This window comes from Aotus nancymaae, unplaced genomic scaffold (assembly GCF_030222135.1).
Source record: "Aotus nancymaae isolate 86718 unplaced genomic scaffold, 86718_ANA_hifiasm-v0.15.2.pri h1tg000115l, whole genome shotgun sequence".
Taxonomy (NCBI): Eukaryota; Metazoa; Chordata; class Mammalia; order Primates; family Aotidae; genus Aotus; species Aotus nancymaae.
In genome coordinates, this window is record NW_026988530.1 from 2,088,711 (window position 1) to 2,377,068 (window position 288,358).

The 288,358-nt window shown below is 36.0% G+C and overlaps 1 protein-coding gene across 5 annotated transcripts; it reads left to right on the forward strand.

Moving 5' to 3' along the window:
- The first annotated feature begins 108,769 nt into the window (after positions 1-108,769).
- VEGFC (vascular endothelial growth factor C) lies at positions 108,770-242,266 on the forward strand. 5 transcript variants are annotated; one of them, XM_012468588.2, is made up of 8 exons: positions 176,349-176,375; positions 198,029-198,116; positions 199,802-200,015; positions 201,596-201,786; positions 217,237-217,388; positions 234,445-234,551; positions 234,857-235,190; positions 240,089-242,266. In XM_012468588.2, exons 2-8 carry the CDS (start codon positions 198,114-198,116, stop codon positions 240,201-240,203), a joined length of 1,116 nt encoding a protein of 371 aa, XP_012324011.2. In that variant the 5' UTR covers positions 176,349-176,375; positions 198,029-198,113; the 3' UTR covers positions 240,204-242,266. The 5 variants fall into 5 exon arrangements, with proteins under 5 accessions (XP_012324008.2, XP_012324011.2, XP_012324009.2 ...); XM_012468589.3 differs by lacking the exon at positions 176,349-176,375 and adding an exon at positions 194,611-196,832; XM_012468585.3 differs by lacking the exons at positions 176,349-176,375; positions 198,029-198,116 and adding an exon at positions 108,770-109,532.
- Positions 242,267-288,358: the final 46,092 nt, after the last annotated feature.

A 288,358-nucleotide genomic window follows, 5' to 3' on the forward strand; every position in this document is an offset into this window, starting at 1 on the left:
AGTAAAATTAAAACCCTAGTCCTAAATAAAAGTGTTTTTGACAATGTATACAAGGTTCAGCATGAAGGTTAAGCTAAAGAGTATAGTCATGTTGTCAAATAAGTTGTGCCTGGCTCACTTTTATAGTACCTTATTTATGGACTGCCACACAAGGCAAAGGTTCTGGAAAAGTTCCTTTGTTCCAGACTTAGTGACAAAGAAATAGACCAGCACAAAGGAAAACATTTCCAGGGTCTACCTGAGGCAAATCCTGTCAGGCTCTATTATTTGGACCAAAAGCTTTTTGTACATGTATGTTGAAAAAGAATTATAGGTATAGAGTGAATGAATATTTTCTGGCAAGCATTTCATTTTTGTTAGGTGGTGTATAAAACATATCTGAGAGTAAATATCAACATTTAATATCATTAGGCTCCGATCAAGAACTGAGAGTACTTAGATTAAGTAAAAATGGAAGTACAATAAACAAACAAAAATACTTGTGACTAAATGACCATGTTGTTTCTATTAATGTTTTTAAGATCTGGGAGATCTTTTAAAATCAGAAACAGCATGGCATTCAGGAACTTGCCAGAAACTTAAAATATATCTCCTATCATATTTCAAAATAAGTTATGAAAATGTTACTATGTTATCAGTAGAAAAAATATTGGTAGATTTTATCCATTATTCTTGATAGATATTGTTCAAATCTTTATAGTAAGAGGTGATTAAAACTCAGATTTCACTAAATTTATAATCATATGTCAATATAGCCATAAATCTTTTTTTTGCATTTTTTTTTTACTTTATTATTATACTTTAGGTTTCGGGGTACATGTGTAGATCATGCAGGATTATTACATAAGTATACACATGCAATGGTGGTTTGCTGCATTGATCCCCATGTCACCTACATTAGGCATTTTTCCTAATGTTATCCCTCGACAATCCCCTTATCCCCTGCTATCCTCCCCCTAGCCCTCTTACACTTCAACAGACCCCAGTGTATGATGTTCCCCTCCCTGTGTCCATTTATTCTCATTGTTCAACACCCAATTATGAGTGAGAACATGTAGTGTTTGGTTTTCGGTTCTTATATCAGTTTGCTGAGAATGGTGGTTTCCAGCTTCTTCCATGTCCCTGCAAAGGACGTGAACTCATCCATTTTTATGGCTGCATAGTATTCCATGGTATGTATGTGCCACATTTTCTTTATCCAGTCTATCATTGATGGGCATTTGGGCTGGTTCCAAGCCTTTGCTATTGTAAACAGTGCCATAATGAACATACGTGTCCATATGTATTTATAATTGAATGATTTATAATCCTTTGGATATATACCCAGTAATGGGATTGCTGGATCAAATGGCATTTCTATTTCTAGATCTTTGAGGAATTGTCACACCATCTTCCACAATGGTTGAACTAATTTACACTCCCACTAACAATGTAAAAGTGTTCCTTTTTCTCCACATCCTCTCCAGCATCTGTTTTAATGATTGCTGGATTTTTTAATGATTGCCATTCAACTGGCTTGAGGTGGTATCTCAATGTGGTTTTGATGTCCATTTCTCTAATTACCAGTGATGATGAGCATTTTCTCATATGTTTGTTGGCCTCATATATGTCTTCTTTTGAAAAGTGTCTGTTCATATTCTTTGCCCACTTTTTGATGAGGTTGTTTTTTTCTTGTAAATTTGTTTTAGTTCTTTGTAGATTCTGGATATTAGCCCTGTGTCAGATGGGTAGATTGCAAAAATTTTTTCCCATTCTGTTGGTTGCCAGTTCTAATGATTGTTTATTTTGCTGTGCAGAAGCTCTTAAGTTTAATTAGATTCCATTTGTCTACTTCAGCTTTTGTTGCCATTGCTTTTGGTGTTTTGGTTATGCAGTCCTTGCCTATGCCTATGTCCTGAATGGTTTTGCCTAGGTTTTCTTCTAGGGTTTTTATGGTGTTAGGTCTTATGTTTAAATCTTTAATCCATCTGAAGTTAATTTTAGTGTAAGATGTAAGGAAGGGGTCCAGTTTCAGCTCTCTGCACATGGCTAGCCTGTTTTTCCACCACCATTTATTAAACATTGCTTGTTTTTGTCAGGTTTTTCAAAGATCAGATGGTTGTAGATGTGTGGCATTCCTTCAGAGGCCTCTATTCTGTTCCATTGGTCTATATATCTGTTTTGGTAAGTGTATTATACTGTTATGATTAATGTAGCCTTGTAGTATACTTTGAAGTTAGGTAGTGTGATGCCTCCAGCTTTGTTCTTTTTGCTTAGGATTGTCTTGGCCATGTGGCCTCTCTTTGGTTCCATATGAAGTTTCAGGTGTTTTTTTCCAGTTCTGTGAAGAAGGTCAATGGTAGCTTGATGGGGATGTCATTGAATCTATAAGTTACTTTGGGCAGTATGGCCATTTTCATGATATTGATTCTTCTTAATCATGAGCATGGAATGTTTTTCCACCTGTTTGTGTCCTCTCTTATTTTCCTGAGCAGTGGTTTGTAGTTCTCCTTGAAGAGGTCTTTTACATCCTTTCTTAGTTGTATTCCTAGGTATTTTATTCTCTTTGTAGCAATTGTGAATGGCAGTTCATTCTTGATTTGGCTCTCTTTATGTCTGTTATTGGTGTATAGGAATGCTTGTGATTTTTGCACATTGATTTTATATCCTGAGACTTTGCTGAAGTTGCTTATCAGTTTCAGGAGATTTTGGGCTGAGACGATGGGGTTTTCTAAATATACAATCATGTCATCTGCAATTAGAGACAATGTGACTTCCTCTTTTCCTAATTGAATACCCTTTATTTCTTTTTCTTGCCTATTGCTCTGGCTAGAACTTGCAATACTATGGTGAATAGGAATGGTGAGAGAGTGCATCCTTGTCTAGTGCCAGTTTTCAAATGGAATGCTTCCAGTTTTTGCCATTCAGTATGATATTGGCTATGGGTTTGTTATAAATAGCCTTTATTATTTTGTGATATGTTCCATCGATACCTAGTTTATTGAGAGTTTTTAGCATACAAGGCTGTTGAATTTTGTTGAAGGCCTTATCTGCATCTATTGAGATATCGTGTGGTTTTTTCCTTTGGTTCTGTTTATGTGATGGATTATGTTTATAGATTTGCATTATGTTAAACCAAACTTGCATCTCTGGGTTGAAGCCTACTTGATCATGATGGATAAGCTTTTTGATAGGCTGTTACATTCAGTTTGCCAGTATTTTATTGAAGATTTTTGTGTCAATGTTCATCATGGATATCAGCCTGAAATTTTCTTTTTCCATTTTGTCTCTGCTGGGTTTTGGTATCAGGATGATATTGGTCTCATAAAATGAGTTAGGGAGGATTCCCTCTTTTTGTATTGTTTGGAAAAGTTTCAGATAAATGGTACCAGCTCCTCTTCTACATCTGGTAGAATTTGGCTGTGAACCCATCTGGACCTGGACTTTTTTTGGTCGGTAGGCTATTAATTGTTGCTTCAACCTCAGACCTTGTTATTGGTCTATTCAGGGATTCAACTTCTTCCTGGTTTAGTCTTGGAAGGGTGTAAGTGTCCACAATTTATCCATTTCTTCTAGATTTACTGGCTAATGTGCATAGAGGTGTTTGTAGTAATCTCTGTTGGTAGTTTGTATTTCTGTGGAATCAGTGGTGATATCCCCTTTTTCATTTTTTGTTGCATCTATTCGAATCTTCTCTCTTTTCTGTTTTATTAGTCTGGCTAGTGGTCTATTTTGTTGATCTTTTCAAAAAACCAGCTCCTGGATTCATTGTTTTTTTGAAGGGTTTTTTGTGTCTCTATCTTGTTCAGTTCTGCTCTGATCTTAGTTATTTCTTGTTTTCTGCTAGCCTTTGAATTTGTTTGATCTTGCTCCTCTAGTTCTTTTAATTGTGACAATAGGGTGTCAATTTTAGATCTTTCTTCGCTTCTCATATGGGCATTTTGTGCTATAGGTTTCCCTCTAGACACTGCTTTAAATATGCCCCAGAGATTCTGGTACGTTATGTCTTTGTTCTCATTGGTTTTGAAGAACATCTTTATTTCTGCCTTCATTTCATTATTTATCCAGTAGTCATTCAGGAGAATGTTGTTTAGTTTCCATGTAGTTGTGTGGTTTTGCATAAATTTATTAATCCTGAGTTCTAATTTGATTGCACTGTGGTCTGAAGGACTTGTTGTTATGATTTCCATTCTTTTGCATTTGCTGAGGAGTGATTTACTTCCAATTATGTGGTCAATTTTAGAATAAGTGCACTGTGGTGCTGAGAAGAATGTATATTCTGTGAATTTGGGGTGGAGAGTTCTGCAGCTGTCTATTAGGTCTTCTTGGTCCAGATCTGAGTTGAAGTCCTAGATAATCTTGTTAATTTTCTGTCTCGTTGATCTGTCTAATATTGACAGTGGAGTGTTAAAGTCTCCCACTATTATTATGTGGTAGTCTAAGTCTCTTTGTAGTTCATTAAGAACTTGCTTTATGTATCTGGGTGCTCCTGTATTGGGTGCATATATATTTAGGATCATTAGCTCTTCTTGTTGCATTGATCCCTTTACCATTATGTAATGCCCTTCTTTGTCTTTTTTGATCTGTTTGTTTAAAGTCTGTTTTATCAGAGTCTAGGATTGCAACCCCTCTTTTTTTTTTTTCCTCTCCATTTGCTTGGTAAATCTTCCTCCATCCCATTATTTTGAGGCTATGTGTGTGTTTGCATGTGAGATAGGCCTCCTGAATACAGCACACTGATGGGTCTTGACTCTATCCCATTTGCCAGTCTGTGTCTTTTGATTGGGGCATTTAGCCCATTTACATTTAAGGTTAATATTGTTATGAATTTGATCCTCCCATTTTGATACTAGCTGGTTCTTTTGCCCATTAGTTGTTGCAGTTTTTTCATTGAGTCAATGGTCTTTACCATTTGGTATGTTTTTGGAGTGGGTGGTACTGGTTGTTCCCCTCCATGTTTAGTGCTTCCTTAAGGAGCTCTTTTAAGGCAGGCCTGGTGATGATGAAATCTCTCAGCAATTGCTTTTTCATAAAGGATTTATTTCTCCTTCACTTATGAAGCTTAGTTTGGCTGGTTATAAAACGCTGGGTTGAAAGTTCTTTTCTTTAAGGATGTTGAATATTGGCCCCCACTCTCTTCTAACTTGTAGGTTTTCGGCCTAGAGATCCACTGTGAGTTTAATGGACTTCCCTTTGTGGGTAACCCAACCTTTCTCTCTGGCTGCCCTTAGCATTTTTTTCTTCATTTCAACCCTGGTGAATCTGACAATTATGTGCCTTAGGGTTGCTCTTCTTGAGGAATACCTTTGCAGTGTTCTCTGTATTTCCTGGATTTGAATGTTGGCCTGCCTTTTGCTAGGTTGGGAAAGTTCTTCTGGATAATATACTGAATAGTGTTTTGCAGCTTGGATTCATTCTCCCCATCACATTAAGGTACACCGATCAAATGTAGATTAGGTCTCTTCACATAATCTCATATTTCTTGGAGACTTTGTTCATTTATTTTTCCTTTTTCTTCTCAATCTTGCCTTCTCATTTTATTTCATTGAGTTGATCTTCAATTTCTGGTATCTTTTCTTCTGCTTGATCGATTCAGCCATTGAATCTTGCGTGTGCTTCGTGAAGTTCTCATGCTGTGTTTAAGCTCCCTCAAGTTGTTTATGTTGTTCTCTAAGCTGGTTATTGTAGTTAGCGTTTCATGCATCCTTTTTTCAAGGCTCTTAGTTTATTTGAATTGGGTTAAAACATGTTTTTTAGCTCAGAGAGGTTTGTTATTACCCACCTTCTGAAGCCTGCTTCTGTCAATTTGTCAAATTCATTCTCCATCCAGTTTTGTTCACTTGCTGGTGAGGAGTTCTGATCCCTTGGAGGAGGAGTGACATTCTGGTTTTTGGTGATTTCAGCCTTTTAAGCTGAGCTGGTTTCTTTCCATCTTCATGGATATTTCTACCTTTGGTCTTTGAAGTTGGTAACTTTTGTATGGGGTCTCTGAGTGGACGTTCTTTTTGTTGATGTTGAAACTATTTCTCTTTTTTAGTTTTCCTTCTTACAGTCAGGCCCCTCTGCTGCAGGACTGCTGGAAGTCTACTCCAGACCCTGCTTTCCTAGCAATCACCCATGGGGGCTGCAGAGCAGCAAGGATTGCTGCTTGTTCCTTCCTCTGGTAGCTTCTTCCCACAAGGGTACCCGCCAGATGTCAGCTAGTGCCCTCCTTTATGAGATTCCTCTTTGGATTTACAGGGGTTGGGGAGACCCTTGAGGAGACAGTCTGTCCCTTGTCAGAGCTCAAATGCTGTACTGGGAGCTCTGTTGTTCCATTTAGAGCTGCTGGGCAGGTATGTTTAAGTCTGCTGCAGCAGAACTCACAACCGCCCCTTTTCCCAGATGCTCTGTCCTGGGAATTTGGGGCTCTATTTAAAATTCCGATATGCTGCTGCCTTTTTTCAGAGATGCCCTTCCCAGCAAGGAGAGAGTCTAGTCACAGTCTGCCTTCAGAGGCATTGCTGAGCTGCTGCAGTCTCTGCCCAGCAGAGACTTTATAAACTTCCTTGTGATTCTGCTTACACAGGTAAGGTTAAAACTGCCTTGGTAATGGCGGGCTGCCTCAGTAATGGCAGATGCCCTTTCCCCCACCGAGCTCGACTGTCCCAGGTCGAGCTTAAACTGCTGTGCTGGCTGCAAAAATCTCGAGCCAGTAGGTTTCAGTTTGCTGGTCTTTGTGGGGGTGGGACCCGCTGAGCCAGATCACTTGGCTGCCTGCTTTTAGCCCCCTTTTCTTCAGGGGAATGGGTGGTTCTGTCTTGCAGGTGTTCCAGGCACTGGCTAAAATGGCCACCCAGTTTTGTGCTAGAAACCCTTGGCGCCGGCTAAAACAGACCCCTAGTTTTGTGCTGGAAATCCATGGCACTGGTGTTGTCGGCCTGCTGGGAATCTCCTGGTCTGTGTGGGCTGTAAAGATCATGGGAAAAGCATAGCATCTGAGCCAGCGCGTCCAGAAAAGTCCCTGATGGCCTCAATTGGGTAGGAGGGGGGTCCTCTGGCCTGTTGCACTTCCTGTGAGGCATCACCTCCCCCCACCTTGGTTTGCCCTCCTTGGGCTACACCCACTGTCCAACCAGTCCTATTGAGATGAACCTGGTGACTTGGTTGGAAATGCAGAAATCACTTGCCTTCTGCGTTGCTCTCACTGGGAACTGTGCTCCGGAGGTGTTCCTCTTTGGCCATCTTGGTGGAAGTTCAGCCACAAATCTTAGTGACTAACTAGAGGTCATAAGAAAACAGTTCTAAATTGGAATTTTAAAACAATCATGATTAGAAATTTCTAAACTCTAGGTTTTTGTCTATTATTATCATTTAATCTAAGGATGTAAGTTTATTCCATATAATTTTGCATTGATGGCCCGTTAGAACTTCACTGACGTTGACAAAAAGCTAGTATCAAAAATTTTTCTGTCATGTGGCCTTGTCACTTTGATGTTGCAATACCAGTGGTTTCTGGTGTGGTCAGGCCCACCTCTTAGCAGCCATGTGAACTAGGTGAACCTTAGGATCTTCATGTATAAGACAGATAATAATTTCTACTTCAGGGATTAGGTACATATTAAACAAAAACATCTATGTAAGACATAGGACTTAGACAGTGGAAAATGTGGATACTTGGTAGCTATTGTAATTATTATGATAATTTCATTATCACTATTAGAAGACCACTAGTAATAGCCATGTATTCAAAAAAGTCCAGGTCTTGACTTTGGGATAACTAAATAATTATACTGAATTATGTGTTTAACCACACAGATATTAATATGCACATATATTATGACATTTAAGAGGAAGAAAATAATAGCTATCAAATCTCCCTTGATCTATAACTCTTCCAATTTAATCTATAAGTTTTCTTACATACTTACCATGACCAATAATTCTGGGACATATATGTTCTCCTTATTTCTGAGATATGAAAAATATACTCAGTTTTTTCTGTCAACTCTTTATTTTTCATCTGTCAGCTATTGCTCTTGCATATATAGAAACACATTCTATTTTACACATACTGTAGAATTTCTATATAAGTGTGCCAAGAGGCAAAATTAACTTTCTGATGAAAAAATTATTTAAAAAACGAGTCTACACACCTATCACAATAAAATAATCAATACCGACAACTCTTTCATAATACACACACACACAATCTTAGTTCATTTCGTGTATCATAATATGTGCCCCTCCCTTCTATCCCCACCAGTTGCCAGAAAATTCAGGATTTGATTTATTTCTGGTAATGTAATTTAGATGGAAAAGACACAAGAGACACATCCATGTGCGGTTTCCTTATCATTTTGTTTATTCCAATGAAACCTAGTCATGCTTTTGTTTAAATACATACACTTCATTTATTACACATTTGGAACCACTTTTTTTCCTATAATTTACTAAACATTTACTAAAGCAAATTCCAGTTAAAATTATGATTGAACCAGGTAGAAGGATTTCATGAATATGCTGTGGAATTAATAGCCTTGAGGAGGGAAACATAAAATCCTAACAATTAAAATTCCAAATACTTGCAAAATCCTGAAGATTTTGCCTCCAGCCCAGAGTACTCTATGATAAGAAAATGATGGAAAATAAACTTTAAAAATGTGATGTCTAAACTTAAAATTAAAATTTTAAAAAATAAAATTACATGACATTTTTGTATACTCCTGGATTTCTTATCTAACATTACTAGAAAATCATTTTTCTTCCAAAAATATATTTCTTAAAAATAAAACATTAACTTCATATATAAATCCTGTAATTAGACAAACTTTTTAATCACCCATTTATGGATAAGAAAATGACCGTGTTACTTTAAAAAATTATAAGCCTTGGACTATACTGCTGCATAGATGATGAAGTCTATGGGCAAAGACTGAATAAAAACATAAAAACTGCTCAAATTGATTTATTGGTAACTCAGGATAGTGGATGAAGATTTTTCTTTATATTGGCATTATTATAACGCCATAATATTATAGTATTGTGTAATTCTATAATCTATTACTATTTTAATAGTTTAAAAATCTTAAATGTAACTAGTTTTATGTATTAAAGTAACTCCATCATAAATCGTAAAGAAGTATCACCCTGAATAATTTGAGTCTGTCTATGAACAAAAAAAAGAATAGATGAAATAAATTTTGGGATAATTTAATGAAAATTTTACTTATTGCTATGACAAAGATAATCTAGAATATTTCTGGTGAGCACAATTTTTATCGTGAAATATCCGAATAACACATATATATTTCCTCCATTTGGTTTTTGAGAAAGTTAGGGGGAAAGCCAGAAAGAGAAATGATAACTGATCATTTATTTCTCCTCTAGTCTTTTTGTCTTTATTTTTCAGTTAATTCTACAGGGACTGCATCATTTTTGTGTTTCAGGGAGTAGTATGTATTGATGCAGACAATGAAGGGTTAAGTTTGTTTTATTTCTCTTGTTTCTGTATTTGTTTGTTTCTTTGGGAGAGATACTGAGGTACGTGAGTGCTTGGGAAGGCTATATTCTTAACAGACCCTTTTGCACTCTCTAAGATACGCTTATTTTATCTATCATGTGGTATTTTAAAACATCACATAGTTGAAAGACAAAGCATGAAATCTTAAAGTGTTAAGTTAGTTGAATGTTAAAATTTCCTCTGGTTATATATTAGCTATCAGATAAGATATAGATGGATCATTTCCCTGTGAAGGTGAAACAAATACATAGTTCCAACCTGTGATTTTAGAAATATGTCTAGCCTCTCCCCATCACCATCATGGCACTAGGCACAAGATCCTTTCTTGATCCAAATCGCTGGCAGTGTGATTGTATGGATTGAAGTTACAGAGTCTTGTTTTGACTCAGAAAGAAAAGAGGATGAAAGAGGAAAAAAGAAAGAAAATGTATGTAGCACAGAAATATAAGGGTATTGTTCTTTCCCACAGGATAAATGACAATGTTAACAAATGTATTCTCACTAAGACATAGGATAGAGTCCTTTGCTGAAAATTGCCTTGGTAGGAGCGGGAGGTGCAGATATCCAGGAGGAACTGGGTACAAGGAAAGCCTACAGTTACTGTGACAAAACTTTCCAACATGATGATTTTGCAGGGAGCCTGCAATATGCCTTAAATTTTCCTAACTTAAAAAACCCTCTCTGCACATACTGGCTTTTTATGGAATTTATTTATTAATTTATAAACTCCACAGTTAATGGAGTAAATATAAATAAGTGGTTGGTAGCACAAGCCCAGATAATTTTAAATTTACTTATACAAACTCACTGATTTATTTTAAAATACGTATTTTATAATACAAGTAAATTTTTAAAAATAAATATATGAAGAAAAACCATAACCAACAAACAAGTGAAGTTTCTCTTTTAGATGGTAAAAATTAATTCATGCAAGATAATTAATGTTTTCTTAATAAAACTGAGGAATCACTTAGCAAATGCAGGATTTTAAAGGCCAGTCACAGAGTTGAGACATTTTCTCACCTGACAGCTCTTTTTGGTTGCACTCGGGTTGTTTTTGCAGTTTAGCCCTATCCTCTGAGTCTGTCAATCAAAGCAAATACAAAAGATGTGCTGGTTTGTGTTACATGTAAAAAGAGAAAAGCCAGGGGACTGACTGGATCCCGTTCCATTCATCATTAATCAGATAAGAGGTCCTACACAGAACAAGAATTTGGGGTAATCATAGTAAAACTAATCTTTTTCACAAATTGTAGAAAATTATCCTTTCTCTTAGAACAAGGATCCAAAAAGTTCTTACTTCAGGGAATTGAATTAAATGAAATAATTTGTTTTCATCAGGGCATTTTTCATCATGGATACTAGTCAGATATGAAAGCATAAATCTTAATACCCTCTTGCACACAAAGGTCCTGAAGCACATGGGGGTTAAACTTTCTAAAAGTCATTATTAGATATGCTTCACAAACAAGAATTACAATTAGTGGGATCAGAAATAAAGAAATAGAAACTGTAGATCTTACAAAATTGAAACATCTTAAGTCTCAAGTAAGTAGATTTGATATAGGAGGCTCCTGTCATTGACAGCGTCTTTGTTTAAGTAACTCCAAAATGTTCATGTACTGGAACCCATTATCTCTGTGGGCTTCTATAGTAGTAATGGGCTTATAAATAAGGGCTTTTGACAGTTAACCTGGGGTAGATCTTAATATTTATTGGTGTAAACTAAAGAGGTACAAATTTCAAGACTTTAATATAAAATTTAAGGAAATAAATCTGCCTTTTTATTAGCATTTGTAATTTTTATCCAACTACATATTTAATATCAATCTTCTCCATTATTTTAATATCCAGTTATTTTTCTTTATGTCCAAGTTTTCAGCATAGATTCTATAACCTAGAAGGTACAAAAATACAGTTTTGAAAAATGAAAATGAGTACAATTCAATCTTGTCTTGTTGTAGTCAATTATCCCTGAGTTTTATCTTAAGACAATGCCTAAACATTGTGGCATCACAAAATAATGGGAAAAGCTTTGACTGAGGACCTGTGAGTCAGATAATGAGTAGGACTCTCCAGTCACCATCTTACTTAGTCTTCCAATAGCCCTATTAGAACATTATTATCATTGCCAAATAAATGAAACCATTTAAGAAGCCACAATATGGAGAAGCTAAAGGATTTCTCCAGCTCACACATGAGAGTGCAGCATAGCCCATACTCAAACCCAGACAGGGATTGTATTGCATCTCACTCTTGCTTTCCTAGGGAGCAGCCTTTCTGCCACCAGAAGAAAACTTCACAGTTTGATTTGTGAGGACCAATTTTGCTACCAGTCATACAACAGTATTCAGAATGGGCACAACAGACATTCTGTCTTTATTTAACAAATTAATTAAATAATTTAATTAATTTTTGTGTGAAGTTAATGAATTTAACTGGTCTGTGAAATATAAGAGCAGTATAAATTCTCATAAATTATGATAGTGTAAAGGAGAATTTTGCATCTGGAACACATAGCCGAAAATTATAAATTCCTACTAAAGGTAGGGATTTGAGTTGTCTTATGACCTGTACCTGGAGTGCTTTGTGAACTATAAGAGTGTTATTATTGTTGTTAAAACATTGTAATTAAATAATAATGATTACAACAAAAACTCATAATTATCATTTTATATATGAGATTATGTCTTATAAACTAGAACAAATACACACAATTTCATTCCAGCTAAAGTATACATATAGTGATTTTCATGAAACAATAGTTTCTGCTTCTAGTTAAAATGTGTTTAAAGAATGACTATGAAATAGGAATTGGAGGGTGAATTTGTTTATTCAGACAGTAAGTATAGACCCTAGGTTATAGTAAATGTCAGATTGATTTCCATATCATGTAGCTAACCAAGTCTAAATACCTAATACACAGCTAAACAAATCTAAGCTCCCCACCTCAAATCCCCAGTATACCATGCTGTACTTGCCAATGGTGGACATACTGGCTTAAATACCATGATATGGTTAAGCTTTACAAGGAGCTCTGTCTCCACAACACTGGAAAGGTAGCTTCTAGTACTGCAGAGGCAGTGGCTGGCCCTTCCTGTGATGTCCTGGCCTGGTCCCAGAACACAAAAGCAGGTCTGAACATCATCAGAATCACTCTTCTCGATGACGACTGAAGGGAAGTAATGTCCCCCTGAACGGAAATAACAATAACTATTCTATTTACTCAAGGTTCTGCTGGTGAAATTGCTCTCTTGGCCTCTTCCAGGTCAGAAGACTGTTAATTGTCTCTGAATCATGAAATTCTTTTTTAAAGCATCTATTCCATTCTTCAAATGTAGAAATATTTTAGTTTTTGCTGAACACTATAAATTCATTTATAGCAATTGTGGTATTGTGGTTTTAAGGAGAGAGATACTCAACCTGGAAGAACAGTTCTTTCACCAAAGTGCATGACTGACTTGTTAACAGACTTAGTGTTCCGGTGTCATAAATCTACATGATTTTACGTAAGGTTAAGCCTTTCCTAAATGCTATTTTAATGGCTTAGCACACAAAACATTGACCTAAAGAGTCAAAGTTTATGTACTTCCCTCGTTATGGGTGTTTAGGGTGACTTTTTGAATGGGGTAAAAATGTATTTATATGATATTACTGAGCAAATAAACTCATTTCCTCTGAATGTGTACACCTTGCAAGTTCTAGCCAGTGAGCCCAGACAGGGCAAAACTCATAATGAATTCATCTACATTAAAGAAGGATAAAGAGTGGTAAAAATTTGTTCTTTATTTACATACATACTTAATAGACTCTATAGCTTCCTCTTGAAATAAACATTTTAATACCAAAGGAACATCCAACAAAACATCCACAAGAACATGAAACCTATGTTAGGAAGCAAAATTTGGCAGGACATGCTAGAGATAAAATGCTAAATGTAGGGCTATGTGCAGACAGAAGAAAAACAACAATATATTATAGCTCTGTCAGCCCAAGCAGAATATGCTCTACCTTATTTTCATGTTGATTTTGGCATGAACCACAATACTCCTGAGTCACTTTGAAAGATAGTAGTAGGAGAATTTGTGTTGACATTAGGCCAGATAAAAACTAAGGATAAAAAGCAGTAGCCAGAACTATGTTTATTCTTGGCTATCAAAGCTTTACTAATCTCAGATAGTAACAGGCAATTAGCATCTGAAACACATACTCTCTTTTAGTAAGTGGCAGAAGCTGGAAAAATCTAGGGAAACAATGGTACACATGAAGTGCTAACACAACTCCACACAGTGACGTTTAAAAGGGGTGGAAATAAGTCCCATTTGGCAGTTCCTTCTTCAGCTTCTGGAACACCTGCAGTATAGAATCTGCCCAGCCTTTGGAACCAGCTTTGAGAAGTAAAACACTTTTAAGGAATGTTTTTTTCTGGCCAGGCACGGTGGTTCACTCCTGTAATCTCAGCGCTTTAGGAGGCAGAGGTACCCTGAGGTCAGGAGTTCGAGACCAGCCTGGCCAACATGGTGAAACCCCGTCTTTACTAAAAATACAAAAAATTAGCACGGTGTGGTGGTAAACGCCTGTGATCCCAGCTACTTGGGAGGCTGAGGAAGGAGAATCGCCTGAATCTGAGAGGTGGAGGTTGCAGTGATCTGAGATCGTGCCACTGAGCTCAAGCCTGGGCAACAAGAGTGAAACTTCATTTCAAAAAGTAAAAAAAGAAAAGAATATTTTCCAAGGTAATCAACAAATGTGGCTTTAGGAATAGAATTTTCTCCAAGCTGAAACTATGCTGTCTAAGTTAGTTTATTTGGTTGCTATTCAGAGATTTAAATTCAGGAGCCTAATTTAAATTTTTCTTAGTAATTCAGAAGCCCTTCTGATAATACCAAAGTGAATACGCATAATTACACATAGCTATGTCTATGATATCCCAATCCAAATATATCAATGTATCATACTGACACTACCTAAAGGAAGCTGCCAATTCCCTCCAACTCACCCAGACAGACATCGTTTCAAGTGATCTGGCTTTATGAGGATGTGGTCTGCTGAACAGCAATATAATTGCACTGAGGTAATCACAGCGAATCCAAGGAACATTGCTATTCCCAGTAAAATTTTTCATTGCCTGTCAATGTATGTGAAAAACAGAAACAATTATAGCAAGTTTTCTTAAAACTATATTTGTTCAATGTAATAAATAATTTTTAAATTTGAGATTATGCCATTCTACTTCTTATATTGAAAAAATCCTCTTCATCAAAGAGAGTTTAAAAAAGTTTTCATTTTATGTCTTTATTTGACAAAATCATGATGTCTTAACAATCTTTTGTCAATTCTAATTTTATCTTTACAGTTGATTGGTTGAAAAAATTTAAAAGCTCAGGAACTATTTCAAATGGTGGCTCTACTGACAAAAATCTAGACTTTCACACTTTCCAAATTAAGCACAGGAAATGGTTTACAGAGCAGAAGAATGAACCTTTGTAAAATGGAAAGTTGCATATATATGTGTAAGAAAGTTTTGAAAAGTAAACACTGTGTACATTCAAATAGTGAAATGATGCTTTCCTTATAAAAAATTGGTAAAAGTGAAAAAGGATAATAACACTGGTGCCAGAGAGGGTGAGAGGAACATGGATTCTCACACATTGGAGATGGCAATAAAAACTGGGATGAGTGTACCAGAGTTCTGTTTGTTTTGGTTATCAAGACATGTAATTCTTCAGTAGCCCCATAGATGTCCATAAGTAGGAATTGACTTCAAATAATTGTTATGGATATATCCAGTGATTGAACTACTAAGAAGTTCCACTCATATTCATTTTGTTAAAAAGATCAGAAGATATCCCACCGTACAGCAACAGAGACCTACTTTAAAAAGTATGGCGTCTCTAAAATGGAATATTACACAGCATTAATATAATACAAAAATATGTAATACTTTTGAAAAATTCTTACAATGTATGTTAAATTTAAAAAATCAACATCAAAGCATTGAATATAGTATGATATATGAATAGATATGAAGAAAGAGAGAGAGAGAAAGCAGAAAGTATATATGGCACGATTAACAGCCAGGTGGTTGGACTAAAGGGTTTTTATTTCCTACTTTTTTTGTTGAGGAGTGCTATAGGTTGAATTGTGTCCCCAAAACAGATATGTCGAAGTCATAATCCCAAATATCTCAGAATGTGAGCTTATTTGGAAATAGGGTCATTAAGATGACATCATACTAATATAGGGAGGACCCTTAGTCCAATATGACTGTTGTCCTTGTTAAAAACAAAAAGATGTGAAGACAGAAATATAAGGAAAAAACACCATGTGACAACAGAGGCATAGATTGGAGTGACACAGTTACAAGCCGAGGGGCATCAAGAATCAATGGTCACCAACAGAAGTTAAGGAGAAGCAAGGAAGGGTTCTACTTTAATTCAGAGGAAGCGTGGCTGCTGGCTGCTTGACTTTGGACTCCAGCTTCCAACACTGTGAGAGAATAAATTTCTGTTGTTTTAAGTCACCCAGTTGGTGGTACTTTGTCACAGATGCCCCAGGAAACCAATGTAATGGCTTACACATTGAGGAAAAAAAAACAAATGTACTACTTGATAATTAGTGAAAAGCAGGGACCCATATGACTACCACTGGAAGCTGCCCTTGTGACTCCTCCAAGCCCCCACATCTTCCTGCTTTCCCAAAGGTAATTTCAATTATGGCTCTGTAGTTGTGTTTGTTCAAAAAAAGAAAAAAATTTTTGACCTGAATCATATAGTATATGTACTTGTGTATGGCTTCTTTCACCCAATGTTGTACGTCCATTTATTTCTTATGGATATTTAGGGCATTTGCAATCTAGTGTTAGTTTAAGTAATTCTGAATGTGAGTGGCTCTGTGCCTTCTGAGGAAGTTAATCGGAAATGGCCAGCAGAGACTGGCCTGGCCCTGGTGGGGAGAAAAAAAAAAAAGGAAAGAAGGTGCTGGCAGAGTTCTCTGGATGCTTTCACAGAGGAAACCTTGACAGCATAGGTGGCTGAGGCTTGGAGCTGCAGGACATCATTCAATCAGGGTAACGGGGAGCTGCAAAAGACGGGCTGCCATGCAGGAGTCTGGGGGCCTCTGAAAATGTCCTGAGACTCCAGTCGAATCCTTGGCAGCGGAGCTTCCAAGAAACAGGCTTTTGAAAGGCTTTGGCCATCTCAAATCTTCCTACCTCAGCAGATGCTCCCTTTCATTCCAAAGTCAGTTCGAATTAAAAAACTCCCAAAGAGGAAGAAATGTAGGCTGGAGAGTTTGAAGAAGTAGAGGATCAGCAAGTTGATAGTTGAATTCTGGAATCAGAGATTGCTGAGTTAGATTCCTCTACACTGTGTGTCACTGGGCAGTGGATCTAACTGTTTTAAACATCAGTTCCTTCTCAAGTTTTGGTTGGTGCAAAAGTTATTGCAGTTTCTGCCATTATAAGTAATTGTAGGAGGCTATTACTTAGAAGTAATGGCAGAAACCGCAATAACTTTTGCACCAGCCTAATAAAATGGGATAGTTAATAGTATTTACCTTGGAAAGATGTTATGTGGGATTAATAAGCTAATGCTAAAAGGCATCAATAAATGTTTCCCTGAGTAAGGACCAATCAATCTTTGGATTGAAAAAAAATACCAGGAACGCTCTTGTGCATATCTTTTGGTGCACATATGCATGCATTTCTATTGGTTATTTAATTGGGAATGGAATTAAACAGAAGTCTTTGTTCTTATCCATTGTTTTCTTTATCCCCACATGAACACAACATATGCTAAATACTGTAGTTTAAATATTAGTCTGTGTCTCTTGTAGAACAAGCTCTCTGTTTCTCAAGAGTGACTCAGCTGTTTTTTTTTTTTTTGTCATTTCCATTTATATGTAGAGTCACCTTGTCAAATTCTTTAAAAAATATTTCGTGCTTTTGGTTGGCATTGCATTAAATCTACATATTACATAGAGTTGATATTTTAATAATATGGAAAACTGCAATTCATATGGTTAGATTATATATATATTTATTTGTACTTACCTATATTTTTAAAATAGCAATTGCTATCAAAGATTCAAAGCAACTGTAACTCTCACACATTGCTGTCAGGAATGCAAAGTGGTAAAACTACACTGGAAAAGACCATAGCAGAGTAAACAATTTGACAATAAAAAGAAAAATATTAAATGGTAATAGTTATTAGAAAATGCTATCATCAGCAACACACGATTAGTATATACTTTTAGTAACCTTTATTGGAATTAATAGCTTTTATTATTTGGTATAAGAAAAGCAAACATTTAGAAATGGGGAGGTAGTTGTACTAGCTCATTCTTCGGGAAGGGTTAGTTTTATGAAGCACATTACTTACGACTTCAAGCTATGTAAAGCCCATTGAAAGCAGTCTAAAAAATAAGGACAGTTATTGCCTCACATAACAATGATTTCAAAGTAGTATGGTTCTAGTGCTCACAATTTAGTGTTTACCTCGGTGAAAACCACTGAGCCTATCTAACCACCATTTCAGCTCTACAGCTAGGCAGGTCTATGGGAGGAGCCCTTGATGGGTACATACAGTGAAGATGTCACATTCAAATCTATGGGCTAAAGTTGGTATGTTAACATTGATTATTTTGTCAATGACTGTTAAGTTCATCAATTTGTTATTTGATTATAAAATTTGTATAGTTGGGGCAAAAGGCTAACTTCCTATGCCATATTTCAAACATGTAGTATATTAGAGTGGTATATTAGTCTATATTAGTTCATTCCCTCATTGCTATAAAGAACTACCTGAGAATGGGTAATTTGTAAAGAAAAGAGATTCAATTGGCTCATGGTTCTGCAGGTTGTTCAGGAAGCATAGCTGGGGAGGCCTCAGGAAACTTACAATTATAGTGGGAGGCAAAGAGGAAGGAGGCACATCTTACATGACTGGAGCAGTAGGAAGAGAGAGAGTGGGGAGGTGCCACACACTTTTAGACAACCAGATCTCATGCAACTCACTCACTATCAGAGAACAGCAAGGGGCAAATTCAAACCCATGATCCGGTTGCCTCTCACCAGGCCCCAACACCAACAGTGGGGATTACAATTTGACCTGAGATTTGGGTGGGGAAACAGATCCAAACCATATCAAGTGGAGAGAAACACTCTAAATATTAATAATGAATTGATGCCCAATTAGATGCATATTTCAACTTTAAATTCCAGACATAGTGTTGAGCAAATTGTCCTCCAACCTGAGTGGCTTGTCACAAATCTGGAGTCCAAAGATTAGGCTTAAAATAATACTTAACACCTTCATAAGTGGCACTGACTGTAGTCACAGAGGGATAATCTTATTTCAAGCTAGAAGTCTTCCTTGATATAAGTAGTCTATTCAGTATGAGAAAAATCCCAAGATGACAGAGATTTATTAATATATATTTTGGTGAAATCTATTAGAGATAGATATATCTAGAAAGTTCTTGTACTAGCATTTAACATTTCTGTGTAAAATTTAAAAATAAAATATTTTCTTATAAAGATTTTTGTGCTAGAATTGTTTTTATTAGTTCCCCGAGCTTACAAATGTTAAATACCTGTTACCAACTCCAAGATTATAAACCCACACAAACAGCCTCGCAGACATGCCAAGCAGAAAACAAATAAAGGCATTTACAACTCTCCATCTTGGTTGTTTTTTTTCTCTCTCTCTCTCTCTCACACACACACATACACAATGTTTTATTTGTCATACTCTCGCAGAGATGTACTGTCACATTTCCCCAGGGATTAGCAGACAGTTCACCTCTGATATGGTTTGGTTGTGTCCCTACCCAAATCTCATCTTGAATTGTTGCTCCTATAATCTCCACGTGTTGTGGGAGGGATCTGATGGGAGGTAATTTAATTATGGGGATGGGTTTTCCTGTGCTGTTCTGGTGATAGTGAATAAGTCTCATGAGAACTGATGGTTTTATAAAGGGCAGTTGCCCTGCACACTCTCTCTTACTTGCCTGCTGCCATGTAAGACATGCCTTTTCTTCATTGACCTTCTGCCATGATTGTGAGGCCTCCCCAGCCATGTGGAACTGTAAGTTCATTAAACCTCTTTTACTTGATATATTACTTAGTCTTGGGCATTTCTTCACTGCAGTATAAAAATTGACTAATACAATCTCCAACCTTCTTCAGCATAGCCCAATGGATGCTGCATTCCCCTGACTTCCTCTCTTATTTTTATCAATTCTACTTTTTCCTTTTCTCTTTGGACATTTCATGGAACTCCCAACTCACTGAAAACATCTACTTTGTTATTCTTGGGTCTTAGGTTTTAGGATCCCCCACATTCTCCGCTTAGAAAGACAAAGAGATATGCAAAGTCTGGCAGAAGTCATAGGACTTCAGGCCCAGAGGACAATAAAGAATTTCCTATGCCTTTCACTGCTGCCTTAGATGCTTTTCTTTCTCCTAGAAATAGGAAGGAAATTCCATCCACCCGGATGTATATTGTTGGTCCACCATCTATCTGATCATGATGCTGGATGTTGCTGTGTCACTCACTCTGGTCCTACACTCAGTCACAGATGAAGACATGTTCAGTTAACTCCAGGTTATAACTGCTTATCAGTTAGCATTCTTTTTGCAGCTCAGAAATGATCTATCCACTTTCAGTCAAGTCAGCTTCACCTTCTTCTATATATAACTTTAATCAAATGTCACAAGGTAAAAAGAATCATCATTAAACCCATGAGAAGCAAAATTGATCATTGCTCATGGTTGAAGAAGACACTAAATGTTCTAAAAGTGCTGAACACTCCACATCTGCCACAATACTTAAGGAGCCAATACTATCATCGATTGTCCCTATTTTAAAGATAAAGAAGAAGAAAACTACAGAAGGTGTTTGCTTAAGCTTATGAACCTGCTTAAGTAGTTTAGAATTCAAATGCTCTTCGACTTGCAGAATCTGCCTCCAACATTTTTAGGGATCAGGCAAAATTAAAGATGGAAACTCATATTCCATAGGTCTGAATACTTAACAAATCAAACTAAAAAATTTTGAGAAGAATATCTCATATACTTTATGTTAGTCTGTTTTTGCATTGCTGTAAAGAAATACCCAAGACTGGGTAATTTATAAGGAAAGAAAGTTTTGTTTTGGTTCATGATTGTGCAGGCTGTACATCGTGCTAGCATCTGCTAGCATCTGCTTCTGGTGAGGCCTCAGGAGGGTTACAATCATGGTAGAAGGCAAAGGGGAGCCAGCATGTCACATAGCAAGAGTGGGAGCAAGAGAGAGAGAAGGGGGCATTCCCAGACTCTTAAGCAACCAGATTTCACATGAACTAATTGAGTGAGAACCCACTTATGTCCAAGAAGATGGTGCTAAGCCATTCATGAGGGAACTGCCCCCATAATTTAATACCTCCCACCAAACCCCACCTCCAACCTTGGGAATCACATTTCAACATGAGATTTGGAGGGGACAAACTATATCACACTCTTACCTTGATAAATACTGCTTCATAAAAACCTGGTCTTCTAAATTGGAAGCTGGCCTTCTATATTGGAAGCTGGCCAGCTTCCAATTTAGATGTCTTAGACTCGTGGGTATTCTCAGGAACAAAGCCCACCTCTCCTTCTCTTTTCAGTCCTGCATCTGTCTTGCATCACAAGTGCACACACTTGTGGACATCCAATTGTCACATTCAAGCTTGTCTGCAGACAGTGCAAACAGCCCTCTTTGGCCACCCCGGGGCTGAAAGAAGCTGCTATCATAAGTGTGACCCATGCAGGAAGGACAGACTCAGGGAAGAAACCAATCAGGGCCCTGGAAGCAGGCTAAGAGCCTTTTCAGTGGAGAATTTGGGGTCCAGTTACCTGGACTGTGGTCTGAAAAGAGATCAAGGGAATGGATTTGAAGCCATGGCCTCCTTGCCCACATGGGGAGCATCCAAGCTGTAAGAGGACTGGAGTGGGGCCTTCCTTAGAAGTGCTTCTCAATCAATAATCACATCTGAGTCACAAAAGCCTGAGGGCCTCAGCAGGGGCCGGTGTTACTGAGGTCAGACGGAGGTGATCTCTGTCAGAATCCAAAGCCTATGTTTGCAGTGAGCATCATTGTTCTCTTACTCCCCTGGAAGGTTCAGAAGAAAAATAATTCAGAGAATGTAAACTTGTCAGGGCTATATAAGCATGGCCAAGAAAGTTAGTACATATAGAAAAGTTTTCTGGAAAGAAGCACAATGAGGTCAGTTTTTAAGAGATTTTGTTTCTTTCTCCAAAACTATCCAAGCCCAGTTCTCTCTCTGTAGAATACATTATTTTATCACCTTATGTAAATCATTATTTGTTGGCTTAAATGACATGGAGCAAGTGGAAATACTAAAAATACTTTGTAACTTGGCTCTAAGGAATTGTGGAGAAAATCCTGGCTTCTCATCTTGGGTTCTGACTCTAGCCCTCTTGTCAACAAGCCACCCTGGGGAAGTTACTTAACCTCACCATGCCTGATTTTCCTAATCTAGAAAAACACAGTAATGGTACAGGCCCTGCAGGCCTGGAAAAAAAATGAGATATGGATCAAACATAAAAATACACCAGAAATATGTATTTTGAAAATCATATGATGGATTTATCTAGAAATCTGTGTATATGTAAGGTGATAAAACATCGCTAATTTGAAGAAAAATATTCTTTTAAACTCTAGGGATTTAAATACTGCAAATCTTATGTGATGTTTTCTGGCATTATTTACAAAAAACATTTCTGGTATTGGGAACAAGAAAACAAAGAGAAACACTTTCAGAAAACTACTTTTCCCAGGGCAACTTTCATAATGAGTTTCTTCCTTGCCTAATTTTACACTAAAGCTAAAAGAAGAAACAGTAAAGTTATGTAAGAAGCAAGTTTACAATTGAATTATGTGCAACCGCTATTAAATATAATTTTTAATAACTTTTAATCAAAATAATTTTAAATTAATTTTTATTAATAAAAATAACATTTTATTAATCAGGTTTCACTAAGCAATATATCCTGGGTGAGTGGGATATAAAACTATTTATTTAAAACTAAATCTTATTTTCTTAACATTTTGAAATGATTTTGTATGAAAATATTTATTTCTTTTTTATTGAGTCATGAGTATGTAATAGGCCCATTTTAAATATTATATCTAATTTTTCAAAACCTTGACTCTTTGGTTTTACTTTCCCATTTTTACTGGGGCCATAGAATCTTGTCCAAAGACATCCACACAGAACAGCACCATCAAAAACTACAGTGCTAGCCACATGTGGCTACTGGGCACTGGAAATATGACTAGTGCAACCCAATAACTGAATTTTTAATATTATTTAATTTTACTTGCTTTACATTTTATTTAAAAACTAATGCTTGCAGCAGTTATTAGAAAAATTTAAGCATGTTTGGATAAATTTGGGTACATAGGTACATTTTAACAGTAAATTTTATATAGTTTAAGAACAGATCAAACATTTCAGGTGAAAATTTAGTATGAAAATTGAGATACTTTTGTTGTAAGTGTAAACATACATTAGATTCAAAGATTCAATACCAAAATATTATAAAACATTTTGTAAATATTTTAAAATATTGATTATATATTCATATAAAATTTGATATATATGAAACAAAATACGTTATTAAAAGTAATTTCACTCTTTTGTTTTCCTTGATGTGTCTATTCTAAATTATGCATGTGGCCAGGCATGGTGGCTCACCTGTAATCCCAGCACTTTAGGAGGCCGATGTAGGACGATCACGACACCAGGAGTCTTTTAGTAGAGACAGGTGAAACCCTGTCTCTACTAAAAATACAAAAATTAGTGGTGCCTATAAAATTAGTGGTGGCAGGTGCCTATAATCCCAGCTACTTGGGAAGATGACGCATGAGAATCGCTTGAACCCTGGAGGCAGAGGTTGCAGTGAGCTGAGATTGTGTCACTGCAGTCCAGCCTGGGTGAAAGAGAGAGACTCAGTCTCAAACCAAAAACAAAGAAAAAAAGAAGAAAGAAGGAAGGGGAGGGGAGGAAATTACCTATTGGAGAGCACTGATATAAAATATAGCTGATTTTAAAGTAAAATCCAGTCTGTCTCTCTCCCAAGTTGGTTATCTCCATCAATAGGCAACTGATTCTCAGGGTAGAAATTATTAGCATTGACCATTTCTCTCCGGGATACACAGAAACATTAAATATGGTCAAATTTTAGGATAAACTAAGAGGATCATTATAACATAAATTGTATTCTGTGCTACTTTCAATACCACTAGGGTATTTATTACTTGTATTAAGTGGCTCCAAACTGTTTCAGTTTTGTGGTTCTTATATCTATTTTTTTAAATTAAATTTGTTTCTAATATTTTCCCCTTGTTCTTAGAATATGAATTGCCTCCCCTGCCCTAGCCCCACCATAGGCATACATTCCCTCACAGTTCCTACTTCTGTGATTTCCTTATGTGACTGTGGGACCTGCTTTCTGTATACCAGGAAGTCAATTAAAGTCTGCACTATTATCCAACCATTTGTTTGATAGATTCTCAGAGAAGAGCAGAAAGACACAGTATAATGGTCTTTCAACAAATATTTCAGCTGCTTAGAGAGCTTTAATTCTTTGTTTTTTTTCCTCGACATTCATTTTTGGTATGGTTCTAGATATTCCATTTGGCTAAATAAGATAATCTAGGTGTTATCCTTTCTGTTTTTAATATTTTGGCTCAGAAATAAGTACACACTAATTAATTCTACAGCTGCTACTGTCTGCTAAAAATGGCAAAATACATCACACAACAAAAATTCTGAAATATAGTTTATTAAATTGAGTGAAAATATTCCATCTGCCATGGAAATCTATTAGAGAACATTCAGAAAAAGATCTTGAAGGACTCATCATTATAGGTGACTTCAAAATACCAGTCAAGATGGTGGACTCTGTTTTTCATACATTTCTATTGTATAATAGGACTCCTGTTGACTTTATAAAACAATTTTCATTAGATTACAGAGTATCTTCTGAAGTCTGCTTAGAAGGTTTAATTAGGTTTTTTTTTTCCCCCGTTGGTATCAGTAATCAAGGTTAAGACATCATTTTTAATCTATTGACTTCTTTTGTGCTTTAACATTTTGTTTTGTGTTGCTTGGATACTTTTTGTTTGTTTTCATGTAAGAATGTCTATGAATTATGATAGTTGAGAAAAATTTAAATTTCAGTAGATAAGCTTAATTATAGAGTTTTGAGTTTTAAAAACCTTAGAGTAGATTATAAAGAAATAACAACAAAAGTACTATTAACTTGTTGACCTTTATCAAAACTCAAACTCCATTCTACCCCAAGCTGATAATCCAAGGTGTACATCATTAGGAGGACAAGCAAGATTTCTTAGATCTTAATAATGACTCTAACAATGTTCCTTTTAAATCTATCTGTTGAAAATCAGTAAAAATTTGACTCTTATTCCTTTTGTTCCCCTATCCCCAGTTTTTGAGTATAAGTTTGAATTCTTAATGTTACCAGTGATTATACTTGGAAGAAATGTGAAATTTATTTAAAAGCTGTGTGTGGTTCACTATGTTTTAGAGGTACAGCCAAGAAATCCTAAACAATAAAAACAAAGCTGGAGGTATCACGCTACCTGACTTCAAACTATACTACAAGGCTACATTAACCAAAACAGCATGGTACTGGTACCAAAACAGATATATAGACCAATGAAACAAAACAGAGACCTCAGAAATAACACCACATATGTACAACCATCTGATCTTTGACAAACTTAACAAAAACAAGCAATGGGGAAAGGATTTAATAAATTTAGTAAATGGTACTAGGGAAACTGGCTAGTCATATGCGGAAAACTCAAACTGGACCTCTTCTGTATACCTTATACAAAAATTAACTCAATATGGATTTAAACTTAAATGTAAAACCTAAAACCATAAAAACCCTAGAAGAAAACCTAGGCAATACCATTCAGGGCATAGGCATGGTCAAAAACTTCATGACTGAAACACCAAAAGCAATGGCAACAAGCTAAAATTGACAAATGGGATCTAATTAAACTAAAGAGCTTCTCAAAAGAAACTATCATCAGAGTGAACAGAAACTTGCAGAAAGGGAGAAAAATTTTGCAATCTATCCATCTGACAAGAGTCTAATATCCAGAATCTACAAAAAACTTAAACAAATTTACAAGAATAAAACAAACAATTCCATCAAAACGTGGACGAAGGGTATGAACAGACACTTCTCAAAAGAAGACATTTATGTGGCCAACAAACATATGAAAAAAAGCTCATCATCGCTGGTCATTAGAGAAATGCAAATCAAAACTACAACGAGATATCATCTCAGGCCAGTTAGAATGGTGACCAGTAAAAAGTCAGGAAATAACAGATGCTGGCAAGGATGTGGAGAAATAGGACCACTTTTACACTCTTGGTGGGAATGTAAATTAGTTCAACCATTGTGGAAGACAGCCTGGCAATTTCTCAAGAATCTAGAACCAGAAATTCCATTTGACCCAGCAAATGCATTACTGGGTATGTACCCAAAGGATTATAAATCATTCTACTATAAAGACACATGCACACATATGTTTATTGCACCACTGTTTACAATAGCAGAGACTTGGAATCAACCCAAATGCCCATCAATGATAGATTGGATATGGAAAATGTGGCACATATACACCAAGGAATACTATGCAGCCATAAAAAGAATGAGTCCATGTCCTTTGCAGGCATATGGATGAAGCTGGAAACCATCATCCTTAGCAAACTAACAAAGGAAGAGTAAACCAAACACCGCATGGTCTCACTCATAAGTGTTGAACCATGAGAACACATAGACACAGGGAGGGGAGCATCACATACTGAGGCCTGGTGGAGGGTGGTGGGGAAGGGGATCGAGAGCATTAGGACAAATACCTAATGCATGTGGGAATTAAAACCTAGATGACAGGTTGATAGGTACAGCAAACCACCATCATACATGTATACCTATGTAACAAATCTGCATGTCTGCACATGTATCCCAGAACTTAAAGTAAAATAAAAAGAAAAGAAAATGTGAAGAAAGCTACGCAGCCCTCTCTCTTCTGAAAAATGCTCCTAAATGCAAAATAATGCATACTATTTCAGTAAATTAAGGAATTTATCAAAAGGGAAATCTCAGTGGTAAGAGCTCAGGTCAAAAACTCATGAGCTGTATGATTCTTATGAACATACATTGCTAGTACTCTACAAGTTTTTGCCTATTGTAGAGAATATGAATTGGGAACTTGACTATCAGTGGCAGTATAGAAACGTTACTTCCTTTATACTATCTTCCCCTCTTATTGAATATTTGTGATTTGTCTCTCTGGTTTACTTATTTTAAATGCTTCAATCATGGATGTGTTTTTAACTTTATAAATAATATTTATTTTAAAGAAATTTTAAAAAATATGTTATCATAAATAGAAGGCAATAAATCCCTATATAAATTTAACGATGATTCATTTAAATTATTAATGAGGAAGTAGAAGAAAAGAGAAAACAGGGATAAGAGTTAAACATTCACCCACCTATAACAAAATATAAATAAAGTGTATCAATCGATAAGTAGGGATTTAACAAATAATGTCTTTGTAGACTACTTCTCTTTTCAAATTCGAGATATTGGAGTGCCCCAGGATTCATTTCTCTGTCACCCATCCATATTTAAACCAAGTAATTTTATCCAAGTTAAATTTTAAATGCCACCTGTACCTTGACATCTCATAAATTATTATCTGCAGTCCCCAGCTCTCTTCTGAAGTTCATACTGACTTCTATAAATATCTACTAGAATTCACTTAAATGTCTAACAGGTATTTCAAGTCTGAAAGACAAATTCTATTTTCTCTTTCAAAACCCACTTCTTCCATGGTTTTCCCCATCTCATTAATAAAAGCATTTTCAGTTGCTTAGGTCAAGAGCCTTGGTGTCTCAGCACAATTCACCAGGAGAAAGCTATAGTCATTACCTACAAAATGTACATAGACTCTGACCAGTTGTCCTCCTTCCCCCACAGCCCTGGCAACCTGGTTTAAACTACCATTATGTCATCTGGATAATGGTGATGCAAAACTTCTTACCTAGATTATGATGATGCAAACTTCTCAGCTGGCTTGCCTGCTTTACCCTTCCCCCTCATTCTCCACATAGTGGCTGGAGTAATATTTTTACATGTTAAAAAGTTTGTTTTGTAGCTCAAACATTTTTCATTGGCTTAATGTTAAATCAAAAGGTGTTATAATGGTTTATGAGAGAGCCTGCACAATATGGCCTACTGATAATTATCTGACTCTGTCTTCTACCACTTCTACTACCATGCCTTCATGCCCACTCTGGGTCCAGCCCAGCTGGCATCCTTCATGTTCCCTGAACACACCAAGATGAGTCTACCTCAAGACCCCTTCTAATGCTGGCGCTACATAAATGGCTGTTTCCCCAGATACATGACTTATTACCACTCTTCTTCAGGTTCTGTATAAAATATGACCTTATCAGCAAATCTTTTCTTCATAACCTTATATAAAATAATAGCTTCCCACTCACCCTGCACTCAACTTCCTCTATCTTGCTTTACTTTTAAATCACTGTCCAAATATACTATTTATCTATATTTATACACACACACACACACACACACACACACACACACAAACTGAGTGCCTTCCAAAAATACAAATGGAAAGAAAGAAGACATTTCTGGTTGAATTTGTTTTGTTTGCTGTTTTATTTGCAATGCTTAGGACAGTACCTAATTCCTGGGGCATTCTCAAAAGGAGTTGTTTAATGATGGAGTGACTTTGAGTTTGGTGTGGAGAACATAGTTTCTCAAAAGCTAAAAGACAAAATAATTTCTCAAGAAAAATATGTAAAACTGTATGAAAAAGATTGATAGAACTGGGCGGGCATGGTGGTTCACGCCTGTAAACTCAACACTTTGGAAGACTGAGGCAGGTGGATGACCTGAGCTCAGGAGTTCGAGACCAGCGTGGGAAACACAGCAAAACTCCATCTCTATCAAAAAAAAAAATACAGAAATTAGCCAGGTGTGGTGGTGTGCACCTGTGGTCCCTGCTACTCAGGAGGCTGAGGCAGGAGAATCATTTGAGCTCAGGAGGCAGAGGTTGCAGTGCACTGAAATCGTGCCACTGCAGGCTAGTCTGGGCAACAGAGTGGGACCCAGTCTCAAAAATTAAAAAAAAGAAAGTAGAATAATATAATTAATTTCTCTATCTTTAAAAAGTTCAAGCTAGATTTAACTTGACCAGTGGATTTGGTAGTGGGGACATTAGATTAATAATTGTCTGATAACTAGGAAACACTTTACAATAGAGAGAAGATTTGTCAGTTAATAAATATGTGACCTTGGATAATTCATTTTCTTTCTAAGCCTCAATTTGGATATCTCAGTAAGGATTGTGAGTGTATAGTGAAATATAGCAAAGGTAAAGTTTAAATGCATGTTGCCAACATTTGTCAAAGACCTTCTGAGTAAATCATTGTCAATACGGAAAGTGAAACATTCCTATTTGGGAGACAGAAGACTCAGAATGTGCTTGTTATTTTAAAATCTGGAAAGCAAATTTATTTATTTATTTATTTATTTGAGACAGAGTCTCACTCTGTCACAACTTCTGCCTTCTGGATTCAAGCAATTCTCATGCCTCAGCCTCCTAAGTTAGCTGGGATTACAGTCGTGTGCCACCATGCCTGGCTAATTTTTTTTTTTTTTTTTGAGATGGAGTTTCGCTCTTGTTACCCAGGCTGGAGTGCAATGGCGTGATCTCAGCTCACTGCAACCTCCGCCTCCTGGGTTCAAGCAATTCTCCTGCCTCAGCCTCCCGAGTAGCTGGGACTACAGGCGTGTGCCACCATGCCCAGCTAATTTTTGTATTTTCAGTAGAGACGGGGTTTCACAATGTTGGCCAGTCTGGTCTCGAACTCCTGTCCTCAAGTGATCTGCCTGCCGGCTTCCCAAAGTCCTGGGATTACAGGTGTGAGTCACCGTGCTTGGCTGGGGAAAGCAATTTCATAACATGCAGTCCAGCAGTTTAAAGTCTTTAATGAGTAAGAACAGCAAGAAAAAGCTTATCGTTATCACTTCTTTAATACATTTTTATTAAGTATCTACAATGTGTTAAGCACTTTGTAAACACAAAGTTATAAGAAATGAATGCACTACAAGCAAACAATTACATATGTATATATATATATAAAGAAATGGTATATTTGAGAGTTACAGTATTGTTCAAAACTTCTTTTGTTGCAGCAAAAACAAACATTGCACATGTTTTGATATAAATATGATCTCCAACATTTTGACTTAAGAAGAAAAACTCCTATGAACAAATTATTTTGTTTTCATGACATGAACAAATCTATCAGAGTGATTCTTTAATGGATTGACCAGTTGGTTGGCAATGTGAAAACAGAGGCTTGCCCAGATCATAAAATAAATTGCCAAATCAATCAACTCAGCAAAAACAAAATGAAACAAACCAGTAAAAATTTCCAAATGGATGGGTGGAACTCCCTACTTTTCAATATGTTGCTTTGGAACCACAGGCATACACTGTACATATCTTTTTGAAATTTTAAACTATGTCTTGCTTCTATTTAATTGGGGAATGCTTTATAGAAGACAGGTTTTATTCTTCTGATGAAAATTTCTCTGATGAATTAAACAGGGAACATAAGTTGCAGAAGGTACAAGGATGACAGAAAAAAAGTTAAAGGAAAAATCATCTTTTTCTCGGAAATTTACTTAGCTGGGGTTCAGTGGGTACAGAGGAAGGAGGCCAAAATTAAAAAAGTAAATTAAATAAAAAAATAATTCTGGAGATGAAATTCTGGGGCTTACTGTATGGGATTGACAGGGACACAGCCAAGTTCTGAGGTGAGAGAATTGGTCAGATTTTTTTTGATAATGATTCAGTCTAGTAAACAGTAGTAGCTAAAATAAGCCCAATTTTTATACTTAGAAGTTGTTTTATTATTTTCTTCTTAGTTTATTGCCTAAAAAGTGCAACTTCTAAAGTTACAACTATTGACTTAACACTGTTGTTGAAAACTGTACAAAGAAAAAGCAGTTTAGTTAAAATGGATTTATTGTAGTTTAAGATCCAATTATTTAGATGGAAAAATTAAAGTAAAGACTAGGGAAGACAATGTAAGAAAAACAGAACCTGAACTGACAATCAGTAATTCTAGAAAAACTCACGAGAAGAGACTGAGCAAGAGAGATGAAAAGAAATTAGATCTCCCTGTGAAAAGGTCTTTCCCTTTTAGCTAATAAAAATAGTCTTTAAAATGATTTTATTTAATCTTGAGCTTCCCTGGCTGAACAGCTTGCCTTTACATAATCTTACATTCATTAACTTTATAAAATCTGGGGAAATGCATACCACAAAAATAATTAGTTTAACTCTACTAAACAGAAGGTGACTGAGCTAATGAAACCTTGTCACTGAGAACAGATTCTGAACTCAAGGTTGTTTGCTTTGGTTGTTTTGTTTTTCTCTAATAAAATAACTTTTATGAACAAACCATAACAAGTATAATTTAAAAATATATCTTAAGGTACAGACTTTGCATGTTGATTAAGGGAACTGAATTTATCTCCCTGTTAAAACTAACAGTAAGTAGTGATTTCACAATCTCAGGAAATTAGGACCTTTCTCTAAACAACTGAATAAATTTACCCAAAAGGATTGCAAATGCAAGTCAATTTCATTTTCTTTTCTGCCTCAGACAAGTTTCCACTAATCCTTCTGTAGTTACAAAGCACTGCTGGTTTAATACTAGATGCTAGTTACACTGACAATATTTGAGATTTACAAGAAATGGTCTGGGAACTGTGTCATCATATGGAATCCCCTTTCATAACTATATCTGTGAATACAAGCTGTGATTCCTTAAATAGAAGATCCCTTACTTTAAAACAAAGTAAGACCCTGAGCTTCCACACCTGCTCAAGCTTATTCACCAAGACATGCCTTAGAGCTAACATACTGAGCACCAGCCTTATTGACAATACAGCTCAAGTATGGGTACTCATGAAAAGGATCAACCATGATCCCTTCCATGATCCAGCGTAGGATCAACATGACTGGCATCTAACTGACAGGGCTTAAAGGTCGACTTTGCGATATGATAAAAGCACATAAATTATAAGGCACAAATGATGCTAATTGGGCAATAGTTCAGTAGACTATAGTTCCCCTGGAAGAAAGTATAAAAGCAGAAAACCATAACTTGTGTTTCCACATTTGATTCTATTCTTTGTTACTTCTAGAACACTTTTGCAACCTGCTGTCATATTATATTACTCATAGGAAAGCTTTCATGTTACCCTCTTTTCGCCCAAAACATAAAATGGCTTCCTCCTGCTTTCCACATTGATTAAATTCTACTGTTGGATTACAAATTCAGATAGTGAGCTCCAACATCTGAGATTGTAAATTCAAACTCCTACTTCCTGACCACATCTCTATCCCACCTACCTCTCTCATTTAGTAAATCTCATAACTACTGTTCTTCCATTTTTTTAACTTGTAAGTTTAGACGCACATGTGCAGATTTGTTATATAGGTAAACTTGTGTCATGAGAGTTTGTTGTACAGATTATTTCATCACCCAGGTATTAAGATTCATACCTGTTAGTTATTTTGCCTGATCCTCTCCCTCCTCCCACCCTTCACACTTTGATAGGCCCCAATGTATGTTGTTGGCCTTCATGTGTCCATGTGTTCTCATCTTTTAGCTCCCACTTATAAATGAGAACATGTGGTATTTCGTCTTCTGTTCTTGTGCTAGTTTGGTGAGAATGATGGCCTTCAGCTTCATCTGTGTTCTTGCAAAGGATATGATCTTGTTCATTTTTATGGCTAAATAGTATTTCATGTTGTATATGTACCACATTTCTTTTCTCCAGTCTATCACTGATGGTCATTTAGGTTGATTTTATGTATTTGCTAGTGTAAATAGTGCTGCAGTGAACATATGAGTGCATGCGTCTTTATGATAGAGTAATTTATATTACGTTGGGCATATACTCAGTAATGAGATTGCTGTGTTGAACAGTTGTTCTGTTTTTAGATCTTTGAGAAATCACCTCACTGTTTTCCATGATATTTGAATGAATTCACACTCCCACCAACAGTGTATAAGCATTCCTTTTTCTCTGCAACCTTGACAGTACTTGTTATTTTTTGACTTTTTAGTAATATCCATTCTGAACATGTGTCAGATGATATCTCTTGGTCGTTTTGATTTGCATTTCTCTAATGATCAGTGATGTTAAGCTTTTCTTCATATACTTGTTGGCCGCATGTATGTAATCTTTTGAAAAGTGTCTGTTCATGTCCTTTGCTCAGTTTTTAATGGGGTCATTTTTTCTGAAAAATTTGTTTTTTATAGATGTTGGATATTAGATCTTTCTCAGATGCATAGTTTGTACTATTTTTTTTTTTCCTATTTTATAGGTTGTCTGTGTACTCTGTTGCTGGTTTCTTTTGTTGTGCAGAAGATCTTTAGTTTATGTATATTCCATTTGTCAATTTTTGCTTTGTTTTATTTTTTTTGGCATCTTCGTCATGAAATTTTTGCCTGTTCCCATGTCCAGATGGTATTGCTTAGGTTGTTTTCACTCTCTAGTCCTATGAGATCAACTCTTTTAGATTCCACATATGAATGAGGTCATGTGGTATTTGTCTTTCTGTGCCTGGCTTCACTGAACATATTGCTTTCCAGGTTTATCCATTTCACCACACGTGACAGGATTTCATTCTACTTTTAATGGGTGAATGGTATTCAATTGTGTATCTACAACATTTTCTTTATTTATTCGTCAATCTAGGTGTTTTTGGACACCCAGATTGATTCCTTATCTTGCCTATTATGAATACTGCTGCAATAAACATGAAAGTACAGATATCTCTGACAAAATGATTTTACTTCTTTTGGATCCAGTAATAAGATTGCAGAATTATATGGTAGTTGTATTTTTAGTTTTTTGAGGGATGTCCATACTCAGCCTCCATAATAGCTAACATTTAATTTATATTCCCACCAACAATGTACAAGAGTTCATGTTTCTCCACATCTATGCTGTTATTTGGTATTTTCTGTCTTTTTGGCAATAGTCATTTGATATGGTTTGCCTCCGTGTTCGCACCCAAATGTCATCTTGAATTTTAGTCCCTGCGTGTTCAGAAAGGGACATGTAACCCCATGTGCTGAAGGAGGGAAGTTATTGGATTATGGGAGCAATTTCCCCGATGCTGTTCTCATGATAGTGAGTGAATTCTAACAAGGTCTGATGTTTTTATAAATGGTAGTTTTTCCTGCGCTCACACAAACTTTCTCTTGCCTGACCCAGCCTGCTTCTCCTTCTGCCATGATTATAAGTTTCCTGAGGCCTCTCCAGCCATGCAGAACTGTGAGTCAATTAAACCTCCTTCCTTTATAAATTACTCAGTCTCAGCTAGTATCTTTATGGCAGAATGGACTAATACACCATTCTAACTGGGGTGAGGTGGTATTTCATTGTGGTTTTGATTTGCATTTATCTAATGATTAGAGACGTTGAGAATTTTTTTTTGATATACTTGTTGACAACTTGTCTTTTTTTGAAAAGTGTTCATTTAGGTCATTTTTCTATTTTTAAAAGTTTTTTTTTTTTTTTTTTTTTTGCTATTGAGCTTTTTTAGTTTCTTATATATTCCGGATTTAACCTCTCATCAGAAGCATAGTTTGCAAATATTTTATCTCATTCTATAAGTTATCTTTTCATTCTATTGATTATTTTCTTTCCTGTGCTGAATTACAAGTGTAATTCCATTTGTCTATATTTGCTTTTACTGCCTGTGCTTTTGGGGTCTTATCCAAAAAATTCATGTTCAGCCCAATGTCATGGATTTTTTCCCCTATAACTTATTCTAGGAGGTATATTGTTGCAGGTCTTACATTTAAGTCTTGAAACCATTTGAGTTGATTTTTGTATATTGTGACTGACAGGGATCTGGTTTTATTCTTCTGCAAATGAATATCTCACTACTATTTATTGAAGAGATTGACCTTTCTCCAGTTTGTGCTCTTGTCACCTATGTAAAATATCAATTGAATGTAGGTGCATAGATTTGTTTCTATGTTCTTTATTCTGTTCCATTGATCTATGTGTCTATTTTTAGGCTAGTACCATGCTGTTTGCTTAGTATAGATTTGTAGTATATTTTGAAGTCAAGTAATGTGATACCTTTTTGCTCAAGGTTGCTTTGGCTATTCAGGATATTTTGTGGTTCCATATGAATAGCAGGATTGTTTTTTCTATTTCTGTGAAGAATATCATTGGTATTTTGATAACAATTTCGTTGAATCTATAAATCACTTTCAATTATATGGATTTTAACAATATTGATTCTTTTATTTCATGAATATAGAATATCTTTCCATTTATTTGAGTCTTCTTCAGTTTCTTTCATAAATGTTTTGTAGGTATAGTTTTTAGTGTAGAGCCCTTTTACTTCCTTGGTTAAGTTTATTCCTAAGTATTTTATTCATTTATTTCATAGCTATCGTTACTGGGATTGCTTTCTTGCTTTCTTTTTTAGATAATTTGCTACTAGTGCATAAAAATGTTACTGAGTTTTGTAGGTTAATTTTGCACCCTGCAACTTTACCGAATTCATTTATCAAATCTAACAGTTATTTAATGTTTTTTAGGATTTTCTGTATGTAACATTATGTCATTTACAAACAGGGGCAACTTGACTTCTTCCTTCCTAATTGGCTGCCTGTTATTTCTTTGACTAATTGTCCCAGCAAGGACTCACAATACTATGTTGATAGAAGTGGCAAAAGTAGTCATCCTTGTTTTGCTCCTGGTCTTCGAGGAAAAGCTTTCTCCATCCAGTATGGTGTTAGGTGAGACTTGTCATTTATGGCCTTTTATGCTGAGGTACATTCCTTCTATACCTAATTTGTTGACAATTTTTATCAGGAAGCAATGTTGAATTTTGTCAAATGCTTTTTCTGTATCTATTAAAATGATCATATCGATTTTCTCCTTCATTCCATTAATGTGATCCATTGCATTTATCGATTTGTGTATGTTGAACCATTCTTGCATCCATGAGATGAACCCCACCCGATCATAATGAATGATCATTTTAATGTGCTGTGAATTTAATTGGCTGGCATTTTGTTTCAGATTTGGCATCTATGTTCATTAGGGATATTGGCCTAGAGTTTTCTTTTTTTTGTTTGGTCCTTTCTGGTTTTGGTATTAGAGTAATGCTGGACTCATTGAAGAAATCTAGAAGTATTCTTAAGTCATTAATTTTTTGGAATTGTTTGAGTGGACTGGTATTAGTTCTTCTTTAAATGTTTAGTAAAATTTAAAAGTGATGCCATCAGGTCCTAAGCTCTTCCTTGATTGGAAACTTTTTATTACTGATTTCATGCTGTCACTCAATATTGGTCTGCTCAGATTTTATATTTCTTCAGGATGTTATATTTAAGATTATATTAATGATTATGTGATATCAAGAAGCTATTTTTAGAAAAATATAACTTTATACCCAATCTATGTTTTCTAATAATTTTATTAGTAAATAATAAAAATTTTCTTTGGATATATTTTATTTTAAAATAATAATCATTTTGACAGGAATTTTTAGGTGCAATATAGTAAGATTTATGGCCCCATTCAGATATCAAGCATAATGTAAAAGATTCAGCATTAGAAATAAAGTTTTGAGAAAGTAAGAAATAAAGGGAACTATTGGTACAAGATTAAAGGAAATATATCTAGAACTTACTATTACCCCTAGCCTCTCTGACTCTTCTGCTTCCCTGGTCTGAAACAATGAAAGCATCATTCTATATATCAGTAAGATTCATTATTTATCTCTTGTATTTCACTTTTATTTTTAGCTTAGGAAGAGAGGATGTTGGGAAATGAGAGATAAGGTATCATTTATTCAAAATACCAACCTCAGTCACTTTTGAAATGAGAAATTTTTACCCAAACTTGAGTAGAATAAAATGATATAACATCATTTAAGCCAGGAGTCTGAAGCCTTGGAGACTATGCTTTAATGTATTCAGCTGCATTCTATTATCTCCTGCTGCAGGCGCAGCCCTATAGACTCCTCCATTATACTCTCCATTAAAATCTATCACTAAGACCTTGAAAAGAAGTACTCTTGCTATGCTTTTAAATGAATACATTAAATATGTTCAATGACCCAAGGAAAGTGCTCAAGAATGTCTGGAACAAAATGAAATGAATCTTTCACTTATATAGCACTAACGACTCTTCAAAGTATTTGTACTTTCAGAAGATGCTGATTCACTTTGTGTGGATTTATAATACTAAACAAGCCAATAGGTACTTATTGACAAGTGCATGCTCAGCACTGCTTGGCATGGTAAACTATACATAAGAAACCTACAATATAGTGCCTGCCTTTGGGAAACATCTGAGATTCTCATGACATTCCTAGAGAAGGAACCCAGGCCACATATATTTCAGTGCTAAATGACTCAAGGTAACACTGATTTAAAGGGCTTCTCTGAAAGTTAAGAAAAAGAAGAGGTCATTCTAAGTGTAACTATAGAATGAGAAAATTTTAGAGCTGAAATATAATCTAATTTGACTTTTTGATTTTACAGAAAATTTAAATGAAGACTATTGAGGTAAAAGGAAGAGAAGGAAAAAAAGGAGATAGTATTTTTCTACAACCTTATACTCTGTATAATTCTCTGCATTATTTCATTTAATTCTGGCAACAAGTCTATGATGTTATTATGCCCATTTTTATAGGAAGTTCATGAGGCTGAGAGATTAACCTTTTGATGTGTAAGATCTCAAAATTCAGAAGTCCATGCTTATGGTTATGATTCTAAATCTTTTTTTCCATAACATGAAAACATTATATTGGCATGTATTATGTGCTAAGTACATTCCTGTGTTTTATCCTAATTAATTTTAAAATAAAAGAATACTTACCCCTTATAATTTAAAAACCGCCACTGCTGTTCTGCACTGACTTCTGGATAGCATTACATACAATCAAAAATCTGGATAGCATTACATACAATACACATTAATTAGCTATACATAATTGTAATAGTAAACACTTTTTATTATTTCCACTGTCCTAGTTGCTTTATACATTTTCTTTCATTTAATTAAGCATCACAACAATGCTGTGACAACATAAGCATTGTGATAAAAGTTAACGCTACGTGCCAGGCTCTGTTCTGAGATCTTTACCTATGTTAACTTACTTGATTCTCATATCAACCCTCCACCATCATGATTTTGTGGAAAGTGAAGCATGGAGTAACTAAGCAACTTTGCCCAAGGCTACGTAGAACTCACACTGAGGGAGTATGTCACTTGAGTCCACATATGAATCATTGTATTCTGCTGTATTTCACTAAATAAGAAAGGAATGGAAGCGAGTAAAAGAGTCAGCAATGACATAAAGTGTTCTCCACTAATAAATTACTAAGAAAGTTTCTCTGCTTGGCAAAGGGGTGGAGATGGTGGAGAGAAGTGACAAGAAATGGAAAGTGGAGATAATAGATGCCCACCTTTGATTAGAAAGCACGCTAAGATAGGCTGGGCGTGGTGGCTCATGCCTGTAATCCCAGCACTTTGGGAGGCTGAGAAAGGCGGATCACCTGAGGTCAGGAGTTCAGGAACAGCCTAGCCAACATGGTGAAACCCCATCTATACTGAAAATGCAAAAATTAGCTGAGCGTGGTGGTGGCAGGCACCTGTAATTCCAGTTACTCAGGAGGCTGAGACAGGAGAACTATTTGAACCTGGGAGGTGGAGGTTGCAGTGAGCCGAGATTGCACCACTGTACTCCAGTGTGGACACTGGAATGTCCACGCTGGATTATTATTTTTGAGAGCGAAACTCCGTCTCATAAATAAATAAATAAATAAATAAAGCATCCCAAGATAAACCATGAACATGCATCCAAATTTCTTCTATCAGGCTTTATTGGTCAGGAGAACTGAGACCACCAATATCCATTTGGTTGAGCTGTGAGGGCCGAGGACTTAGGACAAATGTGTCAACATAACTTTACAATGTATTCTAGGAAAAGTTACATAAATAGTTTTACTGCATGCTTCAGAAAATTCTTGAAAGTTTCAATTTATTTTAACTATATAAATTATCCTCTGACTTATTTGAACTACAGAACTATAAATGGCCCTTTTCTCACAATAGTTTGCTCATCTGAGCTAACAGCTTACTATCAAGCAGCTGTTTACTTATCAAGACATACTTCAAGATCACCTCATTATGTCCAATTCTAAACAACTACATGATGAATTTACCCTGTCTCAGATTCTTGCATGGAAAGTTCTCCTTAAACTACTTGATCTTTAATCTCCGAATCCTATTGTTAACACATCTCTAATCTCCCTATTGAGACACACACTAGACTCTATATGTGATGCTCTCCCTGCTGCAGAAGGCTAGTAAGCATAACTTTGCTTAACCATGGGTTATTACAGTGGTCTTTTGAAGAGTGAGTAGTTGACATGTGTGAGCACACATGTGCCTGCCATACCCTAAGCCAGAAGGGGTGAGAGGGAAGAGTATTTTGAAGAATTGTCAGAAAGAACCTTTCCTGGAATTCTGGCTTCCTATTTTAGGAACTTTGAACATTAATGCTGCAATCTTTGAAGCAATAGCAACTCTTCCTTCCCCAGATCCTCATGAACCCTAGAAATACTCTATTTCAGGTGTGCTTCTTATCTAACTTGATGTGGTAAGGGAGGTAACCAAGATAAAATTTTTATCCAAAAATTTTTATCCAAAAAATGGCAGGCTTACAGAAGGTCCCCCAAGCAACAAAAGAAGGTCAACTGTACTTTGAGTTAGATGTAGCCATGGGACAAAAGCAAATATTACTCATATGTCAAATAATATTTGCCTCTATGTTATTATCTACTTCTTCATGATAGTTGGAGACAGAATCTTGTTACAGATGTCTATAATTTTTCTCAGGGGAGATGTGTACCGGGGAAAAATGTTATTTAGAATCTATTACTGCTTTCTACAAAACATGGTGCTTTTGAATGTTGAGTACAGGAGTACATATATTTGGCCTCTCAGGGAATTTTTACATTGTTCTGTGTAAGAAAGGGTGAAAACTGTGTAGTAAAGAAGAAAACGGATATTCTGAAAGAATAAAGATTTACAAAAAGGAAGCATGGAGAAAGTTCCTAATTGGAATCTTGACTGAGAGAATGTTGAGAAACCTATCAAACGGCAATTAATAAAGTTGTGAGATATGAAACAAGAAATGAAGACATTTTTGGCGCAACATTAAAATCATCATCAAAACAAATCTACATTGTTGGCCTATGGTTTTGCAGAAAGTAAGCCAGTAATTTTCCGAAGGTCATGAATCTTCAAGCAGAGAGTACATTTCTTAATGTTTTTATAAAAATGTTGTATTTCCTTTCCACTCTGCAAAAGAAGAGAGTAACATAGACTTGTTTCTCTTCTAATTCTGAGAGATAAAAATTGTTGGATTGACGATAATGACGCAATTTGTTTGTAGCAATCCCACACACTGAAGCTTTCTGCCCTGTTGAAGGACATGCTTTTTAAGTATTTTCAGAGGCAATTTTAAAGTTATTGCCCTCACTTAGATTATGATCTTCTTGAATTTACAGAGCAAAACTCTGTCTCAAAAAAAAAAAAATATATATATATGTCTACTATAACTTATTGTAGTCTACCTTCAGGAGCTATTATTTCACATATTTAGCTTAAAAGTCTTACACTCATATTTTCTCTTACCACTTTTGTGCTATTTGTCACAAATAACTTTCGACTTCATGTATTTTAGAAAATCTAGAATACATTGTTATTTTTGTTTACTCAGTATCTTTCAAAGATCTAAATAATAAAAAAAGTACATATTGATCCATGTAATTATCATCTCTGCTCTTCATTCCTGTGAGTGGAAGAAAATCCACATTTTCACTCAGTGTCATTTTCTTTTTGCTTGACTTTCAAAATTTCTTAAAATGTGGGTATGCCGATCATTAATTCTTTTAGCTTTCGCATATCTAAAAAGCCTGTATTTTATCTTAGGTTTTTAAAGATATTGTTGCTAGGTATACAGAATTCTAGGTTGACAGATTTTCTTTTGCTACTTTAAAGATATTGTTCTATTAACATCTTGGTTGCAATGATTCCTATGCAAAATATGTTATCAATCTTATCTTTGATTCTCTGAATTCAACATCTCTTTTTTACCTCTACTTTTAACTTTTTTTCCTTATCACTGTTTTGAACAATTTAATTATGATCTTCTTTGATTAATTTTGTTGTTGTTGTTTTTCTTTTACTTGAAGCTTATTGATATTCTCAGATATACGACTTTATAGTTTCGAATTTTAAAAATTTTCAACCATTAATTCTCCAAATAAATTTCCTCCCCACTCTTTTCTCTTTCTCAAGCACTCCAATCATATATATTCTAGACTACTTGAAACTGTGCCACTGTCACAGGTTACTGAGCTGTGTGCATTTACCTTTTTTTCTTTTTCCTTTGGAGACGATGTCTCACTCTGTTGCCCAGGCTGGAATGTAGTGGCGCAATGTTGGCTCACTGCAACCTCCGCTTCCCAGGTTCAAGCGACTCTCCTGCCTCAGCCTCCCAAGTAGCTGGGATTACAGGCACCCACCATCACCCCTGGCTATTTTTTTTTTTTTTGTATTTTTAGTAGAGATAGGGTTTTGCCACATTGGCCAGGCTGGCCTTGAACTCCTGACCTCAAGTGATCTGCCCACCTCGGCCTCCCAAAATGCTGGGAGTATAGGCATGAGCCAACGTGCCCAGCGCTGTGTGTATTTTCAAAAATTCTTATTCTGTAAGTTTTGTTCTTGATATTTTTTTACTGCTATGTCTTCCAGTTTACTAATCTTTTCCTCTGAAAAGTAATCTGTTCTTAATCCTATCCGTAAAAATTTTCATCTCAGATTATGTAGCTTTTATAATGTGTCCCATTTATCTCTACTTAACTTTCTTTTTAAACATAGAATGCAAGTAACATAACTATTTTTAATATCCTTGTACTCATTATTACATCTATGCCATTTCTGCATCATTTTTGATTGATTCTTCTTACCATATTTCACATTTTCCTACTTTTTTACAGGCCTGATTTGGCACCCTAATTGGCTGCCAAACATTGTGGTTTTCTCTTTAGAGAAGTTTATATTTTTATAATCCTATACATATATTTGTGCTTTACTGAGGGATGTAGTTATGTTACTTAAAAACAGTTTGATCCTTTTATGTTTTCAGTTTTTAGGTAGAACCAGAGCTGTGATTAGTCCAGAACTCTACAGAGACAAGGCCTATTTGAGTACTCTACCCAGTGTTCCATGAATTTGAGGGTTTTCAGTTCGGTTAGTTCTGCAGACACTGTTCCTGCCCTATAATTCTTGCTTATAACTCTTTCCCCAGCTTTGGGAAGTTTTCTCACATGCACACAATTTTTGATCAATACTCTGCTGAATACATAGGGACCTTTCCATATATTTCTACAGTTCTCTATTAGCTTAGTTTTCTTCTATTAATTTGGCTTGGAAACTCCAGCTGCGTTAATTTCTATAGACTCTCTGCTCTGTCTCCTCAACTCAGGGACTCCACAGCACTTTGTCTGAATTTATCTGCCTTGCACTACAGCTGAAAACTAAATTACACAGTAACCTGAGTTAATTGCTCATTTTGCCTTGTTTTTTTTCTGCCTCTCAGAAATGGCTGTTCTTTCTTTCTCTGATATCCAGCACTGTAAAAGTCATGTTTTTATTAGTTGTATTCATTTATGTGTTGTTTTACTCAGGAGGGCAAATTCAGTTTTTGTTCCTTCATCCTGGCCAAATGTAGAAGTCTCCAGATTTATTGGTATTATTATTTTAGTGGCGTTAACGTACTAATAAGGGTAAGCCATGTAAAATGGTTCAACATCAGCCCCTTCCTTCCAACAGAAAAAGGAGTACCTTATAATTTAGTTTTCATTTATGTACACTGCAGTGCATCTGGAAAGAATGAGAAGCAACTTTTTTTAAAAATAAATCTTATGTTTTAGTGTTATACATGTTCTACATATTCTAATTCCTGGCAAAACCTCTAAAAAAAGAAATAATTGGCAGGATACAATACTCCATCATATAGATGTACCACAGTTTATTTTCCATTCACCTATTATGAATAAAGCTGCCATAAACATTTGTGTGCAGGTTTTTGTGTGGACATATGTTTTTTATTTATTTGAGTAAATACCAAGGAGTCCAATTGCTGGCTCATGTGATAAGGCTATGTTGGTTTTGTAATAAACTGCAAAACTGTCTTCCAAAGTGGCTGGACTATTTCTGCTCTCCCAATGAATAGAGTCCCTGTTTCTCCACATCGTCACCAGCATTCAGTGTTGTTAGTACTTTGGATTTAAGGCGTAGGTGTGAAGGGGTATTCTATTTTTATTTTAAGGAACTGGGACTGTAATGTAGGCAAGATAATATGGGAGTCTATTATTTTTAAGCACTATCTATCACTGCTTCTCCAAGTTAAGTTGGAATCTCTGACTTGTGGACTGAACATCATGCCCTCCAAACTCAAAAAGGGGCTTTGTTTTATTCTGCGATATTATTTGCTCCCTTTTAAATGGATCATTCCCATATAAGCATGTTTTAATCCTTTTTAGCTTAAATAAATAAATAAATCCTTAGGTTCACCATTGTTTCCTTAATTTTTGCCTCCCTTCCTGGCAAAGCTTTTCCAAAGATTTCTCTTTACTTGCTATCTGTATTTCTTCACCCTAATTATCTTGATACTGTGCTTTCTTTCTCATTGTTTGATTGTTAATGTGATCAATAATTTCCATTTAACTCTTAGCATTGGCTGACATACTAGATTCCTTATTTATTCTTAAAATATTTTTTCTGCTTGGTTTCTAGGATACCATACCTTTTAAATTTATCCCCTTACTACATTGGCCCATTGCATGTGTATTTCTTAATTCTTCTCATGTCCTAACTTTTATGTGTTTAAATGCCCTGGCCTCAGTTCTTGACTCACTTTCATTTAAATACTTTATCCCCTAGATGATAACATTTATTTCCACAACTTTAAATACTATCTTTTATCTGATAATTCACAAATTTATCACTCCAACCCTTCTATATACCCTCAGATCAGAGACATGCCAAACTGGACACTTGATACTTAGATGTGAATTTTAACATTTATAAAGTCCAAAATGGAATTCTGTTTTCCTCCTAGCCAAAACTTGCTTCTCTCATAGATGACCATTCACCTTATGCTTCTGCCAAAACATGTAAATCATCCATTATTCCTCTTTGGCTCACATTCAAAATCCAAGTTAAAATAAATTCTATTACCTTAGTTTTCAATCCAACAACTTCCTACCACCTTTACTATCTTTACTACTATTGCCCTCAGATCCACCATGTTCCAAAACCACAGGGTACAACCTTCACTTGGAATACAATGAGAATGTTGCCCTAGAGTTTCCCAATTCAATGGCCTTGATAAAATCATGCTACCGTCATCTCTTGCATTGAAATTGCAATAGCCTCCTGGTAGAACTTAAGGAAGGCAAAACTTTTACAGTAAGAAGAATTGATAGCTCACACATTCTACAACCTTTTCATCACTGAGGTTAGTTCTCATTTGTAATCAGTGTTTCCTGAACTGAATCTCTTGGTTCACTGATCCTGAGAGAAATTAATAAAGAATTTCATGGCTAAATATGTTTGAACACGATCCTTAATATAACCCTCCTCATGAAGATTCATAAAGTAGTTTAGCATATGATAGTCTGTGAAAAGGCCTACGGGAAAGAAAATTTAACTTCAAGCAATTTTTTCCTAATCTTATTCATAACAATATTTTTCATCACTTTTGGGTAAAGAAGAATGTTAATGTCTTCATCTTCACCTGGTCTCTTAAGAACGAGCTCTGTTTTCTTATCTATGAGAGGAACACACTGGAGTGAATACATTAACTCTGCTCATCATCTCATTTCCCCTTTACTGTGCATATTAGAGTCTCATCTATATAAAATCTAGTTTATATTAGGACTGTGGTTATTTTATCTCAAAATTAAGAAATAGGCTCCATGCTGGCTATGTTAATTCCTAACTAATGAATCAGTAAGAAGGACATAAACGCTTCTCTGATTCCGGTTTCCAGCCATTAAGTCCGTCTAAGCCAAGTCTTCCAACATGGTGGTTGTGGGGAGAAGGAAAGTGTTCTCTCTGTCTCTTAATTCTAGGTTCTTCGTGGACCCTATGACATGTAAAGCAAATTAGGGTAGCATCATAAGCTCACATGTCTTGAACAATGGGAAAGGAGTAGGAATTCTCATCTAGACTTTCAGGTTGAAATCCTATCTTCTAGCACATTTCACCCTAAACTCTGAACTTTGGGATGGTTTTGTGCTGCTAGACATTACTCTCTAAATTGCATTGATCTCCAAATTTTTATCACATCTATGAATGTGTGCTTTATTATATATATATATATATATATATATAAATATATAAATTGCATTTTAGGTTTTGGGGTGCATGTGAAGAACATGCAAAAATGTTGCATAGGTACATACATGGCAATGTGGTTTGCTGCCTTCCTCCCCATCACCTATATCTGGCAAAACAACCTGCTAGCATCAAAATGGCAGAATCAAATTCACACATAACAATATTAACCCTAAATGTAAATGGGCTAAATGCCCCAATCAAAAGACACAGACTGGCAAATTGGATAAAAAGCCAAAACCTACTGGTGTGCTGTATTCAGGAAACCCATCTCACATGCAAGGATACACATAGGCTCAAAATAAAGGGATGGAGGAAGATTTACCAAGCAAATGGAGAGCAAAAAAAAGAAGGAGTTGCAATCCTAGTCTCTGATAAAATAGACTTTAAACCAACAAAGATCAAAAGAGACAAAGAAGGATATTACATAATGGTAAAAGGATCAAAGCAACAAGAAGAGCTAACAATCCTAAATATATACGCACCCACTACAGGAGCACCCAGGTACATAAAGCAAGATCTTAATAACTTACAAAGAGACTTAGACTCTCACACAATGGTAGTGGGAGACTTTAACACTCCACTGTCAATATTATACAGATCAACAAGACAGAAAATTAACAAGGATATCCAGGACTTGAACTCAGACCTGGACCAAGCAAACCAAATAGACATTTACAGAACTCTCCACCCGAAATCCACAGAATACACATTCTTCTCAGCACCGCATCACACCTACTCTAAAATTGACCACATAATTGGAAGTAAATCACTCCTCAGCAAATGCAAAAGAATGGAAATTATAACAAACAGTCTCTCAGACCACAGTGCAATCAAGTTAGAACTCAGAATTCAGAAACTAACTCAGAACTGCACAGCTTCATGGAAACTGAACAACTGGTTCTTGAATGTTGACTGGATAAACAGTGAAATGAAGGCAGAAATAAAGATATTCTTCAAAACCAAACAGAATGAAGACATAACATACCAGAATCTCTGGGACACATTTAAAGCAGTGTCTAGAGGAAAAATATATAGGAATAAATGCCCACATGAGAAGCAAGGAAAGATCTAAAAATCAACACTCTATCATCAAAATTGAAAGAGCTAGAGGAGCAAGATCAAAAAAAAAACTCAAAACCTAGCAGAAGACAAGAAATAACTAAGATCAGAGCAGAACTGAAGGAGAGAGAGACACAAAAAACCCTTCAAAAAATCAGTAAATACAGGAGCTGGTTTTTTGAAAAGATCAACAAAATAGACAAACCACTAGTCAGATTAATAAAAAAGAGAGAATAATCAAATGTGTGCTTTATGAGTTAAACCAAACTATATGTGAATCTTAGGGCCCTTGACTTCAAGAATATTCCATGGACTGAGCATAGGAAACACTCATAATTAGTAAATTCTAATACCAGATGTTACAGTCCAGAATAAATCTAATTCACTATTTGTTGTTTTTCCTTGAGATGTTAACATTTAAACTCTATCTCTATTCAAAGAATGAGATGATTTTTTTCCTTATTAAAGAGTCTCAAGTGCTTTGGTATGATAGTGGACAAGAGGCTGAAGGTCAGAAAATAAACATGGCATTTAAGCAACATTACCCAAAACACAAATATGCAGCTTTCGTGCTAACTCTGACCTCAAACATTTCTCAGTGCCCAGGAACTGGTGATACTTGTGTAACATCTTGGGGAAGAAAAGATAATATAATAAATTTTACATACACCAAAAGATTGTCATTTACAAAAAAGTACTTCCTTTATTTAAATAAGATGCAGACAAGTTCCTATACATATGTATATTTGCATAGTTGCTAAATTTATTAGATCATTAGATTTTTATCTATGTGTGGAAAAATATGGTCAATTAAATTTTTGTTTGGAAATTTTCAGCTATCCCTTTAAACATGAAGTATATGCTAAAGAATCATTTTCTTCCTTCCTAATACTTGAGACCTATTTCCACTTAAAATGTTCCTTTCTCTTCTGCTCTGAGGAAAGAAACTTAGTTATTTGCAGTATACCACAAGTGAACTATGTTGTATAAATAATTTGCTGTTTAAAACACCTGTACTTATCTATAAATAAGTTAATGAGCATAAATCATTTTCCTTCTGTTACATTAATTATGGTATCTTAGTAGTGATTTCTGGTATGACCATGTAATCTGCTTCTCATGTAATGTTCTCATACTTTTAAACAAAATAATCTTATCTTTTCAGATTTTTCTGGGACTCTAAAAAAGATCCCATTCCAGCCATTCTATCTCTCTTATTAATTCACTGTGAAACTTTTATAAAGCATTTTAAATCTATTTGTCTCAGTTAGTTCATAAATAAAATTGAGTTTCTCTTATCCAAAATGCTTAAGAACAAAAGTATTTCAGATTTCAGAATTTTTCAGATTTTGGAATATCTGCATACACATATAGACAGAATGAGATATCTTGGGGATGGGATCCCATGTCTAAACACGAAATTTATTTATGTTTTATATACACCTTATATGCATAGCCCAAAGGTAATTTCATGCAATATTTTAAATAATTGTGTGCATGAAACAAAGTTTGTGTACGTTGAACTATCAAATTAAAGAGGTCCCTATCTCTGTCACACATGTAGACAATCTGTGGTTGTTTGGCATCACCATTATTCCTGACTCTGAATTTATAAGCTACCAGCAAGCAATAATTTTCTCACACTTATTCACAGATAGGTACTTAACAGTAAAAAAAAACAGACATGTCATAAACACAGTAAAATAATAATGTGTTCAGGGTATTTGAGCAGCACAGCAGCAGCACCAGGCACCTGTATCAGCTGTTAAACAACAGCAACACTAAACAGCAGCAGGATCTCAGTCTCCACCTAGGATGCTTTGTTTGATTAAAATGCATTGCACACTGTGTTTTACTTTCTTAAATGAGAAGGAATATCAGAAGCAATCAAGAAACCAGGAAGTGGGTGGGTCCTCTAGAGATGAACAGACATTCTGCTGGATGACTTTTTAAAATGTTTTCTTCAAAGTCATCTGCTTCACTAACAATGGTTTTTGTCTTAGAAGTCTCTCTTTGATTTTATGAACTGGCACATTCACTTCTTCCAGCTTACTGAACTCTGAAGATATACTTTTTGCACATGTAATGAGGTCAGACATCATTTTTTGGACACTTGACATATGGAATGCTTCAAATCCATGACCTTGTTCATCATCATTAGTGAACGTAGTCTTAGGTCCGAGGTTGTACCAGAATAAACAAGAGTAAGTGTCTTTAGTCACTATGTTCTAAGCATTGGTAACAGCATATATGGTATCTTTCATGCTAAATTCCATTTGAAAACCTTCTGTATCCATGCCTTTGTTCACTGTTAGCCTGCTATTCAAGAAAGTACTTGCATATTTATTCTTCATGGATATAAGGATACCAGGTAGCATGGCTGAATTAATGAAGTCACATTTGGGGGAAATTTCTTGGCACAAACATTATTTTTGACGAGAATTTCAGCTGGAAGGTGAGTAGAACAGTTGTCAAGGAATAATACAGTCTTACAGTTGTCACCCAGTTCAGCTTCCCTGCAGTGAGCATGAGCCACTAGTACCAAGTTTGTGAAAACAATCAGAAAGGATAGCTCTGCTGATCCATTCCTTTTTGTTAGCATAATAAACTAGTAAGCAATTTAGTTCTTGAAAACGTGAGAGTGCAAGCTTTTGTCTATCACAGCAGGTTTACACTTATGCATGCCTGCTGCATTAGCAAATGCCAGTTTTACTGTCCTTGGCATCCTTAATTCCCATAAAGGCTGTCTCATCAGGTGTAACACCAAATCAGTGATGTTTCATCAGTATTATGGACATGTTCTGGCATCAGATTTTCATCAGCCATGACCCTGGCAAACTCATCTAGGAATTTCTCCACTGCTTCATTATCAGCAGTGCTTTATTATCAAAAAATCTTTAAAAATTTGACATTGTGTCTTTTCTTAAATTTCTGCAATGAAACTCTTAAATCACAGTTTCATCCAATGTACAGATCTTTGTTTCATCACTGGCATACCATTAAGTGGCATGTATTACTGTGATGCTGATAGATCCCCTCTTTCAATGAGCGATCAAGATCTTCACTTTCAGGTTTATGCAGTATCTTTCTATTTTTCATTAACATCTCTTCATTGCTTTCAGAGAGAATGTCAACAGCCTATCCTTCTGTTTCTTCAGGTCAAGATATGGTGGTCATTCTAACACCATACTTTTCCGTAAGATGTTTCACACCTACTCTACTGTCCAGTTTCTCTAATAAGTTGACTTCCTGTTCTATAGATAAACATAAATGTTCCCTGTTTTTCTGTCACTGCTACCTGTAGGGTATCTGCAGGTGTTTTGGCATTTTCAACTGTACTGTTACACTGTAGAATGAATAAGCAAAAAGCACAGTGAGAAATGCACACAGAGCTTAGCACTACTTGGGGCATCACAGGGAACCTACCATTGACATGTAGGGTCTGCACGTGTGCCATTCTATTATCCTATGTAGGCGTGCTTGCATGGCGCAATCTGGGTATGTGAAGACAGGATATATTGCAGCTGAAAAAAGCTGGGAGGGTCTTTATTCACTTAGGGATGCTGAATAAACTGTGCTGTGTGCCTGCATTTTGACTGTCACTCATCACATAAGATCAGGTATGGGATTTTTCACTTGTGTGTGGCATCATGTTGGTGCTCAAAAAGCTTCATACTTTGAAGCTTTGGGGGTTAGCAATTCTCAACCTGTACTATTTCTTCATAATCGCTTGTGGGATGTTTACTTGACACAGATTAAATGGAGGAAAGTTAATGAGACCTTGAAAATAATTGTTTCTTTTTCTCTTTTCTTTTCTTTCTTCTCCATCCCCTAAATAGTACATTAAAGTGTACTTTCCTTCTGATCGTTTCTGTACTCACTTATCCTGTCTTTACCTGCATTAAAGACTTCTCTTACTAAGCACATAAGCTATAAGATTACTGCTCAAGCATTATTTGAACTGGTGAATTAGGTTTTCCTGAGAAACTCTTTCTCATTCAGATCAAACCCATAGCCATATCACTGCACTCCACTTGGATGCCTGGTAGGACCCTCAAAGCTTCTGTTGATTATCAAGTCTCCACTGTAAGTTGCCTTAAGGCCAAAGGCCTTGACAGTACTTAACCCAGAAAAAAGAAATGCTATCTTTTTGTAGGACATAGAAATGTGACCTCTTCAATGAATTTTAATAATCAAATGTTTATTGCAGTTTTATTACTATGATTTATTTTACTTTCAATATTTTTATTTCCCTTTGAAAAAATGTTCTGTTTATTGTTTCTGTTAGAAATCTTTCCAGCATCAAATCTATTGTTTTTGGCTTAAAAATGGGAATCCCCTAGTCAAAGGAAAACTTTACTTATCTGACTAATTTTGGCCAGCGTACATAAGAATACGAGGAAGAGGTGACTGGGAATGTCTTAATCTACTTAGGACTGAATTTACAATAACTCCTGGCAGAATATGTGAGGGAAAAATCAAGCAGAAAATGCTGTATTATTTTAGTCATACTAAGCAAAATGTTCACCATTAAAAAGACATTTTCTAGGAAGAAAATAAATACTGTCATTGTTGAATGACTAGCAGCATTGTTTTGTAGCTATTAGTAAGAATAATGTTTTTGATATAGATTCACATACCCTAAACATATGCATTAGAATATCTGTGAATACTAATAGGTGATCAATGTATTTATTACATAGAGTCTAGTCTACTCATTAGTGTACATGTGTGATTTTTGTTTAGCTCATGTAGATTTATTTCAAATATTAAATGTGTAGGGATTTTTCATAGTAAATTATAAGGCAAGGATATGCTATGATGACTGTTACATTTTAACGTAATAATCTTGAATGAAAATTTACCTAAAACTGTTTTGTATCTGGAGTGGCATTTTAGCCATGTTGCATCAGGAGAAACAACAAATGAATAAAGTAGAGGGCAGCAAGAAATTCAACACAAAAGAGCCTGAAATTCATATGCCAAAGGGTTATTGAGGGGAACCAAAGTAGAACTGAAGATGAACTTGTATCAGAAAGAAATTACATCCAGAGAAATCAAAGTCAGCGAAAAGTTAAGCAGAAGGCAAAAAGAAGGGACCCAAGACACTTTAGCAGTTTGGGTTGAAGAAGATGTAGACTTGCTTGTGTTCCTGCAACACACATATGTCCCCGTGGCCTTGCTTCTACTGGTCTTAATTACAGATGCAGTAAATCCTAGAAGTTATAATACTTACAGAGTGAAAGCTATCATTATTAAGTACTTATGACATATATTATCTCATCGGTCTTCCCAACTATACCTTGAGGTAGGTGCTCTTATGTCCATTTGGTAGATGAGGAAAATGAGACTTCACATAGCTGGTTAACTCAACCTGCCCGACTTACCCAGATGGAAAGTAGCAAACTAGAATCCAACCTGAGGCCTGCTTAGTTTCAAGACTTTCTCTTATGCTTGTATAGAGAGCAATGCCAACAAAGGTAATCTGTATACTATAAAGAACAGTGAAGTTAAATAAAAGAACTTTTTAAAATTACTTGACTAATTACTTTTTTAAAAGTATTTTTGTTTAATTTGCCTTAATCCTATGATAGCAGATGTTTATTTGGCTGCTGGACCAGTGCAATGCTATGTACAGTTGCCCCTCAGTATCTTCAGGGCATTGGTTCCAGGATCCCCTTTGGATACCAAAATCCATGGATGCTAATAAATTTAGCAACTATATAAATAATACATGTATTAGAACTTGTTTGAATCTGATTTAAATAAAGGAAGTACTTTTTTTTACATATAACCTCTGCATATCCTCCCATATACTTTATAACATCTCTAGATTACTTATAATATCTAATAAAAATACTATGTAAATAATTGTTCACTGTATTGTTTTTATTTGTACTAATTTTATTGTTGTATTGCTATGTCTTACTGTTCTTTTTTTCAAATATTTTCAATCTATAATTGGTTGAAATCTGAGGATACATCACCCACAGATATGAAGAGCCTACTGTGCCTGCATTGACTGTTTTTATTTCCTTGCATATGGAGGAAACAGTGAGATGCAGGTGTTAGTGGGGAGCCCTGACTTATAGCCAGTTGGCTATATACAGATAGCCAGGGACCTGAGTTTTCAACTTTTGTCTCCATGAAAAAAAAAAACCCCACATATAAAAGGCTATATGTAGTTAAAGAAATTTTTTGACGTAAAGGTAAAGTTAAGTTGATGAAGTCCTCAATAATAATCTTATTTAGTGATAAGTTAGAATGACTAACACATTTAACTTCTTTTTACATAGGTTCCTGCCTTCTTGGTACAAATTTAAGGTATTAATCTACAATTATAAAAGATTAAGAATGGTTTTCCTGTCATATGTTTGAAAATTTCTGTGATTTCTCTTTTTACATTTTCTAAATGTGAACTATAATAACATGATTTATAGTTATTTTATCAGCCAAGATTCTCTAAAAAATAGAATTAAAGAATTGGCTCATATAATAATTAGGGCTAGCTGATGAGATAATATATGTTTCTAGCTTTCCATCATTTAATCTGAAATTTGTAGGGCAGGTGTGAAATAATAAGAAATATACATATTGGTCTCTGCTTTTAGTCTTTGGCACAGAGTTCCTAACTCCCTTTTAATTTTCTGGGTGATAGGAGCACCTTCTGTTCAAATGAGATGACTATTGGTGAGCTCCTGGATGTGGGCTGGCTACCAAAAAGACCAATCCATGATTTTAAGCTTGGAGATTTCAGCCCTACCTCCCATTCTCTAGAAAGGAAAGAGGCTAGAAATAAAGCCAATAATCAATCCTGCCTATGTGGTGAAGCCTGAATAAGAAACCCTGAACTGGTCAAGCACCAGATTGTAGATTGCTCACGCCTGCAATCCCAGCACTTTGAGAGGCCAAGGTGGGTGGATTGCCTGAAGTCAGGAGTTTGAGACCAGCCCGGCCAACATAGTGAAACCCTGTCTTTACTAAAACTACAAAAAATTAGCCAGGCATGGTGGCAGGCACCTGTAATCCCAGCTACTTGGGAGACTGAGACAGGAGAATCGCTTGAAACTGCCTGGGCAACAAGAACGAGAAACTCTGTCTCAAAGGAAAAAAAAAAAAAAACTGAACTATGGGATTCAGAGAGCTTCTGGGTTGGCAGACACATCAGCATGCTGCGGGGGTTGCACACCCCAGCTCTATGGGGACAGAACTCCTGCTCTCAGGAACCTTCTAGACATCACCCTATGTAACTCTGCATTTGGCTGTTCCTCTATAGTTTTTATTGTAAGTAAAGTGCTTCTCTGAGTTCTGTGAGCCACTCTAGCAAATTAATTGATCTTAAGGAGAGCATACTGGGGATCTCCAACTTACAGCCAGTTGGTTAGAAGTATATATAACAACCTACTACTTCCAACTGCCACTCAAGTGGGAGGCAGTGTTGTGGGACTGAATCCTTAACCTGTGTGATCTGACGCTGTCTCTAGGTAGTTAGTGCCAGAATGAAATTGGATTAAAAATACCCAGCTGGGGTCCTCTGAGAACTGTTTGGTGTTAGAGGAAATACCCATGTGTCTGATGTCAGACGTGTTGTGGTGAGTGGTATGTCAGTAGGAAGGAAAAAGTTTGTTTTCCCCTTTAACAGCTTTTACAGTAGGATGGAAAGCTAGAAACTCCATCATCTGAGGCAGAAACTCCCATCTAGGGCAGAATTGCTTCTTCCTTCCCAGGAAAACCTCAGTTTTTTCTCTTTCAGCTTTCAACTGACTGGATTACATCCTTCCAAATCAGCTAGAGTAATCTCCTTTACTTAAAGTCAACTGATGGCAGATATTAACCACGCTAACAAAATACTTGATTTGTGTTTGAGTAAGTATTGAGTACAGTAGACTTCCTAAGCTAACACATAGAACTAACCATCACATTGGTGGCAGCACAATATTTCTCAACATTCATGTCCAAGAGAGTCCTGTGTGTACATAATGAAGCTTTTAAAGGGTATATGAGTCACCAAATCAAACAACTGCTAGATATTAATGACAATTATTTTTTGGTACAGACTCTTTTCAAATGTACTGATGTCCTCTACTTTCCTTCTTGCAGTAGTTTTACTCCCACGAGCAATGACTTCCTTTCCCTTATTGCGCAAGGCCGAAAATCCCCATGAATAGCCGTCAGTCTTATTATTTTGCACTCACTAGAATGAGACAGTAAGGTTTTCCTGACGTTTTGTAAAGAAAAAATAGGAAGGTCATGGAATTTTATCTCCCTGGTGTATAATATAATTTGGCAACTTTCACTACATTAGAACTTGGTATTAGTTATCTGATATGTTGTCAAATTATTTTTTTTCCATATCAGCTAATGTTAGGAGGGAGATATTTTTAACGTTGAAATATAGCCTTCCATAAAAAACTCATGTGTGAAATATAATATTCCATTCCTTCTGCTGGGAGAGATAATAAACCTAGATGCTCCCCCCACTGCCATTCCTTGACAGTACAAATTTTTCTATATTGATTTTCTGATTCTCTTTTTGAAGTGTTAATTAGTCAAACACTAATAGTACTTATTTGATTTCTCTATACTATAGTTGATCTGGATATAATGAGTTTTCAGAAAATTGTTTTTTAATTCATTCCTATAGAGTAGTTTCTCCTTGTCCATGTGGGATGTGATCCAAGACTCCTTATGGATGCCTGAAACCTCAGAGAATACTGAACCCTGCATATACTATGAACAAGTTTCTTTCTCCTTCAAAATTTCTTTTTTTTTTTAGAGTCTTTTTTTTTTAGAAAGAAAGAAAGAAAAAGAATAAAGAAGAGGAGGAAAAAGGAAGAGAAAGAGAAAGAGAGAGAGAGAGAGAGAGAATGGGAGTATTGCTTTCTTGCCCAGGCTAGAATGCATTTTAGTAATGGGTATTGAAAACCTCTTTTATACCAATAATTATACTTGATGTAAACAGGAAGGAATAAGGGAAGAAAATAACAAACGAGCAGCCAACCAATATTTCATTTAAACCTATGAAATGCTATGCGATTACTGAGGAATGATTTACTTCCAATTATGTAGTCACTTATGGAATAGGTGTGAGGTGGTAATGTATGTTTTATGTATTTGAAGTGGAGAGTTCTATAAATGTTTATTAAGTTTACTTGTTCCAGGTCTGAGTTCAAGTCCTGGATGTCCTTGTTAATTTTCTGTCTCATTGATCTATAAAATCGTTAGCTCTTCTTGTTACATTGATCCTTTTGCCATTATGTAATGTCCTTCTTTGCCTCTTTTGCTCTTTGTTGATTTAAAGTCTACTTTATCAGAGGCGACAATTGCATCTCCTGCTTTTTATTTATTTGTTTATTTTTACTCTCTGATTGGTTGATAAATCTTCTTCCTTCTCTTTGTTTTGAGTCTTTGTGTATCGTTGCATATGAGATGGGTCTGGATGCAGCATACCAATGGGTTTTGGCTTTTTATCCGATTAGAATATATATAACTTTAATACTGGCATTTGATGCTAGCTGGCTGTTTTGCCCATTAGTTAGTGTAAATTTTTCGTTGTGTTAATGTTCTTTTCTTTTTGATATATTTTTGGAAAGGCTGATATTGGTTGTTCCTTTATATGTATAGTGCTTCTTTTAGAAGCTCTTGTAAAGCAGGCCTGGTGGTGGTGAAGTCTCTAAGTACTTGTTTGTTCGCAAAGGATTTAATTTTTCCTTTGATTATAAAGCTTAGTTTGGCTGGATAGGAAATTCTGGGTTGAAAGTTCTTTTCTTTAAGGATGTTAAATATTGGTCCCCACTCTTTTCTGGCTTGTAGGGTTTCTGCTGAGAGATCTGCTGTAAGTCTGATAGGTTTCCCTTTATGGGTAACCTGACCTTCCTCTCTGGCTGCCCTTAGTATTTTCTCCTTCATTTCAACCCTAATAAATCTGGCAATTATGTGCCTTGGGGTTGGTCTTCTTGAAGAATATCTTTGTGGTGTTCTCTGTATTACTTGGAGTTGAATATTACCCTGCCTTGCCAGGTTGGGAAAGTTTTCCTGAATGATATCCTGAAGAGTATTTTCCAACTTGGATTCATTCTCTTCATCACATTCAGGTACACCTATCAAACGTAAATTAGGTCTTTTCACATAGTCCCATATTTCCTGGAGACTTTGCTCATTCCTTTTCATCCTTTTTTCTCCAATCTTGTCTTCTCGTTTCATTTCACTGAGCTGGTTCTCAACTTCTGATATCCTTTCTTCTACTTGATCAATTCGACTATTTAAACTTGTGCATGCTTCACGAAGTTCTTGTGTTGTGTTTTTCAGCTCCATCAATTCACTTATATTCCTCTCTAAATTGTCCATTCTCGTTAACATTTCGTCAAACCTTTTTTCAAGGTTCTTAGTTTCTTTGCATTGGGTTAGAACAAGTTCTTTTAATTCACAGAAGTTTCTTATCACCCACGTTTTGAAACCTGCTTCTGTTATTGGAACACACTCATAATCTATTAAGCCTTGTTCCGTTACTGATGAGGAATTGCGATCCCCTGTAGAGGGAGAGGCATTCTGATTTTGAGTATTCTCTGCCTTTTTACGCTGATTTCTTCCCTTCATTATATATTTATCCATCTGTTGTCTTTGTAAATACCAACTTTTTAACTAGGTCTCTGAGCAGACGTCCAACTTGTTGATTCCCAGAGCCAAAATCTGAGCAGTCCACTGCGCCGGCCAAAACAGCGGTGTTAAGATTGATAGTGCTTTTCTGCCCGGGAATCTCTGGACTCTGCACCACAAACTGGCACGCTAAGGCACCAGCAAAACCGCTGCGCCGGCCACAAGAGTCGCCCTGGCGACCCGTGGGGCTCCTCTGCTGGGAATCTCCTGGTCCGTGAGCAACAAATATTCGTCTGAAAGTGTGGCATCCTCTTGTTCTCTGAGCTTTCACTGGAAACTACGAGCCCGAGCTGCTAGTGATCAGCCATCTTGGATCTCTCGCCTCTCCTTCAAAATTTCATATGCTGGTACTATGTTTCTTTTTTTTTTTTTTTCTTTTTTGAGATGGAGTCTCGTTCTGTCGCTCCAGCTGGAGTGCAATGGCATGATTTTGGCTCACTGCAACCTCTGCTTCTAGGGTTGAAGAGATTCTCCTGCCTCAGCCTCCCGATTAGCTGGGACTACAGCTGTGTGCCACCATGCCCAGCTAATTTTTTGTATTTTTAGTAGAGACAGGGTTTCAGCATGTTGGTCAAATGGTCTTGGTCTCTTGACCTCTCAATCTGCCCGCCTCAGCCTCCCAAAGTGCTGGGATTACAGGCGTGAGCCACTGCGCCCGGCTGGTACTATGTTTCTTGTACAGTGTGCAGAACAATGACCTATTAAACCTTTTTTGTATAAGTTACCCAGTCTCAGATATTTCTTTATAGCAATGCAATGAAGGGACTAACACAAGAACGTTCACCTTTTCTCTTAAAAGAAGCACTTTACAGCTTCTCTTGGCAAATCCAAGCTCACTAGCCTTGAATTTGGGGACCACTATTAAGTAAAATAAGGGTTATTTTAATACAAGCACTGAGATGACACTGCTGACAGTTGATCTGAGAGTCAAAGCAGTCAGTAAGTGACTAACAGACAGGCAATATATAGAGCATGGATACTCTGGACGAAGGGATGATTCTAGTTCTGGGTGGGCTAGTGAGGGACAGTCCAATATTTCATCACACTACTCAGAAAGGTGTCCAATTTAAAACTTAAAATTATCTATTTCTGTAATTTTCCGTTTACTATTTTTGGACTGTGGTTGACCACAAACAGCTGAAATCATGAAGTAAAACCACAGATAAGGGGCAGGGGGAGCTACTGTAGTGTAATAAGAAATATGTTTGTTTTTTGTCTCAGTTCCTAGTACAGAGCTCTTAAAACTTTTGAAATTTCCGGATAGGAGAGTCTCCCTTGTCTTCTTCTTCTTTTTTTTTCTGAGACAGAGTCTCACTCTGTCACTCAGCCTGGCCTGAAGTGCAGTGATGCAATCTCAGCATATGCAACGTCTGTCTCCCGGGTTCAAACGATTCTCCTGCCTCAGACTCCCAAGTAGCTGGGAATACAGGCACCCACCAACACTCTCGGCTAACTTTATTTGTATTTTTAGTAGAGATGGAGTTTCACTATGTTGGCCGGGCTGGTCTTGAACTCCTGACCTTGTGATCCATCCACCTTGGCCTCCCAAAGTGCTGAGATTACAAGTGTGAGCCACTGTACCCCACCAGGAGAGTCTTCTTTTATGCATAAAGAGCTCCTTTCCACAGCATAATTTGTGCTAATTAGTTGACTTAGGATGGGCTCCCTACCTAGCCTCATATGGGGCTGATTACTAGAAAGACCAAGTGATTAGAGTGTGGAAACTTTCAGCCCCACCCCTGAGTTTTAGGGAGGGAATAGGGCCTGGAGACTGAGCCTATTAAAACTCTTTAATAACAGGATTCAATGAGCTTCAGAATTGGCGAACACGTCCACCTATGGAGGATGGAGATGGAAGCTCCTGTGCTTGGAAACCCTTCTGAACCTCATGTTATGTATCTCTTTATCTGGATGCTCATTTGTATCCTTTGTGATACACCAGTTAACATAAGAGAAACATCTTCCTGAGTTCTGTGAGGCATTCTAGCAAATTATCAAACCTTAGGAAGGATCAGGAGAATCCTCCATTTATAGTCAATTGGTCAGATGTACCAGAGGCCCAGGATTTGTGACTGACACCTGAAGTGGGCGTAATCCTGTGGGACTGAGCCTTTAAGCTGTGGGGTCTGAGCTAACTCTGGGTGTCAGAATTGAATTGAGTTGTTATACACCCAGTTGGTATCCAGAAAATCAGATAATTTGTTGTTGGAGTTGGAAAATCCCTCAGACTTCCCAAGTTTCCATTTGTACATTTTTGACTTATTACTCATACTTATGGAAAGAGCAGTAGCTTCATTGATGAAACAAACATTGCTAGCTACTGTAACTGCTTCATTATGTGTCTTCAGACAATTAATTTGGGCTTAGTGAACGGTATTTAGAGACTCATGATAACAAAGTAATAGCCAAGATGCACTTGGAAATCTGTAAATCTTAAAATCAAAATGATGAATTGGTCCTATCATCACCTTGAATTGATAAGTGAGAATAACATTCCTTTAAGGTTATTCACTCCAGTATCATGTTAAGTAGTTCTCTCACTGACCTTCATTTGGATACTTTCTGAATATGCCATTCTCTTTACCCATTTTTATAGTCTAACAGTGAGTTAAAATATTTAGGCTTTCTTTCTAAATCATTTTCTCCATTATCTAACTTTTTACTGCTGGTGTTTATTTTTATTTTTGAGTTATTTCTAACATTTCAAGATCCCAGTGGCCTTCCTGTCTGTGCAAGTCACAGTTCATGGCCTGCATTGGGTGTGCTCAGTGAGGTAAGACAATAAGAAATTGTCCATGGCATGGCCTTTAGAAAAAACTGTAATATTGTGTTGGAATCATTCCAAACATCATAATTGCAGTTTGTTACCTCTTATAGGTCTGAACTGAAATTTTTCTTTTTTTAAAGATGTCATCACACTTTTATTGGAAAGATAAGGTGATAAATGGATCATTTAACATGAATATAATTCATGTTAAATGCACAGAATGCTTGCCTGTGAAGAAACAGGAAACAGTGTATTTGTTGAAAATCTACTTTGGGTCAAGCATTATTAATTAATATTGATTGCTTTTTTACTCTACATATCAATCCTCATCATTGGCCCATATTCCATTATATGGAAACCCTTCTAGCTAAATAGGTCTCAGAATTGCGAAATCTTCAGGTTTTGGGCCTGGAGTGTCTTTCTGCGATAAACAACATTAATACTTCCTCAGTGAAATGTATGTACATCTACACAGGATAGAATAAGTAAAAGCTATAAATAGCCTCATGTCAGTTCTAGTCAGGTTTTCAGACAATGGATTCAGGTCACATCAGGTTTTTCTGCGAAGTAAGAAAAAAATGGTTTCCAGTGGTTTAGGGGTTTCAGAATTGTGAATAAGGGATAGTGAACCTGTACTACTCTAGTTTTATGAATGGAAACTTGGCATCTAGAATGGTTACTATGAGTTAAAAATACAAAATTTAAACCTAGACTTGTCTTGATCCAGAGATTGTTGTTGCTCTATTGAACTTAAATTAAGGATTATGAAAATGTGTTTCTTCCTTTAGAATAATTAGAGAATTGGGTTCTCCAAGGGACACTAAAAATAAAAGCTGTGAAAGAGTATCCATTATTGAATTTGTATTTTTAATACCTTTGAACAATTTGCCAATCTGATCACCAATCACAAAATCACAGGGAAGGTTATTTTTCCATGTTTTAGAAGTTAATTTATATTCAAAAAAAGGAAAGCTTCTATGCTTTCCCCACTTAACCTAATTTCAAATTAACTCAAGTGGCTGTGAAAGAGATTGCTTTGACTCTGAAAGTTGGATGGTAGATTAGATTTGAAGGACCCAGGAAGTTATTATTTTTGCGGCAATCCTTGTGGGCTGTTAATTAATTATGGTTTATGTTCATCTGTATCCCCACCCTACAAAGACCTTTATTTTTTTTTAAGCCTACTAGAGTGTATAGGCTATTAACAAGATATTAACTGGATGTCATTGACATAATGACAATGCAATTTTGCCTGGGGGGAAAAAAAAAAAAGCTGGGATACTATTTGGCCAGAACTTTGACTAGGGTTTTAAGAAAAACATAATGTTTTATCCAGAATACTAGATGCTGCCTGCTGACACTTTGGAGCAAGTAATCCTTTATTGGAAGGCCAAATATAGTCCCTGTGTGTTGCAATAACCCAGGATTTTCTACACTTACCACTCTGCCCTTAAGTGAACTTCCCATGATTATGCCACAAACAAAGAAACAGGGTAATTCTGGTGGAATACTTTAAGCTGGAAATAAATGAGTGCAATTCATGCCATATGTTTTAAGAAATGGGTTCTTAAAAATAGCTAAAATTTTACTCCTAGGCTGCTGTCCTCAGAAGAATCATCAGATGATCCTCTATAAGAAGATTTTACACTACAGTCAAATTAGTTAAATACTTGGCAAGCAAATTTCTATTGCATCTACAAATTTTATATAATAACTATTTGTCGCCTAATAATTGTAGAAACAATTTTTAAGTTTCATACCTAGGTCTTCACTAACAAATTTTGGTGATTCAAGAAATGAAGTTCGGCCGGGCGCGGTGGCTCACGCCTGTAATCCCAGCACTTTGGGAGGCCGAGGCGGGTGGATCACGAGGTCAAGAGATCAAGACCATCCTGGTCAACATGGTGAAACCCCGTCTCTACTAAAAATACAAAAAATTAGCTGGGCGTGGTGGCGCATGCCTGTAATCCCAGCTACTCAGGAGGCTGAGGCAGGAGAATTGCCTGAACCCAGGAGGCAGAGGTTGCGGTGAGCCGAGATCGCGCCATTGCGCTCCAGCCTGGGTAACAAGAGCGAAACTCCATCTCAAAAAAAAAAAAAAAAAAAGAAATTAAGTTCTTAGAAATGTAACATTGTGACCAATATTCAGAAAGGTGGTGTCATTATGAGTTTTAAAAGATGTTAAGTATATCATGCCCATTTTCCTGTTATTTTTTTTTTTTTCATGGAAAGTTACAGTTGGAAACCATTCAAAGTAACCTAAAATTAAATTTACCTAAGTGAGGGAATTGCTAAATAATTTTCTAAAAAGCAAACCAGTCAATAATTTAGATTCTACTTTTGATCTATTTCAGAGTCATTTTTAATATGCTTATCATGTTGGCCTAAGAATATAAACACAATGGCATACTTAGCATGAATAATTCCGCGATGGGTTTGAAATCGATTTAAAGGTGGCTTATTCTGGGACCCCTCTCCTAGGATTGCAGATGGCCATCTTCTCACCGTGTCCTCAGATGGCCTTTTCTCTGTGTGTGCAATTTTTTCTTCTTATAAGGACATCTGTCATATTGGATTAGGGACCCACCCTTATGACCCAACTTTCAATACCTACCGCTGCAGTTACAGGGATAGGACAGTAGATAATTGTGTGTGAACCCAGAGAGAGCAAGATATATGTGTGCTGCATGCTATTGTAACGAATATTCTACTGGCTCTTTATTAACTACCACACACTCAATTATTTACATGTAAATTGTCTCTTTAGGAGCCCTATCTCAAAATATAGTCATGTCGGGGGTTAAGGCTTCAACATATGAATTCTGGGTGAACATGGTTTGGTTCATAACAAGAACTTATACAAATACAGCGGCAATAGAAATAAAGAGAAGTAAACTGTGAGAGACATTTTTGGGATAGAAAAAATTGATTAACTGAATGTAGAAAGTGGAAAGAATAAGAAAGGATTTAAAAAGCCTTTGCTGGGCATTTGGTATATGCCAGACATTTTGCTATGTGCTAAAGATTCACAGGTGAACACAGAAGACGCAGCTTCTGTGTTTAAATAACAGATGCTACTACATTGAGATACCATCTCACACCAGTTAGAATGGCGATCATTAAAAAATCTGGAGAAAACAGATGCTGGAGAGGATGTGGAAAAATAGGAACACTTGTACACTGTTGGTGGGAGTGTAAATTAGTTCAACCATTGTGGAAGACAGAGTGGCGATTCCTCAAGGACCTAGAAATAGAAATTCCATTTGACCCAGCAATCCCATTACTGGGTATATATCCAAAGGATTATAAATCGTTCTATTATAAGGACACATGCACACGAATGTTCATTGCAGCACAGTTTACAATAGCAAAGACCTGGAACCAACCCAAATGCCCATCGATGATAGACTGGACAGGGAAAATGTGGCACATATACACCATGGAATATTATGCAGCCATCAAAAACGATGAGTTCACGTCCTTTGTAGGGACATGGATGAACCTGGAAACCATCATTCTCAGCAAACTGACACAAGAACACAAAATCAAACACCGCATGTTCTCACTCATAGGCGTGTGTTGATCAATGAGAACACATGGACACAGGGAGGGGAGCACTATACACTGGGGTCTGTTGGGGGGAAATAGGAGAGGGACAACAGGGGGTGGGGAGTTGGGGAGAGATAGCATGGGGAGAAACGCCACATATAGGTGAAGGGGAGGAAGGCAGCAAATCACACTGCCACGTATGCACCTATGCAACAGTCTTGCATGTACTTCACATGTACCCCAAAACCTAAAATGCAATAAAAAAAAGAAAATACAAGTCACAGAAAAAAAATAGCAAAATGAAACCCCGTATTCTAGAATGACCTACGTTGCTTAACTTCATACCTGAGCCTTAAAAATGTAAGAATTCAAATATTTATCTTTGAAATAATGTAGACACTGGGATTTGTCAGCCATGAATTTGAATCATGAATTTGCAATTCATCAGTTTTGAAGGGTAAATATTTCTGAACCTCAGTTTCTTCATCTGTAACATATGAGGAATAATATCCACTTTACATGGTTGATGTCAGAATAAAATGAGTTGATGTATATCAAGTGTATAGCACATTACCACATCCACAATAGACATTCAACAAATATGGTTAGTAAAAACGCATGTAGCTTCCATAAACATCATGAGGTTTTTTTGTTTGTTTGTTTTTCCTGATGGAAGAGGAAAGGGAGACAGGTAAGGGGTGAGGATGTGACAGATGGGACTAAAAGATACAGAAAAGGTGGATAGAAAACCAAAAGAGGCTTTGCTTTCTTCATAGGTAAGTTCTTTCGTTCTCCTAGCTTTCCTTGTGGCCCAGGGACCCAAATCATAATTAAATACAGAAAACTGAATCATAATTTAGTACACAGGTTCCCAACATTTTTTGGTATGAAAATTTCTCCTTAACATTAAAAAAGAATCCAGACACTATAGCAGTCGTAGCTTTATTTTTAATCATTGCCTATGAAATATATAATAAAGATGTACTCTAAATTCAATAAAATTTAAAAGCAAGTTTGTATTTAATTTATTGAAAAAATGCAAAGATAGCATTGTAATATTTATTTAGTTTATAAATATATATGTGTAGATATGAACTTCTTTTTTTTATTGTATTTTAGGTTTTGGGGTACATGTGAAGAACATGCAAGATTGTTGCATAGGTACACACGTGCCAGTGTGATTTGCTGCCTTCCTCCCCTTCACCTGTATCTGGCATTTCTCCCCATGATCTCTCTCCCCCTCTCCCCACCCCCTGCTGTCCCTCCCCTATATCCCCTCAACAGACCCCAGTGTGTGATGCTCCCCTCCCTGTGTCCACGTGTTCTCATTGTTCAACACCCACCTATGAGTGAGAACATGCGGTGTTTGATTTTCTGTTTTATAATAGCAAAGACCTGGAACCAACCTAAATGAACTTCTTTAAAGTAAGTCTATAGAACCCTGAATGTCTTTGGCCCATAAATTTAGACCCATTGGCCATTTATACATCAGAAATGTAGAACTACATTTCTGCTATAATCCTAGTAAACTTAATCAAGTCATTCACTTAGCCTCTGTAAGAGGCTCCATTGAAATATCATTGAGATTACCTGCTCTACTTTTATGATTAAGTGTTAAGTGTAAATGGAATAAGTTTAAAACATTTTCACAATGAAAGTTCCAGTTCTTTTTTGATACCATGTTGGTATTGATACAAAATTGTAATGGTAGTGGTGTTAGGAGTTATTGTAGTATTGACAGTCATAGTATATCCTTGGGAAAAATGACCAGGTTATTTTTCTATACCCTAGTTCTTTGTAGAACCTAAAATGCTATACTTATGTAATATCTCTAAAATTCAGATATTCTTTGGCTATGAAATGGAAAAAATTCTTAAAGTAGTAAAGCTTTCTATCATGGCTCATGACACTTTTTATTAGTGGAAATTGCCTAATAGTGTTGGTTGAACGAAGTCCAAAAAAGACTTTCTTCTCTTCTTACAGGAAAATAGCAAAAAACATAAATGTTTTTCTGAAGGAAGATTACATGATTAATGAGGGGGCACTGATGATACTGCTCTTTTTGGTAGCATCAGGAAAGCAACTGAAGTTTCAGTGATGGCTAATGATGGATGGAAGGGAATGGGCAACACAGGCAAATTTAGAGTATTGTTTAGAATCAATAGGGGATGTATTTAAAACTGTAGTTCCACTTGCATTTACAAATAAGTTAATGACCAATAAGCAGTTCATGTCCTTTCAAGGAGTCGAAGAATTATAAAGATGAGAGATTCAAGAGATTTAGAATTTGATGAGAAACATTTTTTTTTTAAAAGTCTTGTCACTTATCTACTGTTAGGTATTTTGCCCTAAGTGAATAAGTGAAATAATTTATATTTTTGATAAAAGTATTCTCCAATGACAAAAGTCAATACTTAGTAAGGAACAGTCCTACAAAACTTTTTGATAATAAAGACTATGTTTCAAGAGTTAGCAGCTTTTCAAATGGAGGTATCTAAAGAAGAGATTTGAAACTGTCCACAGGAAGAGCCATTAGATTAAAAGGCTATAAACTATTAGACACCTTATTAACAGAAGAAAAAGAGAAAGAGACAGCCTGGCTGATCTTAAAGACAGATAACAAGACCAGAAAAGCATTCCCAGCAGGACAGCAAAATTGGTGTGAGAAGTGGGAGAGGCAATCCTAAAGCTACAAGGGAAGGAGAAAGGGGGAGACCAGACCCATGCAAAAAAAGTCTGTGTCTTTCCTGGCTCTTTCCAAAGCTCCAGTTCACACATCCAGGCAAATTTTATACCTAATTTGCCTTCTTTTGAGCTTGATATTATAGTTTTTCTTGCACTGTGTTAACAAATGTTATCTTTTCAATCAATTTGGAAAGCTTTATTTTCTAAAGATTTGCTCAGTATTTTCCTCAGAGACACATTTCTAGACAGCCTGTTTCTCATTAGCTGGAATAAACAGGAGTGTGTTTACAGGATAGTGCCAGACTTAAAAGAATATCCTTTCCTAGGGAAGCTAGTCAGGGAATTAGCAGTGTGAACTTAAAGCAGTGAATTGGAGTGCCCAGCTGTGACATAAGACAGAGTATTGGTTCATTCACACAGACTTTAAAAAGAAAACTTTCCCCCCACCCCCTGGTATCCTTCCCCTGGGTCAGGGGGATAGGAGAGGGATAGCATTAGGAGAAATACCTAATGTAGATGACGGGGTGATGGATGCAGCAAAACACCATGGAATGCATATTCCTATGTAACAAACCTGCACGTTCCACACATGAACCCCAGAACTTAAAGTATAATAATAATAAAAAAAGAAAACTGTATAAACCTTTTTGACACAAAGATAGACTTTTCTTTTGAACACAATTTTAAGCATATAAAACTCTAACACATGTAAACCCATTTATGCCAAGGAGATATGTTATTTAGTGATTACAAAATGTTGCTGTTCAGCAAATATTGACTACTAACTGTGGGCAACACAGACTATAAGATGTGTAAGACATTAAGTACCTCACAGTCTAGTGAGTAATCCAACCTGTTGCAAAAATAAAACCCATAGAAATTGCTCATTAATACTATATGTTTACAAAAATATTTCAGTTAAGTCCATTACAAATGCATGAGAATTTATCAATGGAGGTCAGGAACCTCATTAAAGGAAGTAATAGAGAATATAGTCATCCCTCAGTACCCATGGGGGATTTGTTTCAGAACCCCTCACAGGTACTAAAATCCAGGAATGCTTAAGTCCCCATAAAAGGATGTAGTATTTGCATATAAACTATGCATGTCCTCCCATATACTTTATTTATGATACCTAATACAATGTAAATGCTATGTAAATCATTATACTGAGTTATTTAGGGAATTGTTAGAAAAAAGTCTGTGCATGTTTAGTACAGATGCAACCATCCATTTTTAAAACATATTTTCAAACTGCAGTTGGCTGAATCCACAGATGTGGAAGCCACAGATATGGAGGGCTGACAATAAATGTGTTGATAAAAGAGAATATTTGCACATATTTTTAGCATTATGAAAGAAATATCAAATGTCTTAGCTGGTGAAATTGATCAATAGCAAGGAAAAATCCACTCACACTTACACAGCCACACTGTGTTAAATTTGACTTAATCTTTCTATCCTGGAGGTAATTTTATTCTCATGGTGATCTCAGTCTACCAAGATCATAGGTGCAATAAGAGTGAGAAATTCAGACAAAAGACACTGGAGATAATTTACACATAAATAATTGAGAATGTGGTATTTAATAAAGAGACAGTAGAATGTTATTTACAACAGCATATATATATTATATATATATACACAATAGCATATATCTAGCATGTATATTTATACACAATAGCATGTGTATGTGTGTGTGTGTATATATACACAATAGTATGTATATAATATATACAATAGCATGCTCTCTCTGAAAAGAGTTCCCAGCAGAACAGCAAAATTGGTGTGAGGAGTGGGGAGAGGCAGTCCTAAAAGTTACTAAGGAAGGAGAAAGGCAGGAAGACTGGACAGATTAAAAAAATCTCGATGTCTTTCCTGGCTCTTTCCAAAGCTCAAGTTAATACATCCAAGCAAATTTTGTATTTAATTTGCCTTCTTTTGAGCACACAGAAATATTTCCTGTAATATTCACATAACAGCAGTTTTACGTATAGAATATTTGAAATAAATATACAACACAGTTCCTTGTTATAGAAAAAAGATAATTTTTAAAAGAATATATTTATATTACAGACATGTTTAAAATTGGACAGAAGTCTTGCCCCCAGATGTTTGCAGCAATATTCTGGTGCCCCTCTGATTCACGTATTAAAAGATAATATGAAATAGTTTCAAAAGAGAATATTTATTTATCTAAAAGAGAATTATTTATTTCCAAAAGAGCTCATTAGTTGCCTGAAACTACATGCTGTTCCCACATAGTGGTATGACATTTAACATTATTATTCTTATCACTACATTATAAATTAGATTTTAAATCCAGCAGCTATTTCTGTCTTTGTGAAAGAATTTTTAAAGGAATTTACATTTGCATTACTTTTTTCTTGGTTGGAATCGGTAAAAAAAAAACTAAGTCCAAGTTCAAAATTTTATGTATTATTACCTGTTTCGTGATGTTTCAATACATTTCTTTGTGGGATCTAAAATACACATTTTTTAAAATAGACTACAAGTGGGATAATAAAACAAAACAAAAACCTGCTATGGCTGTCTGGTGTAAGGACAAAATGTTTTAATAGTACATACATGGTGACTGGAATATTTTGCACTACTTATGATTATTGCTCTTTCAAAATATTGAGAAAAATGTATTAGGAATCTATGTAATAGTAACAGTTGTGGCTCGAGTAGAAAAGAACTATTCTACAGAATATTTTGGCATATGAGATGATGCAAAGAGAATAGAAACAGTGAGAAAGAAAAGACGAACAGAGTATAATCATTCCATTACAACGGAGCTAAAGCAGAGTAGTCTCAGTACGCGTGAGCTGTAATCCTCTGGAAGTCATCCAGAAGAAACTGCCTGGAGTATTACGGTGAGCACTGTGGGACGGTGTCTACTGGCTACAGCTTAAGTGCCCATCTGTGTGGAATGTAACTTTTGAATATAGCCACTAGAGGATGACAAGGTCTCACCAACATACCAAAAGCGAAGGTGTTTTGGAGAAGGCACAGGCACACTCATTTTTGAATGTTGCCAAGTGGAGTGCCTTGATCAGAAAATGGGAAGAAAAAAAAAAAACTTTCGCCAGAAGAAAGAAACCTTGTGGAAGTTACAGTACATTAATAGCTAGTCTGGCAACCTTCACAAGGAAAAGCCTAAGTGGACCCAAATAATAGTTTATTTTCCCTGCACTTAACCAGCAATAAGGTCATCATTTTCCACTAATTTATTCAGAATTATTCAAATTTAGTTTATCTTTACAATATATATTAAACCGATTAAAAGCAAAACACGGAACTCTCACTTTCTTGACTTTTAGCAGTGTAATGTTTAAAAAATCAGTTTGTTTAACAAAAGTTATAATTTTCTGGGAAAACGTAAAGTACTGAGGAAAGAAGCTGATGAGGACCTTGGACTGAGAAGGCAGATGGATCCCCTGGAGCAAAGATCTTTCTTCTGAGTGGGATCATTTTTAAAAAAATAATATAAAATTCACATAACTTAAATTCACCATTTTAACCATTGTATAGTGTATCATTTCAGATTTACAAAATGCTCAAAATATACCACTATTTAATGCCAGACAATTTCCATCACCCCAAAAAGAAAAGACTTATCCATCAAACAGTCATTCCCCATTCCTCCTCCTTTCACCCCATGAGTAATGCTTTGTGTCTTTGAATTTTCTCATTTTCTAGATTTGCATATCTCTAGATTTGCCTATTCTAGATACTTCATATAAACGAAATCATGTATGTGACCTTTTGCATCTGGTTTCTTTCACTTAGCACAAGAGAATGTTTTTAAGGCTTATCCATGTAGTAGCATGTATCAGTACTTTATTCCTTCTTATGCTTAAATAATAATCCATTCCATATATATATATCACACTTTTAGAAATCCATTTATCATTTGATGAACATTTGAGTTGCTTCACCATTTGGCCTTATGGATAGCACTGCTCTGACCGTTTGTATACAATGATTTATTTGAATAACTGTTTTCAATTCTCTTGGGTATATGGCACACCTAAGACTGAAATTGCTGAATTATGGTAACTCTATGTTTGATTTTTAAAAATAACTGCAAAACTGTTTCCCACAGTGGCAGCATCAATTTACACTCCCACCAGGATTGTATGAGAGTTTGAATTTCTTCACATCATCATCTTGTTATTTTCTGTTTTATTTATTTATTTGTTTATTACACCCATCCTATTGGTGTAATAGTGAGAAGTGGTAGCTTATTATAGTTATGGTTTGCATTTTTCTAATGACTAATTGTGCTATCTTGCATGTGCTTATACTCCCTTTGTAGGACTACTTCTTTTATATATATATAATATATATAAATTTCTTTTATATATAATATATATTAATATAGATAATATATAATTAATACATATATAATATATATAAAAAATACATATATTTATACTACTTTAGGTTCTAGGTACTCAACATCTGCCTGTGAGTGAGAACATGCAGTGTTTGGTTTTCTGTTCTGTGTCAGTTTCCTGAAAATGATGGTTTCAAGATTCATCCATGTCCCTATGAAGGACACGAATTCATCATTTTTTATGGCTGCATAGTATTTCATGGTGTATATGTGCCACATTTTCCCTGTCCAGTCTATCATTGATGGGAATTTGGGTTGGTTTCAGGTCTTTGCTATTGTAAACAATGAAGCAATGAACATACATGTGCATGTGTCTTTATAATAGAATGATTTATAACCCTTTGGCTATATATGCGGTAATCAGATTGCTGGGTCAAATGGAATTTTTATTTCTAGGTCCTTGAGGAATTGTCACACTGTCTTCCACAATGGTTGAACTAATTTACACTCCCAGCAACAGTGTAAAAGTGTTACTATTTCTACACATCTTCTCCAGCATCTGTTGTCTCCTGATTTTTTAATGATCACCATTGTAACTGGCATGAGATGGTATCTCAATGTGGTTTTGATTTGCATTTCTCTAATGGCCAATGATGATGAGCATTTTTTCATGTTTGTTGGCCTCATATATGTCTTCATTTGAAAAGTGTCTGTTCATGTCCTTCACCCATTTTTCAGGGTTTGTTTGCTTTTTTCTTGTAAATCTGTTTTAGTTCTTTGTAGATTCTGGATATTAGCCCTTTGTCAGATGGGTAGATTGCAAAAATTTTTTCCCATTCTGTTGGTTGCCAGTTCACTCTAATGATTGTTTCTTTTGCTGTACAGAAGCTCTGGAGTTTAATTAGATCCCATTTGTCTATTTTGGCTTTTGTTGCCAATGCTTTTGGTATTTTCGTCATGAAGTCCTTACCTATGCCTATGTCCTGAATGGTTTTGCCTAGGTTTTCTTCTAGGGTTTTTATGGTGTTAGGTCTTATGTTTAAGTCTTTAATCCATCTGGAGTTAATTCTAGTGTAAGATGTCAGGAAGTGGTCCAGTTTCTGTTTTCTGCACATGGCTAGCCAGTTTTCCCAACACCATTTATTAAACAGGGAATCCTTTTCCCATTGCTTGTTTTTGTCAGGTTTGTCATAGATCAGATGGTTGCAGATGTGTGGTGTTATTTCTGAGGCCTCTGTTCTGTTCCATTGGTCTATATCTCTGTTTAGGTACCAGTACCATGCTGTTTTGATTACTGTAGCCTTGCAGTATAGTTTGAAGTCAGGTAGTGTGATGCCTCCAGCTTTGTTCTTTTGCTTAGAATTGTCTTGGCTATGTGGCATCTCTTTTGGTTCCATATGAAGTTTAAGATGGCTTTTTTCCAGTTCTGTGAAGAAAGTCATTAGTAGCTTGATGAAGATAGCATTGAATCTATAAATTACTTTGGGTAGTATGGCATTTTCAAGATATTGATTTTTCTTAACTGTGAGCATGGAATGCTTTTTCATCTGTTTGTGTCCTCTCTTATTTCCTTGAGCAGTGGTTCTTAGTTCTCTTTGAAGAGGTCCCTTATATACTTTGTTAGTTTTATTCCTAGGTATTTTATTCTCTTGGTAACAATTGTGTTTGGAAGTTCACTCTTGATTTGGCTCTCTGTTTGCCTGTTATTGATATATAGGAATGCTTGTGACTTCTGCATATTGATTTTGTACCCTGAGACTTTGCTGAAGTTGCTTATCAGTTTAAGGAGATTCTGGGCTGAGACTGGGGTCTTCTAAATCTACAATCATGTCGTCTGTAAATAAAGACAATTTGACTTTCTCCTTTCCTAATTGAATACCCTTTCTTTTTCTTGCCTGATTGATCTGGCTAGAACTTGCAATACTATATTGAATAGGAGTGGTGAGAGAGGACATCCTTGTCTAGTGCCAAATTTCAAAGGGAATGCTTCCAGTTATTGCCCATTCAGTATGATATTGCCTGTGGGTTTGTCGTAAATTGCTTTTATTGTTTTGAGCTATGTTCCTTTGATAACTAGTTTATTGAGGGTTTTTAGCATAAAGCGCTGTTGAATTTTGTAGAAGGCCTTCTCTGCCTCTATTGAGATAATCATGTGGTTTTTGTCTTTGGTTCTGTTTATGTGGTGCGTTACGTTTATAGACTTGTGTATGTTGAACCAGCCTTGCATCCCCAGAATGAAGCCTACTTGATCATGATGGATAAGCTTTTTGATGTGCTGTTGCAATTAGTTTGCCAGTATTTTATTGGAGATTTTTGCATCTATGTTCATCATGGATATTGGCCTGAAGTTTTCTTTTCTTGTTGAGTCTCTGCCGGGTTTTGGTATCAGGATGATGTTGGTCTCATAAAATGATTTGGGAAGAATTCCTTCTTTTTGAATTGTTTGAAATAGTTTCTGAAAGAGTGGTACCAGTTCCTCTCTGTACATCTGGTAGAATTCCACTGGGAACCCATCTGGACCTGGGCTTTTTTTGGTTGGTAGGCTATTAATTGCTGCCTCAACTTCAGCCCTTGTTATTGGTCTATTCAGGGTTTCAACTTCTTCCTGGTTTAGGCTTGGAAGGGTGCAAGTGTCCAGGAATTTATCCATTTACTCCAGTTTTACTGGTTTATGTGCATAGAATTGTTTGTAGTAATCTCTGATGGTAGTTTGTATTTCTGTGGAATTGGTGGTGATGTCCCCTTTATCGTTTTTTATTGCATCTATTTGATTCTTCTCTTGCTTTTTTTTTTTATTAGTCTGGCTAGTGGTCTATTTTGTTGATCTTTTGAAAAAACCAGCTCTTGGATTTGCTGATTATTTGAAGGGTTTCTTGTATCTCTATCTCCTTCAGTTCTGCTCTGATCTTAGTTATTTCTTGTCTTCTGCCAGCTTTTGAGGTTTTTTGATCTTGCTCCTCTGTTTCAATTTTGATGATAGGGTGTTGATTTTAGACCTTTCCTTGCTCCTCATGTGGGCATTTATTGCTATGATTTTCCCTCTAGGCATTGCTTTAAATGTGTCCCAGAGATTCTGGTATGTTGTGTCTTCATTCTCATTGGTTTCGAAGAACATCTTTATTTCTGCCTTCATTTCATTGTTTATCCAGTCGACATTCAGGAGCCAGTTGTTCATTTTCCATGAAGTTGTGTGGTTTTGAGTTAGTTTCTTAATCTGAAGTTTTAATTTGATTGCACTGTGGTCTGGGAGACCGTTTGTTATGATCTCCGTTCTTCTGCATTTGTCTATTAAGTTCGCTTGGTCCAGATCTGCATTCAAGTCCTGGATTTACTTGTTAATTTTCTGTCTCATTGATCTGTCTAATATTGATAGTGGAGTGTTAAAATCTCCCACTATTATTGTGTGCAAAACTAAGTCTCTTTGTAGGTCATTAAGGACTTGCTTTATGTATCTGGGTGCTCCTGTATTGGGTGCATATATATTTAGAATAGTTAGCTTTGCTTGTTGTATTGATCCTTTTACCATTATGTAATGCCCTTCTTTGTCTCTTTTGATGTTTGTTGGTTAAAAGTCCATTTTATCAGAGACTAGGATTGCCACACCTGCTTTTTTTTGCTCTCCATTTGCTTGGTAACTCTTCTTTCTCCCTTTATTTTAAGTCTATGTGTGTCTTTGCATGTGAGATGGGTCTCCTGAACACAGCACACCGATGGTTCTTGGATTTTTATCCAATTTGCCAGTCTGTGTCTTTTGACTGGGGCATTTAGTCTGTTTACATTTAATGTTAATATTGTTATGTGTGAATTTGATCCTGCAATTTTATTACTGGTTGGTTGTTTTGCCCTTTGGTTGGTGTAATTTCTTCATTGTGTCACAGGGTCTTTACCATTTGGTTCTTTTTTGCAGTGGCTGGTACTGGTTTTTCCTTTCTGTGTTTAGTGCTTCCTTCAGGTGCTCTTGTAAGGCAGGTCTGGTAGTGACAAAATCTCTCAGCAATTGCTTGTCCATAAAGGATTTTCTTTCTCTTTTGCTAATGAAGTTTAGTTTGGTTGGATATGAAATTCTAGGTTGAAAGTTATTTTCTTTAAGGATGTTGAATATTGGCCCCCACTCTCTTCTGGCTTGTAGGGTTTTTGCCAAAAGATCCCCTGTGAGCCTGATGTGCTTCCCTTTGTGGGTGACCCAGCCTTCCTCTCTGGCTACCCTTAGCATTTTTTCTTTCATTTCAACCCTGGTGAATCTGATGATTATGTGCCTTGGGGTTACTCTTCTAGAGGATTATAGTTGTGGTGTTCTCTGTATTTCCTGTATTTGAATGTTGGCCTGCCTTGCTAGTTGGGGAAGTTCTCCTGGATAATATCCTGAATAGTGGTTTTCAGCTTGGATTCATTCTCTCTATCATCTTCCAGTACACCAATCAAGTGTAGATTAGGTCTTTTCACATAATCTTATATTTCTTGAAGGCTTTGTTCATTTCTTTTCACTCTTTGTTCTCTTTTCTTGCCTTCTCATTTTATTTCATTGAGTTGATCTTCAATTTCTGATATCCTTTCTTCTGCTAGATCTATTCGGCTATTGAAACTTGTGTATGCTTCTCGAAGTTCTTGTGCTGTGTTTTTCAGCTCCATCAAGTCATTTATGTTCTTCTCTAAGCTGATTATTCTAGTTAGCATTTCTTCTAACCTTTTCTCAAGGTTTTTAGTTTCTTTGCATTGGGCTAGAACATGTTTATTTTATTTTATTTTATTCTTTTATATTTTTTAAATTTTACTTTAGGTGCATACTATATCTGGCATTTCTCCCCATGTTATACCTTCCCACCCCCTGCTGTCTCTCCCCTACCACCCCAACTGCCCCCAGTGTGTGATGCTTCTCTCCCTGAGTCCATGTGTTCTCATTGTTCAACACCCACCTATGAGTGAGAACATGCGGTGTTTGGCTTTCTGTTCTTGTGTCAGTTTGCTGAGAATGATTTTTCCAGACTCATCCAATTCCCTACAAAGGACATGAACTCATTGCTTTTTATGGCGATTTTTTTTTTTTTTTAGTATTCCATGGTATATATGTACCACATTTTCTTTGTCCAGAACGTTTCTTTAACTCAGAGAAGTTTGTTATTACCCACTTTCTGAAGCCTCCTTCTGTCAATTCATCAAATTCCTTCTCTGTCCAGCTTTGTTCCCTTGCCAGTGAGGAGTTGTAATCTCATGATGGGGGAGAGGCGTTCTGGTTTTTTATGGTTTCACTCTTCTAGCACTGGTTTCTTCCCATTTCCTTGAGTTTTGATCTCAGGTAGCTGCTTGGGGAGGTGGCCATTCCTTTGTCTGCCTGCAGAGGCCCTGCTCAGTTGCCACGGATTCAGTGGAGCTACTGCATCTTTTATTTACTCAGGAAAATTAGGCCGGCTTCTGCAATGGCAGCTTCCCTTCCCCCCGCTGAGCTCAATCGTTCTTGGTTGCTCTCTAACTGATGTTCTGGGTGCGAAACTCTGGAGTGAGAGTTTTTTAGCCTGCTGGGCTTTGTGCAGGGGATGGGGGGGTGCCCATCCTGCTGTATGGGTTGTTTCCCTGTTTTCAGTTCCCCTTCTTTCTGGGGGGCAGGTGGCTCTGTCCCACTGGCTTTCTGGCTTTCGCGTCAGCCAGTGCTTCTGCCTAGATCTATGATGGCAGCCCCAGTGCCAGCCGAAGTTGCTGTTCTGCCCTGTTCAGGCACTAACCGAGGCTTTTTCAGCCTGGGGAAGATCTCCTGTTCTGTGGGTTGTGGAGGGCTTGGGTGGAGTGCTGTATCCAAACTGAAGTCCCAGAGGGGGAGATCCCCTGGTCCTCCAGTTGGTTGCACACATCTCCTTGGTGTGGCAGTGCCCTGCCTTGCCTTAACTTGCCCTATTTGGTTTATACCCACTGTCCAACCAGACCCACAAAATGAACCTGGTACCTCATTTGGAATTGTGGAGACCACTTGGCTTCTGTGTCTCTCTTGCTGGGAGCTGCTTTCCTGAGCTCCCTCTTATTTGGCTATCTTGGGATCCTCCCTAAATTCTTTTAATTCAGTTCTCTGATTTGGATAGGTTTATAAAAATAATCTGTGTGTTCCTACCTTTTTAAGTAGAATTATCCCTAAACTTTCGTTTACCTCCTCCCTAGTTTCCCAAATGTAAATATTCTTAATATCCTCCTAAGGATGCACATTCTATCCCAGGGCTGCTTCTGTGGTTAAAGTGAATTCTTTTTTCTCTCAGTACCTGGAATATGTCATCTCACTGTCTTCTGGCTTCCATGGATTTCAATACAAAATCAGAAGTTATTCTCATATTTAAGCATCCATTTTAGGTGAAAAACTGCTTATTGGTGACAAACTGCTTTTCTCTTGCTATTATCAAAATTTTATCTGTCTTTAGTTTTTGGTAGTTTGCATATAATGTGTCTAAGTTTTCCACCATTATTTCTTCAAATATTGATTCTACCCTCTTTCTCTCTCTTTTATTTTTCTTGAAATCCCATTATGCTTATGTTGATATGCTTGATGGTATCCCACAGGTCTTTTAGGTTCTCTTCACTTTTCATTCCTTTTATAATTCTGTTACTCAGACTGAGCAATCTCACTTGACTGATATGCAAGCTCTGATTCTTTCCTTTGCCTGTTCAAATCTGCTATTTAGTTCTTCTAGTGAACTTTTGATTTCAATTATTTTACTTTTCAGTTCCAAAATTCCTATTAGGGTCCTTTTCATACTCTCTGTCTCTTCATTGATATCAATTTGTTGTGACATTATTTTCATGATCTCCTTTAGTGCATCAGTCATTAATTCCTTTATTTCTTTAAACATATTTAAAATAAATGCTTTAAAGTCCATATATATGAGAGGTCTTTAAAAAGGCATATTATAGAAAAAAACCTATAAACTATGGATGGATTTTTAAAAAATTTTGTAACAAAATAAACTCATACTAACATTATAACATGTCTGAACAGGATCTATTTTGAGACACTAAGAAAAATAAGACATTAGTTTAAAAAGAGCCACTATCAAAGCAATATGAATTCTGCTCAAATTGAGGCAAGAACAAACATCAAATTTATGGTGAAGTGTGTGGGTGGAAGAATGGTAAATCATTGATGCATTATGAAAAGTGTATGGGGACAATTTTCCAAACAAAACAGCATTTGACTATGGGTAACTCAGTTTAAGAAGGAACAAGACAATGTTGAAGATGAAGTCCATAGCAGCCGACCATCCACATTAATTTGCAAGAAAAAAATTCATCTCGTTCATGTCCAATTGGAGAGGACTGATAGTAATCAGCAGAAACAACAGCCAACACCATAGACATCCCAATTCACTCTGCTTACACAATTCTGGCTGAAAAATTTAAAACTGAACAATATTTCTACTTGATGGGTGCCAAACTGTTGTGCACAGATCAGCTGCAGACAAGAGCAGAGCTTTCAATGGAAATTTTAAACAACTGGTATCAACATCCTGAAGAATTTCTTTGAAAAATTGTAACAGGAGATAAAACATGGCTTTTCTGGTTTGATCCTGAAAAAGCACAAAGTAATGGCTACCAAAAGGTAGAACTGGTCCTGTCAGAGCAAAAGCAGGTCAGTCAAGTGCAAGGGTCACAGCAATAGTTTTGGGGGAATGTTCAGGGTATTTTGCTTGTTGACTTTCTAGAGGCCCAAAGAACAATAACATCTGCTTGTTATGACAGTATTTAAAGAAAATTAGCCAAAGCTTTATCAGAAAAATGCTCAGAAAAGTTTTATCAGAGAGTCTTCCCTACAACAATGCTCTTGCTCAATCCTCTCATCAAACAAGGGCAATATGGCTGGACTTCCAATGGAAAGTCATTAGATATCCACCTGACAGTCCTCATTTGGCTATTTCTGACTTCTTTTTGGTTTCCTAATCTTTAAAAAGTTAAAAAACTCTATAAAGAATGTCCATTTTTTTCAGTTTTTTACAGAGTTAAAAAACTCGTAAAGAGTGTCCATTTTTCTTCAGTTAATATGTAAAAAGACTGCATTTACATGGCTAAGTTCCCAGGACCCTCAATTCTTTAAGTATGAACTCAATGGCTGGTATCATCACTTATAAAAGTGTCTTGAACTTGACGGAGCTTATGTTGAGAAATAAAGTCTATATTTTGTTATCTTTTTATTTATTGTTTTATTTATCTTTAATCTTTAGTTTTTATTTATCTTTTATAGTTTTTATTTTTATCTCTTGATTCTATTTTTCACAAACTTTTGAAATCCTCTCATAATATCTTGACAGTTTCTATTCACTGTTTTTTTCCTGTGCATGGGCCATATTTTCATATTTCTTTATATGCCTCATACGTTTTGTTGAAAACTGGACATTTAGAATACAGTCCTGCACTTTAACTATTGGAATACATATTACATAATCACCCAATGATGCATTTCTCACCTATTTCTGAGAAATGCATCACTGGGCAATTTGATAGTTGTGTGAGCTTTATAGGGTATACTTATACAAACCTATTACCATAAGCTATGCCATATAGCCTAGGTGTGTAGTAGACTACATGTAGTAGGCTATGTAGTAGTAGCCTACTACACACCTAGGTGTGTGGCATAGCTTATGGTCCTAAGCTTAATATCTGTACTGCATGCTGCTCCACTGAATGCTGTAGGCAACTGGAACACAATAGTAAGTATTTGTGTATCTAAACATAGAAAATGTGCATTAAAAATATAGTCTAAACAAATTAAAAATGGTACACCTGTATAGAGAACTTACCATGAATGGAGCTTGCATAACTGCAAGTTGCTGGGTAAGTCAGTGAGTCAGAGGTATGTATGCATCCAGAATGGCCCTTTGGGAAAGTCTCTTTAAATGGAGAAGTCACTACCATCTTCTGAGGCAATGCATAGAATCCATTTGTGATGTCTGGAGCTAGAACAGCTATATTGTTCTGTGTAGTGAAGCACAGTGAATGGTAGAACAGGAGCAGGGGAAGAATATGTTCTCTCTACATCATGCAGTTACTCACTATCCCAGTTGGACTATCTACCTCCACACCTTTTCTGTGTGAGAAAAGAAACAGCTACTGATTGTTGTTATTGTCACTGACTTTTTGTTTTTAAGATGGAGACTCACTCTGTTGCCCAGGCTGCAGTGCAGTGGCACAGACTTGGCTCATTACAACCTCTGCCTCCCAGGTTCAAGCAATTCTTCTGCCTCAGCCTCCCAAGTAGCTGGGATTACAGGTGCCCACCACCACACCTAGCTAATTTTTGCATTTTTAATAGAGACAGAGTTTCACCATATTGGTCAGGCTGGTCTTGAATTCCTGACCTCAAGTGATCGACCTGTCTCAGCATCTCAAAGTCCTGGGAGTACAGGAGTGAGCCACTGCGGCCGGCATGTATCATTTATTACCTGATATATGCAGATAAATCTGATCCTGATACAGGGTTAGTAATAGTACTTATCTCATAAAACATTTTTGTGATAATTTAAATGAGAGGCAAGTGTGGAGCACTTAAGAGTGACACCTATTGTGCAGTATTTTTCTGTAAGTATCAGCCATTCTATTATCTACTTCTGTCCTTAGTTTCAGAGACCAGGAGGAAGGAAGGAAGTTACACCTCACTACTGAGAAACCTAGGAAGAATGTAGAAGTCTGAGAAGATTATAGGCCATTATTAATAGAAATAGGACAAGAAAATACTATTAAAATATTGAACCCATTTCTTTAGGAACTCAGACACTTTTAACTAGATATGGCTGTATGATAAAGGATTTGGCTAATCTTTGTCCCCAGCTCATGAGAGATAGCCTTTAAATTCTTGGAATTTCCTAAAAGGTGGGAGTGTCTTTCTTACTCATAGTGAGCCCTTCAGATCACACTTGATAGTTTATGCTGACAAGATGACTCATGGTGGGCTCTTAATTTAGGCTAATTAGATGAATTATAATGGAATTGCCAGGAGGATGAACTGTATAATTCAAGGGCTTAGTCTTTGAACTCGGTAATGATAGCCTAATCCCTTAGGGAGGTAGGGAAGGCTGGAGATTCAGTAGCATGGCCAACAATTCAATCAATTACACCTACGTAATGAAGTCTCAATAAAATCTATGGATACTGAACCTCATTTGAACTTCTGGTTGCTGATGCTCTTGAGTATTGCCACACAAGTGTCTGTAGAATAGAATGTCTTCTAGGACTCCACAAAGACAGGACAATGGAAGCTGTGGAAGCTTCAGGTTAGGCCTCTGTCAGACCTCACCCTCTGAATCTCTCCCTTTGGATTATTTTAATTTTCTTTTGCTGTAATAAAAGTACAATCATAAATACATTATTTTCCTAAGTTTGGTGAGTTAGTGAATCAAATGTGAAGAGGTAGCAGCAACCCCCAAATTTGTAGCCAGTTGCTCAGTTGTGAAGGTAGCCTGGGGAACCTCAAACTTGGAGCTGGCATCAGAAGTGTGGGCAGTCTCATAGAGGAGTGTGTCCTTAACTTATGAGGTTTGGCTCAGCCCCAGGTGGTTGGTATAAGAAGGTCAGGGCAAGGGCAAAATAAACTGACTTCTCTCTTCATTCCTTCTATGACATCAGCTTTGAAAGGCAGGGGTTGGGCCAGACGCGGTAGCTCACGCCTGTAATCCCAGCACTTTGGGAGGCTGAGGTGGGCGGATCACGAGGTCAAGAGATCGAGACCATCCTTGCCAAAATGGTGAAACCCAGTCTCTACTAAAAAATATTAAAATTAGCTAGGCGTGGTGGCATGCGCCTGTAGTCCCAGCTACTCGGGAGGCTGAGGCAGGAGAATTGCTTGAACCCAGGAGGCGGACACTGCAGTGAGCCAAGATTGCGCCACTGCTCACTCCTGCTTGGCGCCTGGCAACAGAGCGAGACTCTGTTTCAAGAAAAGAAAAGAAAAGAAAGGCAGGGGTTTAGTTCTGGACTTGAATTCTTCCTGTATTCTGCCCAAACTTCCTAGATAGGCCCATACCATATTTATCTTTGCATCTATTAGGCATTATGCAGTAACACTGAACTGCAGAAAATCAGTTCTCAAGAAGAGAACTGTTATGGATATCAAGAATATTGAATTTTAAAACTAAGGAAGTAACAAAGCATTAGCTTAATTTGATTTGGGATTATATTACTTCGGTGGCAGATAAAAACCACAAACTTCTTAGTTTAAAGCAAACATTAAAATAGCAACGTGAACACTCTGCTGAAAGGTTTTAACTTCAGCATAAAAATTGTGCCAGCTTTGAAACAATTTTATCTTTTTGCCAGTATAATTCATAACCTGCAATTTAAGGGTAAAACACCAAATTACTTTTAAACTAAATAAAAACCAAATTTTTATTTAGGATTACATTCCTGGAAATAAAATTTTTATAAAGAACCTAAATTCTTACAGAGAACTCCACTTGTTTGTGGAGTGTAGTCCTGACTTGCTAAGTAAGCTACTTTCATGGATGATTATTTCAATTAGTTTTATTTTCTATGTATCCATTTTTCTCCTACAGAAAAATGAGAGCTTTCTGTGGCCCTCGGAAAACCAAATTATTTGTACAGAACTCATGCAAATAATTATTAAGCCGATTGCCAAACTTAGTGAGTCTTTCAGCATATAAGCATTTATACTGTCAATTCCAGACATCCCTCTCATCAGTGCTCCTATTTTATTTCCAAGTATTCCCAAATATCATTAACACAAAATTCATGTTGCTCCGACAAAGTTTTGGCAAAAGTAAAATAGTGACTTACAGACAAGTTCCTAGAACTGAGGTGTCCTTAGCGATGTGAGCAGGCAAGTTTAAGGGCCACATCCTTAAACTCCACGGAATTTAAGGATTCTTCTCAAATTTTACCTCCTACTTATGGGTTTCTCCAGGGAAACCTGATACTGATTCACAGACTAGGGGGTCCCTTAAATCTACATAGGCAAAGACAGGAGTGAGAAGCTAGGTTGTGAAGTCGGAGTTGCTGGGGTTTATCAGGCCAAAGCAGATTCAGGAATCCCAACATGGTGGTGACTACACAGCTATGACGGGGTTCTATTAGCTCCATTACATCAGGCACAGAGGACTGGTCAGTGGTCATCTTTCAGTCACAGCCCCAAAACTATCTTATAAACATACACTCTTCTGCATCCTTGGTTTCAGATGGTGCCACCTGGCGTCATATCCTGATCCCACATTTCTCACGGATCAGCTCATGTGTCCCAAATTGCTGATCCATCATTTTTTACCCCACACACAGCTTTGGGTCAACTCACTCGAAACAGTGTTCTGATCATAACCACACATGACCTCAGTCAGAATTAGGGCTAAAATAGAATCAGTAAAATTCAAACATACCACTTTGGTAGTTTCCAGACATCTTGATGTTGAATGTTTTATTTTTATCTGCCCCTTTCCAACCTCTATGTGCTAGGCACCAAATTAAGTACTTTACAAATATTAATTCATAACAGCCCATGATTTAGTTTTGTATATAATTATTCCTAATTACATATAATATAATAATTAATAATAATTATTCCTAATTTACAGATGAAACAAGTAAAGTGTAAATAGATGAAGTAACATGTCCAATATCTGCCGGAGGCAAGTGGTGGAATGGAAACTCAAACCCAAGCAACTGAACCCCAGATTTCAGAATTGTTTTGCCGTGCTAGATAATCACCCGAGACTTTGTTGGATTGGGCTTTCCCAAGGCAAGACATTGTACTCAATTTGTTATTTCAGCAATACTAACTCATCTTACAGATCATTCGACAATTTTTAGAACACGATCACAAACATCATTATGCCAAGTAAATAACGTTTTATTTGATATAACATTATTAAATATTTCTACTTAAAAATTTATAGAAGTGCAAACAATCATTGATCAACAGTTTTTTGTGTCTGAGATTTTCGATCTTTGAAGGAATAAATACACAGATTTTTTTTTTCCTGTGGAATTCTTTGGTAAGAAATAACAGAACTTTTTTCCCTCCATTTCAACTTTTAGGTTCAAAGGGTACATGTGCAGGTTTGTTACATGGGTAAATTGCATGTCATTGGAGTTTGGTATACAAATGACTTGGTCACCCAGGTAGTGAGCATAGTACCTGATAGGTAGTTTCTCGACCCTCACCCTCCTCTCACTCCTAACCCTTAATGGGCCCCAGTGTCTACTGTTCCCTTCTTTGTGACCATATGTACTCAATGATTAGTTCTCATTTATAAGTGAGAATGTGTGGTATTTGGTTTTCCATTCCTCCATTAATTTGCTTAAGATAATGGCATCTAGCTGCATTCACATTGCTGCAGAGGATGTGATCTCGTTCTCTTTTTATGTCAGTGTAGTATTCCATGGTGTATATGAACCACATTTTTGTTATCTAGTCCACTGTTGATGGGCATCTAGGTTGATCCGGTCTTTGCTATTGAAATCACAGAACTTTGTTAGTTCTTAAAGTATGTTTTTCTTCTATTTCATAATACTTGTATGCTTGCTCCTACATGTATATTTCATAGGGGCATAATCTATCTAAAAGTCACTATTTCTCCAACTCATCTTAGGTTTTGATCCCTAAAATTTTCCACTCACTTTATTATCACTACAAAAATATTGATATTTAGGCTTAAAACTTTACTCAACTCTTGCCTCATGAAAATTTTCTCTGATTATCTCAGGCCCGGATTACATCCTTCTGTAACACCATGTTCTGTCCATTTTTTTTTATTTCAAAGCATTTAAAAACCCTATTCTGATATGTCATTTAAATTTTATGTTTTGTTCTTGTTACTGACTCTTTCGCTATGTTGCAAATTCTCTGCAGACAGGGACTTTTCACAGAGCTTTCAGTTTCTCACTAACACTGTATTTTGTTCATAGTAGACATTTATTCAATGATGTGAGAGGAATAGATTTGCCTTTACTTAGGACCAACCCTGCATCATGCAAGATGATGCACTGGATATATGCCAGTCCATAAAAAAAGTCCCTGCTCTTACACTGCTTACATTGCAGTGGGGACACACTGACAATACATGATAAACTCATCACTGGAATTGCACATGAAACACTGCTACCATGGAGCTGTCCAAGTCTGATTTAACCATGGTGGCCAGGAAAGGCCTCCAGGAGAAGCAGCGAGGTGCAATGCAGGAAGGTGCCTGGTTGCAGGGCCGCATTGAGAGTACTCCACACACAGCCCAATGGCAGGCCCAAGCCATGAAGGGCTTAGGCATGGTGGGGATGAGGGAGGTGAGGGCTGGAGCATTGTCACCCATGGAGACAGTGGTGGGCAAGGAGTTTGAATGGTAGCAGGTCAGATCATAGCAGGCTTTAGGGATCAGGGAAAGAGTTAAGGCATTGTTCTAAGTGTGATGGAAGCTGACTTGTGTGTTTTAAGGTCAATGCCAATCTCATTTTCATTTGTAAGAAGCACCATGGCAGCAGTGTAAAGAAATTTTACAGGTGGTCATTTAAACGGCCTCACAGTTTGGTGTCTCCCCTGAGTCCTACTTTCTAAAGAAGGGAAACGAATATTCCTAAAGCCACAAAATCAGTCAGAAGCAGAGGTTGAATTCAAATTTAGATATGGTTAATCCAAAGACTCTGCTGTTTGATAAAAGAGGTCCTAATAATCTTTCAAACAAATTGTTTATTTTGCTTTATCATTCAACTTTAAGTAAAGATGGCAATTATGTTTTATAATAGCAGTGAACAGGCTCTTCATCCACGTTGGGTAGAGAGACACATGCTTTAAAGGAGGAAATGACTTTCTCTTGTTTGCTGACCTTTAAGAGGTCTGGTGGCACATCTCTGCCACTTAGGAATTGGGAGACACTAATCTAGAATCTAAAGCCTCATACATCGGTACTGAAATGGCTATCATACTCACCTGATAAGCAAAGTAAACCAAATTTAAATTTTCATAGAACAACATTAATTTTGACAAATGTTAAAAGACTATGCTTTCCTTTTTCTTTTTTTTTTTTTTTTTTTTAACTTTTTTTGAGATGGAGACTCACTCTGTTGCCCAGGCTGGAGGGCAGTGGTGCGATCGCAGCTCACCGCAACATCCACCTCCTGGGTTCAAGTGATTCTCCTGCCTCTGCCTCCCGAGTAGCTGGTATTACATTATCCATGACCATGCCCAGCTAATTTTTGTATTTTTAGTAGAGATGGGGTTTTACCATGTTGGCCAGGTTGGTCTCGAACTCCTGATCTCAAGTGATCCACTCATCTCAGCCTCCCAAAGTGCTGGGATTACAGGCATGAGCCACTGCGCCAAGCCCTATTTTTACTTTTGATCCATCTTTTCATATTTCCATTTATTGTAGTTGTCTTGTGATCATTTCTGTAGATGAAATAGCAGTGAATTTGCCACTAAAATGGTATACCTTGTGAGTATTAATGCCACTGGGAAAAAAGGTATTCAGCTTTGTGTCATATTGTGTTTGTATTACTAAAGAGTCACTTTAAATACAATATTCCCTTTAAGAGATTCTCAGGCAAAATGAGGACTAAAGATGCCTAAGAAAAAGAGTTAAGTGTCTAGAAAACAAGATTAGCCTTTTTTACTTGATCTTTGGGAAAGAGAATTGAGTTGAGATGTTTCAGTGCAGACAGCTATCGAGAATTCCACTTTTTCATTGTCTTTACTAACTCAAGGAGCAAAGGCAAAAGAGATTTCTTCTCTTTCCTTACCTCATTGTCTTATTGTATAACTACCCTTGTAAGTAACCTAACATAAACATAATTGTTTAAACATAAACCAGCACCCAAACACAGCCTGATAGCAGTTCAACAGAAAATGCTCTAGTAGTATTAGATAAAATGATTCTACCCTAGAAGTATTAGATAAAATGTATCCTTATGATTAACTACAGGTGACATTTTATCCACTTCCTCTGTGTACAGAAATGTGGAAAACAGAATAGTCATTTAAAAGACAGACAGATCACATTCACATATTTTGCTGTTTGATCTATCACATAGCATGGATACTAATGGTAAACACACTGTTTCCAAACAGTTACAGGAGCTATTAAGGGCCAATATTAAAACTATATCTACTTTTGCAATCCAGTGGTTTTCTCTTGAAGACAAGGCATGGTTGATGCTTTTGTTTAAAATTCATTTTCTTTGGGATAGGACCCTCATATCTTATTTTAGATTATTTATTTAAAATCAATATGAAAAATCAGTATCAAACTCAATGCCCGATCTTTTTGAATGGAAAAGTCATGGCTATTTATGGATTATATAGTATATTCTACAAGTACAAATTAGCTTCCTAGCATAGAATATAAAATTTTAAATCAATTGTATATAAAAGAATACTGATGATAGGTAAATTCATTTTCTGAATTTTCTGTCATTTTGTAATCACAAATAAACTTGTCCTTACACTTCATATAGATTTTAATTTTATTTCTCAACTCAAGTTTGCAAGTTAGATTTAATTTGTCCAGGTAAGCGAGAAAGTTAACACATTTCTTTAGCATGTTCTATTGTGTCAAGTATGTTCTCTCATCTTGGATAAATTCATAATAAACAGCATGGTCTCATGCAATAATTAAACTCACAGTATGAGAGTATGAACAGACTCTTGATTTCCTGCTTTACCAGCTTGAGCAGCCAAAAGATCTCAGTTATTTTAATAATTACATTAATGTGACCCTACATGTCCTGGGATAATCCCATTTACTTGAGAATGTTGATCATATAATTCAGGTATTGTTACCCCTGAAGTGGCGGTATTGTCAGAATTCAGGAGCATCATCTTGATTCTGGAGGACAGCACAGTGTCATCAGGTGCTGGATGCTTATTTTGCAACAGGCATTGCCAACCTGGGGACTCATGGCTGACCAATAAGAAGTCTAGCTTTATGTACCACTACCAACAGCATGGATGGATCAGAGGAATGTCCTGAAAATATCATTGTCATGGACGCTTGATGTGCAGGGCAGTACTGGTTCAAAATACCATGGGGAGGAAGATCTGGAGCAAGAACCATCATTACACGCAAAGAGTATTGCACGTGGTTCCTGCTCACTGACCTAGTTGCAAGTCTCATCATCTTAATTCTGCTCTAGCAAGACCTGTTGAATGTAACCCCAGGAGAAGGGAAAGGTAAGCAAATATCCTTGCTCCTCCCCTTCCAAAGTTACATCCAGCTATAGTCATTCCAGACTTTTAGATACCTGGATTCTTACTTTTACACACAAAAAAATTATTTGTGTATGCCTGTTAAGCACAAAGCATTGGGTGAGTCGATTAGAGATTGCACACAGAGAGATTTCTGTCTTCAGGAAGACTGATCCCACAATCAGCCCTTCCCTACAACAATCTAGGCTTTTGCATTGGGCCTGGTTGCCAGCTTCAGCTCTGTATCAGGATGAGATGTTCCATGAGAAAATCTTAAACTTTCCTGCCTACTCATATTGGTATTTCCTCAGACGGAAGAGGAAATGGGACCTTGATCTTTTCTCTCACAGGAAGACAACTTACATGCTTTTTTGCAATTTTGCTCAGCTTTTTCCCAGCAAATCTTGAGTTGTTCTGTATACCAGGGAGTAGCTGGAGTGAGGCAATCAGCAACCTTTGTCAACTTTCAAAATTTCTTGCTTTGGGCTGACTGACTACAGCTATAACAACAACAGCAATCACCTTTAAATAAAGTGATCTTATTTTAAATTTTTAAAGTGAAATACCAGGGGGATAGAAAATATTTCTTCCAGAAGGACTGCTCCTGCTTTCTTTCCACCTCAATTTTGTCAAGAACATTCCAGAAGAAAAGAAATTCTTTCTGTATTCATACTCCTTCATTCATACACTTTCATTTTCCTTAAACACAGTAACCATAACTGAAACTGTGAGGGAAAAGTCATGAACTCTATTTAGAAAATTTGCATGAATTTCCAATATAAATGTAAACCTATAAAAAAACTCTTTGGCCCAATTTTGTAATCATATATAGAAAATGGTTTCTTTAAATTTTATCTATTTGAGGATATATATTTAAACACTAGCTTTTTTATTTGAAAACACTTTTTATTGGGACATTTTCTATTTTTCTAGAAATAGTTGTATAAATTAAATCCATTCTAAATTGAATATACTATACTTTCACAATTGTTGGGGCCATTTTGATAGGTCAGTCAGCAAAAACAAAATCAATCCATACAGGCAAAAAACTTTGAAAGATTATGCTGACAGACAGAACATACAAATTTTTAAGAATTTATGACTTTTCTTCTCTATGTAAACTAAAAATAGCTGTTTGTCAAAATATTTGGAAGGAATAAGCAAAACTTGAAATAATCTCATAGTATGAGAAGATACAATAATGTCAATGTTTACTAAAAGAGAATTGAAAAACTAAAAATAAATAGTTTGTCATTACAGAAATATGGTTCACAACCCTTGCCAGAGAAGCAGCTGACTTAATGAGGGTGGGGCTAGGACTGCACCTCAAGGATCCAGGATACACAGTCCCCTCTGGTTCCCAGCAGTTGATTTAGGAGACAGTCATAGTTTCCATTTAAACCACAGAAGTATAAAAGACCTAAAACACACATTATCTTCAGGAAAAACAGGCCCATGCACCCTGCATTCATCTTTCTGAGGATCCCAGTGTCCCTAACTCTCCTGTTTTTCTAAAGCATCAGTGGGATGCTTTCAGTTGGTCATAGACATTTTCTGGCATGGTCTATCTTGAAAATGGATCAAGGGACTATTCTCACAAATTTAGTTTCTGCTGAGGCTCTCTGCTACATTTGTTTTATTTTGTATATTGAGACTCACTGATAATTTCATTTCTAAAAATCATTCTGCACATGCAATGATGCATGTGAAAGTCTCCGATATAGTCAATAGAAAGTAGATAAAATATTCTAAGTGTAAGGATGAGATAATCAACTTTACAATCTATGAGAGTATGTTAACAGCAGCATGGCAACTGGTTTGCAATCTGGGCTCAGGATGACCAATACTGAAGCTATTTGCAAAAGTATAAAGGTTAGAGCCTGAACTAAGATACTGATTGTGAACAAAGAGAACAGGGGAGAAATTCAAGAGAGATTTCTATAGAAGTACCAGAATTTGGTGAGATGAAGCTGTGTGGGGATAGCTCCCAGTATTCTATTTGTTGAACTTGAGAGTAAAGACATTAAACAGGGGAGCAATGTGAGGAGAAGAGCAGGGAGAAGACAATAACAACTGGAGAAATCAAGAAAGAGACAAGAAACGGGCAAGCTAACGATATAGGGCAGGACTGGAAATGCTGGTACTGGACCTAGCAGGGTACACACTACTTAATGCCATGGAGGCTGATGTAATCACCCTGGAAGGGTCAACAGAGGCATGTAGCAGTGTCGGAGCTTGGAACCCAGTTGAGCTGCTCCGAGCATGCACATACGTCCGAGCATCTTTGAAGTGAAATGGTGTGGAACAGGTCTATCATGAGCCTACTGGTAACAGGAAACAAAAAGAACACTGCAAAGCCCCCGATCTAAGGTAACATCTTATCCTGGAGGTGGTTTTTAGCTCTGCTGACATCTGTTCTTTAGACCATCTTCAGAGTATGGTTTCAATACCCCTGCCTTAAAAAAAAGCTTCTGCAGCACAGTGGGGACATTTGAGGGTTTCTCAACCCCTCAATTCTCTCCACCTAGACAGCATCCTACTCGGCCTTTGACTGGAAGCACCCTTAACCCCATTTTGTATGAATGTCTCATAAATATAAAGTAAATGTGATCACCAGGTGCTACCATGTTCATTAGGATATATAAGGATTACTGAGGGGAAACAGGATTGCTGCTATAAAATAGAGTCACAGAACTCAATATCAAAGACTCAAATGATTATCTACACTAGGGAAGTGTTTGACAAGCCATTAGTGAGGTATGAATCACTTGGAGAATCTGGTTAAAATGCAGAGTTAGTTAGAATTGGTCTAGGTTGGTGCATCAGATCCAAAATTTCTGACAAATTCCTAGTGACACTGAATCTTGACTAGCTACAGTGCTGTCTAAGAACAAAGCAAATGTGAAATACAGAGAGATAGAGGAAGTTATAAATAATAACCATTACCTCACAATGTGTTGCAGATATGACTCATTAATGTTTTTTATGATTTTGTAATATACCAATTTCTTGTTTTCACTCTTTTATGTCTGCTATTTTATTTGAGGTGAGATTGGTAGATTACAATCAAGTAAGGATTGTGGCTGAAGTATCAGATGAACAATTAGAAATCGAAAACCATGAGACATAAACTCTTACATTTTGCAAACTAGAATTACAGTTTCAATTTGACATCAAATTTAATAGAATTATACAGGGGGCAGCAATCATTATGAGTTGTAAGTAACAAGAAAGTGTAATCTAATTCACATTTATAATAGAATGTAGCACTCTGAAGGCTTGAGGGATAGTTATACATTTAATAATTCTTGGTATAATAATTCAGAGTGGTTATAGTCGGTACTGTATACTAGTCTATGTAAATGGAAAAAAAGGTAATAAAAACAGTTTACTCTAGAACTTTTCCAAGGGTCAGATTACCTCTCTAAAGTATTGATTGAAGCATAGATGGATTTGTATATAATATATATGTGTTTTTTTTCTGGAATATCATAACATAATAATTTCGGTTAATTATTAGATTATTAATTTCATTATTTTGTTTATGTTATATCATGCCATACAAGGTAAACAGAATATAATGAATACCCATCTGCCACTACTTAGCTTCAATATTTATAAACATTCTGCTACTTTTTTTTTTAATCAGGGTTTCACTGTGTCACCCAGGCTGGAGTGCAATGTTGCAATCATTGCTCACTGCAGCCTCAAATTCCTGGGTTCAAGAGATCCTCCTGCTTCAGCCTCCAGAGTAGCTGGGAAACCAGGTGTATACCACCATGCCAGGCTACTTTAAACATTTTTTTTTTTAGAGATGGGGTCTTGCTATGTTGCCCAGTCTGGTCTCAAACTCCTGGGTTTAAGCAATCTTCCTGCCTTAGCCTCCTAAAGCATTGGGATTACAGGCATGAGCCATCATGTGTAGCCACATTCTGCTATTCTTAAATCTATACTTTGATTGATTCCCCACTGGCCACTCAGTAATATCAACCACAACGATAGTATTAATGATAATTATCTTATGGTTAAAAATAATGACAATTACTATTATTCTGAGTCTATTTCAGGTATAAGATACATACACTGAATGCACTGAAATCTTAGCTGTATTTTGACAAATGTATACAGCTATGTAAACCCAAATCCATTATAGTATAGAACATTTCTATCTTTCCAGACAATGATTTTGTTCCCCTCAACAAATACACCTCCCCCAAGGCAACTGTTCTGATTCTGTCCTTAGTTTTGCCTGCCTATTCTAGAATTTCAATAAATGGAATTATAAACACAACATCCTAAAATTTGTGAGATGCAGCAAAACAAGTGCTAAGGGGGAAATTTATAGGTGTAAATGCATTTATCAAAAAATGCAAGAAAAATCTCAAATCTACAACCTAAATTTACAATTTAAAGAACTAGAAAAAGAACTAATTAAACACAGTGCTAGAAGAAGAAAGTAAATAATAAAGCTAGGTGCAGAGATCAATGAAATCGAGAATAGAAAAACAACAGAGAAGATCAGTGAAACCAAAAGTTGGTTCTTAGAAAATATCAGCAAAACTGATAAAGCTTTTAGCTAGATAGGCTAAGAAAAAAGACTTCAATTGCTAAAATCAGAAATAAGAGTGGGGACATTACTATTGATTCTACAGAAATAAGAAGGATTATAAGAGAATAGTATGAACTACTGTATACCAGTAAGTTAGATAACCTAGATGAAATAGACAAATTCCTAGAAATACAAAACCTACAAAGGCTAAATCATGAAGAAATAGAAAATGTGTATAGATCTGTAATTAGTAAGAAGACTGAATCACTAATCAAAAATCGCCTGAATAAAAAAGTTCTGGACCTGATGGCTTCAACAGTGAATTCTACCAAACATTTAAAGAACTAATAATCCTTCCAAAACTTTTTCAATAAATTGAAGATGAGGCAACATTTTCTAACTACTTTTATGAGGCCAGCATTACTTCATACCAAAGCCTGACAAAGCACTGCAAGAAAGGAATGCTATAGACCAATACTCCTTATGAACAGTGATGCAATAACTTTAAGGAAACTTTTTTTTACCAGCTTGACTTATGTTCAAACTACTTTATAGACATTCAGAATTATTGGTGTCTTTTTAGACATGATTGTCATTTTTAAACACTATAATCTATGAATTTCTTTCAAAATAAACGTTACTTTTTACCAAACATTAGATTATTATAGAGAAAACATAAAATGTAATTATTCATGTATGCTGTCAACTCTAAATGACCTATTCAATACAAAAAGCGAGTGATGTTATCTATAGTGTTTTATGGTGTTCTTTCAGAGAAGAGGCATTTCCTGTGATTTCTTTTGCAGCTTATCTGTATTCTACAACATAACTGTGGATGAAATCATTCTAATTTTAAACAACAATATATTTATATGTGTGCCAGTTTGTTATAATGAAATTCCTATAAAAACCTTATTGTTCTCTTTAAAACTGAAGCCTTAAAAATAACCTATTAAAAAACAGATGACTAAATGTATTCTGTCGTGAACTTAAGGTTGTCTTTAAACACAAATAACCATTTGAATGACTACACATAACAATCTCTGATAAAGTAATTCACTCAAATATATTTGACGTTAATCTCACATATTTTTAATTACTTCTTCTTTAGCCAGTCTTTATCTTATTATCCTAAGCTTTTTTAATTAATATTAATTAATTTTAGTTTATATACTGTTTACTCAAAATTGATCAAAGACTTAAATATAAGATCTAATACTATAAAACCCTTGGAATTAAACACAGGGAAAAAGGTTTACAATACTGAATTTGTCAATGATTTCTTGATATGGCACCAAAGGCACAGGCAACAACAACAACAAAAAAAGGCAAATTGGACTTCATAAAAATGTTTTAAAAAAGTGTGTGTATTAAAAGACAATTGTCATATTATAAATTGCCACAAATTCTCTTAGAAAAATAGAAATAGAGATCATTAATAGATAGAGGGAGGGCCCTATAGACAGACAAGAGAAAATAGTTAGATAAGAAAAAAGGAGGATGGAAAAGAGAAAAGTGAATGGGCAAAAAAGAGGGAAGGCAGGGAGGAGGGAAGGGAGTGAGGAAGGGAAGAAAGAAGAAATAAAGGAATGAAGGAATTTTCATCAACATTTTCAGGTTAAAATCTTTGGATTGAATTCCAGAAATGGCATTGAGAAAACTACTGAATTGTGTATGTGTGGCATACTTTAGTTTACTGATGTTCCCCCTGTCAAAGCAAAACAAAACAAAACAAAACAAAAAAAAGACAAAAAAATAAACCCAAAACAGTGAAAAATACTTGGACATTAACCAAAAGTAGTGCTGTACTCCCCTATGTATCCTGCTGCAACCCCAATTTCAACAGATTCAAAAGTTATTTCTCCCTACTTCTCTATAGTTTAGTTTGTTTTTTATGTCTTCACAGGGCTCTATATAATGTGTTAAGTAGAAAAATAAGACAAATTCTGGAGATATACACATGAGTTTTGCAGAATAGTGTGAACTCAGACAAATTAATATTAATATTTCTAACTCTGTTTCCTCATCCATAGAAAAGGCAATATGCCCCAATTGGATTGCCAGGAGAAACTAAGATGATGATTGTGAAAATTCAATTTCCCTCTCTTTCACATAGTAGATCTTCGATGAGTAACAGTATCTTCATTTACTCATAGTCTCTAGCAATCCTTTTTAAGTTCAAACTCACTTAATCAACCTATTTAGTTCTTTGCCATATGCCCTATAAGTTTTGGGGGAAAATTTTTTATCCTATTTCTCTACCTTTAAATTCATTTTCTCTGTATCCTAATATACCCCTATTCTGGCCCAAATAATGATAAAAATTCATTCTTCAAAAATGCTCTTTTTATCATGTCACTTTACTGTTTAAAACTTATCACAGGGTGGTCATTACAATCAGAGTAGTAATCAAGCTTACATTCAATATCAAGTGTCCTTTAAATTTTGGCTAACTCTAATTTGGCTTCCTTTTCCCCGAAACTCTCCAGTGTCATCTTGCATTCTTCCACGTGCATCTCCACATTTCTACCCAGCTCACGTCTGATTCTGACCTGTGTACTGCCTCCATTCCAACACCTTTCCCCAGAACATGTAGATTGCTCTTTTCCCATGGTCTTGCTTTTCCAATTCCCCACTGGTCTTGCAAAGCCTAGTTTTTACTTCATTCACGATCATGTTCTCCTCATTTCCCTCCAATCTTGATTGCTTCCTGCAAAATTACTATAGTTTTTACTATGCTTATGCTCATTCAGGAATTTATATAAAGCTTTATCTTTAATTAGTGTTCTACATGTTAGCAATTTCAAACATATTTATTGCTCAGGGAAAGAGTGTTTTTGAAATAAATATTAAAGCAATATATACTTTGTGAATATATATGGTATAAGTATATTATATACAAAATATACCTACACACCCCTTTGTATATATGCATATAGTATATGTATACATATGCTATATATACACACTATATATTTACATATGTATATAATATATACATATGTAGAAATGTAGAAAGTATATACATATATACTATATACATATGCTATATTTACACACTGTATATAGTATATGTATGTGTACTGTATGTATATAGCATGTGTACACAGTATATAGTATATATATGTATATAGTATATATACTATATCTACATATGTGTATATATAGCATATGTATGCATATACTATATACCTGTATACTATATATAATATACAAATACTATATACCTGTATACTATATATACTATACATATACTATTCATATAATATACATATACTATATATAATATACATATACTATACATATGCAGTTAGTACATATTGATTTAGTATTTATTAACTATGTATATATCTTGTGAAATACACAAAGAACAATACAAAAAGAAGTCATTCTCCACTCTACTTCCAAGAGATAAACTGTTAAACACTTATGTATTTTCTTGGTTATTTTTTCTTTGCTTGTAAACAATTAGAATAATATATATGTATATTTGAGTGCATTCCTATTTTGTTTCTCACTTCATCCTGCATATTTGCCCAAGAAATTCCATATTCTTTGAAAACATAACTGCAATGCAGACATCATATTTAATTAAAGATGAATATATCAACATTTGACCTCAGTTCCGACTCCAGCTACCATTTAACCCTTCCCCTTATATCTATATTTTCCAAAAGCGTTTTCCATGCTCATCGTCTTTATTTCCTTGCTTTCCTTTCTCTTTTCAACCTACTAAATCTGACTTACGCATCCAACATTACATAAAATATTTTAATGAGATCAGCAGAGAAATCCAGTGAGTGTTTGCCAGAGCTCATCTTAGTTAACTTGCAGTGTTTTACATTGCCAGTAGCTATCCTCCTCTACTCTCATCCTTTGACATCTGTGACAACCCAGTTTCTTAGCTTTCCTTTTAACTCCTAGTTCACTCCTCACGTGCCTTCATGAGCTCATCCTCCTCTTCCTGGCTTTTGTGATAGTGTTTGCCAAGGATTGGTCTCAGGCTTTTCCATTCTCTTTATTCCTTCTCTGAAAGTAATTGGCTTCACTCCTGCAGCTCTAATTAGCATGCATTGATGACTATCAAATGTATGTCTTCAAACTAGGCCCCTCTTCTGGGCTCCAGTCTATTATATCATCAGTTAAGTATCTGACATTCCCATGTGGATGCATCACTGGTAACTGAAAATCCACATGTCTAACATGGAACTTGCCGTCTCCCTGCCTAACTTGGTCCTATTCAGCTTTCATATCTTGCTGAATGGCACTTCCATCAGTCCAATGGCAAAAACTGTAAACCTGCCATTTAGCCCTATGACTTTCTTCTTGTTCATTCCCATGCCCAATAAAACAGACAATTCTGTAAACTTTAACCCTCTTGAGTCTATCTACCAATTTCCACATCTACTGCCAATACTCTCGTTAAACTTATGGTCCTCTCTGGACTGAATTCTCATAATTGTATTCTGATTTATATTTGCTCATAAACTCTTCCGGTCTATTTATGTCACTGTAGTTAGTCCATTTATTTAAAAGTATAAGTTTGATGATTCCATTCTCCATCCTTGGTCCATCCTATGACCCATGCTTGACTTATCATTAATTTCCCTAAGATTTATATCCTTAACAAGTCCTACATGGCACTATTTGATCTGGCTGAGAAATGTCATAAGGCAAGGTTGGAAGATTAATGAATCCATGCAGTTCAAGCAAACTGCAGGTGTAATACCTCCACTGATAAAAGGTTTTCAGAAAACAAAAATAATCCAAGAGAGTTAGCTCTAAACATCTGTAAGCTGAATGAAAATTATTTCCTCACTTTTACTGACCTAATGCTGTGCCTTCAATCAAAGAATAATGAAGGCACAGCATTAGACCAGTAAAAGTGAAGAAATAATTTTCCTCCTTCTTTTCCTTTGCCCCTCTACCTTCTTCCTTTCCCTTCTGTTACAGTAAATTAAAGGCATCAGAAAAGGTAGCTAGCAAAAAGGAGGTGGAGGAGTAGCAAAGTAAAACAATGAGAACTATCTCTTTTCTGTTGTTGGTAGTGAGACTGTAACAAGACCATTAGGGAGAGGATAAAAGCTGTGATTTTTAGCAAAGACAGGAATGATTTTTCAGATATTATTGTTAAACTAAAATAACTCAGACTTTTTCTATATCTAGAGGGAACAGGATGAATTTTTTTTATCATCTAGGGATAAAATTAAGCAACTCATTGGGCTTGCCATAAATTTGATTCAATTGGCAAAAGTAAATTTAAGTATGTGATAGGGAAAAAACAGAGTTGTTTTCTAGTTACACACCACAAGTCTTCCTTGTTCAATATGCTCGTTTGAAGAAGCAACATATGTGGGATGCAGTGATGGAATAGTAAGTGACAATGAGAAATCTAGACTGTACATGTGATGTCTCATATTTTGTGAGCACAAGGCAATCCTGAACTAGAAGCCATGTGGCAAAGCAGAAAGCCTAACTCTGTAGCCCTGAGGAAAGCAGAGCCACCATAATCAGCATGTACTTCTCACTCACAGACTCCATTATGCAAGAGAAAATATTTCACCACTAAACGTTTTCAACATGGATTGAATATATGCTCTCAGGACAATTTAGGTTTATGCCTATTGTTCCAGTGTAATTATCATTATAGCCCTTTTTATTCTCAAAATGTCTTCTTTTTCCGACAGTATGTTATATAGTCACATATAACAGAGATTAAAGATACATGAAGCAAAAACTGATTCAGCTGCAAGAAGAAATGGATAAACACAGTTGGAGATATCAAAACCCTCTCTCAATAATTGGTAGAATATGCAGACAGAACATCGGAAGGAATATAGAAGAATTAACATTACTCATCAACTTGACCTAATTGACAAGTATAGAAAATTCCATCCTACCACAGCATAACATACATTCTTTTCAAATGCATATGAAACATTTACCAAGACAGATCATGTTTTGAGCCAAAAAAACAAGGCTTGTTTTAATTTTAAAAGATTCAAGTCATAAAAACTATGTTATCTGCTAATAATAAAATTAAGTTAGAAGCAACAGAAGGATTTCCAGGATATCCAAAGATATTTAGGAACTATATGCCACAATTATAAGTAACCCACAAGTCAAAGAAAAAAATCAAAAGGCAAATTAGAAAGTATTTCTTACTGAATGAAAATTGAAGCACAGCATATCAGATTTTGTGGTAAGTTACTAAATCAGTACTTACAAGAAAAGAAAAAGGTTTCAAATCAGTGATTTTGTTTACATCACGATACTAAATATATGCATATATATATTTAGGATACTGAAAATACATATATATTTAGATGGGTTAATTATATATTTAATTGTTTAATTAATAATTGTTATATATAATTATTAATTATAGAATAAAAAAGGCTATAATAATAATTATACTGGAAATATAGGCATAAATCTATTTATTAAAATATATAATTATTAATTAATAAATTATATGTAATTATAGATATACAATTAACCCCAGCCTAAATTGAAGAAAAAATAAAGAGCCAAAAATCAATGGAGCAGGGAGAAAAAAGAAAAGAATCAGAAAAAACAATAAAATAAAAAGTAATTTTTTGAGAAGATCAACAAAATTGATAAATCTCCAGCCAGATTGATGGGAGCTGGGGAGACAGAAGATACAAGGTAGTAAACCGCTAATATCGCCAACAAGAGAGGTGACATCATCATAGATTCCATATATATTAAAAATAATAAGGTAATATTATAAAAAAACCTTTTTGCCAATATGTGACAACTTAAATAAAATATAAACTATCCTTGAAAGGTACAAAACACAAAAGCTCATTCAAAAAGAATTAAATAATCTGAATGGATTTATATTTATTAAAGAAGCTGAATTTACAATTAAAAATCTTACCACAAAGAAAACTCCAGGTCCAGATGGCTGAGTTATGCTAAACTTTTAAGAAAATATAACACCAACTCTATATAAACTCTTGGAGTTATTCCAGCAATAAAGGTTGGTTTAACACTCAAAAACCAATCAGTATAATTCATCATATTAAGCAACTAAAAAAGAAAAAACTATATGATTATCTCAACAGATGCAAAGTCTCACAACTTCTTGTCAACATTTTATTGATTATATCCAGTAGAATCGGGAGAGAAACATAAACACATCCAGATTGGAAAGTAAGAATGAGAACTGTCTGTATTCATAGACTGCATAAACCACTATTTAGAAAATCTTAGTGAATCTACAAAAACTCTACAAGCACTAATAAGTAAATTTAGCTAGGCTGCAGGATACAAGATCTATATGCAAAAATCAATTGTAATGAGCAATCAAGAATTGAAGTTTTAGGCTAGATGCAGTGGCTCACCTCTGTAATCCCAGCACTTCAGGAGGCAGAGGTGGGTGGATCGCTTGAGGTCAGGAGTTCCAGACCAGCCAGGCCAACATGGTGAAACCCTGTCGCTACAAGGAAAAAAAAAAAAAAAAATTAGCCAGGCATGCTGGCATATGCCTGCAATCCCAACTACTTGGGAGGCTGAGGCAGGAGAATTGCTTGCACCTGGGAGGCAGAGGTTGCAGTGAGCCCAGATCACGCCACTGCACTCCAGCCTGGGTGACAGAGTGAGACTCCGTCTCCAAAAAAATAAATCTATAAAAAATTGAATTAAAAAATCAGTACAATAGCATAAATAATTATAAAAATTTTGGGACACGGATGAACCTGGAAACCGTCATTCTCAGCAAACTGACACAAGAACACAAAATCAAACACCACATGTTCTCACTCATAGGCGGGTGTTGAACAATGAGAACACATGGACACGGCTGGGGAGCACTACACACTGGGGTCTGTTGGGGGGAAATAGGGGAGGGACAGCGGGGGGTGGGGAGTTGGGGAGAGATAGCATGGGGAGAAATGCCAGATACAGGTGAAGGGGAGGAAGGCAGCAAATCACACTGCCACGTGTGTACCTAATGCAACAATCTTGCATGTTCTTCACATGTACCCCAAAACCTAAAATGCAATAAAAAAAAAAATTTCGGGACAAATCTGTCAAAGACATATAAGACCTGTAAAGAGAAAACTACAGAATATTGCTGAGTGAAATTAAAGAGGACCTACATATTTGGCGAGATATGCCTTGTTCATGAATCAAAAGACTCAATATTGTTAGGATGCCAACTATACTCAATTTATCAAAATCCCAGCAGACTTTTTTTTGGAATAAATTTATAAGCTGGTTATGAAATTCGTATGGAAATACATGTCATACATATGTTTGGCTAGATTGATCAAAATATTTTTGGCAAAAATTAACAAATTGGATGACTAACATTAGATAACTTCTTTACTGATTATAAAGCTTAAGTAATCAAGCCAATGTGGTGTTGGGCTAAAGACAGATGACCAGATCAATGGAACAAAGTAGAGATCCAGATTAAATCCACACATATATGGACAATGAATATTTGACACAGGTGCAAATGCAGTGCTGTGGGAAAACAATAGTCTTTTCAATATATTTTGCTGGAACAACTGAATCTACATGTGCAATTAGGAAAAGATGGATAGATGGAAGGAATACAAGAAAAGTTAACACATGAGCTTCTCTATAGCTCAGTGTCCTTGTTGATATATACAGACTATAATAATTTCTATATCATAAGATTTAGGGGATTGCTAAATATATGAGAATTTGCAACACTCCTAAAATATCGTCAGACACATAATAGGCACAATATGGCTATAAGCTATTTTTATAAAGGTAAAATGTTAATATTTGTATGCAAGAAGTTCTAGAGAACTATAACAATAGAGATAGTTTGTATAGATTATTTGACTAATAATTTCTTAGAAATACACACACACACACACACACACACACACAAGAACTCTGATTGAAAGGACCAAAACTGTGCTAAAGAAATGACAAATAATTCACTATGGACAAACAATGGTAAAATTCAATATAATAAAAAACCAAAGGAAATGCTCTAAAATTTTCCAACAAAAAATGGTCAACCGTCTAATAAAGAAAAGCATGTTTACATTCATAAAGCGGTAGGAGAGGGCAGTGCCCAATCCCCTGAATCTAGGCTCAGTCAAACACTAGCTCTGAAACATTGAACAAGAGATTTAACTTCTTCATAGCTCAGTTTCCTTGTTGATATAATATAGATTATAATCATTTCTATATAATGAGATTTTGGGGAGTTCTAAATACATTAGAATTTGTAACACTCCTAAAAATACAGCCAGATACATAAGAGACATAATATGGCTGTAAACTATTATTATGCTTAGATTTCTTGGTACAATATTTGATGAAGGAATATAATAACATTTTCAAGATGCTTAAAAAGAGGAAGTCAATGTTTGAATCTGATATCATTTGGATAGTCATTTAAATACAAGGGTAAAACAACAGAAAAATGTCATAAATATCAGGAAGAAATAAAGATTAGTATATCAGACATATTAATAGCACATCTGCAATTATTAATGCTTCATCCAAAATTTATTGAGAGGTTATTAGATGCTAGATACTAAGTTCCTTACACACATTAACTGATTTAGTATTCACATAAACCCTATGTAACAAAAAGAGGTTCACCAAAGGTCACCCAGGGTATATATGATAGACAACCAAAACAGTTACCTCCATAGTAAGCCTTCTTTGTAAGGTTTGTAAATCTGAGTCAGATCCTAAATACAAACCATCTGTTCCTGGTTCCCTTTCTGAGGCTTTTCTCCATGAAAGTTTGTTTGCAGATGTTATCTTTGAGAAAGGATCCTTGAGCATGATTTCAGTGGAGGCAGAAACCTTTCTTTCCATGAAGGTATTGATTTTGGTTACCTGCTCTGTTGTGTTCTCTTTCACATGAAAATCCAATTAGTGGTTGAGTCCAATTATGAACAAAACCAAGTATTTCATGACAAATGAACTAGCAGTTTGTCATTCATAGGAAAAAGTGTGCGAAACACAGAGCTTGATTGTGGGTTTTGGCCATATCATGTATACATTTCTTTTGATATTTGAGTCGTCATATCAAGGAATAATTAAAGGTACAGAAAGTAATATTCAAGTTAGAGAACATGAATTTTTACTGGGTAAGAAATAACAACCATTGGCTAACGACCCAGAATCTTGAGCCTTCAATGATGAAAGAAAATATCGAAGGAGAAAACAAAACAAAACAAAACAAAACGCCCTGCAGAATCAAGCATGGCCACGTGGCCCAGCCATTCGGATCTAGTTTTGCAAGTCTTGTAAAACTCTGTAAGTTTTATAAGTCTTTCGTTAGTCTGCATGTCTATGAAAATGCAGCTCAAACTTGTTGGTGATAAGACTGAATATATTGTGTGAGTCTCTCATAGTGCTTTGCCATGTCTGCCCAAAATATGGTAGAGCCCCAAACTAGGTAAGAAATATCCAAATTTCAAAGGGAGACCTGTTACCGTCAGAAGCATATCTTTCTAGCAAACAGAAGTTTCCTCTCACTTTGGAAATTAGCAAACATTGACTAGGATATTCAAAATCCATACCAAGGAGGTGACTGTATGAAATCCATTTGTAAAGGTTCAAAAGTACCCTGACATTTATGTTCTTGTTCAATCTCCACCTTTACAGTTTAATCAGATTATGGTGGTGCAGAAGAGACACGCAACCAGAGACATTCTCAGCAACCTCAGTAAAATTACCCCACTAATGTCAACAAAGTACTGTGATCAATTAGTCCTTCTTGAGGTGAGAAATTTAATGAAAAATGTTTGCAAGTTTCCACCTGAGGTCCTCTGGCGACAACAAACCGCCATTCTGAAAGTGACAGATTATGAAGAACATTTCTTAGTAAGGTCTGAAGATGACGGGCACAGTATGAAACAGGGAGAATTTGTGGATTATCAGAGATAGCTACCACTGGAGTAGTTTAACTCTGAGGAAGAGGTCATGTGACAGTAGCAAGTCTTTTGGTTGATATGACTGCCAGGATCAAACATTCACAAGACCACCTTTTAAGACACAGAAATTCTCCTTGGGAGTTTAAAGGCAAATGAGAAACTGAATGCTTGATACTCATTTGGAACAGTGTCTGTGATTTCCTACTTCCTTTTTTTCACCTTTGGTTTCATTCCATGAGGGTTTGGAGGTCTAGCAACAGGATTACTTTCCTTTCCAGTTTTTGCTTGTATGTTAAATTTCCCTATTTCTGACATTAGGTCACTCAGAGAAAGTGAAGCAAGAGCTGGCATTGCATATGTTCCAGGACCTACATCTGAATGTTTCCTATAGGTGTGAAAGCGCATCCCCCTTAAGTTTCTAATGCTGTCATCTTTGTTTGTTGTGGTGCATAAACTCCAAAGATTTTGTCTAAAATTTATAGCTTTTTAAAGTTCCTCTGGTTTTACTCTTAAATTGGAGTCTCTTAAATCATACTCAAAGTATTCACACTGCCTTTTCCAACACATTTTGTTGCGTTTGAGGTTCATCATAACCTATAAATCAGTTGATAGAGATCTGGGAACCCTGAATTATGTGTTCCTAGAACTATTGCAAATTTCTTTGTAAATGTATGCCTATCTTGTATAGCCTTTGGAAGTTTTTGGAAATGACTTTTAGCTTAGACTCAACCAGGGCTTAAAATCTGCCGTAATGAGCTAATTCTGATTTGGTCAACTTTAAGAGCCAATTGAACATTTAGTGTTTCTAGCTGACCAGAAGAAAAGGGATGTCAGAAAGAGTGTCAGAGAAAGGAAAAATGGAGGGCAATTGGGTGAGAGAACAGGAATAGTAAGATAAAAACTTTTTGATTCAGGTGGTAATTTGGGCGTATCTAAAGAAAAGCCTTTCACATTTTTTCATTTGCCTCTTCCATGGAATAATTACTGAAGCAATTGGGAATCTAGAATTTTATTGTAAGATTTTTCATATCAATAAGAACATACATATCACTGAATGTTTGGAATTTCACTCTCTTTCCATAAGGCGCCTCTCCAATGAACAATTTTGTTCTTACACAAGGTTTCCCAAATGGCCTCTGAAATTCTAAATTAATGTTGGTAAATAAACCATTTAGAAAGAGATACATAGTATTAGTTGTGGTGTAAAATACATGTAAAAGGAAGGAATATGGCTTGGAGGAGATATGAACTTGGGTTTAGTCTGAGACATAGGCATAACAATCTGGCAATGGTTGGAAAAATGAGTTGTTTGTGTATCTTATGCCCTTGGCTCCTCACACTAAAGGTTAGATAGTCTCCAGTGGTAGTCCAGATAAATGTGCAGTTTGGGAAGATGGAAAGTTGGACCAAGAGATCTCATTCAAAATCAGTGTCTCACAGACAAAACAGGTCTTCAAAACCTTGTATAAGCTTTTGCTAAGATTTATGGCAATATCTGTCTAGTCAATGCCAATCTGAGGACACACTTTTTGGGACTCTAGCCCCAAGGGCTGGCTCAGTAAATTGACTTAACAGGGCCTGTGCTTATTATCTTATGAACTTCCTTTTATTGACTCCCAAGAGAAAATTATGAAGACAGCAGTAATAAAAAGCAATAGTAATAAGGCAGATAGTTATTGAGGATACATTTTTTTTCAAGTCTGATCAAATAATCAAAGAGTTCTTGAAAGGAGATCTTAGGGGACAAAATACATTTAGCATTTGGTAGCTTGATAAAAAGAAATTAGGACTGAAATCTAACGGGAGACTTAACCCTTTGTTGTAGTCAGAGCGATTCATCCCCCAAGCCAGGAAGCTCAAGAGGCCTCACTGATTTGCACTAGTTTTGAATTTAGGATCTTTATTTGAGCAATAAGGAAGGAGGATTTCAATGGGACCTCCAAGTTGTTGAACACCCAAAAATATCAGCAGAAAATCTTTCCATAAACAAAAGTTACCCTACTGCAGTAAGAGAAGAGTGCCACATTGACAGGGTCTTAGGGCATCTTGGGGTAAGTCAGAAGCAGAATAGTTGTCGAGCTTTGGATTCTGGATACCAGTAGTTTAAGGAGGGGTTTTCAAAGTGGGGAATTGAGTAGGATTGGGCAAAGTTCATGATACAGTACTGTGGGATTGGTTAACACAGGTAAGTGAGAGTTTGGGTAAGAAAACTGTCATTAATAAGCAGGCTGTTTACCAGAGTCAGAATATTATTGTCCTCAATATATTGGTTTGCCAGCATTTCCTGAAGCAGACATTGAACTTAAGTACTGGATTGCAGTCTTATCTTTTCCAGCCTAAAGTTTCCTAGAAAAAACAGCTAAGTCATGTGTACATAACTGGTTCATAGTTTTACCTAAGTCATGTTCACAGATGATCTCAATTCTTAAAGCCTATGATTTTAATATCAGAAAAAGTAGAACTTCAAATAAAAATACCAGAAGTTAAAAAAAAGACATTATACACTAGTGAGAAGAAAATTAGATCAAAATTATATAAAGTATCACATTATGTTAAAAAATAACAGAAAGAACTACAGTGAGAAACAGAAAAAATATGTCAACAATTATAACTGAAGATTTTAACAAGTCATTCCCAAGCAAGATTTGAATCTTATAATAAGCTCAAAATTAATACCCAACAAAAATAAAGCACATACAGAATTAGTTGTCATGATCAACCATGTCCAGGACTACAAAGAAAGTCTGAATGCATTTCTAAAACCAACATCATTTATAGCAAAAATTAAATATAATAAAATTAGAAACTGATGAAAATCATATATCCCTAAACTGAAATAACACAATTAAATAACTTTTTGGTTAAAAAAATAAACAAATTAAGATATATTTGCAACTGTTTGCCAAAGAAGGCATTACGTGTCAAAATTGAGAAACAAAGGTAAAGCAGAATTAAGACAAAACTTGTATTTTATTGATCCACTGATTGAGAGATGGGGTCTTGCTGTATTGCTTAGGCTGTTCTCAAACTACCTTCAAGTGATCCTCCTTCCTCGGTCTTCCAAAATGCTGGGAGTTACAGATGTGAGCCACCACACATGGCCCAAAACTTGTATTTTTAAACTAAAAAGAAGAAAAATGAACTAAGTATTCAACTAAAAAAACGTGAAATGAAGCAACAAAGTAAAGAAAGCAAGAAGGTGGGAAATAACAAATCAGAAATAAAGTAGACAGTCAGAATGGATATTAGAGAAGGTACAATGGTATGTTATCATCACTATTTTGCCATCAAAAACTATCATCTCCCATCTACTCTGGAGGCTGAGGCAAGAGAATAGCTTGAACCAGGGGGATTGCAATGAGCCGAGATGGTGCTACTGCACTCCAACTGCACTCTGGCTTGGGAGACAGAGCAAGACTCCGTTCCCTCCAAGCCAACCCCCGCACAACAAAAAAATCCTATCATCAAAGAAAACAAAAACTCAATACCTAAACATAAAGAGGTATTATTTTGGCTGGGGCCCGGCTACCTACCTCTCTTTCTTCGCTGACTGAGCAATGCTTTCTGAAAAACCAGATTTAGAAGTCCTGTTGTAAAATAGGTCTTGCATGAAGCTAGTGATGAACTCACAAACCAGTGAAAAGGACTTTCTTAACCTTTAAAATCTGCTAGTGGCAAAAAGTGTTTCCAGGGAGTAAAGAAGAAAAAATAAATAAAAAGTCTTGAGCACCTGAACAACTCTTCCTTTTTACCTTTAAGGCATTCTTAAATAACCACTGCATGATTGTTTTTGGAGACTTTTTTTTATTCAAGTATACTTTTTGCCAGCATTTTCTGACTCAAAGTATAGCAGCAGGAAGATAACATTTTTGAAAGAAAAAAAGTTGGTATGTGCTTACTGCTGTATTTAAATAGTAGACTAGTTAATATGATATTAATATATTTTGGATATATTTTGAGTTTGTTGATTTTTCCAGTTTTCACCCACTGCTAGGCCTGTGGGTGCTGCAAATGCTGGTGGTTCTCAATTTTGGTTGTCTATCTGAATCTTGATGTCCAGTTAAACCAGAATCTCAGAAGGTGTACTCAAGCATCTATTTTTTTGAAATGTCCTTTTGTGATGCCAAGTGCAATCAAAATTGAGAATCACCATAATAGCAAATGGTTGAATGGAAACTCCACCTTCTATTTAAATCTTACCCCAGTCTGCCCTTAGCTGTTCTCTTTTCACAGATCTATCAGTATCTGAAGACAACTATGGCTGGCTGATCAAATATGCATATAGCAGGAAGACAGCAAGAGGAGTGATACATTGACCATGTTCCAAATCACAAAAGCATCTCAACAGGCTGGATCATGGACCGAGTTGGACAGGATGGAATTTCATAAAGATACATAAAAAAGCATCTTGGGTATAGTAAACTAACTCCATAAATGCAGAGCAATTTAGACGTGACTAAGTAGCAGTACACATGAAAAATTATTGAGGAATTTTGTTGACTTTAAGGGTAGTGTGAGTCAACACTGTGATTTGGCTGCCAGAAAATAAACTCAATCCAAGGCTGTGTCAACAAAGGCATACTGTCCTTTCTGCATGCTTATTACAGCACTAAGTACTGAGCCATGTTCTCAACAGCATACTTCATGAACATGGAACGCTAACAGTATGGTTAAGGGAAACTGGAACTGTCATCTTGGGGAATAAAAAGGATATTTAGCCGGGAGTAAAGTTAGCTTAGGGAGACCATGACAAATATTTTCAAAATATTTGAAGGACTTAGTTGTGGAAGTGGATTAGATTTATTGTGCAAAACTCCAGAAGTCAAAAGCAATAGAGAGATGGAAGGAAGTGCTTTTCAACAGGGTTGCTCATCAATAAAGGGAGTGAACAGTCACACAGAATGGAGGGTTCCCTGCCCTTTGAGGTAGTTAAACCTTCAAGTAAATTATGGGTGAGGAGTTCCAAATCTAGAGTTGAACCAGATAAGAAAGTCTCTTCTTCCAGCAAGATGTTATGGACCTATAACATCAGTGTACTTAAAAGTAGATTGGGAGTGAAAGACAGACTTTCCATGTTCTACATACCGTGGAAAACCCTTAGCGTGGTTCTCTGCAACCTGCCCACCCTGCCCCAGGGAGGCAACCAGCCAATGGCACCCGCACAACGGAGTCCCCAGTGCTTTTCCAATGCGGAAATGCAGTCACTTTTCTCTGGATGTTACATCCTTTCTGGAATATGTCTCACACACATCTCTCTTTATCACCCCCTTTTTCAAGTAAACCAACTTCTTGTAGAAGCTGACCCTATGTCTCTTTACTCTCCATGAAGATTCTGGCTCTTCTCTTCACCTGTCAGAAGTTTAGGATTCCAAAGGTATCACATTAGCATCCATCCCAACAGCCTGCACTGTGTCCGGAGAACTGCAGTTCTGGCATCACCAGGCAACTTTCAGTTACACAAACGAAGGGAGACAGGGGACCCCTCTGAGGTCCTATAGGGTTCTCTGCCATAGTGAGATCATTCTCTTAGAACTTTTAGAACTCCCGGGACGTTTCCACACTTTGAGCAGGGTGCTGGGGGCCAGGCGTGGTGGGAAGAGGACCAGAGCCCGGGCGGGAGCTGCCGAGGACAAAGGGTGGGTTCCCTCCATCTCACGGTGCCTAGATTTTCCCCGCTCCACGTGGCACCGGGTGGTCGCGTCACCTCCAAAGCCGGCCCCCGCCTGCCCGGGGACTGAACTTGCCCCTCCGGCCGCGCGGTCCCGGACGGGGACGGGGGCGGGGAGGGAGAGAGCGAGACGGGGCCGGGGGAGGTGGGGCCGCCGGGGAGGAGGCGAGGGCAGCGGGGAGCTCCAGGGAGACGGCTTCGGAGGGTGAGAGGGGAGGGCGGCCCGGGCTCGGCACGCTCCCTCCCTCGGCCGCTTTCTCTCACATAAGCGCAGGCAGAGGGCGCGTCAGCCATGCCCTGCCCCTGCGCCCGCCGCCGCCGCCGCTCGGCCCCGCGCGCTCTGGAGGCTCCTGCGCTGCGGCGCTCCCGGGCCCCGCCGCCGCCGGCCGCCCCGCCGCCCTCCTCCAGCCCCCGGCACCGCCGCCAGCGCCTCCGCCGCAGCGCCCGCGGCCCGGCTCGTCTCACTTCGGGGAAGGGGAGGGGGGGAGGGGGACAAGGGCTCCGGCGGGTCCGGAGGGGCCGAACATCGCGGGGCGTTCTGGCGTTCCCCTCCTTTCTCCGAAACGCTGCACCGACGCGGACCGCGGAGGCGCCCTCCCTCGCCCTCGCTTCACCTCGCGGGCTCCGAATGAGGGGAGCTCGGATGTCCGGTTTCCTGTGAGGCTTTTACCTGACGCGCGCCGCCTTTCCCCGGCACTGGCTGGGAGGGCGCCCTGCAAAGTTGGGAACGCGGAGCCCCGGACCCGCTCCCGCCGCCTCTGGCTCGCCCGGGGGGGGGTCGCCGGGAGGAGCCCGGGGGAGAGGGACGAGGAGGGGCCCGCGGCCTCGCAGGGGCGCCCGCGCCCCCACCCCTGCCCCCGCCAGCGGACCGGTCCCTCACCCCCGGTCCTTCCACCATGCACTTGCTGGGCTTCTTCTCTCTGGCGTGTTCTCTGCTCGCCGCTGCGCTGCTCCCGGGTCCTCTCGAGGCGCCCGCTGCCGCCGCCGCCGCCGCCGCCGCCTTCGAGTCCGGACTCGACTACTCGGACGCGGAGCCCGACGCCGGCGAGGCCACGGTAGGTGCGTGGATCCCGCCGGTCCCGGGGTCCGGGCCGGACTGCGTGCGGGCTGCGGAGGACCCGAGAACGTGCGCGGGGGAAAGCGTGTGTGCTTTCAATGGTGTACGTGGGGTGCAAAGTGACTGGGCTCAGTGCACGCAGCTTTGCAGAAACATTTTTTTCTTTTTAAACAGAAAGTTGTTACTAGAGAGGCAAGCAAGTTACCCGAGTGAAGGGCCCAGAGAGGTGCCCAGTGTCGGGGATCACGAAATGTATTTCAGACTGGTTTCCTCTCGGGCAACCAGGGGGTCTTGAATCCTGCCCAGTCAGCGGGGCTCTGGAGAGCAGGAGTTCATTCTGGTGGGGAAATGCTCCTTTCTTTCCCCACTGATGCACGGAACTCCAAACAGTTTCGGGGACACTGGTGATCAGTCAACCCAGCCTTACTTTCCTGGAGTGTTCATAGTCTGCGGAGCACCGGGCGCTGTGCGCGACTTTAGAAAAAACTGTCAGGGACTTTAGTAACCAGGCTCCAGAGCTTTCAGAGTTCACTTGAAGTTGGTCAGACTTGAGATGTAACAGGAGATTAGAGTCAGTTAGATCACAATCAAGCAAGGCAACTTGCTTGTTTCGACTTTATAAGCTCTTCATTCCTAAAGTCTGGTCTTGAGATACTAAAACTAAGGGTTTTTTTTTTTCTTTTCTTTTCTTGTTTGGGTTTTTTTCTGTTTGTTTTGTTTTCTTTTAGAGCTGTTTAATTCTTTGTCTAAAAATGTTGCCAACATACTTTTGAGGCATTCTGATTTCCAAAAAGGATTTCTGTTTGTTCCTACTTCTTACTGGCTCTTCTAAAAGACTATATCTTTGCCTAAAAAGTTCATATTTGCTGTGACCTTATAGAGTATGCTTAAGGGAGTTCCTGAAGAAGTTATATTAGACATTTCAGTTCAAACACTTGTAGTACCCCTTGCTGGAACTACACTGCAGTGGTTTATTTCAACCGGTGGCAAGTGGAGAGGTACCTATAGTGTGTTACAGTTAACTTTAAGTTGACTTTATTGATTAACACATACACAATGTGTAGAAAATAAATAGCCTACTCAGTTATATTTTGAAATACATTTTAAGATTAAGAAGACTAATTTTTGAAATTCAGACTACCTTTGTATTTAAATTTTGGGGAAACATTAAAATGTTGGAATCTGTAATAATTTAAGATAGGGTTCAAGGAATATCTCTTGAGTAAAAACAATATACATTAAATTGCAGAACACACTGCATTCTGTGAATTGCAAAAATAATTTTCAGTGCCTGTACTTACATTGGCATAACTATAGTGATGAAAATATCTTTCTGTTCTTAAATACCACAGAAATGTAATATTGGGCTCAATAACGCTTCTGATAATTTGAGTCCTTGATTTTGCAGTACCTGTGTATTTGCTGTTTTTGTAAAGTCAAAACTAGTAAAAGTATGATTTAGTAAGGCAACATCTCCGTATTGCCTATGATCACTTACTTTGGTTTACAGTAAGAAAATGTGCAGTAGAAAGTAAAATGAGAAGCATTCCTTGATAAGCCAATAGCTTATCTTGTATGATAGTCGCTCACTGCTGGGTTAGTCTTGAATTAATGTACCCTGAGTGTGTGTGTGTTATGTATAGGTATGGAATTGGAGGATAAAAAGGTTAACTTATTTTTAACTTTCAATATTGTCTTCATTGGTGATATAAAATTTGCCAGATATGGCAAATTTTACCATTGCTGTGAAAATCTCTGCATTTTTGTTTGCAAATGTTGCTTTTCACATTTAACCATTTTTATATTTTGTATGGTGAATATGAGTTAGTATTCTGTATGTGATGTGGGTTCTTTATCCATGTGATAAAACATCATTTTCCATGTGAAACGTCATCTCTGAGTTCCATAGACCTCGAAGCAGTATTTCATTGCTCCACTAAAGTGTTGTTCCCCAGTGGGTGACTGTAACCTTGACAGGGCATATGTCATTTAAAGACACATCAATTAATGGGTCCTTCCTATGAAACATGGCACACAACTGCCAAGAAACTGATGTGAAGACTCTATGTCTCTCCCTAGTGGCCTGTACAAGTGCCTTATTTTGATATAAGCACTAGAGAAGAACTGGGGAGAAATCAATTGTTAATTTACTGTAATTACATGAACCCCAAGAAAATATTTCAGAAGATAAACAGGAGATGCTAAACATCTGTAATCCCAGTAGATGCATTTTTTTTTGGTAATTTTTACCTAGGAAGTTTTTTAATATTTAAAAAATCGAAAATAGCACACAAGCTATGAACCAAGGTTAACCATCCAGTTCTTCACCCAACCCAGAAAGCCATACAAAGGATTGGAGGTGAAATCACAAATGGAATGAAGATCTCCTTATTCCTTGACTTATATTTGTATATATTAGATTCCTATTTCTAGTTATTTGTGGTTGCATGACTTACTGAAAAGTCTTAAAATGTTTCTCTGACGTATGTTAACACAAACAAGTTAGTGTCAAAAAAGTAAGGCAGGCAAAAGTAAAATTAACTGGACATGATGGTGAAAAAGAGAGTGGCAAGTCTACAGCCATTATATTTAGAGTTTTCCTTATAGTATATGACTGAGTATGTTTGTCAACGTCCACTCTTATAAGAGATTTCTGGCATTCATCTGAGTGATGCCAGCCATAGGAGGTCTTAGATATAAAAAGTTCAATTCATCTTTCATTTTGACTTCCACTTCATTATATTCTTCTGAATATCTGATTCGTAGCCATTCGTTCATGAGACAGTTACCAAAATTGCTTTATAGGAAGCAGTTAATTACTAATCTTAGTGCCATATTTCTAAGACCCATAGATCTCTATTCCTGTCCTTTTCAGTTGAGTTGAGAAAGGCAGAGGATGGTGGATTTAGGAGATTTCTTTCTGGGCTTCAGGTTCTGGGCTCTTGAAAGGAAGGTCCTGGCCTTCTAGTTATCTCCATGTGTCTAACCTGGAATGCTGTTTCTCAACTCTTACTGGGGTTTTCTCCAACAGAGGAATTGGGGTGAGACTAATAAGAGTTTCCTGAATGCCTGGGACTGTGCTTGCCTTTGGCAGATCTGGGGTTCTTAGAGAGAGCAGGAATTTATCATTATCTGTGATTTCCTGAGCACCTATGTGTGTTATGCACTTTGCTAAGAACTTTGCAAGTTAGTTTTATTTTGTTTTTCACTATACCTCCATAATATGGATGTTACTGTATTTCACTGAGGATGATGAACCCAAGATTTAAGTGACTAACCAGGAAAAAGAATAGATTTTTTTTTTTCCTTTTTTTCTTTTCAAAAAGTTTCACACCAACTTAGAATGGTTCTATTTAGGACTGTTGGACTTTACAATGGTGCAGAATTGATACATATTCAGTAGAAACCATACTTCAAGGTTTGAATTTAGATCTTTTCCTGGGCTAATGATATGCAGTAAAATACTTTCTCTGGATGCTGGACAATGGAAGTGAGCTGTGACCAGTCAGCCATGTGATTGTGAGAGTAAGCAACAGGTACTCTGCTGCGTGTTAAATGTATTTTCAACTCAGGAGGGATTTATCTGGATGTAGCCCCATCGTAAATCGAGAAGCATGTGTCTTTTAGAGAAACATAGTAATGCCTTTGGGCCTTTGGGCCTGTGATTCACACTCCTTTCAGCGCCTCTGCTTGTCTCCTCTGGCACACTGTAGCAGCCTGCAGGAAGGCAGAGAGAAGCACTGTGACTTTGTAGTTAGAGCCACCTTGTCGCATTTATCTAGGTCCTAATTCCCCACAATGGGACAAACGGAAATAAACCCAAACTTTCTTCCACGCTTTACCACATGGTGTTTGACTAAAGATAAATTATAAATGACCTAATCCATAGTAATATTATAAGAATAACTAACTGCTTAACTAGGGGCTTAACAAGAATTCCTGACAGTTTTTCAGAGTTGTGCTTAGGTAGCTTCAGTGCAAGATTGTGATTTTACCTCTGCCAAATGACCTTTCACAAATAAGTGGATTTGGAAAGAACAAAGTATAGTTGGCAGGAGCCTTAGATCTCCTCTGACTTCTGAGCATATATTATTTCACCTTTTACCAGTTACACTATTCCTTGTAGATATGCATTTTATAAATACTATATGGGCCTACCTTTAGTTACAAACACATATTTGTAAGTTCAGATTTGTATAAATTGTGGATTAAGATATCTTTGATTTTTCTCATTATAAAAAACAGGTATAGCAGAGAACTTTAAACAAGGAGGGATGCTGATGAGTCTGATTTATAAAGTAATTGAAAATTTACTGTAAATATTTTAGGTTTGTGTAATTGTTTCTTCTGAAATTTACTAGTGTACATTTTTGGGGTGGCTCTTTTCCTTGGTTGATTAATTTTTTTTTTTCAGAGTTTATGTTTAACCATGAGAAAACAGAGATTGTTTTTATTTAATTTGCTGTTTTGGGCATCCATCATGGCATTAATCAAATATGTACATTAAAATACTTTGTTGATGAACTGGTACTGTTTCTTTGTACTGCTCATGCCCTAGTGGCTTTCAGGTGTTGGGAGGCATCCACGATAGTTTTTTTCCAATTTTGAAATCCAAAAGCTCATTTTCTTTCTCTCTCTTTTTGTTTTTTTGAGATAGGGTCTTGCTCTGTCACCCAGACTGGAGTGCAGTGGCATGATGTTGGCTTACTGCAACCTCTGCCTCGTGAGTTCAAACAATTCTCATGCCTCAGCCTCCCAAGTAGCTAGAATGACAGGCATGTGCCACTACACCAGGATAATAATTGTATTTTTAGTAGAGATGGGGTTTTGCCATGTAGGCCAGGCTGGTCTCAAACTCCTGACCTCAGGTGATCCACTTGGCCTCTCATAGTGCTGGGATTACAGCATGAGCCACCATGCCAGCACACCAAAAGCTCATTTTCTTAAATTATTTGGTGCAATAATCCTGATCTGAACTGACATAAGGCTATTTATAGTCATTATTCTCTAATTTAAATACTTTTAAACTACACTGAGAAAACAGTAATATATTTATTTATATGATGCTGCCATCAATCCTGCTTGTTTTGGGGGTGTGTTAATATGCATATGCACTTGGTTTCCAGAAAAATTGAAGGTTCAGAGACTCACACAGTCTCCAGATGTTTTTGGTAAGTGGATGGGTTGTAGCCCTGTTCTTTTCCAAAGGCCTTCCTCCATTGCTTTATTGTCTTGAGGGCTACGTGGAAGAGGCAGGGAAAAGTAATTGAGGAACTCAGGAAGGAAGCCATGTGGATACTCCTGATTCCTTTTTACCCATTGGCACCAGGTTAATTTCCTTTTTAATCTGCATTCTCATTTAAATCTACTTCAACTCAGGAGCATGTTAATCAATTCTTACTAGTGGCAGCTTCAGTTCTAAGCAGGAAATTACAGTTCAATTTGTGATGCAAAATATGTACAGTGAGTGATCTTGTCTATAATAATCTTATAATCATTTTTGGGAAAAGAAATTTACTCATAAAAAATACTGCAAGTGAATGAAACTATAAATCCAGACAATATAAGTGATTTTGTAAGAGAGTCTCATGAGTTACCACCAGTTATTGGCTAGCCTTCTGGGGATTGCATGGGCAAGCCTGGGAAAGGTGGAAGGATATGAGACCTAATATTAAAAATGATGCTAATTATGGAAATGGGGGAAAGAGGGATATTTTGAATATTGAAGCATGACAGCAAAGTACAATGGTAGTAAAGATCAGGGATGTTTGGGGAACTAGAAGCAAACCCTTTGGTGCAAAAGTCAAGAGCTTTAAGGGAAACTGAAGGGAACATGGTGGGAAGTGTGAAAACCAAAGAGCAAGTAGAGTTTGGGTTGAAAGCAATAGGAGCCAATGAAGATTCTTTAGTGGTATGCTGAAAGTGAGGTTTGAAGGGGCTTAACCTGGTATTATTGCATGGAAGTGTCTATGAAAGCTGACTAGAGGTTGATCAGAAACTTCTCAGAAGCCATTTTCAACTGCAGGGTTTCTTAAAGTGTCTGGCAGTGACTGTGCCTTTCTCATTACAGTGGCCACCCATTTATGGTATTGGAACTCCTCTATATGCTCCTAATTGCTGATAATGACAGTGATGATTACTTTTGACTTATTGTAAGCACCCATCATTGTGTATCTGGATACATTTACAAAATTATAGAAACAGACATCTCTGCTATTACGGTTTGCATTCCAAACAGAGCAAGCAGTGTAAACAGTGGTCATGCTTAGATACACATACACAGACACCCCACACACACATGCACACACACATATACATGCATACACCTCTTCAGTCTTCAGACTGCCAAGTGTGACTTGTTCTTTCTCGCATGGCTGAGAATTCGTAGACAATTCACTGAAATAGAACATTTAGAACAATCAGAAGTGCACAAGATTAGAACCTCCATAGTTGCACATACATTTATTTGTAGGTCAGTGGGGAATTTAAAAAAAAAAGAGAAGGCGATAACCCTACAGTGTCCTGGAAAGTCCTACTTTTTAAAATCTTATGCTAACAGTGAAACTGGAAAGGTGGGGGTGGGGACATGAGGAGGTGGGTGAACTACTAAATAAACAATATAAATACATTAGCTGTTCTTATAAAATTTTTTTTGAATATGGTAGGATAATTTACTGAAACTCAAGAGATGCCACCTCCTAGAGAAAGGACACACTGAAAGAGGAAATATTCAAAAGCATAACTTGTAAAAAGCAATACTTACAAGTTTAAAAGACTAATTTCTAAAGGAGTTAAGCAACCCTGTCCTCATTTGGACAGGTGGGAAGATGTATATTTTGGGATAGGTCACAAAGATGTGGTTTATGACTTACATAGTTGCAAAGGTTTCTCTTTAGACATTTAGTTTATAATTAGACATTTAGTTTATAATTTAATTTACCTAAAACTTGGTCTCTAAATTATCATTTTCTCTTACTTTTATGCAGCAGTAAAGTGTGCAGCCATAAGTGATAAAGGCTGGGATCAAAGCTAGCTATTTTGCTAACTGCAGAACCTGTGAACTATGTTTACACTCCCTGTGATAGTGCCTGGAAGAACTCAATGTCAGTATTTCTGCTTGTTTCAGTCACATAACTGTCACTTGTGTCAGTGATATAACTTGTTTAGATAGGGATGCGGTGCAGTGGATTAGAGCACGGGACCTGGAACATGCCTTTCTGTATTCACGTCCTGGCCATGCCTCTTAGTACCTGTGTGACCTTGGACAAGTTACTTAGCTTCTCTGTGCTTTTTTTTTTTGTCTGCAAAATGCAGAATATAATTAATGCCTGCTTTGTAAGGTTGTTTTGAGGATAAGAATGTGTATATAGACCTGGTGTAGTGGCTCAGGCCTGTAATTCCAGCATTTTCAGAGTCTGAGGCGGGCAGATCGCTTGAGGCCAGGAGTTTGAGAGCAGCCTGGGCAACATGGGGAAAACACTGTCTCTACAAAAAAATACAAAAGTTAACTGGGCATAGTGGCACATGCCTGTAGTCACAGCTACTCTGGAGGCTGAAGTGAGAAGATGGCTTGAGCCCAGGAGGCTGATACTGCAGTGAGCTGAGATCATGCCACTGTACTCCAGCCTGGGCAGCAGAGTGAGACTCTATCTCAAAAAAAAAGAAAAAAAAAAACCAGCATGTTTATACATATAAAGCCCTTAGAGCCATGACTGGCATGTAGTAAGCTTTCTGTAAATTTGTGTTAAATAGATAGGCTTCCTGATCAGAAAACAAACAAAGAAAATATAGCATGCAAGTATTATGTCCTAGACATGTGACATAACTGTGATTCTTCAGCACCTTGCAACTAATTTATTACATTTTTTAAATTATAAGCTTACTGACAGTTTTCCTAATTTCTAAAAGATAGCAAGAGGATGTAATATTGATGTTTGATTTTGAAACAGGTGAAGGAGATGCAGGGGTTTAATCATTCAGTGTATGGAAGCTACATACTGTAGTTCTGCCTGTAATATGTTGCCACTTGCCCTGGGTGCCTGAGTTTGTTCCTTTCCTGGAGGGCAGCACAGGTGTCCATAGACCACAGTAAACCAAAGAATCCGGGGCAATGCTCTCTCCTTAAGTGCTGCATTCATACTTAGGTCATTTGGCTGAAAAGGACTTGGGTACACATACATTTTTATAATGCCATATAATTTAATACTAACTCATCTTGAATACACTCAAAGCTTATACATTTTCAAGTTTCAATGTTTATTAATGAAACATGCTAACATTGCTACTTTGATATTTAAATATCACATCCGTGTTATTGTCACAAAAAATAAATATTCTAAATTTACAATGAAATTATCACAGAATACCCAAAATATCAACAATTTCACTGAGAAAATATAAAGAAAACTTAATGGTAGAACGCTATATGCCAGAGTTAAACTTGTGTGAATTTGTTTAGGAAAATGTGATTGCACTGTTCCTTAGGGACCTTCTTCTGAATGGTAACCAGTAAAGTGTGTGCTGTCCGAGACATGCCCACACTGAGACGAATTATGGAGTAGATACTTTCCTTCTCTGAGAGTGAGCTGGTTTGCTTGAGTACTCTAGTTTATTCAGAAGAGTTAATTTTGTCTGGTGGTTCTCCTTGTCAGTATGCCAGTCAGTCAGTGAGTGCTGTGAATTGCATGGTTACCCTGTGCTGAACACTGCAGTGCTGGGGACATTGGAAGCCCGTGAGCAGACAGGGAAAAGGGATAAAAATCAGTGGTGTACAAGCTTCCCAGCTTTTGAACAGCTGATGGTGTATTTTTTGATTCAGTAACATCTAGAAAGTATTCACTTCCTTAGGATTCCAGTATAGACGTTAGTTGGAGTATTTGAGAACTTTTGACCAGATACTACATTTTTAAACAGAGAGTTTTTTTTTCTCACTGGAACTGGAACGAAGCCCTAAACACTAAATAGACCCTCAGGTAATATCTAAGTACGTTAAAAATTAGACACTGCTATATTACTCATTCACATCTACGTGGAGATACCTTATCATCTTTTTAAAAGTGATTTTCATATTAATATTTTAATTTCAGAATTAGAATTATATGTAAGCATATAATAAAATGAAGCTTTATATTTCAGTGCTATTGTATTTTACCAATTATAGTATTCAAATTAACATTTTAATGTGATTTTCTTCACAATAATTCTTCATTGTCATATTATTTTTCTTTCAATTTTTTTTTCTTATTATATTTGAGACAGGTCTCACTATGTTTCCCAGGCTGGAGTGCAATGGCATGAATATGGTTTATTGCAGCCTCCGCCTCCTGGACTCAAGTGATCCTTCTACCTCAGCCTCCCAAGTAGCTGGGACCACAGGCACATGCCACTGCACCCAGCTAAGTTTTAAAGTTTTTTGTAGACATGGGCTCTCCCTAAGTTGCCCAGGCTGGTCTCAAACTCCTGGGCTCAGGTAGTCTTCCTTAACCGCCCAAAATGCTGGGATTACAGGATGAGCTGCTGTTCCAGTCTAACTTCTTTTTCTCACACAAGTGCGTTGCTTACATGTTTATTGTTAGAAACAGGATTCACATAACTGCTTATTTAATATTCTTTTATATGTAGAAGAAATAGTCATGAAACCAATAATACTTTTGGTTCCAACTTGCTAAAATATTGGAAAAGAATGAAACATTTGTGAAAAAATATCAGACCTTTGCATTGTGGTTGTTGAGGAAGAGTCATGCATGTGAGTGAGTGCCACTCTGAGAAAGGCAGCACTTTCTCCCTCAGGGTAATTGGCTGCGGGTGTGGGAAGCCAGCTACTTAATCTGCTTCAGCCAAGTAGTGTTCCAAGTTTATTGCCCTTTTACTGAAATGGCAAACATATAAGGATGTGTTGGTAATGATTTTACCAAATAGTTTACTTAGTGAACAATAGGGAAAACAGTTCATTTTCCTTGTCTTTGTTTACCATTAAATTAGCCCCTTCACGTTCCTGTCCCTAGAGTGGGTGAATTTGGCAATTCAGACTGAAATCTTAAAGAAAATGGTCTTGACTCACTTTTAACTGGAGTGACCACACAGCTGCCGTGAATCCTGTGGTTGAATTTCTGTAACCTGTAAAAGAGATTGTTATTTCCACTCAAAGTTTCTTGGAAGTTGCTAGTTAATATCAGATACCAGATGTGAGGCCATTTTAAATCACTCTGGTTTAATTTACTATAATATCATTGCCTACATGGAATATTTTTAATTCTTTCTTTTTGTTTGTGTCTGTTGTGCGTATTTAGTTACTTTATCCTTTTAAAAGTCCTCTTCCAAGTTTATGTTTTGAAAAAGAGAGCACTTACTTAGATTCATGTTTGCTTATAGGTCATGACATTTATGACTTCCCTAGAAAACAAACTAATTCTTTTGTCTCAGAGCCAAATTTTAGTTTTAAGATAATAGTGATTCATTGTTTGTTCTCTTTGAGTCCTTGATCTTTCTTTAAATTTTAGTGTCTGTCCATGCCAAATTAGAATTTTATTAAAGCCAAAATTATTCATGAGTCATGACTATCACACTTACAATTGGGTAATTTGAAGCTGCTTCAGATACACAGATTAAGCAAATAATGATGTCATACATTTTAATGCAAGATTTTTTTTTCCTTCTTAACAGTGGTAGCAGTGAGGGCTGGTCTGCTGGAGACCAATTCTGTTTTACTTTAGAAAAATGTACCTTTGTGGTCATGTCCATGTGAGCACAGTATAGTTATTATATTACTATAATATAGCACACAGTGACATATAACTTAGTAAATTAAAGATAAAAATATTTAAAATTGGTGGTTTTTTTGTGTGCCATGCTGATTTGACAGTTCTTCTACAAGTCTTAAGCTAGGAAAAAGGTGTGACTGCCTCAAGTCACATTAAGAAGACACATGTAGAAGACTAATGCTCAGGCTTCCTCTAGTACAAAACACCTGAAATGCAAATTTTGCTTTTGTGTGCTATTTTCCTGATTAAATGTATCCTTGATGTTGAGTTTTGCTTTATCACACCCCTGTGAAATATCTGCAATGTGTTGGGAAGGAGAAGTACACGTATGCCTGATTTAAATTTAATATAACTGTATAAATATAATTTCATTTTCCATTCAGAAATTGAACTGAACTTATAAATTAATATATGTACAGCTAAAATTTGTGGTGTTGAGATGAACTCCATGCTGTCCTTTGGGCACTGTGTGTTACACATGAGTATTAAATATGTGCTTAGTGAATGGGTTAGATAAGAGATTTTTGTTTGTTTGTTTCTTTATTTGTGACAGAGTCTCAGCTCTGTTGCCCAGGCTAGAGTGCAATGGCAGGATCTCCACTTACTGCAACCTCTGCCTTCAGGGTTCAAGCAATTCTCCCTGCCTCAGCCTCTGGAGTAGCTGGGATTACAGGCACCCACCACCACACCTGGCTAGTTTTTGTATTATTTAGTAGAGATGGGGTTTCACCATGTTGGCCAGGCTGGTCTTGAATCCCTGACCTCAGGTGATTCACCCACCTCTACCTCCCAAAGTGCTGGGATTATAGGTGTGAGCCACTGCACCCAGCCTAGATAAGAGTTTTAATAGATACCCCTATAGAATGCTAAGCAATCAGTTAACATTAATAAGAACTGCAACAAGTTCAGTTAAAAATGTACATGTTTAAGAGCTGTTGTTCCTTAATTAAATATAACCAAAATGCCTTAAACATGGGGTTTAATACATGTTACCATGGGTTTCACTCCAATTTAGTGGCACATAAAACTCTGAAGCTGCATGATTTCACCGGTAGTACACTGGAACATTGTTTTCTGCCCATGTTTAAGTTCATTCTTTCCAGAACAGTTTCTAGTTTTCTAAGCCTAAGCTATTAACATTTGAGTTAATTAAATCAATAGGGAGCCTTTTATCTTTTTTTTTTTTTTCCCTATCTAAGAGCTTTGCTTTCCTACTGACATTAGCCATTCCCCTTCCTATGTGCAATAGGAAAAATGTGCAATCATTCCAGGATCATGGTCTCCTCAGAAGGTTAAAAATGATTGTAACTTAGAGGTTAATGGTTCACCCTGGAGGAAAGTGTTTTGCCCCACTTGATGATACGTCCCTGGGTGCTCATAGATAGAGCAGCAATCTTTTTTAAGCCAAAATTTTAGACACGTGTTATGCAAATCTTCATTATAAATTACACATTATTTTCTCTTTTTTTATGCCATCTTTTACTCTGGCATACTATTTGCAATTAAAACTTTTTTTTTTTTTGGTAGGGGGACAGATTCTTGCTCTGTTGCTCAAACTTTAGTGCAGTGGTGCAATCTCGGCTCACTGAAACCTCTGCCTCCTGGGTTCAAGTGATTCTCCTGCCTCAGTCTCCCGAGTAGCTGAGACTATAGGTGAATGCCACCATACCCAGCTAATTTTTGTATTTTGGTAGAGACAGGGTTTCACCATGTTGGCCAGGATGGTCTCGATCTCTTGGCCTCATAATCTGCCCACCTCGGCCACCCAAAGTGCTGGGATTACAGGTGTGAGCCACTGTGCCCAGCCAATTAAAACATTTTAAACTTTTTCCAGAAAAAAACTTCTTCCAATAACTTCTTACTTCAAGCTACTTTTACTAATGACAAAATAATTATGTCCATCACAGTGAGGAATTATTCATTGTTTACACCACCTTGTATTGCTTATATAAATATCCTACCAAAAAAAATTAAAATTTATATTGGGACTAGATTTTCTTAAATTTAAATACTTTTGGAAAATCAGGTTCTATTGGCTCTGTCTCTTCATCTCTAATTGTGTATTTTCCCACTATTTTGATTTATAGATGATGTTATTATATTATAGCTTTGATTCTAATGTAATATTAGCTAGTTTTATGGCTTAAAAAACTTACTACATATACTGTATTCATAAATACAGCACTATACACTCTAGCATGTTGTGTGTGCACTTAATCTGAAGAGCTGGAAATTTTTACCTGTCCTGTAATTATTGATTGATTGGTGCTGGGGGCAGAAGGTGGTCAGTCTTTGACAACAGTATAATTTTGTTAAAATTTTGTCAAACTGATTTATTCCATTGCTACATTTTGAAATCAGTAATTTTTAGGGCGAATATCTAGAGATTTTGAGGACAGAAAGAAATATTCTCAGGAAATTGAGAAGGTTTAGTTAATATTTTCAGGCAACTGAGAAGGTTTAGTCCCTGCACATGCAGACTAGGGGGTGTTTGAATCAGAGCTAATGTCTTGCAGCAGGGGTTGAAGCCAGGCCACGTTTAGTCATCAGAGCATGACTTCTATTCTGGGAATGTGGTCATTAAGAGGTGAACATTAGTTACTTTAGTCCTTATAAATCTTTGGTTGTTCAACATAATAACTCGCCATCATGGTTAGATGATGTAGCTAAAATTATTTAATTGGGCTATTTCTATTGAGCCAACATTTGATTATAATATATGTAGTAGTGCCAAATAATTTGGGATTTCTGGCCTCTGGTTGCTGGAGACTTTTTTTTTTGGTGGGGTGGGGGGCATCCTAAGGAACAACTTTCCCTCTACTAGCATTCTTCACTAGAAGCAGCTTCTATTTACTTGTTTTTTTCCTAAATAAGTGTTTGATTTCCTTTTGGCATTGACTTTGTTGCTCCCAATTGTAATTGCGAGCAAACAGCAATAGAAATTCTGTGCAACTTCCAGCAAGTTTAGTCATCAGAGCTTACCAGCAGGTATGTCTATTGTGAGTAAACTACATTTGCCACAGCTAGACCATCAGCTCATGAAGTCACATTGTCCTGTCTTCTGTAGTTATTTTTTTCCTATTTGTGCTTTATTCTGATTCAAGTTCAGCATCTCAGTGATCATAATGGTGGGGAAAAATTCATTTTGAACTATAAACAGAAAAGATACCAAGTTGTTGTATGTGAAAGATTATTTTAGAATTTGATTATACCTTCAAGTAAAATAAGCTGAAGAACCAGATATTTAGGTACATTTTGACTATAAAATAGTTACTCTACATATAACAAGAATAGCTTTTATATGTCTCTATGTCACTTCATAATATTCATTTATTATTTAGCTAGTTAGTGCCCATAAGCCAGCATTTAGGTATAAGATAAAATCTGAGAAAAACAGTTCTATAAGATTTTGTAAAATTCCAATTCTATAAGATTCCAAGATATAAAGTGTTTTAGGTATTTAAAAGTTTTTTATTTACAATAGTGACTCAGTTGTTGTGGTATATAACTATATGTGGTAAAATTCTAATTCTTTAAGATTCCAAGATATAAAGTGTTTTAGGTCTTTAAAAGTTTTTTATTATCCCAGCTACTCAGGAGGCTGAGGCAGGAGAATTGCCTGAACCCAGGAGGCGGAGGTTGCGGTGAGCCGAGATCGCGCCATTGCACTCCAGCCTGGGTAACGAGCGAAACTCCGTCTCAAAAAAAAAAAAAAAAAAAAAAAAAAAAAAGTTTTTTATTTACAATAGTGACTCATTTGTTGTGGTATATAACTATAGACAAGAAATTACACTGAAGCAAAAATAACAGTTGTTACATAGCTATTTCAAAGCCCATGCAATAATTTTTAATGTTCAGTGAAGAACATTAAAAATTTTTAATTTAAAATTTAAAAATTTAATTTTAAACATTAATAATTTTTAATGTTCAGTATAACATCTTTGGTCCAGTTATACTGAATAATAAATATTAAAGCAGGAGATATTAGAACAATACTTACTATGCTATTTATAATTTAAAATATTAAGTAAAGATAAATAATTTAATTGCTATAAATATTGATACTATGATAAAACTTTTAGCATCTCCAAGTTGTTCATTTTGATAGATACAAAAAAAACACCAGAGACAAGCAAAATAAAACACACCTAAAACTTTATGAATGTTAGTAATTTTCTATTTTTGCATAAATTTTTGGCCATTGCATCATATTTTATGTAATAAAGGACAGTTGTTAAGCTAGGGCTTGGTTCACTGTGGGTCAGTATCAGGATGCAGTGATTCCTTTCTGACTCATTCTCTCTTTTTGGCTTTGGTTCTCTTATAAGGCTCTTCTGTAGGTGGCCTTGGCCACACCTGTGAAATATAGGGCACAGCTGTGCTGCTTTTACTCATTATGAACTTGATCATATGTTTTGTATTGTGCCTCTGCTCACTGGCTCTTTTTTATTTTAGTGTAATTCAAAGTGTTAATTGGAGGTTTTAAATGTAGTTGGGACTAAATTGTGTTTGAGATCACAGGTACCCAGTTTAAAAAACAAACAAAAAAAACCTCAACTCACTTCCTGGCTTCCTTTGCAGCTAATGTTGCCCTAGAATAGTTTTTGCCAATAAGAGAAAATCTAGTGGAGATTTATGGGAAAACTTTTGCTTTTCTTTTTGCTAAGGCACTGCCTTTCTTCTTGTTCCCTTATTTCCTTCCCTGGATATCAGAAAATGTTTCATAATTTTAAAACTTTGCCTTTGTTTCTCAAAAGAAGACTTTCAAACTTATGTAAATCAAGTCGGATTGTAATAATTAATGTGAGGCCTTAACTATGGAGAAACTTTCTAAAGTTGTGCTATCATGATCTTAATTTATGGACTCTTAGGGTTAAAATAGCTTGTGTCTTTATAACGTAACATTCTTGGCCTGGCTGATAGATTCCTTTAAAATGTTATGTTTCTATTTTATACATACTTTAAGAAGTTTTATTCAATAGCTACATTTCAAATAAAGGTTCTGTTTTTTGGTAAGCCTATATCTTTGTTCCTTCTAGCTTTTAAAAGTGTTAATAGCCTGGGAATGACCCTTGACCATCTCTAATCATTTGGGAAATGGTAACTAGAGAGAACTGAGAAAGAGGAGGAACTTGAATGAGAAGTCTCAGAACTGATAGTAAAAAAAGGTGCAAACAAGAAAATATTTTATGTACTTCATTCAGATTAATGAGTAATTAAACACTTGGACTATTTAAAAATCTTGTTTGATTCTAGGTCTTTGCAAGCCTGAATTTGTCATCATAATCATCAAAATGAGAAATTATGAAAGAATGTTAATTTTAATTTAAAACAGCTGGAAATACAATACATGGCATATAAGCTTATCTTCTCATCTGTCAACAACTGCTTGCATATGTCACATGAACTGTTTTAATTGTAATTATAAAACTCAACGGATTGTTTAGAGGTGATTCCAAAAATATGTTTGGCTGACATACAGAGTTATTCCTAAGAAACAAACTGTCCAATGCAATTTTAAATATACACAAGCTTTTTTATACTAATTAAGAGTTTCAGGTTAAGGTTTTTGGTTAAAATAAGGAACATCAAATGATAAGTACAAAATATAATCTTAGTTTAAATTATTTTTCTAATAGTTTATTTATAAACATAACATATTTATCTTTCATCAGTTTTTTTTCTCAGTTGTAAAATTCTGGAGCTGGAGCCCATAGGCCAGTTTATAGTATATATGATTGATTTTATACTTGACAGGCTCTCTCTGCAGGTTACTTGCTTCCCGTTGGAGCAGTGGATTTTTCATACTCCACTCCAGGGTAAATATCTAAAAGTCACTTCTGCCACATTATTTTCTATCTGGTAGATTGTTATATTATCTGTGAGTCAGTATCATCTGCACAGTGTACTCCTTCTGCTCAAAGCACTTTGATCATAAGAGGTGTTCACATCTGATCAATCGGGCTGAAACTTTCATGCCCTAGTCTGAGGCTAGACTAATTGATCTCTAACGATATTCTTACCTCACAGTCTGGAGGATACAAATCAAGACATTTCAAGTGCAGAAAGCAACAGTAAAGCATATGTTCTAATGTGTAATATTTCTTCAAGACAATCTGGACCATGAAGTATATTTTTACTTATTGAGTGTATATAGGGAGATCATTTTGTGGAATTGGTTAAATTTTTCAATTTTGATTCTTTGATATTTAAATTTTCAGTTTCATATTCTCTTTCACATGTTGTCCCCATTTTACATATGCAAAGTCAGTTGTTTGCTACAAAAATAAACATTTAACAAACTCCAAACACATAGACTGTGTAATTAGCATACCTAAATAATAGTGGCTGAGTGACGAGCAAAAGTGATTCTCTCATTTGGTTCTGTGACTTCCAAATTTATTAACAACATTGCATATTCTTTTATATTTAAAAACTAATACTCATAAAATTAATTTTTTAAATTTTTGTGGAGTTTAATTCAAAATGTCAATCAGAAGTTTTATTTAGCATGCAGTTGCATTCTATTAAAATTATCTGCTAAATTAAGTGGTCCTATAGCATACATTATTTAATATATAAGTAGTGACATTTCATGAATCAGCTGTATAATGTGTATTATAGATTCTGTTTTTTTATTTTTTCCTAGCAATGCACAGAGAACCAGTAAATTTCATAAGCAAAGAGTACTAATTTGTCATTTATTCAATAATCTAAACAAATGAAGCTGCCCCCATAAGTGAATTTTCTAGACTTCTGAAGATGAGCATTGTTAAGCTGAATAACTCAAATTTTTATTGTGTTAAGTAAAGTATATTAAATATAGCACCCTAATGACAGCTATAATTAAAACAAGAATTCATGACTAGCCTGGGTAACACAGTGAGACCTCCGTCTCTACCAAAAAAAAAAAAAAATTAGCCAGGCATGGTGGCATGTACCTTTAATCCCATCTACTCCAAAGGCTGAGGCTGGAGGACTGCTTAAACCCAGGAGTCCAAAGCTGTAGTAGTAACCTATGGTAGTGCCACTTGACTCCAGCCTGGGAAACAGAGCAAGACCCTAGCTCTTAAAAACAACAACAACAAACCCACACACAAAATTATTGCTGCTTCCCATTGATTTCAGTGCTATCATTATTTAATCTCTCTACTATTTGCCTTCTCTTTTAAAAAGTTTGCTTTTATTCTTCTCTCTTTGGTCTCCTTCTCTAAGATTTCTCCTCTACTTCTGTTCTTTGATACTAGGAAGACATTTTTTATTTTCATAGATATGGTCAAACCACAAAAGATCATTTCATTCTCTGGTGATTTCACCAACTATTTTGAGAGTATCAGCTAAAATGAGATTTGTTTGTATGTAGCAAAATCTAACTATAGTGGCTAAATCAAATTGTAGTTTATTTTTCTCTAGTAACAAAAAGCCCCCGTGGGCCTTTAAGGGCTAGTACCACAAGGAGCACCATCATATCATCCATGTCCAGACTCCTGTGCTGTTTTCACTTGATCATCTTTAGAGCTGGGCCTTCTGTGCTTCGTTCCTCATGTCACAACATGGCTGATTGTTCTGCAGCTCTGTGTCTGATTTCAAGGAAGAAAGAATAAGGTGAGAGGAGGTTGTCGCCTTAACACATTCAAACCACAGCAAAAGTTTTCTCTGAAACCCCCAGTAGACTTGCCCTTACATCTTTTTAGATAGAAATGTGTTTTTGCCATTCCTGGCTGTAAGAGAAACTGATAAAGAAAATACATGCAACTTCTATCAATATTGAAATTCTTTTTCGCAAAGAAGAAAAGGAGAATGAGTGCACTTTGGGTAAATGTCTTGGTCTGTTTTATGTTGTTGTAAATCACAAACTGGATGATTTACAATAAACAAAATTTAATTTTGCTCACAATTCTGGAAACTGGAATGTCCAGGGTTGCAGGGATGTGTCTGATGAGGGCCTTCTTATGGTGTCTTTTTTTTTTTTTTTGAGATAGAGTCTTGCTCTGTTGCCAGGCTGGGGTGCAATGGCTCGATCTTGGCTCCCCCTGCAACCTCCGCCTCCCAGGTTCAAGTGATTCTCTTGCCTTAGCCTCCTAAGTAGCTGGGACTACGGGCATGCGCCACCACACCCAACTAATTTTTGTATTTTTATTCGAGATCGGGTTTTACTGAGTTGGCCAGGATGGTCTTGATCTCTGCCTCCCAAAGTATTGAGATTACAGGCATGAGCCGCCACACCCGGCCTTACTGTGTCTTCTCGTGGTGGAAGGCATAAGGTCAGAAGGGATTGCTCCAGAGTGCAAGGACAGATGGAACTCCCTTTTATATAACAAACTCTTTCCTGTGATAAGGAGCCCACTCCAAAGATAACACCATTAATCCATTCAGGTGGGCAGAGCCCTCATGACCTAATCACCTCCTGAAGGTCCCACCTGTCAACACTATTGCGTTGGGGATTAAGTTTCCAACACATGAGCTTTGGGGAACACATTCATGCCATAGCAGAAGGCAACTACTATTTTGTGACATTATGTCACTGTAATTTCTAGATTTGTTTCCTCCGGGTTGTTTGCAACATTGGTGCACTCTTTGTATACTCATCTAAAAGATTAATGTTAACTGGAGTATTGTTTTTAAGTAAGAAAGATGAATGCTACCATGTAAGACCTTTTGACTGTCCAAAAGATTAAAATTTCAGTTTGGAGAGGTAGTTCTTAAAAACTTACAAAACATGAGAATTTAAACTTGCTAATTTCATCGTGTCAAATCGTATAACAGAGAGAGGAAAACCTTGAAGGCTACTTCTCTTGAAAAAGTGTTTGAGTAGTGTTGATTTCAGTGTAAGGCTAAATAACATCACATTAAGTAAATATAACATTAAAATATTTTTTCTTTAATATATTGTTGATTTCACTTTTACTCTGTAATTTTTGTGACTTTGGAAACAGGAAAGTTTCAAATTTTGACTTCTTTTGGAACGTTTCCTCTCCATTGCTTAATGTGTAAACCGTAATAAGGCTTTCTGCAGCCAACATGCTCATTCTTTTCTTTCTGTTAGGCTCTGCCTTTCTGAGAACACTTGGTACTGATGGAGATTTCTGTCCTTCCGTTTCTTCACATAAGCGACATATGAAAATTTGGTGTGTTTGGGGGTGTCAGCTCTTATCACATCACAGCCTCCTCTGATAACAGAATACCACAATTCCAACTTTCTTTTGTTGATTTGTAGATCCCACACTGTGATCATGACAAACATCTAAGCATAAGAGGGGGACCGATGATTAAAATTCTTTCACTCTACCCATCAAACACTTGGTACACATGCAGTGTGTTGTCCTCACAGAGGAAATACAGTGGTTCCTCCTTCCAGGTGGCACCTCCACAGCACTGGGACCAGATAACAAGAACCTTAGACTTGTTGCTGTGGTGTGTCTGCCTGTGCCTCTCTAAGTGTCTTACACATTACTCATGGAGAAAGAAAGAAAAAAGTGGAAAACACAAGCTCACAAAAATGCATTTAGTGCATTTCTGATGTTAATGGAAACCTTGGATACCTTCTCTGTTACTGCCTTACTACTCTTGATATTTTACACTATTGCTTTTATTATTCAAATTCATAATCATATACGTTTTAAACAGTATTTTTGGTAAGTAGACTGTGTATCAAACTTGAGAGATTTGACATGGAAAGACATTTAAAAGATGGCAGAAAACAGCTATTATAAGGGTATTTGAACTTCAGATATTTTCTTTTGGTCAGTTTCCATAGATCTTCATCTGATACACTAGGATTTGGCCAGTTTATACTATTTAACTTTTTCCCCCTGCAACTGTATTATTTTCTTTAATGTTTTCAATTATTCTTCTTAAATGTGCCTTAAATAAGGGTAATTGTCACATATGCAGATGTTTTCTTTTCCCATTAGGCAGAAAATGTTTAGAAAAGCTACAGTAGCAAAAGCCAGGTTAACTTGTTTTCAAATTAGAATTTATTTTATTTCAAGCTTTGATTCCTTTTTTTAAAAAATTAAGTAAATGTCCTTGAGAGCAATACCTTTTGTGTGTGTGTTTTTATCAGTTACTTGCACCTTCAATTGAATGAAAGACAAGAGTAGGTTGTATTATGGCAGAGGGGTAAGAAGAATGGACATTCTTATGGATACCTCAAAAGTTCAGTCAGAACTGGCTTCCCTGTCGATGGTAGAGAGGAGTAGAGAAGGTGCTCATCATGTAGAAAAACAAGAAAAGCCTATGACAGGCCTCAGTGTTTGCCAGCTTCAGTGGAATTCTCATAGTTTTTATTGAACTCTGTGTCTTAATCTTCTGAAACCACCTCAGGAGAATATATGTTGCTAAAATAGGAGCTCAGTTATTTTTCAGGGGCAGTGATCTGGAGGACACTATAATAGAAATAGATAATTTCAAAGTTGAAAATATGTTATATATTATTTTTATCTCTATCTGGAAAGTCTGTATTGAGGCTTTATGCTGTTCCACTTTCCCAGAGAAATACTCTATTCAGGTCACTGGAAATAATACATCTGGTTTTAAAAAGACTTTATATGTAGCTAAGTAAACCAGCTAGGTATATTTAGGAAATCATGCTAGTGACTAATATCTTAAACTGTTTCCTCAAAAACAATGCTGGCAATAATAGGAATTACCCTTTTGCATTGGAAATGAGTTGTCAAGGTTAAAAAGATACATTATAAGTAGCCAGATATACTTGCTAAGTATGTTTTGAGAAGAATGTTAATCATATAAAGTCTTTGTTAAATGTAGCCTATTAATTTTAAACAATAATACTGACTGAAGTCATTAGGTAGCTGTGAAAAGAAGTTATCCTGGTTTTTGCAAGTATAGCTTTTCTAAATATTTTCTGCCTAATGGGAAAAGAGGGATAAGATCCAACTGCAATTGGAAGCTTGAGTATTTAATCTAATCAAGTTTTCAGAATTACTGTTTTTAAGACCATATGTAACTATCAGATTTTTTTTTTTAATCTGTCTGAAGACTTCTTTTTAATAAATAGAGATTCCTTCCCAAGCATTACAGGAATATGTTTTATTTATTTATTTTTTTTGGCCTGGGTTACTAGAAATAATACTTTCAGGGAGTTCAGGGACTAAGATTTGTTTCCCAGATAATTCAGATGAACCTTCTTTAATCATTCTGTTTTATATTGTTATTGCAGAGTACAAGGTAGGTTGAAACAGCATAGACTTAGGAAATCAGAACTGGATTTGAATTTAGTGCTACACCTTAGGAGCTGTATGACCTTAACCCTGTGAGTCAAACTTTCTGAGTCAGGCTGTGAACTGGGCAAAATAGTGTAAATGTTACAACATTTTAAGAGAGCTCATTTAAAGCTCTGTCTCATGTTAGCTGCTGATAAAGCATTTGTTCCCACTTCCAGGCCTGTCAGAATTTTGACTCCATCCCTGTGAGCCACATTCATGCTTTCATGGTTCTCATTTGAGGTTTTGTGACCGAAGGCCCACAGATGGAATAAAGTTAATCTAGATATCCATTTATTAATGTAATGTCTGCTAGCTAACTACATATTTATTTAATATAAATAACAAATCGCTCCAGGATACCAATGACCTCCATGTTGCTAAAGCCAACAGTTATTAGAACTCCTCTGCTGTGTGATCTTTTCTGTAATAGTCAATTAGGTGAGACTACAAGAGGACACACAGGAGAGGTACGATGAAAAAAGGTTTTTATACTCATAGGTCTGGATAATTTATAAAGAACAGAAAATTCATTGTCCATAGTTCTGGAGTCTGGGAAGATCATGATCAAGGAGCCAGAAGATTAGGTGTCTGCTTAGGGCCCACTCCTTGTAGATGGTGCCTTGTTCAAGTCCTCCTCACATAGTGGTAGGGGTAAGGAGGAAGCAGGCTCTCTCAAAAGCCTGTTTTGTAAGGGTACCAATTTATTCTTGAGGGCTTCATTCTTATGACCTCATCACCCCCAAAGGTCTGGCCTCTTAATACCAAAATGTTGGGGTTGATATTTGAACGTGGAACACTGACATTACAGACCACAGCACAGGGGAGACACCAGGTTTTCTTCAGGTGGCAGAACAGGAGAGCAGAGAGAGCTTATGCCATAGCCTTTATTGGAGTTTCAGGGTAGAGGCAAGGCAGGGTAAGGTAAACAGTTTAGGACTGGCTAGTCTGAATAATTTCAGCAGGCTGTAAGGTATAGGATTAATCCCTAGGTGCTTAATACCTGACCCTGAAAAATTAAGGCAGAGGAATATTACCTCCTGGGGTATGCAGATCAGATAAAGGTGGTGTGGTTCTGGATTGGGTGATTTGCATACGAGAGGTGTGCTCCCTGCTGAAGTCTTTGCTGTCTCTAAGACTGCAGCCCCTGGAGGGCTGTCTCTCCCTAGCCATAAATATATATATTTTTAATGTCAAAATGTCATAATACAGAGAAAAATTTGAAATATATATATACACACACATATACATAAAACATCATCTTACTTGGCAGCATTTACTGTAATCGATCATTATTTTTCAGTTTTGTCTTCAGTGCGCTCATTTTACCTTAGTTGTGGTTACTCCATCGCATTCTCCGTTGATGGCCACTCTTCTTGAACTTTTAATGTCAAAGTGTCCAGGACTCAGGCCCACTGTCCTCTATTCTTTTTCATCTCTATTCACTCTCTCAGTAATTTAACCCAGTCCCATGGTTCTAGGTATCTTCATATCTGTATCTTTAGTGTAAATATGTCTTCTTAACTTTAAAATATAACTAGCTCCCTTTGACATTTCCACTCAGATGGCTAACAGACACTTTAACATTTTCACAGTTGAAATTTTTATCTCCCCGTTTCTGATCAAATTTGCTCTGGCTCTACCTATAGCCTTCCATAACTCAATCAGTGGCAAAAACTTGCTCTAAGTTAGTCAAGTCAAAATTCATGGTATAATCCTTGACTTCTTTCTTTCCTACCCCATATCCAGATTCATCAGGGAATCCAGTCTTCTTGGCTGTGTCTTTGAAAATATATTGGGAGTTTTACCAACTTGCTACATCTCTGATCTGAGCCACCATTGCCTTCCACTTGGATCAGGGCAGTGTTCTGTTTACCAGTCTCACTGGTTCTTATCTTCATTTCCCTAGAGTATATTCTCAACTGAGCAGAAAGAAGAATCCTTTTAGGATGTAAATCACATTATATCCCTCTCCTGTTATGTATAAGGCCCTACACTTCACAAAAAGTAAAAACCAAAATCTCTACCAAGTAATAGCAGTCATTGCCCTGGCAGTATTTCAATTAAGAGTTTCATGACTGGTTCATTTTATAGAGGTGTGGACAGTGTCAAGGAAACAGAAAAGAACAAAAGAACATGAAGCATCCAGGTGCTAGCAACAGTGGGAAGTCCTAACCACCCTAGTCCTACAGGGGCAAGGTGAGGGAATGGTGTTATCAGTCCTGGAAATTGCTGGGCACTGTGGGAGAGGGTCTGTCAATAGGAGCTGTAACTGTAGAGTGCATACACTTCTCAAACTATGGTGAGGCACCATAAATGTGGTGAGGAGAGTGAATATCCAGCCTATTTTTTTCTTCAGATCCCAGCCAAATACTTGGCATTGCCAGTCTTTTTATTTTAGCTATTCTGGTGATGATGTAATGGCATCTCATTGTAGTTTTATTTTGCCTTTCCATGGAAACTAATGAAGTTGGGCATCTTTTTATAAGCTTCTTGCCCATTTGAATATTCTCTTTCATAAAATGCCTGTTCAAGGGTTTTGTTCATTTTTCTTTTTGGTTGTATATCTTTTTTTTTTTTTTTTTTAAAAGATTTCTACAATTCCTTTACATGATTTGGTTGCCAGACTTTTTTAGGCTGTATGCATTCCAGATATCTTCTTCCATCTCTTACTGGTCTCCTTTCCTTTCTTTTCCTTTTCACTTTCCCTTACGTCCTTTCCTTCTTTCTTGCCAAAGTTCCTTAATTTTAATATAGGGTGATTTTCTTTCTTGTTTTTCATCTATGATGAATGTTTTTCATGTCTTGCTTAAGAAACATTTGTCTATCCAATGTCATGAAAATAGTCTTGTAGAAGCTTTGTTGTTTTCACTTTCAGATTTATATTTACGATCAACCTGGAATTAATATTTGTGTAGCAGGGAGGGTAGAAGTCAAGACTAGTTGTTTTTCATTTGGGTATCTAGTTAACTTAGCATATTTCTCTGCTGCTTTGTCATAAATCATGTCTCTATACAGTTTCTCTCTGGACTCTGTTTTATTATTGTGCTCTGTGTGTCATTAGTATCATATTGTCAGAAATTCTGAAGTTTCAAAGTATCTTTTATTTTCCTTTTTTTTAAACAGAGTCTCACTCTGTCACCCAGGCTGAAGTGCAATAGTGTGATCATGGCTCACTGCAACCAGGATCTCTCAGGGCCCAGCAGTCCTCCCACCTCAGTCTCCCGAGTAGCTGGGACTACAGGCTCTTGCCACTACACTTGGCTAATTTTTGTGTTTTTCTGCAGAGACAGACAAGGCTTTGCTATGTTGCCTAGGCTGGTCTTGAACTCCTGGGTTCAACTGATCCTCCAGCATCGGCCTCTGAAAGTGCTGGGATTATAGCTATGAGCCACCATGCCCAGCTTCATTGTATCTTAATATTTGGCAGAAATACTTAAAGTATGTTGTTCTTTAATATCACCTTTGAATATAGATATTGAGATTCCATCAAATCTAAAAATTGATTTCGGGAAAACTGATGTATTAGCAATAATGAGCTTTCTATTTTGGCCGTATAGGTTTTATCCTGTTCTGTAAACATTTTTAAGGGTTTTGTTGTGTGTGTGTGTGTAGAGACCTTGCATATCTTCCTTTTTGGTACCTAGATATGGGACATTTTGGAAGCTAGGGAAAGGGTATTTGTTTTTGCTTTTAATTGTCTGTTTTTTTGTTTTTCTTGGTATAGTATTCTACCTTAGCATTTATTTTCCATATTTTAAATAATTTTTTCCCTATTACCTTCTGTTTTTTATTACTTCCACTGTCAATCTTATTGTTGCTTCTTTGAACAAGAAATGATTTTGTCTGTTGGCATTTAAAATTCTTTATTTGGATTTCAGTAGTTCTATTACAGTGTAGTATTTTTAGAACTGGCTTTCTTTGTGTTTCATCTGTTTGATGTTCATAGCAATTTTTGAATCTATAGCTTGATGCTTTTGTTATTTTGAAAAATTCTAGAACACTGTTTCTTTAAATATTCCTTCTTCCTTATAGTCTCTATCCTCCAGTTAAATACATGTTAACCATTTGCACTATCTGCTCTATATCTCTGTGTCACTTTCCTATCATTTGTGTCTAATATACCTTTTCCTAATTTTCTCTGGGTGTTTTCTATTGATCGATTGTCCATTTCACTAATCCTTTCTTTAGTTCTAATACTATTAATTCAATATATTGAGACCTATTTTCAGTTATTACATTTTATGGTTCTCAAAATTCTATTTCGTAAAATCAATTCCATTTCTTTGCTCAAATTCTTCATCTTCCTTTCTGTTTTCCCAAACATACTAGTTGTAGTACTTTAACAATACTTATACCTTTTTCTTTTCTTTTCTTTTCTTTTCTTTTTTTTTGAGGCAGAGTCTTACTATGTTGCTGAAGCTGGTCTTGAATTCCTGGGCTTAAGAGATCCTCCCACCTCAGCCTCCTGAATATACAATACCTATTTTAATATCAAGCACATCTGAAATTTCATTTTTATTGTCTATTTCTTTTTTTTTTTTTTTTTTTTTTTTTTTTTTTTTTTATTGCATTTTAGGTTTTGGGGTACATGTGAAGAACATGCAAGGTTGTTGCACAGGTGCACACCTGGCAGTATGATTTGCTGCCTCCCTCCCCTTCACCTATATCTGGCATTTTTCCCCATGCTATCCCTCCCCAACTCCCCACCCCCCCACTATCCCCCCTCCCCCAACAGACCCCCGTGTATAGTGCTCCCCTCCCTGTGTCCATGTGTTCTCCTTGTTCAACACCCACCTATGAGTGAGAACATGTGGTGTTTGATTTTGTGTTCTTGTGTCAGTTTGCTGAGAATGATGTTTTCCAGGTTCATCCATGTCCCTACGAAGGATGTGAACTCCTCCTTTTTAATGGCTGCATAATATTCCATGGTATATATGTGCCACATTTTTCCTGTCCAGTCTATCATCGATGGGCATTTGGGCTGGTTCCAGGTCTTTGCTATTGTAAACTGTGCTGCAATGAACATTCGTGTGCATGTGTCCTTATAGTAGAACGATTTATAATCCTTTGGATATATGCCCAGTAATGGGATTGCTGGGTCAAATGGAATTTCTATTTCTAGGTCCTTGAGGAATCGCCACACTGTTTTCCACAGTGGTTGAACTAATTTACACTCCCACCAACAGTGTAAAAGTGTTCCTATTTCTCCACATCCTCTCCAGCATCTGTTTTCTCCAGATTTTTTAATGATCACCATTCTAACTGGCGTGAGATGGTATCTCAATGTAGTTTTGATTTGCATTTCTCTAATGACCAGTGATGATGAGCATTTTTTCATATGTTTGTTGGCCTCATGTATGTCTTCTTTTGTAAAGTATCTGTTCATATCCTTCGCCCATTTTTGAATGGGCTTGTTTGTTTTTTTCTTGTAAATCTTTTTTAGTTCATTGTAAATTCTGGATATCAGCCCTTTGTCAGACGGGTAGGCTGCAAAAATTTTTTCCCATTCTGTTGGTTGCCGATTCACTCTATTGACTGTTTCTTTTGCCGTGCAAAAGCTGTGGAGTTTGATTAGGTCCCATTTGTCTATTTTGGCTTTTGTTGCCAATGCTTTTGGTGTTTTGGTCATAAAGTCCTTGCCTACGCCTATGTCCTGAATGGTTTTGCCTAGGTTTCCTTCTAGTGTTTTTATGGTGTTACGTCTTATGTTTAAGTCTTTAATCCATCTGGAGTCAATTTTAGTGTAAGGTGTCAGGAAGGGGTCCAGTTTCTGCTTTCTGCATATGGCTAGCCAGTTTTCCCAACACCACTTATTGAAAATGGAATCCTTTCCCCATTGATTGTTTTTTTCAGGTTTGTCAAAGATCAGGTGGTTGTAGATATGTTGTGTCGCCTCCGTCGTCTCTGTTCTGTTCCATTGGTCTATATCTCTGTTTTGGTACCAGTACCATGCTGTTTTGATTACTGTAGCCTTGTAGTAGAGTTTGAAGTCCGGTAGTGTGATGCCTCCTGCTTTGTTCTTTTTGCTTAGAATTGACTTGGCTATGCGGGCTCTCTTTTGGTTCCATATGAAGTTTAAGGTGATTTTTTCCAGTTCTGTGAGGAAGGTCATTGGTAGCTTGATGGGGATAGCGTTGAATCTGTAAATTACTTTGGGCAGTATGGCCATTTTCACAATATTAATTCTTCCTAACCATGAACATGGAACGTTTCTCCATCTGTTTGTGTCCTCTCTTATTTCGTTGAGCAGTCATTTGTAGTTCTCCTTGAAGAGGTCCTTTACGTTCCTTGTTAGTTGTGTTCCTAGGTATTTTATTCTCTTTGTAGCAATTGTGAATGGCAGTTCGTTCTTGATTTGGCTCTCTTTAAGTCTGTTATTGGTGTATAGGAATGCTTGTGATTTTTGCACATTGATTTTGTATCCTGATACTTTGCTGAAGTTGCTTATCAGTTTCAGGAGATTTTGGGCTGAGGTGATAGGGTCTTCTAGATATACAATCATGTCGTCTGCAAATAGAGACAATTTGACTTCCTCCTTTCCTAATTGAATACCCTTTATTTCTTTTTCTTGCCTGATTGCTCTGGCTAGAACTTCCAGTACTATATTGAATAGGAGTGGTGAGAGAGGGCATCCTTGTCTAGTGCCGGATTTCAAAGGGAATGCTTCCAGTTTTTGCCCATTCAGTATGATATTGGCTGTCGGTTTGTCATAAATAGCTTTTATTATTTTGAGATACGTTCCATCGATACCTAGTTTATTGAGGGTTTTTAGCATAAAGGGCTGTTGAATTTTGTCGAAGGCCTTCTCTGCATCAATTGAGATAATCATGTGGTTTTTGTCTTTGGTTCTGTTTATGTGGTGAATTACATTTATAGACTTGCGTATATTGAACCAGCCTTGCATCCCCGGGATGAATCCTACTTGATCATGGTGGATAAGCTTTTTGATGTGCTGTTGTAATCGGCTTGCCAGTATTTTATTGAAGATTTTTGCATCTATGTTCATCATGGATATTGGCCTGTAGTTTTCTTTTCTTGTTGAGTCTCTGCCGGGTTTTGGTATTAGGATGATGTTGGTCTCATAAAATGATTTGGGAAGGATTCCCTCTTTTTGGATTATTTGAAATAGTTTCAGTAGGAATGGTACCAGTTCCTCTTTGTATGTCTGGTAGAATTCGGCTGTGAGACCATCTGGGCCTGGGCTTTTTTTGGGTGGTAGGCTCTTAATTGCTGCCTCGACTTCAGACCTTGTTATTGGTCTATTCAGGGTTTCGACTTCTTCCTGGTTTAGGCATGGGAGGAGACTACTGTCCAGGAATTTATCCATTTCTTCCAGGTTTTCTAATTTATGTGCATAGAGTTGTTTGTAATAATCTCTGATGATGGTTTGAATTTCTGTGGCATCTGTGGTGATATCCCCTTTATCATTTTTTATTGCATCTATTTGGTTATTCTCTCTTTTCTTTTTTATTAGTTTGGCTAGTGGTCTGTCTATTTTGTTGATCTTTTCAAAAAACCAGCTCCTGGATTTATTGATTTTTTGTAGGGTTTTTCGTGTCTCTATCTCCTTCATTTCTGCTTTGATCTTAGTTATTTCTTGTCTTCTGCTAGGTTTTGAGTTTTTTTGATCTTGCTCCTCTAGCTCTTTCAATTTTGATGATAGGGTGTCAATTTTAGTTCTCTCCTTTCTTCTCATGTGGGCACTTATTGCTATATATTTTCCTCTAGAGACTGCTTTAAATGTGTCCCAGAGATTCTGGTATGTGGTGTCTTCATTCTCGTTGGTTTCGAAGAACATCTTTATTTCTGCCTTCATTTCAGTGTTTATCCAGTCAACATTCAGGAGAAAGTTGTTCAATTTCCATGAGGCTGTGCGGTTCTGGGTGGGCTTCTGAATTCTGAGTTCTAACTTGATTGCACTGTGGTCTGAGAGACTGTTTGTTATGGTTTCTGTTCTTTTGCATTTGCTGAGGAGTGATTTACTTCCAATTATGTGGTCAATTTTAGAGTAGGTGTGATGTGGTGCTGAGAAGAATGTATATTCTCTGGATTTGGGCTGGAGAGTTCTGTAAATATCTATTAGGTTTGCTTGTTCCAGGTCTGAGTTCAAGTCCTGGATATCCTTATTAATTTTCTGTCTCATTGATCTGTCTAATATTGACAACGGTGTGTTGAAGTCTCCCAGTATTAATGTGTGGGAGTCTATGTCTCTTTGTAAGTCTTTAAGAACTTGCCTTATGTATCTGGGTGCTCCTGTATTAGGTGCATATATATTTAGGATCGTTAGCTCTTCTTGTTGCATTGATCCTTTTACCATTATGTAATGTCCTTGTTTGTCTCTTTTGATCTTTGTTGCTTTAAAGTCTATTTTATCAGAGATGAGAATTGCAACTCCTGCTCTTTTTTGCTCTCCATTTGCTTGGTAAATCTTCCTCCATCCCTTTATTTTGAGCCTTTGTGTATCCTTGCATGTGTCTTTTGATTGGGGCATTTAGTTCATTTACATTTAGGGTTAATATTGTTATGTGTGAGTTTGGTCCTGTCATTTTGATGCTAGCTGGCTGTTTTGCCCATTGGTTGATGGAGATTCTTCATTGTGTTGCTGCTCTTTACCATTTCGTGCGTTTTTGGAGTGGCTGGTGCTGGTTGTTTTTTTCTATGTGTAGTGTCTCCTTCAGGAGCTCTTGTAAAGCTGGTCTGGTGGTGATGAAATCTGTGAGTACTTGCTTGTTCACAAAGGATTTTATTTTTCCTTCACTTATGAAGCTTAGTTTGGCTGGATATGAAATTCTGGGTTGAAAGTTCTTTTCTTTAAGGATGTTGAATATCGGCCCCCACTCTCTTCTGGCCTGTAGGGTTTCTGCTGAGAGATCTGCTGTGAGTCTGATGGGTTTCCCTTTGTGGGTAACCCGACCTTTCTCTCTGGCTGCCCTTAGTATTTTCTCCTTCATTTCAACCCTGGTGAATCTGATGATTATGTGCCTTGGGGTTGCTCTTCTAGAGGAATATCTTTGTGGTGTTCTCTGTATTTCTTGGACTTGAATCTTGGCCTGCCTTGCTAGGTTGGGGAAGTTTTCCTGGATAATATCCTGAAGAGTATTTTCCAGCTTGGATGCATTCTCTTCGTCACATTCAGGTACACCTATCACACGTAGATTAGGTCTTTTCACGTAGTCCCATATTTCTTGTTGACTCTGTTCATTCCTTTTTACCTTGTTTTCTCTAATCTTCCCTTCTCGTTTTATTTCATTGAGTTGATCTTCAACTTCTGATATCCTTTCTTCTGCTTGGTCAATTCTGCTGTTGAAACTTGTACATGCTTCGCGAAGTTCTCGTGTTGTGTTTTTCAGCTCCATCAATTCATTCATATTCCTCTCTAAGTTGTCCATTCTCGTTAGCATTTCGTCAAGTCTTTTTTCAAGGTTCTTAGTTTCTTTGCATTGGGTTAGAACATGTTCTTTTAGCTCACAGAAGTTTCTTATTATCCATTTTCTGAAAGCTGATTCTGTCATTTCATCACACTCATTCTCCGTCCAGTCTTGTTCCCGTGCTGGTGAGGAGTTATGCTGCCTTGTAGGGGGAGAGGTGTTCTGTTTTTGGGTGTTTTCATCCTTTTTGCGCTGGTTTCTTCCCATCTTTGTGGATTTATCCGCCTATTGACTTTGTAGCTGCTGTCTTTCTGATTTTGGTAATTTTAAGTCTGCAGCAGCTGAACTCATAAACCCCCTTTTCTTCTCCCCAGGTGTTCTGGCCCAGGGGTTTAGCACTTTATATTTTTCAGCTGTGTTGCTACCGTTTTCCCTGCCCACAAGGTGGCAGTCTAGTCACACTCAGCCTGCAGAGGCTTCGCTGAGCTGCTGTGGGCTCCGCCCAGCTTCCGTGTGAGCTTCCCAGCAGTCCTGTGGGTGTAGTTAGAACTGCTTCCGCTATGCTGGCCCGCCCCTGTAGTGACGGAGTCTCTGTAGTGGCGGGTTGTCTTGGTTACGGAAAATTTCCCCGGGAACTGCAGGGTGTTTCCCGATGGAGGACGCCCCTCCCCCACAGAGCTGAACCGTCCCGGGTTCAGCCGTGTTTCTAGAGGGGCCCTCTTTGTCCTGTAATCTCTTGGCTTGCCTCCTTGCCACAGTTCCCCTTGCTGGCCCAGAGGGGACACAGTCTCGTTCACTTTGTTCAAGGAGCCGCTGCTCCCCGCCCCCCGTGCAGGCCGAGCGGCTGCTCCGGGCCAACCAGCGGCGCTGGGAATGCGGGGAGCTTCTCCACGCAATTAAAATCCGCTGCCCTGTGTGCCGCTGCGTCAGCCGAAGCAGCGGCTCTGAGATTCGTGGCACTCCCTTGCCCGGGGGTCTCCTGGCTTGGCTCCCTGCTTCAGCTCCCCTTTCTGGCTCAGAGGGAACTCTGTCTCTCTCGCTCTGCGCAAGAAGCCACTGCCCCCCGCTCCAGGGCGTAGGCTGAGCGGCCACTCCGCTCAAACCAGCGGCGCTGGAGACCCGTGGGGCTTTTTCTGCTGTGAATCTCCTGGTCTGTGGGCAGTAAAAGTCCGTCTGGAAATGCGGCGTCCACTCACCCTCTGCGCCTTCTCTCGGAGCTGCAATCCCGACTTCCTCTTAAGTGGCCATCTTGGATCGATCCGTCTATTTCTTTTTTTAGTCTTATTTGTGAATATTATTTTATTTTCTGAAAACTTTTGATTGAATGTTTGATGTTTTATATAAAAATTATAACTATGTAGAGTGTGCAGTTTTATTTCTTCTAGAGCAGACTCAGTATATCCTCTGGTAATCCGCTAAAGCAGGGACCAATCACTCCAGTTTCATTAGAGCATGACATGGCTAGAAGCTTTTTGGAAGTCTGTGTGTATCAGTCTGGTTTGGCTTACCCACATTCCTTGGGAATTGTCTTTTGGGATACCCATTTCAGAGCCTATGAATTTATAAGATTTTTTTCCATCGGGGGTTCTAAACTTCAGTTTTTGTATCCTCATTACTGTGAGAACATCAAATATTTGTGGGTTTTGGAAGTTATTTGCTTAGCTTCTTTGCTTATTACCATGGGTAATTTGAAAACTTAGTCAATGCCTCAAAAAGAAAACCTTAAGTATCAGGCAGGCTTATTTCTCTCTTGTCTTACATACTTCTGTCCATGATCTTAGCCCCTCAAGTCTGACTGCCTTAAAGGCTCTCCAGCTCTATGAAAATGCTGGCAGTCTCACTTTGGTTAACTCTGTTGTTTTCCACCTAGATTTGCAGCCTCGCACCCATCCATGGACTGTCATATTATATTATCCAAGGGAAAATATTGCTCTCATAATGTCAGCTCACTTCTCTTACTTTATTTTTCTGCCCAGGATCTTGGCAGCTGAAATCTAAGCTGCCTCTACAGTTATATCTTCAAATAGGTGTTTGTTGCTTTTAATTTCATCTCATATTTTCTAGTTGTTCTCAGTGGGAACATTGTTTTGTCACAAGCTATTCCATCATGGTCAGAAGTGGAAGTTACCAAATCAACTGCCTTGATAATTATTGTGCGGTTATTATGGCTTAGTGACTAAGGGAACACATTTTGTTTTTTTTTTTGGATAGGTCCTTGGTTTAAATTCCTCTTACTGTGTTTGCGATACTGTTCCATTGAAAACTTAATTTTATCATGTGTAATCAGAAAAAAAAGACCTTTTTGTAGAACTCTTATGAGGATTAATTGGAAAATATTCATACAAAGAACTGATTACAATAACCATCCCATAGTAAATTTAATAAATGTTTCTCAAATGATACAGAAACCTTATGGACCTATAAGGTTAAATTATGCATTTCTGAAAGTAGTAATAATAATTACTCCCAGTGGGTTACTATGAACCAAATTATTTGAAGATATTTCTATTAAATATTGATTACCTGTAAGACAATATAATATATACTTAAGATCTATAACGGGCCGGGCGCGGTGGCTCGCGCCTGTAATCCCAGCACTTTGGGAGGCCGAGGCGGGTGGATCACGAGGTCAAGAGATCGAGACCATCCTGGTCAACATGGTGAAACCCCGTATCTACTAAAAAAAATACAAAAAATTAGCTGGGCACGGTGGCGCGTGCCTGTAATCCCAGCTACTCAGGAGGCTGAGGCAGGAGAATTGCCTGAACCCGGGAGGCAGAGGTTGCCGTAAGCCGAGATCGCGCCATTGCACTCCAGCCTGGGTAACAAGAGCGAAACTGCATGTCAAAAAAAAAAAAAAAGAAAAAGAAAAAAAAAAAGAAGATCTATAACAATAAATGAATGCCATTGTACCACTATTCAAGTTAAAAATAAAATACTACCAGTCCCATTGAGTTTTATGTATATGTACTCCTTATAAATATTTCATTGAGTTTTGTTTGCTTTTGAACTTCATGTAATTAGAATGATGTTATATGCACTTCTTTGCAACTTGCATTGTTATAACTTGCTTTGTCTTAATATGATCTCTGTGATCCATCCATATTTATATTTATACTATAGTTTTTTCATTTTCTCTCATTTTCAACATAGTGAGATTATATTGTATAATATCCCCCAAATATGCATTTCTTACTAATAGAAATTGGTGTGCTTTCTGATCTTTCACTTTGGGCCCTTTTCCTTGGAATTACATTTGTGAATTAGTTGAAGAAGAATTTCTCTAGAGCAGCTTTTTGTTTGGTTGTACTCGGCACCTGTGGACACTATAAATAAAGATGACCTTCAAAGGTTTTTCTGGCTTACAGCTGCTTGAACCACACAGATAGTGTTACTTCAGATCACAACTATGATGAGGGCTTTCTCGTGATTATATCCCAAGGAGGAGATTTCTTTCTTCCTTTTACTCAGAGCGAATGTTGAGACAGGAAATTTTCTTGTAGTCTCCTTCTGTAGATCAGAGTTATTTTTCTAGTTTGTCCATATATTGAAAGAACACTATAGATTTTAGGTGTTCAAGCTTAATTTAGGGATCTACTATTAGACTCTACACTTTAAGAGAGTTCTGGGCTCTGCTGCCTGTTAGACTATCGAGTTCAAAGCCTAAGCTCAGCAGCCAAAGCATCTGTTCCAGGGTGAATATGATTTAGTGCTTGATTAGTCTCTGAGTTATTTCACTTCATTTTTACACACTTAGGAATCTTTACCTTCTTAATAGATCTTTAATGTATATGCACACACATATGTTTAAACATATAGAAGCACACATGTGTGCACAGATGCACATGCATTTTTTCAGAAAGAATCTCTTCTACCAAACTGTTAGGAACAGAAATGTCTTAGTCTGTTTTGTGCTGCTGTAACAGAATACCTAAAACTGGGTAGATTATGAAAAAGAGAAATCTATTTTTCACAGTTCTGGAGGTTAGAAAGTTCAAGATAAAGTTGCTGGCAGGTCAGAAGCCTGTGGTGAGAGTCCAGTCGCTCCTCACATGGCAGGTGGACAGAAGAGCAAAGAGAGAGAACCCATAATACATGAAAGCCCTTTTGTAAAGGCATTAAACCCAGCCTTGTGGGCAAAGCCTTCATGACCCAATCATCTCTTAAAGGCCGTCCCCCGATATCCTTACATTGGCAATTAGAATTCAACATGAATTTTGGAGGGGACATTCAAATCATACCAAGAAATAACTGATTCCGTTTTTATAAGAAATTTTAGAATTCTCGATAAGACCTAGTGACTTTCAGGCCTCATTTCTAAGCCTATATCTGACATCAGCTACCATGGTGTCCATTGTGCAGCCATGAGCCTCTTCAGTCATAGGTGAAATAGATTTCCACCTCTTCCCTGAGCTTCAGGGACACAGAGTCTGGGCAGTTGCTTAGTCATGTGGAATAAATTTATTCTAAAGGAAACTGATAGGTCAGAGACAGCTGAGCTTACTCTTTATTGCTTTCTTACCTTTCTCTCTCTGACCAGATTTTCCTCCAGGCTGATGGCTTCTTCCAACTCTGAATTCTAGTACACTCTGCTATTTCATTTTATATTTCATGCCTTCCTCTCCCTTCTGATCCCATCCATCTGCCTGAAAGCACTTCTCTTTTATTGTTTTTGTGTCCAATAAGAATAAAGTTAACAAAGATGTTAAGCATATGTTTATTTTTCCAGGGTTACATAGGCATGTATGTGTGTGAGGTAGGGAAACTGGCTGACAGAGACAGAAGATGCATACACACGCATGCACACACATTCGTTCACTGTTGTCCTTAATGCAATATTCAACATTACAAATTCCTATAATCTTAATAAAACTAGGACATAGTTTTCCTTGTTTCTTCATTTAGGAAGCATCTATAAAAATCGTGTATTTACTTCTCAAAAAACTTACATGTGCATATAGTTATTAACCAGTTTGTATATTATGATTTTATATTCACAGTATTTTTATACTCATGATACTAGGCTAAAGATATTTATATTAGAATGTTCACTGAGTACTTAAGTTCTCACTGATACATTGAGTATTATCTCAATGTACTTGAGAGAAAAGGTATTGCAAGAAAAGGTAAACATATTAGCACATCAATTGTATAATTTCTCACGTTAGGACAATTTTATATAGGATCAATAATCATACTCTTTAAAAAATTTTCACTTGGTTTGTTAAATCAATCATAAGAAAATACAGAAATTTTTTACTTCCACTTTTGAAGTGGAGGAAATGACTTCAAATTCCTGGAGTCTTTAGCCCTTGCTCATTGGGCTAGACTTGCAGCATACTAAACTTTTTACTACCTATGTATGATTTTACCACATGCAAACCAATTGTTTGTAGTACCATGAGTGAGTGATGATAAGCTTAGAATACATCCAAATATGATCAGTGCCATTTGAAGCTGCCTCAGTGTTACGTTTCTTCAGTTTTTTTTTTTTAAGTTCATTGTTTCAGAATCAGTAGGTTATTAATGAATGGAGTATTTTGTGGGAATAAATATGACTTTGGCAGTATCACATGCATGGGAAAAGATTAGCTAGAGAAAGGGCTAAGTCTTTGATTCTTGTTTTAGAGAATAGCTTTAGCTTGTATGAAAAAAAATTCTGGAATAGATATGTGGGGGAGAGTGTTGGATAAGAAAAGGAAAGAGGAAAAGCTTGCCATGGAGTAGAATTCTCATTACATTTCTTTTTTTATTTTATTTTATTTTACTTTAGGTTCTGGGGTACATGTGCAAGTCATTCAGGGTTGTTGCATATGTGCATACTATATCGGCATTTCTCCCCATGTTATCCCTCCCCACCCTTCCCAACCCCCGCTGTCCCTCCCCTAGCACCCCCCAACTGCCCCCAGTGTGTGATGCTCCCCTTCTTGTGTCCACGTGTTCTCATTGTTCAACACCCGCCTATGAGTGAGAACATGCAGTGTTTGGTTTTCTGTTCTTGTGTCAGTTTGCTGAGAATGATGGTTTCCAGATTCATCCAAGTTCCTACAAAGGACATGAACTCATCATCTTTTATGGCTGCGTAGTATTCCATGGTATGTGTGTGCCGCATTTTCTTTGTCCAGTCTATCATTGATGGGCATTTGGGTTGGTTCCAGGTCTTTGCTGTTGTAATGAACATACGTGCTGCAATGAACATACGTGTGCATGTGTCTTTATAGTAGAATGATTTATAGTTCTTTGGGTAGATACCCAGTCATTACATTTCTTTCTTACCTAATTCTCCGGGGAACCTTCAGTTACAGGGCTGATAAATATTTATTAAAAATATATAGACAGTATAACCTAAAAACATTGGAAGATATTTTAGCAAGGCTTAATTGAGTCATTAAATCTACCAACCACTAAAAGATGGCTTTGCCTAGAGAAATTCTTTTTCCTTTGGGAGCATCTATTAGGGAAAAGTCTGTTGCTTAGTATTGTAATTGAAACCTATGCATAAAATTCAATTAAAAATGGCCAACAATTCATGTTTTTCAAGTTACAGAAGAACTTTAAGATCTTTGTAGGTAATTTCTAAAAAGCAAAAATATCTTAAAATATATTATCTCTTGGGAGGCTGAGGAGGGTGGATCATGAGGTCAGGACTTAAAGATCAGCCTGGCCAACATGGTGAAACCCCATTTCTACTAAAAATACAAGAATTAGCCAGGTGTGGTGATGGGCACCTCTAATCTCAGCTACTCAAGACGCTGAGGCAGAAGAATTTCTTGAACCCGGGAGGTGGAGGTTGCAGTGAACCAAGATAGTGCCACTGCACTCCAGCCTGGGTGACAGAGCAAGATTCTGCCTTGAAAAAAATACACACACACACATACACACACACGTGTGTATATGTGTATATGTATGTGTATATATATATGTATATCTGTAACATCACCATTAAAACTTATCATTCTTTGCTCTATAGTTTCCAAAGCTATATTCAAAGAAAATAAAACCTGCTTAAAATATTATTTCATAGCCTGCTTTACAAATATCTCTTATAATACCCTATTTTTCATATCCTGATCTATCTCTCAAGAATGCGATTTTAAAACTGCATACCTCATTTCTACTTATTTATTTTATGTCCTCCTTATTAGCCATTTTCATGTTTTTCTGTGTAAAATACACTTATTTCTTTACATATTTTCTCTAATTAAATTTGGAAGCTATGCCTTCTTCAATGATACCATATTAACATTTTAAATTAAAAAAATTTTAATATATTTTATTCAAATAATCCCAATAATTAAATTTATTTCACTGGCAAATATAATATAAACCAGTTGCTGCATCTCTCCTCTCCAAAAAGCATGTCTTGTTCTAGTGATGTATTTGGAGATTGAAAACTTAAATTATTTAATTAATTTATTTGCCTTTATAAAATTGAGAAATAGAAGCTAAGATATATGCATGGTGTACAGTGTGACATTTTGATTGATGTACATTGTGGAATGATTAAATCAAACTGATTAGCACATCTATCACCTCACATACTTATTATTTTTCATGATGAGAATATTTGAAATCTACTCTCTTTATTATTATTTTCCGTAGTCACCATGAGTACATTAGATCTTTGGAAATTATCCCTCCTGTCTAACTGAAACTTTGTACCCTGTACACATGTCTTCCTGTTCACCACCTCACCAGCCCCCAAGCTCCTGGTATCTACCATTCTACTCTCTGCTTCTATCAGTTTTATTTATTTTTTTAATTAATTAATTTTTTTTTTTTTGAGACTGAGTCTTACTCTTTCATCAAGCTGGAGTGCAGTTGTGTGATCTCGGCTCATTGCAACCTCCGCCTCCCAGGTTCAAGCGATACTCAGGTCTCAGCCTCCAGAGTAGCTGGACTACAGGCGCCTGCCACCACACTTAGCTAATTTTTGTATTTTTAGTAGAGATGCAGTTTCACCATGTTGGCCAGGATGGTCTCGATCTTTTGACCTCGTGATCTGCCTGCCTTGACCTTCCAAAGTGCCAGGATTGCAGTCGTGAACCACCGCGCCTGGTCTCAGTTTGATTTTTTTAAGATTCTACATATAAGCTCATTTCTGCATATTTGTCTTTCTGTGCCTGGCTTATGTTGCTAAGCATAATGCCCTTCAGTTTTATTCATCTTTTTGCAAATAGCAGGATTTCCTTATTTTTTATGGTTGAACAAAGTACCTTTTTTTCCCCTTACTCTCCCAAATATATTGGCTTAACCCCAAAATTGGCAGGCCTAAGAAGTCTTTCCAAAGGGAAGTCTATTAAATTTAATTTATAAATATAAGTTGAAGAAAATTTATCCTGACAATTCCAAAGTTCAATAAAAACTTTGAGGTTTTACTTCAGTAAGGTGTTATTTTAGTTTCTTAGTTTTTCAGAAGATCTTATTCCTTTCAATGAGAAACTCTCTTAGGGCATGTAAAATATAATTTGATAACAATGAACTTTTAGATGAGTAATTGTGGCTGTTATCACTGGCCCTGGATGGCAGTGGGATGAGCTTGCAATGCCTAGGATAGAGCTGAGCAAATGCCACTGGAAGCTAAATACATGAAAGAAACCAGGGCTCTGTTGTAGGAATGGCCATGTGATGCTATGAGTACAAGAAAGGGTTAGAACCTGGGCCTCTGAGGAGAAAAAACAATGGTATCATGGACGTAAATGACGACTGGTATTTGCATGCAATGTGGGGCCACAGGTAGACATCATGGAAAGGTCTCAGACTGCATACAGGATACAAACTAAAGTCACTAATAACTAGTGTTGGAAGAGGAGCCCATTTTCTGGAGACAGGTTTCTCAGAGCAAGAAATGCAGCAAGTCAGAAAGTTGTCCATTTGGGAAGCTACTTATTAATGTACCTTACATCCTCCCTGACAACAATCAAGATTGATAACCACATTTAATTCAGTTTTAGTCAGTAAGAGGGAGGTTTACTAGCACCAGCTGCCAAGACTAAAAAATGTGCATGTGCTAGCTCTAGAAAGTGTCTGGTATGATTGATGCTTGGTACTTGTTCATCTCAATATGAATTCACTACTTGGAAAGAAATTAAACTTATGGATATTCATTTGGTAGATTAGTAAGATGACTAAAGTGTGGCAAACCTCACAATGATTAGGAATAAACTTTAGTAAGAAAAACTGAGGCAATTAAGCTTATTTGTTCTCCAAAAATGAGGATTTGTCCTCAAATATATGATAGAATATTATTTGCTGCTGGTAACCAATCTTTGCTTCCTTCTTCTAATAACTTATTTGTCAATATGTCATATTTCTCACTCTTAATGAAATGGTATCTAAATCACTTTTCTCATAAGGGTTAAAAATACAAAGAATTGTCACACATAACCAAGTACTGAAGAGTGTATATTATTGAATGAATGAGTAATTTACAAAAGAAAGTGATCAGAAGTAGAATACATAATTTCAGATTTATGAAATATAAAATTTCAGATTCAGGATATGTCCAGTGAAATTATGTTTTTACCTTTATGGGGATTAAGCAAAAAGTAATATATTAAATATAATGGAATAATAGTCCCTCAAAGTATAGTAAATCTGTAATTTTCCTGAATATATATTTTCCTTTAGGACACCAAATCTTTAATTAGGTTAATTATAATTTCAGGTAGATTAAAGAGAACTGTTGCTTTTTAAACATAGATAATTATATGAGAATGAAATCTGTAGAACTGGAACCTGAGAAAGACAATGAAGAAAACTAGCAGAAGGTATGTGCAGCTAGAAGAAAGAGAATTTAAAAGTTAAACCCAAGGTGATGAGTAATCATGAAAATTGTTAATGAAGAGCACTTTCTTTTTGCAGATGTTCTTTAAAGTTTTTTAGTCCTAGTAATATGTATTTCGAATTATTTTAGAATTTGATTATCTATGACTGCACCAATAACATTGTGTTAGCAGCATGTCTTGCTTTCTATTATTGTTTATTTGAAATAGTTGTTAACAGATCAAATTACCCATTATAGTTTAATGCTCTGTGCATAGAATGGCATGACTTAGATTAGAAGAGGTGGATAATGTTGTTTTCATATTGATATTCTAAGCTTTCATCACTACAGATCTAGAGACCTTTGTTTTCTAATTCTCATGTATTTATTATTGCTTATTCCATTCATTTGGCATGTTATTGAATGGAATTGAAGACAAGTACCACATGTGTCTTCAATTATGCTAGCCCCTAACATTCACTGTCTAGTTATATAGGTCTGGATTATGAATGGTGCTTAGAAAAGAAAGTATTAATAAGGAATAATTATTATATCCAAATACTGATTTCCAACACCTGTTAACATACTCTGTCCATTTATTCATCATTTTACCATTATACATTTAAGTTCTCTTTTCTAGCCACCAAGTGTTACTGTCTAGCTCCATTTACTGAGTGTTTCATATGTGTCCAGAATTGATCAAGGTGCTTTGTATATAATTCATATAAGCAATCTAGGGAGCATCCTTGATTTTTCATTTTACCTAATTGCCTAAACCTTCCAGCAATCTATCAGGAACTCATAAAGCTTCTCTTCCTCTAAAATATATTCCAAATCCATCCACTTCACTGCATTTCAACTGTTATTCTCCTAGAGTAAGCTGCCATTATCCTTTGCTCCAATGATTGCAATAGAACCTAGTTGTCCTATCTTTTTCTCACTTTACACCCTTAAAATCTAATCTACTTGAAGCCATGGAGTGTTTCTTATTGTAAATGAGGGAATATCATTTCCACATCTCAGCCTACCAGTGACTTCTTTCCATCATATCTAGACCAGAATCCAAACTCTGTACCATGGATGATAGGACCTATCAGAATCAGAGTGCCTTTTTTTGACTTCATCCCCACCACATGTCATGCCTTGTCTAACATGTAAACATTTTCTTTTCATAGAGCCTGGAAGGTTCTTCCCTAGATGGACATGACTGGCTCTTTTGTTGTTGAGATCCCAGCAAAAAAATTATTCTCTAGTTCCTTAAGGACCACTCTTCCTTATCCTAAAGTAGCCACCTGGTTTCTGTCATGACCCTCAGTTTGCTGTCATCAACACTTCATTTTCTTTCTTTTATTTATTATTTTATTCCTTAATTGATTCTGCTTCTTTAGTAGAAACTCCAGAGGCTTTCAAGTGTTTTGTTTATAGATGAATGGCCAGAACCTAGAGTAATTTTGCTTGTAAGCATTTAGTACATTTTATTAAATAAGAAAATAGTATCTCTTCTAGTTTCAGAATACTATAAATTTATATTGTTATTTCACTGAATAGATTTAAAAGGTCATGAATGTGGGAGATAAGCCCAGAGTTATTCAATGATTTCAGTGTTACAGTCAGAGTTTAAGCTCATGTATGTCAGACATTAGAACTTTACCTATAGTCTTTGACATTTACATCACATTATACTTCATCCCATGTGCCAAATTATTCTCTTACCTTACTGTATCGACTAATATATCTATAAAATAATCTCTGGCATAGGAATATAGCATTCACACAAATCAATGTAATATATTGACAATGCACTATAGTATATAATGCATTACTTAACTAGATACATCATTCAACTGTTTAGATGAGTCATCAACCTAAAAATATCAGGCTGGCTGTACAATAATGTGGTAATACATTCATTGTAGAGATATGAACCTATGGGTTGAATATTCATAGTAATGTGAATATGAATATGTGTATCAGTACGATTATGGATATATAATAGTTTAGTATTTACCTGGCATGTCAGTGGATGGTAACAATTATCTATAAATATTTTTGAGTGTTTTAATTTGGGTTTCCCTAGAAGTAGACTTTGAGACAGAGATTTGAGGCAAGTAGTCCATCTGGGAGGCGATCCCAGGTTACTTTGGCAGGAAAATGACAAAATGAGACAGGTTGGGAGAGGACCCAATAAATGGTATGTTATCAGACAAGCTATCGTTATATGTATGTGGAGTTTAATTCTACTTGGGGACTCTATGAAACAGTATGGAACACACAACTCAGACTTATCCTGACAAAGGTGCAAGGGAGCTGGGGTATTTATATTTATACAAAAACTTTTGTTAAACTTTGGCCTAGGGCTGCTCTGGGGAGCTTAATTCCTGATGTCCTGTCTGCTGTAAGTGGGCAGTGTGGGTTCTGGCAGTAAGAGCAAAACCTTGGGAATAAAATGGAGATGATGATGGAAGTTGGACTGGTATCTACTGAAATACTGAGAACATGGACAGCTAGGCAGGCTATTAACAGGGTCTTCTGTATGTATGGTAATCTGTATGCATTACTGAATGTATACATCTATATGAATTAGAACCAACAGATGAAAATAGCTACATGCAAACTATAAAATACAGAAATTACTTAGCTGTAATAGTACAGATAGAATACACAGACAGTGCTCTTAAGTACATTGGTTTCTATTTGAATGTATGTGTTGGTGCAGACCCTGTGACAATATGTATTTTTAGGAATTGGAGGTATGTTTGAGAAAGTTATATTTTTATGTAATATATAACAGCTCTCTTTAGGACTTATCAGTAAGTACCCTAAGAAACTTTTAAATATTTTCCTGTGTTTTTTCATCCTGTCTAACACCGGTATATGCATCTTTTTTTTTTTTTTTTTTTTTTTGAGATGGAGTCTCACTCTGTCACCCAGGCTAGAGTGCAGTGGCGCGATCTCGGCTCACTGCAACCTCCACCTCTTGGATTCAAGGAATTCTCCTACCTCAGCCTCCTGAGTAGCTGGGATTACAGGCATGTGCCACTAGGCAGGCTAATTTTTTTTGTATTTTTAGTAGAGATGGGGTTTCACCATATTGGTCAGGTTGGTCTTGAACTCCTGACCTTGTGATCCACCGCCTCAGCCTCCCAAAGTGCTGGGATTACAGGCATGAGCCACTGTGCCTGGCTGATACATAGTTTTTGATAACTCAGATCTACCTGTGGTAAGCAGAGTAATGGCCCCCAAAGATGTTCACAACCTGCTCCCTGGAACCTGTGAATGTGTTACCTTATATGGCAGAAGGAGATTTGCAGATGTGGTTAAGTTAAGGATCTTGAGATGGAAAGATTATGATCCTGGATGTGGTTCCAGTGTCTTCTCAGGTCTCTTTATAAGTGAAAGAGAGAGGCTGGAGAGTCTGATTCAGAGTGATGTGACATGAAAAATACTCATCCGGTCATTGCTGCCTTTGAATGTGGAAGGAAGCCATGAGCCAAGGAGTGCAGGGAGCTTCTAGAAGCTAGAAAAGGGAAGAAAGTGTATTCTTCTCTAGAGTCCCTTATAGGCTTGATTTTCCCAGACACCTTGATTTTAGCCCAGTGAGAACCATTTTAGACATTTCACCTGCAGAGCTGTAGAAAAAGACATTTCTTATGTTTTAAGCAAACAAACTCATAGTACTTTTTGCCAGCAGCAATAAGAAACTAATATGCTACCTAATAAACACAGATGTAAAGTCACCTCAAGTAAAAAAAGTTAAGACCTATGTTTTTAAGATCATAGCAGTATTTCTACTGTCTGTATATACTGTAGTGATAAATACCGTGTTTTCACCATTGAAATAATTTAAAATTTGAGTAAGCAAAACTGAGTAGGAATTCTGCCTAATTACTCTCTGTTTAATCTCAGATAACTTTTAATTTCTCTTTGCTTTATGTTCATTATCTGGAATATGGTTACAGTAATAATATTCTGACTTCTCTCATGACTTTGTTAAAAGGATTAATTTGAATAATCTAGGTTAAAGGACATTGTATGTCTGCAAAATAGTACATACAATTTTATTTGGCTTTGTTAGCAAATAATAGTGCTAAAAGAAATCGGATGTCTAAAAGATATAAATTAAACCACATAATCCTAGTCAGTTTGTAGATTTCTGAGTATTTCAATATCAAACTAGCAAGTATGTGTTATATTCATGATGAATAAGTCATAACTGTTAAAATATTGACTATTTACTGAGAGTAAAAATTGTCCTTGTTATTGTCCAATCATGCATTTTTAATTTACATTTTCTGTGTCTTAATTAGAAATATTTTAAAACAATTCATGTATGCAGGAATAAAAGCACTTTAGTGGACTATTAAGTAGTAAACTTCTCCGCATCATTCGCTAGTGAGGAGTTATAAAACTGTTCTAATTCTCACTTTCCTAAAACTTTGGTAAAATAATAATCTATGCCATCTTCTCCCTTTTGTGTGTTTTCATGTTTGCAAAGACTCTTTGGGGCACAGAAATAAACAAATCGTCCCTGATGAAAGGGTCATCTTAGCTGCCAGTGACCAAAAGAGCTGCCTGCTGAACAGTTTCATAGTGTTACTCCAGGCTGCCATGGACTCATGCGTGAGGAATTCACACAGCTAATCAGTTCCATAAGGTGCAGTTGCTGGCTTCTCCCTTATTAAGTCCTGTACATAAGGAATTGGCACTCAAGTGTTTCATCCTGTGGACTCTACATCATTCCTTCACACCCTCTGCCATTTCCTGGCCCTCCCCAAAATAGACCCAAAGCAAAACAATAACAAACAATTTGCTGTTTGGTTTTTAGTCAGCACTATCATCCACCAGCCCTTAAGAATGCCACAACAGCTGCCTGTCACCGTCTGTTTCAGCGGGATCAGTCTGGAGGTAGGAGAGGCAGGGATGCCCAGGCATGGCAACATTTCTTCTCCTTATGGGTTTTAGTTAATTGCTGTCAATGACAACTAGCTGTTGTGGACTTGCTTCCATGCATTTAGTTCCTGCCCTCCATCAATAAATTGTGACAACCATTTATTGAACATATTGTATGTCATGTACTATAGTTTTGGTCCTTAAAATAACATCTAAACATAGATATTGTTGTTATCAAATGAGGAAGCAGACCTCACAAATAGAGACTGGGTCACAAATCTTGCTACTAAGTGGCCTAGTCAGTGAACTTGGATGTCTAGCTCTTTCCCTATAGCCCTGCTGATTTTATTAGCTGTGCTGTAATTCTAATATGGGAAAATCCTGTTTCTTAGTTAAGTGTGATATAACTTACATATTATGTATAAGTTATTATTTCTTAGTGATGTGTGATACAGCTTACATTTCCCATGTAAGACGTAAATGTACATTACATAGTTGAAATGCCTTGATGTAAATATGCACATTGACATCTTACCTGGGAAATTTTAATCAGAAGATGCCTTCATCTTTGCATGACTACTGAACTGACTGAAGACTCACTCACAAGACATTTCCATTTTAATAGCAAAGAGAAGGAAGTGATCCTCTTTGGTTCTCATCCCTTCATCTCTACAGGCGTTGTACTACTGAACACTGAAGAGTGGAGGATGGGTTTTTGTTGGCAGTATTAGAACGTTTGGAGTCAAAAGTGTTGTCTCTATTACACTCAGATTATGGAAAGTCAGCAGGCCATCCGGAGTGCCAGTATGAGTTATTCTTCAGGCCTTTATTTTCTATATAAATTGTGCCCTCTGTCTCCTAGCACCTTTCAAGAATCTGGGCAATCTGTCTGACATTTTCCACTTGTTTAGTGCGTTAAAATCTCAAAGAACTTCATTAACTCTGTGGAGGCCTTTAATTTAATATTGAAGATACTGGAGTATTTATCACAGAAAAGATAGAGCTCAAACATTTTAACACAATTTCATGGAAAATAAAAGAAAATATTATGTTTTGGTAAGGATTTTATATTGAACTTTTCAGAATGCAAGCTAAATTGGGTTTAATCTTATATTTTATAGAAACAGAAGAAACATGAAATTTATCCATCTTTGTTTTTCTTTTATGACATAATATTCCAAATATACAGAGGAGGGCAGGGACCTTAAAGCCTCAGGCACCCATGGCGGGGCTCTATCAAATTCTTTCATTTTGCCTGAAGTTTCCAGATACTGTAATAAGAAAAAAAGTACAGGTAAATTGAAGACCCAAGTGTAAGTCTTCATTAATCTCATTCCCCTTTCTCCACTAAGTTAACCCAATATTCTGAATTTAGTTATTTATATTTTTGTGCATTTTGTTTTACATTTACAAATATTGTTGATCTATCTATTAGACTTTTTGTAAATTAGTTCTAAACATACATTCTTCAACATGTTGTTTTCTGTTTTTGTCTTACGTTTTTAATTTTGGGAATTAAGTCTTATTGATGCATGTATAAAAATCTGTTATATGACCCATGGTTTAGCAGTTCTCTGGCAGAGGATATTTCATTTTCTTCAAACATTTTGCCACTGCAGTTAGTACTACAGCGGACATTTTGACGTTTCCATTTGAAAAAGAAAGCTTGTCCTTTTAGTTTGTAGGAATTCTTCGATCATTCTATTAATCCTTTGTCAATTATATGGTTGAAATGCCTTGAATTTTCGAATTTATTTCTATGGAAATACTGACAGTAGTCCCTTATGATTTTTGCCATCCATTCTATAAATAGTTTTTTCAATTCTAAAATTCTTCGTAAGTTTTCTCTTTCATTCTTGGAAGACTGTTTACCTTTTAGTCTCTTCAAAGAATTTTGTTTTGTTTTTTGGCTCTCTTTATTTCTGTGTTTATATTTCACAATTTTATACTGTTGCCTTGATTAAATCCTTCCTTTTAGATTAAGTACATTCTCATTCTTTTTCTAACTTCTTGAATTGAATTACCTAAATTTATTATTGTCAGTCTTACAGTTTTTAATAAATGCATTTTATGCATTTCTCTTTTAACTTCTTCCCACAAGTTTGAAAAAGTGTCTCTCTTGTTTTAAAGTTCTGGTTTTCTTGCTTTATTTTTTCTTTTTTGTCCTATTGGGATTTCCTGTTTTAACCCATGGGCTACTGAAGTTTCCAAACGTATAGAATTTTTCTGCAGTATCTTTTAACCAATGATTTCTATTGTAGTTGCATCATAGTCAAAAACGTTGGATCTGCAAGACACTAATTCTTTGAAATTGTTTGTGATCTTTTGGAACCCAGTTGGTGGTCAGTTTTCACAAATAGATTTTGTGTATCTGAAAAGGATGTTAATCCAGATGAGATTTTATATATATCTATGAGAAGAAACTTGTTAAATTTATGCTGGATCTTCTCTCTTTTTACTGAATTCATGCTTCCCCCAAAGGGTTTAGGCATGCAAGTCCTTTAGAAATCCAAAAGTAGTAATGTTAGGTTTACAATTGTAATGGCTTCTCAGTGGACTCTATGCCTTTTACTATATTGTGAACCTTTTGATGTGTTGTTTTACCTTTTTTTCTTACTGGCATCAGTATTACCATATATACATATACATATATATATATATATATATATATTAAAGTTAGTATCTATATAGTGTATTTTGTTCAGTCTCTTTATATTAAACTTTCAAAACAAATGTAATTTTGTTTTAGGTTATTCTTACAATCATATAGTTTTATAAAAATCTAATTTGATCATCTCTGTCTAATGTGTGGGTTTGATAAATCCATATAATCGTAATATGTCACAATGCAGTAAGGGCTGTGGTCTTCATTTATCTGAACAACCTCTTTACATTTAGTTCAAGAGATAAGATTAATAATTAACCTTTCTGCATGTGCCCAGTGTTACCATGACTCCTGTAAGGATTAATTTTAAAATGTCAATATTTAATTTACCTTTGCATTTTGCTCAAACTTTGGAAAATTAATTTTAGAAATAAAATAGCTCTGGTTCTTTCAAATTTTTCATTAATTGAAGATTGTTTACTGATCTATTTTTTAATATTGCATTTTGGCATAATTTTTTATAAATGTTTATCTGTAATTTTCAGTAATTCAATGTAAAGTTAAAAGTTTTTCTTTCAAAAATGAAGAGAAACAACATGTTATATAATATAGTACATGGTGGGATAGTTAAGTAGGGGTTCTGGAGTTTATTTTTGCTTCTGCTGCTACTTAACTATGTTATTACAGATAAAAGAGTTATGTAAAAGACTCAGCCAAATTTTCTTCTGTAAAACACAGGGAGTGACATGCTATCTCAATTTCAGTTTTCATATTTAATGACTCACAATTGTATTTTTGGCGTGTATTTGACCACTTTCTATGATTTTATTTTTTGTGTGATTGAAAAATTTATATTCTATAAATTTTTTGAGACATATATGCCTCATGTTCAAGATAAGAAATTCTTAAGTAATTGAACTGTGTGGCTGTAATTAAATATATACACTAATATATGATAGAATAAGATTTCCATCAGTGTCCATTCTCCTGTATTCATTGTTAGGCCAAAGTGACTTAACGTCTTTGAGTCTTCCCTATTTGAGACCAAGTCTATATTCAGAGTATAATTTCAGCTCTAGCTTCCATTCACTCTCAGTCTTTGTTAGCATTATCTAGGTTTAGATTAAGATTATTGCATTATGTTGCATTAATGACTTGCATGATACACTTCTTCTTTCAAGAATAATATGACCTTTTAATCTTGTTATATGTTTACTCATTATTTACATAAATTTTTATTTTATATTCTATATGGCTTTATTGATAGAGCCTGTTTTTCCAACATGATTTCTCCAGTCTTTTGTTTTTAATTATTTTAATACTCAATCATTTGTCATAAATCTTCAAGTAATTTTTAGAAGAATTTTGTAAAAGTGTATGATTATGTTTTTTAATTTTGTGGGTACTATATCAATAAAATATTTAAATATATTCAGAAACTTCTGTTTAAAGTTTATATCACTTTTGTAAAGAGTTTTAGCAAAAGTTTATAATTAAAATACATGATAGTGTTCACAAAGCATTTCTGTTTACTATCAGAAATAGGGGTTTATTCTAGAAAGTTGTTTTCCTGGAAGCTTTAATTTTAAAAAGTGCCATTTAATACCTAGTATATTCTTATGTGTATATTAATGCCAAATTAAGCAATCTTCCTACCTTTTTTCTTCCTTCTTTCCTTTTCTCTTTCTTTCTTTTTTTCTTTCTATATTTATGCTGTATATCTAGTACCTAAAATATCCAGACACTGTACTTTTTTTATGTTTAATTCACAAACCATATCTAATGATGTGGATATTATTGTTCTTATTTCATAGTTGAAGAAACTGAAACTTTAATGAGGTTAGATAAGAGGCACAAGCATAGCAGATTTTGTAGCATATAACCCTGCAAAGCTCAAATTTGGATTGAGATCTTTGTTTATTCTCAAACCCTGCTTTGTGTCGTTCTATATCAGTTTGCTTTGTTATTTATTATGGTAAAGTAATAATTCTTCACTTCAATGGCTATCTGTGAGTTGTTTCTAAAACACAGAAAAATCTTGTATTAAAATAAATTTTATGTATTTCATCACCTAATAATGGGCCTATGTGGGGTCCACACAACCAGTTTGCTGCAGTCTTGGTATAGTCTAAAATTCCCAAAGTTTTGATGTATGTATAAAATGCCTCAAGATATATATATACACATATATATATACATGCACACACACATATATATATACACATATATACACGAACACATATATATATACATATATATATATCCCCATTGCTAATTCCAAAGGAAATGTTTTTAATATTTTTTAAAATGAAATGCTTATATATTTTAATATTTAAAATTTAAAAATATTTTTGAAAATCTTAGGCTGAACTTTCAGTTTGTAATTAGCAAAGTAATTGTTGTTTGCCCTAAGCCAGCTTCCTTCTCTTTCCTGACCCTTATTTGTCTTCCCTCCTTATAAGATGCTTTAAGAAGGCTCTGTTGCCCAGGATAGAGTGGAGTGGCACAATCATAGCTCACTGCAACCTCGAACCTGGGCTCAAGGGATCCTCCTGCCTCGGTGTCCTGAGTAGCTGGGACTACAGGCTCATGGGTAACGAGCCTGGCAAGTTTTTAAATTTTTGGTAGAGATGGGGATCCCACTATATTGCCCAGCTGATCTTAAACTCCTAGGCTCAAGCAGTCCTCCAACTTGACCTCCCAAAGTTCTGGAATTGCAGATGTGAGGATCATGCCAAGCCTTAAAACTTGATTGTTATTTACAGGTGCACTTAAGAAGTCTGATCTTACCTTCTGACCAGGGTTTGCAGTCAAAGTCCTTAGAGTTTTTGAATGAAGACTATGCTATTTCTTTTTTTGTAAGGGATTTTTAAAATCTAACTTATTTCTGCCTTTATCTTTACTCATCATTAGTTATTCAGAATAAGATTGGCATCATCATTTATGTATAAATAATTCAAATTAGTTTATTTTAATACATAGCCCTGGTGAAAAAGAACATATTCAATTCATGACTTCAATTTGCACGTATCTTGATTAGAGTTTAAGTGCATCTTATTTCCCCATGCTTCTGTTTTCAAAACTTATATAACTACACTGTTAAATTTTATGCGTGATATAACAGGATACAATCCCATGATATATTTCCATGATGTCAAAGCTTTGAATTATGTAAATGGGAAACATGAAGCAAAAGCATACTGCTTATTCACTATGCATTGTCATGCAGGAGACGCACAGTCAAGTGATGCTGTTTAATCTCCCTATCTGCATATTCTTAAAGTGCATCTCTATAATATGGAAGCATTCAAGCAGTAAGTACATTTCTGCATCTGGTTAATAACATCAGCAAACAGGAGTTTATCAACATCTGGCATTTGCCTTACTTTACTGGCTTTATATGAATAACTGATGCATAGTGCCATTTGATAATTTTGGTGGTTGCTTGGAATTTCAGTAGGGGTTTGATATTGGTTGTGTGCTATTGTGAATTTAATGTGGCAACCAGCTTTCTCTTGGTTGCTTTACTCATACTAGAAACCATAGCATCAACCAATCAAAAGGCTATTTAGCATTTGGTGTTATCACATGTAGCCTAATTTACACAACTTTCCAAAATGTAACCACCAGGAGAGAAGACACATCAATAAAATATAAGAATTATAAGGAAGAGGAGGAGGTTTTAAAAAGTATATTTTTATTCAGCAAATAATGGGAACTGATGCCCACAAACTACTAACTTAATATAGATTTTTCCCTTTAAAAATTGATGCCATTATAATGCAGAACATCAAATAAAAACTGCATAGCCAAGGCTCTGGAAGGTTGCTGGTGGCTCCTGGGCATCAGTGGTAGAACTTTACATCTTTCTTTCTCACATGTTGGTTGTTCATTTCCAGAGACTATCCAGCTCTGTGCTTTTTTTAAAAAATAAGTTTTGAATTCTCATAAGGGTGGACATTATTGAACTAGCATGGGTTAATTTTCTCTACCCTGTACTAATCATGTATATAGGCAGAGAGCAGAAAGGTAGCACAGACTGAGGCAAGGTATTTTTGTGAGCCACAGAGACACCTTGCTTGTTTCATTTTGGAAAATGATGAAAACAAATGGTCACTAATACATAGAAAATTCTCTGTTATATTATCTCCTGGTACCAACATCTTCTTCACTGTCCCTGGCCTGGTATCTCTCTTGGCATCCCTCACAAATTACTTGGCTTCTGTTTTATGTTGACTTTACTCCTTTACATTATTGGAAAGCCCTAGATCTTAGAAAACTATTTCTTAAACTGAATTACAATTTTGCCCTTGTACACTGGTACTGGCGCTGTCCTCTCAGTCATAGAAAAGAAGTCTTCCATATGTCAATAGCCATTATTTGCAGAAAGATATATTTCCTTTAGGCTTATGATTCCCATGCTACATCTTTCTTGTTCTCTGAACCACGCTTTCTACAGCCTGACTTTCCATATTCTTACTGTTTCTGTCATCCCCATCTGGATCATTCCCTTTGGTCTTAAAATAACGGCAAGTACAATGGAACACAAAACTCCATCTGTGATCTCAGGACAGACCCAGTATAGTGTTAGCAGGACATCACATTTCTGGCTTGTGATAACCTGTAAATACCTAAAATACCTGGCTTTTCCCATGAATTATTGGTAGGCCAGGATGTGTGCTGTTGAATGAGTGTGCCAGAGATCCAATGACATGGAATGCCTTGTTGTAAAATGATGAAGAATGAATAATTCAGAATCTACAGGAGATGGACCTGGGAGTTTGTATTTTTTAACAAAAAAAAATATATGCATGTGTTTTTAACAAAAGTTTTATAATAATTGAAACAGTGATGATAGCAGCAGTAGATATTCAGGCAACTAATTATCAACTGGGTGATTTATAAAGGAATTGATAAAGCTTCCCAAGAGATTCAATAAAAGGGTAAAACTAGGAAGTCCCTAAGGATAGGGACTACCTGTCCTTGAATCCTTGGTCAGTTACTAGCATGTAGGACAGTCTCTATTGTGGACCAGTAGAAAGCTGGTTGTCTGGAGGAGAATTCACACAGAAAAGACAAGACCGGGACCCAGTTATCATGGCTGCACTACACCTAGGGATTGTAAAAGTTAGGGGATTTTGGAATTAGTATAGAAATAATGTAATATGTTATAAGTAACATAGGTTTTGTAATCAGTGCAAAAATGATAAGAATATGGGCTTGAGTAAGTCTTCTCTTTCCTAGTTACTGGCTGTATACCTTTTGTAAGTTATTTAACTTCTCTCTAAGCCTCACTTTCCTCATATAAAATAAATTAATATTGTCTGTATTGAAGTATTATAGGAGAGGTGATAATGTATTTTTTAAAAACTAGCACAGAGTCTGGTCAACAATAATAAACATACTAATAATTGTTACTCTTATAATAAACATACTAATAATTGTTACTCTTATAATAAACATGTTGATGTCTTTTTCCTCATCAATGACTTCCTTATCATTATATGAGTATTATAAAAATATTGAGATGGAGATGCTGAAATCTCCTCTGCTAAATGTCATCTTCCATCTTAAGGCTCTACAGGAACAGGCCTTGCCTACTGAACTTTGTACCTTTAGGCCTAGAACACTGCCTCACACTTGAACCCTAGGTTATGAAGAGAGTGGAGATTTACTTTTCCATTCAGGAAAGAGCTTTGATATTTCATAAGGAAACATTAGCCCTGGACACTTGAAGGTTTCTAAGAAAATAGGGTATTTTTTTTTCTTTTTAAATTGTGTAACTACACCTGAATTCTCTAGACATTTTGAGTACTCTGTATATTCTTAATCATAACTTAGTAATAAATTATGTTTATAAATTGGAGACATGTATTGTACAGTTTAATTCATTGAAATCATTTGATCTAGTGACTTCATAGCCAAACAAAGCCAATGGATTCATAGAAATGAGTATCCAGGATTAATTACTATCAAAAATGTTCAACATGAAGTGACTTTTTTTTTTCTTAGAATGGGATTTTTACTATATTCAAATTTTACTAATGCTGTAAGCATGAAAATTTTGAGTCAGGCAATGAATTTGAGAATGGATAGCTAATCTTTAAAAATATAGTAACAAATGTTTCTGGGAATTGTGGCTATATTTTGCTTTTGGAATGATGAACAACATTTTTGGAAATGAAAATGTTGATAAATTTGTGTAGATTTAAATATGGAGTGCAGATTGGGGTCACAGGACAGAAACAGTATTTGTTTCACATTTACATTTCTGAGATATTATGAAGAGGTTAGAAAGGTGATTTTTATTTAACTTGCAGAATAAACATTTTGAAAAATAGAATAACACACACTATCAAATGCTTACATACATTGTCATCCATATGAGTAAAACAATAGAAACTGAAATATAAAATAACATGCCACTGCTGCTGGAGAAATTTAAGCCAAGTATCCACTACTCTGAAGCATCATATATATATATCATCAGATATATATATAGATATCTATATATAATAATATATAATACATAATTTTATATTATTTTTATATATCAGTATAATATATATTGTTTAATACAGATTATATTATTAAATATTGTTTTTCACTAATATGTTATTCATATTATACATTATATCCAACGACTACATAATTATGCATGATACATCCTGTCTCTAGTTAGTTGTCATTACAGGGGTTTTAATCATTTATGCTTACTTTATGATTCATTGTACAATTTCTACTGGACATTACTTCAATTTTTATTAATTAACAGGGCATACATATTAAACACCTCCATTCACACTTATTACAGATTTTCTTGTCCCAAATATTTTCAGCATTTTTATTTTATTAATATGAAAATAGTTTGGAAACAACCCTCTGTCATCTACTGTTTCCTCAGTTATTTGAACACCAATGGCCCACCCCAGGACACAGAACTTGATAATGTGCTAGGAGAATTGCCAGCACTGCTCAGCATGGGTGTTTGCCCAGATCTACCTTTTGACTCTCGCTTCATCTGTTCTTGGGCTTCTCACTTCCTTGGGTGGCCAGTCTTTTGAGTATTTCTGGCCTTCAGTATCTGTTTCTTCTGTTCCTTTGATGCAGAATTCACGTGGGCTCCCTTCTGTAGTTCACTAAACTCAGTTGCTTATCGTAATATTTCCATAATATCAGCATTACTACTCTCTCAACTTAGGGGACGTCCGCCTGTCATCTCCAGCATCTGGCCGAGTTCTTGCCATATGTATTTTTGTTGAATAAATTCAGTGTTTGGCTTTTCACATCATCATAAAGACTTACACTAACAATCATGGGGAAATTTGAACAAAAATGATTAAGATTAGATCTGACTTTTGGAATTTTACAACTTACAATTTAGTGTTAACAAAATGCATAAAGATGGTGATATGCCATTTTGAAACATATTGAGCATTTTCATCTGCAGAACAGCCCTCAAGAGTATTATGAAACACATTTAAACTTAAGAAAGCTGAGAATCAGAATGATTATTAATAATTATTTGAGGGTAGATAAAAAAGAAAAGGGAACGCTTATGCAGTTTTGGTGGGAATGTAAATTAGTTCAACCCTAAGGAAAACAATATGAAGATTTCTCAAAGAACTAAAAATAGAACTACAGTTTGACCCAGCTACCCTACTACTGGTATCTGGGTGGGATTATATAAGAGGAAAAGAAACACCCTATCAAAAAGACACCTGCACTCATGTTTATTGCAGCACTCTTCACAGCAAAGTCATGGAATCAGCCTAGGTTCTCATCAGCAGTGAATTGGATAAAGAAAATGTGGTGCATACACACCATAGAATACTGTGCATCCATAAAAGAATGAAATGATGTCCTTTGCAGCAGCATGGATGCTGCTGGAGGCCGTTTTCCTAAGTAAATTGACACAGAAACAGAAAATCAAATACTTCATGTTCTTACTTATGCACGGGACCTAAACAATGGGTACATATTGCACATAAAGATGGAAACAGTAGACACTGGAGACTCCAGAATGGGGGGAAAGAGGGAGGAGAACAAGAGTTGAAAACTACCTGTGGGGTACTGTGTTCACTATTTGGGTGACAGATTCAATAGAAGCCAAATTGCAGCCTGACACAATATACTCTTGTAACCGAACTGCACGTGTGGTCTCTGAGTATAAAATAAACAAACAAACAAAAAATGAACAAGCAAACAGAAAGGTTTGAATCAATATTTATGTGATCCTGATATCACTATCTTCCTTTTAAATTATGTGCTTAAATATATGAAGGAGGAAGAGAAAAAAAAACAATTATTAGGAAACTTACTTTAATAGGCTTACTTTAATAATGTATCATTTATAGCTTTTCTTTCTAAATCTGGTTACATGTCAAGAAACTGTATAATGTGAATCTCTGTAGTTCACCTTTCCTTTTCCTTATGTAGATCTTGGTTGCAATTCAGATTTTTTTTTTTTTTTTTAAGAAACAGTACAGTCAGTAACAGTTGCATCAGACATTTCAATTTGCAATATACATTTATCGGTTTTTCAAGTGAAGGTTACAGTTTATCTTTTTTTATTATCTATAGAATAATGTGTTTTAGGATGAATGAGACACTATGTACTTAGTTTAAAATTAAGATCTGGCGGTCTGAGACATCACATACAAAGCATAATTCAGTAGCTATCTGGCAGTTTCCCAATTGCTGTGACACTAAAGGTAAACCATACCAGATAAATCAAGTCCCTAAGTGGACTCTCTCGCCTGGATTTTTCAGGTTTTAATGTGCCTGTGGAATGTTCCAATGTAATTTTCATCAATGTTGATTGTCCAGCTCACACAGCCCTGGGCACTAAAGTGATTGACATAAACCAAGTCATTATTCCAACAATTAAATCAGCAGGAATTAGCACAAACATTTTTTTTCCTGTTCTGTACGCTAAGAATGATTCCATGCTGCAATGTTAGGATTTAAGTGTAACAAACATAATGTTCCCTGTGTTGTATAACTTTCCAATCTACTATTAAGTGATTTTGAAGAAAGCCTATCAAAATGGAGCATTTGGTTTGAAAATAAATACCTGGATTCTTACATGTGGCAGCAAACACATTACATAAGAGATATTGGACAGTGAATAATGAATTACCTTGATAAGAATGTAAAGCTAAATATCCTTTATATTCCTTTTTTTTTTTTTTTTTTTTTGATTTGCCTGTCAAGCCAGAAGGCTCTTAACCTGGTTAATTAATCAATAACTTTATACAACAAACCTTTGTTGAGTACTTGCTACTCATTCCTTAAATATTATGTATTTCAATAAATGTGTTAATTGACGTTCTATGTATAAAACTGTTTAAGGTTCAGTGAAAAAAAATCACCCGAACTTGGGACAAATGTGATTTTTGTCTTTGCTTAGGACGTTTTTGGAATATTTACTTTTGAAAATGTCTCCATGACCTGTGGCAGGTTTTTCTTCTGAATATTCTAAATGATGATGGCAAATCTAAAGTAAAGTTATTTAGAGCCATATCTAGAAAATAATGTGCATATTCCAATTATTAAGGAAGGTTAGCTTTGATCAACATGTCTGTATAACTGTAAAATAATGAGATTTTTTTTTCTTTTGTGTCCTGAAAACAACTTCAAAACTATGGTTTTGGCATGTTCACAGCCCTTCTCCACAGCCGCTGGGGGTAAAACTCCCAAACTACTAAACAGAGAAATCCTGTGGCTCATGCACATTTTCTGGCACTCAATTAAGTAGGCTTGAGGCTGATTTCTTTCAGGGCCAGCCTACCATAATCAAGCTATAAACAAATGGTTAATGCCACAAACCAGTGTGGAACTCCCAAGTCACCACTTAATTTAGATGTGGTATTTACCAAAGCTCCTATGTCTGATTTGTTTTATAAGGTGATCCACCAAATGACTTTAAACTCTTGAAAATTTGATTTCAGCCAGATGCTGAGGCACACTGGCCTAGAGCAGACATTGTAGAATCTCTCCTGGGTTTTCTGGCCATTGGAGGCTACTAAAATTACAAAGCATAACCTCTTATTAGCCTGGCATTTAGACTTGCAAGTGTCAACTTATTACTTACCTTGTTTTATTTTATTTATTCAATGATCTCAAAACCTTCCTGTCTGAGTTTTTTGAGCAGTAGTTTGTACTTCTCCTTGAAGAGGTCTTTTACTTCCCTTGTTAGGTGTATTAGCATCCTATTCTTTCAAGAGGACAGTTTGTTCAGTTTGTTTCAATTATTATCACCATCACAACCATTAAACCTTTATTCAGCAACTGAAGAATATGGCACAATATCTCTCAAAGTTTGCAAAACATATTCTGCTCATCATCTTTCTGCATGCATCTGTAGCTTACAAAGATATATAAATATATTTTTAACCAAATTTGTAAGTATATATGATGGGAATTGAAAATATGGATGATTTTTAAATCACTAAGGAATAAAATGTGCTAAGAAATAAATTGTGAAGAATTGATATGATTTTCTAAGGAAGGCTTTATTAGAGAAAAGCAATTATCCTACAATAGTTTCTTAATATGTAACTATTTTAATGATTATTCTGTTCAGAACATGAATTTGTATTATTTGGGGGGCCTTTTTAAATCAAGCGAAGAAAGGTATATTTTCAATTTTTTTTTATTTTGAACATTCACAAATTACATGAACACTAAAAGACATAAATTACTTTTTAGGAAACTTTGAACAAATTCTGAATTCATCTATATTTTATTTGTGAAATATAGATTTGTGAAACATCTCAAATATAGAAATGTTAAAAGAAATTATATTAAAAAGTTTGTTGGGAAATATTCTGTATTTGAAATGTTAATGTTAAATTAATAAATAGAGATGTTATTATTAAACATAGAAATATAAACATAGAAATGTTAATGTTAAATTAATAAATATAGAATATTTTCCAACAAACTTTTTAATATAATCCCCTCCTTCAATGAACTAATTTTTATGGTGGTTTACATTTCTTTTTCAGTGTTGGTTTACATTTGACTTTAGGATGTTTATTGGTTAATACAACAAAGTGGGTGGTCTTTTCATTAATATTACCAGTCAGATTTGTAAATAGTGCATGTTTTATATAACCACTTAAAATTTATACACTGGTATATTATATATTTTGTTTAAGAATACTGAAAATAAAAACAGTAGTTATCATTTGTTGAGCTAGAAGGATCATTATTTAAAAATCCATCCTTAAAACTAAAATGACTTATGCTTCACTGTGTAGTGCATTGATAAATATTTAGTCTATAATTTTCTTCTATTGCTATGTGTTTAGCTAAGAATTGTTTTTAATTTGGTGAACAGTACCTTATTAGGAATATGAAAAATATTGAAGCAATCATGAAATAATTAGCAATTTGGCAAAAGAAGAAACATTTTAAAAGCACTACAAGAAATATTCTTATTCAAATGAATGTTTATATCCAAGATAGTCTTTCATTCCTTAAATGTGTATAAATTTAAATTTTAAAATACTTAGTTCACTTAGTGCCTCAGAGAAATATCTTAATACTTATGAAGTGTTATATGTACTAAGCATTATGCTAAATTCTAGAAGCTCATCATCCTTTTTAATCATCACAAGAAATTACAAGGCAGGTTCATTTATTATATATGTTTTTTTACAGCAGAACTAATTGAGGCACCGAGAGAGGAAATAATGTATTCAAGTTGCACAGGTGATAAGTGGTACAGCTGAGTAAAATTCCAGGTATAAAAGCTACTGTCTTAACTATTAATTTGAATGCATAGGCAGACTAATAGTTATTTGAAGTTACATAAATCAAGAGAAAATATTACAAACGCTATAAAATTTAGCTATGGAATATTTATACAAAATGTGGTCATTTTATTATGAAACCTTGCTTGAAATATGCGGGAAACTTTAAGAAATGGTGAAATTCAAAGCTATCTGTCCAAAAGCATGTGACCTTTTGTTTTTGCATTAGTGACTTAGGTGCAAATTGCTTCCAATATTTTTCTCCTAATTGAGAAATACTTTTTAGGCCTAGATTTCTTACAAAATGTTCTGCTTACCACAATTAAGCCATGAGTTTCTGTGGAGGAGGTGGGGCTTCAAGGCAGAGATAGTGTTTTTTTCCTAGCAGGTAATGATGTAAATCCACTTTTGAATGAACAGGTTCACCTATTTCAATTATGACAAATTAGTTTCCAAAGGCTTCACTATTTTAGATATTATAGAAGGCTATTTAAATGTGCCAATTTACATAAAATACATTTTAAAAGATTATGCGGTATAATTTTATATAATTCACTGAAACTCTTTCACAGTCTTCTCTCAAATGATGATTTTGAAAATTACCTGAATGGCAGGCACCTCTTTGAAGCAGCAGGCGTGATGCTGTGTGGTCCCATGACCTCACATTTTCAGGTCCATGCTAAGTTCTCCAGAGTCGAACTTCAACCTTGCAGTATTCAAAATTGACCCTGTTCAGAAGCCTGCATATGTAACCTCTTACATTTTGTGTCTCACAATTTCCATTGAACTCTTCCTACACACCAAAATGGGCAAAATTAGGAATTTAATTTCTGGGAAGATTTCCTCTAAGAACCTCTGTCCAAAACATCCAGTGCTGAAACAAGAAAAGGTATATCCACTAATATTTTTTGTCTTCTTCTTGTCTTTCCTGTTTTATAATGTGTAAAGAGTGAAACTGGTTCAAACGCCAATGAGTCAGAATGCTGTCATTTTACATCCAAACAGTGGAAATTTAAATTGTTAAAATAAAAATACACAATCACTAATATTACCCAGATGAAATAACGATAAGCAAAGTAGTCTTAAATTACAGACTAAAACTGTGGGATAAAGAATAATATTTTTAAAATATCTAGAGTCATATAATGAACAGAAGACAAATTCCCATTTATACCTGAAAGACTGGTTTTGAGAAGTTAAAATAGAACTTGGGGATTTAAAGGTTGTATTTGGATCACTTATTTTACAGTTAGAAAGTGATACATCTCCCAGAGGAGATGAAACCCTATAGGGCAAGAAAAAAAGGTTCCCAACAGATTGAAGACAGCAAAATTCCATGACAGAGGTGGCTTGAAATAGACCCTTTTTTCAAAGCAGTAATTGGCCTCTTTATCATCGGTAGATGGCATTTTTAACAAAATCAGAAATCTTTGCTTTACTAATCATTGAAAGTAAAATGAAAAAAAAGATTGACTGAATGCTTTTAAATTACATTTATTAAATTTCTGCTTTTGTACAAAGGCATAAAATTATCATTGTGTTTAATTTAAAAAATATTATTATAAAACCACATGCTTAGAAGTTTGATGATTGTTTTCCCACAGCCATTTTATAACTGAAACTCTAAATTGTAAAACTAAAACCCATTTTATAACTGAAACCCTAAATTTAGGTTTCCTAAAGAAATGTAAATTCCTTCTGCCTCTTAGCTTTTGCTATTTTTAGCAGTTTCTTAAAGTCTACAAATTCCTTTCACTCAATTTTTGCACTTAATTCCTAATGACTTCACATTTGGCATTGATTGTCCAAAAAAGAGGTAATTTTTAGTTTCAAAAGGTGAACGTTACTTTTTTATAGAAATTCTTGTGTATATTTATTAGTCCAAAGATAGGTTTTCTAACATAAAAATGTGATAGTATAGTCTCTTTACTGAGCACCTGTACTGGAACAAACTCAGTGCTAAATTCTTGGTTTTAAATAACCAATTTATTTATTGCAGTAACTATTAAATATTCTTTGAATTATAAACTATTTGCCAAAATTACAGATAATAGTACAGCCAACCACCATGTGGATTCCACCTAAACTGGAAGTAATTTGGTATCTTTCTTATTCAATCTTTTACTTACTGTACTTGGCTAATATGTATAAAAACATAAAACAATATAATGTTTTACACAGATATTACAATCACTGTCTTAGAAATGGAGAAACTGAGACCCAGAGAGTTTTAGTAACTTGTTCAGAGTTACCTAGCGGGTAACTAGAAGCAAAACCCAAATAAGACCACAGATTACTACTTTTCTCAAGTTCTTCAGCATAATACAATATGACTGTCAACTTGGAGGTCAACTCAGAAGATATGATCTTAACATCTGGGAAAAAAAAAAAAGAAATTTCATCAAATCCTGTTTGTACCAAGCAACTTATTTCTAGAATGAAAGCAAAATTTTCTTTTTAAAGTTCTTTATATTTCTGAGAAATCAATAGCATTAAGGTTGTGTTTTCCCTTCATATATACCTTTTAGTTTCTATGGGTTTAAGTTTTAGATGAAATTTTAAAGTTTATTTATTTAGCTCTCCATTTATGTATATTTAAAATTTAGTTAGATTTAGGATGTATTCTTTTTAATAAGGGTGAAATTACATATGGAGAAATTTACTGTTTATAGCGAGTTTTGACAAATAGATAGAGTTGTATTATCACCACCCCCAGAGTCAAGATACATCAGTTCTCCCTCTCTCAAACATATTCCCTGGTGACACTTTGTGGTCAAACTCATTCTCCACCTCCAGCCTTTAGCAATGACTTCTGTTACTCCCCCTGTAGATTTGCCTATTCCAGAATGTTATATAAAGGAATCACACATCATGTAGCATTTTGAATCTGGCTTGTTTTACTTGCTATATTGCATTTGAGATTCGTTCATATTGTGGCAGATATCAACAGTAGTCTTCTTTTCATTGTTGGATAGTATTCCACTATATGAATGTACCATCATATTTTATCCATTTGTTCAGTTAGAGAACATTTGGGTGTTTTCAGTTTTCATTATTATGAGTAAAACCTCTATAAACATATCGCATACAAATTTTTGTGTGAACATGTTTTCATTTCACTTGAACAAATACCATGTAGGACTGGAATTCTAGTAAGCGTATGTTTAGTTTCATAAGAAACTGCCCAATTGTTTTTGCAAAGTGGCTATACAGTTTTACATTTTCACCAGCAATACATGAGAGTTCCAGTTGCTGCACGTCTTTGTGAGCACTTAGTGTTGTATTTTTAATTTTATCCACTCTGATGGGTGTGGAGTGGTGTCTTATTAATATTTTAATAAGCATTTTTCTAATTTAATGGATCATATTACTTCTTATTTCTTTTTTGTTTGTAAACTGTTTATCTTCTTTGGTGAGTTTGATCAAATCATTTGTCCACGTTTGTGTTTTTTATTATATTTGTTACAAGTCTTTACCAGTTATGTGCATTGTAAATGTTTTCACACTGTTTGTCATCTGTGTGTTTTATGGAAAACAAAATATTTTGATTTTCTGGAAATATAATTTTTCACTTAAAATTATGTCAATTGTTATTGGTATTAAGTGTAAGAAAACTTTGCTTCACTTATAATCACAAATATTTTCTTCTAGAAAGAAAAAGGTCTCTGAAGAGTTATTTTTCAATGAATGTATTTTGTTTCTTCTCTCCATATTTCATCTTCTGACTACCTAAGCAATGTTTACATTATTTATTCAGGCCTTTTCCAGTCACTTTCATGGATTCCATTGAAGGATAAATTGGGCTTGAAATCTTCTTTTCTCAAAAACTGGCAAGTCATGCACTTTCCCATTGATATTATCTGGCTCCCCTGAAAACTTCTAGTTTCGTCAATTTTTGGTAATATCTTTCTACTCAAGTTCTTCAAACCAATCTATATCTAAGAGACCCCCAAACTAAAGTTCAAGTTCATTCTTTTAACAAATGAGGTGCTAACTGCTATTGGTATCAAATGCAAGAAAACTTTAGGTGCTAATTTGTGAATGAACTTGAACTTTAGTCTGGGTGGCTCTTAGATATAGATTTGTTTGAGGAACCTGAGGAGAAAGATACCACTAAAAATGGACCAAACCTCTAGTTTGGTCTTTTTGTTGTTGTTGTTTTTGAGACAGAGTTTCGATCTTTCACCCAGGCTGGAGTGCAGTGGCAGGATCTCAGCTCACTGCAACCTCCACCTGCCGGTTTCAAGCAATTCTGCCTCAGCCTCCCGAGTAGCTGGGACTACAGGCGCCTGCCACCATGCTTAGCTAATTTTTGTATTTTTAGTAGAGATGGGGTTTCGCCCTGTTGGCCAGGCTGGTCTTGAACTCCTGACCTTGTGAAAAAGTCCCATTCTAACTCAGTAGAAAAAGTCCCATTCTCTTAGAGAATTCATCAATCACTGAATCCACCCTTCTTTGTTTTGTCTACCTGTTTTCTACCTTACATTGTGTTGGATGAAATCATGCCTCTTGCTCCATTCCCCAGTGATCTTTTCAGTTGGTGTCTCACAGAGTATGCAGAAGAATTTGACCCATTTTAAACCATTCCCTCCTTTCAGAAACACTCTCTTAAGAGTTAAGATTTCATGACACCACATCCCCAGTCTTTCTCCTCTTGTTGTTTCACTGGTTCAGCCCCTAGGATCTGAATGTCAGATTTTGTAGTTCCCCAGAGATGGTCGTTTATTGCTCTTTCACTGTATAAACTCCTCTATGGGACTGTCAATCACACTCATGGTTATATTTTCCAATTAGATACATAGATAGCTGGGACATTTGTATTTACAGGATAGGGTGCTCCTGATAAGTACAATCAGGTATCCTACTGTCAACTTAGAATTGTCACACTGATGGCTTAAATCTTCCCCAACTTACAAGGTCAACATGAATCATTATTTGCCCACTGCTCAAACTGATCCTCCCATAGCATCCTCTGTTCACTCAGTGCCTCTCACGACAGAAACTTTGGATTCATCTGGACATTCTCCTCGCCCTCACTGTGCAAATATAAACCAAATAGTCTATATTTTAGCACCTAATAGCTCTCAAATTTACCAGTCTATTTGTCCAAAACCAGAATGATTTCTTGTACACACAGAGGATTCAGCAAGTACTTGTTGAATGATGATGACTGCAATTGCCCTGTGTTAAAAGACTGTCTAATCAAGAGCTGAGATATGAATTTTAAATATTGCTTAAATGGAAGACAGAAACTTCAAGCTGAAGTTAATATGTAAATGTGGCCTTGGACAATGGGTACTATTTTGATGGATGAGAAAAAAGAAGTAGTTTAAAGAGAGACAGAGATTACAGTAAGAGCGAGTTACACATGTGGACCATGAAAATCGTTTGACAAGTACAGATTCATTTTGGGGAGTTGAGGGAGAAAAGTTGCTTTAAAAAGTAGAATCTGTGGTGGCTCACACTTCTAGTCCCAGGACTTTGGGAGACTGAGGCAGGAGGATCCATTGAGGCCTGGAGTTGGAGACCAGTCTGGGCAACAGAGTAAGACCCAATTTCTACAAAAAATTTAAAAAAGTAATCAGACATGGTGGCACATGCCTGTAATCCCAGTTACCTGGGAGGCTGAGGTGGGAGGATTGCTTGAGCCTAGGAGTTCGAGGCTGCAGTGAGCTGTGATTGCACCTCTCCTCTCCAGCCTGAGTGACAGGAAAAAAAAAAGTAGAATCTTAATAATAGAAACTATTAAAACATTTCCACGGTAGTGTAATTTTATGCTCTAAAATATTGAGTTATGTATTTTGATTTTGCTGAACATTCAATTTTTAAAAATCAAATGGTTATGTGAAAATAGTTAAAAGTAAAATAGCATCATTGGGCTACTAATGAGAAGCTATCCTCTGCCTAATCTTTAGTTGTATGCTTCAGAGACAATGTCTTTCAAGTTTCTTTATGGTTGCTATTGGTAATTATGTCCAAATATTTCCAAATATTATACTTTTGGTACACTTCATTGATTTTTTACATTTAGATTTTATCTATGGCTTATTATTATAGAAGATAAGGATCTGGGCTCTTGTCCCTGCTTTTATTCCTCCCCCAAACCCCCACTCATTCTCTTCTTCCTCCCCTCACCCCAGGTACATACTTCTCATCGGTCCATCATCCTAGAGGAGGTATGCTATATCTAAGTTTGGGGGTAAATACAAATTTGTTGTTTATTTTATTGCAACACTGGTATTTATTATTTACTAACTTGTTTTTCTTATACCTGATTTTACATTTATTTGAATTAATAATAATTTTGTTTGATTGTCTCTGCTACCAATTATCTTTAGAGTTTCTAAAGTAGTTGTAAAACTCCACTGAAAATTGGCAACAAATGTAATAGTTAATCTAAAATTCCATTTTTTTTTCTTTGTTCTTTCCCAGCAGCCTCTATCTTTCTGCCACAAGTGACTGGTTAGTTCCAAGGCTTATGTACGGCACCTTTCTCTCCAGGGCGAGAGAACTAATTTCCTGGTCTGTATGTCTTTCTCTTTCTTAGCATATTTCTTCATGTTTTGGAAGTATGCCATTTTTCATGATGTAATTTCATGCTATAAAATTTACTCACTGTAAGTGGATAATGATTTATAGATGTGCAACAGTTACTACAATTCAATTTTACAATGTCTTTACTATCCCAAAATGTTCCCTTGTACCCATGCAGTCTTTGCTTCCACCCCCAGCCCCAGGCAACTTCCAGTTGGCTTTCGCTTTCTATAGTTTTGCATTATCCAGAAATGCCCTATGAAATGTGATTATACAAAACATAGTCTTTTGTGTCTGGCTTCTTTCATAGCATAATATTTTTGATGCTCATTCATATCGTAGTATGTATCCACAGTTTGATTTGCTGAGTAGCATTTTATTTTATCCAAATAACCCATTTTATGTATCTATATAGCCAGTTGAGTAATTTTGGAATTGTTCCAGTTTCGCACTGTTATGTGTAATATGACTATGAATAGTCACTTATAAGTCTTCCTGGGGACATATATTTATTTCATTTGGGTAGATAACTAGCAGGGAAATTACAGCCATGTTATGTGTATTACAATTTTTCAAGAAACTGTCAAACTAGCTTATGAAATAGTGTATGTTTTATATTCCTATTAACAATATATATGAGAGTTCCAAACTTTCCACATACTCACCTACATTTTGTGTTGTAATTCTTTTGGATTACAGCTATTCTAGTCGGTAAAGGTAGTGATCATTTGTTGTACTTTAATTTACAAAATTTACCCAAATACCTAACATGTTGAGCATCTTTTCATGTGTTTATTTGCCATTTAAATAAAAGTTTTGGAGAAATATCTATTAAAATATTTACCTTTCTTTTTTCCTTGGGTTGTTAGTCATCTAGTTTATTTGAAAGTGTTATTCCTATATTTTAGATAGAAAACATTTATCAGAGACATGCCTTGCAAAATTTTTATCTACATTTTGGGATTGTCTTTTTATTATCTTAATGGTGTCCTTTGTAGAGTAAAAATTTTCAACTTTGATGAAGTTCAGCCCATGAGTTTTTTTTCTTTTCTAAGTTGTGCTTTTGATGTAGTGTCTAAGAAATTCACAAGAACAAAACTTCATTTTGTTTTAACAGGTTGATAGTTTTAGCTCTTGTATTTAGGCATATGATATTTTATGTTAGTTTATCACTATGGTGAGAAATGAGGGTTGTAAGTATTTTAGGATTTTTTATTGTTTTGTTTTTGTCTTTGCATATGAATTACCAATTGTTCTAACACCATTTATTGAATAGGCTATCCTTTTTCCATTAATTTGCTTTAGTGTCTTTATCAAAAATCTTTTCACCAAAAATGTAAGTTGGTTTTGTTTTTTAATTTTGGTGAATGTTTCTGGATTCTCTATTCTGATCTATCAGTCTATCTCTAAGCCAATAGCACACTGATATGGTTCAGCTGTGTGTACAAATCTCATGTTAAAATATGATCCGCAGTGTTGAAGGTGGGGCCCGGTAGGAGGCACTGGATTGAGGGACTGGATCCCTCATGAATGACTTAGCTCCATCTACTTGGTAATGAGTAAGTTCTTGTTCCATTAGTTCACACAGACATGTTAGAGCCTGGGACCTCCCCTTCTCTCTCTTGTTCCCTCTCTCATCATGTGAGATGCTGTCTCCCTCTTCATCTTCAACCATGAGTAAAAGCTTCCGGAGACCTGACCAGAAACCAAGCAGGTGCTGGTGCCATGCCAAACTGTAAGCCAAATAAATCTCTTGTCTTTATAAACTACCTAGCTGGGTTCTGTATAAATTACTGCAGTTCTGTATGGCACCACCATTTTGTATTCCTTTATAGCAATACAAAAAAGACTAACACACACACTGTCTTGCTTACTGTAGCTTTAGAGAAAGTTCGAGACCTGCTCGGATTTTGACAGGGATTGCATTTGTTTATAGATCAACCTAAGGAGAATTGTCAACTTAATGATATTGACTGTTTGAATCTGTAAACATAGTGGGCCTCTCTATTTATTTAGATCTTTAATTTCTCTTAGCAAAATTTTATAATTTTCACTGTACAGGTCTTATGCTTCTTTAATTACATTTATTCCCAAGTCGTTTATTTTTTGGGGCTGTGAACGAAATTATTTTCTTGATTTTATTTTGTGATTTTTCATTGCTAGTATATAAAATTCAGTTGATTTTTGTATATTGGTCTTGTATCTTCTGACCTTGCTAAACTCATTTATTAGTTCTATTAAAAAATGTTCTGTAAATTCCTTAAGATTTTATACATTCAGAATCATATAGTCCATGAATACATAAAGATAGTTTTACTGCTTTTTTGTTATTGTTTTGAGACAATATCTTGCCCTGTTGCTCAGGCTGGAGTGCAGTGGTGTGATTTCTGCTCATTGCAAACCTGACCTCCCCAGGTCCAAGTGATCCTCCCACATCAGCCTCCCAAGTAGCTGGAATTACAGGCACATTACCAGACTCAGCTAATTTTTGTATTTTTTGTAGTGATAGGGTCTTGTTATGCTGACTAGGCTTGTCTTGAATTCCTGGGCTCAAGCGATTTGTCTGCTTCAGCCTCTCAAAGTGCTGGGATTACAAGTGTGAGCCACTGTATTTGGCTCATTTTACCACTTTCTTTCCAATCTGGATAATGTTAGTCAATAAATGAAATATTTTTCACTATTATAATAGCTATATCCTCCATATTTGATTAAGGTAGTGCAAACAGATTTCCTTGCCTTGATCCATATCACAAGAGGAAAGCAGTCAGCTTTCCATGAAGTAGGGTAAGCTGTGGGTTTTTCGTAGATGTCCTTTATTAGGTTGAGAATATTCCATTATATTTCTAGTTTATTGAGAGTTTTTATTGGAGTTGAGTGTTTTATTTCGTTAAAGACTTTTTTGTGCTTTTATGTAGATGGTTATATCATTTTTTTCTTTGTTAGTATGGTTTCTTATAAAACTCATTTTAAGATGTTATAACCTTGCATTTCTGGAATAAATCCTACTTTTTAATGGATTATAACCCTTTTCTGTATGACTGTTTTACTAGGAAATGTTTTGCCTCTGTGTTTCTAAGGAACTGAAGTCTCTAAAAATTTTTTTTGTCTCCATGTGTTTCTTGGACTTTGGTATCAAGGTAGTAATGGTCTCATTGAATGAGATGGGACATGTTTTTTTTCCCACTATATTTTTGGAAAGTGTTTATGCAGAATTTGTAGTATTTCTTTTCAAAGTTATTTTCTAGAATTCATCTATCAAGTCCATCTGGGTCTGGGCTTTTCTTTTTAGGATTTTACTTACTAATTCAATTTCTATGTTAGGTCTACTTGGATATAAGGTGAATGGGTGGAAAGTTCCTCCACCTGCCTCAGAGAAAATTTCTGCAAATAATATATAACTTTCTCCTCTGGTCACAAAGACTCTCCAGAGAAAAAGTTTTCTATTGCTTTGGAGAGTGTGTGGTGGTCAGTGAGTGGGGTTGGTGGTTGGGGATCTTATGTCTGGCTGCAGCTATCATGGAGCCAGGTAAGATAAGGGGCTTAGACATTTGCTGTTCTCTCTGTAGGCTGTCTCTCAATCTTCCCTCTGTCTCTCTCTCTCTTTTTCTTTTCAGTACTTCTTGTCCCTAATTGTTACAGTACCTAGGGACCCTAAGTCTGAAGCCCCTGTTTCAGTTTCTCCATGATATAAGCCTTTAAGTTTAAGATTTAAGAGATGTCATTGCTTGACTGGACAGGGATGGTAGATGGGGGATCTGAGGGATAAATTGGTCTTTAAGTAAACTTCAGTCAATATCTCCATTTTTAATCTGTCTTTTCATTTTGTGTAATATCTGCTGAACAAATTTGTCTGTAGATCTGGGGCTTAAGATTAGTTGCTCATAGTTTTACTTATCTGCAGATACATAGTATTTAGCTTTCCTGTGGAACTCCTTCTATTGATTTTTCATCTTCAAAAAATATTCCAATAACTTTCCTCATTATTTTTAATCCTATTCTGTTTATCTCTCTGCTTATAATGCATTACTCTTAATTTTAGTAGAGCTTTGGAAGGGAATAAAGCTATATACCTGCTTCAGTTGGCCAAGCTTAACTAGTATGTCAATGATGTTTTAATATCATAAGGGGAATGATGTACAAATTAAATATTTCATCCTCACCAATGCTGAATTCATGGTCCTTACCTTCAAACTACTTTTGATCGCTGGTTTTGCTTTTTCATTTGGTACATTTTTGCATTAGGTCTTTTACAGTCACCTCTATCCTTATGTATTTTTCAGCATTATTTTCCAGTGTGGCAGGACTTTCTTTCTGATGAACTGGTGACAGTATCAACTATCATTATTATCTTTTGAGCTAATAAGAGGTTAGGGCCAAACAGAGAAATTCAGTAAGTCTATGTATACAAGAGACATAGAGTGCAGAAAGAAGATTCCTCCAGGTTCTGGACTTTAGATTCCAGAGTCAGAGGAAAAGAGAATATATCACTAGTATCCTTATGGAGCTCTGTAATAAATTTGATAACTTTATGTAGTATGGAGAAAAAAAGGAGTTAGAGGTGTAATATTTTAGTTCCAGTATAACTGTGTCTTTCCTGTTCATGCACATAACTATTCAACTTTCAGAATGCATTTCTGAAACCATCTATTTTAATTTACCTTTACCTAATTTAATGTGGAAGAAGAAAAATGTAATTAAATGTTTAGAAAATTTTCACTTAAAAATACACAGTGAGGGGGTCTTCATTAATATAATTTTCACAGATTTTACATTAATAAAAACTTGTTTTTTTAAATAAAATCTCTTTGAATCAGGCTTTATGTTTTCCGTCCTTCCTTTCTTCTTTCCTTCTTTCTTTATTTTCTTCTTTCTTTGTTGCATTCTGTTTTAGTAAGATAGGACTTTAAAACATTTTCTAATAGTTGACTATTCATATTTGATGTGAAAATAGAGAAGAATATTTGGATTAAAGGGATGTGAATTTCCTAACCTACCATTGACTTAATCTGGTCGAAGTGTTTGAATATAGAAATAATTAGTTGAAATGAAAATGTTTTACTTTTTTTTTCAATGTTCTCGCTAAAGAGAGAATTGCATTAATTTTTAAAAATTTCTCAATTCAGACCAAACAGGGAAGAACTTCTAAAATAAACTCAATATACCAAAAGAAAACAAATGTAGCACTATAAGTAATTACTGTTTGGGTAACTATAATAAGATCATAATTAATTTACTTTTAATTTTTTAATTGTTTTACTTTGAATTTAGAAAATATTTTTATTTTATTTTATTTTATTTTGAGGCAGGGTCTCACTCTGTGGCCCAGTCTGGAATGCAATGGTGTGATCATAGGTCACCACACCATCAACTTTCTGGGCTCAAAAAGTGATCCTCCCACCTCAGCCTCTTAACTAGCTATGACTACGGAGGTGCACCACTGTGTCTAATTTTTGTGATATATTTTTTTGTAGAGATAGGGTCTTGCTGGTGTCAAACTCTTGGGCTCATGCTGTCCTCCCATGTGCTGGGATTACATATGTGAGCCATCATGACCAGTCAGGAAAGTATTATATATAAAGTTGTTTCATGACATGAAAAATGAATGCAAATTGTCTATACCTGTCATCTTCTTTCATTTATTTCTACAGTGAATACCATATGCCTGGTTCACTACAAGGGAGAAAGTACATGGTAGACGACAAAATAAGCATGTAGGAGAGTAATAAGAGGACATAGCTAAAAAAAAAAAAAGAAAAAAAAAAACAAAACAAGCTAGTGTTTACAATGTCTGAAGTGATATGAAGGAAATAAATAAGGTGCTAAAGTGGATTGTGTGAACCAGGGTCTTTAGAAAGCTGCAGTGATTATTTACCAGGAAAGTTGAGACCTTAATGAAGAGAAAGCTCCAGCCCTGTATAATACCAGAGGAGGATAATTCCAGGAGAGGAAACAGATTAAAGCTTGAAATGAGTTTGGAGTTTTGAAAACACCAAAGTTCTACAAGTAAGCACAGGAATGGTATGAAATGAAATTGGAGAAAATTGGGTAATTAACAGGAGCCAAATCATTCAGAGCCTTGAAGTTGGCGGTTGGATTTCATTTGAAGTATGATAGTAAACCATTGACACTGATTAAATGGGTGAATGGCAGCATTCAGTGTGTATCAGCGATTGTTCTGATTTTTGTGTGGCGAGTTCATTGGGGGAATCAACAGAGCAACTGAGAAGACTGAATATGGGGTAATGCAGTGAATCAGGTGAGAGAGGATGGCAGCTAGCTAGGGGATTAGATAGGACATGGAGAAACATTGCTGGAGTTTGGAGGTAAGATCGTTAGAACTCACTGACAGATTATACTTAGGTGTAAGGAAAAAAGATACTAAGTGTGATTCCTAGACTGTTGAATGAGAACCTGCTTAGTAAGATTTAATTAGATGTGAAGAAATAGATTTAGAGAGTCAGTTAATGAATCCCATTTTAGATATGTTAAGAATGAAATGTTGAGAAATCTAATGGCAGATGACTTTGAGGAAAAGTTTGGGCTGATATGCTTATTTGAGTCCTCAGACACAGATCATTTTGGGAGGGCTGGAGAGGGCTGAGGATATTCAGAAAGGAGTATAAATAAGGGAAAGTGTTTCTGGACCCTGAGAACTAAAGTGTTTGGGATTATGTCTGGGAGAAGTCAGCACAGGTTACCGATAATAATAGCCATTAAGGGAGGTGGAAGAGCAGAAGAGCATGGTCTCAAAGACAGAAGTGCACAAGTGTTTTTTTCTCTTTTTCTTTTCTTTTTCTTTTTTTTTTTTTGAGACAGAGTCTTGCTCTTATCACCAAGGCTGGAGTGCAATGGCACGGTCTCGGCTCACTGCAACCTCTGCTTCCTGGGTTCAAGCGATTCTTCTGCCACCTCAGCCTCCTGAGTAGCCAGGATACAGGTGTCCACCACCATGCCTGGCTGATTTTTGTACTTTTTTAGTAGAGATGGGATTTCGCCATGTTGGCCAGGCTGGTCTCAAACTCCTGACCTCATGATCCGCCTGCCTTGGCCTCCCAAAGTGCTGGGATTACAGGCGTGAGCCACTGCACCTGGGCAATGAGCACATGGTTTTAATAGAACAATAGCAGGGTGATCCACAAAACAGAGGTGAGGTGTGTTGGGACAAAGAGGAGCTTGCCTAGAAGTTACTGGGACCTTTTTCCAATGGAGTAATAGTGCTGGAAACCAACTTGGAGTGTTGAGCGGTGACTGGGAAGGGGAGAATAGTGCAGATATGGACAGAGCTTTCAAAAATATAAACTCTGAAGGAGAGCAGAATAATGACAGTAGCTCAATAAGATTATGGACTTAGAGAATATTTTTTATTGTGCTTGTTATTTTTCTGTTTGTATGTTTGTTTTTTATTTTTATTTTTTTAATTTGGGAGAGCAGCTGGCTTGTATGCTAATAGGAACATTAGCTAAAGCAGTAAAGAAAAAGGATCCTAACACCTGTAGAATTAGTGATTTTGGAGAGAATGAGAAGCATTTTATTAGTTGTCCTGAAAGGATATGAAAGATTTGGAGATGGTGTGTATGTGAGTTTCTGTTTAACGTTTTCTCTTTTGTTTGTAGAGTATGCGGCAAATTCATCCACTGAAAGCAAAAATAGGGGAATCAAAGTAAGTGTGAGGATGGCTTGGAATTAGCATGGGAATAAACTGGCATGGAATAAATGAAGTGGCAGTGAGCAGTGTTACAAGAAACCTAATTTACTTAAACCTAAACTTCCTTAACTGTTGTTAAAACAGTAAGGAAGCCTATTCAGGACTATTGCAATAGGTGTCAAGAGTTTAGCAACAGGGGAGAGAGATCGGGCTCAACTTCAAATACAAAAGGAACAAGTAAGGATTTGTAGCCAAGGTGTAGGTAGGGTGGGGGTTCTGTGGAAAGAAAAATGCTCAGAGAAGACATCGAGGGTATGGGAATTATTCTTAAACCGACTTAACGGAGAGTTAAGATGATCAGATTTCACATGGGGGGTTGTGGGAGATGCAGATCAGGTGAGATATCCTGGATGATCAGATATCAAGGGTAGGGGAGGGTTCTCTTGAAACTGACTTAGCAGAACTCTGTGAGAGTAAACACAGAAGCCTAAGAGTGAGGTCTAGTGGAAAAAGGCTCTGCGGAGTCTGTCCAAAGTTTGGTCAAGGAGAAAGTCTGTCAACGTGAAACCAGCTAAAACAGAGACTTAGAAATTATTTTATATATACATTTCCAAATAAAAATTATCTTCAGAATACAGAAAAATAATTTGAAAATGATGGCCATTTATATTAAAATGGCTTTGTTTCATGTCTGCACTCCCACTTCTCACCTGTGTAGAGCTGTTCTCTGTTGGCTCTCATAAGTAGTACTGGAAAAAGTGAGAGGTCTGGAGTGAATTTCTTCAAAGAGCTTTTCCTGAATACCACTGGAAAGACTGTCACTTCCTCAGAGCTCCCAATATCTTTTTCTTCTTCCCTTGTGGTACCTACTGCTGTCTATCTTGTAGTTTATGTCTCCTTTTCCTCTTGAAGTATTCATTTCTGATTTATTCCTTTACCTCTTATGGTACCTGGAAAAATTTATCACATCTAAATATTCAATAAATATTTGTTGTATGAATGAGTAAATATGATTTGGCTTGCTTTGATACTGGTGATGATGAATTTATCATAAGACAGTTATATAGTATTATAGATAGATATCATTTTTGACATGGGATCTTGCTCCATTGCCCAGGCTGGTCTTGAATTTCTGGACTCAAGCTTCCTCCTTTCTCATCCTCTCAAGAGGCTGGGACTACAAGTGTGTGCCATCATGCCCGGCCAGTTATATTCTTCTTAACTCGCCTTTTCTGTCTCTCTCTATGTCTTTGACTTTCTTTCTCTTTTGTCATATAGATCTCTTGATCTCTTGGGAATACATTGTATAACCTTGACTTTATTGTAACTGTGAAAGTTTTAAAATTTACGTCAGTTCTCATTATTTGGTTTATTTGTATGTGATAATGGTCAACAGAGAGAAAATGCTTATTTTCAGGGAGTCTTATAAAACAAATGAAATCAATTTATTCAGGGATTATTTTGGAGGAAGAGAGGAATAAGTAAAGAACATAAGTCCTATTTATGTTAAAGTGATATCCAATTTAGCAAATACATTTGCAATACAGAAGTATGCCTGGAAAATATTGCTAAATATGTAATATTGAATTTTACCATCATTGAATTAACAGTAAAATTGCGCTGGCTGAGTCTTCAACATAGTACTCATTTGTCTAAATTATTATTTGTTAGGACCAGGATAGTTGCAGCAAATACTTGTTACCCCAAGCTGTCAACATATTTTAAAAATGTCATCCTCTTTCAATAAAGAGTATTTCTCCCTTTACTCTTACCCTAGCAGTAGCATTTACAATGATACACCTGCTGAAAACATCATAAAAGTTAAATTGCATAAGGGAAGTCATTGTTAATTTGGATGTCTGAATAGCAGAAAATTGAGAAACATTGTGGCATGGTATTTTCATAAAAGAACCTTGACACTGGGCAACAGGTTGAGCAAATTTTTTCTTAAAGTAAGCAGTTAGGAATCTAAGAGTACCTAGATTGATAAGGGAATGTCTGTGATTTCTCCAAATAAGTAGTTTTCCCAAAGCTGATTAAGTGATATTGAACTTGACCTTAGAAAGACTTTCCAAATCCTTGTTGATGAATTAGATATAGTTGTAATCTTGTTTTTCCAACTTGCTTATTTACTTAATGTATATCCTGAGCGTACTCCAACCATATCACACATACACACACACACACACACACACACACACACACATCCCTCTTCCAGAAGTGGGGTAAGATTGTGATCCAAAGTCAGTACTATAGAATGTAATTAGATGAGCAAATAACTTTATAAAGAAAAGCATATATAGAATTTATGATTTTGTTACTTTGAATTTTTTTTTTCTTGAGACAGAGTCTTGCTCCGTCACCCAAGCTGAAGTACAGTGGCGCAATCTCGGCTCACTGCAACCTCTGCCTCCCAGGTTCAAGTGATTCTCCTGGCTCAGCCTCCTGAGTAGCTGGGATTACAGTTGCCTGCCACCACACCTTGGCTCATTTTTGTATTATTAATAGAGACGGGGATTCACCATGTTGGCCAGGCTGGTCTCGAACGCCTGACCTTAGGTGATATGCCTGCCTCAGCCTCCCAAAGTGCTGGGATTATAGGCATGAGCCACCACACCTGGCCCTACTTTGAAATAAATTCTTAAATGGGTTTTAGCTACCCATTTGACAGGGAGAAATTTAACAGCTCAAGAGCTGGTAAAACTGCAAAATTGGATTTTTGTATTTTTAGACACAGTACTTCTGGTTAAATAATTCAACTTTGTTTTACTCAACGTTGTTTCATAGCAACAAATTCCCCACCCTGCCACTTTAGTAACTAATCTGGAATCCTTTAGAACCAAAGGCATGTAAGCAAACAACAAGAAATTCATCTGGAATTAATTGCAATACATAAAGCAGGTATGCCTGAAAATTCACAAATTCTTTGGAAATAACAAATTCTAAGGAGATGATAATTAATATTCTCAGCTCTCAAAATAAATATAAACTCTTATAAACTCTATGAAAGGAGAGATCTTGTTTACAAGTAGCATGCCTTGAATATTCCTTGGCACATAGTAGTCATTCAATAAAAGTTATAAAATCTTATTTTCCCTACTTAGTTATTTATTTAAAATATTGTATCAGATTCAAGTGACTTCCTAGTATACCTACCTTCTTCTTATGACCTTTACAAGTATCATCATATTTATACACACAATAGCTTTGCAAAGTGTGTTTTATTATCTACATTTTATAGATGGGGGACCATAGGCTTTGGGAGTATTATTATTATCATTAATTACATTTATTTAAAAAACTACCTAGGACTTCCAGAATGCATGTAAGCTTCATTCATTAGTTAGTGGGCTACCAGGAGAGACCTTTGAGGAAGCAAGTGTCAGATGAGAGTGATGCTTCAAAAACAGTGATCAGCTGGTGTGTGGATAGGATGCATGGGGAGGGAGAAAAGCAGTAGTAGGGAAAACAATTTGCTCTCACCTGTAATTTCTTACAAGGTAATTAAAGCATGAACTTTGGGAATGGCAACAGCAGAGCTGGAGATGAAAGTTTAAGTGGGCTTCTAATCTCATCTGCTGTTGTCATTTACTTTAGCTCTTGTGACATGTCTTACTTTGATCTTCCTCCCTTCAAGACACGCTCTGCAAACCCTTAAATACTCTGGACACAGGCTCTTTTTGGCTACAATGCATTTTGTTTAGATGTGTGGAATGATATTTGCTGTGGTCATTTTAAGAAAAAGGCATGTTCATGCCTTTGAGAGCTCTGGATTACAAGATGCTTAGGAATGTCTTGACTCTAGGTGCAACTGATTCTTTGCCAAAATAAGACAGATCAAGGAATGATGGCAGCTGTTGACTTTTGTATTGGCCCAGTGCCTTGCATAAGAGTGGGCATATCATAATCACTTTGAAAATCAGTAAAACATCATGAGTCCCAGTCCCAGTTTCTGAAGCTTTATTCTGTCTCCTGATTTCCTTGAGAAGTTAGCCTATGTTTTTTGGATATATTTCCCCTCTGATAATCCTCTTTTTCTTTTTTGACTCTCTCTTTTCACTCAGCCTTTCCTAACAGGCTTAATGGATCCTGATTATCCAGGCCTCCAGATCCTAAAAAGATGTATTTTAGGGGATTAATAAGGAATCTGATGACTTCTTCTTGGAATTACCTTGCTCTGAACACATTGAACCTATTTGAGAAAAGGCTTACATGTTTGGCATAATACTGGTCTTTCATGTAACTCCTTGCAGCAGGTAGAAAACAGTATTTCTAACTCTGCTGTGTAAAGGGACATAATGACATAAAAAGAAATAGAGTCAAATAAATAAAGGATTTCTTCATAAATGGAAACATTAGAGGAAGAAAAAAATTCATCTATCTCAAATAACAATAAATTCAGCTCAAGCTTAACCAAAAGAAGGAAGAAAAAAATAATAAAATACATATAACCTTGAGAAGAACTTAGGACAGAAACCTAGTATAATCAAGCATTGAGCTATTTACATACCTTAATTCACAATAGCTCATTTCATTGTTAACAGCAGTCTTCATATTTCAAATGAGGAAGTGAGCCTCAGAGATCACAGAAATAGTAGGTGGAGAAGTTAAGATTCAAACGCAAGTATATCATTGTCCAAAACACATGCTGTTAGGGTTATCTTATGCCATACATGTATGGTCCTCCAAAGTTTGTTCTCTCTTAGAAAACTCAAAATTCAATCAGACATTGTGTTACATGTGTGTCTCTGGGTTTGCATTGTGTTATTTTAAGTAGTGTGTACCTTTGGGTAAATTTGATTTCACAAAGAATATAGGTTTCAAATGAGTGAAAACATTAAAGTATGCTTTGAGAATTGAACCTACTATACAATTTAATAAATATCCTTTAATTACTGGTGACATATTTACTATAATTTCCACTACTACAGCTATTACTAACTACTGGTGACATGTTTACTATAATTTCCACTACTACAGCTATTACTAACTATAGCTATCTTTGAATGTCAACATCTACAGTACTGGTTTATGCATTTGACATACATTATTTAATGCCATCAAGTACCCCAAGGTTTTTTTCAAAAGCGTAATTGAAATTAGTCATAGAAGAAGAAAATGAAATTGGAAAAACTTTTGTATATCAATAATATTATCAAAATTAGTGCTATCACAGGTATAAACCAAATAATATACTTAATATTGAGGTTAATTATAAAGCTGTTATAGTATGGTTTTAGCATAAGGTTAGACCAAAGGATCAATGAAACAAATCCAAAAGTCCAGAAAAAGAACCAACAGCATATGTAGTCATGTGGTTCACAATAGGGAAAATACAATATTAAAAAATGAAAAAAGTAATAAAATTATTATTTATATTCTTGGGCTGAAAAAGGTTTTTCTAAAAGTGAATATAAAATGAAATGAAAATATGTGTATGGTAGAAAATATTGCAAACCAATTAAAAGAAAATAAATAGAAGATTATTTGCAATACATGTAACAGATGAAAATGGACTAATATTCTTAAAATATTGCATGAATATACTAATGCAAAAATAAACTAGTGCTTCAGTAGAAAGATGGGCAAAGAACTTGAACTGAATATTAACAAAGAATAAATATAAAAATACATATTACATGATGGCAAAAGTGAAGGAAACTGTAATTCTTTCCAATCCTGATGGGTGTATAAATTTGTACATCTATTCAAGGAAAATGTGCTATTGCAAATTGAAAGGCCTTTAATACATGCTCCAGTTAGATAGCAAATTCACTTAGGAATAAAATTTCCTATCCAACAGAAGTGATATAATTCTGTCAGGTATATGTACAAATTAATGTAACTGTCTATATAATAGTGAATATCAAAAGCAACATATGCAGACAGTAATAAAGAACTGATGAGATAGCTTATAGTAAAAACAGAAATTAGTATAGAAAGGAATGTAATAAAACTATAAGATGATGATACAGATGTATAACTTAGATATGAAAGAGGTTCGTGATTATTCTGTGACAAAGGATACACAATTTATACACTACACACACACACACGGATCATAGATATTTAAAATATAAGCTTTTTACAAAATAAAATTTATACATAGATTGCATATGTGTGTGCATGTAGTGTTAAGAGTATAAGATATGCAACAAAAAAAATCTTCTCTAAATTACAGGATTAAGGTAATCATGCTCTTCTTTATACATTTCTGTATTTTAAAATAAAAAAATTAAATGATGAACATATGCAACTTTTTATAACCAAAACAAAATGTTCAAAGTAGTAATACCTAAGCATTTTGGGAGGCCATATTATTAGCTCTCATTTTATCCTTTCATTTGCTTCACTGCTCTGATTTCTATATCAATTCCATTTCTGTTTATATGCCCTCCACTGATAACAATGCATACTATGTCCACTAATGGACACATAGAGAATAAACTAGATAATAAATTGCAGTATTTCATGCACTGGAAAACCATTCAGCAGGGAAACTTCACAAAATAGGGTTGAGAAGAAGAATACTCAAATACTGAAGATTATATACCTTGTAAGAAATTACAGGTGAGAGCAAATTGTTTTCCCTACTACTGCTTTTCTCCCTCCCCATGCATCCTATCCACACACCAGCTGATCACTGTTTTTGAAGCATCACTCTCATCTGACACTTGCTTCCTCAAAGGTCTCTCCTGGTAGCCCACTAACTAATGAATGAAGCTTACATGCATTCTGGAAGTCCTAGGTAGTTTTTTAAATAAATGTAATTAATGATAATAATAATACTCCCAAAGCCTATGGTCCCCCATCTATAAAATGTAGATAATAAAACACACTTATGTAAATTGAAAAAACTAAAAACTACTTATGTTGGCAGAAATCAACAATTCTTAGATGCATTTTGTGAAGAGTTATAAATGAGAATAAAGATAGCTTCTAAGATGTGGTCAGTGTTCTGTTTCTTGATCTAGATAAGATTATAGGAATTTTTTTCAGTGTGTAAAAATTCATCACACTATATACTCATTATTTCTTCACCTTATGCATTAATTAGAAGGCTTTTTTAAATGGTATCTTCAATATTAATACTACATTTAGTACCAAACAGCATTGACATAAATTGGACTTTAAAATGTCAAAGAAGAAATGAAATGTTACTAAACAGAAATATTTTAATAGCCCATTACTCTTTTTCATTTCAAAAGAATTTTATGAATAAACCTCTTTGAAAAAGATATAAAAGTTGTTTTTGAAATTACAGACAATCAAAGGAAAATAATTTTGAAACATTTTATATTTACTTACCTAAGAATACTGTGTCTGAACTGCTCCATTCTGTTCTCTTTCTGAAACAAGGGAACACCATTGAGAAATGCCTGTGTAAAAGAAAAATATGTTACCCTGGTCAATAAATAATTCTCCCTAAGAACATTTACTAAATATAGTTGCTAGGGGTATTTTTAGATTCATTCATTAATTCATTCTGACATTTCTATGTGATTTACAGGGTGAAATTCAAGCAAATTTCAACTTTCTGATGTGTTAAGAGGCTAGTAAATTACCTATACAGCTAAATTATTTTATCTGACAAAGCCCACTCTTACTTAACTGCAGGGTTTCCTAGTAGTGACACTACTGATACATTAGCCCAGGTAATTCCTTTTTTTGAAGGAGAATGTTCTGTGCATAGTAAAATGATTAGTAGCAGTCCTGGCCTCTACTCACTGGTGCCACGTTTCTGAAAGGTGAACAAAAGGAGCAACTGGGGACTGTGTGATTGGAAGGCGGGGGGAGGATCTATTATTGGCAAATCAACCCTGATTTGAGAACCACTGCTCTGCTGTTCTATATATTGGAATATTTGAGTAATCAATTTTAGTTCCTTGGAATTGCCTTAATATTCAGTGAATTTGGAATATTTGAGTAATCAATTTTAGTTCCTTGGAATTGCCTTAATATTCAGTGAATTTGGAATATTCGAGTAATCAATTTTAGTTCCTTGGAATTGCCTTAATATTCAGTGAATAATTGCATTTGTTATTTTTTGCTTCACCTACATAGTACTATTTTTGCAATCATATATGGAAAAATGTTTGAATTAATATTTCTGAAGTTATTTTGCCATTTGCCAAAATGAAATCAATGAGGATTCCCTTCCAGAAAAGTCAAACAAGTAGTTTTCAGTGCAGGAAATCAGTGCATATAGAGTACCTTGTTTTCCAGTGTGTTGATTATGCAGAAGTAACTGATTGTCTACTTTGATATTACATTAGAGAGTAAATGAATATTTAAAATTTCCTAAGAGCCTATTTAGATTTTGATAAAATAAATTTTTCGTTTTTTTGTTTACTTAAAACCGGTAACAAGCTAAAAAAAATGACTAGAAAAATAAGATTTTATGCTGTTAATAGATATAAAAGGTCTATTCTCTATTATGGCATTATTTTCGACATTTGCAATAGAACATTTCAGACAGAAATTGAATTGAAAATTTAAATTTAAATTTTCCAGTTAGAAACTTCTAATATTCCAGGGTTTCCTATCTGTGGCACATCAGGTTGATGTAGACACAGATGATGGGTGGCTTGAAAGTGAAAGAATCCTGACACCTTCACTGAAACATTAGGTAAAATGGTTTGCTGAGGTTATGTGAAATATTTATGTATCTCTACTCCTTAGAAGGATACATTTGAATTTCCGTATTTATTGATGACTCTGTACCAAAGGGGGATTTTAAAAGTGAATTTTTTAACTATGTATTGGAAGATTTCTCAAATCCAAAATTTTGTTTATTCTGCCACCTCACCCAATTTTTGCTTAAAAGAAAGTATTTTTAAATAATTAGAATATATTTTTTAAATGTACAAATTTTCCCAGCATAGAGAGCTGAAGAAAATGAAAGAACCTACAAGTTCATTTGTTATACAACTGCCATTTTTAATAAAAGAAATGAGAATGTGCAAGTTTCTTTGCTATTTTAGGAGAAGAATAGCTAGCAACTACTTTTTCTAATAATTTGATCTGACTCTATTTTCAAGAAAGAAAGAAGGAAAACCCAATGGCAGTATACAGTTATTGACTTTGGTAACTACTTTATGAGAAATTAATGCCAATTGATAATTTGTCTTCTTAGGACACAGAGATGATATATGTAATGAATAATATGATAAATATTTTGTTTTAAAACTTTCTACTAAAGTTCTTATATTATTAATCTGATCATTTGAGCAAGTAATCCTCTGTATGCTTTACCTTATAAAATTGTCTGTTGTAATATACATTTTTTTTCAAATATGAGGTATTACTTGGGTCGAACTTTTAAAGATTAGTATATGGATGATTAAAAAATTTATAAGCTTTTAAAGATATTATACGGACAGTTAAAAATTTATAAACATTCCTTGTTTTCCAGTTTGAACATTAGGTTTTTTTTTTTCCCCTCTCCACAAAATACAGATAGATTGGACAAGTAACCAGATTTGCCTGTGACTCTTTGTGGCTACTTCATGAAAATGCAGTACAGGTTGAATATCCCTATTCCAAAACTCTAAAATCCAAAATGCTCCAAAATATGAAACTTTTTGACATTCAACATGACATTCAAAGGAAATGCTCATTGGAGCATTTTGGATTTGGGTTGCTCAACCAGTAAAATACAACTATTTTAAAAACAAACAAAAATCCAAAATTCAAAATCCTTCTAATCACAAGCATTTTGGATAAGGATACTCAGCTTATACTGTGACCAGACGTTTCTTTTGATCTACTCTTGCCCATTATTTCAATTCTGATTATTATTGTTTGATAAGAGTATATGCTCCTAGGTAAAAGAAAACTTTTCATAATTCAAGTCTATGCATTTCTGCATGATTTTAAACTTCATAAAATTATTAAATATGTTACATTTATATATAACTTGGTCATTAACTAAGATAGTTAATTTGAGGAGACCGCTGGCATTGGTTTTACAGATTTTTAAAAGATTTTTATAGATTTTAAATTCCACTCATCAGCAAGTTCAGAACCAGGAATATTAACCCTAGATGTCTCTTCTGCTTCCCACTTATTGTTGACTCTCTGGGATATTACGAGTAGGACAACTTGCATGCACTCGTGGCTTCTCCCTAATGGGCATCTGCATAACCCTTAGTCAAAGCAGAGGAGCAAGAGAAAAATTAGTTTTTAAAAAACTTATGTGTGTAAAACATAAAGTCGTTAATTCCCCCCCAATGCTCATCACCTCATGTTATGGTTCTTCATAACCAAAGAGTTATAGAGTGCAGAAGAAACCCCAAAACTTTTTGTCATCTTGTAATTTCTCCTAGAAAGAGAGATCTTGTATCATCCTTCTTCTGTTGTCAGAAGGGAATGCCTTTTAGGCGTATGAATGATCAAGGAAGGGAATTATTCCTGATTCTCTGTAGCTCACTGATGTTGTCATTGCAAACTCATAGCATCCCAGGATCCTCCTCTGAATATCATATAGTTTACTGTTTGCTAGTGCATAAATGCTGACGATTACTAGTTACTAGTGTCTGCTAATTGATCCATCCAAGTTGGAGTGCAAAATTAGATTAATTTTATATTAAAGTTTTTATTACAGTTAAGTATCCATTTGTAAGGCTCTTTCTATTTTAAATTGCACCAAAGCCTTTGAAAGATAAAGGAATATGTTAATATTCAAACAATTGACCTCAATGTTCTTGAAAACATTGATGTACATAAGGCTCAAGAAAGCATTAGAAAGGAACTTGGCTTTCATATGATAACACTTCCACTTGAAAGATTTTGGTATGTCCATGGCTCAGAACTCATTCTAATTTACTGGGACCTCTTCAAATTCTTCCAAACTAGAATGTGAATGTGAATGTGAATGTGCCATGGTTAGGTGGTGCACAGTCCTGTCACTATTCACTGAGATATTCACTGAACAGCCCTATCAGTTAGGTGATAATTCTCACTTCCTAGGTTACTAGTCATTTAGAGTGAAAATGCAGAGAACAAATCTGAAGAAATACTGACCCAGGACTTGGACAGTACTGAGGTAGACTGATGGTGTAAAATTTCAATTTATTTGACAATCTCTGTACTGTGCTTTTGTTCCCTAAAGATGTTATAATGACAGTTCCACTCTGACTACCAGAGTCATATTATACTTGTATATCAAATGTTTACTTGGATCATCACAAAAACTCTATGAGAAAGATACTCTTATTCTCGTTTTACAGAGTAAAATGAGGTTCAAAGAGATGAAGTCTAATCTTAATTAAATATGATCTGTAGCAAAGATAGAAATCTAGATCTTTTGATTATAAAGCTTCTTTTCCTTCCACAACAGTGGAATAATAATATAGTCGAGTGGGAAAAAGAATAGTTGGAATAATAATTATAGTCTAGTGGGAAAAAGCAAATTAATTGCTCAGTCTTCGTGCCATTTTTATTCCATTTATCTGCAATAGACTACTTTTGCCAATGACAATTATAAATTAAATAATATATCAATGACATGCTCTATATAGAAATAAGAGCAGTGAAGTAAATGAAAAGGTAAAATGAGAGCTAATAATATGGGCTCATAAATGCTCAGGTATGACTACTTTGAATATTTGGTTTTGGTTTTAAAAAGTTACATAATCATTTAAAATTTAAAATACAGAAATGTGTAAAAAAGAGCATGATTACCTTAATCCTGTAATTCGGAGAAGATAACTATTTTTTTGTGTGTGTTGCATATCTTTTACTCTTAACGCTACTCACACACACATATGTAATCTATCTATAAATTTAATTTTGTGAAAATATTATATTTTAAATATATATATATGATCCTTTGTGTGTGTGTCGTGTATAAATTGTGTATCTTTGTCATAGAATATATAATGAACCTCTTTTCATATCTAAGTTATACTTCTGTATCATCATTTTATAGTTTGATTACATTCCTTTCTGTGCTTATTTCTGTTTTTACTATAAGTTATCTCATCAATTCTTTCTTATTGTCTGTATAAGTTGCATTGTTTGTTTGTTTGTTTTGAGGCAGAGTCTCACTCTGTTGCCCAAGCTGGAGGGCAATGGCACACTCTCTGCTTACTGCAACCTCAGCCTCCTGAATAGCTGGGATTACAGGCATGTACCATGACACCCAACTAATATTTTTAGTAGAGTCAGGGTTTCACATTGACCAGGCTAGTCTCAAACTCCTGACTTCCTGATCCGCTTGTCTCAGCCATCCAAAGTGCTGAGATTACAAACGTGAGCCATCTCACCTGGTCTGCTAGGTTGCTTTATATATTCTATTGTATAGACAGCTGCACAGTGAATTTGTACATATACCTGACAGAATTCTATCATTTCGGTTGGATAGGAAATTTAATACCACAGTGAATTGACTATCTAAATGGAGCATGTATTAAAGGCCTTTCAACTTGCAATACCACATTTTCCTTGAATAGATGTACAAATTTATACTTATACTAGGATTGAAAAGAATTATCGTTTCCTTCACTTTTGCCATTATACAATATGTATTTTTTATATTTCTTCTTTGTTAATACTCAGTTTAAGTTTTTTGCCCATTTTTCTTTTTTTAAAAATGTTTTAGGCTGTTTTTGCTTCTCTTTTTTTTATTATACTTTAAGTTCTGGTGTACATGTGCAGAATGTACAGGTTTGTTTGTTACATAGGTATACACGTGCCATGGAGGTTTGCTGCATCCATCCCCTGGTCATCTACAATAGGTATTTCTCCTACTGTTATCCCTTCCCAATCCTCCCACCCCCTGTTATCCCTCCCCTCCCCCCCCATCCCCCTGACAGGCCCCAGTGTGTGTTGTTCCCCTCCCTGTGTCCATGTGTTCTCATTGTTTAACACCCACTTATGAGGGAGAACATGAGGTGTTTGGTTTTCTGTTCTTGTGTCAGTTTGCTAAGAATGATGGTTTCCTGCTTCATCCTTGTCCCTGCAAAAGATATTGATTCATCCTTTTTTATGGCTGCATAGTATTCTATGGTGTGTATGTGCCACATTTTCTTTATCCAGTCTATCACTGATGGGCATTTGGGTTGGTTTCAAGTCTTTGCTATTGTAAACAGTGCCGCAATAAACATACGTGTGCATGTGTCTTTATAATAGAATGATTTATAATCCTTTGGGTATATACCCAGTAATGGGATTTCAGGGTCAAATGGTATATTCCTCAAGGATCTAGAAATAGAAGTACCGTTTGACTTTGCCCATTTTTCTATTGAAGCACCAGTTTATTTTTTCATTAGTATATTCTTGCAATATTTTAAGACTATTAGTTCATTTTCATCTCGTGTATATTGCAAATAATTTCCTACTTTGTTTGTAGTGTTTTCTGTCATACAAATATTTTCATTTTATTTTATATCCACTTTCAAAAGGCCTTTTTCAGCCTTAGAGTGAGTATAAGTATAATAACTTTTCTACTGTTTGTTTTTCCATTTCTTTATATTGCATTTTCCCTCTTGTGAATTTTATGCTTATGTTGTTCTCCAGCTGATCTGTTGGGGAACAGTGTTTTTTTCCTCATAGATGTAAATATTGTTATAGTTATTTCTTATTTCTGAGCTTTACAATACAAAAGTAATTTGTTTTCCTTAAAACTTCAAATAATACTTAATTGAAAGTCTCTGTCTGCCATCATCCCTTTCTTAAGAGTTTGGTGAATATCTACCATTATATTGTGTAAGGATGTTGTATTGCAGCTCCTCTTGCTAGACTGAACATGCAGGCCTGTTCTGGAAATTGGTGTGATCAGTCTAGGTTACAACCTGTCTTTAATCCCAGCTGACTTGTAGCGGAGAGTTCCAGGAACCTTCCAATCACACACAGTTCCCTATTGTTCCTTTTGTTCTAGGACTATTCAACAAACAGAAACAAACAAAAACTGATCTGTGACATTTTACTGCAGGTAACAGTGACCACAAATACACCTGTACACTGGCTTTTTCCAACATTATTGAGGTGTGACTGACAAATAAAAATGGTATATATTTATGGTATGTGATGTGATATTTTGCTGTACATATACATTGTGAAATGATGATCATGTTAACATATACATCTCCTCACATATTGTGTGATTTTTATAATCACTTTTACTTTTATAAATTTTCCCTTCAGTAGTAATCTTTTTAGATTCTGAAACACTTTTGAATTTTGTGTCATAAGTGAGATATTTTGGCAAATATAAACATTTAATTAAGAAAATGTGAGAGAATATTTTATAACTTTCATTTAAACTAAGATCTCCTCCTCACCCACACCCTTCACGTATTCAGTAGAATTCTATTTTATATAGTTGCATGGTGTATCAGGAATCATCCCATATATTTCAGAAAGTAATAGATTAATATAAGTGTTTTTCTAACATAGACCTATAGAGATTAAGTGACATACTCAAATCACACCATAAATGGTAGTGAAAGGGTAAACCCAACATTCATAGCCAATTTCATTATCTAATAGGAAGCAACACATTTTGTATTAAGAATTGTCTACCTTATTTTTAGGAGGCTCTGCTATAATAAGAAAATGAGATTAGATTATGTTTTTCACTATATAGTACAAAAATCACTTATATAGAATGACTTGGATTATAAAAAATAGAAGTGAAAAATACTTTTCATATTTAATAGGATTTCAATTTTAAGGCAAATATGTTAATTTTGTGCTTCAAAAATTAGAAAGGAAAAACTATAATTTGTTAAAATGTAGATTCTTCATCCATCCAAGAAACCATGGAGAGGTGGGGGACAGTTACCTGCATTTCTAACAGCTTGTTCATTGACTCCTAGTCCCACTAAACTTTGAGAACCAATGTCCAAAGTGTTTACTTATGTATTTATATTTAAAATCTGGGATAATCATGACAACATAAACAATTGATGTTGTATTTCACTTGGCAGATAGATAGAGCTATACAACTTTCCTTTTTCCAAATTCTAAAGTGTAATTTAGAAAAAAATTGTATTTATTTTTAAGATACAGTAACTACTAAAATATAATTTGAAATGTTCTACTTAAATGAGCACACTTATATATGCAGTTAGTTGTTAACAAGATGATTTAGTGTTCTCTGAACTATTTCATTTCTATGAAAGTGGTGTTAATCTTGATGACAAAATTTTCTTTGAAATATTGAGCGATTCTGCCAAAATAAAAATTTTACTGTGACAGTGTTGTTCAAATTCCTTTCTTCATGTGATTATTTGTTCTGAAATAGCCCCCATGAAAGTAGAATTCCTAATCTCAAGCATCCTGCTTAATTTTATTGTATTGTTGCTGGTAACTAAAAATGAAGCCAAGTATTAGGGCAGATTTCTGTGTAATTTTATCTCTTTAGTAGGGTGATACAAATGAAAAAAATTTCAAACTTAACAAATTGACCAATTACTTAAAAGACCTATGAATAAAACAAATAAGCTACTTTAAAATTATTTTATAATTGTATCACAAAATGTTTGTCCTAACAACAAAATGTGTATTTTAAATTGTTTTGGTTCATACAAATTAAAATATGGTTATAATTTTACCAAGGAAAGTGAAGCAATTTAGGAGTAATTAATAATACATTTGTTAGGGAACAGAGCATAGATAATACTAAAACTAACGGTTTTATAGTGCATTTGTTTCTAAATCCCTTAAACTGTTAAGTAATTGATCTTGCATTTTTCTTTGACAGGCTTATGCAAGCAAAGATCTGGAGGAGCAGTTGCGGTCTGTGTCCAGTGTAGATGAACTCATGACTGTACTCTACCCAGAATATTGGAAAATGTACAAATGTCAGCTAAGGAAAGGAGGCTGGCAACATAATAAAGAACAGGCCAACCTCAACTCAAGGACAGAAGAAACTATAAAATTCGCTGCAGCACATTATAATGCAGAGATCTTGAAAAGTAAGTATGAGAAAGAAAATGTATAGTAAGCCTTATATAACAAACCAGTGGAAGTTGCTAGCCTGGTTCTTTAACTTCAGTGTTTGTATCATTGAATGCACCTTTAGGGCGGAAAGCAAATAGAAAATAAAGAATTACTTCAAAATGCAACATTTTATGATTTCACTTTGCATATCAAGACCATTTCTTAAAATACAAGATAGATAGGTCCATGCATAACAACACACATTTTCAGGTGATAGCCATGGGAAAATTTTTAAACAGATAGCTGTATTTCACACACTATACCTGTTTAGTAACTTAAACATTGTTTATCTTATGAAATAATTATGTCTTAATTTTCTGTCTGATTTGGATTTAGAAACGCTTCATTTGAAATCACCTTTTCAGATGCCACTTGTTGCCTTGCTGCTTCATAGCTAACTGGCTCAGAGCGAGACTTAGCTAATGAGGTATCTAGCATAAAGCTTCACAAAAAAATGATCATGTTGCATACAATGTTATAGCATAAATTGGTGGGGTAGGACTGGGCACAGAGGCTCATGTCTGTAATCCAATCCTTTTGGGAGGCCAGAGTGGGAGGATTGCCTGAAGCCAGGAGACAGAGACCAGCCTGACCAGCACAGCAAGATCTCATCTCTATTAAAAAAAAAAAAAAAAGTTGGTGGAGTAATTTTAAAAAGTACTACCCTTCAGTTGGTAGCTCTTAATTGTTATAAAAGTTTGATATTGGAAAGCATTTTGAGGACAAAGGCAAACAAACAAAATGACTTCACAGTTGTATAACCAATAGTTTATGTCCTTTTCCAAAAATTCTCTTTTAGGGGAAATATGAGAGAAATAAACTAGTATACTTAGGACGTACATCATTTGTAATGCAGAATTTAAAAAGTCAACAGTATTATAGGTAAGCCACTAACTCATCAGAAACAAAATTTCAAAGGAAAGCTGAAAGGGATAAGAAAAATTGACTTGGCTGAAGAAAGTTAGTTCAGAATGAGTCCAGTTGGTGGAAAATAACCTTTCATTTCACGTGGCTACTGCCGTGAAATTATTCAAGGTTGCCAAATAGTCAATCTGAGAAGGATTTTGACTTGAACCTTAAACCATAGCTGTCTTCTCGTATGCAACTCAGTTTTAAAGAAAAATAAAATTATATTTTTATTTGCATTGAGAGCACAAAAATTGCCCATACTATAGAGAATTAACATGAGTATAAACATTCATATACTAGTATACTATAAACATTCATATATTAAATTACCATTTTCCTAAGAAAGGAAAACCAGATGTTAGTGTTGTGGGATATTGGTGTACTTTTAATAAAGCACAATCCTAATTTTGCTTATTGCCTGGCTATAGCAATGAGTTTTTTAAAGAAAATATCCTTAGCTGTTTTTTCAATGTTACATCATATTCTCATTCACAAGTCAACTTAGGATCCCATCAGCGGTCTCTTTAGTTATGTATTGTACTTAAATCTTAAAATCTGAAACTGAATGTGCATGACTTGCAGTTGCTGTGGGCTTTTTCCCTTGGTGGTTTCTGTAAAACTGACTGGCTTCCCTATGACTTGACAGGTATTGATAATGAGTGGAGAAAGACTCAATGCATGCCACGGGAGGTGTGTATAGATGTGGGGAAGGAGTTTGGAGCTGCAACAAACACCTTCTTTAAACCTCCATGTGTGTCCGTCTACAGATGTGGGGGCTGCTGCAACAGTGAGGGGCTACAGTGCATGAACACCAGCACAGGCTACCTCAGCAAGACGGTGGGTATTGCCCATTACTGCTACCTGCAAGAGCCCTCTCAGTCAGAACCTTTAACTTTGGGGATGATGTGCTTAAACTTCTGGTTGCTTTAAAGTAACTTGGTTCAACTCAGGGTCTCTTAGGTTTTCTTTGGGGAATGAAGTCAGTTTTTCAGTATTTTGTGTTTTTGACAATACAGTGTCACAAAGAAGGTAATTGATGCTTTGTCACTTTGCAAACTCTTCATATACTGGAGTCAAAGCCTCGTGAAGAAAACAATAAGTACACATATGTATGTGTATACATGTATGTGTGTGTGTGTTGATCTTGAAGAATAAACATTTTCATTTGGCAATAAAATACTTTTAAATGGTTAAGCTTTCTGATGGTGGAGATAATAGTGCAAAGTACATATTCAAAGTGTAAAATTTAATGCATGTGTTCTGTGAAACAGTGGAATAGTATTGAAATAAGCCATTTCATTGAACAAATTTATTGTCTTCCTTTTGAAAGCAAAGGAGATACCTCTGACACTAGATCTCAAATGTTTAAAAAAAACTGGGAAGTTGATCTCATTAAATGTTAAGCTTCTGATAACCAGGAAATGTCACTTAAGCTTGGGTGTGGATTAGGGCTTTTCAGACCAGGAGCATAAACCTGCTTTGTAGGTCTTACGTGGTAGAGGAGGCTGGCTGTGGAACATGCTTATGTGCTAGTGATAGCCATGGAGTGTTGTTTGAAACTGTGTGTACCCTGGTCTCTGCACAGAAATGATTGGAGGAGTCCAGTCCTGTGGGCTGGGCTGGAGCAAACTTATTCCAAAAGACAAAACTGTGGTTGTCCTAGTGGCCTTTCCAAGCTGTGGGAGTTAGACTAATATACATAAACCTGGCTAAATTCAGAACTGTTCTTTGACCTTGAGAATGAAAAACGAAATTGTTTGAAAGATGTGGTATTAGATTTGATTTGTATGAGGTGGCATGACAGAAAATTAACATTTCAATTTTATGCAAACTTTAGCTGATCTACATGGTATTCACTAATAAAACCTACTCTTATTTCAATATAAAATTAATAGAAATCAGAGTTAAGATTACTGTCTCGATTCCATGAACTACATTCTTTTCTGCTAGTTGAATATTTCTAAAATTGTAACTGTTACGATCATTTGGCCTCTAAGTTTGGAGACATTGTCTTATTCTACAACCCAAATTAATTGCTTTTTTTTTCAAAAATTGAGTTTCTTTATATTGTTCACCTACTTGATATGGAAACAAACCACTTTAGATTAAGACTTGCAAGAAGAAACAAAAAATAAATTATAAAGCTAAATTTTCCATTAAGCTTGCCTCTGCCTCAACTCTAAAAGTTAAAAAAAAAATAAAAAGTGATGCTTTGGGGCCTTCTTTCATTTCTCAGTATCACAGTTAGTTCAGCTTACCCAGATGCAGTTCTTTCTGATTATTTCCTAAAAGCACAGTAAAATAATTTAGTGTTCATTGCAACATGTATTCTCAAGGAAAACAGTTTGACTCTGAACATAGCCATGCATTTAGAAACTTTACCAGAAAAATGTATGGTTGTGGAAACATGATAATATTTCAGTGGTAGACAAAATTCTAATATTTTTAATAGACTAACATATTGGTCATAGCAAAAGTTATCCTTAGTTTTTATCCTCCCTGAATCTTTATCAAACAATAGTAAAATAAACAATAAGACATTATAGTTTTATATTTACTGTTCTAAATAAATTAATACTACTTGAACGGGTTTTGTTGGTATTAGGTGTTTATCCTATCATAATCCTGAAATCAAACAGTATTGCTTAAAATCCTCTAAGTTTTAGGACTACATACTTTTAAATAAATTAAACAGAAATATTTATGCCAAGCAGGTATTCTCTGAAAGGTAATATTCATTTTTAAAGCCTATTAATGTTTAAAATGTTTTTATATTCAAGCCAAACCCCTTAAGAGGAATTTTGATATACTGGGTCTCTTGGAAAAAAAAGTCATTTCCTTTTAAAGTTAGAGAAAATTAAATATGGATGATTTAGGAATTTCAATATACTATTTTTGGAATACTGTTAACAATGTGTATTTTAAAGTAATTCAGTTAAGCAACGTGATGTATTCTAGATTATGTTTGTAATATGGTATTTGATTTAAATCAAACAGTAAACCAAGGTACTTTGGATATTCTTTCCAACTAATGAAATAACTTTCTCTCTGCTCTTCCTCCTTCCATTTTCTTTCTTCCTAATCTTTTCTATAAATTACTTTCAAGCATGTTTTTTAAAAACATAGGTCTGGGGCTAGGCATGGTGGCTCATGCCTGTGGTTTTAGCTACTGAGGAGGCAGAGGCAGGAGGATTGCTTGATCCCAAGAGTTCAGGGCTTCAGTGAGCTATGATTGCACCACTGTACACCCAGCCTGGGTGACAGAACATGACCCTGTTTCAAAAACAAAAAAAGCCCACAGATCTGATGTCAGTCTCCAGCATAAAGGCCTTTCAGTGATTTCCATTGCTCTTAAGACAAAGATCTTTTGTAAAGGTGATATTTATTGTTACATCATAGTTGTACATATTTTGGGGGCATGTGTGATATGTTGATACCTGTACAAAATGTGTAATAATCAAATAACGGTAATTGAGATATCCATCACCTCAAACATTTATCTTTTCTTTCTATGGGGAACACTACAGTTCTTCTCTTGCAGTTTTGTTTTGTTTTTTAAATATACGTATGTTGTTCACTACAATTTCCCTGATGTACTATTGAATACTAAAACTTACTCCTTCTATTTACTTGTGTTTTAACCAACCACTCTCCATCCTGTCTACCCTTGCCCTTCTCAGCCTCTGATAATGAATATTCTTCTCTCTACCACTATGAGATCCACTGTTTTAGCTCCCATTAAGTGAGAACATGCAATATATTTAAGACCACATCTTTATCACAACCCGCAATCTCTGGCCTATACCCCCTCTTAAGCATCATCTAACATAACCTTGCTCTTGTGCTTCCAATGCTACAGGCTTCCTCCAAGTCCTGGGCATCATCCTGTTTCCTCTGCTCCTGGGCCCTAGTACACATACCTTTAAGTTAACCTGGCCTTCCAGTCTCCTCTTTCCTGAGGTGCTAGTTCTTCAGATCTCAACTTGGGCATTGAGTGGCTTCAGCAGGCCCTCAGGCAAGACTTTCTGACCTATTTAGATGAGGCCCAATATTTGTAGGAAATGCTTTATAGTTTCCCATACTTTAAAAATAGTATTTACCATAGCTTATAATCATATAGTTTATAATTATACAGTCATTATTACTTGATTAATGTCTCCCTCCTCCACAAAGGCAAAAACAGATCTGTTCACTAATTGGTGCACAAATTCCTTTTATTACCACATAAAATCTGTGGACCCTTACATGAGAACAAATGAAAATATAGACATAACCACAGCATTTTCTCCCACAGTTTTAGGGAGTTGCTTTGGTTCCCTGACCCCTAGCCTTTTTATGTTAAACCAGGCTTAAAACTGCTACCTTGAAGATTAATAATAATAAAATAGCTGATTAATTCACTTGTGTAATTTTCAAATAATGAATCTTTTTGCCAAACAAAAGATCATGCTGTCAATTTAGCTCGATCTTTTAAAAAGGCTGTTTCTGGAGAGGATCAGAAAAGATAACTATTTGGTACTGGGCTTAATTCCTGGGTGATGAAATAATCTGTGCAAAACCCCCCATGACATGAGTTTAACAAACCTTCACATGTACCCCCAAACCTAAAATAAAAGTGTGTGTGTGTATATATATACTTTTATATATAAAATAATATATAAATAAATAATATATAATAAAGTATATATGTAAAATAAAAGTATATAGATATGTTTATTTTACAGATAAGGGAGAAAATTATTCTTTATTCTTTCATTCAGTAGTTAATATGAGCAAAAGCCAACATTCTGTTTTTCTCACTATTGGTTGACCAAATAAATGCATACTTTACATATGGGCCAAATAGATAACAGGCATACCTTAGGTAAAATCTAAACTTGGAAAACAGAAAATCAGTGCATTGTTAATAAGCAAAGTAAATAAATTTAGTCTTTCATTAACCATTAGTGGTTTTCCTGTGACTATGGCATATTCATTTTCTGCATTGGTCTAATTAAGTGTCATATTAATCCAATGGGTATTAGAGTGAAAGTATTTATTCAAGGGTAAGTGTGTATGCTCAGTAGCCGAAAAATTGCCCTATCAAAGAGGGAGGCCTTGGAGAGGTTTAGGCTTTAGAAATTGCAAGGCTTGGCTGGGCACGGTGGCTTACACCTGTAATCCCAGCACGTTGGGACGCCAAGACGGGCAGATCTCTTGAGCTCAGAATCCAAGAGCAGCCAGGAGTGAAGCCCTGTCTCTCCAAAAAAGCATAAAAATTAGCCAGGCATGGTGTTGCAAGCCTGTAGTCCCAGCAATTCGGAAGGTAGCTGAGGTGGGAGGATTGCTGGAACCTGGAAGGCAGAGGCTACAGTGAGCAGAGATTGTACCACTGCACTCCAGCCTAGGTGACACAGCCAGACCCTGCCAAAAATGAAAAATAAGAAAGAACAGAAGTTGAGAGAGAGAGATAAAGAATAAAGAAAGGGAGAGCAAGAGAGAGAGAAAAAAAGAAAGAGAAAGAAAAAGAAAGGAAGGAAAGAAAAGGAGAAAAAGAAAGAAAGAAAGAAGGGAATGAAAAGAAAAAGAAAGAAAGGAAGGAAAGAAAGAAAGAAGGAAAGATTGCAAGGGGCCAAGGGTAAGATGAGTATTTAGTTTAAGCTGCATATAGGTGAAATAATTTTGCCCAGTATCCTCAGTACTTAAACATCAGATATTTGCTATAAGAAAATTTTCTACTTTAGATCACATGGAATCATTTCTTGCTGGATATCACGTCTTACACCTCCCAGCTTTGCAGAATTTAGGCTTACTTTTATAATAGATTTACAAAGTTGATATGAGTTTTCTCAGTTTCCTCCCAATCATCCGCTTGTTTAAAAAATCAGTATTTGCCTATGAAATTTCTGCAGTTTGTCTTGTTTTTTTGTTATTGGTTTACGTTGTTTTTTTAGTTTTTTTCTATCATTTTGATAGTCTTTATACTTGTAATAATCGCAATATTTATATATTCTTTAATACAGTCATTTTAAAATTTTATAGCATTAGTTATTTTGTCATTTTAACTTTTTAAGATTTGATGATTTTGAGAAGTAAAAATTTGTAGTTTATCAAAAACGTGGTATTTCTCCTGAGAATTCTGACCTAAGAGACCTTCTCTCTGAACTCTGTAAATTTCCTTGTGTTTTCTCATCTACTTTTTTTTTTTAACTTTCCCCAAACCTTTCTCTCCAGTCAGGCTTCTCTACTGATTTCTATACTGCCCACTCAACCTTGTGACTTGGCTTCCCTTGGACAGGTCAGTCTGTCTCACTGAACAGCTACAACCTATTCCATACCACCTCTCCCAAACAGGCAAGTAAGTGAATCCTATTCTTGTCCACTATTCTCTTAGTAAATGACATCATCATTCAACCCATTGGTCAAGCCAAGTTATTCTTCCTTTCACTAAAACTAATTGCTATTCAATCTACCTTGCAGACATCTCTAGGACTCATCCAGTGTCCTAGAGTCTTTCATTAACCATTGAAAGTGGTTAATGAAAGGACCCATCCAGTGTCTCCACACTGCTTATCCCACTCTGATCTAGGCCACATTTACCCCTCACCTAGACCATTTCTTTTGGACAAGCCTAATAACTGGTCTCCTACCTCCATTCTTCCTTTCCTCCAATCCATTTGTCACTTTTTAGCAGTGATTTTTTTTTTCTTTTCCAAATGGCAAGCCAGATACTGCTAAAAACTCCTCGATAACATTGCCTTATTGGGACGGAGCCAGCGTTCAACTAGTGGGGTGATAAGCTTGTCTTTTCTAATTGGTTTGTTCAGGCCAGCATCTTTTCAGATGGATTGGTACAAATGTTCTAAGTTGTTAGTGGTTTGAATAGAACTCTTTTTTCAGTCGATATCCATTAAACATAATTTCCTAGACCCTCAATGATCTGGATGCTACCTAAATGTCCAGCCTCAAATGCCAATGCTTTTCCCCACAAAAACTACTTACCACCAAGACCCAAATTCTTTTCACTTCTTGGATTACGTCAAGATCTGTCATCTCCAGCATTGCAATGCTTTACTCTGTGTTTAAAACATCTCCTTATACATGATCCCATATCTTTAGGCCAAACACGAATGTCACTTCGCGGACATTCTGTTGTGTGCTTCCAGAGCATCCTTTGTTGTCATATTTTAGCACTATTACCTTACCTGTCAGGTTGTTTTCTTTGTTTTATTCCTTAGGTTTTTGCTTTTTTTTTTGTTTCTTTGTTTTTTGTTTTTGTTTTTGTTTTTTTTTTTTGGAGATAGAGTCTCACTCTTGTCGCCCAGGCTGGAATGCAGTGGCACAATTTTAGCTCACTGCAACCTCTGCCTCCCAGGTTCAAGCAATTCTCTTGCCTCAGCCTCCCAAGTATCTGGGATTACAGGCCTGCACCACCATACCCAGATAATTTTTTCGTATTTATAGTAGAGACGGGGTTTCATCACGTTGGCCAGGCTGGTCTTGAACTCCTGACCTACCTCTGCCTTTCAAAGTGCTGGGATTACAGGTGTGAGTACTGCACCCAACCTTACTCTAAACTCCATGAAAGCAAAGATTGTGTTTGCTTTTTACACTGAAGAATAGCACAGTAGTTGACACATAGCAAACACTTGGAAATGAATAAAATGAAAACTTGAATAAAAAGAAACAAATTTGGGGTCTAAGGTCAAATTTTGAATATGATGAGTTGAAAGAGTCTGAATAGTGTTTAGGTGGAGATACCAGAAGGTTTGATATATAATTCTAAAATTCTGGAACAATGATTGGATCTTTAAGTATAGTTTTGGGAGGAAGCATCATACTAATAAATGTAATTTGAAGCCTGGTGTGGTTATTAATTCTTATTATTCATGTATCAGAAGAGAAGAGCAAACAATACCAAGGGAAAGCCAACATTCATCATTTGCTGTGCCCTGCATTTCTCTCTTTGATTTTGTATTATCATGCCCTTCTTTTATCCAAAGGATTTGCTTGTATATTTTTTTATAATATAAAGGATTTTTTCTTTTTTGAGACAGAGTCTCGCTCTTGTCACCCAGGCTGGAGTGCAATGGCATGATCTCAGCTCACTGCACCTCTACATCCTGGGTTCAATTGATTCTCCTGCCTCAGCCTCCCAAGTAGCTGAGATTATAGACCTACTACCACACCCAGCTAATTTTGTATTTTTAGTAGAGTGAGGTTTTACCATGTTGGCTAGGCTGGTCATGAACTCCTGGCCTCAAATGATCCACCTGCTTCGGCCACTTAATGTGCTGGGATTACAGGTGTGAGCCACCAAGCCCTGCAGATTATTTTAATTTAAATTTAGTTAGGCAAGTGCATATTCTACACCCATTATGTGGTGTTCACACTATGTACTGAAACCATACTGTGCACTAAGTGTAGGTGTACATTGATGTATAGATCCTGCCCTAATGGAAGTAACAAATAAGCAAGGGAATTCAACATTTATCAAGTAATTAAAAGTAATTTAAGTGTTGTGAAAGAAAAGTACAAAGGCTTATGGGAATACATATCTAGGCTGTTTACAAACCAAGGGAGAGTGAGGCATAAAATTCCTGAAAGCAGAAAGGCAGTGTTCCTACATTTTTACTAATATTCCAAGTTCTGAAAACTTGTACTAAAGTAGCACCTTTTCCTGAGTTTATTCAATATATTATATTATCAATGTAGTATGAATGGGAGTGTGTGACGATTTCCTTCAAATATAAAAGGAAGTTTCTTATTACTGTATTTTCTTAAGGTAAAAATTAAAAAAAAAAAAAAGACTTTCATTTTGTTAAAAGAGTTCCAGAAATACACACTTTTTAACAAAGCCACCAATTGGAACGATATAAATTGTAAGATCAGTGTACCTTAGGTAATGTTAAACTCAAGTTTTTTATAGATACTTCATAGAAATGTTTTTTGTGGAGCTCAATGAAGGACAGGTTACCAGAAAGGGTGAGGAAGCCAGCTGTTCCTTGAAAAGTAAAAACACATGCACTGAGCATTCCAAAGTGTACCGATCAACAACTGCTTCAAAGTCCTCCACACAAATATCTGAGTGACTTTGAAAAGTTAAGTAGATTGGATGTCTTTTTGACCTCTTTCATAAACATACACTTTGAGTATATTTTCTTATGAGAATCTGATATTTAAGAGATGCAACCAAAAAGTGGAAAACTAATTGTGCAGGAGTAAAAGTATTTGGTGATGGAAGCAGAAGCAGAAGAAAGTCATCTGCTTTTGAGGCACACATTTGGATTAAAAAGTTGCTTGAATGTTAGTATTTACCTTGTATATTTTACTGAATCTAGGAAATAATAAAGAAAACAACTTCATCTATGGAGCCTCCTTGAAACTGGTGTGGTTAAACAAAGCTCAAGAAACTAAAGATTCTTTGCTGTGTTCATTCGTGCTAGACTAAAGAAGTCAGTTTAACCTGGAAGCTAGGTTGCTATGAGCTAATTCTGATATACAGGAGCAGCATTATTTTAAATTCTGCATTGCCATCTTTTAAAAAAAAAGAGCTACTTCTTTTTCATTACTTTGTAAAGCAATGATATGAGCATGCATATTAGTAAAGACATGCTCAATTATATTTAAGGAGAATGTTTTATAAAATTTTACAGCAAAAAATATTTAAACCTATGTAAAATAAGCAACTATATAATGAAACTTAGAAGTGTTATTTGCACCACAGTCAGAGATATTTCTTCCGTTAATTAAACAGAATACTGCATCAGTCTGGAAGATTAATTTATTACATTCCTATGTACTCAGCACGTGGAACATGATTTGCACTGTATCTTTAGCAGGTTAATAGTTGGCAAGCACAGTTGTTGGAAATGAGGTTCTATCCTGGTGTGGAAAAAGAACTCTATACCAGTGCCAGTTATCAGAAGTTTCTTTAAGACTAACATTTGCCTTAAGAACATAATGAATGCATCTGTGAAAAATACCACTTTTTTTTCAGCCCAAGGTACAATGAGATTCACATATTTTATTCAGTATTTCTAAAACTATTGAATTGAGGTTTTTATTTTAATTGTGGTACTGTATATACATTTTATGCATAACAATATGTTAAAATTAATTCAGTACGAGATTTAAATCTGTTAGACTATCTGTTATTCCATATTCTTTCCCAAACCCAATTTAAGTTCCATAGACCTTTTATAGCTGGCCATGTAGTTGCAACCCTAAGTCAAAATGCTAAGACCTTTTCCCATTTTGGGGATTATTTCTTTAAATGTTGTGTAGCTTTAAAATCTGATTTTACAGTTTTTAATCAGATTCTTCTTGGGGGTACATTTAGCTGTACTTAATAGACTGAAGTTTAGAATATTTACATTTAAATTAAATATGGTAGAAAGATTTGTTCTGAAGAGAAACTGGTTATATTTAAGATATAATGAGTTTTAAAGGAAGGCTTTTTTTGTGTGTCATATTTGTATCCACACAAACATTACTTTAGAATTTGGTACTAAATTATAACTCAAGATCTTCTCAGTAAGGAAATTCTACACCTTTTTCTTGAATAGCCTGCAAGATAAGTACAATTAGGAATTGTTGCTTTACAGCCGTTGCTATGCGGTATAAACAATCTATTGTTTCAAAATGTGGCTTTATTTGAAGTCCATTCTTGTTGGTGAGAATTGACTATTAAATATTCCTGTTAAAGAATGCCAGTAGATTATAGCTGGGAACCTCTCAGTTGGAAACACTTACCACTTCCTCTTGTTTATTGTAGTTTTAAAGAATGTACAGTCAGATTTTTTTTTCAGTTTCCAACCTTGCTTAAATGCCTTTTTTTTAATATGTCCTTTTGATCTTCTCCTTAACCGGCAGTTGATATTTCATGCCTAAAGTATATATCAGTCTCCATAATGAATTGTATAATTAAAACTTTTTGTGTGTCCTACATTGGACAGAAGTTAATATTATTTATTGTTCCAGAGCAATTTGCTTCATTGTATAGAACTGTTTTAGAAAAATTATAATTTCAAAATATCAAATTATAATGGATTATATTATCAGTTAAATATATTATCAATCAGTATTTACTAAATAAACATACATACTTGGAATTATTAGCTAGTGCTGGACATAATACATAAATTTTACATTCTGTAAACTTAAATGTAGAACAGAAAATACTATTATATACACAATAAAGCACAAATAGTCTGACAATAGTATTGTGATTCATGTTTTATTAAAACAAAACAATCTACTTACTGTTTCCAACATTGATATGTTTGGCTAGATCTAAACTCTTTTGAGAGAAATTCTAGGTACTGTGTTAGTTCAGATTGTTATTTAATGGAAAGAACAAATTGCATTCTAAGTTAAACTTCAGTGTTTATGGTAAACTATTTGGTATTTGAGAAATTTTACCATAGTATCTCTCTCTCTCTTTGTGTGTATATTTTTTCTCATTCACCCTCACTGTGAGGTTTCTTTTTTTGTAGAAACAGGATTTTACCAAGTTGATCAGGCTGGTCTTGAACTTCTGACTACAAGTGATCAGCCCACTTCAGCCTCCCAAAGTGCTGGGATTACAGGCATGAGCCACCACTCCTGGCCCTCACTGTTAGGTTTCTGATCAGCTGCATAGGGGCAAGGTCAATATTGATGACTGTTATCCTGAGATTATAGCAAGGAGCTTGGTATCATGTAGGTACTCAATAAATAGTTATTGAAAACTAAACAAGAAAAGATTATAAATAAAAATGATAAAATTTCTATTTCAGAAATAGAAAATTCCAGAAATTATAATTTCTGTATAAATAGAAGTTATAAAATCTGGAATTTTAACAAAAATGTAACTCAATTTTGGCTGATATGAATGATGATAAAGGAGAAGAGGAAGAAGAGGAGGAAGAGAAATTCAAACACTACACTGAAATCACCATTATTTTTACCCACTTTATAGATAATGAAATGGAGGCTTAGGGAAGTTAGGTAATTTTTCCAAGTCACAGAAATAGTAAATTGCACATCCACAACTCTGATTAAAGTGTGTATCTCAAGACTAAGCTCTTGTTTATTCTTACATATTTAGGGGAGTCATGAAGTTGCCAGTGATTTGAAAACAATATGTATTTATTTTGGGATGGGGACATACGAGTTTATAATGCATTTCTAATTATTATTTTTTAAGTTAAAAAAATGTATATTTCCTAAGCACATACTATCTAATTAGGAAAAAAGCTTATGGACATTCTTAGTAACACAGGGATTAAATATAGCTATGTAGAATTCACAAAGGGCTCTGTAAACAAAAAAAAAATAGAATTTACTATATTTACTGAAAAGGCAGTGGAAACTGTAATCATTTCTAAATGATTATAAAATGATATATCAAAATTTATCTAAATGATAAATAAAAGTAGATCAGTATACACACATGAGACCAGTACAGAAAGAATTTGAAAAATTAAAGAGGCTTCTTTAGTATGTGACAAGAGCTAGTATAGATAAAATTATGTCTTAATACACACCCAGACGGCATACTCCCAGTAGATGTTACTAATTTTCCTGAAGTTGGTAGATGAATAAAACTCAACTATCAAGACTCTTTCTACTTTTAATGTTATCAGAGGTATCTTTCTCTGGACGCTTAACTTTTTTTCGTGGTGGTGTCATCAAGTAGCAGGTCAAATTTGGGAACACAAGATGTGTTTCAAGAGAAGAAAAAAATTTTAACTTTAATTTTCAGTCTCTGTTTTTTTTGATAAAATTAATTGAATTCAGCCTGCCAGTTGCTACTTAGACACATAAAAGAGAAATGAGACATCAGTTATTAAGATTTTGATTTTCTTTATTCCTTTATTTTGTTTTTTGATTTCCTTTATTTCCTTTAGTTAATCTGCAACAAAATTTTTCTCTCCAACTGTACTTCCATTTTACTACTTATACAAGTCTTCAACTTGGAGGAAAAGACAGTTTTCTCCAAACAGTGATTTGGTTTTAGTGCCATTTTATCTGCCTTCTTATCCTTTTAGTCAGTGTATTAAGAAATACATTTCTTGCAGCCTTTGAAAGCATGGAGCCACACTTAATTTTCCGGGAAGATGATTTCTTAATGTGAATTAACTATTCTTCATCTCACCAGAACATTCTTCAAAGCCTCTGTTCTGGAATTCATGCTTGGTACCCATGGGTGGATCCTGATTTGTGAATATTATCCACCCAGGCATCATGAAGTTTCTCCATAATCACTGATCTTGCTCACTGCAATCTGTCTACTGTTTGGAAAACAGGCTGGGGTGGAATCTGGAAGGGCAGCCATCAGTGGGAGCAGGAATCATTCTGCAAAGGGTTTAGGGGTGGGAAAACATAAATTCTTTTGTTAGTTATCTCAAATAGTGCCTTACCTTCACTATCAGGCTCTATCCTGTCTGGTTTCACTGGAGACAATGCCAAATTCTGCGGTGCTTACTTATTACTTTGTTTTCGAATTGCTATAAAGGAATATCTGAGACTGGGCAATTTATAAAGAAAATTGGTTTAATTGGCTTATGGTTCTTCTGCAGGCTGTACAGGAAACATGTTGCTGGCACTTGCTCAGCTTCTGGTGATGCCTCAAGAAGCTTGCAATCTTGGTGGAAGGGGGCGCTGGTGTGTCACATGGCCAAAGCGCAAGAAAGAGAGGGAAGGGAGGGATCCCAGACTCCTTCAAACAACCATCTTTGGCATGAACTAACAACAAAATCTCACTCCTTACCAAGAGGGTGGTGCTAAGCCATTCATGAGGGATCTGGTCCCATAACCCATTCATCTCTCACCAAGTTCCACCTCCAAAATTGGGAATCACATTTCAACAGGAGATTTGGAGGAGACACACATCCAAACCATATCAGATTACAAACACTGTGTGTGTAAGCAAAAATGTTTCTGCTGGCTGGAGCCACTGGACCCCTTTCCCTCTAGTCACATGGACCACCTCTTCTTGTCCCTCCATCCCCACCGCTCCTTCCTTCCTGCAGCCCCTGTCCTGCCACAGCCCTTGGAACCACATTGGGTGCTGGTTATCTCCTCTCAATTCTTGTTATATTTGATTTCCCAGAAACATGTGGCCCTGTGACCACACACACCTGTTTGAAACTCTCCCCTCTTTCTCTGGCACCCCTTGGTCTGACAGTCTCCCCTCCTGATGCTCCATCATTGTTCTGCTTCTTCCCAGACATATTCACTAGTTCTTCGCACCTCATAGATGTTCCTGTGCCCAGGTTTCTATTCTTAGACATTTTTCTCTTTTCATTTAGAGTGCTCATCAAGTAATCTCATCAGTGTCCAAGACTTCAATTACAGCTTAAATATTAATGAGTTTTCAGTGGCTCTCCTAAGCTCCAGATACATATGTGTGACTGCCTACTAGACATAAATTCTTCAGTATACCTTCCTACCATCTACATTATTACAGGGCTTAAATAAGCAAATTATGAATTATACAAATATAAAAATTAAATAATTGTATAAATTTATTAAAAATTGCTTCTTTTAAAAACCACTTTATGTCTTCTATAGTGCTAGTTCTTAATGTAGATTCCATAGATGTCTTAAGAGATAGAAAAATTATAGCTTATGAAGACACTGCAGAATTCTCTCTTAAAATAGGTATATATAGTGCAAAGAATTACTGCCATTGCAGCATTTCACCTAATCAAAGATTTCATCCAACCTGTATAAACGAATTTCTTCTTAGAGAAGAAACTGGCCAAAATCGTAATAGTGGCATATGCTGAGGTCACATGGTGAAGTTATCCATGCAGAATAGGCAATATTGTGAAGAATACTTAGAATCTTGAGAATTTATACAAATAATAATAACTTACATCTATATAGCAAATAATGTACATATGATATTCATTTAGTTTATATAATCTTTATAACAATTCCAAGAATAATGAGTCAGATGTTATCCTCAGTTTACTGATTATCAGAGGAAAATACAGCTTGAAGAAGTTAAATGAATTTTCCAAATTTATGCTACTTATGAATGGGAGAGCTAATAAAAGCCTCCTGTCTGGGTGTAACCCTGTACCTATTTCTTCTAAAGTATATTTTTCTTATCCTAAGAAAGTAGCTAAACTTTTAAATGAATATGTAAGGAATACAACTTGAATGAAGACAATGTGCATTTTATAATTTAGATATTTCTGTATTTCATTGTTCAGAATTCATTTTAAAAGTCTGCTTGTTGGTGTGGACAAAATTGGCAACTAATCTTATCCCGTACATATTTTCAATGGTCTTCAGCTGATGGCGTGAAATTTCAGCAAGGCCCAAGTCACAAGCCTTTGAAGTTTGTCATCTTTTTTACCACTGCTCAGATTGTCATAAAGATACCAAGTAATATGTGGATCAATTATAGTTGAATGACTACAAGTTGATCTTTTTACTGGTAATAATTTAGAATTTAAGAACCCTAGGAATTTAAATCTACTTAGTTTTACTTAATCAATGATGTATTTGTGTATTTAATTTAAAACATTGTTTTTGGAGAAGAAAGAGAACAAATAAAGTTCTTCACCATAAATAAGGCATTCAGGAGACCAGTTAAACTATATCTTGACTGTCATTCAGAATTGTGTTAAATGCTCTACCTTATTTTAAGCTCATTATTTTCATAATGCCTTTATCAAGATAGCAGAAACATGGCTTTATCTATTAAATTATAAATGTGTTTTATTTTCCTTTAAACATAATCTGTTTATAAGAGATCTGAGAAATGTAAAACTACATCAAAGTAGAAATTTAATGAAAATTAACTTTACATCTGTGTAATTTATGTCTATGTATTCAGTTTATTTAAAGTAAGACATAACCAAGAATTTCTCGGTTGTCCAGCCAATAGCTTTGCTCTTAAATCACAAAGATGTTTCTGTGTGTGACACTTTTTAAATCCCTGGAGTATTTTAAATGTTCATATCAAAGTATCTATAACTCTGAAACAGTTCTTTTTTTTTTTTTTTTAACACATTGGTCTGTCACGTCTCTGCTTTGTAATCAGTAGTTGGTTATCCTAATTCTAATACGCTTCATAACTAGTGACATAAGATAAACATATGGAGTATACATTACTCTGATAAAAGATACTGGTTAGGAGCAAGACAGTTTTTACTTTGTAATCATATAAAGCTTAGTGTCCTCCATACGTTATGTGACACTGCTTATATAGAGCAAATCTCACTCTTTTTTGGACTCCAGTATTTACCATAAAAGTGCTTTATAGCATCTATATAATTTTTTCTTCTTTTTGTCCCTTCTTTGTAGTTATTTGAAATTACAGTGCCACTCTCTCAAGGCCCCAAGCCAGTAACAGTCAGTTTTGCCAATCACACTTCCTGCCGATGCATGTCTAAACTGGATGTTTACAGACAAGTTCATTCCATTATTAGACGTTCCCTGCCAGCAACACTACCACAGTGAGTATGAATTAAATCTATTTTTTTTTGCATCCTCTACTAATACTAGATTATTTTCAAGTAAACATAAGTTTATTGAAATAACCTTTGTGAAATTTACTATAATATACTCTGCTTTAAATACAAAACAAAGACAAAATTTTGTGTAGTATACCTTGAAAATAAACTGAAAATTACAAATCAGTGGGAAGCCCATTTTATAGGCAAAGTAATTCATAATATAAAAGAAGTATGTCTGTAGAATAAAACACATTCTACTAGTGTTCATAAAATATCAGTGAGGTAGCTTAATTAACATTTATGAAATCAGGTATGCTAACTCATAAATCATGTTAAAGCTCAAAACATTTCAGCTTTGATAAGATTTTAGCCCAAAACAAAAAGTAAATATAAATAATTTTATATCTATTAGCATTCAATTGCTTTCTTCAATCTCAAATACAAAAATGTATATCTATGTTTCTTATTTCAGCAAGATTTGAATAGTGAGATAGTTCTTAATTACTTGAAAAAATTTCTCTTAGTATCATTTAAAATTGACATTCAAACCATCATTTGTTATTCAGGTTTCCTTTCCATCCTATTTTTTTTGGAGGGGCAGATGGCAGCATATACTTCATGTGATTATATAGAAGAACTCAGATGGAGCATCGTGTTCTGACCCTGTGAATAGCTGATAATGAATTAATATGTATTGCCACCTAAGACCTGAGAACTTTCTGCCCCAAAGTAGGGATGCAACCCTTTGTTCCTTAGGATATCTAGTGCATAGGGATGAAACTTACATAACTCCAACATTTGTTACATATATTTACATAAATTGATTCAAAAACATATATATTATAAAAAATTTAAGAAAACCTTGCATTTTTAAAAGACTCAACAGAAAATGTAATATGCAAACCATGGTCTTCCACACTGAATCACTTTGTACTGCTCTGCTTAGTGTGGCTGATAGGGGGATCCCTGGTTTGTCTAGGGACAGTTTAGGAAAACCTGGAGGACATCCTAGTTTGACTGACAGAGATCTGTCCCCTTTTATGTGAGAAAGAGAAGATTTTACATTTGTGAATAAATTTATGCTGATACTAGCAAGAGACTACTACCACCTGAACTAAAGAGGATGCCATATGTGCAGTTTCAACCCTGCAGGCCTGAGAGTTCTGTTCATCTTCCTCAGTCCTGTGGAGAAACCCTCAGCGACTCATACATTCTGAAAGCTTTAGCCATTATCTCCATACTCATGGTTTCCAAAATTATATTTGAAGATCTACCCATACTTTTGACTTACAATATTTTATCTAAATCTATCTTCTATTGCCATGTTTGTAATTATATTAGGTATAAGTACAAAGAGAAAGATTTGTTAAATCCTTTATTTCTACATTATTCATGGCAGTGTATTCTTATTTTCTTTGAGGCCTTGAAAACACAGAGTTGTCATTACTTCTTCTATCCCATCTAAACACGATTGATTATTTTTTTTGCAGGAGAGGGAGATATGTGTTCCAAACTAAAGTTATATTTCATTTCCATCACTGCCGTATCATCCTCTGCGTGTCTCTGATTTAATGCAGTGATATTAATACTAGTTTTCAAGCATCAAGTCTTTCTCCTGTTGTATAATGTCACTGTTTTATGAAGCTTAAAAGGCATCATTTCCTTCATCTCATCAGAAACAGTGACTTTCAATTGCTCAAAGAACTGAGCACAGATTTTTCACCATTCTTTTCTGGTGTCAGCCTTGCTTTCTTGTTTTGTCTTCCATTATTCACCCAGTCTGCGTTTCACCAAGTCCGATTCCCGGAACGCCAAGCTCATTTCCTGCTCTGTATCTTATTTCTATGCTGGCACTAGCTTCTTTTCTGCCTTTCCAAAGCCCTTTCCATTTCTCAGAGTTCAGGAGTTCAGATAAAGGTCTTTCTCCTGCATTTGCCTTTTCCAAATACCACAGCCACCTTTGCTTCTTGAATACCCATAGCACTTACTGGATTAACTCATCCTCACATGGCTTTATCAGGGTTTGCAAATGTTGCATGTGGAACTGGATTTTGAGAATGTTTCCAGGAAGTTATGTCCTCTGCACTCAGCTAACAACACACAAAAAAGCTTGAGCTGTTCCTGTGCCCTCAGCCCTTTACCTGCATTGTATGTCTGATTAAACCCTTAAAAAATTCATCTAGAAGGTCAGCAGCAGCATTTGCCTTATTTTACAGATGAAGGAGGAAATCACACTCCAAAGCTGTCAGCTAAGCAATTGTACATTAATGCTTGTAAAATAAAATAACTGATTTGTCTGGATGTATTTTATAGCATTTGCCATGTTTTCATAAATACTTATTCATATAACCACTATCCTATACATTATTTGAGGTCATGAAGAGACAGGAAGCTACAGCAAAAAGAGCCTGAATCTTAGAGTAGGCCATATATGATTCTGAATTCAGATTTGCCACTCATTCATTTTTTGTGATTGGGTAGGTGTTTTATGTCTCTGAAATTCTGTTTCTTTACATATAAACTGTAAAGATGTAAAGAGGATTGAATGAAGTACTGAATGCTTACGCAATGTTTAGCAGAGTGTCTGGTATCCAGAAGGTAGTCGTTAAAGGGCAGATTTATTATTACCATTAATATCCATGTCTGATTCATTTCCTCATCCATGTGTTTTCAGTATTTTTGAAACCACTATCTACAGTAAGAAATACATTTTATATTCCAAACCAGGATGTATGTAGTATATATATACACACACACACACAAATCGATATTAAAGAGTTTTAAATTAGACAACCAGATAACTTCATATATAATTAGTTATGTATAAATATTAAATTAAAACAAATTGTCATTTAAAAATATTTTCCTTAATTATAGTGCTGCTCAAGCTTTCTCATTATCACAACTCCAAGGATCCTTTTACAATTTTTTTTCTAATCACTCTCCCACTAAAATTTTAATATCATAAATGTACTCTGTCCCTCTTTATACTGTATGTATCTCTGTGCTTTATACATAAAAAGGAAGTATAAAGTACTTTCTTATTCAAAATAAAATGTTTAAGTTAATATTTAAATTAAAAATTTTTAATGTCTTAACAGCTAATATAAATTTATAATCATACTTGCTGAGAAACTTTTAAGGTAATCTATTTTCTTATATAAATTGTAATATATCAAATTATATATACAAAGTAGTAATTGATCTGAATATATAATACAATTATAATAATTTATAAAAAGTCATTATTTTTCCAGCAAAAGTAAAATCATTTCTAAAATAATTTCTTTAAAGATATTTAGAGAGCTTAACTATTAACAAAGTTAATAACAACTTTTAACTTATATAGCTGATAAATATCAATTTAGATATTGTCAATGTTTTCATTTGACATAATGATATGACTAACATTTGCAGAATTAATAATAAAATATAAATTATTCTTATTTGATTCTCAGAGCTCGAGTCACACACAAAAGCACCAAGGACCAAGCATAAGCATTATCCACAAGGCAACCAACGGCAGCCAATAGGCCCACATAGATACCCCTCAGTATATGACTTTGAAATCAGTCAGACAAGAGAAAATCCTCCAGTCACAGCCATCTAGTCACCATAATTTCATAGCTCATAAATTTTCAAACACTTAAGGCATGTTTCATTGCCAATGCTGTAATAGCCAATAATACCAAATAGAATTTAAGTATTAAGGCATATGATTTTCTTGGGTTTTGGAGAGTCAAAAATTGTTGAGCTCTCCAAATGAGATTTCAGTTACTCCCCCGACCCCATATCAAATTTTTACCTTCTTAGGGATAATTTTATTCCCTTTATGAATATTTGCCTTATTACATGTAATATGCTCAAATATTTTTTCCATTCTGTTTTTCTTTTTGAAAATATTGGTCTCAACCCATTATGAATTATGGCCCACACTTTAATAAAAAACTACACCAGTGATAATATGTATATGATGGACGTTTAACTATGTTATAAAATTCTAACATTTGTTAAGATTTCAGAGGAATAGTCACCATCACAGTAGCTAAAATTAAAAAGACTGACAGAAAAAGTGTTAGAATGTGGTGCATCCAAAACTATCCTGTGTCACCAATGAGTATTAAAATTGCAAAACAGTTGATAGTTTCTTATGAATTTAATGTGTACATATTTCCACACAATAACTTGTACACAAATATTTTTTATTAGTCAATAACTGGAAACAATTCAAATGCCCATGAAAGATGAGTGGATGAACACATTTTAGTATATATATATACATTGGAACGTTGCTGAGCAATGTAAAAAGAATGAACTACTGATACACACAAGAACATGAAAGGATCTCAGAGACATTAAGCTGAGTAAAATAAGCAAGGCTAAAAAGAATACATGCTGTATGATTTGATTTACATGAAACTCTTAAAAGAGGCAAATGTGGCCAGGTGCTGTGACTCACGCCTGTAATCCCAGGATTTTGGGAGGCTGAGGCTGGCAGATCATGAGGTCAAGAGATCAAGTCCATCCTGGCCAACATGGTGAAACCCCGTCTCTACTAAAACTACAAAAATCAGCTGGGTGTGGTGGCAGGCGTCTGTAGTCCCAACTACTCAGAAGGCTGAGGCAGGAGAATCGCTTGAACCCGGAAGACAAAGGTTGCAGTGAGCCAAGCTCACACCACTGCACTGCAGCATGGGTGACAGAGCAAGACTCCCTCTCAAAAATAAAAAAAAAGAGGCAAATGTACTCTAGAGTGGGAGACCACAATTCAATGCAATTCAATGTGAGTTTCAGAATGTGGATTGGGATTGACTGGGAAGGGGCAAAAGAAACATTGTGAGGTGATGGAAATATTCTATATTTTGACTGTAACAGTAGTTAATGTGGGCACCTAAACTTGTGAAAAGATGATGAATTCAAAATAGGAACATTTTATTGTATGCAAATTACTCATTAATAAAATTGATTTTTGAAAAGCCTAGAAAAAATCCCTTTATTAAGTATAATTTTTAAAGCAGTTTAGGTTTAAAATAGTAGATTTCTTAAAACCTTTAGAATAACTTTTTAAGTCAAATCTTAAAGATGCTTGTGATTCATTAGGGAGGGAGATTTCCCAGCATCATCCATAAAGTATATGTTGAGTCACTAAGATAAAGAATGCTCTTAGATCCCGTTAGAGAAGACAAAGATGCCCTTGGCTGCCTCTGACCTTAGAGCACTCATAGTCAAGTAAGAACAACACATATTATAGTTACATTACTATTGTTTTATTTTACTAAATATTACAGAGCATCTGCCACACATTGTCTCACGTTCATACAAATACTGCTGGTGGCTGCATTCGTGATACACATCACATAGTGTGGGGCTGAGGAGTGTGGATGTTGTAGGTGGCTTCCAGTTTTGAGAATTTGTGCTCTGATTTCTCTTTGAGTTTCAGTAGGTTCTGTAAACTTTCCTGTGACACATTTTTTTAATCTACAAAAGAATATATAAGAATGTTACATATAACTTCATACAATATAACATTATAACCAAATCCTCACTGAAATCAATCTGTTCAATAAAATTATACCGTATTATATTTATCTAATATTGTATAATAGCATATTATACAATATAGTAATAACTCCTAACTCAGGGATGTTGTGATTTTTATAACCAGCAATCCATGTTAAATATTACCATAGTGCCTAAAACATAATAAGCATTCAATAAGTGATTGCTGCTATTTTTACTAACATCTTGCAGATTAGGAAATTGAGTCGTAGAAACGTTAATGTGTACAATGCTAAGCAGCCAAAAATCTGCCAGGAAAAGATAAAAATTAATTATTTTATTTCTAAAACCCATGTGTTTCCTCCAATATCTTCTAGCATGTCTAGTATTTACAGAAAAACTTTCAAGTCTCAATATTAGAAAGTTTCATAAAAGCCAGAGGAAGTAGCAATTATCTCTAGCAGACACAGTTAGATACCAATTTTCATATTCATGTTCCCACAGATTATTTTTTCAAGTTATTTCCTCTCATATTTTCTTCAAATTGAATACTGTGTATTTCCATGGGCCCTTTAATAGAGACTCTCTTTTCATGGAGGGAGCCATTTGTGATTAAGCAGTGATCCCCTAGATTTTCCTTCTTGGTAGAAGTATTTGTTTATTCACTCATCAGACATTTATGTCAGATCTTCTATCTGTACAAGGGAATATGGGGTATTTTTTAAATGAATAATATAATTCTTTAAGGAACTCATGTACCAGAGTCCAAACAAACATAAATATTTCTAATAAGTGTCTAAAGCACTATGCTGTACTACATTCACTCATTCAACAAATAGCATTTGTGTTTCTGCTAGGTACTAATAATGTGCTAGACCATTGAGATAGAAAGATACATAGAATTATTACCCTGGAAGAAATTCCATACTTGAGCCAGCCATGTAAACATATGACTGAAATCGGTGTGGTAAGAAAGCATCCTGGAAGCATGGATACAGTATAGAGGGCAGGCATGAGTCTGGAGAGGTCAACAGAATCACATATGCAAGGCCAAGGATGGGCTCTTTCTTAAAGTCTCTTGAGAACCACTAAAACTGTATGTGCAGAGATGTGGTAGCTGCAGTTTTGTATTATAGAAAGAACAACATGGTGGCAAGGGAGTATGTGGATTAGAGGAAGCAAAATGGGAGGTAGCAAAATTCAGGAGTAATCTTCTGAAATAATTGATGAGAGAAATAATAAAGATGGTGGCCAAGGCAGTGGAAATGGGAATGGAAAGAAAAGAGGTGGAAAAAACATTTAAAATACAAGAAAGCATAGGACTTGGGAACCACATATGGGGGGTGGTAAAGAGGGAGAAGTTGAGGATGAAACTGTGTGAATAACATTCAAAAGAAGAAGTACCTGTTCACAGGAGGAACTTATCTGAAAAGGAGAACTGAGATTTTACACGTTAGCTTGAGTGCTTGTAATATTTGTAAGACATCAAAGTGGTAGTTAGAACAATTGGAAGAGATGACTTCAACCAAGGGAAATACAGAAAGTAAGAAGACAAGAAAAGCCACAGGTAAAACTGTGGGGAAATCAGTATTTAAGAAACAGTAATCTGTAGGAGACACAATAATCTGGAGAAACCCTAATCTGTGCAGGAGACGGAGAAGAAGTGTTTAAACGATCAGAATAACAACAGAGAGAGAGAGCATAAAAGCCAGTGGAGACCTGAGTTCAAGGAAGGAGGAAGTGGTTAGAGGTGCCAAGTATTAGAATGGTTCTAGAATGACTGGGACTTACTCCATTAGCTGAACAGTATGAAATAGAGATTATAAGTTTATTTACTAATAACTTACCATACTCTGGGCACAGAGAGGGAAAGTGTATTCTGAGAAATGGGGAGAGAAAGCAAGAGAGTGAAAGAAATTCCCATTTACACATGAGAAACCAAATCAGAAAGGGTAAGTAAATTTCCCCAACGTCACACAACTAAAAAAGTAGCAAAGCAGAGATTCAAACTAAATTTGTTTGGATATAATCCATTCCTTTTGGGGTGTGGTTATTACTGCATTTTTATTTTTTTAATTGATATATAACTATATGTATTTGTGAGGTATATGTGATATTTTGATACATGCATATAATTGTGTAATGATCAGTTAAGGATATTTTGATATCCATCACCCCAAACATTTATCATTTCTTTGTTTTGTAAACATTTTAAATCTTCTAGTTATGTTGAAAATATGTAACAAAATATTATTAACTATCATTACCCTACTGTGCTATGGAATACTAGAACTTGTTTCTTCTATGTAACTGTGCTTTGGTGTGCATTACCAGCCTCTCTTCATTCCCCCCACAACTGACCCACCCTTCTCAGCCTCTGGTAGCCATCATTCTACTCTTTACCTCCATGAGATTCACTTTTTGGGATCTCATAAATGAGTCAGAACATGAGATATGTGTCTTTCTGTGCCTAGCTTGTTTCACTTAACATAGTAGCCTCTAGTTCCATCCATGTTGATGCAAATGACAGGATTGCATTCTTTTCATGGCTAAATAAATGTGTGTATGCATATATATATATATGCTTTGTCATATTTACTAAAGATACAACCCAAATCTCCAGTCATCATTCTTCACCCTTCATTCCCAGAGGTAAACACTATAAAATTGTATTATTCTCACTCTTCTCTATTTTTTATGGCATCTGGATGTATTAACATACCAGAAGATATTATGTAGTGCAGTGTTAAGCGTTTTGTATTTTAAATTAAAATGTTGGCATTTTTTTGTCTCTTGACATTGTGTTTTAGAGATATAGTCATATTGCAATCTACAGACCTGGATTATGCATTTAATAACTATATAGCATTTCATTAAATAAATAAACACACGTTTTTATGGTTTTTTTTAACATTCTGTGACAATGTACTATAGGGAAGTCAGCATATATACAGATTAACAAGAGAGTACAATCAAAGAGGAGAGCGTGATGTCACATAGACAAGGGCCTTGAAGTTAATAGTGCTAAATTTATTAGTTAGTTATTTGGATAGCATGGGTAATACCCCTAAAGATGTAAGAAAATAACACATTCTGAGGGCAGTTAATAAACCAGATTAATTGAGTCTTATGCTGTGAAAGCAATAGGAGGTTTAATAAAAAGACAACGCTGTGATTCTAAAGTTTGCAGCACCAGACTAGGAAATTTCACCTTTTCTGTAGAGATATTAGGGGAGCAGAGGTTGTTTCTGGGTAGAAGAATGAATGAAAGGATAATGTTCAGTATAGCCAAGAAATCTTGAATTATTTTTAATGGATAATAAATATAAAAGATGGGTATTATTTGAACCTGATAAAAGCTCTATCAGTATTCGGAATACAGTTGTGTTGTGATGAAAAAGAGAAAATGGATGGAAAAAAAGCTGAGAAAAAAATGAATAAATCTAGCCTGAAGGCTAATTTGCATTTTTATTTATTTGCTAGCTTTTATTTCTTTTATTAAAATGTTGACATTATTTACTTAGTAAAATTTATTTGCTTTCAAGAAGTTACACTTACTAGGGTTTATTTAGGAAGATTTTATTCTTATGAGTATTCATCTTATTTCCAAATAATGGAGTAGATTTATAGCCAAGGAAACCTCTGATTTGGAACTTGAGGTCTCAATGTCTTTGGTCTGTTAATCTTTAACAGATCCTCAGTCCAAATGCTTAGATGCTTCAATATCCGTGAGTTTTACTTTTACCCATAATGCTCACTCTTTCCTTTTTAATTTGAAGGTTATACATTATTGCTTTACCAAACGAGAATGAAGCAAAATGGCATAACATTAGTTTAATAAATTATATCAGAGCAGAAGTAGAGAGATAGCTTAGCTGCCAGTTAATTGGACCACAGTCTTGTACTAGATGATCAGAAACTGCTGTTTTTCAGCATTTTAAAATGTGCATCTTTAGTCTGCCTGAAATTATCCTCTTTGCCAGTTCAAAATCTTTATGTCCATATGCAGCTATTTTTGAAATGATAAGTCATATGTCTGTTGATCCTTTTCACTACAAAACTAATTATCTAAACATTGTCTCACACTTCAAAGAATCACCTGTTGATATGAATGGATTTACCAGTGGAACCCAGGCAAGATATTCCAGGCTCTGAGCATTATTGTTTTTCTAAAGGGAAGGTAACTTTGATATATAGTTTGTCTGCTTTTGAACTGTCTCATCTCTACCTTCTAAAATACGATAATTGAAAGCATGGCATTCCTATGACTTGCTGCTAGATTGTGAGAAATAACAGCAAAATATATACAGCTGAGGAGATTGCATCAGTCCATCTCTGCACAGAAATTATGGCAGTGATTTGCCTAGAATTGGGGGCTAGTCCATCAAAAATTGTCATAAAGTTGAAAGTTACATTCAGCCAAACACGTTGACAATTTTTGTTAATAAACATCATATTATTAGACCAGATTCACCAGTTGTTTTCTAAAATTTAATAGACATTTTAGGCAATTTTAGCTTCACAGAAAAAGTGAGTAGAAAGTGTAGAGAGCTTTCATATAACATCCTATCCTCCCCCATGAGTTTCTTCTAGTTTTAACATCTTGCATCCGCATGGTTCATTTGTTACAGTTGATGAGCCAGTACTGACATGCTATTGTTGACTAAAATCCACAGCTTACATTAGGGTTCCCTCTTTTTTGGGTGTAAGTTCTGTGGATTTTGACAAATGTATAAATGACGTATGTCCACCATTACAGTATCATGCAGAATAGTTTTACTGCCCTGAAAGTCCCCTGTGTTCCACCTGTTCATTTCTCCCTCCTCTGGATTCCTGGCACAACCGGCCACTTAGATGTCATAGCAACTTTAATACCCTCATAACGTGTTTCTATTGTCATCATTGTTTTGTTTTCATTTTTCTGTTGATGACGTGTGGCTGTCACAAGGTAATGAGACAAGCAGCTGTTGTTGAAGGACCTTTTTTCTTAATTCCTATTTATCCTTATCAATCCTCTGTACTAATTCTGTTAGTTTGAATTACATGACAAGCTGATAAATCCAGTAACCACAGAATTTCCATTGTTTTAACCTGCCAGTACTTCTCTCAAGCTTGTATATCCAAGCAAATATAAAAAATAATAGAGCAGAAAATCACAGGCTTCCATACTTATCCTACCTTTCTTGTGTCCTCATTCCCAGTTCTGGTGGCTTTCCAACTCAACTAAGTCATGTACTCAGCTAGTTTGTGACAACACAATGTGACATACTTTATATCCAAGTCTCAGAGTAGGTGAGCTTTTGTATATGGCAGATTACTGCTTACTTTATACTAAGACAAAAATGAAAAAAATAAACATATAAACACATTTTTTATTTTTATTATTTATTATTATTTTTTTTTGAGACAGAGTCTTGCACTGTTGCCCAGGGTGGAGTACAGTGGAATGATCTCAGGTCACTGCAACCTCTGCCTCCTGGTTTCCAGTGATTCTCCTGCCTCAGCTTCCTGAGTAAGAGTAACTGGGATTACAGGCACGCACCAGCACACCTGGCTAATTTTTTTGTTTATAGTAGAGATGGGATTTCACCGTGTTGGCCAGGCTGGTCTCGAACTCCTGACCTCAGCTGATTGCTCATCTTGGCCTCCTAAAATGCTGCGATTACAGGAGTGAGCCACCATGCCCAGCCTAAACCCCCATTTTAAGTTAATGCAATGATTGTATTAGCCTTTCAAATATTAAGACTGGCAAACATGTTACAACTATGGAATTTTCATTGATTCGTCCTACTCTCCAACTTTTCCTTTTATGTCTGAACAAACCCCAACTCTGCCCACTGTTCTCCCTGTCAGTAGACTAATGGAACACAAGCAAGCAGTAACACAAACAGACACAAACACAAGTTCATGTGGAATCAATAAAAATCAACAGAAGATAAGTCTATGTATTTTTCAATGCATATTATTAAGGATGTGTCTTTTTAACAATGTATATAAGACCTAAAATGTAGGTATTTCTGATTTCTATCTGTAGTACCGAAGAGATTACTTAATAACATTGAATATAAAGTCCACTTTTACTTAACCACTTTCCATTCACTATTAACTGCTGTTTCCAAAGTATAAGCAAATTAGTCTCTGTTTAAGTAGTCAAGTGTATACAAGGGTCAGGCATAACAAACTCAAGATGAACACAATTCAAAACGTTTGGGACAGAATTGTTGAAGCATTTTACCCAGGGCTTTGTGGCTCTGACCATGAAAGAATATAGTTGCTCTTCCAACTGCTATTCAGAGAGAAAGTTGGACAAGAAGGGTCTGTATTTATATTCTTCATAATACAGTTACAGGTTTGAAGTTCAGATAACATCAGCATTTGGGAAACCAAACTCCTGTTTTGCTATTTATCCAGATTTTTAATGTAGTCAGGTTTCCCTTATTTGTTTCTTTAGTGGGGTACAGAACCTCCTGTTGGATAGCCCACTGAATGACATGAAGATACTCTGACGAGTGTATTACAGTTCATGGTACCTGCCTTAAAACATGTGTTTCACTAATGCTAGTGGCTCACATTTCTCATTGAACAAGACTAGGGGTAGGAAGGCTATGTGAGGGACACAGCTATGGAAACATAGGTGCCACATGGTAAGCAAAATTTTGATTTGTTGTGCTGCTGTGAAAAACCTTATTAAAAGAGCTTCCAATGAGAGTACTTGATTAATAACACAGTTCATGTCAATAGAAATAATTTGCTTTCCAAAAAAGTCATCATGTGATACAGTTGAATTCACATTAATGTTATCATTGATTTTGAATGATCTGCAAACTATTTTAAGAGAGACCCGGGGAAGTAAATCAATAAGTAGTTTAACATAAATCAAGGTGCAGTTAATTTTTTTCAATTAGGTATATATTACAAAGATTCTGCCATTTACAACAACATGAAATAACCTGGAGGACAGTATGCTGAGTGAAATAAGCCAGACATAGAAAGATGCATATTGCTGATCCCCCTTATATATGGAATCTGGAAAAGTAGAATTCATAGATACAGAATAGAAAAGTGGTCACCAGGGTCTTGGGGTGGGGAACATGGGGAAATGTTAGAGGGTGACAACTTGCAGTTACAAGGTGAATAAGCTCTGGAGTCCTCAGATACAGCATACTCTTCTCATTAGTGTTCTCACTGCACTCCCTCACCCCCCACACACAGGGTAACTCTTTGAGGTGTGGATATGTTAATTAGCTTGATTGTGGTAATCATTTCACAGTGTGTACATATACCAAAACATCACTTTGAACACCTTATATATGTACAATTTTTACCAATCATACTTCAATAAAGCTGGAAAAATCATACTTCAAAAAAGCTGGAAAAATACTTCATATTAGTATGAAGTCAAGGCAGTACATTAAAATCCAGTAATGTTAATTGGATTTGGAGGTAACATATATGTTACATTTATAATGTTAATGCATTTTAATGTTATGTTATACATACACACACATATAACAAAGATTGTAGCTCTTTGAAAAAGAGTAACATTTTAGCTCAGTTCTAAGGCCAAACAAATGTGTTAGCATGTTTTAGTTCCTTAGATGTGGATTTGAGGAGTCAAAAAATCTCCAAGGGTAGGAAAACCTTAGTGCCAAAAAGTGTAGAATATGAAAGAATCACAAAAATAGCATGCACAACATAGCCTGCTATGATGTTCAAAATATAAGAGCTAGCAGTTACTACCCAACATTTAGAATATAATGGAATGGAACATATTTGGAGCACATTTATCTTTTAATATTTCAAAGGAGAGATAAAGGCCAAAGTACGATTTTCTTTATCATTAAATTGTTCTTTAAGTTGAAAAGCACATATACTCATATTTTTGTCATCTGATTTTAACCAGCAAAAAGCAATAGCTGTCAAATCGAAGTCAAGTGAATCTGTGAAAATAATTAATGAAACAACTCTAGTAAAAGCATCTTTATTGTTCATACATGATACAGGCAGGATTGTGGTTGTGTCTGTGTGCATGTGGTGGGATTGGTGGGGGATAGGAAGTTAGGTTATTCACATGATTCTCAACATAGATATACCTTGCAAATAATTGTGCAATTCTCTGCTTTGCAGACAGAATGTCTTTGAATCAATATGTTTTATAAATACTATATACAATAAAATATAATTATGAACTTTTAAAGTATGTATTCACACATTAATATTCAGAACTAGAAGAGAAATTTCAGTAAGAAGAAATGCTTTGGAAATTAAAATGTAAAGGAGTTAACCAAATTTTACTAAACCTTCTGTCCATTATGACTACGTTTTCTTGCATTCTAAAATAACAATATTTTGGAAATTTTGACCCCTCGCCCATATTTTTACATGAGAAGTTTTAAATGCCAAGAACTTGTTCCTCACTTTTGAAGCGGGGTGCTTTCTTTAGGAAGCAAACTGTATCACATGCATTCTATTAGTTTGTATTTTATTGTATGCCATTACATTATATTTTAAAATGCATTTCTGTGCCCTTGTCACTGATTTCATGATTAGTTAATGAGTTGGAAGCAGCAGTTGGAATACACTGGCTTAGGTAATGGCAGTATAAATCACATGTTGATAGAATGAAAGATGTCTTTCTACTGCCACCAACACAGTATAATGGCCACTTGATGCCAACATGGCAGTGTGTTACTTAAATCATATATCAATCGACGTTGAAGCAACATGACCAAAATGGTTTTACTGCCATTTATAGAATAAGGTCATGAGTTTCATGCAGCCAGGATTAATTGCATGGCTGTTATAGAACTTAACATAGTTGTATTCTGTTTAATGGAACAATGCTAACAATTGAGAAGATACAAATGTTAAAAACAATGATACTGTTTTGGAAAATTGGTAAGTACTGTCTACATTTTACCTAGAAAAATATATGTTCAGGATTAACCAAGAAAATAATGACAAAAAATGTGCAATGAGTAGAGTCTTGTCCTTGGAATTCCCTAAAATTATTAGGAAGGTACAGTGTTCTCCAGGAAATACTGGTAAGTGAAAAAACAAGATTTAAAACAGTATGTAAGGTATGCTATCATCTGTGTAAGAAAATGAGAAAAAAAAATACATATATGCACACATACAATTTTTTGGCAAGAAGTACCCTGAAAACATCAACCAAAAAGCTAAAAAAAATCACTGATGATACAGAACTTCTCTGCCTATACATTTTTCTCATAATCTTAACTTTGATAATTACATACATGTTTGACACTTTCAAAGGTAAAAACAAAAAAGTACATAAACCCAAGCAAATAACAGTTTATGTGAAGATTGTTAGAAGCCAAGATTTTAATGGAAGTTACTGGTATGAAGTCCAGGTAGTACATTAAAATCCAGTAATGTTCATTGGATTTGAAGGTAACAATATGAATTTTTTTCTGTAAAAATATACACAAGAATCTGTTGCTTAAGATCAGTAATCTATTCTCAAAAATAGATATTTATTAGCACATTTTTGTTGTTCTAAATAGGAACAATTATAATGAATGGAAGGTAAACCCAAAACATAGCTATTTCCCACAAAATAATGTATCCCTAATAATGTCTGTAGAAAAGTGTCAAACTATCTTGATAAAATCTAAAATGTGTATTGTTTCCTAATCATCCAACAATTATTGCTGTTACTACATATGGTTGCTTTGCACGTTGTTACATGGACTTTGTGTATGCTGTATGAGAAATTGTTACTTTATGGTATGGTATAGCAATTAGCACATAGCAATCAGAAAGCTAAAAGTCCAAATTAAATAAAAGACCCATACTAGGTTTATTCCATGCTAAAGAAGACATGATTCTTAAAGAAAGTCAAGAAGGGAGAAAGAAAGAAGGGTCAAATCAGTCATTGCTATTTGCAGAAAGCAATGGATGAAGGACAATGGGGCAATCTTAGACAAACTGTCAGATTAAGAGGAATGAAGACACCTTCTCTGTGTCTAGGAGATGCTGTTGAGACTGCTAGACAGGAAAGTGTTGCTAAATCTTCAGAAATGGTATTTCAGCTGAAGGAAGGCATGGTTGCAAAATGCAGATTTGCTTATTTTCCTGTTGAAAAATTCCTTCATGTGGTGCCGTAAGAGTTATCAGGCTATTATTAAAAGAAAGGTGCATTGTCACACTGAGTGTGACTGCAAAACTCTCTTAGCAAATGGCCTGTTTATTTACACTCAATGCACATGTTAAGATGGCTACATAGGATTTTTACTATGTTCTATCAATTTGAAATTTAACACAACATTCTTCCAGCACAGAAAATTGTTTACAATATTGTATTGAGTGTGAAAGATGTTAAGTAAATACTTCCAGCTGATGTCTACACACCAACATTAATTGAAAAATGAAGCAGTGAGAGGTCGATATATATTCTGTAAATTAAGATACTAAAAACCAAAAATCCTTCTACTGGGTAAACATTAACTGGTGAAACATTCTACAGGATGTACATGCATTTTTCTAGGTCTGCCCCCTGGAAAGATCTAGTAGTAATGTGATCTGATGGCACTGAATGCTTCTGATCTCAAATGATGGCCTCTAAAATGCCATTTTCCAACAAAGAGACTTAAGGCTGCTGAATAAATGGCTGATTACAGATGTGGAAGAGAAAATGAGCAAACTGAGCTTATGACATATGTTCGCCCTAGAGGGGCTCATGTCACGCGGGCACCAACAGAGAGGAGTCTCAGGTAGCAACAGTGAGGCCATTGGACCATCAAAGGAGCAGCTGGTGTACTTGATTGAGGCCTTAGGTTTATAATTTTTACTAAAACAAGGAAGGAAGGAGGGAAGAAAGGGGAAAGAAGGGGAAGAGAAGGAAGAAAGGAGGGAGGGAGAGAAGGAAGGAAGTAACGAGCTAGAACAATAACAGCAAAGCAAAATATCTTTGATAACTTTCTGGTGGAGTCCAGAGTGGAACTTTTGCATTACTGGAGCCTTTACAACGTGGGAATCTGTGCTTCGGAAATAAGTCAGTAAAGATACATTTACACGGATGTTCCTCCAGCATTGCTCAAAAAAGCCAAAATTGGAAGTGATGTAGATAATTACCTAAGAGATTGATAAAATAAATAATGGTACATCTTTTGTATCTAATGTTACCTAGACACTAAAAATAATGGAGCGGAACTCTATTCAATGACATATAAAAATGCCCGTGATATATTGTATAATGGAAAAAAGAAATTTCAAAGTAAAATAAAAGATTTTACCTTATTTATTTCACGAACTAAAACCCTACATGATTGTACAAATCAATGTGTTTGCCTTAAAAAGATAAAAGTCTAGTGTCCTATATGACCATACCACAAACAGTGATCACTTCTGGGATTGAAATTTGCTAGCAGTTGTGGGTAGAGAGTTTGGGAGAAAATACTCACATTTTATTTCATAATTCTTATCTTTTTTAAGCTTTTTTTATAAGCATGTATTGTGATACATATGTGAGCAGATATAGTTCCTTCTAGGTACCAGTTATACCATTGCTTAACCCTATCTATTTCTTCCAAAGGTGTCAGGCAGCAAACAAGACTTGCCCCATCAATTACATGTGGAATAATCACATCTGCAGATGCCTGGCTCAGCAAGATTTTATGTTTTCCTCAAATGCTGGAGATGGTAAGAAGAATAATGTTCTAAAGACTAAATGCCAAGGGTCTATATTGTGATTAACATACTTTAATATTAAAGCCATATGTACAATATTCATCATTCTTTCAAATAAGTGACTTAAAAATAGTACATTTTCTACTTGACATTGGTATTACTTTGAACTCCTTTATAAAGGAATATACCCATGTATGTGCACAGCGATTTGATGGCAGACATACAAAGGAAGATGCTTTTAAAAGCTTTTAATTGTTTTACGCCACACCTAGGACCAAGTAAGGTATAGTAAAGACGCTCTGACTGTGTTTGTCTAGACTCAGCAGATGGATTCCATGACATCTGTGGACCAAACAAGGAGCTGGATGAAGAGACCTGTCAATGTGTCTGTAAAGGGGGACTTCGGCCTGCCAGCTGCGGACCCCACAAAGAACTAGACAGAAACTCATGCCAATGTGTCTGTAAAAACAAACTCTTCCTCAGCCCATGTGGGGCCAACCGAGAATTTGATGAAAACACATGCCAGTGTGTATGTAAAAGAACCTGCCCCAGAAATCAACCCCTAAATCCTGGAAAATGTGCCTGTGAATGTACAGAAAGTCCACAGAAATGCTTGTTAAAAGGAAAGAAGTTCCAACAGCAAACATGCAGGTAAGAGATCCTCATAAAGGATATGAATTGCTCTTACTAGAAATATGTTCTAAACCAAAAGCAGTTTTCATAATTACAGTAACAATTGCTTATTAAAATGAGCCCAGTAGGTTCTGCAAGACAAAATCTTATTATTTTTTTTTAACCAATGCTAAACCTTCATGAGACTGGATTAGCTTCCAAAAAAGCAAGACAGGAGGCTTGAGGATCAAAACTAGATCCAAGCTCAGAATATACTCTAAATTAGTGGACCCTGGGGGATCTTCTCAAAATACATACAGGCGATCCACTCTGCCCTCATCAAAAAGTATGATGCTGCCTTCAGCCATAATTTAGGACAACTGTTCTAAATGCAGACAATTTTTATGTAAAACTTACAAAGGATAGGATAGTACCATTGACTGTAGATAGAATTCTATCTGGAAATGAAAATATGTAAGTATTTGATAGAATTAAAGAAATAACATGAATATGTTGTTAAAGGTACTCAAAACTCATTTCTTAAACTTGGTTTTGCTCTCTTCTTCACCAAGAAAAAAAAATGAAGTCATTGGACTCAAACACATTCAGTGTTAATCCCTGAAACTCTTCCTCTTTAATCCCAGAGAGTAAGATGATCCTACTATTTAAGTCAGACCTGTGCATTTGACATTTTCTCCACATTCCTTCAACATTGCTTCATGACATTCCTTCATTCTTCTGTCATTTTAACATCTTCAGCTCTACTTTTTTCTCCCTCAGTTTACAAAAGTTTCCAAATTTCTTCTATTTTATTAGCCTCTTACTGTGAAGCTGAGCATACTTTAGCAACCCAGCTCTGTCTTCTTCAAAGCTGCTCAAAAATGAGGCATTGTTTTCATCTACCATTTATTCAACCACCTGTAACCTGGTTTATGCCCTGGAGTGCTATGTTAAACCTATAAGGTTTCATCAGCCTCATAGTTGCCAAACCCAATAGAGAATTGTGTCCTTAAGTAACCTTAGATAACCTGTCCTTTCTGTGACCTTTTTCTTTAAGCTCACCTCTTCTATGATGTGACATTGTACTTTCTTAGTTGTCTACTTAATTTTCAGACCATTTGTTTTCATTCGCTTTCACTGGATTCTCTTTTTACATCCACTCTTTACATATAGGTACATAATATTCATTTTAACAGAAAAAGCTTGTATTTCATTTATTTACTAACTTCACCAATATTCATTATTGCTTTTTCCACAGTATATAAAGAGTCCATCTTTTTATTCTCAAGAGTTTTGTGTTCTTATTTTAATGTATATTTCTGATGGTTTTCCTACACTAACATTTTAGCTACTGCATAAAAAGGCTTCAGTGAATCTAGCTATCTCATTAATTATATTTTTCTTCCCATATGTTACAAAGTACCTCATAGGAATCCTTTTATTTTGAGAAATAACTTTTTGGAGTACGAGCATGACTAATATGTGGGAATAGGGGTACAGGGAAAAGTGCAAGATGACCTGAGGTGGAAATCAAAAGTGCAACAAGAAAACATACAAAATTTGGTTTTGACATTTCATTTATTTGGCTCTAGAAATGAAAGCATGTCTAGTTAATTTTTCTTAAAATTTACAAATGCAGATTAATACTTATGACTACAGATATTCTTTTACTAAAAAGGGATACGATACTTAATGATCCAGAAAAGCTGTTAATTAAGGCAATGGACCAAAGAATATGTACTCTGCCTACTATATTTTGTAATAAATATTAAGAGAAAATGAAGAGAATATTTTCCAAATGTGGTATTTTCTCTTTTGCTCCAATTTATATCACAAAACCTGGAATTATACACTTAGAAAAGTGAACATAGGATAAGTTGCAGTAAACGGAAAGTCTTTATGAAAGAATGTATACTATTAGGAGAAATGCAATGAGAGAAATATTGTCTAAGTTCATCTAAGAGTTCTGTAGAAAAGGCCGGTTGAGGTGGCTCATGCCTGTAATCCCAGCACTTTGGGAAGCTGAGGCAGGCAGATCACAAGGTCAGGAGTTCAAGACCAGCCTGGCCAATATGGCGAAACCTGTCTCTACTAAAAATACACACACACACACACACACCCAACTGACTGGGCGTGGTGGCACGTGCCTGTAGTCCCAGTACTTGGGAGGCTGAGGCAGGAGAATCACTGGAACCCAGGAGGCGGAGGTTGCAGTGAGCTGAGATGGTGACACTGCATTCCAGTCTGGGCAAAAGAGGGAGACTCCATCTCAAAAAAAAAAAAAAAAAAAAAGAGAATTCTATAGAAAAATATGATGGCTGGTTAGTCTGTATGCTTACATAAGAATTTCAGATGCTAGACTCACTCAGAAGGATTCAATATAAAACATAGTTTAATAAGGCTTAAAAAGATGTAGTATCTCTATCCTTCTGAAGACAGTAGTATACACATTCTGGAAATATCATTTTGGTTATAACAGTAGGAATTGAAATATAGTTCTTTCTCAAAAGGATTCCTGTGAGGTACTTTGCAACATATGGGAAGAAAAATGTAATCAATGAGATAGCTAGATTCACTGAAGCCTTTTTATGCAGTAGCTAAAATGTTAGTGTAGGAAAACCATCAGAAATATACATTAAAATAAGAACACAAAACTCTTGAGAATAAAAAGATGGACTCTTTATATACTATGGAAAGAGCAATAATGAACATTAGTGAAGGTAGTAAATAAATGAAATACAAGCTTTTTCTGTTAAAATGAATATTATGTACCCATATGTAAAGAGTGGATGTAAAAAGAGAATCCAGTGAAAGCGAATGAAAACAAATGGTCTGAAAATTAAGTAGACAACTAGGAAAGTACAAGGTCATGTCACAGGAGAGGTGAGCTTAAAGAAAAAGGCCGCGGAAAAGACAGGTTACCTAAGGACACAATTCTCTATTGGGTTTGGCAACTATGAGGCTGATGAAACCTTGAACAGAGGTTTTATATTCAATCCTTCTTGAGTGAGTCTAGTATACATTTAAAATCTGAAATTCTTATGTCTGCATGCAGACTAACCAGCCATCATATTTTTCTACAGAATTCTCTTTTTTTTTTTTTTTTTTTGAGATGAAGTCTCTCTCTTTTGCCCAGGCTGGAATGCAGTGTCACCATCTCAGCTCACTGCAATCTCCGCCTCCTGGGTTCCAGTGATTCTCCTGCCTCAGCCTCCCAAGTACTGGCACTACAGGCACATGCCACCACGCCCAGTCAGTTGCGTGTGTGTGTGTGTGTGTGTGTGTGTGTATTTTTAGTAGAGACAGGTTTCACCATAATGGCCAGGCTGGTCTTGAACTCCTGACCTTGTGATCGGCTTCCCAAAGTGCTGGGATTACAGGCATGAGCCACCTCAACCGGCCTTTTCTACAGAACTCTTAGATGAACTTAGACAATATTTCTCTCATTGCATTTCTCCTAATAGTATACATTCTTTCATAAAGACTTTCCGTTTACTGCAACTTATCCTATGTTCACTTTTCTAAGTGTATAATTCCAGGTTTTGTGATATAAATTGGAGCAAAAGAGAAAATATCATATTTGGAAAATATGTATTCTCCTCATTCTCTCTTAATATTTATTACAAAATATAGTGGGCAGAGTACATACTCTTTGGTCCATTGCCTTAATTAACAGCTTTTCTGGATCATTAAGTATCGTATCCCTTTTTAGTAAAGGACTATCTGTTGTCATAAGTATTAATCTGCATTTGTAAATTTTAAGAAAAATTAACTAGATATGCTTTCATTTCTAGAGCCAAATAAATGAAATGTCAAAACCAAATTTTGTATGTTTTCTTGTTGCACTTTTGATTTCCACCTCAGGTTATCTTGCACTTTTCCCTGTACACCTATTCCCATGTTAGGCACGCTCATACTCCAAAAAGTTTTTCAAACATAGCTCCAATTCTCACTAGGTGTGGTAGCTCACACCTGAAATCCTAGCACTTTGGGAGGCCAAGACAGGCAGATCACTTGAGGCCAGGAGTTCAAGACCAGCCTGACCAACATGGCAAAACCCTGTCTCCATGAAAAATACAAATCTTAGCCAGCCATGGTCGCACACATTTGTAGTCCTAGCGACTTGAGAGTCTGACACACGAGAATGACTTGAGTCTGGGAGGCGGAGGTTGCAGTGAGCCGATATCGCGCCACTGCAATCCAGCCTGGGTGACAGAACGAGGCTGTGTCTCAAAAAAATGAGGCTCCAATTCACTGGAGCAAGAGGGCAAGGTACAGAGTGACCAATTGGTCATTCGTCCTCTCACTGCTACTAGAAACTGGAAGTCTAGGATGGGAGAAGGGGGACCCTCGCTGCTGAGTTTTGTCCCTCTCACCCACGTGCCCCAGAATGCCTCTGTTTCACCTGGAGCCCAGGTGGAAAGGAAGAGTTAGCCACCATCGTGCAGCCAGCTGCCAAGTAGAGACACAAGAGTGAGGGTGAGGCTGCCCACTGAGGACCACAGTTCTGCCAACATGGCTGGGTTTAATTCCTTGAAAGTCTGGGTCCCATACAAGTCCCTGACTCGTGTGAATTCTGCCATGCTTATGTGATCACAGCAAGTCAGCAGACCTTCAATATTCACTTTCAAAATTTCTGTTTTATGTTTCTTTCATCCATGAAGCAAAGAGCACTTCAAAAGAACTAATGCTTACAATACCTCATCCTTCCGTTTGTTCAATCAGCAAGCAAGACTTTTATTTTAAGGCTTTCCATTCCTCTTAAATGTTGTAATTCTAAGCAGAAACAAACTTTTATGAGCCTACGAACAATTTCATCACAAAATTAGTAATTTTATTCTAGTCTGAAATTTAGAAAAGCACAGAAATTCCTTGGTAGCATAATGAATCCATTGCCTTGATCTTTAACATAAGTGTGTTCTTGTTTGTTCTCCTAGCTGTTACAGGCGGCCATGTACAAATCGCCAGAAGCCTTGTGAGCCAGGATTTTCATTTAGTGAAGAAGTGTGCCGTTGTGTCCCTTCATATTGGAAAAGACCACATATGAACTAAGACTGTGCTGTTTTCCAGTTCATCGATTTTCTATTACGGAAAACTGTGTTGCCACAGTAGAACTGTCTATGAACAGAGAGACCTTTGTGGGTCCATGCTAACAAAGACAAAAGTCTGTGTTTCCTGAACCATGTGGATAACTTTACAGAGTTGGACTGGAGCTCATCTGCAAAAGGCCTCTTGTAAAGACTGGTTTTCTGTCAAGACCAAACAGCGAAGATTTTTCTCTTGTGATTTTTTTTTTTTTTAAAGAATACTATATAATTTATTTCCACTAAAAGTATTGTTTCAGCATTCATTTTTATAGCAACAATAATTGGTAAAACTCACTGTGATCAATATTTTTATATCAAGCAAAATATGTTTAAAATAAAATGAAAATTGTATTATAAACTGGTAAGTTCATTCCATTATCATCTTACATGATAAACAGAAACTACTATCATGAAGACACTGATCTTCCTCTGTTCTTTTTTCTTCTCTAACCAGATGTCAGATATGTATTACTGTGATAAAAAGTATGATCCTGTAAAAGAAAGTGTCGGAGGACAACAGAATGCTATTGCTTCATCTCTTAATATGTTTAATGATTATAAACATTTTAGCACATGATACTTTTGAATTTATAACCAAGTGAATCTATATGTAACATCTTGTAAGATAGACTGCTTAGCATTGTGATTAAAAGCCATTCAGTGCTCTGAGAACATTCAGAATCTTACCTTAGTAGAAAAGCCTGCAGTATATATTAAAATGGCTTTAAAATATTTTCTCAAAAATAATCTTTTCCAAATATTTGACTTCTTCTGGCCAGCTAAATTACTTTTTGTGAGCGTAAGTCCTCCTATCCAATACATTTAAAATAAAGGAAAAATGATATCTAAATGCTCACACATATTTAAAAGGAAACATATCAGCCACACATCAGAAGTGCTAGTTTCATTTTCAAAAAAGGCATTACACTAAAATACCTTCATCTTTTTTTTTTTCTTGAGACAGAATCTGATCTTGACTCACTGCAACCTCTGCTTCCCAGATTCAAATTATTCTCCTGCCTCAGTCTCCTGAGTAGCTGGGATTACAGGCATGTGCTACCACACCTGGCTAATTTTTGTATTTTTAGTAGAAATGGGGTTTCTCCATGTCAGCCAGTCTTGTCATGAACTCCTGACCTCAAGTGATCTGCAGATTCTGGCCTCCCAAACTGCTGGGATTACAGGCATGAGCCACTGTGCCCGGCCTAAAATACCTTTTTCTAAAACAAAGTTTTTGCATGCATAAATACAACCAAATAAGTGGTTTGTTTGTTGACAGATAATTAATTATATACTAGTATGTCATAGCTACTGTATAAAAATAATTTGTCCTGAAAAGAGAAAATATTCCTCATAAGCATGTAGAGATAACTCTCTAAGAGGTAGCAAATTTATTTAATTTAAAACATTTTTAACTGGTATAGGTGACAAATCATTATGATACAAAATATTATTATCAATATGTTTTGCTACAAAATTATGTTTTCTTTCAAACTGTTTAATTAGGAAGTCAATGTCCTGAAAATATCCTGAGTTTTTTCAATACTAACTTTTAAAAATGGTTTTATATGCAACAGTTACTAAATTCCCGCTGTGTGCTCTGTACAACGTTACCATCTAGTTCATAAAGTAAAGTTTTTCATGTTTTGGGAAAGAAAAGGAAGGAAGTCTTCCAGAACACTCTCATTTACAATTATAGTCGATTTATCTATTTTTTAGTAACAATGGCTCTGAAGCCTGTAAGCACTCAACATACACATTGGGCATTCTACGTACTAAGGTCTAGAAAGTTTTCAAACTTAAGAACAGAAAATAAATTTTAAAGTAAATTTGACAACAGCTGATTACAAAATGAAAATTGGAATCAAAATAGCCTATTTTAAGGGTATTTTATAAGATATTATCTTATAGGGAATCACAATCCCTAGTGTATAAAATGCTCATCATCTTTGAAATTCAGCTATGTTTCAGTCATTTTTTTAACTTATTTGAACCAAAGGGACTACAAATAAACATTATGTAATCTGTTACTGTTGATCTGGTCAATCATTTTTAGATATGATACATTTAAAATACATTAGTTAAATTCGAAAGAAAATACAGTCTAAGTTTCAGTAAGCATCCTGAGGCCGTGTAAAGAATAGTAGAACCTGATTCAATGACTGTTACATGTTATCAGGTTTAAGAAGAAACTAAACCCTGTGCTAAACATTAGTTTTCTTGGGTAAACCAAAAAATGAAAACACTAAATCAAAAAGTAAAGCCAAAGTATGCCAGAAAAACTATTTAATCCTGTCCCTGGAGATGTAATAATTTTGAACAAAAGTAAGAGTGTCATGAACAAAAATAATACATTGCCAAAGATACTTGCAATTTTATGTGAACCATATAAATCCTTCTTCAGCACATTATAATGAATGAGATGTAGTGCAGCCCGTGAAGAAGATGGACTAAGGATGAAGCTAAGCAATTAATTAGAAAATTAACAAATGTTTTGCAGCTAAAAAGCTAAAAAATACAGTGAGGATGTTCATAAGCTTTGCAGAATAGTCCCGAGATACCAATTCAGTCAACCTAAATGATAAAGTTAAGAAAACTCTGGAAGCTCACAGCAGTTGTTATCTCTGAGCAGTCAATACATCCAAATCTTAGAAAGTTTATAAACAGAATTTTATGTCCAGAAACCTAATAGCGTATACTCAGTTTAAAAGACTCAAGGAAAAAATGTTTTGGTGAGCAGTTGTGTCAAGATTTAGCATCCAGATTTTTTTGGGGAAAGCTTTTGACATTTACTAATTGCTTGATTAAAACAGATTCCATTATTAGAATTCTAAAAATAACCTTTGCTCTTTATGTTCACACCACTCAGAACAGAAGTTTGAGTTGCAAATGTAAGACTGAATTCACTGGGGTACCTAGAATGCACTTTAAGGAAAAGAGAAAAGATCATGAACTTATCTCTATGCACTAGGCTTTCTCAAGGGATACTCTGCTTGTGAAGGAATTTTACTCAATGGATAAGAGAGAAGAAGCAGACACAACAGGAGAGAGAGAGTCCATATTACAGCAATTGTTTCAGCATACTGGCAAAGCTTACAAAAATCCTTACTTACATGCTGAAATTCCCATGTTCATCTATCTAGGAAGTACTGGGGCTAAGAGTATACACAGTTTTCTTGGCCCACACTCTTCTACATTGCTATGCTGTCCCCAAGATCTGACCTTTCATTAGCAGGTTTTTCAGAGGATATTTTTTAGAGACTTTACCTTTTAAATTAAAAATGAGAATAACATAAAAGTAGTATTTCACTCTGCTACGGAAGAGCATGAATGTTATCTGATTTTTTTCTAGATGAGTTCTAGAAAGTCCTGAGAAAATCCATTATTGTTTCCTAAAAGTGCATATTGTATATCAAAACAACCATTTAAGGAAGTCAGTGACACATATCATGTCATAAAGGACTTATGAAAGAATTACTAATTTATCATTCATATGTTTGAATTGTTGGTGTATATGGATATGTTTAAAGTGAGAAATAACTATCTGCTAACTTATGGAAGTGTGAGCCCATGTCATATGGTTTTTCCATTCCATAACTAACAACTTCTTGTCTAAAGAAGCATTCTGTAATAGAAGGAGCTCTGGATTGGGAATCCTAAACTCAGTTTTTTAATCCTTTCTTTTCTGTGACCCTGGGCAAATCACCACCTCCTGAGTCTCAGCATGTTAATCTATGAAGGAAAGAGAAGGAAAGAGTTGCATTAAAATTGTGTATGAAATCCTGGCTCTGAAGTTACAAAGTTTGTTCTAAACTACAAACAAGGAGAAATCAAAACCAGAACATTTTAAGAACTACAGGGACACAACATTCTTGAGATTACTGACCCCATTAAGAGGAAATATTTATCTTCTAAAAATGTTGCAAGTAAGAAATTATAAATGAAAAATTTATTAGTCTTCTGTAATTCTAATTCACTTCTTAAATCCTAATACATTTCCATAGCTCAAAGCACCAGTTTTCCTGATTTCTTCATATTAAAGGTGATCACGCATAAAGACTTTGAAAAAATTATTTCCAAACATCTTGAAAAAAATTAAACCATGCAACATTCATAAGGAAGCAAAAATTATGACTTCTTGTGCAATCCTTCCAAACCTCAATCAGATACACATATACTGTATTCAGTCCAGGCAAGGCCTTTGAAGCAAAAATTGATTTCTAATGTCACCATCTGGCATTCTGATGATAGGATTTGATTAGGGATTGGACCTTTGTCTCTCTGGGATTTGATATCTAATAATTGCAAGTACAGAGGTCAAAATGCTGGATGTTGTCCATAGAGTCACCCACCAGGACTGATTGTATATCAGACTTGATGAAATATTATGATGACTGTCCACACTAACAGTGAAAACTGTTTTGATTGGATAGAAATGACAGTGAAACACTATTAAAAACTTCTTTAAAATTCACTAAGTAATGAATGCCCAGCTAAGAAAGAATTGAAATTGTCTCAAACAAAAATACTTAATTTTATAAAGAAAACTCGAGATCCAAGATGGCTGACCACTAGCAGCTCGGGCACGTAGCTCCCAGTGAAAGCGCACAGAACGAGAGGACGCCACACTTTCAGACGAATATTTGTAGCTCGCGGACCAGGAGATTCCCAGGGGAGGAGCTCCACGGGTCGCCAGAGTGACTCTTGTGGCCGGCGCAGCGGTTTTGCTGGCGCCTTAAAGCGGCAGTTCTTGGTGCAGAGTCCAGAGATTCCTGGGCAGAAAGGCACCATCAATCTTAACACCGCTGTCTTGGCCAGCGCAGTGGATTGCTCAGATTTCGGCGCTGGGAATCAAAAAGTTGGACGTCCGCTCAGAGACCTAGTTAGAAAGTCGGTAATTACAAAGACAACAGACGGATACATATATAATGAAGGGAAGAAACCAGCCTAAAAAGGCAGAGAATACTCAAAATCAGAATGCCTCTCCCTCTACAGGGGATCGCAATTCCTCATCAGTAACGGAACAAGGCTTAATGGAGAACGAGTGTGTTCCAATAACAGAAGCAGGTTTCAAAATGTGGGTGATGAGAAACTTCTGTGAATTAAAAGAACTTGTTCTAACCCAATGCAAAGAAACTAAGAACCTTAAAAAAAGGTTTGACGAAATGCTAACGAGAATGGACAATTTAGAGAGGAATATAAGTGAATTGATGGAGCTGAAAAGCACAACACGAGAACTTCGCGAAGCATGCACAAGCTTAAACAGTCGAATTGATCAAGCAGAAGAAAGGATATCAGAAGTCGAGGACCAGCTCAGTGAAATGAAACGAGAAGACAAGATTGGAGAAAAAAGGATAAAAAGGCATGAGCAAAGTCTCCAGGAAATATGGGACTATGTGAAAAGACCTAATCTACGTTTGATAGGTGTACCTGAATGTGATGAAGAGAATGAATCCAAGTTGGAAAATACTCTTCAGGATATCATTCAGGAAAACTTTCCCAACTTAGCAAGGCAAGGTAATATTCAACTCCAGGTAATACAGAGAACACCACAAAGATATTCTTCAAGAAGACCAACCCCAAGGCACATAATTGCCAGATTTATTAGGGTTGAAATGAAGGAGAAAATACTAAGGGCAGCCAGAGAGAAAGGTCAGGTTACCCACAAAGGGAAATCTATCAGACTCACAGCAGATCTCTCAGCAGAAACCCTACAAGCCAGAAAAGAGTGGGGACCAATATTTAACATCCTTAAAGAAAAGAACTTTCAACCCAGAATTTCCTATCCAGCCAAACTAAGCTTTATGAGCGAAGGAAAAATTAAATCTTTTGCGAACAAACAAGTACTTAGAGAGTTCACCACCACCAGGCCTGCTTTACAAGAGCTTCTGAAAGAAGCACTATACATATAAAGGAACAACCAATATCAGCCTTTCCAAAAATATATTAAAAAGCAAAGAACATTAATACAATGAAAAATTTACATCAACTAATGGGTAAAACAGCCAGCTAGCATCAAACGCCAGTATTAAACTTATATATATTTCAATTGGATAAAAAGCCAAAACCCATTGGTATGCTGCATCCAGACCCATCTTACATGCAACAATACATAAAGACTCAAAGAGAAGGAGGAAGATTTACCAACCAGAGAGTAAAAATAAACAAATAAACAAAAAGCAGGAGATGCAATTCTCGCCTCTGATAAAGTAGACTTTAAAGCAACAAAGATCAAAAGAGGCAAAGAAGGACATTACATAATGGTAAAAGGATCAGTGTAACAAGAATAGCTAACGATTCTATAGATCAACGAGATAGAAAATTAACAAGGATATTCAGAACTTGAACTCAGACCCGGAACAAGTAAACTTAATAAACATTTATAGAACTCTCCACTTCAAATACACAAAACATACATTACCACCTCACACCTATTCCAAAAGTGACTATATAATTGGAAGTAAATCACTCCTCAGTAATCGCATAGCATTTCATAGGTTTAAATGAAATATTGGTTGGCTGTTTGTTTGTTATCTTCTTCCCTTATTCCTTCCTGACTACATCATTAAGTATAATTATCAGTATACAAGAGGTTTTCAATACCCATTACTAAATTGCATTCTAGCCTGGGCAAGAAAGCAATACTCCCATTCTCTCTCCCTCTTTCTTTTCTTTTTTCCTCCTCCCCATTCTCTCTCTCTCTTTCTCTTCCTTTTTCCTCCTCCCCATTCTCTCTCTCTCTTTCTCTTTAAAAAAAAAAAAAAAAAAAAAAGAAGTAGATCAATATACACATTATAAAATTGGATCCCAATGTAAGGTAAACATACACATAGAATTACTAAAACACACTACCTCTTAATGAACATAAAACAATTTTGTTTTCATTCTTAGGCTTTAGACTGGACTTAAAAACAAAAAAAAAAAAAAAAAAAAAAAAAAGAAAACTTATAAATATTTTTAAAAGGAGAAAAAAGTTTCCAGAAATATTCAACACCATAGGACTTTATAACAATATTTTTAATGTGCTGTTAAAGTCATGTGGAATTGTTTTCATCATTTCCAGGCAGTTGTGGATGCTCTTAGCCTTTTTGAAAATTCATTTTCTTATGTTCAGATATATATATAGTTAGTATAACTCAGTTCAGTAATTTTTTTTAAGACAAAGTCTCACTCTATCACCCAGGCTAGAGTGCAGTGGTGTGATCTCAGCTTACTGCAACCTCCACTTCTGGGATTCAAGTGATTCTCCTGCCTCAGTTTCCCAAGTGGCTGGAATTACAGGCACCCATCACCATGCCAGGCTACTTTTTGTATTTTTAGTAGAGATGAGGTTTCACAGGGTTGGCCAGGCTGGTCTCAAGTGATCCTGACCTCAAGTGATTTGCCTGCCTTGGCTCCCCAAAGTGCTGGGATTACAGGCATGAGCCACCATACCTGGCCAGTTAAATTTCTTTATTGGAAATATTATTACACCTAAGAAAAATGCAACTCTGTCTATTCAATTTTAAAAGGACCCCTTTTCTTTGGTATTGAGCTTATAGACTAATACCCATTTTAAGACAGCACTTCTTAATTGTGATGAAACCTTTGAAGCTTCTTCTCCTCATAGAACACATAGTAAGTAAAGGGCCACAGACAGGCACTTGGAATTGCTAATAAAAGGAGGAGAAAAAGGAAGGGCAGAAGGAAATGAAGAAAAGGAGAAAGGAAGGAAAAGCATGGAACAAATGAGAAAGGGTGAGAAAGGAAAACAAAAGAGAAAAAGCAGGAACATTAGCATTTTAAGAAAACATGATGGGGGTCTCATGACCTGTTGGGATAGGGATAGGAAAGGCATGGTCACTTCTTGAAATGCATGGAGAAATTTCGGCAATTTGTGAACAAGAATGGCAAGACAAAATTATATTATCTCTTGAGTAGTATTTGAATTGAATTGTGTGGTCTTTACCAAGTAAATGAGACAGATACCATGATAGTTGTTTAAAAATCTCAGTGATAAAAGTCTGAAATAAAACAGTGAAAGCTATTTGGCATGAAATCACTTCATTCTTTACATGTGAACATGGACACCCTGAATGCTGTATCATCCACGATTACTCATACAGTGGTGTATTGCTTTTGAGAGACCATGAAGAAATGAAGAATTTCGTCATTTCTAGATTTAAAGCAGACTTTTTGCATGAAATTTCAGATCACCTGATAATTTGTTTGTGATTTTTTTTCTAACAAGTTATGTGACTGATTTGCACTTTGTGTGAGAAATTTACAAGCTCAGTTGTTCCTATCATATTGATGCAGGACAGGCAAGCCCCAAAATTGGGGCTCAGCCTGGGAAGGTTCTTACCTTCATCCAGGAAAGAATTCAAGGACAAGCCAGTGGTGGTAGACAGCAACTTTTATTGAAGCAGCAGTGTACAGCAGCAACAGGAGGACTTCTCCTTGTGGAGCAGGGTGACCCCACAGGCAGTGTGTCCAGAGTAGCAGCTGAGAGGCAGTTCTGCCATTATATTTATACCCGCTTTTAGTTATGTGCAAATTAATGGGCAGTTTATAAAGGAATTTCTAGGATGAGGATGGTAACTTCTGAGTTTTCAGGTCATTGTGGTGGAAAGGGCTGGTAACTTCCAGGAGTTGCCATGTCAGCAATGGTAAACTGACATGGTACACTGCTGGGTGTGTCCTATGGAGAGGTGCTTCTCTGCTGGACCTGTTTTAGCTACTCCTCCATTTGATCCAGTGTCTAAGCCCCATCTCCTACCTCAGTATTTGGGTGGACAGTCGTGATTGACAACTCACTCTCAAGGGCATGTAGGAAAGAGAACACTTACTCATCCATATCATGTGGTAACTTTTTCCCTGTGCTTCAGGGAATCCAGAGCTTCAATAATGGAGGGATATTGGAGGTTGCAGAGTTCACTTAAACAATCATCAGTCTCTCATTTGCATCTGAGATAATTCGAGGAATTTGGGTTAGACCTAGAAGGGGTTTTCAGTAATTGTAGAGGTTGACTTCTCATTTTTACAAAGAAAGTTATGTATAGCCCTGAACTTTTAACAATTCTTTCACCAAATTCATATGCTTTGATTCTCTCTTGTCTTATGAAAAGTCATTTTAGCAAGGAATTTGCATCTGCATACAAATAGAGATTTCCCTCATCCCGATATGCCTAGGTTTGTTGGAAGGCTGCATTTTCAAACTTACTTTCCTCTGTATCTGTCTGGTAGAGTTTCCATAACAGAATACCACAGGCTGGTGGCTTAAACAACAGAAATTTATTTTTTCACAGCTCTGGAGGCTAGAAGTCCAAGATCAGGTGCCATCCTGGGTGGTTTCTGATGAAGCCTCTCTCCCTGGCTTCCAGATGGCCACCTTCTCACTAGGTCCTCACATGGATTTCCTCTGCATATATGGAGAGAGAAAGAGAGAGATCTGGTGTCTGTTCCTCTTCTTGCAAGGACACCAGTACTGTTGGATGAAGGCCCCACTTTTATGAACTCATTAAACCTTAGTTGCCACCCTGAGGGTTTTTTCTCAAAATACATTAGAGGTTAGAGCTTGAACATATGGATTTGGGGGAGGGGACATGATTCAGTCCTTAGAAATATTTATATCCAAATTTTAGTTAGCAAGAAAAAGCCAAATATGAATCAAACATTTTGAAACCAATGAAAATAGACCAAGGCAGTTAGAGTAATTGAGTAGTGTTTAGAGCTGGGCATAAAAGAAAAATAAACAAGAATTTTACAATTTGGAGATTTGCAGAGAGAATAATTAGTTCAAGAATATTCAAGTTATACTGAAAATGCTACCTGAGAGAACTTGTTGAAAAAGAGCTTTACTGAGCTTAAAGTAAAAATGATAAAATATCTGTATGCATAAACTGGATTTTGCTCCCACGTTGGACTTAAAAATAGCTGCCTTTATAGTTTGTACATCAAGATGCTGCACATTGTAATGAGCTTATATTGAATTCTAAACAACTGTTTGATACTTTCATTGATTGTCAATATAGTAACTAAATTACAGGAAAGAACTCTGGTGATAACTGTGGCAATCTATAAATGGTTTTCCAAGCAGAAGATACAGCTGATGGCCTCATTCAGCACTAGGATTCTGTGGGGACCGAGAATCACAGCCAGTTGTTGATTTCAAAAGGCAATTAATTCCTTGGTTGCTGGTTACAAAATTCACAATTATTTTAAAGGTTAGAACGGTGCCTGATTTATAATAAGCCCTCACTATGAAATTTCTATAATCTTCCGTTGTTTCAAATGTGAAATTCTTTTTCTAAGCAGAATTACAGCATCCAGAAATTAAGCCTCAAAATTCTAGGAGGGAGAAAACTTGAGAAAATATTAATATTCAGTCAAACATCAAATTTTAGAATCTAAATTTATCACCACTGTGATTATATAAAACACTGTTGTAATGCATTTTGGAGTCAATTATACTTTTTCTTACATCAGGTCATAAAACCTTGTGCTTCAAATATATCATTGCCAACTTTTTGTCCTTTAATATGTAAAATGGCACACAAAAACTGGAGGTTTGCTGTGAAAGATCAAGATAAATATTCCAAGAATAAGAGGCAGTTTTGACTTCATAAAAAATGTTTTTGAAACGAAAGAAACAACAACAAATAAATGTGAAAAAATTGAAAGTACCTGAATATTAATAAGTAGAAAATAAACTTTTTATTCAAATTTCTACTTGATTAAGAATTTCTCATAGTTTGATAGGTTTTTTTTGATTTTTAATAAAAGTACTCTTTTCATAAACCTTAGAAACTCAGTTTAAATCAGAACTTTTCAAAAATTAACTATGAGGGAATTGTTACTGCACTTTTTAAAGGCAGCGTGATCTGGAAAATGTCACTAAGCAATGTGAAATGCTGTGCTTCAAACTGAACAAAGGGGCAACAGTAGGTCCTTAACATACAACTTGCTTGTAAAGTTATGTCACTATCACACAGCTGTTGGAAAAATACTATGACTCAGCAATAGCTATGCTGGGAATTCTTACCCATTTCTAGCATATTTGAATTTAATTTTTATTCTTTCTCTCCTCAGAGGAAAATTAATTTATAGAGATCCACTGAAATCCAGTGTACATTTCATAAAAGATGAACAACAGAAGGCTCAGTCCATGTGGTTCAAAGCATGGTTGGTCAAAAGGTTAAAGGTTAAAATGTAGAATTGTGAGAGCTTGGAGGAGAGGTGGCAGTAATTTAAAAATAAAGCTATAAAAATCTCCAGACAAAGAGTGTGTGCATATATAAATTCAAATTCTAATAGACAACTTAAAAGTAAAACAGGACTATAATATAATGTTAAAAAATATAGACTATCATCCATATTGTAAGCCCCAAGAAACCCTAAATATCCACAGGTTTCGGCTTTCAGGTGACATTTTTATTTTACTATAACCATGTGATATTCCTCTATAAGGAATACTTCTGCACACATTTGGGAAATGAGCTGGTCATGAAATAAAACACTATCTTTATACATTTTGGTAAGGCAGTCACAACCTTGAGGACTACATTTCAACACCTGAAGGTGACTGGGTATCCACAATTGTAAGCAACCTTACCACTTTGGAAAAATACCTGCATATTGTGTTAGCAGCATTTTAAACTATGTTTAAATAATTTCCAATCAGTTAGACATATGTCATTTTGTTAACACGATATGTGAAAAAGAATAGATTGACCAAAATAAACTATGCTGATGAAGTGCATCTGGTGTAGGAGAAAGAGCTCAGTTTGACTCTCGACACTCCTCAGTAGCTGTTAAACCACGTTACCTCTCTAAGCCTCAGTTCCTCAATCCACACTGAGGTCACTGTTGCTATAAAGATTCAGTGCAACACTGTCTATCAAAACCACAACAGATTTTGGGTGTAAACAATTATCAATAAATATTTATTCAATACCCATTTATTGTGTGTGCATATATTAATGTTTCAGTTAATATCTTGGAATTAGTCACATCATAAGCTGATCACATATTTCATTTTTTCCTATACTTGTTTACTCTGTTGGAGAAAGATTGATTTGATTAGTCAAATTTCATAATATCTTTCCTTTTAGCATCAGTCTGTGCTCAGTTTTATTAGTACTAGGTACAGGTGGGGAGGAGAAATCAGGAAGGAAGATAAAAAAATCACAAATTCAACATTTTAAGGAGCAAACTTTATTTTGCAGAATAAAATATATCAGATACAACAGAGCATGAAATAACAATCATTTTAAAACAGCTATTGTAATCTGTTATTTTATCTACTGCCTCTTATTAAAAGTAATCATTCTGGAAAGAAATTCATGTTTACACTAGAAAATTAAAAATGTATATGTACGAAAATTAAAGTCGCCTGTTATAATACTATTCAAACATAAATACTACATTATTTATATTTTATGACTATTTCAATGGATATACAAAACTGGGATCATATGACTTACACAAATTTGTTTCATGCAGTTAGCTATAATTTTTTTGTATACACATTTTTGTTTTATGATGTTTCAGCTTTGAATGACCACATCATATTAAAGCTGAACAAAAATTTTCACCCTTCATATTATAATAATTTGTAATTTTTATACATTTGTGTCAATGGATCTCTTTCCTTAGGCTAGTTCCTATTTGTAGAACCTATGGGTCGAAGCTATTAATTTTTTAGGAATCATGATACATAATCCCAATATTGCCCTCAAGAAAAAATGGTGGCCATTTATGCCCTCACCAATAGTTTGAAAGACTTAAGTTTCATTGCAACTTAACTAATACTGTCTTCAAAAAATCTTGGCTAATTTGTGGGTGAAAAAGCTATCTTACTTGTTTTTATTTGCAGTTTTATTGATCACTGATGAGGTAGAATGTGCTTTCAAGCGTTGACAAAGTATTTCCCTGTGACAAGCCTATTCAAGGCCTTTGTCGATTATTGTTGGGTTGCTTTGCTTTTTAAATGTTAATACTACTTAACTTTTGACTTTTTGTTTGTTTGCATTTATTTTATTTTCTATTATCTTGAGAATGTAGTTTATATTGTTTCTATGTACAAAACAAAATTTTATTTAGTCAAACTATTTTACTTTGCTATCTTTCATTATATTTAGCCTCCTTCTCCTTTTAAAAGAAGTGCTGTTGCTTCCTATACACCAAAGGCAGAAATCAGAAGATATTTCAGGATTATACAAATAATGAAGGAAATGGTGTTATTACTCACAGAAGAGTATCTACAACGCACTCTAAGATTGAAACTGGGATATGAATTAAGTCTAAATCCTCTGCGCTCTCAGTGTGGGGGCATGTTCTACACAGCAAAGCTTTCAATTCCTATTTTCCTTTGAAGGTTCTACAAGAATGGCTTTTGACTTCCCTGCAGGCACACTCAGGTGCTCCTTTGGATTGCAACACCAATGATAGTTCAATGAACATGGTTCGTTCTTTGATTAGATAATTCCCAGAGTCATCGAATATCCAGCATAAGGAGGTAAAACTTTCCAGAGGAGAAAACAAACTCACAAATTGTAAGAATGCCAGAAAATCTATGATATAAATTATCAAATATTTTATCTTAGAAAAAAAGTCTTATTTTAAACAAGTAAATGGTTATTTGATGGTGAAATGCAAAAACTTTAACATTTTAAACAAGAATTTATTTCAGTGTGTGGTTTGATTTATGTTTGGCCTAAATCATTTAGTCAATTTCTCTACCAATATTTTTAAATAGTTATTTTCTCTTGTGGGATGTATGTGTGTGTATGTGTGTTTATTCCATGTATTTTTTACTATGCATTATTTTCTTACATATTTTTGGTTCCTTCCTAGGTCATATACTATATTTATTCATCTTTTTTGATTCTTTCATCAGCATTGTGACATTTTAGCTTTAACCATTTTTTTTATTTCTGGTGAATAGAGCATGTGTTTTTTATTTCTCTTCTTTTACCTAATTTTCTTTACTTTTCTTCTTTTTCCCTTTGCATTACCTTTTATTTCCTCATGCCAGGGTAGAATTTGGGAAATCTGCTTCCATTGCAGTGTATTGTATACATTATACATTAACTAAGATTATGCACATTACAAATAAAATTATTTTAAAATTAAGAAATTACACACAGTACAATTAAAATTTAATTTAATTTCAAAAGGAAATAATTTTATTTGTGCTGGTCTTTAGAGCACTAAACAGTTCATATATGTGATCCTCGTTTTCATAGTCACTTAAGATAGGTATTGCCTCCATATCTCCATTTTAGAGGTGAAGAAATTGAGGTTCAAAATAACTCTTGATGATGGCCACATAGTTTGTTGTTTTGTTTGTTTGTTTGTTTTTGAGATAGCTGGAGTGCAGTGGCGCGATCTAGCTCAGTGCACCCTGCAGCTAGGGTTCAAGAGATTCTTCTGCCTCAGTCTCCTAAGTAGTTGGGACAACAGGTGTGTGCCACCATGCCTGGCTAATTTTTTGTATTTTAGTAGAGACTGAGTTTCACCGTATTGCCCAGGTGGGTCTTGAACTCCTGAGCTCAGGCAATCCACCTGCTTCAGCCTCCCAAAGTGCTGAGATTACAGGCATGAGCCACTGCTTCTGGCTCAATTACCTAATTTTTTTAGGTCCTGATAGCCACACAAACTTCATACATACTATCAACCACTCCCACAACTTCCTTGCCTTGTATTTTCTGGGAACTTTAATCTCCAAATAATGTCTAAAGGTGAGTGAAGGGGAGAATATTAGTTTGATCACCTCAAAATTAGCACCAATACAGAAGAGGAAAGGTGCCTAATTTCCCCTGGTGATCTCTCTAGCCAATGTCACGCTGTGGGAGAATTACCCAGCAACTTGCTGTTTTATTCAGATCTGCCTGACTGCTTTATTTCGGAAGGCAAAAGACTGGATCCATCACCAGCCTTTTTTAAAATCTGACTATTTCAATCTTAGAGTTTTTTATAAATTCCTCCAGATGCTACCTGTCATCTGTCTGGCAGAGAGTTATTAGTGGTCTTCATAAGAATTTTGCTAGAGTTTAGAGAATTGAGTGAGGGACTTCTAACCAGTCTGGTGGCATTTTATCACCAAGCCCCACTGCTTCTTAAGATTATAATGTTTACATAGCACAAATATGGAAAGAAGTCACATCTTAACCATTTGTCTTTTCAACATGCTGAGGATAAACATGCCCTTAATTTGGAAATGACCGTTACAACTTACTCTCTATACAGAAGAGGCCCCCAAAGATGGTTACAGAATTGACACCAGCTCTTGTTAATCACCAAACAGATAACTTGTAAGGAATCCTGGTGAAGGTGTTTTCTATTGAGAAAAATATAAAATAACTTCTTTCTCTTCTCATGGCATTTTGAGTTACTGGTCTTCATGTAAAAATATAAAATCTCTCTGTTAAAGTCAAAAACAACATAGGGTAGGAAGAAGGTTAGCAGCAGAGGAGAGAATTGCACTCCTGAATAAAAGTGGTAACAGAATCTCAGCCAAGGTTCTGTGTCCAACTGTGCACGTCCCTTTGCATTAATCTTGGTAATAGGTGTGGCGTGTATGAGGTGTTTAATTTTCAGTGTACACAACTGAAAACAGTAAAACAAGTGTTTTTAGGCTCTGCTATTTGTGCAGCATAAAGATTGAGATCTACTGAAATAGGAAGATCTTATCATTAAGTAATCAAAGCTCACTGTTGGTGATTCATTAATCTAAAAGTGAAAGTGAGGATCATTAAGCATAATATAACCATGTTTTAATATAATTTAGGGAGAAGATCCAAGATGGCCAGTTAGGAGCAGCTCAGGACTGCAGCTCCCAGTGAAAGTGCAGAGGGTGAGTGGATGCCCCATTTCCAGACAGATTTTTATTGCCCACAGACCAGGATATTCCCAGGCAGAGGAGCCCCACGGGTCACCAGTGCAGCTGTTTTGGCTGGCGCGGCTGTTTTGCCGGCACCCTGACGCGGGGGTTCCCAGTGCAGAGTAAACGGGACTGTGTCCCCACTTAGCCAGCAAGGGGAGCTGAAACAGGGAGCCAGGCCAGGAGATTCCCAGGCAAAAAAGCACCACGAATCTCAGAGCCACGGTTTCAGCCAGCGCAGTGAGTCGCCACATGGGAAATCACACAGATCCCAGCACCTTGCCAACAGGCGACCAGGACACCTGGGAGAGAGCCGACCGTTCAACTAAAAAACAAAAGGCTCTGAGACAGGGAGCCAGGTGATCAGGGCATGCTGGTCCCACCCCCACAAAAACAAAAACAAAAACAAAAAAACAGCAATTGGAAATGCTCTGGGTTGAGAGTTTCACAGCAAGCACAGCTGAACCCGAGATGGTCCAGCTCTGTAGGGGAGGGGCGTCCGCCATTACCAAGGCACTCCACGACTACGGAGGGAGTCCACCATCACTGAGGCAGCCTGCTGTTGCCAAGGCAACCCATCATTACAGAGAGAGTCTGTCATTACAGAAGTAGGCCACCATTGCCGAGGCAGTTCTAACTACACCCACATAAACAGGACTGCAGGGAAGTTCACACAGCAGCAGGCAGAGAGTGACTAGACTGCCTCCTTGTGGGCAGGGCAGCCCTAAAGAAAAAAGAAAAAAGGCAGCAGCACAGCAGAAACTCATAAAGCCCTAACTCCCTGGGATAGAACACCTGGGAAAAAAAAGGGGTTTATGAGTTCTGCTGCTGCAGACTTAAACTTACCTGCCCAGCAGCTCTGAATGAGCAATGGAGCTCACAGATCAGCACTTGAGCTACTATAAAGGACAGACTGTTTCCTCAAGCAACTCCCTGACTCCCGTATATCCAAAGAGTCACCTCATAAAGGAGAGCTCAGACTGACATTTGGCAGATATCCTTCTGGGACAAAGCAGAAGAAGAAACTGGTAGCAACCTTTACTGTTTGGCAGCTGCTGCAAGTGATCCCCAGGCAAGCAGGGCCTGGAGTGGACCTCAGCAGTCCTACAGCAGAGAGGCCAGACAGTTAAAAGGAAAACTAAGAAACAGAAATAACTTCATCATCAACAAACAGGACGTCCACTCAGAGACCCACTCAGAAAGTCAGTAACTACAAAGTCAACAGGTGGATAAATCCACAAAGATGGGAAGAAACCAGCGCAAAAAGGATGAAAACACCCAAAACCAGAACACCTCTCCTCCTACAAGGCATCACAACTCCTCACCAGCAAGGGAACAAGACTGGATGGAGAATGAGTGTGATGAAATGACAGAATCAGCCTTCAGAAGGTGGGTAATAAGAAACTTCCATGAGCTAAAAGAATATGTTCGAACCCAGTGCAAAGAAACTAAGAACCTTGAAAAAAGATTTGATGAAATGTTAATGAGAATGGAAAACTTAGAGAGGAATATAAGTGAATTGATGGAGCTGAAAAACGCAACACAAGAACTTTGCGAAGCATGCACAAGTTTCAACAGCTGAATTGACCAAGCAGAAGAAAGGATATCAGAGGTCGAAGATCAACTCAATGAAATAAAACGAGAAGGCAAGATTAGAGAAAACAGGGTAAAAAGGAATGAACAAAGTCAACAAGAAATATGGGACTATGTGAAAAGACCTAATCTACGTTTCATAGGTGTACCTCAATGTGACGAAGAGAATGAATCCAAGCTGGAAAATACTCTTCAGGATATTATCCAGGAAAACTTCCCTAACCTAGCAAGTCAGGCCAATATTCAAGTCCAGGAAACACAGAGAACACCACAAAGATATTCCTCAAGAAGAGCAACCCCAAGGCACATAATCGTCAGATTCACCAGGGTTGAAATGAAGGAGAAAATGCTAAGGGCAGCTGGAGAGAAAGGTCGGGTTACCCACAAAGGGAAGCCCATCAGACTCACAGCAGATCTCTCAGCAGAAACCCTACAAGCCAGAAGAGAGTGGGGGCTGATATTCAACATCATTAAAGAAAAGAACTTTCAACCCAGAATTTCATATCCAGCCAAACTAAGCTTCAAAAGTGAAGGAAAAATAAAATCCTTTGTGAACAAGCAAGTACTCAGAGATTTCATCACCACCAGACCTGCTTTACAAGAGCTCCTGAAAGAGGCACTACACATAGAAAAGAACAACCAGTACCAGCCACTCCAAAAACATACTAAATGGTAAAGAGCATCAACACAATGAAGAATCTGCATCAACCGATGGGCAAAACAGCCAGCTAGCATCAAAATGACAGGATCAAATTCACACATAACAATATTAACCCTAAATGTAAATGGACTAAATGCCCCAATCAAAAGACACAGACTGGCAAATTGGATAAAAAGCCAAAACCCATCAGCGTGCTGTATCCAGGAAACCCATCTCACATGCAAGGATACACAAAGGCTCAAAATAAAGGGATGGAGGAAGATTTACCAAGCAAATGGAGAGCAAAAAAGAGCAGGAGTTGCAATTCTCATCTCTGATAAAATAGACTTTAAAGCAACAAAGATCAAAAGAGACAAAGAAGGACATTACATAATGGTAAAAGGATCAATGCAACAAGAAGAGCTAACGATCCTAAATATATATGCACCTAATACAGGAGCACCCAGATACATAAGGCAAGTTCTTAAAGACTTACAAAGAGACCTAGACTCCCACACAATAATAGTGGGAGACTTCAACACACCATTGTCAATATTAGACAGATCAAGGAGACAGAAAATTAACAAGGATATCCAGGACTTGAACTCAGATCTGGACCAAGCAAACCTAATAGACAATTACAGAACTCTCCACCCCAAATCCACAGAATATACATTCTTTTCAGCACCACACCACACCTACTCTGAAACTGACCACATAATTGGAAGTAAATCACTCCTCAGCAAATGCAAAAGAACGGAAACCATAACAAACAGTCTCTCAGACCACAGTGCAATCAAGTTAGAACTCGGAATTCAGAAACCAACCCAGAACCGCACAGCCTCATGGAAACTGAACAACTTTCTCTTGAATGTTGTCTGGATAAACAATGAAATGAAGACAGAAATAAAGATGTTCTTCGAAACCAATGAGAATGAACACACCACATACCAAATCTCTGGGACACATTTAAAGCAGTCTCTAGAGGAAAATATATAGCAATAAGTGCCCACATGAGAAGAAAGGAGAGATCTAAAATTGACACTCTATTGTCAAAATTGAAAGAGCTAGAGGAGCGAGATCAAAAATACTCAAAAGCTAGCAGAAGACAAGAAATAACTAAGATCAGAGCAGAACTGAAGGAGATAGAGACACGAAAAACCCTACAAAAAAAAAAAATAAATAAATCCAAGAGCTGGTTTTTTGAAAAGATCAACAAAATAGACAGACCACTAGCCAGATTAATAAAAAAGAAAAGAGAGAATAACCAATTAGATGTAATAAAAAATGATAAAGGGGATATCACCACAGATTCCACAGAAATTCAAACCATCATCAGAGATTATTACAAACAACTCTATGCACATAAACTAGAAAACCTGGAAGAAATGGATAAATTCCTGGACAGATGCCTCCTCCCAAGCCTAAACCAGGAAGAAGTCGAAACCCTGAATAGACCAATAATAAGGTCTGAAGTTGAGGCAGCAATTAAGAGCCTACCACCCAAAAAAAGCCCAGGTCCAGATGGGTTCACAGCCGAATTCTACCAGACATACAAAGAGGAGCTGGTATCGTTCCTTCTGAAACTATTCCAAATAATCCAAAAAGTGGGAATCCTTCCCAAATCATTTTATGAGACCAACATCATCCTGATACCAAAACCCGGCAGAGACTCAACAAGAAAAGAAAACTACAGGCCAATATCCATGATGAACATAGATGCAAAAATCTTCAATAAAATACTGGCGAGCCGATTGCAACAGCACATCAAAAAGCTAATCCACCATGATCAAGTAGGATTCATCCCGGGGATGCAAGGCTGGTTCAACATGCACAAGTCTATAAACGTAATTCACCACACAACATACACAAGTCTATAAATGTAATTCTGTCTATAAACAGAACCAAAGACAAAAACCACAGGATTATCTCAATTGATGCAGAGAAGGCCTTTGACAAAATTCAACAGCCCTTTATGCTAAAAACCCTCAATAAACTGGGTATTGACGGAATGTATCTCAAAATAATAAAAGCTATTTATGACAAACCAACAGCCAATATCATACTGAATGGGCAAAAACTGGAAGCATTCCCTTTGAAATCTGGCACTAGACAAGGATGCCCTCTCTCACCACTCCTATTCAATATAGTACTGGAAGTTCTAGCCAGAGCAATCAGGGAAGAAAAAGAAATAACGGGTATTCAATTAGGAAAGGAGGAAGTCAAATTGTCTCTATTTGAAGATGACATGATTGTATATCTAGAAGACCCCATCGTCTCATCCCAAAATCTCCTGAAACTGATAAGCAACTTCAGCAAAGTCTCAGGATACAAAATCAATGTGCAAAAATCACAAGCATTCCTATACACCAATAACAGATTTAAAGAGAGCCAAACCAAGAACGAACTGCCATTCACAATTGCTACAAAGAGAATAAAATACCTAGGAATACAACTAACAAGGAATGTAAAGGACCTCTTTAAGGAGAACTACAAACCACTGCTCAATGAAATAAGAGAGGACACAAATAGATGGAGAAACATTCCATGTTCATGGTTAGGAAGAATCAATATAGTGAAAATGGCCATACTGCCCAAAGTAATTTACAGATTCAACGCTATCCCCATCAAGTTACCAATGACCTTCTTCACAGAACTGGAGAAAACCACCCTAAATTTCATATGGAACCAAAAGAAAGCCCACATAGCCAAGTCAATTCTAAGCAAAAAGAACAAAGCAGGAGGCATCACACTACCAGACATCAAACTATACTACAAGGCTACAGTAATCAAAACAGCATGGTACTGGTACCAAAACAGAGATATAGACCAATGGAACAGAACAGAGGCCTCGGAGGCAACACAACATATCTACAACCATCCGATCTTTGACAAAGCTGACAAAAACAAGCAATGGGGAAAGGATTCCCTGTTTAATAAGTGGTGTTGGGAAATCTGGCTAGCCATATGCAGAAAGCAGAAACTGGACCCCTTCCTGACACCTTACACTAAAATTAACTCCAGATGGATTAAAGACTTAAACATAAGACCTAACACCATAAAAATCCTAGGAGAAAATCTAGGCAAAACCATTCAGGACATAGGCGTAGGCAAGGACTTCATGACCAAAACACCGAAAGCATTGGCAACAAAAGCCAAAATAGACAAATGGGACCTAATCAAACTCCACAGCTTCTGCATGGCAAAAGAAACAGTCATTAGAGTGAATTGGCAAGCAAAAGAATGGGAAAAAAATTTTGCAGCTTACCCATCTGACACAGGGCTGATATCCAGAATTTACAATGAACTAAAACAGATCTACAAGAAAAAAACAAATAAGCCCATTCAAAAGTGGGCGAGGGATATGAATAGATACTTTACAAAAGAAGACATACATGAGGCCAACAAACATATGAAAAAATGCTCATCATCACTGGTCATTAGAGAAATGCAAATCAAAACTACATTGAGATACCATCTCACGCCAGTTAGAATGGCGATCACTAAAAAATCTGGAGACAACAGATGCTGGAAAGGATGTGGAGAAATAGGAACACTTTTACACTGTTGGTGGGAGTGTAAATTAGTTCAACCAATGTGGAAGACAGTGTGGCGATTCCTCAAGGACCTAGAAATAGAAATTCCATTTGACCCAGCAATCCCATTACTGGGCATATATCCAAAGGATTATAAATCATTCTACTATAAGGACACATGCACACGAATGTTCATTGCAGCACAGTTTACAATAGCAAAGACCTGGAACCAACCCAAATGCCCATCAATGATAGACTGGACAGGAAAGATGTGGCACATATACACCATGGAATATTATGCAGCCATCAAAAACGATGAGTTTGTGTCCTTTGTAGGGACATGGATGAACCTGGAAACCATCATTCTCAGCAAACTGACACAAGAACACAAAATCAAGCACCGCATGTTCTCACTCATAGGCAGGTGTTGAACAATGAGAACACATGGACACAGGGAGGGGAGCACTATACACTGGGGTCTGTTGGAGGGAAATAGGTGAGGGACAGCAGGGGGTGGGGAGTTGGGGAGAGATAGCATGGGGAGAAATGTCACATATAGGTGAAGGGGAGGAAGGCAGCAAATCACACTGCCACGTATGCACCTATGCAACAATCTTACATGTTCTTCACATGTACCCCAAAACCTAAAACGCAATAAAAAATAAATAAATGAATAAATAAATAAATATAATTTAATTTTGTATACACATATGCAGTGATTCACTAGGCTCCTGTTGTATGAAGAAGACCTGTTCTTTGGAGTTAGGTGTTGGCTTCCTTATAGACATAATACCTGCAATCCTTTAAGTTTTTGCTTCTGTAAAGTGTATTAGAAATTCAAGTTTCTCAAGGCAATCTGAAAAAAAAAAAACTTTTTTGTTTTCCCCAAACATCGATATGACTTGTGAATATCTAATTGTTAAGCATTTTTTAAAACAACCTGCCTTGACTGTGTCTTTCCAAAGCATTCAGTCAGTTTTCCTAGAGTTTCTAGTAGTTTTTCCATATATTATGGTTCTTTTCAATGGAGTCACTAAATAGGAAGAGAGCATTGAATAAATTTGCATGCATTCATTTCATGTAAATAACTCAAGATGTTATTGTACACTTATATACAATATTACTTAAATACTTGAAAGATGCATTGTTTTGGTAACTAAAATGGACATATGTGTTATATAGAGGATTCAAACTGTGGACTATGATGTTTCAAAATGTTATTCTTGCACTTTTCAAGAAGATGGCACCTAGGTACACAAAAACAAACAAAATCATCAAGCCAAATGTTAACAAATAGAGAACAAGACACTAACAGTGTAAGTGTGAACATGCTGGTGGTTTTCCTGCATTTTCTCATTTTATAGCCTTATGATGACTTTGTAGTACCCAGGATATGCTCAAGATTAATACATTTATCTTTAAAACTTTTAATTATGTAGTCTTTTTCTCCATTTCCTACACCTACACACTCACATCTCAACCCCCCAGTGGCAGCTCTGGGAAACTTCAAAATAGTATGTCTGGTTAAAAGCTGAATGATGTCTGTTAAAATCCTATGCTACTTATAATAAGTAAGAAGAATAAAAGAATATGAATGTAACCTCTGATCTCTTTCAATCTTGAAATGGCCTTTAAGGCTACAATGCCAATAATATTTTCCAAACAGAAGTCAAATAAGTTGCAGGTAACAGAGTACATTGAAAACATTATACCTGGTAGCCTTCTGTGTCTTTTTTCTTCACATAATATTATGAGTAGTCATATTTGAAAGAAAGAATCATTGCAGAATTAGTCTCAAATTTTATTTTTTTCACTTTTGCCCTGTTATTGTCCTCATTTCATATGATAACCTTCTCAGAAAACTTCAGATCCATCCACCCACTCAATCTGCCCATATACTATGGAGCCATTTGTATAAAGAAGTCTCAAAGTATCCAGCTTGATTTTAGACACAATTCTAATAAATTGCTAACCAGTTGTTTATGTTTTGTGTTTTTTAGGCAGACTAAAATGTGCAAACGTTATTCATTCAATTTAAAAATATTTAATTCAGTCACCAATTTTTTTTCTTTATCACCAGGAAAATCAGATTCTTTTTCTGTCCACAAATTATAACTAAAAAGAATTTCAGTACTTTAGACAGCACCTTTCCAATTCTGAATCCTGTCAGACCCTGTGAAGACATTACCAGGTTGGCAATCCTCCTATTTCCTGCCTGACTTCATTCTTTCATATGTGCAGTCTATTTACCTAGTCTGTATTTGAAAACAGAATAAATCTCCATGGCCTCATAAACTTCTGTGCCCATAATTCTGTTTATAGCAAGCCAGATATTTCCATGTGATTTCATAGTCTACGAACTGTTTTCTTCATAGACAACTAAACTCAACACGTTCACTTTTGAGATAATATCTAAAAAGAAAATCTATCTGCCTCAGACTAAAGGAATGGTTTTCATCTAAATGGTTCCTGTTTTCAGTACATCGCCTGAACTATCATTACAAAACTATTATTTGTAACACCAAGTCTGACTCAATTATAAATGAAACCATCATAATTGAATTGTAGGTCTAGTTATAAAAATATGTAACAAAGTTGAACTACTGAAAAAAAGAGGGTGATACCATTCTTAGTTGGAAGATAGAAGTGTTTCCACATTGGAATACATACAGGACTTTTGCCATTGGACTGATGAGTTAGTTTAAGATGCTGATCACATGATTGACAAAACGTAGAAATTTTGTAAATTTTTTTATCATGTGTAGCATTAAATAATTTGCAATATTTGTCATAAATATTCATCTATCTTTATTTTTTTTAATCTTTTTATTTTTTTTGAGACGGAGTTTCGCTCTTGTTACCCAGGCTGGAGTGCAATGGCGCGATCTCGGCCCACCGCAACCTCCGCCTCCTGGGTTCAGGCAATTCTCCTGCCTCAGCCTCCCGAGTAGCTGGGATTACAGGCACGCACCACCGTGCCCAGCTAATTGTTTGTATGTTTAGTAGAGATGGGGTTTCACCATGTTGACCAGGATGGTCTCGATCTCTTGACCTCGTGATCCACCCGCCTCGGCCTCCCAAAGTGCTGGGATTACAGGCGTGAGCCACCGCGCCCGGCCCTATCTTTATATTTTAAATATGACACCCCAAACCATCTACAAACTTGAAGAACATGGCAGCAGGATGCCAGAATGCTTAGGATGAGAATATTTCCAAAATGCATACAATTTGCACAGAAGCGTCTAGCACCAGTTTTTGCACATGGCCAGATTCACACAATGCTAATTACTCTGATGTCAATTATGGAAAATATATTTTGGAAAATATTTTGCCATTAGATTGATGTACATTTAAATCAAACTGGAAGTGAAATGCTTTACACAATATACTGTTTATTTTATTCAGTGCTTTCATCTTAAAGACCTATATTTTCTGGTATTAATTTCTCCACTCTTTTAATTTAGTTTGTAATTGCGTCTTTATTTTCAGTCATCCTTGATTCATTTGTTTTAAGCTTGTTTCTTGAAAACAGAAAATATGTTTTTGAATTCTAATGTAAGAATTTCATTTGTTCATATTTAATGTCCCATAGAACTGATTTATTTTATACACAATCACATTATTTATTTATTATTTCCTTTTTACTTATATTCCTTATAATGGATATTTTGAGACAGGGTCTCATTCTGTCACCCAGGCTGGAGTGCAGGGGCACAATCAGCTCACTGCAGCCTGGACCTCTTGGGCTCAAGCAATCCTCCCCACTTAGCCCTCTGAGTAGCTGAGACTACAGTCTCACACCATCACACCCAGCTTATTTGTTTCGTGGAGATGGAGTTTCACTATGTTACCCAGGCTGGTCTTGAACTCCTGGGCTCAAGCAATCCCCCACTGGCCTCCCAAGTACCGGGATTACATGAGTGAGAAACAAAATCCACTTAAAATGTCCACTCAATTTATTGCTAACTTCACTTTCTATCCTCTCATACAGAGATTCAACTATAAGGTAAAGGCAAGATAAAAACCATTTTCTCTAATAAGACTCACAGTCCTCCTGCCCACCTCAATGAGATGACGACTCTGCAATACATATACGTCCATCATCTCTTACTCTTTCCTTGACATCCCCCATGGCGGCAGTGGACTTTCCCTGGGTACACCTCACATTTCCTACCCCTATGTTTGCTAAGATATGTAAAATTCTCCTTTATTTCCTGCATTGCCTCTCCTGGCTCCCTTACACTCAGGTGACACCACCTAACAGACATTGGTCAATAAAATGCAAGAAGTCATCCTGGGTTTTGCTGAGCTGAGGCAGTGAAAAGCCTTTGTGGAATTCTAGAACTTCTGTCTTTGTCTCCCAGAAAAATCAAGGAGAAACACTTGTCTTAAGATGGTAGAGCCACAAAATTTGTGCAGCTTGAGATTCGAGTGGACTCATGGAGGTCAGCTGTTTGGGAGATTTGCCTAGCCTAAAGATAATTTGTGTGAGCAAGTGAGAAGTGAGCTTTTATTGTAGAAAGCCACAGAAATCTGGGGTCTGAGAGTTATCAAAATATAGCTTATTCCATCCTTCCCTTTCGAAAGTCTTAGTTACGATTTGCATCATATATTCTCATCAATATCCATGCAATAATGTTCACATCTATTTCCTTTCTGCTTTTATTGTCCTCTGTCTTGAGCTCTGTATAATGGTCTATTTGGTGATTGGTTAATATCTTTTCTCAATTCTTTTTCTCATAGGGTAAATGAGTGATATGCATTCTAAACTTTCTTTTACATTTTATTTAGGCATATACTACCTCAGCTTGATAGCTTGATCTATAAATCCTTTTTTTCTTTTTTGAGATGGAGTCTCACTCTGTTGCCCAAGCTGGACTGCAGTGATGAGACCTTAGCTGATTGCAACCTCTGCCTCCCAGGTTTAAGCGATTGTCCTGTCTCAGCCTCCTGAGTAGCTGGGATTACAGGTGCATGCCACCACGCCCTACTAATTTTTGTATTTTTAGTAGAGATGGAGTTTCACCAAGTTGGCCAAGCTGGTCACAAACTCCTGACCTCAGGTGATCCGCCTGCCTCAGCCTCCCAAAGTGTTGGGATTACAGGCGTGAGCCACTGCTCCTTGGCTTTGATCTATAATTCTTGAATTGCAGTCTTTTTGGTCATTCACTTATAAATATTATCCCACTGTCTTCTAGCTGACATTCTTGCAGAGAGATAGGTCAGGCCAGTTTCACATTTTCTACTTTGACATAACAGGTAAATTTAAAATTGAGGCTTATTTGGTTTTCACTTGATATTTAGCATTAGTGACCTTTATGTAGAATATGTATATATCTTTACTTATGACCTAGCCTGGAATTGAGTGTGCTCTCTGAAATTTCAGGTTCAGGTTCTTCTTCAACCCTAGAGCGGTTCCTTCTATAATGTATGTGGCAGGCAGCTGCGAAGATGGTTGCCAATAATCTCCACCTCCTAGTGTTCCTACTCTTGTGGAGTCCCCTTGAATGTTTTTACCAAGATTGAAGTGTTGCAGCAGAGAGCAGAGGAGAAGGCAAGTCACTCCCAAGATTCAGGTATGAGACATAGGCTTCTGGCTTGAGCATTGTTGCTCACTCACTTTAATTCTCTTTCTTAAATCACTTGCTCTCGGGACTTCCCCTGCTATGACTGTTCTGTTTAAAACAACCCATACGGTAAGCCTTCTATCAGCAGCCGCATAAGTTAGCTGAAAGCGGATGTGTCAGCAACAGTCAGGTTCAGAGATTTCAGTCTCAGCTAACTAGGTTTGACTGCAATCCTATGTAAGATATTGAGCCAGAACCACTCCACGAAACCTCTCTGGGATTCCCGACCCATCAAAACTATGAAATAATAAAAGTGAAGTGTTTTAAGCTGCTTAGTTTTGGGATAATTTGTTATACAGAGATAGATATAATACAATATTATTCATATATTTATTGTCCTTCGGCTCTTTGTTTAATTTTTTCTTCTAGAAATTCTGTTAATCACCAGCTTGACTTCAGTATATCCTTCCAAAGGTATCTTCTTTTCTCTCATGATTTTCATCTCCATAATATTTTCATTCTGGACTTTGAAATATGTTCATACTTGATCTTCTAGTCAAATAATTCAAGCTTCAAAGGTGATTGGCCTCTCTTGCTATTTATCTACTGCACTGATTAATTAGAATATCATGATTTTCATTCCTATGGCTCATTATTGATAGTTACGAAGTTGTCTGTTTCTGCAGAAACACCTGGAGGAGTTCTACTTTCCCTAGTCTCGAGACAAGGAAGACTCAGCTGGGATTTTCATCTCCTTCTTTGGCTTTTGAGAGTCAGATCAATAATGTGAGACCAGTAGAGATCATCCGATAGATCTCCACAGATTACAGAAATCAGATCCCAGATCATTCTCAAGTTATCCTGCTTTTCAGTCTTTGTTCTCAAACTAAGATACTACTGTCTCGTGTCTTCAATAGCCAACAGGTAAGAGTCCCCTCACCCCCTCTCTGTGTCAGAGTCCTGGAAGAACCCAGAGCTGCACATTCTGTATTTCATGCATAGCACAATGCTTTTTAGCCCGGTAGAAACAAAAAGCTTGGAGTTAAAAATGGGCAGAAAAGAAGTCATTGTAGATTATCACTTGCATAGCCAAATTTCAGAGAAAAAAATATATTTTACTACGGAATCTTCAGTCTTAGAAACAGAAAGTTATAATATATGCAAAATAATGTTCCACAAAAGACACTAGTGTATTGGGATCACACAGTCACTACATGAAAAATAAAAGGCTATTTCCTGCCAAAAGTAGCTGAGTTAAGGAAACTAGAATCAGAATTTTATTGTCTTTTCAAAACCTGTAATATATATGGGGTAAATACATTCTTGCATTTTCAATAATATGGAATCATACTCAATCTGGGAACTTTTCATCTCAATAAGATCTTTCAGCTATTTAAAAAAAGTAAGTACTATACTACATTAGCCATAACATGAGATCTTTACACAAACTTTCTTCAATTCTTCAAAATCCTAACATTTCAGTTATAATTGCTCCCATTTAGAGATTTGGAGAATGAGAAGCTAGTGGCTAAAAGTATGTGTTCTAAATACAAAATAACAGGTTATTTAACTTTCTCAGTTCTGGTTGTTTCATACTTAAGAATCATTCCTACTTCTAGAATTGTGGTGAAAATTCAAAGTGGGGGCTCAGGAAATCAAAGTTGCCCTGGGTGTTAAGGAGAAATATTGTTTTGAAGCAGAGAACAGACATGAATTGATTTTTAGTAGCGAGATGAGCGTGCTGGGGAGCATAGGGTGAGGGTTAGGGTTTGTTCAAGGCAGTCCAGTGTCCTTGGGAACACTCTTCTCCAAAGATTGAGAGAAATAAGAAGAGGCTTCTAATACCGCAGAAATAAGGACTACATTGCTGCATTCACATGCATATTTTAGCCACCCTGAGTATAAAAGTCCTCCAAAATCAAGATGATGAAGCAGTGTTTTGCTCAAAAGCCCTCTTTTTTGTCTATTCACTTAAAGTCCAGCTCAAGAATCTGTCAAATCCTGAATAATTATGTGAGAGATCTAATCTTTCTTCCGTGTTGTTATAAATCACAGAAAACGATGTTCAGCTTCAGCCCCACAGAGTTTCAAGTACAAAGTACACAAAGAGCATTTCAAGGGTCACATACCACCAAATAAAATTATGGCTATAGTGGTGCTCAAATGTGTCAACAAAGGAAAATAAACCAGGATGTCTGAAAATAAACCAGAGGTCCTCCAAATTGGGAGCTCACACAGGTGACTGCCTGGCCCACTGCTAAAGCCACCCTAGCTGAAACAAAGGTGCCAGGCCCCCTTGCTGCTACAGAAGTCCTTTCATCTGCCACTGAGCAAACATAGTAATAATAATAACAATAATACTAATAATAAATAAGTTGCTTCTGACCATAGATATCTCAATTACTTCTTTTTGAGAGAGGCAGTCATACCTTTACAAGGGCGACAAGGTGATGGATTGGTCTTTGTGAGGAAGCTGGAAGACTTCCAAACAGAAAACGCTCACGTATTAAATTTAGTGGCAGGGGACAGTTGAGGAAGGCAGAATTATTTCTCCGTGAAAGAACATAGATGACACTAATATGTCATTTTGAAGGGGCTGAAGTCTAGGTAAATCCAAGTTGTGCTACAGGTCAGAGGCCATGAGAATATCCCTAATTTTTCATCTCAGCCTTGACAGTCCCAAACTACACCCAGAAAAGTGTGAGGCCAATGTTGGAGGAGAGGAAAATTTTTATCTAAAAATTTAGAGTCAGCTCTTGCTTTTGGAAATTCCCGGCCTTGCCATTTCCAGTGTTTTCCACTCTGCACTTCTGTCATCAGTCCTACTTATCAATGATATTCCAATGCCATAATTTTTACCATTAATTTTCAAAATGAAGTTTCTAAAAGTGATTTTTGAGTCCATAAAAAGAGAATGCCTTTACATTCGCAGTGAAAAATAATAAGCCAAGTAAATAATTATTATGTCTTCATGAATCTCTCTACTGAAAATTCACTCAACTTATTTTCTACAGGCAGAAATTGAGAAATAACTGTGTAGTACACTATTCAGACCCTCTTCAAATATTTTCATTCAAAAATACAAAGCTACAACAGTTCTACTAATTAGTGTCCCTTATAAAAACCTGCTTCTGTGGGACATTTCCTCCAGGCATCTTGAGGAGTTATTTAGGCTCACCAAAGAGTTCAATGTCTGGAGAATTAATAAAGCAGAAAAAGAAGGAAGCGATTCAGGTATGATACAATTGTTTCTTTTTCCTTAGTGCCTTTTAGGTTTCTGTTAAATTTTGTGTTTCTAATCCTTTTAGAACTTCTCAGCCCTCCAACACTCATGACTGTACCAAACTTTCCCTTAGCCATTGATTCACAAGGGCAGTGATTCAAGGTTTTTGGAGGGGGACGGGTGGTGGTGTCTCTGTGTGTGTGTCTATTCTTAGCCATTTATGAGTTGAAAATTGATTTAATAAACACTATCGAGTACTTGCTATTTCTTATATTTATGTGCTTTACATATAGGTATTAATTTAGTCTTCATTGCACTGGATAAGGAAGGTAACGTTATCTCCGTTTTAGAAATGGGGAAAGTGAGGCACTGAAAGGTTGAATAAATTTTCCTAAACTAAGATATAGATATAGCTGGGAATTGAACCCAGAGCAACTGGCTCCAAAGTTCACTCTTTTCACTACTGGCTGTTGAGCCTTAAAGCATTTGCACTGTTTTCTTTTGGACTCCTGAAATGAGACGCAATCGCTAATTTAGGAGCTGTCTGCACGTTACATTGGTTTCTTGATTTATTATACAGATGGGGGTGAGCGCTTGTTCATCACGAATGCTGAATCTGCTTGGTTCCCTTATCCTAAAAACGGTTCTCTTTATAGTAAAATGAGATGATTTATTTTAGATAAAGGTTTTCAAACAGAAAAAAACAATGAAACTTAGCACATGTTATAAACACTTTAAAAAGGAGGAAGATGGTGTGGCAAGGGGCACCGCAGTGGCCCCATCAGAGTCCCGTCCACTCGAATCTGGGTGGGCTCTGACTTGTTGAGCCCATTGGGTTCATAAGGCTCTCCAAACACCCTTTCAGGAGGATCCCTTTGTAACTCTGCTTCCATGCTGTGAGGCCTCAGCAACATAGAACAGCCACACGTGGATTCTCCGGTGCACATTCCCTGCTGAGCACAGCAATCGATTCATCCCAGGTGCCAGACATATGGGTGAAGAAGTCTCCACATGATTCCAAGTCACTGTCATTCCAATGAAGCCCAGCAAAGGCCCCAGATATCATGGAGCAGAGACAAGACATCTCACTGAATCCTGTCTGAATTCCTGAACCACAAGATCTCCCAGGAAAATAACATTATTATAATTATTTGAACAAAGTTTGAGGTGCTTTATTTATGCAGTCATGGTAAGTGAGATAGAATTAGGGATCTAGAAATAAAGTACCACCAGAAGAAAACCTAAATAAAACAGGTGGAATTGTTTTTAGTACTATGTGTCAGGCAGAAGTCCTAAAAGCCTTGTAGTAGGCTAAAAAATTGCCCTTCAAAAGATGTCCATATCATCACCCAGGAAACTGTGAATGTTGTCTTATTTAAGATTTTTTTCCAAGTATGATCAAAGTATTTTGTGATGGGAGATTTTCCTGGATTATCCAGGTGGGTCTTAGATTCGATTACAAATGTCTTTATAAGGCAAAGGCAGAGGGAGATTTGACCACACCCAGAGATGAAGACAAAGTGAAAACAGAGGCAAGAATTGGAGTGACGCAGCTACCAGAGGCTGGGAGAGGTAAGGAACAGATGCTCCCCTAGAATTTTCAGAGGGGTTGGGAGGCCAAGGCGGGTGGACCACCTGAGATCAGGAGTTCAAGACCAGCCTGGCCAACATGGTGAAACCCCGTCCCTACTAAAAATACAAAAAAGTGAGCTGGGTGTGGTGGCAGCCTCCTGTAATCCCAGCTACTCAGGAGACTGAGGCAGGAGAATTGCTTAAACCCGGGAGGCAGAGACTGCAGTGAGCCGAGATCACTTCATTGCACTCCAGCCTGGGCCACAAGAGTGAAATTCTGTCTCAAAAAGAGAAAAAGAAAAAGAATTTTCAGAGAGAGCATGTCCCTGCCAATGAAACTGATTTTTGACCTGTCCTCCAGAACAGTGAGAGAATAAACTTCTGTTGCTTTAAACTACCTGGCTTACGGTACTGCGGAAGCTTTAGCTTCCACAGAAAAGTAACTCAGCCCTCAAAAAGGTAGTCAGCGAAAGTCTGAAAGAGACTGAGGAGATTGTCAGTGGAACCTAGAAGAAGAAAACTTGTATACATAATGGTAGGAAGCTTGTCAACACAGTTACCACCAGTAATACGGAAAATAAGAAATATACTAATGAGCTTAATCAAGGTAAGAAGGTTTTAGGAAGAGGAGCTGAAGGTTCATCTGGCTTCTTCTAGCCAGCTATAGTAGAATGTGAGAGCAGAGAGAGAGTAACTAAAAAATAAACTATTCTTTTTCAAGAACAACTGTCAAGGTTTAGGAAAGTCTTTCCAGACAGAAAAGCTTCTCAATTTAAGAAAGAGTCATTGATTCAAATATTAAATCCAGAGAACTAGCAGAAAAACATTGTCTTGGAATCAAGATAAAACCTTAATTATGACTACAAAACCGTTTATGCAGACCTTGGAAAAATTTGTGATTGTGCCCTGTAGACATATTGAGATGGACAAAAAGCTTTCAAATCATCTTCAGGGCATGTCTCCATTAAGAAAATTACTAAAGCTTCTAAAGGTCTTATGAAAGCTATTACAGGCTGGTTGCCATGGCTCACGCCTGTAATCCCAGCACTTTGGGAGGCTGAGGCAGGCGGATCACCTGAGGTCAGGAGCTCGAGACTAGGCTGGCCAACACGGTGAAACCCCGTCTCTACTAAAAATACAAAAATTAGCCCGGCCTCATGGCAGGGAACCTGTAATCCTAACTACTTGGGAGGCTGAGGCAGGAGAATTGCTGGAACCCAGAAATGGGGGTTACAGTGAGCCAAGATGGCACCACTGCACTCCAGGCTGGGGGACAGAGTAAGACTCCCTCTCAAAGAAAAAAAAGGAAAAAAAAAAAAGAATGTTATTCCATAGATGTCCCACAAGGGGCCTGAAGTAGAAATGGATTCATCTCTGAAACATTTGTGAGTATAGATTTTTTTCTAAGTGATTAGACTTATAAATTGACATGCAACAAACTCACAACATTAGTAAAGAAATTATATCAGATAGGACTAGAAGGGACAGAGATAGTATTAAAAGAGAAAAGGCTTTTGACTCACAAAACTTTTACTGGAAAGATACATGATTTAAAAAATAAAGAAACAGACAAATACAAATCTGCTTAGCTGTAGACATGGGCTACTCCTTAGAAAAAGGAAAAACGACTCAGGGTGGAACGAAGAGCCCAGGATGAATACAAGAACTGCAGAGAGCAACTCTCAGGTTGTGGGTCTAAGCCTTATCAAGGAACTGGTAACACATTCCCTGCTGCATTTCAGAATTGCTATGAAACAGTGATTCCATTTTCGAATAGCAGCGGTTATCCTATATTGGTTTGACTATTGTATGTTTGGTGTTTAGGAGAAAGATAACCTCTCTCTTACATTCATAGGTCAGATTGCAAGAAACTTTACTTGAGGAACTGCACTCCAAGTGTCTCATTTACATATCATCCATTTCATTGATTGATTGATTAATTGATTGATTGAGATGGGATCTCTGTTGCTCTGGCTGGAGTGCAGTGGAGCAATCACAGCTCACTGCAGCCTAGACCTCCCAGGCTTAAGTAATCTCCCACCTCAGCCTCTTGAGTAGTTGAAACCATAGGCATGCCACCAGGCTCACCTAGGTTTGCTGTTTGTTTGTTTGCTTGTTTTTTGCAGAGACAAGCTCTCACTAAGTTGCCCAGGATCGTTTCAAATTCCTGGGCTTAAGTGATCCTCCTGCCTCGACCTCCTAAAGTTCTGGGATTACAGGCATGAGTCAGCATGCCCAGCCCCAAATCACCTCATTTAGATGATAAGATTCTGGACCTTGAGTCTGAAATAAAGGTCAAAATGGAGCCTTTTTGGGGTCTTGGGAGAGGGTGTTTTAATTTTGCACGTCAGTGGGATACAAATTGTTGCAGTCAGAGGGCAGATTGTGGCATGCTGCATTTTCTAAAGACGGCCACCAAATAGATGACATTCAAAATACTCTTCTAAAAATGTGCCTTGCTACTCTCCCCTCAAAAAGTGTAGCCCATATCTCCTCCTCTTGCATCTGGATGGAGTTGTAGTTGTTTCAACAAATTGAGTACAACTACAAATGGAAGTGCTGCTATGTGACCTTTAATACCAGATCATAAACATCATAATGCATTTACGATCTGATACGTTTGAGACCCTTTCTTTGGAGATCACCCCTTTGTATGTTCTCTCAAAGAACCTAGCCATAGTTCTGGGTAGGTTCAGAATTAGCCCAGAACCTAGACATAACTGTGGAACACCTACCTGCAGCCTGTCCAATGGGAAAATATCCTAACCTAGTTGGACAGGCTGCAGGTAGTTGTTCTGGTCCCCAGTTCCAGCTGAGTCCAGCCTTTGAGTCACATCAACCCAAGTACCAAGACGGGTTGCTGAGTGAAGAAGCCTCGAGTTTATTTCAGCCCTCAGATATTTGATTCACCCTCAGCTAAGGCCACAGACATTGTGGAGCACACATAAGCCATCTCTGCGCGCCCTGCCAGAATACCTGACCTGTAGAATCAGGGAGTGTAACATAACTGCAATTTCACAGTACTAGGTAAATAATGGTTGGTTACATAACACTGGCAACCAAAACAAGGCTAGATCAAAGACTACGAGAGTGAAGGAAGAAATGACTAAAGAAACGGAGATGTGAATAGACATGGACGTTACAAATGCTATTGTTTACGTGTCTGGACGATTTCAGCACTGAGGCTTTCCATGGAATATAGAGCTCCTGGAAAGAGATAATGAGTCCAGTAAGTAATAAGAGCAGCAGGAAATATGTACACAAGAGCAGCATGAAGAAAGCGCCAACACCCTTTTGTGTGATTGCTAGACAGATGCTGGAGAATATGTAAGCAAGTACTTTGTTTTTAACTTAGCCTGATTTGCCAAAATACCAGTGATGTTTTAAGCATGGGGTTTAGAGGCAGAAAGGAGGAGGGAGAGTGGAAAGGAATTTTAAATTATCAAAGAAAGGTTCAGCCCAAACCATTTTAATGAAAACAAGACTTCATAGCAAAGTTGCCAGATATTCCAGTGGATTCAAAGCCTTTTTAATTCTTAACAGTACACAAGACACTTTTTCTGCAAGAACTTGCTTCCTTCACAAACACAGACATATTCATTTTGTAGATGGTATTCCACTGCCAGGTAGGCCTTTGCATCTCCTATTAAAAACATGGTCCACTTTTTGAGCATATAGGAAATATTATATTTTAGACCAAACTCTAACCTCTTTTAAAAGAAATAATGTTTAAAGAACTAAAAGTTGACAGAATCAATGCATTATTCTGATTTGGCACAGGTCAACCTGCTCAAATAAAGAAGAACAAATCTTCCAGTGGAGGAAATCTTCTCATACTAAAGGAGAGTAATACATTAGTCTAATTATTCCAGTAGGCAACCAAACTCATAATTAAGAACTGTGTTGGTCTGGCCTGGTGGATCACGCCTATAATCCCAGCACTTTGGGAGGCCAAGATGGCTGGATCACCTGAGGTCAAGAGTTCGAGACCAGCCTGGCCAACATGGTAAAACCCCGTCTCTACTAAAAATACAAAAATTAGCTGGGCGTGATGGCACACCCCTGTAATCCCAGCTACTGGGGAGGCTGAGGCAGGAGGATTGTTTGAACCCGGGAGGCAGAGGCTGCAGTGAGCCGAGATTGCACCATTGCACAACTCAAACCTTGGTGACAAAGCAAGACTCTGTATCAAAAACAAAACAAAACAACAATAAAAACCCTGTGTCAAGAACAATGCTGGTATGTGTAAGTGCAAACAACGAAATAATGTTAATTTGACCATTAACTCAATGTTCTCTATTGATGCATAACAAATTATAGAAATTTATCAGCTTAAAACAGCACACATTTATTAGCCTACCTTCCTAAAGATTGGAAGTCCAGAAGGCTGATTCTGCTCAAAGCCTTACAATGTTGAAGTCATGCTGTTGGCTGGCCTGGACTCCTCTCTGGAGGCTCTTGGGAAGAATCCGCTTCAAAGCTCATTCAGGGTGTGGTCAGCATTGAGTTCCTGACAATTGTAGGATTGAGTACCTGTTTTCTTGCTGGGTGTTGACCAGGGGCCCCTTGCTGCTCCTAGCACCACTCTCATCCCTTAAGCCATCTGTTTGAGCCTTCGTCTCAGCAGTGATCAATTTCCCTCACACAGAATTCCTTCCATGCTTATACTATTTCTGACTTAGTCTTCTGCAAGCAGCTGGAGAAAACTGTAAAAGGCTCATGTGATTAGGTTATCCCCACCAAAATGATCTCCCTGTTTTAAGATCAATTGATCAGTAATCCCAACATTTGCAAACTCTCCATGCCTCATAATGTAACATAATCAAGGGAGGAACATCCAGTGGAAGAAGGTCATGGGTCATCATAGAGTTCTGCCTAGCACGCTTGTCGTCAATGGAGACACACTGTAAAAACTACAAACAAAATCCGCTAATTGACCTTCATTCCTTCCAACTTAAGATGGCCAGTTTCGGCTCTTAGGAAGTGAAACTGTCATGTCAGCTGGGTCTAAGTTTTAGAGTCAGAAAGAGAACTTATAATTCTACTTCTGCCTCGAACCAATGCTGTGATTACACATATATTCATTCATTACAATGAGCCTCAAGCTCTACCATTTGAAAAAAAAGAAACAAAGAGTACACATTCCAAAGTTTTTTTGTGAAAATTAAATGAACTAGTACATTAAAAAATATCTAGTGCAGGCCAGGTGCATTGGCTGATGCCTGTAATCCCAGCATTTTGGGAGGCCAAGGAGGATGGATCACCTGAGGTCAGGACTTTGAGAACAACCTGGTGAAACCGCGTCTCCACTAAAAATACAAAAATTAGGGGGGCATGGTGGCAGGCACATGTAATACTAGCTACTCAGGAGGCTGAGATAGGAAAATGGCTTGAACTTGGTCAGCAGAGGTTGTGGTGAACTGAGATCACGCCACTGCACTCCAACCTGGGCAAAAGAGGGGCACTCCATCTCACAAAAAAAGAAAAGACCTAGTGCTACGGTTTGTACATAGTGGGCACTCAAAAGAAATCCCCCAGCTCTGCCTGCCGTTCCTCTATAAAACTGCAGCTGGTCTATAAGCACAGTGTTGTACTTCAAACTCTATCACCTCAGGTACTTAGTACATTTTCTTTTATCAGTATCCATTATGAAGCATCCACTATGTGTCCACCTTTGCATCTGTAACACTCAAATGAAGGCAGAGCAATAAACCATCAGCAGATAAATGTTTATAATAATAGTTACAAATGTGGGCTATACTAGTTAATATAACTGCATGTTAACTGGGAGAATTTAATATGAATAAGAGAAAAAATAAACATCTGGAAAATTTGATTTTAAATGTAATGCCTGTAAGTCCTGGAAACATCTGATTAATTCTGTTACAATCTTATTTTTCAGAAGAATAGACTATAGTATTAGTTATATTTCTCTCTAATGATTTGTAAAGTAAGTCATGATTCAGAAAATTCCTTTGAGATTAATATGTATACTTAATTCCCATCTTGTTGATGAAACTTGAGACCAATTTAAGCAGTTCTTCCAGGACCTTAAATAAGTTAATGGCAGGACCAGGAAGATTGCAGAATAATTGTCTCTTACTGCAGACCAAGCCCCAAGTCTGACGCAGACCCCTGGGGCCACACTGCTACCTTCGATGTCACTGCCACATCTTCCAAATATTTCCACCATCAAATGTATGGAGATGGCTTGAAACGATGAGGTGAGTGCAAACCAGATTCAAACAGCAAGTTAACCTGGGTCATAGTTTGGTTTGCTAGGAGCTGAGAATTCCTTGCCAATCCAAAATGCAGATCTTATGGTTCAGAAATAACAGATTCTCAAGTTTATTGATTCCTATTCTTCTTCAGAGAGCATCCTAGAAAAATCACCAACTTTATATTCAGTTGTTGGTAGTAACTGAGGAATGGACATGGAAAGTCACAGAGACTTGAAGGAAAACATATGTTTTTTGTTTTTTTTTCTCTCTGATACTGAAAAAAGAAACCCAAAAAACAACAACTTAGAAAAACATGACTTGCTTGTTTTTTTCTCCATAAAAGCAAAACTGAGAAAATGCTGCATTGTTTCCTGTAACTGGATTCAAAACACCAGGTATCAAAAACTATCAAAACTGTCACCAAAATATTCACTCTAGACCAGACCAGAAAATTGGCATTTATGTTGACTCATCTGCAACTATTCCAGAAATTTGGAAGCACAGAGCTGCTTTCTGTTTTCTGTCATTAGATTTTGGAAAGCAAAATAATAATTAAAAAAAAAAAGGTGAAAGGATAAAGGATTTTGGAAGCATATTACTGAGGAGAACGCTACAATTTTATTCATCAATTAAAGAAAAATTTTCTAAGTTTTGGAAATATGGATGAATTCAAAGATTCGACTTTCGATTGTAAAGGAAGTGGTCAGTTTATAGATTGAAGAGTCACATTTTTAGTAAGACAAGGATTAAAACTAATTGTCAGGAGGTAAATTCAAATTGGTTTCTTGTTGGATATTTTTTCCAACTTCTCTTTGATTCTTTGCTCATTCCTTTGAATTGGCCGATGTATTTTCAATAAAAAAATTCAAGCAATGTAACCCTTCCGTTGGGCTGAGAACTACATTTCACTTGCCTAATCACTATTAATCCAAGGTGTCAATCACAAAAATACTATGTCAATTAAAAAGTTAATATGAAGTAGTATTACTAGTTCTTTAAACTAGTTTATTGGGTGGAGACTTTATTTAAGAAGGAGCTAATAGGTAGGAACTAACTCCTTTGTAAATAAGGTTATTTCTACAGAGTCTATAGACAAATACATGGTTCTTTTGTTCAGGAAGAATACAGTACAGTCAGACATACTTATTATAGGATGTTTCCTCTTTACCTTCCATAAAGCTGCCTTGACTCTTGGGTCAGCTTGTGCCCATCATCAAACATCTTTTATTCATCTAAGTAGGAAGTCAGCAGCTGTGCATTATTTTATCAATACTGCCTCCCCCGTTTTTCACTATATTTCAAATGAAGCACTATGAATACAGTCATCTTCTTAAAACACTATTTTGATTATATTGTCTACCTAAATTTAATTTACAATCTTGATTTCCATATCAGAAGCAGGATCTTCCTTTTAGCTTACAAAGAACTCCACAAAAATCACAGTAGCATTTTCTACCACTATCTGGTTTTTCAAAAGTCTGGACTGGACACTCTCCACTTTTCCTTAATATTTCTTTTCTTTTCCTAACACTAAACTTTCCTGGTGCCATTAGCCCTCTTGTGTTGCCTATCTAATTCCTTCTCAATCAATTGATATCTTATGTCATATTTTTCAAAAACTATTTTCATTTTAAACTAGATTTTAAAAAGAATATAAATTCATTCTACAATGTTCAGAAAATAAATGAATTTAGGACTGAAGTTTTAAATTCACTTAATTCTATCATTAAGAGATAATCACTGTTAGCATTTTGATGTAATATTCTTATAGACTTTAAATTTGGTAGGTACTTTTTAAATGATATCATATTCCATATAATATCTCATATACTCTATTTTCATTAGCCACCACATTATAGACATGTGTATATATATATATATCTCTTTTCACAGCTAAATTTTGAGTTGTCTGAAGCTATGTGTCACTCACCTTTTTGTACCTTGCAGCTCCCAACACATAGTGTGACATGACATCACATAGAGCAATGTATAATCTGCAAAATATTGTGGTTTTGGTGCTTTTGTCTATTTATAACTATCAGAATGAAAACATATCCATTAATGTTTAATGGCATTTGTTGCATTTTATTTAACATTTTCTCTCATATTAGAAAAACAGATAAGTAAACATATAAATAACCAGATAAATGTATTTTATGGTATACATTTATATCATCATATGCATAAATACTTAAATAAATTGAATCATAAAAGACTCTAAAAGGGAAGATGGTCTCGGAAAGAGTTTGTGTTCTCTAAAAGAATGTGGATAATGCCTTTAAAATAATCCATATGACAAAAAGCGAACAGGAGACATCAAAGGCATGATTTTGACTACATGGGAAAATCTCTACATGAGCACACGTAAGTGTATCTCAGGTGAATGTTCCCATGTTTAAAAAATGGCATGGGAGTCTTTCTGTCATGAAGCTGCATCTCTGGATTCACAGTCTGTAACCCTCAGCTTAAGACACTGACTCTGATCTTTAAATGAGTACATACACAGCAGGAAGTAGTTGGGGGCATCTAGTGTGTTCTTATCACAAACTTCTTGTAGAGGAACAATTATGCACATGCATGTTTAAATTAAGGCCTTTTTGCATGATAGAACTGTATTATTTCCAGCTCAATTGGGGAATAAAAATAACTTTTCCCTTGCAAAGCAATCATATAGGTGACAAACTATGTGTTTGCAAGGATGACCCAGGATGTACCATAATTCAGCCTGGGGATAAAAGTACATGCAAATGGCAGTCACGTTCACGATGAATAAAACATGTCAATTTAATTTCTTTTTCTTTACTCTTCTGCTTTTACTTAGCAATTCCTTTGGCCAAACTCTTTTCCCACTCTCTGACTCTAATGCTCTTCTATCTCAATTACACAAAAACCATCATATGGGGGGTAGAGGTAATGAATGTAGATTCATTCCAAAAATCATAGCTCAATTATTATAAAAGATCATTGACCTCAATTCATACTTTTTCTCTTGTTTATGTTTCCTAATTAACATTGCTAGATAAGATAAAATACAAATAATTTAATAAAATAGCCACACATAAGGCAAAGGTAATAAAATTATTCCCAAAGTTGCAGTCTAGTGACTAATACTATTTATGTAGAAACTAACTGAAATGTTTAAATAGTTTTTGCAGTTATGGAAGTTATGATATGGATTCCAGTAGAATCAGGAAAATCTATTACTACATGCAATACATTTTTTGATCATAGGCAAAGCACAAGGAAGTTACTATGTATACTGTAGTTTTATTCAGTTTTTTTTATTTTATTTTATATAATTTTGGGTAGATTTAGTTCTTTTCTCAACCAAAAATTTTATTCAGACCGTAGCTTTTAGGAAATATGATGTTAGTATAGATTTTGCTTTTCTAACAAAGGTATTCTAGAAATCTCTCAATGTACTTACATTTCATCAGCAGAAAACCATGTTAATTTTTCCTTAAATTAGGGTGCCATCAGTTTTATTTCCTAGAAAGTAGTTTTCTTTTTATTTTCTGCCCGTCATTGGCAAATGGTTTCCTTTGAAGTTAGTAAAGAACTGTATTCCAGAAATTACACAATGGGTCACCTTTTAAAGACATTTTTCTGAAGCGATCAGAGCCTTCAGCAATCCACTTGGACTTGTAAAACATTACAAGGATCTATTAAAACCTTGCATTTCCACATGACATTAAACAAAAGGAATTATAGGTCACTTCTAATAATGACATAGTCACAGAAAAAGAACATGTCTTAGTTAACATTCAGTGAGACTAGGTTTTTCTAAAACCTCTGAAAATTATATAAGCTACCTACAACTAAGTTTATAAATAACTTAATTATTTTGTATAGAATTGTATAATGTAACATGTTTGCTTCAGAGCGTCAGTGACACCTGATGAAAATTTTGTGATTTATTCGGGAAACATTCACTGGATAACCATTTTGTATCAGAATCTTTGCTGAAAACACAGTAGAGTCAGAGGCTCAATTTTTAGGACTCCAAAAATTAAAAAGACATTGTCTCTCATTTTAGTAGTTCAAATATGCACACAGATAACAATAATAGAGTGAGAAAACTACTAAGAAAGTTGTCATACACCTTAGAAACACAAAACCCACATTGCAATATTTCTGCCTATTTCCTGCCCACATGAAATTACCATTTCAACAGGAATAAAAGGACATTTGAAGATTAATTTTCAAAACTCAAAATAAAAATTTATAGGAATAAATTCTGAGCTGTTATGCAGAGTTTGGAGAAAAAATATTCGGAAAAAATCCATGACAAAAGATTATTAGAATTTTTTTTTTTTTTTTTTTTGAGACAGAGTCTTGCTCTGTCACCAGGCTGGAGTGCAGTGGCTCAATCTCGGCTCACTGCAATCTTTGTCTCCTGGGTTCAAGCGATTCTTCCGCCTCAGCCTCCAGAGTAGCTAGGACCACAGGCATGTGCCACCATGCCCAGCTAATTTTTTTGTATTTTTAGTAGAGATGGGGTTTCACTGCATTGGTCAGGATGGTCTTGATCTCTTGACCTCATGATCCACCCGCCTTGGCTTCCCAAAGTGCTGGGATTACAGGAATGAGCCACTGCAGCTGGCCTAAAAATATTTTTTGCAAAAGAAGTCATTTTTCATTTTATGTCCTGGAGTCAAATGTTAAGCAGGTCTTCTAAAATATTTTTTTAAATTGTATAAAACTTCAGTGCATACTGCATGATTTTACATCTTAATCATTTTAAAATGTACAGTTCAGTAGCATTACAGTCTATTCACATTATTGTCCAACCTAATCTCCAGAACATTTCCTCTTATAAAGCCGAAACTCTACCTCCATTAAACAATAACCTTATTTTCTCTGCTCCCCCATGCCACTCCCAGCCACTGGCAACTGCCATTCTACTTTCTGCCTCTGTGGATTCAACTACTTTAGATAGATCATGTAAATGAAATCATATGGTATTTGTCCTTTGCCACTGGCTTATTCCATTTAGCATAATGCCCTCAAGGTTCATTCATGTTGTAGTATGTGCCAGAATTTCTTTCCTTGTTAAGGCTGAATAATATTCCATTTTATGTATATTCCACATACAATGTTGTTTATCCATTTACCTTTGATGGACACTCGGTTGCTTCCACCTCTTGGCTATAGTGAATAATGCTGTAATGAACACTGGTGTACAAATAACTCCTTGGGATCTTGCTTTCAATTCCTTTGGATATATATTTGAAAGCAGAGTTGCTGGATCACATGGCAATTCTATTTTAAATTTTGGAGGAAACTCCATACTGTTATTCAAAGTAGCTGCACCATAGTCCATTCCTACCAATAATGCACAAACATTCCAATTTCTCCACATCCTCACTAATACCTGTTATTTTCTGTTTTTTTGTTTTTAAATAGAAGCTCTCCTAATGGATGTGAGGTGATATCTCATTGTAGTTTTGATTTGCATTTCCCCAGTGATGAGTGATGCTGACCATCTTTTCATATGCTTTTTTACCATTTGTATATCTTCTTTGGTGAAATGTCTATTCAAGTTTCTTGCCTATATATTATTGTTGTTTAGTACAGGAGTTCTATATATTTTCTGGATATTAGCTTTTTATTAGAGGTATGTTTTGCAAGTGTTTTCTCTTACTCCACATGTGATGGACTAAATTGTGTGCCCTCTGTGAGTTAATGTTTTGAAATCCTCACTCCATGTACTTCAAAATGTGTATTTGAAGGCAAAGCCTTTCAAGAAGTAATTCAGGTAAAATGAAATCAAATGGATAGACTGCAATCCAATTTGACTGGTGTTCATCTAGAAGAGAAATTTAGGACACAGATACGCATGCACACAGAGGAAAGATTATTTGAGTACACAGCAAGAAGATGGCCATGTGCCAAAGCCCCGAAAGACACCTAATCTGCTGACGCCTTGATGTTGGACTTCCAGCCTCCAGAATTGTGAGAAAACACATTTCTGTTGTTTAAGTCACCAGGCTGTGTTTTTTTGTTTTTGTTTTTTTGTATGGCAGCCCCAGCAAACTAATACACCGTAGATTCCCTTTTCACGCTGTTGATTATGTACTTTGATACGCAGACTACAAAAATAGTTTTGCAATAAGTATGTAAGGTGAACTTATATTGTAGCACATTATTTGCAAATTCTACCACCTTCATTATTTCTTTTGATTAAGAATTAGGGCTCCCCAGTCAGACACACTATGTTTGGTCCCAGTTTTGCCCTATATAAGCTATGTGATCTTAGGCAAGCTTCTTATCCAAAGCCTACAGTTCCCTATGTAAAATGAGAATAATAATACTAATCATTTCTTCATAAAACTATTGTGGGCATTAAAATGATGTATGTGAGATTGGCATGTATTTCATCCCATTTATTTAGTAATGCACAAAATGAAATGTTTTATAAATAATGTAATTTTTTCTATAATGTCATTTTGTCTCTCTTTTTAGGTAATATATACCTGATGAGAAAAAAATATTGGTCAACTATGGAAAATTCAATCATTTCAGACTTTAAATTTAACCAAGAAGCATCTTAGCCATGAGGAATGTACACACCTTGGTGCAGAGAGAGAACACTTGTTCCTGGACATCAACATCTGTTCAATATTACCCTGTGTGAATGACTGCACTTTCTGATCCTTGGATGAGGTCAGCCAATCACACAGGCATTTGCTTAGATGTCGGCTTTTCTGGAATTCTTCAATTGCTAGTGAACACAATCTATATTTTCCTTGATTTGACTCTGAAGGAAGTTTCATTTTCAGCCACCCCAGTCTTGTGGGATTGTAAAAAGTACAGATGATCTTCAAGACTGCAAGACTCAGTAAATTTCATCAAGCCTTTTCTGCCTCAGCAAGTCATGCTAGCACCTCTACGCTTCTGCGGCTACCACTGTCTGGCACACATCAGGAAATCCCACACCCTGCTTCTTCGAATTTCCAAGAAAGCTGAGTGCACGAGAACCTCACTGTGCTCTTTCCTCCATAATTTCTCTTCTTCTTCCCAGCCTGTGGAATTTTAAATACAATCTAGGTGGATGGGGAGGAAAAAGCCCAGCTCTTACTATATATTCTCTGTTTATTGTTTAGACAGGGAACCTTGGCTCTTGCTATTCAATAGATACATGTTAAAACTCAAAAGAACTTTTGTCTCAATGACAGGCACTTGACCTTGAGGCTCAAAAGTCTACTTTAAAACAACAGCAACAATTATGCTCAGCAGATTCCTTGTATTACTACTGTAAGAACTCTACCCTGAGGGCAGTAAGTATAAAAGCGTCTTGCCTCCACGCTTGCATAAATTTGAGATGTGGGTGGGGAATAGACAGAAGGAGCTAGAAATGTTGGGAATGAAAAACACAGTAAGTATACTTTTATTCTACCATGCTTGTCATGTACTTGGAATAATGCCAACTATGTAATAAACACTGATTTATTTTAAATCTGTAGGAAATTAGCAGAGCATATATTATCAGGACTTTACAAGATAGTGCAATTGAAACACAAAGGTTTACTTAATCACTAACAGTCTCAAGCAAGTGGGAGAGGCACAACTAAAACATAGGCTCCCTGATAATATTCTGTTTTCTTTTCAGGATGTTGTGCAGTCTCAGGCATTTGGGTAAAAGTAAGAGATATTAATTAGTCCTTCATGTATGTCAAGGCAGCAGTTCATGTTTCTGTCTTCCTTTAAAAGAATAGTAAACAGGTCTGAAATGAAGATAGCATTTTTGAGATCTTTTCCAGGTTATAAGACTTTCCCTAACACCATGTCAATCTTAACAAATGTATTCCTTTGCTATATAACATGGATATTCCATGAATGTACAAGAGCAGGAAGGCTTTCAGTATTTAAATAGGGTCTAGATAAGTAACATTTTGGGAATATTTTGGACACATTTTGTGCGTATTTCCATGTAAGTTCATATGTCTAATAAAATTGGAATTGAAAGGAGTCTAACTTTGTTAAATGTGAATATGAGAAAGAGGGAAAGTGTGTGCTAACCAATGACTCCATATAAAGTCCCAGGATAAAGAATAATGTAATAAAAGAAACGGTGTGATTTTAGTTTCTTCACAAAACTTTAGACATTTTGTTTGCTCTGTGAGATTTCCATGTATCATTTTTAAATAGCCCAGGAAAAATTATAATAAGTGAGATGACATGTAGATTTTACACTGATTCACATTGAGGTGATTTTTGAGCATAATTTGGGCAAAATAGGTGGCAAAAAGTGTCAAATTTTCAACTTTCCTGAAGTTCGGTCAGCATACATAACAGATCTGTACAATTCATTTTCATCAGAAGGATAAAAATGTCAGTGATTAAAAAATGGAGAATTCATTTGGCGATAAATTTTTGCCAGAAGAATCCAGTTCATTTCTAGAATGAGTTCTTATTCTGTAAAAATAAAAAAGAAAAATCTTATTTAAGAAACCAAGTATTCTCTTCTATAATATATTTAGTGTAACTAACATCACTGATTAACACAAGAATTCATAGACATACAAATGTAAAGCAATCATTTTATCTGTGGTTACTTTAAAACTGCACAGTAATAGAAGCCTTTCTGAGGTTGATGCATGTAAGCATCCCTGAGAAACTCTTGTCTTAACTCTTAAGAAAACAATGTGTCATCACATGTCAGATATTCCATAACAGGTTAAGAAGCCACAAAATTAAATTTCATACATGGTGATCTAAAAGTAAAATCTTCAAATAAGCTTTGGAAATACAATGATGATTTAAGGAAGAAATTAAATTTTGCTAAGTCCCAATGGATTTACCAAACATAGAAGACACTGTTTTGCTCTGTTCCTTTTGTGTGGCTTTCACCAATACTAATTGTTTTGTGACTATGGAGATTTTACCTCAATTTGTTTGGGATTTTTTAAGGTATACATTTAAAATTACTTATTTCTTTATATTAACCCCAAATCCTCCATTCACGGATGCAGAGTTAGGAAGACACATGTACAGTCAGCTCTCTTTCTCTCTTGAAGAGGCCTGACCCTCACTCAGTCTTCTTCAGCACATCATTGATTAAGTAGATCATAAAATTTTTGAAGGTCTTGGAATCCTGCCTAAAGCTAAGTCAACCACGATGTCCCAGAATGACCATATGTGCAAACAAACGCCATTTCTTTTACCAAACTTCAAGTACATTGAGTTTGTTCCATAAAGCTCTGCACCTATTTTGCTGCCATCTGCTAAAGTGCCAATGCCATATTTGTGTCGGAGGTTCGACTTTATAATGAATGCTATCCCTCAAAGCCAAATGCCCGTATCCTAACTTTGGTCCTCATTTCTACCGGGAAATGAATTGTACCTGAGTCTTTTGAACTCTCTGATTCCTACTTAAAGCCTCCTGCAGGTACATCACTTAAACCTGGCAGGCGGAGGTTGCAGTGAGCCAAGATCCCACCATTGCACTCCAGCCTGGGTTAGAAGAGTCAAACTCCGTCTCTCTCTCTCTCTCTCTCTCTCTCTCTCTCTTTTGACCACTGGTGTCATCAGAGCCCTGGAGGGATATACCCTCCAGGGCTCTGATGACACCAGTGGTCAATCTTTTGCTATAATCCCTCAGATCCTTTAGGTTTATTTCTTTCCTAGTCTCTATTCTGCTTTCCAGATTGGGTAACTGCTTTCTTCCAACTGCTGTTGAGATTTTACTTTTGGTATTATTAAGTTCTAAACTTTCCACTTGGTTCTTCTTCATCTCTTCTATTTATTTGCAGAACAAATAGAAAGCCTTATCAAAAAAAAAAACAAAGTATTTAATGAGGCTTTCTATTTCTTCATTTACTTAAAGTGTCTTCATAATTACACACTGAAATAGTTTTATGGCATCTGCTTTAAAATCCTTGTCAGATAATTCAAACATCT

Bases quoted from the DNA above. Each gene is read 5' to 3' on its own strand.
- VEGFC (XM_012468585.3), top strand. From the start codon at position 109,374: ATGCACTTGCTGGGCTTCTTCTCTCTGGCGTGTTCTCTGCTCGCCGCT. The intron at 217,389-234,444 runs GTGAGTATGAAT...TTTCTTCCAAAG, and splicing joins CTGCCAGCAACACTACCACA to GTGTCAGGCAGCAAACAAGA. The intron at 234,552-234,856 runs GTAAGAAGAATA...GTGTTTGTCTAG, and splicing joins TTCCTCAAATGCTGGAGATG to ACTCAGCAGATGGATTCCAT.